Consider the following 288,358-nt stretch of genomic DNA (forward strand, 5'->3'; position numbering starts at 1 on the left):
CCAATGGTAACTCTCTGGGAATCCCCGCGAGACCTCCAAAGTAGCACGAGAACTCCAAAGTAACAGGCCGAGGCGGACAGCAGGGGTCTAATATACACAGCTTAATATAACCACTATCATCTCAATGGCTTGCTGGCGTCACCTCTCAACCACTCTGTTCTGGCAAAAATGCCATGTGTCATTCGGACTCGGCTATGGCTCTCAGCACAGGGACATGAATCTTTTTGTTGCTGCGGGTAAGTATGTATTGATAAAATATTTGTTTTTTATTTAAAGAAAATACTTTCAGATACCTTTGGTCTTTCTCTATTTTATTATATGTAATTGAATATTTTGATATTTGAACCACTTTTAGAGTGGCCATGCTAGCACCCCATTTGCTTCAAAAGTCTCTCACACTTGAATGAGGTTTGTTTTTGTAAACATTATTGTTGTTTCCTCTTCTTCTTGACAATTTTGGTTTGGAAAAGTATTTTTACATTGTTCAAAAACTGCTTTCTTATGAATGAATAACACATTGGTGTGGATATCAAGACACTGATCATTCATATTTTTGATTTTTAAAAAGATCTAAAAATATCACCCATTTAAAAGGTATCCTTTGGCTGGTATCTCTGTCTACTGAGAGCTTTGTCACATCATTCCTAGCCGTCCTCTATTAGCCACTTCCTACAAGTTATGTTATGGTTTTTATCAAGCCTCACCTTTCAGTGGCTTCCAATAGAGTTCTTAGTTCATGCTGTACCTCTCTTAAACCAGTTCTACCTTTACTCAGTGTTAGCATCATTCCAGGAGCAGCTGGTATTGTAGAAGTGGTAAGGTTCATGGTATATGAGAAACAGGAGTGATAGATTCATTTACTGGGTCTTAAGACTTCTGTTGGGAAGTGATACACATCACTTTCACATCTCCTCAGACTGGAAGTCATATTAGCACACTAAATGCCAACAGGGCAGTAAGGTATCCTACTTCTGCAGAAGGAGAAAATATTTTTTAACAATATTATAATTTACTCTAAATCCACTCTATGTATAATTTCAGAGCTACCATCTGGTTCTGCTGGTCTTCAGATTTTTGTGTTCTTTACACATCCTATTTGAGACTTCAGGATTGTGAATTTTGGGCAGGTGCTCTGCTTTGCTTAGTCTAGCTCCTGCCTTTCTCCATCCATCCATCCATCCACCTATCCATCCATAGTTAGCCTTTTTTTAAATTGGGTAGAATTGTTGAATGTAACTCATGAAGAGGGGCTAGGAAACTTATGAAAGGGATGGCAGGAATGGGAGGAAAAGAGTAGAAGATAAAAGAAGAGGGATTGTAAGGACAGCCAAGATGTATGCATAAAACAGATAAGCAAATATCTAAAATAATAGTATCACTACACATAGAATATCTTCACATTGGAAGTTTAAAATATTACAGAAAACAGGAATCCTTCCACTCCAAGAGCATTTCAATTTTTAGATCAAGAATCCTAGGGCCCTGTAGAGCCCATCCTACAGGGGTACTGCAGAAACAGTTAGCATCCAGTTTTCTCAGGAAGACAACAGCTCAGAAGCTACATCCTGTGACCACTATTATAGTTAATGGTGTTTCTACAACAAGCTGTAGTGTCTGAAATTAGCAGCAGCGGCGGCAGCAGTGGTGTCTTCCTGGGACCATCTGGCAGCACTATTTTGGGCATTGGTGCTGGTGCTATAACTTTCAACTCTGATTCTATCTTTCTCTTTTAGAACTTATGAGCTATCCAATAACTCTTCACAAATTCCTTTTTCTCCTTAATTTGGACAACGTGTTTCTGTTGCTTGCTACTTCTCTGATACAGAAAGTGATACCTGGTATTCTCTTGTCCATAATTTATTGGAACATGAATGATGTTCTGAGAATAAGAGGATAAGCAGTGTTGCATTGGGAGCTTATAGTGATGAAGGTTTTGAATTGCTGCTTTGGAGAATGGGAAACATAGTCAATGGATGTGTGGGGGGACAGAGAACGCACATCATGGGCCCTACTGAGGCTGGCAATTGCAGACTTGATGAGGAAACTGGCTAATTATGCATCCTACAGAAAATTCTAATGCTATTTATTTTTAACAAAGTGAACCAGTTTCTTACAAGGAAATTCCAGGAATTAAAAACTTGAAAGGATCAGCAGAGTGAAATCAGCATCTATAAAGTCAATGGATTTGGCAACAGTCATAAGAGTGAATGAGATAGGGCAATGGTTGATGCCTCGGGTTGCTTTTCTGGGATAGATTTGTTTTGAAAACTGCTTTTTTATTGAATTGTTCCAAATGTAACCTTTTAAATATGAAAATCTTGTTAACCCAATAGAACTTTCAAGGTGCAATGTCATCTTACCTGGAGACAAGCCTACTTCAGAGGTGATTTTATAATGTTATTGTGTAATCCAGGGAATATTTATAGATGTGTAGGTATGTTTCAATCTTTAGTGATTACTGAGAACACTGACTCTCTACTAGAAATTATTTTAGAGTTTTCCATAGTAAGTCTCAGTTAATACATCCCTGGACAGACAGGCAAGACCAGTAGTCATTCTGTATGATTCATATTTTTTTATTGTGGATGAGAGATGGCATGTTATATCTCAAAATGGGAGTACAACACCTATTAATTTCTTTAGAAGCAGTTATATCAGATAGATCAAAACTCAAATCTCTACAGGATTTTTGGAATATTATACACACACACACATACTATTAGGATTTATCACATGGATTTGAAAATGCCATAAGTAAAATAATAACCTCTCTCACATAACTTTACATGCCAAAATCCTATTATAAGTTATTTTGAGAAATGATTGATTTTAGGGCTTAGGCAGGCAAAATACAAGATGAGCCTAGAACATCTTATAATGCTAGAAAGCAAGGAAGTGCTAAAAAGAAGGAGGAAAAGAGTGGGACACATGAAAGGACATGGAAGTTAACCTTTAAGAGTTCTCAAAGGCCAAAGCTGGAAAAATTTGAACAACAAAATAAATAACATGTATTGGTTTGCAATCCAATGTATAAAATAAATATTTGTGAACCCATGGTGATACAAATAAGTGAATACATAAACCATACGTGGAGAAAGAACAAATCAGATAGTATATGTAGCTGTAGATGTAAGTTCCGTATATAGTTTATGTAGATTCCGTCTCCCTTCTGGGGATGCAACTTAATCCCATATCCCACTTCTGGGAGTGAGCTGGACTCAGGGACTCCATTGCAGAATAAATTATGAGAAGGGAAAAAAATGTAATTTTAGAGAGGCAAACACCTGGCAAACACTCCTCTAACCAAATGAACATATCACCACTGAGAAATCACATTGATCTTATATATCCTCTAAGGTGATGTAAAGAAAAGATAGCAAACTGTGGAGAAAAGATGTGCACCTAGTCTAGGTTGGGAAATGTAAAGAAGATCATATTGTCAAACCAGCAACTGGAGAGAAAACCAAGTACTTAAAGAAGGGACAATTTGAGAACTAGTAAATTAAAGTTAACTTTTTTCTTAGGTGTGATCGTGAAGATTATGCTCACTTTAAAATACCCCTTAGGTTTTAGAAATCCTGATATTTATGGATAAAATTATACATCTGGAATTTGTCTTAATGATACAGGAGGGAAGGAAAGTGAGTGGGGCTATAACTGAAGCAACGGGTAGAAGAGGATCAATGCACATAGAGTTCATTGTATAATTCCATCTATTGTTATATATGTTCATATTTTCCAAAATGACCAAATTTCGGAAGTTCTAATGAATTAATGGATTAAGAAGTGATCATCAATGTTGAGATACAGAGAGAGTATGTTATTCCTGAAAAGTATATAACATTGCATATTAAGTAATCATGTTAGAAAACCAAAAATGAGGGCTAGGGTTGTGGCTTAGCAGTAGAACGCTCACCTGGCACATGCGCAGCCCTGTGTTTGATCCTCAGCACCACATAAAAATAAAGTAATTTCTTTTTTAAAAAAGTATTGTGTTCATCTACAACTAAAAAATAAACATTTAAAAAAAGAAAAGAAAAAAGAAAACTAAAACCAAAACCAAAATGAAAGTCAAAAACCTCTGCTCAGAATCTGACCAAGATTTGAGAACTATGCTTTTTAATATTGTAGCTGCCTGCCTGTCATCTATTGCTAATTAAATGGAAATTACAATGAAATAAAGTAAAAAAAAAATTTTAGTACCTTGGTCGTATGAGTAACAGTTCAAAATGTTCAATGTTGGATGGTGTATAAAATGTTTCCATCACAGCAGAAGTTGTATTGATCCTCACTGTGTCAATTTCCAGGAAATATAAGTGCAGAGTAATTGTATCAGATGACACTACAGGGGTGCAACACTGTATGATAAACAATTGAGTTTCCAATTTTTTTTTAAGAGAGAGAGAGAGAGAGAGAGAGAGAGAGAGAGAGAGAATTTTATTATTTATTTTTTAGTTTTCGGCGGACACAACATCTTTGCTTGTATGTGGTGCTGAGGATCGAACCCGGGTCGCACACATGCCAGGCCAGCGCGCTACCATATGAGCCACATCCCCAGCCCCAAGTTTCCAAATTTAAAAAGAAAATGCTAGTAAAAAATTGAGTGAAGTCTGAGCAGTGCTAGTGAGCCCAGTGGTTTTGTGGTCAGGTCTCAGAAACCAGAAGTGTTTGCAGTGTGGCTGACCAACTGACTAAAGTGCAGATTGCAGAATTCAAAGAAGCTTTTCCGCTATTTGACAAGGATGGGAATGGGACTATAACAACAAAGGAATTGGCAACTGTAATGTGGTCTCTTGGGCAGAATCCCACAGAAGCAGAGTTACAGGACATGATTAATGAAGTAGATGCTGATGGTATTGGCATAATTGACTTCCCTGAATTTCTTTTGACAATGATGGCAAGGAAAATGAAAGATGCAGACAGTGAAGAAGAAATTAGAGAAGCACTCCGTGTATTTTATAAGGATGGCAATGGCTATATTAATGCAGCAGAGCTTCACCATGAGATGACAAACCTTGGAGAGAAGTTAACAGATGAAGAGGTTGATGAAATGATCGGGGAAGTAGATATTGATGGTGATGGTTAAATAAACTATGAAGAGTTTGTACAAATGATGACAGCAAAGTGAAGACATTGTATGCCGCAGTCTGGCTGGGCACAAAATCACGAGCCACTGAAGCAGGAACAAACTTTATTTTTGAAACTGCCGCCAATGCTCCCTAAGCTCCCGGGAAGATTGCCGATGCCCGAGGCGTTCTCCCGGAACCCAAGAGAGAGTTCCTCCTCCGGAATTCCCTCCTACCGCACTTCCCCAACCAATGGGAACTCTCCAGGAGTCCCATAGCAGGCCGAGATGAACAGCAAGAGTCCAATATCCATATGAATTCAGATCTTAACATAATCATATCATCTCAATGGCTAGCTGGCGTCACCTTTCAACCAAAAATGCCATGCATCATATTACTTGGCTATGGCTCTTAGCAATTGTACAGAATGTATTAAATTTCTTGTATTAAATCGTTTATTTGCCTTTTCTTTGTAACTTATCTGTAAAAGTTTCCCTCTACTGTCAAAAAATATGCATGTATAATAATTAGGACTTCATTTCTCCATGTTTTCTTCCCTTACTGTTGTTGTCCTGAAATCTTATTTTAGAGAATTGATCAAGTAACATGTTGCCTGTGGCTTACTTTGGATATATCTAAGCCCTTGTGCACATATAAACTTAAGATTGAGTTGGTCAAATTGGGTTATGCCTTTTTAAAATTGTTTTAATACTTATTTTTCACTTTTTTAGGTAGACACAATACCTTTATTTTATTTTTATGTGGTGATGAGGATTGAACCCAGTGCCTCACGCATGCCAGGCAAGTGCTCTACCACTTGAGCCACAACCTCAGCCTTGGGTTATACCTTTTTTAAAAAGTAGTTTTCTTTAGGAATTGTCACATGTTGTTGTTGAAGTGTGGAGTTGTAATTCTGTGTGGACTATGGACAGTCAACAATATGTACTTAAAAGTTGCACTATTGCAAAACGGGTATATGATCTAGGTATTCATACATTATTTTTTTGTACTGCTGGTTTTGTACCAGAAACATTTTCTTTTATCATTACTTCCTTTTTAAACTTTGTTTAGCTACTTAAAGAAAATCTGTTTATGGCACAATTTGCCTCAAATCCATTCCAAGTTGTATATTTTTTTCCAATAAAAATTATAATAAAAAAATTGAATGAAGAGAAAATCCATAGATTAAAAAATATAATAAAAGACATAGCCACCTATTATAATGTATAGACCTTATTTAAAATCTGATTTAAGCACATGGTTAAATTATGTGGCAGGAAGAAAAAATGTGAAAAGTAGCTGTATAGTTCTAGTATTAAATTGTTAATTTGTTTTTGGAGATTTTCCATAAGTTTAATTTTTTATTATAGCAACTGCTACTTTAAAAGCCGGTCATAACTCATATGGCTTACAAATGACTGCCTCATGCAGAGAAAGCAAAGATATCTTCTTCTGAGGAGATGCACACTTGCCCCGGACCCTATGGGTGGTTTGCACTGAGATTCTGTAACAGCTGAAGTGCCTGTGAAATGCACCAAGTCAGTCTAGGGACGATTGTCCTCAGCTGCCAGGATGTGCTTGATGGGCCTCAGTCACTGGCAACAAGTGACTAGAAAGAGTTTTAGGATTTTAGGTTGAAAAAGAACTTCAAGATCATTTCATGTAATGCTTGAATCTCCTAGGACAGCCAAGACAAGACTATCTCTGATAACCAGGAACACATTATCCCCCAAAGCACTTATATTCCCAAGTCCCATCTCAAGTTTCTATACAGCCTCTTCTTTGGTACCAGAACACTGCACTGGAACCAAACGCCACTTTGTCATGTACCATGAATAACACCTGCATGTTCACGCTCTCTGTTTCTGTTCAGATTTTTGGCTTGGAGCAACAGAACTCTACTCCGGTTACCTTCAGCAAATAAGACATTTACTGTGAAGAATGGCAGGAAGAGGTAACGAGTCCAGGGGTGGGCATCTGGATCCAGGCACCGGGAGACAAGGACAGCTTTTAAGTAGCACCATCAGGATGAGTCAAATCTGATGGTTTTCTATCTTACACCTTCCAATTGCAGGGAAGCTCCGTCTGCTAAGTCTCGATGGATGTTCACTCCTTGGCCAGACAGAGGCCAAAATCACCCAGACTGCCTCCAACAGGTTGTTCCAAGTCACAGGGTAGAGAGTGGGAAGAAGAAGCATACCAACCAGGTGTGGTGACCCACACTTGTGATCCCAGCAACTCAGGAAGCTGAAGCAGGAGGACTGCAAACTGGAGGCCAGCCTCAGCAATTTAGCAAGGTGCTGAGCAACTTAGCAAGACACTGTCTTTTTAGTAGCATATTGATGCTGGGAGGTATTGGTCAAGACCTTGGCCCTGGACCATCTCAGGACACAAGTCATCCAAGTATGAATAGGATGGCCCCTCTGTCACAGGACTGGATGCTTCATTTCTGCCTGCCTGGGACCCATGGGTGGCCGAAAGCAGGATGGAGGACTTGGCATCTCTGCCTCCCTTTAGCAGCCATCTTCTTTGCCCCGGTCACCATTTTACCATAAGAGTTGTCTGATGTCAAATCACATGGGATTTGAAGTCTTATCATTTGCTCCAGCTTCAATTAGTTTCTGTTAATGAATTGCATTAGCCCCCACCCCCATGCCCATGTCCCACCCCTTAAACCATTAATTTTGGGTGTGAGAGTTGTATTATGAGATTTTAATAAATACTAGAGTAGTTTCAGCTGAAATTATATGATGTATGGGATTTACTTTTAAGTAATTGGGATAAGGTGAAAGTGGTAGGTAGAGAAGGTGAAAGATTAGCTATTTATTAATAATTGTTAGAGTTCAATAATGGGTACCTTGGGTTCATTGTACTACTTTCTTTTATTTATGTGATAATTTCCACAATAATTATTTTAACTTTGGGAATTTATATCATCTTATGAAAAATCAGATGTTAGTATTTTAGTTTGCAAATACATTTGTTCATATTCCAAGATGGGAGACAAAGATACATAATAGAGCAATTTTTATCATGCAGCTGGGCTAAAGTATACACAGTGCCATAATTGAAGTAGACTTTGAGCCAGATGATTTGCTTTTTATATTTTGATTGGTGATCCATGAATTGGTAAACAGCTTGCTGCATAATTATACTGGCAGTAAAAGTGCTTGTTTGACTCTAACAAATTTCCAAAAGTAGTTTTGTATTCAGATCATTTGGAAATACTAATTTAACTAAAATTTTTAAAAACATTTTTTTAACTGAGAAAAAGATAGGACAGAGGGATGAGTTAAGATGAACATAATAATAATCTAACATGAAAAAATTCTCTCAAGATATGGTGTACACTTGAGGGCAGGAATTATGGTTTGACTATATATGAAACATGGAGAAAGCTACAAAGCAATATAATCAAGTGTTATCTTTGGAAAATGTTCTGTTACAAATAATATGCTCATTTTTAAAACTTCAAATATCATTGATATATAAAAGTAGTTTTCTTTAATCTCAACAGTTTACATATGTAGTGGTTAAGCAGGAATATTATTAGGTCTCCACAGTATTTTAATCATTAATGTAAGATTCTCAGAAACACTGGGCCTACATTCTTCAAAGCCAACAATGAACAAGAGCCAAGTAATAATTGCCCCCCTTTAAGATGGATTTTGATGTCTACCTACATGTAAATACAAATGTACGTATGCGCATTAAATGCCTTCGCAACTGTGCTAGTTACCTTCTAATGGTGCCTAGTCTCTGTAATAAGGAACTACAATTTATTCACATCTGTTATGGTTTGAATTCGAGGTGTCCCGCAAGAGCTCATGTGTGTGACAGTGAAAGAAGGTTTAGAGGAGAAATGATTGGATTGAGACCCTTAACCCAATCCATGAGTTAATCCCCTGATGGTATTAACTGAGTCGCAACTGAAGGCAGGTTAAATGTGACTGGAAGAGATGGGTCATTGGAGGCATGGCTTTAGGGTATATATTTTGCAACTGGTTAGTGGAATCTCTCTGCTTTCTGATCATCATGTGAGCCACTTCCATTCACCACACTTTCTGCCATGATGTTAAGACTCACCTGGAGCTCTGAGGAATGGAACCCGCTGTCTACGGATGGAGACCTCTGAAACTGTGAGCCCCCAATAAACTTTTCCTCCTCTAAATTTGCTCTGTGAGTTTTTTGGTCACAACAATGAAAAAACTGATTAAAACAATGTCTTTTTAAGTCCTAACTTTAGGGAATTTCAATTGTTTCAAACTTGATTTGTGTTAAGTATGCTTTAATAATATAAAATAAAATCATGTTCATGCTCTGTATACTTCCCCTGAGTTCTGCCTTATCATTTTATGTTATGTTAATTAGCATGTGTTTTATAGAAATAATCTTTCTTCATTTTATTTGCATGTTTTCTCTCTCTTAGTAATTTTGATACCATGGCTGTTTATGTACTGAAATGTATAAGTGATTTTTCTGTTTGTTCCTGATGATGAGAAATATTGAAATTTACTGATAAATTCTTCCTTCCTCTTTTTTTTTAAGAGAGAGGGAGGGAGGGAGAGAGAGAAAGAAGTTTAATATTTATTTTTTAGTTATTGGCGGACACAACATCTTTGTTTGTATGTGGTGCTGAGGATCGAAACCGGGCCGCACGCATGCCAGGCGAGCGCGCTACCGCTTGAGCCACATCCCCAGCCCCTTCCTTCCTCTTCTTCTACTCCCCTAGCATATGATTTGAAGTATTATCTTTTAATTTCCAGGTAATAACTCTAAGGCAATCAGTAGTCTTGATCTACTTTTCATGTCTTCTTCATTTTCCACCACTCTTAAGTTTGAAAGTTGTACTCTTGTTTGTTATTGGAGTGTATGGCCAATTACATATCTTACGCTATCCTTCTTCTCCATTGTTGAGTCTTAGTACCACTGGTGCTCACATGCTCACTACCAGTCCCTATGTTGATGTCTCTCCAGTCATTTCTGTTACTGGAAGCTTCATCTCCAGGAGATACAGAAAGGGCTATGGACACAGTACTTTACTGATTTCTTTTCATTTTTTTTTTTTTTTTTTTTTTTGGTACCAGGTATTGAACTCTGGGGCACTTAGTCACTGAGCCACATCCCCAGCCCTATTTTGTATTTTATTTAGAGACAGAGTGTCTCTTAGTTGCTTAGCGCCTCTCTTTTGGTAAGGTTGCCTTTGAACTAGAGATCCTCCTGACTCAGCCTCCTGGGATTACAGGTGTAGACCATTGTGCCTGGCACTGATTTCTTAAGTGTTTGTATTAGTCAGAGTTCTCTAGAGGAACAGAATCAACAGGAGGCATGATTATAAAAAGGGAATTTATTAGATTGACTTATACGACCAGAAGCTGGAAAGCCAACAATAGCAGTCTGTAGGCTAGAGAGCTGGAGCAGTAGATGCGCAGTCCAACAGGTTAAAGCCTCAGAACAAGAGGGATCAACGATGCTATCTCAGTCTGAGACCAAATGCTTCTGGAAACTCCCTGGAGAATCACTGTCAGAGTCTGTTTTGGAACAGTGAAGGAACAAGAGTTTGATATCCTCAGGCAATTCCAGCAGCAATCAAAATCCCATTAAAGAAGAATCGGGGGCTGGGGATGTGGCTCAAGCGGTAGCGCGCTCGCCTGGCATGCGTGCGGCCCAGGTTCGATCCTCAGCACCACATACAAACAAAGGTGTTGTGTCCACCGAAAACTAAAAAATAAATATTAAAAATTCTCTCTCTCTCTCTCTTTCTCTCTCTCTCTCTCTCTCTCTCTCTCTCTCTTAAAAAATAAACAAATAAAAGAAGAATCGGTCTTGTATCTGCTACAGAGTCAATGTTCTTCCACCTTTTATTCCATCCAAGCCACCGTCCTATTGGCCTGTGCTGCCCACACTTAGGGAATGTCTCCACTTCAGTTTGCTATTCCAAATGCAAATCATTCCTATACATACTCAGAAGCCTCAAACTTCAGCATCTCTTAATCCAATCACGTCAACAATTCAAATAAACCATTACAGTGTTCATCAGTTTGCCTAAGGTATTTATTTTTAATATTCATTTTTTAGTTATAGTTGGACACAATACCTTTATTTTATTCATTTATTTTTATGTGGTGCTGAGGGTCAAACCCAGGGTCTTGCACGTTGGAGGCAAATGCTCTACCGCTGAGCCACAACCCCAGCTGTGCCTATGGTCTTCATACTTGCGTTATCATGTCAGCATTACTGAAGACCAATGGCAAAAGTGAAGTTAGCCCACAGAATAAGGGTTGGCTGGAGCTAAAGTTTGAAGGGATCAATGAAAGGAATAGTAGAGAGAAATTTAGCAAAATTTCAGGTTCCTTGCTTTATAACCCTAGATTTTGATTCTGCTATCATTTATTTTTTAAATTTCTTTTTTTTGTGTGTGTGTGTGTAAGGCTTTTATTAAAAACTCATAACTCAAAAATAAAATATAAAATGTAAGTCTGAAGGGGTAAAAACACAAAACAAAATCAAAGTAAAGATAATAGGGCCTTAATTTTAACCTTTCTTAGAGGAATATATGAGTTGGATAAAATCAGAAGTCATGGAAGGACAATCCATTTTCTTCATGAAATAACAAAGCTTCTTATCTTTCTATGATATCACCTCAATACCTGAAATTTAGACTGTATCTCATCATAATCTTGGGTAAAACAACAATAAAAGGCCAATAAAAGGAATGAAATTTTCATGATAATGCCTGTGAATAGTCCTCTTTCCGCCATCTTTTCGTGCCGCCATAATGGTGCGCATGAACGTCCGGGCTGATGCTCTCAAGAGCATCAACAATGCCGAAAAGAGAGGCAAACGCCAGGTCCGTATTAGGCGGTGCTCCAAAGCCATTGTCCGGTTTCTAACTGGGATAATGAAGCATGGTTACATTGGCGAATTTGAAATCATTGATGATCACAGAGCTGGGAAAATTGTTGTCAACCTCACAGGCAGGTTAAACAAGTGTGGAGTGATAAGCCCCAGATTTGATGTGCAGCTCAAAGACCTGGAAAAATGGCAGAATAATCTGCTCCCATCCCGTCAGTTTGGTTTCATTGTATTGACAACCTCTGCTGGCATCATGGACCACGTAGAAGCAAGAAGAAAACACACAGGAGGAAAAATCCTGGGATTCTTTTTCTAGGGATGTAAAATATACATATTTTTAAAATTTCTTCAATGTTTATTCTTTTATGGCTTCTAAATTTTTCTTAATTTCTTTGAATAGTATATTTTAAACTTATTTTTATTTTATTTTTTGCTTATTTTGAAATATTGTATTTTATAGTTTCCCATTTTGTTGGCATGCCTTTTTGAAGCTCTTCCTTTATGGTTTGTGGGGATTTTATTCTGCTATATTTGTTTCCAATAAGATTTTTTCATGAGATTTGTCCACAATTTTTTCCCATTGTCTATTTTGAAAACAAATTGAGTTTTCCTATATTTTCGTCATGAGGACAAGGGTCCAACAAGATAGATTTTATAGCTCTTTGCTCTAGAACTCTCTCTCTCTCTACCTATTTATTTATCTATCTAGTTCTGTCACCCCTTCAGTTCTCTTAGAAGGGCTTTTAATTGTTTTTTTTTTTAAGTCTTTAGTTAGTTATACATAATATTAGGATGTTGATGTAATTATAAAAGCATGGAATATAATTTGCTCTAATTCAGTCCCCAGTACGTCCCCTTTCCTTTTCCTCTTCCCTCTCCCTGTTCCCTTCTACTCTACTGATCTTTAGGAAGGGTTTTATGAAAGTAGCAAGCCTGGCTGCATCCAGTTCTCTATTTCTGGCTTGAGATGTGATCCTTCCACCCCCATGCTCCACTATCTTCCATCTGCTATGGGATCAGAGTCTGTGCCAGGCTTTTTTGACTTTCAGCCTCCAAAACTGTGAGCTAAATCAATCTCTTCTTCATAAGTGTTGGTGTCAGGTATTTCATTATAGTAACAAAAAGCTGACTAACACAACTTGCCTGTGGCTAAGTTGAATGGAATCATTTCAGTCCTCACCTTATTTTATTGAATGCAACATTTAAAAATGTGGGCCACTTCTCATTTTCCACTTGTTTTCTTGATATCACATTAACCCTATGTCTTTGGTTCATTCTTTTTAGTTTGTTGTCTTTCCCTTAAATATTGTTGTCCTCACAAGATCCTAGGGAATCTTTCTTTCTCATTGTTAACATTCTCCACGGTTGATGTCATCAGCTCCCAAGAATGTATTTTTCACTGGTATCATGTAAGAAACATGCTTGGCATTGTGTTCAGAAATGAAGTTGTTAGCATCACAAAGATTGTCTTGTTTAAATAGGTCTATAGGGAGAAAGCCAAAGCAACATATGTTGATGAGTTCTGATTAGCAGTGGATTTCATGCCCATTAAATGGTGGAATGACAGAACAAAGTTATTATGTTTATAGGTGATGTCTAATCATCACAGTGCTGGCTATGTATTACAAATTGTATACAGTTGACAACACTTACAAGAAAGATTCTAAGAGATACAATGTCACATACCCTTGATGAAGTGCATAAATATAACAAACAGGAGAAATAAACTTTAAGGTATTTACTGTGTTTAGTTAAGATTGCAAAAGAGATAATGATGATGAACCTCTTGTAGTTAAAAGTAGACTATTATGCCATGTGAGGTGGCACACACCTGTAATCCTAGAGCCTTGAGAGGCTGAGGCAGGAGGATTGTGAGTTCAAGGCCAGCCTCAGTAACTTAGTGAGGACCTAAGCAACTCAGTGAGACCCTGTCTCTAAAAATAAACAACAGAAAAAAGGGCTGCAGATATGGTTCAGTGGTTAATCACCCCTGAGTTCAATACCCAGTACAAAAAATGAAAGTAGAATATGACAAGACAGGGTATTTTGCTTTTTTGTGTTTAATTAAGGAATTCACTCAGTGGACTCATGTTCCATTATTTCATATTTAATTTAATAAGATAGAGCGCTGTATATGTAAATTAAGCATAACTTTCTTTCCACCTAACTTATGTTGAATATTCTTTGTGCATTTATGGTATCTGATTTACAAATATTATTTTTTTCAAAGAGAAAGGAGGCCAAGTCTCACTCTTTATTTTTAGTTGTCAATAGATCTTTATTTATTTTTTTTATTTATATGCAGTGCTGAGAATTGAACTCTGCCTCACACATGCTAGGCAAGTGCTCCATTACTGAGCTGCAACCCTAGCCTCAGATTTACAAATATTATTAAATCTTCCCCTTATCTTACAACCTGTGCTGGCTATTCTCCATTTGCTTACAGATACATCCTCTCCCCTTCTCCCCTTTTATTTATGCTTTGGGATATTGCCTTCTGAGGACTTTATCACTCTAGCTCCCCGCCCCCCAAGTGGAAGGTTGGTTCAATGGAAAGTGTACTAGCAGGAGATGGAAAACAGGAGCAGAGGGTCACGTGATTACTCTTCTGCCCATCCCTGCTCAGTGCAGTGTCTCTGGCATTAGCTGTGTCCTTCCCAGCTGCAGTTCTGTTAGGTGGTGCCTAGCCCGGAGTTCCAGCAGCACTGTGTCCTTCTCTAGATTCTTTAGTCCAAAGAGCAGTCAGTCCTGGCTTTCCACTCTTACAGGTCCTAGTGCCTCCATATTCCATTTGTCTCATCAGTTCTGCCCATACTGTTGTTAGTAGTTCTTTCTCTGAAGTCTTAATTTGAACCCACTTAGAATGAAACTTTTTCTTTCTAGGAATCTGAAAATGACAGTTTTATAAAACTAGTCTTCTCCTTTGTCTTCTCAAAAGCACCTTTGTTAATAACTTTCTGCTTCTATTACAGGTTCCTATTTAGCAACATTATGATGTGGAGGTCCTAAGATTTCATCGATATTTCAACCAAGGTTGAAAGTTTATGTTGTTGTTTTTGTATTTTCAGTATGCACTAATGGCTCCACAATTTCTAACTATACCTCCAATCTATCTCTTAACTTTCAGAATTATATGTTCAACTCCATTGATTTTTCTGGTCTGGTATCCCATAGATACCAAAAATTTCAAATGCCCAATTTAAATTTATCATCCTGTATGCTTTCTGAACAAGTTTTTCAGTCTTCTGTGCAAAGTTGGGGCTCAGAACCCTTTTTAGTTGGATAATTGTAGTCCCTATTAGTCTAGGTTGGTGATACTTTTGCTGATACAATTCCCTTAAGAACTCTGGGGATTTTCTGTATAACAGATTACATTCACTAAATGTTTCAGAAGCCAAATCCAAAAGTAGTTTCAAGACAGGCTTTTATATTTTGACTCACTGTTACCTTGGGTCAGGTTTCCATGGTACCTACCAGGTCTTTACGTTTTAAAAAGCCGTTTTGTTCAGAAGAGGAAGCACTCATTCGATTCTCCAGAAAACTTTACAAATGTCTTGGATCTGATCTTTATTATAAGGCCATTTCTTAATTCTAGAATTTTTTTATTCATATTAGAACCTAGAAACAAGTCATTGTTTATTTTCCAGACAGGCAAATTCTAGCCCATCTATAATTTTCTAAGATTTGTTTGCAAATTGGCTGTTCTTTTCTGAATCTCTCTCTTTCATGAAAAACTTTATTACTTGCAGTTAGTATAAACCATCTGACACTCTGAATTTTTTTTTGCTTGAAATCTCTTTGCTCAAATTAAGAAGTTCATCAGGCAGTACTTTTAGCACTACAGAACATGAGCCACAATTTAATTTTTTCAGCTTTTTTTTTTTAGCAGTTCCTTAACATTTCCCCAGTAGTTTTCTTGCAATAGTTTTCTTGATATTTCTTCAGCCTCCCCTACCAGTGTCCTTCCCATCTGCCATGTAGTCATATGAGATAAACCACAAGTTGTATATGTATGTATGTATGTGTATCAATGTCACATATTTTAGAGTTTGGTTATGGAACCATCCAAATTGTACATACCATGTAGTACTGCAGTTGCTGTATCCTCATCTGCATACCTTGATGGAAGAGCTCCATGAGGATGGTAAGAATGTTTCTTGTGTATGGGCCATAGTAGGTATTCAATAAATATTACTTAATTAAGTGATTCTTAATTGTGAAAAACATTTTAAAGATATGCTTGCTACATTTTATCTGGTATTTATTGCTCTAGTAACTTACTGCCATTCATTTAGTTTCTTCTTAACGCTAAATATAACATGGTAACTGCTACAATACAAACTGTAGGGGCATGAGCAGTGATCCTTATTTGAACCTACATTTTTCCACCTACAAAATGAAATTCCTTTAAACAATTTTTTTTAGTGTCTGTATGACCTAGTTTTCTCATCTGTTAAATAATAGCAGTATTTATATGATTAAGGTGAGAATGCTTGGTGCAGAGCAAGAACTCAACAAATGGAGGCTAGTATTATTTCATTTTTAGATCCATGCATAATAAACTCATCCTACTTACTACTTCCAGAAAGAAAAGAGTAGCTGGAAAAAAAAATGGAAAAGAGGTTTACATTTTACTATACATATTTTTGTTGATTTCTGAATATTGTACCAGATGCATATGTTATTATTATATTGTATTAGTCAGCTTTGTGTTTTTATAATGAAATACCTGAAGCATCTCATTTATAAAGATAAAAGGTTCAATTAGCTCAATTTTGGAGGGTCAAAGTCCAAGATCAGGCAGGCCCCATTTGTTTGGTTTCTGGGTGAGGTTTGTGGATGGTGGCACATTATGGTGGGAGTGTGTGTTGGAGCAAATAGCTCCATTTCAAACAGGAACAGAGAGAAGGAGAGTGATTTGAGGCCCCACAATCCCCTTTCAGGGTCTGCCTCCAATGGCTTAAGGCCTCCCACCAGGCTCCACCTTGGAAAGATTCTACCACCTCCCAATAGTGCCACCCAGGGGACCAAGCTTTAATATATGGACCTTTAGGGTACACCCAACATCCAAACCATAGCATGACCTACTGAAAACAATGAATTAAAAAATACTTCATGTATATTTTCTTGTTTTAATCTCCATTATTAATAGTCTGAATGATGAATTTTAAAAACAGCAATAAAAACTTGGAATAATTCATCCATAATAAACTTAAAATAGATTCATTTTTAAATATGTTAGAGCCAAGTAGAATCAGCAATTAAACTAGAAGCATTTTCACAGGAAGGCAATTTTATTGAGGCATTAATATTGCTTTTAGCTGTAAAGGTTTTCATAGCCTAGGGAGAAAATAATCAATAACATCAATGTAAATCCACATAATTTAAAATAGCATAAATTAGAAGTTTCACTCAATGATAAAGGAGTGTGTAGTGTGGGAATTGTTTAATCTCTCCATATTAATACTCTCATTCAAATATACAGTGGTTGGGGCTGGGATGTGGCTCAAGGCGTAATGCGCTCGCCTGGCAGGCGTGCGGCCCGGGTTTGATCCTCAGCACCACAAACAAAAATGTTGTGTCCGCCGAAAACTAATAAATAAGTATTAAAAAATTAAAAAACAAAAAACAAAAAACCCCCAAATATACAGTGGTTTATCTCATATGCTTGGTTGATATGGAGCTGTTTATCCTAAAAGCATGTATTAAATTCTCATTTTAACTTTATATGTTCTTTCATCTATCAAATAGGTTTTATGACAACAGTTTTCAGACCACTGGAGGTACTTAAACTTCAACCACACATACTCTGGATTATGCAGAAGGGCAAAAATGGGGATTGATAAAGTTATCCCAGCCTTATGGTGGGAGGAAAATCTGTTTCCTTTAGAGAAATTTTGAACTTCTGAAACAATGGGATTGTGGGGATTTTAGTCACTCTCCTTTCTGTTCTTTGGAATTCAAGAGAGCTGTAGATTAATTCATTGTCTAGACATTTATTAATCATCCTCTGGATGCCAGGCACTGTATGTTTGATTGGCAATCAATTGATATTCATACTCTGAATATTACTCTCTTTACCTACTTATTTTGAACTTTAATTTCTTCATCTAAAAAAAAAAATGGCACTTTTATAATTCTTACCATCAATTTACCTGTCAGGAATATTAAGAAGTAGTATCTATATTTCGAGAGTAGGCAGAAAAAAAATGAGTAATTACCTAAATTTTTGTCAAAACAATATTGAAAGAAAAGAAAGTGTAATTAATTTCTCTGAATATTTCACATATGTTAAAAAATCTGTATTCTGAAAAAAAATCTGTATTCTGTTTATTCTGTACAAAAACAATAGCAATGAATCAGGAAAAATATTATAAAACATGTATTGGGCAACATCATTATAGGGAGTATTATAGGGAGTGTCTATAATTTGACCCCAGTTTAAAAAATTGACAGGTAGGTGTGATGGTGCATGCTTGCCTGTAATCCCAGCTACTGAGAAGGTAGGATGACTACAAGTTCAAGGCCAGCGCCAGCAACTTAGTGTTAGCAAGACCCAACACATATATACAATAAAATAAATAAAATAAAAAATAAAAAAAGGGGACCAGGGACACAGCTCAGTGATGGAACACCCTGGGTTCAATTCCCAGTACCACAAAAGGCAAAAGGTATTGTGGGGCAGGTCGCTCAGAAAACACAGCAAGTCTCTGATTTGTCCAAATTGAAGTCTTTATTTAGCCGGCTGGCGACTGCTCTCCCGCAGGGCCCATAACTGTTTCTGCAAGGAACATCCCAGAGCCTGAGCATTTTAGGATATTTAAAGGAAAAAACTGCAAAAACCATATCCGGGTTGACATAGCTGCAAGCAAGCAGGTACAGAAGCTGAACTGGGCAGTTAGCTAGACAATGCAATGGGTACACTGGTATTTACCATGGGACTTTCCAGGTTGGCATAGCAGTAAGCAAGCAGAACGGAAGTGGGTCAAAATGACCCTAGTGCAGCACAAGTCAAAGAATGGTTACTAAAATCTAGACAATCCCTGACAAGGTGCATTGCCCAAGAAAAATGGAAACCAAAGAGAACAATTTTACATTGTATAAGAATTGCTATTTGTGTTGCCAAGTATGTTATGCTAGGTCACTATTAAAGGGTACAGCGGTGGGGCTTTCCCATGGAAGAAGCATTTCTTACATGATATGGAGTCTCAGGGTCAAATGGAGTCTGTTTGGTCATTGCCTCCTATAGCCTGGCCCTTTACAAAGGAAGAAGCATGAAATCCGTCAAGAGCAAATTTTTATAATCAGCAGATATAAATAGATTATTTGCTATTTTTCTCTTATTTTCCCATTCTCTATTCTCCTAATATCTGTACTCTATTTGTATTACTTTCTTTCTTTTTCTCTTCTACCCTCTCTCCCTACTTCCTTCCTTTTTTATGTAGCAAGCATAGTCTTTATCATTTTTTTAACAAAATTGGCAGCTAAAATTATATTTTAAAATTATATTTGGTGTGTTATTGTATGTTCTGAAATATATATATATATATATATATATATATATATATATATATATATATCATGGAATGGTCAAATAAAGCTAATTAACATATGCATTACATCACATGGTTGTCATTTTTGTGGTAATAATACTTAAAATCTACTCTCAGCATTTTTCTTTTTAAAATTGTCCCCTCTCCATGCCATACTTGGGATTGATTTGAACCCAGGGATGCTCTACCACTGAGCTACATGCCCAGGCTTATTTATTTTTTATTTATTTATACCAGGAATTGAACCCAGGGACACTTAACCACTGAGACACATCCCCTTCTTCTTCTTCTTTCTTTCTTTTAATTTTTTTAAATTATTTTGAGACAGAGTCTAAGTTGTTAAGGGCCTCACTAAGTTGCTGAGGCTGGCTTTGCACTTGCTATCTTCCTGCCTCAGCCTCCTGAGCTGCTGGGAATACAGTTATGCAACATCATACGTGGCTTATTTATTTATTTATGAAGAGACAAGGTATCCCTATGTTTTCTAGACTGCCAAGTCACTTATGCTAAGTCACTATTAAAGGGTACAGAGGTGGAGCTTTCCCATGAGAGAAGCATTTCTTACATGATATGGAGTCTCGGGGTAAAATGGAGTCTGATTGGTCATTGCCCATATAGCCTGGCCCATAACAAAGGTAGAAGCATGAAATCCTGGATTCATATTTGTGATCCTTCTGCCACAGCCTCCTGAGTTGCTAGTTGCTGGAATTATAGGTGTGTACCACCACCTCCAGTTCTTATTTATTTTTTTGGTGAGAGGAGATAGTCACATGTTTTATTATTTTGGTAGTAATAAACTGTACTAAGTTGTTAAACTTCCTTATCTCCTATAACTTCAAAAATAATTTTTATATTCACCTAAATTAAATTCAAGTGTTAAATAGAAATGAAGACATTCTTAGGTATGCCAGGTCTCAAAAATCTTCATGAAACAAGAAATATCCCTGAAAATACTCTTGGAGGAAGCACTCTAGTAAGGAAAAGAACTACTAAAAATGTAAGAGAAGACTTGTGCAGTGGTGCACACCTGTAATCTCAACTACTCAGGAGCTTTTAGTCAACTTTCTATTGCTGAGGCAGGAGAATTGGGGCTGGGGAAATATAGCTAGAGATGCTAGCTTCAGTAATTTAGGGAGACCCGGTCTCAAAATAAAAATAATAAGGGCTGGAAATATAGCTCAGTGGTAGAGTACATGTGCAAGGCCCTGAGTTCATTTCCTAGTACTGGAAGAAGAAAAAAGTGAGTAGAAGTTACATAAACTTATATCAAAAGATTTTAATACAATTCAAGTAGATGGAACAGACTGAAATAAGTGACTACATAGGTAAATTGAATAATGAATTTTTTAAGATGAATTGAACTTGAGTTATTGAACTTGCATAATTTAATTATTTCAGATAAATTGAACTTAATGTAAGAAGTGTATTTTATTGGGCTGGGGTATATGTAGCTCCGTGGTAGAAGAATGGCCTAACGTGTAGGGTTATAGAATCAATCCCCATTGCTGCAAAAAGCCCCCCAAAATGATATGTTTCATCTTATAATCTTCCCTGAGGGACTGCTGTTTCCTATATACATACAGGTGTGAAAAAAAAGAGAAAGAAACGATTAATCTGTGCTCATTCCTAACTGTGGAGAAGAAAGGGTTTCCTCTAAGGTAATAGGGTAGTCCTTTGAGATTCTGGGACTTTCTAACCTGCCTGATTGCTCTCTACAGATACTAAGAGCATCCAATTTATGACCTACTTCTGGGGGCCTATAACCTTGACCTTACAAGATTTCTTTGCTGAGTCAGTGGTCAAAGGAAAAGTAATGTGAAGCAGTTGTAGTAAATAGATAGATATATAAATAGACACTTATAACATAAATCCCTGCCAATATTTGAACTCAGATCTGCCTTTGTGGTCTAGCCAACTGTTTCAGTCAACTTTTCATTGCTGTAAAATACCTGATGAAAATAATGTAGAGGTGATAAAGTTTATCTGGGGACTCATGGTTTCAGAGGTCTCAGTCCATAGATGGTAGACTCCATTGCTTTGGGACCAAGGTGAGACAGAACATGAATCCTTCCAGGGCACATCCCAGTGACCCACTTTCTCCAGTCAAGTATCACCTGCCCTACAGTTACCACTCAGTAGGTCTAATCAAAATAGGATGGATTGATTAGGTTACATTTCTTGCAATCCAATCACTGCATTTCTGAATATTCCTATGTCAACACTGGAGCTTTTGGGGGACGCCTCCTATCCAAACCATAAAACAACCTTATTAGCCAAAAATGGGACCAATACAGAGAGAACAGAGCTGGGATATTGAAGAAAGGCTGCATCTTCTGGAGGGTGGTTTGTGGAAGTCCCCAGAAAGAGCTTCTATTTTCACTTGTCAAGGCTGGTTTTTGGTGTTGTTGTTGTAGATGGACACAATATCTTTATTTATTTATTTTTATGTGGCACTGAGGATCGAACCCAGTGCCTCACATGGACAAGGCAGGTGCTCTACCACTGAGCTACAGCCCCAGCTCTATCAAGGCTATTTTTGTTATTTCCTTAGCTTCCATTTCTTCCACAATCCACATAATACTAATTTAGACTACGCCAGACTCTTCACTGCTTCCCCAAGATGGCTAATGACAGTTTTCTGTTCTGATTTGTAGATGAGACAGCTTGTCAGGAACTTCTGTCTCTGATCAGGGAGCTCAGTTTCAGCTCCCAACTTTTATTAGCTCCATCTCTAATCTCGCATGGACATTAAAACATGGTTCCTTAGCAATGAGACCTATTTTAGATCCCACAGCCTCGTAAGTCATTGGCTTCAGCTATCACTACTTTGTTTTGCTTTAATTCTTCATTTCTGGCATCTGGAAATTTATCTTTCCTGTTTTCATAGTTACCTAAGATTTTTTTTTTCCTGTCACATCTTAGCATTTTTATATATTTGGACCATGGGTGAATGGGAATCCCTTTATGTCATGCCAACCTGTTACAGAAGCAGAAATTCAATTATGCTTTGCATTCTATGTCATCTTCCCTCTCCCCTGCCCAAGAACAACACATTTTTAAATTTTTTTAAAAAGAATTTCTTTTTCAAGTTTTCTGCCTTCAGCTTCAGGCTGGAGTGGATAATTTCTAGACCTAGAGAGTTGTTACCTTGGGCCTTTACTGTATGTGTAACACAGTCACTGCCTTGTCATCCTGCCCTGACAGTAAGTAAAACCTCTTCTATTCCCTGACTCTGGCTTGTCTGTATGCTTTTCTTCCTGTGGCTTCATGAGAAAATAGGCTGCTGCCCGCTGTACCATGCAGGGCATGCAGGTTGTTTCTGAGGTTGTTTCCAGTCTTCTGCCTATCTGTCCTTCTTCAGCTCACTCCCCATTATGGACATGGGAAAAAATTGCTCTGTCAGGTCTTACAGTTTTCTGAGCTCCCCCTAGGAAGAGACACTTAAGCATCTGGTTGGGGTTCCATGGCCCCTTCACTGGCTCAGCCAAAGGGGACACAGCCAAGATTCCCTCTCTGGAGATGCACAGCACCTTAACCCTCTTTTACTCCTTCTTTCTTATTCTCCATCTTTCAAGTTTGGGAAAACTTTAGTATCTATAGCAAGATAAACAGACACTTATAAGATAAATTCTAAATCCTTTGCGTTTGCCAGGTCTTTAGCTTTGGCAGCCTGAGAGCTAAGAATGGACTCTTTTGTTCTCTGTGTTCTGCTGTGTCATCCTTTCCCTGAAGCAGGAAGATGGAATGCCACAGCTGCCAGGGCTGGGGCAAGGTCGCAGGGAACAGGGAACACTGGGGAAAACCCCTGAACATCTGAAGATACTATTCTTGGGGCTGGGGGAATATGGCTCAGTAATAGAGTACTTGCCTAGCATGCAGAAGGCCCTGGGTTCCATCCCCAGCACCAAAGGGGGGGTGGGGGGAAAGTTTGTGGTGTTTATAATCCCCAGCCAGAATCCCATCACTATTTTTGAGAGTCATTCTGTTATTTTTCTAGTGTTTTATAATTAGCTGGTAGGTGTATTTAGTATGTTAACCAGAAATTAGCTAATTAAATAATTTGGTATGTCACCTCTGTGATAGTAAAACTCTTAGTTTCTTAAATTTCACTTAGCTATTTACTCACTTCAACTCATTTGTTCAAACATTCAATACTCACCAAGTACCTAGTAATTATCAGCTACTGGGCTTTCTGCTGGAGGAAACGCCAAGACAAATCAAACAACCCATTTTCTTTAAGATGTTCCCTTTGTGGTGGAATCCAGTCGTCCCATCATCAATACATTCCCATTCTGGCGGAATGTAGAAAAGAGAGCAAAGAAGAGAAAGCCACTCATTCTGGCTGGGGAGATAGGAAATATCTTCTCAAAAGAGAAGACCCTTGAGTTGGGTCTTGAAGAAAGAATAGTTGTTCAAGTAGTTAAGGATGGAGGAATTCACCTTGTGTGGTGGTAGAAGGCAATCAGAAAGAAGCAGCCAGTGTAGTCCCATAACATAAAAGCATGTCATATATTTGAAAACTGAGAGATTGTCTGGCTATATGAGTAGGAGAAGGGAAGAGGCAAATATAACTGTGAAGATTTGATCACTGTGCTTTAGGGAAAGTATCTTTTCTTAGAGATTTCTTAGGGATTGATCCAAGGGGCGCTTAACCACTGAGCCACATCCCCAGCCCTCCCCTGTTTTAAAAATATATTTTTAAATATCTTTATTTTGTTTTTTAAATTTACTTTAATGTGGTGCTGAGGATCAAACCCAGTGCCTCACATATGGGAGGCAAGCACTCTGCCACTGAGCCACAACCCCAGCTCCCATATCCCCAGCCCTTTTTATTTTTTAGTTTGAGACAGGGTTTCACTAAGTTGCTCAGATGCTTAGAGATTTTTAAGCAGAGAAGAAAAATGAAAGTATGTGTCACAAAAAGGGTGGGGTGGGGGAGGAAGGGAGAAAGAGGGAGAGAGGAGAGCCAGAGAGAGGTATTCCTACACAAGGGGGTGGGTGTTAGAAAAAGAGCACACCATGTGCTTGGGAGCAAGGAAACAAGCTAAGAGATTACAACGCAACTTTGCAATCTTCCACTATGATATTAGCGCGGGCCCTTATATTTCTCATGAGGTATAAACTTTTTAAAAACTAAGATTTGACTGTATCTTACAACAAATTAGAATTGATCAATTTCCATTGGAATATAAGGGGAACACTCTAAAAGTAAATACATGAAGTTCATGTTTGCATACCACGGGTGGAGAGTCCTACAAGACAACTCAGGAAAGATCTTCCATCAGGTTGTTGAAAGTTCTTTTAATGAGCATATTCTTTGGGTCTTTTGGGGGGCTGGGGTAGGGGAAGTTGAAAGTAAAAGGGTTGGGGGCCTGAGGCAGTTATAGCCTCACCATTTAGTAAACATCATATTCTGTGTAATACCAGACGTTTTAGTTGCATTTTGTCTTCTCATCTTTCTCTGAATTCAAGTTGAGTACTTTTTGTGTGTATAATTCTTTAAGTTCTGCCAATGAAACAATGGTGATAGTTTACCATCTAGTTCATCTATGTACTAAGTCAAATGTATGAATGACTAGAAAATAACTTACATTAAACATGTACTTAGCCGGGCACAGTGGCTCACATCTGTAATCCCAGTGACTTCAGAGACTGAGGCAAGAGAATTGCAAGTTTGAGGCCAACCTCAGCAATTTAGTGAGATCCTGCCTTGAAATAAAACAAACAAACAAACAAACAAAAAGGCTTGAGGATGTAGCTTAGTGATAAAGCACCTCTAGGTTCAATTCCCAGTATAGCAAAGCAAAACAAAAAAACAAAACAAACAAAACATGTACTGGAATATAACAATTTTATTTGATAGTCTAGATTAACAATAAGGTAGCAAACAAGCCAACAATCTCAGTGGCTTAACTCAATGAGAGCTTATTTCCTATGCTTGAGGGGTCTGCTGTGTGGCTGGGAGATTCTCCAGAACAGATGCCCTCCGTGTGGTGGCTCAGCACCCTGGGTTGCTCTGATCAGGAGGCACCTTCATATGGAGGTGTTGTTTTCACCATGACCACTGGAGAGCAAGAGTGGGCTGACTGTGGACTACTGTGCAGGCAATTAAATGCTTCTATTCCAGATGTGACCCAAGTCACTTCTGTTCACATTTCGCTGTCAAAATAAACCATATAAATAACCATGGCTAACTTCAAGGAGGGCAGAAAAAACTCTCTCTCCATGTGTCAGGCTCAGAAACATAGTAAGATAAATATTATAGAAATCTTACAAAAGAAAGGAGGATGGGCATTCCAGAGCAAAAATCAATTTAACTTAAGCATGTCATAAAATAAAAGACCCTCCTCTCATTTTTCCATCAATAATTGAAAACTTGTTTGGTGTTACTTCACTTTATTATGTCCATAGGAACGGGCTTCCAGAGGTTTCTCATCAATCCTAGCTCCCAAGCTGGTTGAGTTAGTGGAACCTACAAGACTTCTGTGATTTTTCCATATGTTTTGTTCTTTTCTTCCTCAACTCTCATATGTGCAGCCATCCTTGAGAGAGATTTTCTGTAAGGTTCTAAAAAGTCTTTCTCTGTGTTTTCAGAACGCATTATTGCCTCTTGAGGATATGTGTCTATTTCACACAAAGGTTTTTGGAGTGGTTAACCCAAACAACTTTGACCCAATCGATCAATAATATCTCCATCTTGGAGCTAAGGTACTTATTAATAAGAGGCCACCAGGGTGCCCCCAGAAATTCAGCACAGGAATAATGGCAGTTGATCTTATTGCTAAATAGGAGGGGAAAAAATTGGCTCCAGGGTATTAGGAAAAGAAAGAACACCATTAAAGTAAAAAGTAATAAGAAACTGAGGTTTTCATTTTTCCTATAAACATTTGGGACAAAGTCAGGAAGTTCAGGGTCTTTCCTAATTATTTTGTGTTTCTCTCTTATGCAATTCTTACCACGCAGTAAGAGTAAACAGAATGAGTATGATGTGTTAAAATAGGAAAAGGAATACTTCTCTACCTTTCTGTTTTAAAATTAGAATGATCAAATTATCCCCGAAATGTTTTCTGAGTTTTTTTTTTTTTTTGAAATACATATATCCAAATACAAAGGTGTGAAAAATTCACACTAGATTTTAACTGGAGGTATATATAACAAAGTGTGATTTGTCCATATTTTGAGAAGTTAGCTACTTTAAGAAATAGGAAGTGGCTCATATGTAGCTCAGTGGTAGAGCATTGCCTGGCATGAAGTCAACTGAGTTGGATTCCCTCACCAAAAAACAAATAACATACCGCTCTCCCTCCCAAAGATTCATGTTGTCAAACTGTTTTAAATCTTAAAGTAAAAGTTGGAATTACAATACTGTATAATATTGTGACTCAAAACACGAGTAGTTTTTGAGATTGTTAGGAAAGAGGATGCAGAAAATAATGTTCAGGCTTGAGAAGAAATTGAAACCAAGCAATACTGTTAGATTTTTTTCCCAGTGCCCCATTGCGAGTGGTCCCTTCTCCAGGGGGCAGCAGAGATACCCAGGAGGGGACCGAGATTGGCCCGACTCGCCCGGGCCGTGCCCGCGCCAGGCTCTGGGGCTCTTGCTCCCTGGGGCGTATTGGCGGGGCGGGGGCGGGAGGAAGAGGCGGAGAGGCGGCTTCATAGATAAGCCTTCGCAGGCGAAGCTCCCTGCCCGCCGGACGGGAGGAGGGGGTAGCAGCCCGATTAAAGAAGCAGCCTGGAAGGAAGGAAGGAAGGAGCGAGGGAGGGACGGGAACAGTAGCAGCAGGAGGGGGAGGAGGAGCAGCGAGCCGGGCTGCAGCGGCGCGGGAGGAGGAGCGGCCCCCGCGAGGCTACGTTTTGTTTTTGTTATTTTCCATCCGAATAGTTCTCGCAGGTTTTTCCCCCAAGCACAGAGCGCGCCGCAGCCCGGCTGCCCCGACCTTCCAGGTGACAGCCGGTCACCCTGGTAGGAGTCAGCTCCGCCCCAAGTCACCCCCCTCCCGCCCACAGTCCCATTCCCCGCCCAACCTCCCTGTGCCTGCCCGAGGCCAGCGCGGCGGCCGCAGCGGGCTGCAGCGCTGGAGCAGGCGGCGGCTGGGGCCCTTGGCGAGGTGCTTTTACCCTGCAGACCCGCGGCACAGGAAGCGGGAAGTCGGCCCGGAGGCGCGAGCTGGAGAAAGGAGGATGTCTATTTAACCCGCACCCTCCTGCCCGTCCATTGCTGGGCGCTAGTCTGGGTGCCAGCAGCTAGAACCTCCGAGCCGCTCCCGGAGAAGTGCCGCATGGGGCAGGGCCGCTGAAACACCGAGTTCGGGGTCTCGTCGCGCCGAAACAGGCGCGGGGGCCCGTTGTGGTAGTTGGCACAGTTTCGGCCCCGCCTTCAAAGCTAGAGCTGGGAGCGCGGTGCGCCTGGTCTGCCACCCCACTGCCCTCGTGAGGCGCGAGTTATGGAGCCGCCCAGCTGCATTCAGGATGAGCCGTTCCCGCACCCCTTGGAGCCAGAGCCGGGCGCACCAGCGCAGCCCAGTTCCGGGAAGCCCGGCGACAAGCGGTTTCGGCTGTGGTACGTGGGAGGGTCGTGCCTGGACCACAGAACCACGCTGCCCATGCTGCCCTGGCTCATGGCCGAGATCCGCCGGCGCAGCCAGAAGCCCGAAGCGGGAGGTTGTGGGGCGCCGGCGGCCCGCGAGGTACTCCTGGTGCTCAGCGCGCCCTTTCTGCGTTGCATCCCCGCGCCCGGAGCCGGGGCCGCGGGGAGCGCTGGCCCCGCGGCCACGCAGCCCAACCCTGCAGTGTTCATCTTCGAGCACAAGGCACAGCATATCTCGCGTTTCATCCACAACAGCCACGACCTCACCTACTTTGCCTACCTGATCAAGGCACAACCCGATGACCCTGAGTCACAGATGGCCTGTCACGTTTTCCGCGCCACAGACCCTAACCAGGCAAGTCCCGGGCGCCGGGGTGGGCCTGGCTGTTGAGGGTGCTAGAGCAAGACTTAAGGGCAGGGACCCCACTTTAAGGATCAGCAGTGGTTGGGCTGGTGGCGCGCGCGCTCCACGTGGCGCGCTCGAGTGCTCCGCTTGCTAGTCTCCTGGGACCTGAGAGTAGGCGAGAAGGCGTTTGGTGGCTGGGCGTGCGGCCGGAGCAGACGGCTCACAGACTCAGGGAGAGGGAGGCGGCGGAGAGCAGTCCCGGGAAAGAGGAAGAGCTGGGCTTTAGGGGAAGACGCGGGGAGAAGCGCGTCTTGGGAGTTCTGCGGTGTCAGGGGTGTGACTGGAAAGAGCTTGCCTGTCCTCCTCTGGTGTTTTTGTGTGTGCACGTGTGAGTGAGTTATTGGGAACGGAGGAGAGGGTTGGGTTCCTAGAGGCCCTTGTTCTCAGTCTGGTGGAGCCCTGCACCTTAACCCGTTTGACCAGTCGAATCCTGATCACAGCAGCACCTGCTGGTATCCTGTCCCGGAGGCGATTTCCAAGCCGGGTTTAGGGAAAAGTTACTAGAACTTGTCAGATGGCAGCAAAATAGGAGTCTGCATTTGGATGTTGTGTGGGAAGAAGACCTTATTTGCGTATTGACACACTCTTTGGAAACAAAATTAATACATACTTGGGTGACTGAAAAACTCGTGTAATAGAAGAGGTTTCAAATGCCATTTACAAAAATGGTTTTCTTTTCCATTTTCACCCAATAGTTACAAAATCTAAGTGTTCTATTACTAAACTTAACTTTGACTTCCTTCAAAACAGGTACAGTCCTTATCTAACAGCGACAGGAAAACTTTACCACAGTGATTGTGCCTTTGAAAGCAGGCTTTAAAAAACGTGTAAAGAGTTTATTTTTTAAAAACAATATGAAAAGCCCAAAGTGCTGTTTTAAAAATGATTATTTAATGTTGATAAAGTACTTTAAGTTCTTTGGAAAAATAGAGGTGTCCAAATATAAATAAATAAAGTCTCAGGTTGGACCATGTGGTGTTCTTTTGCTAGCTGGGAAATTAATAATAGAAAGATGAGAAAAACATCCTATAAATAAGGTTTTAATTTTTGTCTTATTTCATAATTCTAGGGTCTGTAACTGAAAGACATTTTGTTTGACCAAATCTTTCACAAAAGGCCAATAGCTGAATTGAAGAAAATAAAAGTTTATTGTATTTGCTTTCATCACTTTGCAAAATACTTAAACATATTAATAATCAGAACTCTTAGTGTGAAGACAGCAATTTTAATTTGTGATCACTGTTAACATATATAGCAGATTGCCTTGGTATAGATTCTCTCAAAATCCTAACCATGATTAGTGAATTTTAGTTTATGCTCATTTGTTCAAAACTTATTTTTAGCTCTCATGTATGATAAAATTGAAAAGTTTCTGAAAGTTATCACCATCTTTATTTATTTAACATGTTTGGTTATGGCAGTAAGGAGGAATAAATTGCATTTTTCCAGGACTTAAAGAAATGTTTCATGACTCTTGGTAGTTTGTGTTAAGGCTTTTGTTGTTGCTGTTATTTGCTTTTTTCCAAATTCTGGTACATGACACATTATTGTTAATTTCATTGTTGTCATGGTACCTTGGATTCTCAACAGTGACTGTTGAGCCCCTGCTGGACTCAGTGGTTGGCAATTAAAAACATCCTTTTATTCTTCCTCATTATATATTTAAGTGTTAGAAGAAGAATGTATTATTACTTTATAAATATTGTGTTTAGGCCTATTCTCTTTTAGTCTAGAGGCAGCAGTTGAAAGCCAGATGGCTTTCTGATAAAAGAAGAAAAACAAAACAAAACAAAACAAGCCCCAACTTTCCTGTTCATTGTCATTTCCCAGATGAGTCCTTGATCTAAAGATATGGACTCTTATTTGCTCTTAAATAAGAGAATCCCTGGCAGAGGATCATTATTTTGAAGGGTCATACATCATATCTTTAGGGATTATCTCCAGCCATTAATCAGTGGTACAAACTCAAATACCAGAGAAGAGAGCTGAGGTGGACTATGAATGACTGGGTTGTGGGCATCCTTTCTCAAAGTGCTACCCAACTCCAACTGGAAGTTACAGATATGAATGCAAAGCTCAGTGTTACCCGGACTGTGGAAATCTGAAATTTTCTGTTGGACTTCACATTTTAAAGTAATGGTAAATGTTTTAAACTTTTAAGAATCCTCTCTGGGCCAAACAATATACATTTGAGGGTTGGCTTCAAAGATTGGTGGGCTGCCACTTTGGACTTCTGGTATATTTGTTGAGTGGACGAGTGCAGTCATCAACACTGTCTTGTTTCCTACATTTCCTTTTGGGCATCTGAGTTCACTCCATATAGTTCTCATAGGAGGGAGAGTTGGGATCATTGTTTTTCAAGAATTTGTCTTAATACTCCTGGAAGTGGTGATTCTGTAGGGAGATGTTTTAAAGGGATGAGTTCAACATATTTTTATCATCCAGGAGTGTGCTGCATATGGAGTAGTTTCTGGATGGTTCTGGGTACCCTTGCAATCAGAAGGAAGAAGACCGGCTGTTTGCTTTGTCCTGAATTCTACATTTAAAGTGCAGGATTATTTATTGGACTTGGGATCATTGTTAAGGGAGTCCGGTGTTTTCTGCATTCACTGAACAAAGTATGAAGAGTAGCCTAGAGCAATGAGCCTGCCACTGTCTCTCAAGCCTGTCCCTTTTCTACAGTGGACCCATCTGTAGGATGACCATAAAATTTTTTAATTTGGGACAATTTTTTTATTGTGAAAGGGGGCACCACTAATAATTTTACAAGCAGAACAAATTATAAATCTTGACTGTTCAGGGCAAACTGGGACCTATATTTACCATAGGAAAATTGCAAAGTTTATGTTCATGCTGAGCCACTGAGTTGGAGGATTGTGGTTTCTAATAGAAAATGATAATGTTGGGCTGGGGTTGTGGCTCATTGGTAGAGCATTTGCCTAGTATGTGTGAGGCCCCGGGTTTGATCCTCAGCACCACATATAAATAAATAAAATAAAGGTATTGTGTCCATCTACAACTAAAAAAAAGTTTTAAAAAAGTGATAATGTGCAGAATATCTACTGAAATCTGTTTTCTGACCTCCGAGTGCTGTGTCTGTAGCTTGGGTCTGGGGAGTTGCCATGGTGATGTGCCCTCTGGCTCCATATCTCTCTGTTGGGCAGAGTCAACTTAAGAGATGTAAGTCCAGAGCTGCACTCAACCAGAAGGGCCTGATGCACAGCCTCTTCTTTCAGGTGCAAAGAGAGGCGGAGGTGGGGGTCAAGTACATGACAAAAGGAATGGGTCCCACTTACTTAAGCCTGTGCAGTCTTATGGAGGAGAAATGTCAGGCTTAGCACTTTTCAACCTAACATGGATATTTGAACTAGGAAAGGAACTAAATACATATATTCTTTAAAATCTCACTGGCATAATTTGTGTTGTAGACTTAGAACCGTTTGGGGAACCAAGAATACCTGATTCTTTCCTTAAGATCTAGCATAGGTCTCTAATGTTTTGCAACTACTTATCTCTGTCTACTTTCTGAAAGAGACTGCATAACATTACCTCAGTTTCTCTGTTAAAAAAGAGTTGTTTATGTTACGAATATTTTACAAAAAAAGCAATTATTGTTTATGAGGATTAGAGATTAAAGGTATTAACATTTGCATGAGTCTTTGACAGTGTGATTTTATTTCATATTATGGAATGAATGGATATTTAAGACAAAAACATGGTAATTGTAGTTTTCATTGGTTGTGTTTATGAATATATTTTTTGAAGTTTGCAAGGATGACTTTAGAGAGATTTTACAAATTATATGCCTACAATTAAAATAATGAATTTAATTTCAGTTCCTTCCAGCTCTTAGTTCTCTGAATCTGCAGTTTTATTGTTCCTCTAAAAATATTTATTGTCTAGGCTTTATTTGTGTAACCAGATTTCAACATTATTTTGTCAATATGTTTCAAAGAGGCCAACTGTTAATTCTTTATAGTTAGTGGTTTCAGTGGATTTGGGAATATACTAATCAGAAAACTAGAGAAATAGAAATTATGGAGGTTTTATCTTTTGCCCTCTTTCTGCCTTCCAACTGGTAGATCTGTTTCTTTTGTTGTTTACTATTATCATTTTTTGGTCTTTTTTCCCCCCCTTCTGAGGTCTTAATCTGCCTTACTCCATGGTAGAATCTTGACTGCAGTCTGGGGTGGGGCAGAGGTTAAAAACTTGTGTGGAGGGTCTCTCAGTTACAAGGGCGCAGGCACCTTATGATGGGAGCCACATTCTGAAGATCAAGGCTGTTCAGTATCAGCTTGATTACCATAAACCATAAGTTCTCAATCTTGAATGGGTATGTAGATCAGCTGGAGGGGTTGTTAAAACAGACACTGTAACCTTTGATTTCTGAATATGTTTCTGGTGATGCTCAGATTACTGACCTGGGGACCAGGCCAGAACTATTGCCCTAAATTATTGTGTTCCTTTGGTTGGTCATATGACCATTTCTGTTCTCTTGGTAATTTTTACAGTCATTCTGAGACTAGAAAATTTAAGGTAAATGTAGGTAGGAATAAATATCTTACTACAGAAGATTTGAAAGAAATGTTGAATCTTTTGGTATAGTGGCATCTTCCCTAGACAGACATTATTTGCCATCAGACCATGAATATATTGAATGAAAAAGTTGTTTTCCAGTGAAATGTTTTAAGTTCAGTAGATGGAATAAACCATTCATTTTTTGGGGAGGGATATATCCTAGTGTCAAATAATGATAGTCTTTGTAAAAATGAAAGCTTTATTGGCACCCTGATAAACAGTACTAAGACATATTCTATTCAAATACCTTTTTCTCAGTGTGGAATGAGTGAATTCATCATTTGGTAAGGAAACTAATGATTTTGGTGAATTTTGTAGATTATCTGGTGTGTTAGTTGTGTCAGACAAAAGATACAAGTCAGAAAAATATCTGCATGCTTGATGATCAGTAAGAAAGTTGGCAAAAATAAATAGATTTGACAGTTTCGTGAGTAAGATGATGGTCAGACCGAATAATTGTTGCAAACAATTCTATTTACTCCTGCTTTTAATTTCAAAGTCTTTGTTTTGTTAAAAATGTCTAGATGATTGTTTTTAAAGTTTTATTTTATTTGGGCTACATTGGCATATCTGAACCAAGCCAACATGCAGTTATTTGCTTGTACCCCATTATAAAATTAGGGACAGATTAATTATGATTTTACTTAATGTTATATTCAGAACTATTTGATTAGAAAAAGATTTTACTTGAAATGTAGTTTGCATCAAATATTAATGCAAGCTTAACAATTCTTTGGATTTGTTACCAATCAACCCAAGGTTTTCTTGCTCAATTCCAGATAGAAATTACCAGAATAAAGATCAGCAGAACCAACCCATGGAAGTTTTATTGGGGCGTATGCTTGAGAACAAGGAAGAAAGTACCTGGTGCAGGGTTCCTGAGCTGGCTCACTGAAGGGCCACCACCGGGAGCCGGGCAGGGCGGGGAGCTCTTATAAGCCTGTCACTGACCTGGGCATGCGCACTTGGTTGTTGCACCGGACTCGGGTTTCTTGTACAGGTTCCATTGTCCTTTGCTCCCAGCACCAAGTTTTGCACTTGACACAATGATCTCCCATTTGCGTAGAGTTCATCTGCCTTTAACTCACAAAAGATGGTGGAGATGCTCGCTACCACTACTCTGGGTAGATGGTATAGTGGCTGGGGTCGGGCACTCTGCGCATGCGGACTGGGGGTGTGGGAAAGTCTGTAGCAAGCTTTGGTGGAAGCTCCTGAACCTGGACATCTTTTGAACCTAGAAAGGTCTTTTGAAAACAGCTTACATCATGGGTGAGAGCCTTGGTGGAAGGAGGTGCTGGGAAGCAGGGTCTCCCTATTCTGTTTCAGGCATGTCAACTAAGGATGTTACTTTAAGTCTACTTTATACTGTTGTTTATCTGATTAGCTCTTGAATCCATTTACTTCAAAGTGATCTTTTGTGAGCCCTTGCAAGGTGACAGTACTACTCTCACTGCTTTTCCTAATTATGGAATTTTAGCTTCCGAGTAACTGTGTAAAGTATGTACCAGTATTTCATTTTACAAATGAGAAAACTGAGGTATAGAAAGGTTACTTTCCTCAGGTCTAAGGACTTGTTATCATAGAAGCAAATTCCAATCAGGGCAGATTCTGGAGCTTGCCCTCTTACTTGTTCTCTTACATTGCATTCTCTAGAATGCAGTTGTTGAACATTAGTTTTTAGTTGACAGTATTAGAAACTTTTATCACTTTTTCGTACTCATTAAAAATCTGGGGCTGGGGATGTGGCTCAAGCGGTAGTGCACTCTCCTGGCATGCGTGCGGCCCGGGTTCGATCCTCAGCACCACATACAAACAAAGCTGTTGTGTCCGCCGAAAACTAAAAAATAAATATTAAAAAATTCTCTCTCTCTCTCTCTCTCTCCCACTCTCTCTTTAAAAAAAAAAAATCTGCACAATATGTAACAACAAATCCCATCATTTCATACAACTATAATGAACTGCAAAAATGTGGAAAAAATCTGTACAAATAGCTTATTAAATTTGTAAAATAGTGGTCAATTGGTGCTCAGATATAGTTAAGCCAGTATATACTGTTTCAAAAAAGAAAGTAAAAAATTTAAGAGATTAGGGTTTGCTGTGTTGCTCAGACTGGTTTGAAGCTTGGGCTCAAGCAGTCCTCCCACTTCAGTCTCCCAAGTATCTGTGGCTATGGGTGTTCGCCACCAAGCCCGCTGTACTTCTGTTCTAAGGGGAAGTCAAGAGTCTGTGTGAGTTGTTAGGTGTGTAATGCAGAATTCTGGTGTCCTTTTTATTTAGTGTCCTTGGGAATTGCAGGTTAATAAACCCTGAGTCTATATGTAACCTTGATAAACTTTAGAATAGGAAATCGTTATGATATTCATATAGGAACAGGTACAACCCAGAATTTGAATATATTTGGTTTATTTATAAAGAATGATATATATAAATGATCGCAAATTACAAACAGTATTATTAAGCTACATTATAATATGCAAAATATATGAATACTATGAAATAAAAAGTTATAAAGTACAAAAGTCATGCATTTTACACTGATATCAAACACATAATAAAGCAGGGAACATTGGCACTGAGTCTACTATCTCAGTTGTCTGGGGTTGAAGAGAAAAGAACAGTGAAGCTATAAAATGTAGAGTTAGGTTAAGCCCAGTGACCTGGTGAGTTGCTGTATGAGTCTGTGAGTTCAAGTAGAGCAAAATTATTGAATAAATACATAAATATAAAAAAATCAGATGATAGAATCCATTCTGTGCTGTAATTCTCTTGTTTTGAAAGATAACATCTTTTATAACACTGTTATAAATGTATAAATATACTGGTTTTACATTTATGTTATTATTTTGTAAATTGGTTTTGAGGTTAAGAGTTGTTTAAAACCTAGAGCTATAAGCATAAAGAGTTTATATCTATAGTTTTGCAAAATACATAAATAAAAAATCAGCAGAATAATTGTTAACATTTTAATTTATCCTTAAAAAGGTTCTAAACAACAAATAAACTCTGTGTTTACATTTTCAGAGGTTGTTTAATATGGTTTTGATACCAGTGATTGTGTGACAGAGGGACAAAATATGAGTTAAAATTTTTTGTTGGTTTAGTTTCAGTAAATTGTGAAATAAGTTTGTGTAGCCCCAGTAAAAGGATATGGGAGTTATTGTTTTTGAAGTTACTGATCTCTTCCAAGTTTCATTTCTTGCAAGATGTTGGGGTTTGAAAGAGGATCTCCAAGTAATAGAATCTTCCTCGCTAAAAATAGAAACCTAAATTTGCTGCTCTGATTCTTTTTATTTTAACCAGTTGAATAGTCATCACTTCTTGAATTACCACGTGAATTTCTAAAATTCTCAATGTTAAAAACATGGAACCTGTTGCTCTCCATCTTATATGACTTGTGAGTCGTAATAAACTACTCATTATCAATGTCAGACTCTAGATCAAACTTTCTGATTGACCACATCTAGTAATTTTATTTATTTTTATTTTTGGTACTGGGAATTGAACCCAGGGGCACATAACCACTGAGCCACATTCCCACCCCTTTTTTATATTTTATTTAGAGATAGGTTCTCACTAAGTTGCCTAGGGCCTCACTAAGTTGCTGTGGCTGGCTTTGAACTCAAAATCCTCCTGCCTCAGTCTCCTGAGCCACTGGGATTACAGGCGTTCACCACTGTGCCTGGCATCTAATAATCTTTTATATTTCAAATTGGATCTTCATATACATTTTCAAGAATGTCTAATCTGGGCAAATACATTATGGTTTAGACCTTTTACAAATCAATAAGTGAATTGTTTCCAATTGGCTCCCAGCTTCTTGCAATTCACCCCTTGCCTTGGTTTCACTCATTGAATTCCCATTGACTGGGCAGAGAGAGTTTCAGAGTTTACCTAAATTAAACTGATAGCGTTCCTGCTTGGTTTTCCAGGTAGTTTTTGTTCCTAGATTGTCAGTTGCTTGTTCTTTAGGATACCAGTTGGGATATCTCATTACCCTGTGTTCAACATTCCTGGTGCTGCAGCTCCATTTGAAGACTACCCAGTGCTTTCAGCTTAACTCTTTAAATATTGTCTACTGCCTGCCTGATTGGATGTTGTTCTAGTCATGGAGTATCTGGTATCTGGTCCTTACCCGTTCCTGTTATCTCCCTCCAAGACTGTTCCATCTGTGTACAGATTTTATTTTCATTCCCATGGAATTTTGCAGAGTCCTGCTGACATGAACATAGTAGTGGTGGTGGACATGACTCCTCTGTATTCATTAATTATTCTTTTTCCTAATTTGAAGCAGGTCCAGTAGGCAGATATCTCTATAGTTTCTAACCACAGTGTTAAAACATTCTGAAAAGGGTGGTGGTATTTTTGGTCTGCCTTTTATTTTTTAACCTACAGCATAGATCCTAACCTTTCTAATGGGCAAATCACTCTGTTGAAATGATGTTAAATTTGTTTGTAATAAAGTATATTATTAGTTATAGCAATAAATTATCAACGAATAGCTTTATGCCATCAGAGGTCTGAAAGTTAATTGGCAAGCTTCCTATTGGAAGCTGGGTTGGAGAAATATATTTGAAATTGTATTGTCTATTTTAATAAGTGGAGTCTGAACATGACAAAATTAAATCTAAATATATGAGAAAGTAGTTCTTTGGAATAAAGAATATATAAAAACAATCTTTGATTTCTCAAGTATTCTCACCTAAGCCCAATTTATAATTCAGTAAAAATTGTTTTCTCTCTTTTGCTTGATACACCACAGTTATTCAGCATTCGATTTTATCTTTCGTACCCTAAACTTCTAGGAGCCAGGTGAATTATAACAATCATAGATGCATAAAATAATAACCAATTTCTTTATGTGTGTATATTTTCTGGACTGGAAATTCATAACATTAGCTTGGAAGGATTCATTAAAACACTGATTATTGGGTGTTCACCCCTATAGTCTCTGATTCAGTGGGTCCAGGATGTGCACGTCTAACAAATGATATTGATGTTGCTTGTTTTGGTGAGTACTGCCCTAGACCACAGATTGGCAAACTGTGGGCTTAATATTTCTAAGTACAGTTTGTTTGAGCACAGCTTATTTGCTTGTATACTGTCTATGTTTTCAAGCTATAAAGGCAGTGTTGAGCATTTGTACAAAGATTCCCCAAGTCTAAAATCTTTATCTAGCCCTTTACAGAAAATGTTTACTAAGCCCTGCTCTTAGTCTTGTGGAAAAAAATAAGGATTTTATTCCTATTTTATAGATGAGAATAATAAGGCTCAAGTAACCTTTCTAAAGACCTGAGCCAGTAAGTGACAGTTGTTGTTTTAGTCAGCTTTTTTGCTTCTGTGACTAAAGGACCTAATCAGAACAATTGTAGATGAGGAAGAGTTTATTTGAAGGGTCACAGTTTCAGAGGTCTTAGTCCATAGAAGTCCGGCTGTAATCCTGCAGTGAGGCAGAACATCATGGTGGAAGAGTGCGGCAGAGGGAAGCAGCTCTCACATGGTGATCAGGAAGCAGAGAGAGATTTTACTATCCAAATACAAAATATGTACACCAAAGCCCATATGCCCCCAGGGAAACCACTTCCTCCAGCCACACCCACCTGCCTCTAGTGACCACTCAGTTAATCCCAGCCGAGATCAGTTCATTATAAGCCAATGATTTCTCCTCTGAACCTTTTTGCTTTGTCTCACATGTGAGCTTTTGGGGGACATCTCACATCCAAACCATAACAGATGTGATAGTTCACCCTCCATGTGTATTCTAAAGCCTACTTTGTAAATTCTTATTTATGACTCCTAAATTTGTCACTATAGCTTAGCCCTCTCCTCTGAGCTCCAGCTTTTTTCTAAATGTTCACCCGCATCTGTAGTTGCTGATGCTGGTCATCTAGGAATTATAGTTGAGTCCTGCTTTTCACTTCTTAATTTCAGTCCCTGAGGAAAGTCATACGCTTCTACCTCAAACACTTGTTTTAACATGTCCACATTATCATGGCTGCTGCCATCCCTGGATCTAAACACTGTTATCTCTTTCTAGCACCATTACACCACTTTTTAACTGTTGTCCTTGCTGTATTCCTGCCCTCCCATCAATTCCTTCTTCCACAGAGGAGCAGGAGTGGTCCTTATAAAACACAAATCAAATCAGGCTCCTTTTGCACTTAGAATAATATGAAATTATGTATTGTGTGATCCCAGAGGAAGGAGCCCCTATTTTCTTCCCCAGTCTCATCACTGACTAACACTCTCCAACATGCTGCACCTTTCAGCCATATAAGTCTTCTCTCCTGTTCTAACAAGCTCTACTCTTAGATCACTTGAAAGCTTTTGAATGTGTATTTCCTATTTTTTCTTAGCCCCACCACCATTTCAGCTTTCATGTTAAGTTTCAATTGTCACTTCCTTAGAGTGGCTTCCAGTAATTATCTGAAGTAGGTATCCCATTTCTTCCTTAAATTTTTTTGTAACTAATTTTTTGGGGTACTGTTACCACCTCTGGAATGTAAGCATCATACTGGGAGAGCTCTTGTCTGTTCCTGGTTGTACTCCCAGGACCTAGTTCTAAGGCAGGGGTTTATTCTAACCAGTTGACATTAAGGTAAGAAAGAATTGGACCTTGTCTTTAAGGAATTTAAGTCCACAGGCAGAAGTTAAAGTCTACTGGCAAGCAGTACATACATGTTCCCATATTTGCTGCCGTTATCATTATCTTTTACAAGTATTGGTTGTACTCTGTTTGTTCCATATTATTTTTTTTTCAAGGGAATGCTTTTAGAGACATACTGCTTATAATATTAAATGGGATATAAAGCAGACATTTTAAATAAGTAATTTATGTAATTTCTGAAAATATTTCATGGTGGTTTTGTATAAACCACAATGAAAAGGGCTTTTTTTTTTTTTTTTTTTGTTCTTTCTACCGAATCAAAACACAGGAAGTTTACTAATGTTGCATGAGTATGGGTGTCTCTGTGGCCTATGTGAATGGAGCATTTGGAGACTGGAAGATGTTCAGCCAAGGTGGTTTTGCAAATTCATTTTACTTCAGTTTGGGCTTTTCAGTGGAAACACGATCTCATTTGGAAGGCAATAGTTACATAGTTCTTGAGAGTGACTACTGTAAATTTTACTGCCAAATCTAAAACTGACCCTTTTCTTTGGCTCTGATTTTTAAGTCCTATCCTAACAAATAGGCAAGGCAGGTCTTTTTAATTGTAAAGGGAGGGAGGAGGGAGGAGATGCATCTGAGTGAGGACAGATATGGTCTATGTCCACAGTGACCTTTTGACCAATGATAAAAGGTAGAGTTTGTATTTGGGACCTCTTTATTTGCTAAACCAGCATGCCCTTGTGGCAGAATTATCTCTGCCCTTGTATTTGTTTTATCTAACTCTTGTAATAAGAGCATTTGATAGGTCAATTATGCTTTTCATTGGCCTCTGGGCCATGAACCAAGCTACAAGTAAGGTGGTGTTATTCTTTGCGCTGTTGCCTTAGGTTGGGCTTCTACTCTAAAGAAAAAAAAAAAAACACACTAAGAAAGATGGTTTTATTCAAGTGAAACTAAAAAGTGGCATAGTCATATGCCTTTATAAATACAGGCCTTCTTTGTATAAAGACAACTCCACCCCCTTTTAAAAGGGCATTTTCTCCTCCTTGGTAGTCTTTTTATTTCTGAGTAATACCCACCTCCATGTTTCCTCAGCATGGGAAACTTGCACAGGGCCCGGGAACTCTTATGGTAATGGGTTCTGTACAGCTTTGCCCTTTACTCCATTGATGAAGCTGTGCATGTCTTATAAATGTGCATCTCTGTTTTGTTGTTGTCCTTTATAATGATTGAAATGATCTTTAAAACCCTGTTTCTTATAAGTAAACTTGGTCTGAAGACATAAGTGTCACTGCTGGTGCATTGTGCAAAACAGAAAATATAGTTGCTTATTAAGGTGGAGGGCAAACATGTAAATGGACAGTTTCATAACATTGGCTTATTCACTAAGGTTGTTTTCTTTTGCTCCTGGAGTGGAGGTTAAACTCACAAGTTATTTCTGTAGCAGGATAAACTGCAATGTACATACTGAATATGAGAGTTGATATTTGTTGGTATTGGATTTGAATCATGAAAACATTACCTTGTTTACTTAGGAACCAGTTTTTGTGCATGTGATTGTACCAATTAATAGCTTATTTGAAAATCTTGTTTGCTCTGAGTTTTCTTCTAAGAATAGAATTAATCGATTCTGGATGTTGATAGTGGGAATTGATATATGTGTGCCCTGTGATTTTTTCTAAGCTGCCTACATTTTTCAGAAATCAGTTTTTAAAAGCCACGCTGCCACCATGAAAGAAAGTTACAATAAAAGCTTTTCAGATACTTAGAGCTGTATAATTCAAGTGAAGATTTGGAACTGATTAGTTTATTAAAAAATATTGTTTTAAAAATGCTTGTACCTGATACTGGTCATACTGCTTAAAGTTTTGTCCTGAATGTGTGTGTGTGTGTGCGCGCGCACACACACACACACACACACACATTTTTTTTTTTTTTGGTGGGTTTTTATCTTCAGAGAATAAAATATTCACTTATTTCATGCAGATTGGGTACAGGAAATTCCCATCCTTAGGTCATATCATTCTGTATTTTGATCATGTTCACAAAGATCTGTCTTAAATAGAGTGAATGACTCTAGCTTGAGTTTTAATTTGCTGTTTGGGGCATTGCAAAGGAGAAAAGATCACTTGTTATTGACTATACAGGTGTGACTATGTGAAACAGAGATAACAGACCTCCAACCATAGAAATCAGACTGGACCCAAGATGTGGAAGTTCTGGGCCCCTCTCTCTCGTAGTCAGTATGTAACATGAACATGAACAATCCATTGATGTAGGTTGTGATTTTCTTGCTTTTCCTTTGTTCATGACCTCATTCATTCATTCTCTCATTCCCTCAACAGCCTCTTCATTTTTTTTTCAGAGTGTTTCCTATATGCCTGATACTTTGTTTAACACTGAAATGGAAGTAAAACAAATGTGTTTGCTGCTTTGTGGACCTTATATTTTTATGTTTGAATGAGATAAAACTAAGTAAAAAGCTGAGTAATGTAGTAGCTGAGTGCTTGACCTACTTAAGTCTGACTCTAAGCCCCACCACTTGTGGTTTTGGGAAAATCCCTGTAGCCTTAATTATTCTCATCTGTGATATGGGAATGGGGAAATGTGCCTACCTCAGGAGGTTGTAGTGAGGATTAAGGAAATTCATTCATATAAACAGTGCCATATAGTAACATCTGTGAATGTTATCTGTATATCCACAAATATTCAATTTCCACTTGTGATAAGGGCTATGAAGAAAAAGAATGTGGTGGTATGAGAAAACAAATAAAGGAAACTTACTCTAGGTTGTTTTGTGTGTAGATTCTTCATTTCTCTTATCCTAATAAAATCTTAAATTTTTATTGAGTTTCCTGCCCCAGTCACTTATCCCTTATGCTACAGGAGAGTCACTCTTATCCCCAGTTCCAAGACCCCTAGTGGATGCCTAAAACTGAAGATAGTCCTGAACCCTATGTATGCTAAGGTTTTTTCTATGCATACATATAAAATTCAATGCCTTTTCCATCTTAACTAAGTTCTTATGTGCTGTGACTACAACTTTCATAGTTTGAGCTGTGACAGGAAATCTAGCACAAATTTCTTTTTCTTACCTGACAATTTCATGAATAAAGATTCATTTTTACCATAGATCTTAGGAACTTCAATATATGACTTTTTTTTCCTTATTAAGTCAATAATGTTCACTTTTCACTTAAAGGAAATGCTTTATTTATTTATTTATTTTTCCACAAAATCCAATTACTAGCATTACTCCTTTACTGGGGGACCATTATTAAGTAAAATGAGGTTTACTTGAGCGTAAGCACTGCAATACTGCCACGGTTGACCTGGTAACTAAGATTGCTACTAAAGAACTAATGTGCAGGCAGCATATAGAGTGTGGATACACTGAATAAAGGGATAATTCAAGTCCCAGGTAGTTAGACTGGGAAAGTTGGGAGATTTCATCACATTACTTAAAATGGTGTACAACTTAAAACTTGTGGATTGTTTATTTCTGGAATTTTCCATATCATATTTTAGACCACAGTTGACTATGGGTAACTGAAACCATGGAAAGGAAAACTGGATACAGGGGGACTGCTGTACGGTTGGTTTAACCAGGAAGCTAGGTCCAAGCCAGTTGGTAAGTTATGTACCAGAGATCCAATGGTTCCAGGAAATGCATCTCACTTTGTGCCAGTGGAGATGAGGAAATTTGCCTGGGGCTTCTGAGAAAGTTTCCTTCCTGATTGTTGTGTACGAATTTAAAAACTGGAACTGTTAAAGTTATCTCATTACTAGAGTAATGATGAAGTTACCATGCTGAGGGTTACCATGTTAGAACTGGAAAAAAACTACCTGAATTCTGATAAAACTAACCTGATTACCACTGACTTGTATATTTTTTCAGTTTATATGAGATATGCCATCTTTCATTAGTAATTGTGAGTATTAGAGTATTGACAAACTTTATACCAACACTAGGGCTAAAGAGACCAGAATCTTGGTAAGGAGTGTGAAGGATAACATTCTGGTGTTTTTCAACTGGATTACATTTAAGCATCTCATGGAGATTAAAAAAAACTATCCACCCATCCATTCATCCATCCATTTTTGGGCCCCTCTGCAGATATGCACAATCAGAATCTCCAGAATTGCCTCTGAGAATGTCTAAAATAAATAGGTAATTAGAATGGATTCAGCCTATACTCAAACTTTTCCTAGATCTGAGGAGTTGTTAATATTAGGGGATCCAGTGCCCCTTCCTTACAGTGTATTTGATGGCAACTCTAGAAACGAATTCCAGTTAACCTAAGCTTAGGAAATAGCAAAAGCCATAGGATTTGTCATAGTACAGTCTTGTTAAAATGCTATGAATGACATCATTACACCTGTAGCCAAACTCTTCTGTATTTTTTCTATAGTAATAGTCAAACACAATCTCTGACTGCAGGCCTTTAGGCAATAGTGTGAGTATATTAACAGTTACTGAATGATTGGGTGTTTGCTTCATGGTTGGAACCATCTGGCACTTAATCAATAGTTAAGATGTCACTTGACATATCAATAGCTGGATAATTCCATGAGAAGTCAGGTGATAGGTAGCTTCTTTTTTTTTTTTTTGGTATTTACATGGATATTTATTTATTAATTTTTTTACTTACATATGACAGCAGAATGCATTACAATTCATATTACACATATACAGCACCATTTTTCATGACTCTGGTTGCATACATAGTATACTCACACCAATTTGTGACTTTATACATGTACTTGGATAAGGATGTCCATCGCATTCCAGATAGGTAGCTTCTGTAGAAGGTTATCCTCTATGGTTGCTGGTTGAATGGACTTTACTACCCATGCTTTGCCAAATCTAGATAATACCAATAAATGATATTGATCATCAGATGTTGAGAAGGGGTCTAGGAGGAAGAAATGAGTGCAGGACACAATAAAGTATGTCTAGGAGCAGTATTCTGAGCAGTAGGATCAGTGTTCTGGGCAGTGGGGAGCTGAGATGATCAGTGCTGTGGAGGAGTCAAACAGGGTGCTGTCTCCAAGGCTGAGACAGGGCCCCAAATAATGAGATGATATGCAGGAAGAAATTACTCTAATTAATGTAATTAAGATTTTATTCATGGTCATTTGGGGCTGCATTGGCAGTCAGCCAGTTTGCCCAAGGTGGTAAATGACTGTCTCAGCTTTGGAAAATGATGCTCTAGGCATTGAGCCTGTGTGTGTGTGTGTGTGTGTGTGTGTGTGTTAGAGAGACGGTTAGTATATAGCTCTGCTTCGCCACATTTTGTCTTTTAACCTCCTAGGTTGGATATGGTGAGTGGTGGAAGGAGATGTGTGAGTCTTCCAAGTAGACAGTGAATTAACTCTTTTATCTAGTAAATGATAGGTTTATGATTTGACTTCCCTGGAAAGAAAGCAAGATGTAAACATAACATTCTCATTGCTTAACTTTTTTTGAAGTAGTATATTTTTTGGTAGTTATCTTAGGTATCATATTAAGCTTTAGAACATTGAATATGTTTCCTTTGGTTTGTGATACAAAATCAAACTGAAGGCTAGGGGTTGGGTTCAGTGGTAGTGTGCTTGCCTAGCATGGGCAAGGCCCTGAGTTAGACCTCCCCTCACAAACAAACAAAAAACCAAAGTCAAATGGACCTTTGTCTGTGATGGACATCATTATCCAAAGTACATGTATGAAGACACGAATTGGTGTGAACATACTTTATACATAACCAGAGATATGAAAAATTGTGCTGTATGTATGTAATAAGAATTGTAATGCATTCTGCTGTCATTTATTTTTTAAAAATAAATGTTTAATTTAAAAAAATTAAACAAAAAAAGATTTGATCTGAGCCAGGCTCCCTGGTGAATGCCTGTAATCCCAGCTGCTTGGGAGGGTGAAGCAGGAGGATTGCCAGTTCAAGGTCAGCATTGGCAACTAAGTGAGAACCTTGTCAGGAAAATAAAAGAGGACTTGGGATATGTTTTAGCATCCCCGATTTCAATCCAAAATATGGTGTCAGCCTAGGAGTTTTAGCGGGTGATTTCTGCTTATGTATAAATCAGTCAAAGCCATGAGAACCTTGTAGCTTCACAGTGTTTTAATTATCCTCATCACCACCATTGTCATCAGCTCTACCATGGCTATTAGCAAATATTGATTGAAGCTAATCAGGTGTAAGACTAACAGGTTAGGGAATAAGAGGTGTAAGTGATTTCTGTAGTAACAGCTAGACACTGGTAATGGCATGAGTTCATGTTGTTATGAGGGGACACTGGAGAGATACACATTTGTGGGGGTGCTTCATATTCCCTCGTGGGAGATCTGCTGCTGGTCTCAAGAAATATGGCAGCTTCAGGGCCCATTTTAAGAGTTTAGAGACAAGTGAAAAATAACATTTAAACTTTTTTTTTTTTTTTTTTTTTTTTAGGTCTTCATTATTTAATGAAATGTCTTTCTTAATCTGAAACTTTTAAAAGTCACTCTAGCTATGTCTATGTAGGAAATGAAATTAGGACATCTTAATGGCAGTGCTTTTTCTGTCATTCTTTAATTTCTGTAAAGAATATAGCCTTTAAGGATTTAATTAAGGTAAAATTTCTTTAAATGACTTCATGGTGATTTCTAGGTTGCTTAGAAATATAATCATGCCACTTGGAAAGAACTTCTTTGGTAAAGCAGAAAAGTTTTAGCACCTAGTGATTTTTTAAAGCTGTATTATTAAAGAAATTTATAGTTCCATTTTATATGGAAATGGGAGCTACAGAAAATGTGAAATTGAAATCCACAGATGTCCCTCATTTGCAGTCCTTTATAGATTGAGGTGAGCAACAAAACACATGTCTTTAAGTATTTTTTAACTGTTACTTGCATTTCTTTCATGTCATTGTGGGTTGTAGATTCTTAAGAGCTTTAAAGAAAAGAATAGTTAAATAACTGATTTTGAGCTGTTTGCTTTGCTGACAGACACTCAATGGCAATGGCCTCCAAATATATAGTAGAATAATTAGATTCACTCTTTTGTGAGCTAGTGGCTTCAGAGATCATGATAGTATTGAAGAAGATGATGAAAACCATGGTGGTTATTCATGGAAACTCATGAATGGGTACAGCTTAATGGTGTAGAATGCTGGTATGCAGTCTGAAGACTCTAAGGTCATCCATGGACTGAATTTGGCTTAACCATGTGCTTCAGCCCTGGTCCCTCTTTTTTCTTACGCCCAGTGCAGTTATTCAGGGAATGAATGCTTGAGCTCTTAATCATGGCTTGAGAGTTTTTCTACTTCTCTCTCCCTCACCTTGAACTTCAGCTCCTCTTTCCAGCATCTCTGAACTTCTCACTGTCCTTCATACCCACATGGCCGCTTGTATCTCTGTCTGTACAGATAGTCTTTCACTTACAGTCCTTTCTAGAATGAGGTGAGGAACAAATAAATGCAGTCTTTAGATCTTTTTTTCTTTTAGCCATTACGTCTTTTTGTTGGGAATGCCCTCTTATTCACCATCCTGGTCTTTTGATCTTTACAAATCCCAGTCAAAAGTCAGTTTTTCCCCCTATCAAGTCTTCTTTGATATCAATTCCTGCTGTGGTTTAATGTGTCCCTGAAGTTCATTTGTTGGAACCTTGATTCCCAAAGTGCAGGTATTTGGAGGTGGGCCTTTGAGCTATTTAGGTCTTGAGGGTGCTGCCTTCTTTAATGGATTAATGCTCCCTCAGTCTTGGTCTTCACAATCTTTGGAACTGAGAACCAATACATTTCTGTTCATTATAAATTACCTAGCATGTGCTATTCTGCTATAGCAGCATGAAATGAACTAGGATCACTCCATCCTCCTGTTGAGAGGTGCTTTTTCCACTGTGTGCCCTTATTTATAGCTTTATAACAGCAGCTGTCTAATCTTGTTTTTTAACCTGGGCTTTAAGAGGTTTATATTGTGTTAGAAGAGATATACAAGGAAAATGTGAGATAATCAAAGACAGTGAACGGTACCACTAACTATAAGAAAAAGCACAGAGGAAGCAGATAGGTCCTCAGTAGAGAAACGGGTGAAAGATGTTATGTTATACAGAAAAGGAGAGATATAAGAAGTGGGATAGAGAATAGCATGTCCCTTGAGGAGGAAAAGCAAGACCATAGCAGTGCTAGAGAACCGTCTAGTCAGAACTGGGAGAAGTAACCAGTTACTTAATCTTTAGTCTCTTTCCCTCATCTGTAAAGACATTAGTACCTATCTCATAGAATTATGAAAAAGAAATGAGGTAGCTCATGCAAAGCATTTAGCACAATGCCTGAAGGAAGTGCTCATAATAGCAATTTATTGTTATTAGGGTTGTTATCATTAAATTGTAGGGCTAGCTGTTAAAGGTGCACCTTTGTAAGGAAACTACAGAAAGCAAAGCCAGACAGGCAGTCAGAAGCAGAGAGAAGATAAAGTTTAGGCAATAGATGAGGAATCAAATTAGCTAACAGGAAATTGGGAATGAACTAATGTCAGGTCAGTGTTGGGGGAAGGGAAAGGCAGAGGGTTTCTAGAGCAGTTGAGAATAAAAACACAAAGAACTAGTGAAAAGAACACGACCTTGAAGCTAAGGCATTGCCTGCCCTAGGCTGCTGAAAAACTGATCAGCTTCCTGCTGGGATTGGAGCCATCACAGAGCATGACCAGCCCAGGGCCTGCTGGTGGAAGCAGGTGTGCCAAATGAGTGAGCTGGTAATTAGGTTAACTTGGAGAAAATGGGGAATTACAGCAGGGGCAGATTGTGACAGGAGCAGTGGTGGAGGTCAGTAGATTGTTGAGGCAAAAAAAAAAAGGACATCAGAAACAAGATCCCAGTGTAAATTTACAAGGTACTTTCTCTTTCGAAGGTCTTTGGTGTGGAAGGGAAGGCTGTGAGATCTAGTGATTCCATAGTTTCCCAGATCCCTAGGAGGGCACACAGCCACTCCGTGACTTTTCCTTCAGTATCAGGCAACTCCTATGTTCATCATTCCAGCTTTAATAGACTTTTATTTTTTAAAGTCTACACACACTAGAGAGCTTTGTTTAAAATTATGCTTGTGGAATTGAGATTTTTGTCATGCAATGTAGTCAGGAAGTTTTCTGCCTAAGGTGTGCACATTAAATAGAGCAGTCTTAGAGTACTGTTCTCAGATTTGCTTGTTTATGAAAATAACCTGAAGTGCATTTTGGACAATTGAGATTTCTAGGCCCTGCCTCAGACCTACTAAAATTAACTGTCGAGGGTAAGCACCCAGGAATTCATGTTTATAAGCATCTCAGTTACTTCTGATAAGGCAACTTGAGTTCAATATTGCCTGTGTCCAATGAAAGACTTTTAAGTCCTTCCTGTAGGTCAAGGATTGTAGTACTTAATTTCTAAGTTGTGGCCTGATTGTACTCTGGTTCCTACTTTGAGAGGCCATAAGGAATGTTTACCATATCCTCCTATTTAGATCTGTGGCTTAACACAGGCATTTTCAAATAGGGGTGATTTTATTTCCCAAGGGACATTTGTCAAAAGTATGACACTTTCGGCTGTCATACTGGCACTGTAGGTGCCACAGGACTCTAATGCGTAGAGAAGCCAGGGGCAATGAGGACTGTTGTACAGTGCCCAGGACAGCCTCCCACAAAGAATTATGTGGCCCCAAATAGGATAGGACAAAGGTCGAGAAACCCTAAGATCTGGCTGTATTAATTAACATAAATTAGTTATTAGTTCATGAGAAAATGATCTTCTATTAACATGTAGAATATTGTCAACACTCCAATTGCTTTCTGTACCCTCCCAGTATATTCCCATTCCTCCCTTAGAAATCATAATCCTACTTTCTGTCACCATAGCTTAAGTTGTGCCTGTGCCCAAACTTTTTCTTTTCTTTCTTTCTTTCTTCCTTTCCTTCTTTCTTTCTTTCTTAAGAATTTAACTTTTATTTTATTTATTTACTTTTTTGTTGTTTGTTTGTATGTGATGATGAGGATTGAACCCAGGGCATCACCTGTCCTAGGCAGGTGCTCTACCACTGAGCCATAACCCCAGCCCTGTGCCCCAACTTTCTACAAATGGAATCATCCAATATACTTTCTTGTGTGTGACTGCTTTTCTTTGACACTTTTTTTTTTTCTGGGAGATAGAGTTTTATTGTTGCATGTAGCAGAATTTTGTGCTTTTTTATTTTTGTGATATGTGTATTACAATGCTGTTATTCATTTTTATGTAGATGGACTGCATTATGTAGATCGGTTTTATGTTATTTTAAAATTTTAGCAATCATTAACACAGCCATTTTGGGACATTTGTGTATATATCTTTTGGTGGATATAGGTAATCATTTCTCTTGCATATGTTCCTAGGAGGGGGATTGTATGGTCATCCATTGAGTAAATTTGGCTTTTAGAAACAGTGTTTGCTTGGCCTTAGTAGATACTGCCAAACAAACTTCTAGAGTATTGAAACAGTTTCTGCTCCTACCAGCAATGTGTGACAGTTCTACTAGCTCTCTCTCTCTTTCCTCATGTGTCATGTCAGTTTTTACATGTAAGCCATTCTTGTGGAAGTGTAACTCATGGGGGTTTGTATTTTCCAGAAAACTAATGACATGCAAAGCCCCTTTTCATCTAACGTATTGGCTATTTGAATATTCTCTCTTGCAAAGTGCCTGTTCCAATCTTGTGCCCATTAATAAAATTGATTGTCTTTTTCTTATTGATGTGAAGCAGTTCTTTATATTTTAATGCATGAGTCCTTTTAAAAATATTTGTTTTATGGATGTATTCTTCTAGTTTGTTGCTTGCCTTTTCATTCTCTCTTGTCTTTTGAGAAACAGAAGTTCTTAATTTTAATGCAGTCCAATTTTATCAGTCTTCTGTTATGGTTAATGCTCTTGTATCTTTAGGAAATCTAAAGTCTTTTGATGTTCAAGCCTTTATGTGAGCTTGGCCCTTTGTAGTGAACAGATTTAAAGACTTTATTTATTTTTTAAATAATACAGATGGTTTAAATTAGATACTCTATAAAAAACCTAATCATATACATGTGTGTTTGTACACATGTATGAGAAGAGGAATTCTTTTAGTTGACAAGTTGAGATAGGCAGATGGTTGGTTACTACTTTGGGTGAAGTAGGGTACCAGAAAGGATACATTTAAATATTTAAAGGCGGGCATTTGCTAGTCTTTTTAGGTAGGTCCAGGTCAAAACCCTTTCTTTGCACATGGGTGCATTAGAGAAAGTGCAGTCTGTTCTTTCTTGTGACTTCATCACACCTTGAAGGTATCTTTAGTGGAGGTAGAATGGAAAGACACTTTGATTTGTTCCGAGTATAAAATCATCTTATGTTTTTATAAATTTTCTCATTTTATTTTATGAGCTACTTTGCTTATACTTTTTTTGGCGGGGAGGAGTACTGGGAGTTGAATTCAGGGACACTCGATCACTGAGCCACATCCCCAGCCCTATTTTGTATTTTATTTAGAGACAGGGTCTCACTGAGTTGCTTAGCACCTTGCCTTTGCTGAGGCTGGCTTTGAACTTATGATCCTCCCGCCTCAGCATCCCTAGCCTCTGAGATTACAGGTTGCTTATACTCGATTAGTGCTAGTGACTTGCCTTAGTCCTGTTAGACCCATTTTCCCCTCGTTTTGAACTTACACTTAGTTAGTTTATATTGTACTTAATAAATAATAAGCTGTATAGTGAATGTAAGCAGGAATGGGGACAAATGTAGACTTTAAAACACAGGATTCAGTTCTGAGACGGAGATGTGTTGGTGTATGGAGGGTGCCCCCAGTTGCCAGTGGGCTCGGGGTACGGGGGACATATGTGTTTGACAGAGGTAGTAGGAAGTAAGGTTAATTCAGCTTTTTTTATAGGAAGATTCATTAAGAGAGCTTCTCTACTCCAGTGAGACTTGTAGTTGGAAAGATATGATAGGAAGGAAGGCAAATCAGATGTTTTGACTAGTTAATATAGAAACAGTCTCTGTATTCTTCGAATTAAAGAATAAGATGAAGGGGTAGCTTTATGTTTAACCAGGTAGAACATTTATATATTCATGTTTGCATTTTTCCTAGATAATACTTGATATATTTGAAATAATAGCTTGACTTAGATAGAGGAATCTGACACCTGTAAACCTACGTAGTGTGTTTCTAATGTAGTTATGTAAAGTATTTTAGAGGTCATTTTTCTAAAGGAAAAAGTACATATCTTTAGATCAAATCATTATAAACCTTGGGAAAAAGGACCTGGCACCTGCAGGTTCTTGTTAGGTCTTGCTTGTTTGTAGCTAGAGAATTGTTCTTGCACTAACATGCCAAAATCCTCCCCATAAATTCTGTTGGAAAGTAGTCTACAATTTGAAACTACTTATTGCTTCATAAAGTCTAGCAGCTCCTGTATGTTTTCTATGCAAACTGAATAAATCTAGCAAGGTAAATCTTGTGTTTAGAGTTGGATACAGTTGCATCTTTTACTTAAAATGTTTTACTTAAAAGTTGGAATCAATGTTTGTATGCAGCTTTAATACCGTGTGAGCAGTATTTTTTCAAGTACTGTAGATTTGTAAGAATTTAAAATGGAATTCAAAATGGAATGTCAATGTTGACATTTGTATCAATATTTTTATTAAAGCCCCCAAAGGACCCTATTAAGTAATATAAGTAGTGACAATGAAGAATGGTAGACTCTTTTTTGAAATCACAATGGAGATTGATTATAGAATGATTTGTTGGAAATGATTATTTCATAGATTATTCCTCTTATTTTCATTTTGTTTTACTTATTATTGGCATTGCCAACCAGCAAATTCCAAACATTATTTGTTCAATATTATTAAACAAAAATCTTTTAAAGTAGGACGTATTTTTCTTCTTTGGTGGAAGCATATATATTACTGTACTTATAATTAATATTGCTTTTAGAAAATGGGATACCTTGGCTTATATATGTCTGAGTGAAACTTAAGTGTTTGGCAGTATTGAAGAGACAAATATGAATTAGCGAGGGGCTGGGGTTGTTGCTCAGTTGGTAGAGTGTTTGCCTCGCATGCACAAGGCCCTGGGTTCAATCCCCAGCAACACACACACACACACACACACACATGAATTAGTAAAAAATCTAAATTTAAGTTTTAAAAATAAAATTATTGTATTGATTGTAAAGGCTATGGCTTGAAATATATTACTGGTTAGAAATTCTTAGGGGATTTGAATTAGAATAGTTAGAATCATCTTGTACCCTGCTTCACTCTGATGTGCTGCTCAGTGCTTAAGGATACTTGAAAACAAACAAAATTTTACCGAAAAATGTTATTTATATTGTTCATAAAGCAATATGACACCAAATTTCATTAATTCAAGAATCACTTGATGTTACTAATTTGTTCTAGATATATTGGAGGCCAACAATAAAATTCACAGAGTTTTAATGCATTTGAAGATAATTTTTCTGAAATTTTGGTCCTTTTTTTTAAAAAAAAGAATCTACCAATGCCAATATTTTCATAAAATGGTCATTTATGGGTTTATTAAATGTGCATTTATTGAGCCCTTTTCTTACATCATGGTGGCCATAGTTTTATTCATTTCTTTTACATTACTTCCCTTGTTTCTGTTCATTATTATGCAGGGTCCCAGAATTTCATTTTTCTCTATAGGTGCATTTCATGCAGGTAGTAGCAACATTACTGAAAAGATATATGTCTCAAATTTTAATGTAATCTACTCATTTACTTTATGATTTCAGAAAGAGGTGTCAAACCCTTTAGTGTAAGCCTTTTTATGGAATCTTTGACATTTACTTAAGTTTTATGCACACACACAAACACACACGGATATGTTATCTGGCTTTTTTCCAGGAAATTACAAATGGAAAAGATGAAATTGGTAACTATGACCTCTTCTTACAAGTATATAACATTGTGTTCAATACTCTGATTTACCTCTGGAACATCAGTTTTTGATAATACGCAGAGTATTTACCAAATAGGTACGCTCACAAGTTCCTAAGTGTCTAGCGTTTTTTATTGAGCTTTCGTTACACTGGCGTGATCCATTGAGTTATTGTGTAGATAGTGCAATTTGGGTTGCACCCCCTTTCCCTTTCCCCGTAAGTAGGTCTGATCTGTAATTAATAATCCCACTCTCTAATCCCATGATTAGTCTTTCTGGCAAGCCCAGTCTATAAATTGTCTAGGACCCACTGTGAGCCACCTCATTAGCATAAAATATGAAAGGTGCTTCCAGGGTGCCCCATGAATACAAAGGTACCTATAAATAGGGAAATTAACAGCTACCTGACTGCTACATAGGGATTTAGCAGTTACCTCTCAGGAATTTGGGCAAATCCTTATCTCACATGTTTTGTTTCCCTGAAAGCGTATGTGTTATTAGGGGCTTACAATTTATATATATATATATATATACACACACACACACACACACACACACACACATATATGTAATATTATATAATTATATGTTATATATATATATCACACTTATATGCTGTGGATATTGAGCTTTTGATTCAGAACTTTCCTGTGCTATTAGTTATGTGGCTTGGATAAATCACTTGTTTAAGCCTCATTATTCTTGTCTGTATAATGGAGCTAATAGCATATACTTATTAGAGAAAAAATAAAGTTGTTTTACAGTGTGTCTGCTCATAAAAAAGTGTTCTGTTAAATGATAACTATTATGTGTACATATTTATACTTAATCAAATGCTATATTTAAGAATTGATAATTTTTTCCCTGTTACTTAGGAGCGTACGGCTAGGACTGTCTTCATCCAGCTTACACACACACACACACACACACACACACACACACACACATGCACACACACACTGTATGTATATGAAAATATTTTAACTATTTTTTGGAATATGTATATATGTATACATATGCTTAACATATTATATTAAATATATACCATATATAATATTTATGTATGTTTTACATGTAACTTATAATTTGTGCATTTATAGCATATATTATATAAATATATTTGTATTAAATATAAACAAATATTAAATATATTTTAAGTTACATAACTATATATTAAATAAATTTGTTATACACTAAGTATATTAAATGTAGAATATTTAGGTTTAAAAAATATATTTAAGGGACTGGGGATGTGGCTCAAGCAGTAGCGCGCTCGCCTGGCATGCATGCGGCCCGGGTTCGATCCTCAGCACCACATACAAACGAAGATGTTGTGTTCGCCGAAAACTAAAAAATAAAATATTAAAATTCTCTCTCTCTCTCTCTCTCTCTCCCTCTCTCACTCTCTCTTTAAAAATATATATATTTTAAAAAAATATATATATATATATATTTTTTTAAGGTTTTATAGAGAGAGAGAGAGAGAGAGAGAGAGAGAGAGAGAGAGGGGAAAATTTTGTCAGGACATTGATAATATGATTGTTTTGACATTTGGCCTTTTTTTTTGTTAAGCCAAGTAATGAGTGGTGTTTAAACTGTTGTCCTTGAATTAGTCTTATGTTTTTTTGATAACATCTGTAAATTGATTCCTTCATGCAGGATATTATATCAAATAAGTAAATCTCTTTGTGACCATACCTTGACTAGTTTTATGTTCTCTTTCTCTTGACTGCTTTCATTATGCTAGTTACTTGAGATTTGACTATATGTTTGTTAGTTGCTTACATTTGTTATATACATATTTGTGTTTATTCTTCCTTCTAGGTAAACTCAATATTCCAAGTGTTTTATAATCTGTGTATAACACCTGAGATAACTCATTAAATTCTGTTGTCTGCCCAGAAATTGGAATTTAGATGAACTTTTTGTACTCCCTTCACAATACTAGAATTTATGATTAAAAATATCCTAACTAATGAAAGCTCCATGTGTTCAGAAACTGTGAACATATGATATGAACATATCTTTCTGAAACTACGTGCATTTCTTTCTAAACTTGTCATGTTAGTTGACAAAGCTGAATTAAAACACCAATTAAAAATGAAGAAATATAACTTGAAACCTTTATTAACTGTAGCAGTAAAAGCAATAAAAATGAGTTCGTGGTTTATGGAAAAATCATTTTTATTTCATAGTTTTCTAAGAACCTGCCAGTTAATTTTTATGATTAAATATTAACCCACATTCCATTGCATAATCATTCCATACAAGTTGTTACAAATTATCACAGCATTTTTCTCCAAAGAAACTGGAGGAGGTTGAGCTCTATCTTTCAAGACTTCAATCCCTGATATGTGAGTGAAGTGGAGGAGTGAGGTAATTATCCGGATCACAGTAGATAAGATAACTTTGAGTTGTGGTTATCTAGATGTGTCAAAAGGAAATCTTTTTCTCTTGGTAAAGTATCTGTTTCCACCTTTCTGTGTGGCCTGTTGGTATGATGGGGAAAACTGAAGTGGAGTCCAGGGGAAGTGTCTTGAGGTCTGAAGCCTCTTGCTCAACTTCTTTAACCAGAGCAACGAACTTTATTTATGTACTGAGTTTCTTTGAAGGATGTCATTTGAAAGCATTTATTCTGGGAGTCCAAAAACAAGGCTGATGTAGAAACCATTGGCTTCACAGAACATTTAAGGATTTTTTAACATAAGTTGAGCAATAGAAAATTATGCTAGAACATCGGGAAGTAATTGCAAGGGAGAGGCAGTGCAGATGGCAGGGGAGAGATTAGTTTTCTTTCCACACACCACAGTGAAAATGAGAGGAACTGAATGATTGTGTGACTGCTAGCCATATGCTATTTGCTGAAGTTATATTGTGCTGTTTTTAAAAAATTGAGGTAAAATTAATCTAGTACAGAATTAATTATTTTCAGTAAAGTCTCCTATTCTTTTGGTAGATTCATAATGTTGTACAACTGTGATGTCTATCTAGTTCCAAAACATTTTTATCACTATGCTATAGTTTTGTATTTATTCACAGAACTTATTTATACTGTGCTTCTTTCTAAAAAGGGCTTGGGAGTGGCTTCTAATAAAAGCTATTAATAAAATAGATAGATGTTCAGAACCAGAGAAAGATGAAGGAAGCTACTGTAAAATCTGTGTTAATGTAGTTTTTATTCAACATCAGGTTTGACTCTTTAGCCTTTCAACAACAGAACATAAAGCTAATCTGATATTATCTGAAAGGAGAGAATACTAGCTCCTCAGAGGAAAGAGTTTTTCTTGATCCTCAGTTCTAAATGAAATTTCTCAATTGGGACTTGTGACATTGAGCAATTATAGTTTCACAGAATATACTGAAGCATTTTTAGTTTGTTTTTTTTTTTTTTTTTTTTGGTAATAACCTTCAGTGAAAGCAAAGGGCATAGTATGATTCTGTGAGGCAATGATAGAAATTTTAGAGATAGCAGAACCATAAATATTTGACCTTTCCTTGTTTGGTCCCAATTTTTTTTTTTTATGTTTTATTAGTGTATTGTAGTTATACATAATAGTGGAGGTCGGTTTATTTATTTTTTAAACTACAGTGGGTAGAATGTAAGGTTGTAAGGAGGTGCTGGAGAAGGCTTCCTTCAGTAGGAGCCCTTGTGGCTAAGGTAGAAACCCCTGCTATGGGGTAGGAGCCAGGTTGAGTCAGGAGGGATGTTGTGTATTTATTAGGAGAATGTCATAGCTTGATGGCTAAAATCTTTTCTACGTGTTTATACAATGAGGCATAGCTATTATGAAGCCTCAGTTTACACAAAGATTCACAACTGATTAGTTAAAGAATTTACTTCTCGTAATCAATGGACATGGTGCATGGCAAATGTAGAAACAACTAGAGGATGTTTACAGGCACAAATTACTTATTAGATTTGATATATTTATTGTCAATGGCGGGAGTATGGTAGGATTAAGGTAGTTTTAGTGATTTTATAGATTTGCTTTCAAGTTGCCTTTTTTCCCCCTTAGTTTTGCTTCTCCCCTCATAATTTTATTGGTGCATTATGGTTGTACATAATGTTGGGATTTGTTGTTACGTATTTGTACACGCACATATAATTTTGCCAATATCATTTGCTATTATTTTCCCTTTTCTTCCCTTCCTCTCTTCCCCATCCCTTTCCTTATCAAGGTGCCTTTCTTAAAGGTTTTCCGGATTCATAGTACAACCAGCATTTTATGAGAGTTCCAGTTTCATGGCACATTTGGAAAGCACTGAATATAATCATTTTACTCTGCCTTCTAATGTAATTCAGAAAAAAAACCACTTTTTTTTTTTTTTTGGTACTGGGGATTGAACCCTGGGGCATTTAACTACTGAATCACATCCCAGCCCTCTTCATATTTTATTTAGAGATAGGGTCTTGCTAAGGCTGAGGCTGGCTTTGAACTCCTGATCTTCCTGCCTTAGCTTTTGGAGCTGCTGGGATTAGAGGTGTGCACCACTACACCTGCAAGAATTCTTACTGTTACTTTGATTTTCTATATGTGATTGCTGAAAGCCATGGCTTATATTTAGTGACATCAGATTGTATAAACTGATGGGCAAGATCTCTGTATATTTTACCCCCCAATTTTTAATTTCAAATATTTCAAGTCTACGAAAGATGGAAAAATGAAGACGGTATTTTCTTCATGTAGGTTCACCAGTTGTTAACATTTTGAGACATCTGCATTATCCACTTTATTAAATGTGGAACAACTTGAAAGTTACAGACATGATATTAAGTATGCATTTTTCTAAAATGAGCACATTTTCGTTCATTCCATAATTGCTGCAACAGTATTATAGTTAAGAAATTTAAAAACCAAATCCCTATTTCTCACCATGCACAAAAATCAACTCAAAGTGGATCAAGGACCTAGGAATTAGAACAGAGGCCCTGCACCTAATAGAGGAAAAAGTAGGCCCAAATATTCATCATGTCAGATTAGGCCCTGACTTCCTTAACAAGACTCCTAAATCACAAGAAATAAAATCAAGAATCAATAAATGGGGTGGATTCTAACTAAAAAGCTTCTTCTTAGCAAAAGAAATAATCGAGTTGGGGATGTGGCTCAAGTGATGATGTGCTCTCCTGGCATGCATGGGTGCTGGGTTCAATCCTCACCACCACATAGAAATGGAATGAAGATGTTGTGTCCACTGAAGATTGAAAGGTAAATATTAAAAAAAAAATCTGTCTCTCTTCTCTCACTTCTCTTCTCTTCTCTTCTCTTCTCTCTCTCTCTCTCTCTGGAAAAATTAATAAATAAAATAAAGATGTTGTATCCACTGAAAACTGAAAAATAAATATTAAAAAAATTCTCTCTCTCCCTTCTCTCTCTCTTAAAAAAAAAAAAAAAGAAACAATCAATGAGGTGAACACAGCCTACATTTTGGAAGCAAATTTTTGCCACATGCATGTCAGTTAGAGCACTAATCTTCAGGATATATAAAGAACTCAAAAAACTTAACACCAAAACAACAACAACAACAACAACAAAAACCAATCAATAAATGGGCTAAGGAACTGACCAGACACGATACACAATTGACCAACAAATATATGAAAAAAATCTTCAACATATTTAGTAATTAGAGAAATGCAAATCAAAACTACTCTAAAGGAGAGATCCAAAATGGCGACGGGCGGAGAGGCAGCGCTTTCAATACCCCCCCCAGTGATGGGGTCATAAAGACGCATAGATAACGCTTAGATTCTACCAACGGAGAATCTCCTAGCAAAATTCCACTGAAGAGAGACCGGCCGGGAGCTACTAGGATTTTTTGAAGCGTCAGTTTGACCCAGACGAGTGAAACCCTGCCACAAGACGCAGAGGTCCACATCCACCAGCCGCAGTCCGCGCACCGTGGGTGCGGCTGCCGGTCTGTCCGCCCGCAGCCAACGTGACTGGGTCCCGCTAGCCTCCGAGACGCAGCTTGGCAGGAAGAAGTCTTTAGCCAAGCCTTCATGAAATAGCGAGCCAGGAGCTGAGGCCAACCGGGGACGGACCAGTCCCACCCCTTTCTTCGGACACCCCAGCAAGGAGCCTGGGGCCCGCCATAGCAGAGAGGTGACGTCATCAGAGGTCGGCCGATGGAATTCCTTCTCAGCAGAATCCATTTTAGCAGGTGTGTGACTCACTCCCCATCCAGATACAAGCAGCCAGGAAACTTCAGGGACCTCTCAGGGGTCGTGTCTGTAGGGAAGCAGAGGGGATCCCCGACCCCCAACCCCCCATATCACCAGCGGTGACTCCCAAGGTCTTAGCCGCCAGTTTACCACAGCACTGGGGCTTAAAAGGGACACGTGGTGGGGCTGCAAGAGTAACTAGATCTCTGGGAAACCGCTTCTGGGGAATAGGACCTGGCTGGCTGGCTGACAAGAGGAAGAGGGGTAAGGGCCAGAGAAGTCAAACGGCTCTGGACTGACAAGTCTGAGAGACTCCCAGGAGATGCCTTACAGGGATTGCTATGGGCAGGTAGAGAGCAGAAGCTCCGCTCGGAGGGCACAGCTCTGCCTACTGGAAGAGAAGAAAGTGGATCTCTAAGACTTCAATTTTTTTATTTTTGTTTTTTTTCTTCTTCTCTCTCTGTTCCTTTCTCCCCTTTTCCTTCTCTCTTTCTTTCCCGTTTCAAGTTTTATTGTTCTTTTCATTCTCCTCTAATCTATCTATCTCTCTATACTTCTTTCTTTTTAAGAGCACCTTCATTCCCCTAACCCCCAACTTTCATCCCAAGCATTACGTCTTCCATTACGTGTAATTGTCTAGATGCAAATAGGTGAATGTCTCGAGGCTGTCTATAGGGCTCATAAATACCTAGCTACTACCAACACCCTGATCCAATTGCCTGGTAGTATCCACCTTCAGTGGAGCAATCTTCTAAAGTAGCCAAGACATACTAACCCTTGTACGATCATAGCACCTAACCTAAACATATAGTCCTAAGAACAAACAACAAATCACTATATGCATACAGAACCTGGAAGTCTTTTATGAATTGAATGAATCAGCTTTAAAGTACAACAAAGCCCAACATTTCTAGGCATAATCTCCCACCACAAAGAAGAGACAACAGAGATATACAAAGCCAAAACAAATGTATAGGAGAAAGCAGTTACAAAGCAGTCAAACAGAGCTGGAAAGTAATGAGAACTACATGAAAAAACAATGAAAAAACAACATGAAAAAACAAATATACAGGAGGACCTAGAAGAATCAGAAACATGGACAGGGAAAGAAATCAAGGCATACCTAACTCAGATGGAACGGAATATTAGAGAAGACATGAGACAGCAAGTCCAAGCATTGAAAGTATATTTTGAAAATGAACTAAACAAACAAATTCAAACTGCAAAGAACGAGCTTTACCAGGAGATAGAGATTTAAAAAAAAAAACCAAACAGTAATCCTAGAAATGCAAGAAACCATAAACCAGATTAAAAACTCTAACGAGAATATTACAAATAGACTAGATCAAGTAGAAGTCAGAACATCAGATAATGAAGACAAAGTTTATCAACTTGAAAAGAATATAGTCAACACAGAAAAGATGCTTAAATCTCACGAGCAGTGTATCCAAGAGATATGGGATCTCATCAAAAACCAAATTTGAGAGTCATTGGGATAGAAGAAGGCACAGAGATTCAGACCAAAGGAATGGATAATTTATTAAATGAAATAATACTAGAAAACTTCCCAGAGATGAAAGATGGAATGGATTGCCAAATCCTGGAAATCTACAGGACCCCAAACATCCAAAACCATAATAGACCAACTTCAAGACATATAGTTATGAAGATAGCTAACATACAGAACAAGGAGAGAATATTAAAAGCTACGAGACAAAGGAGGCAGATTACATTCAGGGGTAAACCAATTAGGTTAACGACTGATTTTTCATCACATACTTTGAAAGCGAGAAGATCCTGGAACACCGTATTTTAAACGCTGAAAAATAATGGATTCCAACCAAGAATCCTGTATCCAGCAAAACTAAGCTTCAGATTTGACAATGAAATTAAAATATTTCACGATAAACAAAAGCTAAAAGAATTCGCAGCCAGAAAACCAGCACTGCAAAGCATTTTGAGCAAAATACTACAAAAAGAGGAATTGAAAAATAGCGCCCAAAACTAACAGTGGGAGGTATCTCAGTAAAGGGGGAGAAAAATAACCAAAGAGAGAAAACTAGCCAAACTAAAATAAATAAATAAATAAACATGACTGGAAGTACAAACCATATTTCAATTGTAACCTTAAATGTTAATGACTTAAATTCACCAATCAAGAGACATAGGCTAGTAACCTGGATTAAAAAAACAAATCCAACAATATGCTGCCTTCAAGAGACTCATATGATAGGAAAAGACATACACAGGCTGAAGGTGAAAGGTTGGGAAAAATCATATGACTCACATGGCCCTCGGAAGCAAGCAGGAGTGGCCATACTCATATCGAATAAAATCAACTTCAAACCTAAGTTAATCAAAAGGGATAAATAAGGACACTATATACTGTTAAAAGGAACCATCCACCATCAAGACATAACAATTATCAATTTGTATGCCCCAAACAATGGTGCTGCAACGTTCATAAGACAAACTCTCCTCAAGTTCAAGAGTCAAATAGACCACAACACAATAATTATGGGGGACTTCAACACACCGCTCTCGCCATTGGACAGATCCTGTAGACAAAGCTGAACAAAGAAACTATAAAACTCAATAACGCAATCAATAACCTAGACTTAACCGACATATATAGAATATATCAACCATCATCAAGTGGATACACGTTCTTCTCAGCAGCACATGGATCCTACTCAAAGATAGACCATATATTATGCCATAGGGCGACTCTCAGTAAATATAAAGGTGCAGAGATAATACCATGCACCATATCTGACCATAATGGAATGAAACTGGAAATCAGTGATAAAAGAAGGAAGGAAAAATCCTGCATCACCTGGAAAATGAACAATATGTTACTGAATGATCAATGGGTTACAGAAGACATAAAGGAGGAAATCAAAAAATTCTTAGAGATAAATGAAAATACAGACACAACATACTGGAATCTATGGGACACAATGAAAGCAGTTTTAAGAGGGAAATTCATTTCTTGGAGTTCATTCCTCAAAAAAAGAAAAAACCAACAAATAAATGAACTCACACTACATCTTAAAACCCTAGAAAAGGAAGAGCAAAACAACAGCAAATGTAGCAGAAGACAAGAAATAATTAAAATCAGAGCAGAAATCAACGAAATTGAAACAAAAAAATCCATTGAAAAAATTGATAAAACTAAAAGTTGGTTCTTTGAAAAAATAAATAAGATCGACAAACCCTTAGCCATGCTAACGAAGAGAAGAAGAGAGAGAACTCAAATTACTAATATACGGGATGAAAAAGGCAATATCACAACAGACACTACAGAAATACAGAAGATAATTAGAAAGTATTTTGAAACCCTATCTTCCAATAAAATAGAAGATAGTGAAGATATTGATAAATTTCTTAAGTCATATGATCTGCCCAGATTGAGTCAGGAAGACACACACAATTTAAACAGACCAATAACAAAGGAAGAAATAGAAGAAGCCATAAAAAGACTACCAACCAAGAAAAGCCCTGGACCGGATGGGTATACAGCAGAGTTTTACAAAACCTTCAAAGAAGAATTAATACCAATACTTTTCAAGCTATTTCAAGAAATAGAAAAAGAAGGAGCTCTTCCAAATTCATTCTATGGGGCCAACATCACCCTGATCCCGAAACCAGACAAAGACACTTCAAAGAAAGAAAACTACAGACAAATATCTCTAATGAACTTAGATGCAAAAATTCTCAATAAAATCCTGGCGAATCGAATACAAAAGCATATCAAAAAAATTGTGCACCATGATCAAGTAGGATTCATCCCTGGGATGCAAGGCTGGTTCAATATACGGAAATCAATAAATGTTATTCACCACATCAATAGACTTAAAGATAAGAACCATATGATCATCTCGATAGATGCCGAAAAAGCATTGGACAAAGTACAGCATCCCTTTATGTTCAAAACACTAGAAAAACTAGGGATAACAGGAACTTACCTCAACATTGTAAAAGCTATATATTCTAAGCCTCAGGCTAGCACCATTCTAAATGGAGAATAACTGAAGGAATTCCCTCTAAAATCTGGAATTAGACAGGGATGCCCTCTCTCACCACTTCTATTCAATTTAGTTCTTGAAATACTAGCCAGAGCAATTAGACAGACAAAAGAAATTAAAGGCATAAAAATAGGAAAAGAAGAACTTAAATTATCGCTATTTGCGGATGACATGATAATATATTTAATAGACCCAAAAGGGTCTACAAAGAAACTGCTAGAGTTAATAAATGAATTCAGCAAAGTGGCAGGATATAAAATCAACACGCATAAATCAAAGGCATTTCTGTATATCAGCAACAAAACTTCTGAAATGGAAATGAGGAAAACCACTCCATTCACAATATTCTCAAAGAAAATAAGATACTTGGGAATCAACTTAACAAAAGGGATGAAAGATTTATATAATGAAAACTACAGAACCCTAAAGAGAGAGATAGAAGAAGATCTTAGAAGATGGAAAAATGTACCCTGTTCATGGATAGGCAGAACTAACATCATCAAAATGGCGATATTACCCAAAGTTCTCTACAGTTTTAATGCGATGCCAATCAAAATCCCAACGGCATTTCTTGTAGAAATAGAGAAAGCAATCATGAAATTCATATGGAAAAATATAAGACCCAGAATAGCAAAAACAATGCTAAGCAGGAAGTGTGAATCAGGCGGTGTATCGATACCAGACTTCAAACTAAGCGAGGTAAGCCAATCCCCCAAAAACCAAATGTTTTGTCTAATAAGTGGATGCTAATCCATAATGGGGAGGGAGTATCAGATGAGTGGAGGAACTTTGGAGGGGGATTGGGGGTAGGAAAGATGGTAGAATGAGACGGATATCATTACCCTAGGTACATGTATGATTGAACAAATGCTGTGACCCTACTTTGGGTACAACCAGAGAAGTAAAAAATTGTGCTCTATTTGTGTACAATGAATCTAAGAGCATTCTGCTGTAATCATGTATAACTCATTAGAACAAATAAATAAATTAAAAGAAATTTAATGCTGACATAATAAAATTTTCTGATATGTAGTCTATGTTCAGATTTTCCCAATTGTTTCAGACACACGTCCTTTGTAGCTGTTTTTCTTTGCTTTTCCTAATCCAGGATTCTAATGAGAATCTTGCCTTACATCTGGTTGTCATGTCTCTTTAGTCTTCTTTAATCTAGACAAAGTCACTGGCTGCTTTGTTTTTTAGTGCTGGGGATTAAACTTAGTCCCTCTTGCATGCTGGGCAAGCATTCTATCACTGAACTATGTCACCCAGCCCCTGGCTGTTTTTTATCTTTCATAATATTGATAGGTTTGAAAGGTAAAGGCCAGTTTTCTTAGAGTGCTGGTAGTCTGGTTTTGTCTGGTTGCATTTCCTGTTAACTTCAGGTTAAACATAATGTCAAGAAAGTTATATGAATGAGGTTATGTTCTTTCCATTTCATTATATCTTCGATAACCAGATTAAGATGGTATTTTCTAGATCATTTCATCTAAAGATAACTTTTCTTTTCTCCTTTGTAATTAATAAACTGTGGGATGATAGTTTGAGACTGTGTAAATATGCCCTATGGGGACTCTTTTAGTCATTGTATTGCTGCTGCCTCATTGCCTCCTACAGGGCATGTCATGAAGTAAATGTGAAATTAAAGTTCATTGAATGGAATGAATGAATCAGTTGGGATTCTTTCTTTCAAGTTGACTGCAAGGTTAGATTGCATTTATGTCAAAATTTGTATGTTTTAGATAGTATTTTCCTTTTAGAATGAAAATATAAATTAAAATTAGTATTTTTTTTTTTTTTTATGGTGTGGGCCTGAATAGATGTGCTAAAAAATCTAAGCTAAAGGGCACGTGAAATAGTGGGATTTTTGCAAGAAACACACTGTTTTTGTAGTGAGAAAGCATATTCATACTTTTCCCCAATGGATCTGAAACACTTCCCCAGGTCATATTTTAGAAAGTAATAATCTTTAGCAATCCTCACCCCCCTTTACAAAATTAAATATAGCAGATTATGTGAAATTCTACACAAGTTGCTCCAATCTATTAACTCCTAAAATGTGAAAATTGTAATATAGCTTGTGCAGTGCACACACACAACAGGAAGAGTTATTGTGTATACATTCACACATTTGAACTGTATTTTATGTATATATGTGTATATATTATATGATTATAATTAAATGTCAATTACATTATTTTTACTATATATGATATCAATATGTGTCTATATATCAAATGATTTTAATATAATAAATAGCTTTAGTGCAGTTAAGAGTGGATGAGCAGTGGTACAATAGTGCGCTGGTGTTTTGAGGATTACAAATTAACAAAAGTAATTTGTTTTGTTTGAATGCACAAATAATATAAATTGAATGTTACTTAGAAATTATTGTGGGGAAAAGGTACTATTCTGACTTTTTTTCAGTCAGAAGACATTTGCAATAGGAAATGACAATATTGTTGAAGGAGCCTGAAGAGTAGTAATGTTATGGGTTAGCAGTAGATATTTGCATTCACTGTTTCACTACTGAGACTGTGATCAAGGGTTCTGGAATATTCTGAGAAGGGAAGGGACATGCATTTCCAGGTCTCAAGATGAGAGCATCCCAGGTGGCAGCATGAGTGGTGGAAGAAAAGTCCAGTGCTACCTGGGCAGAGGTCTAGCTTAGGATTGCACTGGGCCATATGGATGGGCATCCTGGGGAGTTACTGAAGATCCTTGACTTACATGTTTTTTGGAGGTAGAAAGAATACAGATATCAAGTGTGCATGTAACAAGCCATTTCAGAACATTAATAGTAAGAAGTAGAATTTAAATCCAGGAGTAACTTTAGGAATAGCCTACTTCAATTGCCTCACTTCAAAGATGAAATAATAGGAGTGAGATGATTTTGTCCCATCATAGATACCTGGGCTGAGAACAATTTGAGTTTTAGAAAACCTTTAAAAACTGATCAACTAGTCCTGATATTTTTTTTTATTGGTTGTTCAAAACATTACAAAGCTCATGATATATCATCTTTCATACATTTGACTCAATTGGGTTATGAACTCCCATTTTTACCCCAAATACAAATTGCAGAATCAGATCGGTTACACACTCACATTTTTACATAATGGCATATTAGTGACTGTTGTATTTTGCTACCTTTCTTATCCCCTACTATTCCCCCCTCCCCTCCCCTCCCATCTTCCCTCTCTGCCTCATCTGCTGTTGTTCAATTCTCTCCCTAGTCCTGATATTTTGATGGATCATTTATGTTGATGATTAAGATAATCAACATAACGTATTGTAGTGAGTTCGGAAGAAAACAAAACAAACAAAACTTATAGTAGCCTGATCTGGTTATTTCTGATTTATTTTAAAAATCAGAAATGTCCAGAGGTGTGTAGACTGTCCATGTACAGCTACTGCACTACTAAATTGGGTGTCCCCTCGTGGTGTGGGTTACCCTAAAATAAAGGTGGGCATCTGCAATTTACCTATATTTTATTTATTTTCAAAATGCACATTTTCCCCTCCTATTGTATCTCTATATTTTGAATATATCTTGCAATGTATGGCTATCTGGTTTTGGTTAAGGAAAGTGATTATATGCAGGAGTGTCAACTGAAGTGGTTTGTTCCCAAAGCAACTGTAACTTAGAATTCCCAGAAAAACTTCAAAGATTTCTGTGCTCTGACTCAGGCCCATTGAATCAGTTATCATCTAACTAGATTGTGAAGTGTTATGTAGTCATATTTCACAACTTTTTTATCTGTTTACATTTTTTTAAGGGAGTAGTGAGTGGTTAATTCCATTTAGACTTGAAACATTTTCTATCATTAGTCTATGCTGTGTGGGTAAACTATAAGATAACCAATCCAATTTTTTTCTTTTATAACAGTAACAGCAAATTTGATGAAATGAATATTGGCATTGCCAAATGCTACTCTGGATAAATGCTAATTTCAGTGCTATAGGACTTTACATTTGTGGAAAATTTCACAGTTTACAAGGCATTTTGCATATGTTATCTCATTGGATCCTTGCTGTGGTTTCTAAGGAAAACTTAAAAACAAAGCAGATTTTCTTACGTTGGGTCAAATGAGAAAATAACACTCAAGGTCAATAGTCAATTCATACTGGGGACAATACTTTACCTCTAGTATGCCGCACAGACAGGGAAATGTGCTGTTGTACGTATTTTAAGATGTTGGTTTTTCAAGTACAATATAGAGATTATTTAAAATTTTACAAAAATGATGTAAAACTGAGAAATGACATTTATTTTTCTCTGATTCTGTTCTGATTCTGTTCTCTGATACAGGAATGATATTATGAAGAGAGTCCAGTTTCAGGGTGAAGGAAAGCAAATTTAGGTGGAAAAACTTTTTGTGATTTGGATTGACATTCTTCCTTTTCCCTCATTGAGAATCACTGATGTGGAAGAAAAGAAGGTGGGCCAGTCCCAAGCTATTCTCTCAGAGGTGACTTTAGCTCTGGAAGGGTCTGGAAGGTGGTATTTGATTGGTGCTCTGTTCTAATAGGAAACCCAGCTCTCATATTCTGGACACATTCAGATGAGAACTTGTGCAACAATTTGCTTGATTTGTTCACATCTGGCAGTGTATTTTAATTTATGTATAATTATGTTTTTGTATAATGGTCTATTGAGTTTTTGCAGATGATTACTGTATAATCAAAATACAGAACTCTTATCAAGTTCATGTGGAAAACACAAACATTCTGTGATTAGAAACCAGATATCTGGCATGTCTAGCAGTCTTTGTGGGTCTGGGAAATTTTTATTTTCCTATAGTGAACTTTAGAAACTCTGTGACAAATTCTATCTTTTGTCCTTTTTTGTCTTATTTAAAAATTTTTTAAAATTGTTGATAGATCTTATTTATTTATTTATATATGGTACTGAGAATCGAACCCAGTGCCTCACACATGCCAGGCAAGTGCGCTACCTCTGAGCCCCAGCCCCAGCCCCTCCTCTTATTCTTTTTATTGGTATATTATAGTTGTATATAATGATGGGATACATGCACACGCTATAACCGTATAATTTGGCTAATATCATTCCCCAGTATATCCCCTTGCCTCTCTTTCTTTCTCTCTCCCCTCCTACAACACTTCTCGATTTAACCAGGAATGCTTAACTACTGAGCCACATTCCCAGCCCCTTTTATTTTTTATTTTGAGACAGAGTCTTGCTAAGTTGCCAAAGCTACGCTCAAATTTGTGATCCTCTTGCCTCAGCCTCCTGTGTCTCTGGGATTACCGTGGATTTGCCTTTTGTTCTCCATGGCTAACTTCAACAGGGAAAAGGTCTATACAGTTAATTGTCAGTGACATGCTGTAGCCACTGTTTGCTTTCACATTTCTACCTGCCTGCATCCAAGTAGGGGCCTTTGAACTGAAGTAACTAATTACTTATCTAAGCTCTGAAGAGCTATGATAAACTTCACAAAATAAACAGAGCAATGATACATGTAGCAGGCTATCAGAGCCTTTCATCAGGCAGAGTGGTGAAACTATTTTTAGCATAGAGTAGGCCCAGAGAAGAGTGCCCAGCCAAGGCGATTCCCGGAGCCTAGTCTGTTTTCTGACCCCCGTTCACAGTTTTTTCTTCATTTTTGAAGTCCCCAATCAGTCCCATTCAAATGTAGTTTTAGATTACATTATTCCAGAACCAAATTAAAGTGATTTTTGACTTATTTTTTTATTTTGGAGTAACCATAGCATAGCATTGCTCTTAATAATCATAAGAGCTATGAGTAGCATGTATGAACACTGATTCTTTGTTAGGTTCTCTGTTGAACATTTTTAAAAGTTCTAAGATGATTTCTGTGGGTCACTTTTATAATAGTGCTATTTCATAAACACAGAAGCAGGTTTTGAGAGGTTAAATCTGAAGATCTGCGCTGAGAACTAAAATCTACTTCCTCTTTTCTGAAACCTAACATTTTTGTTTTAAGCTTCCCCTGTATAATTGAGGAAGTAAAAAAAAAAAACAGTACATGCATAGTATATATTATGAACAATATAAATTGTTCAGATATTTTCTGAAACCAACATCTGAGTAGCTGTGAAATGGGAATTTTAAATTGCCATTGTTAATTAAGTTCATTTACCTTAGTTCCCCTGAATTCAGTGAGCATAATATTGGCGAATAGTTAAACCATACCATTAAATACAAAGAGGGGTGAGGATCTACTTTGTGTTCTTATAGATGAGACAGACACATGCATGTTAAGCTATAGTATAGATCAGTTTTCTTGGCTGCTGTAATTCAGGGGAAAGACCACAGTGGGAGCAAGAATGACATGATTGATTTTTCTGGCAGGTTTTGGGAAGGCTATAGAGATGCCATTCTGTTTCTGTGTTTACTGATCTAGTTCTGGTTTGGCAGTTTTAAATTGGTTCAGTGTTATTACTGCTTTGTTTCTCAACAAACTAGCTGCTGTATATAGTCCATGTGTAGTTCATGGGCTATGAAAAATATTTTTCATCTTTTTATAGATATTAAAGATATAATGCTTTTAATGTACCAATGGGGAAAAGGATTTTGAATCCTTTTTTCCTGAAGAATGTAATTTCTTCCACTTTTATTATTTTAAAGTTTATTAGATTTCATTTTTGAAAAGTGCATACATATTTTTTTTTGTTTTCTTATGGTATGAATTTGGTACCTACTTTTAAAAGTATGATTTCTAGAAGAGTCTCCTGAAGTAGAGATAACTGCTTTCATTTTGCACATTATATATACAGTTCTACTACTATATTTCAAAGGTGTGCATCATGTTTTGTTCTCTTTTTTATCACCTAGGATTCTACATAGCACCTGCCTGATTTAAAAAAAAAAAAAAATCACTGAATGTGAATACATATTAAGGCATAGCGGTGTTCCAAAACATCCAGGCCCAGTGTCTGAGAACAGAGTGCACGGTGCTGTGAAACTGGAGAAAGAAGCCTACACATCCACGATTGTACAAAGTGCAATTTATTGGGGAACCTAAGTCCAAAGCATGTCTTAGGTGGTAGCAAGTCCAGTGGATCCCTGATGTTTGAATCAGAAGGAAAGGGGTGTTATAAAGTAGTCAGGACAAAAGTGACTTCATCTGAGCTTGAATGTACCTGGCTTATCTCAAGCTAATATCAAAGATGTCAAACATATTACTGGGTCTGATGGTGCCAGGGTCCTGTGGTCAAGTTCCATATACCACCTTAAGGGTTTCATTTATTAATACTGGCAATCTATGCTGGAAAACCCATGAAGGTTACTCAAGGCAGTCATGGTTATGACTCAAGATGGCTGCATTCAGGTCAGGCTACTCCCAACAGTTGATAAAATAATTAGGACACATTCCAAAACATGTATTCTTTTACTTTCATTCTAGTCTTCATATCACCACCCAGTATTTTTTCCTCCTAGATGTGTATCAACTACTCCATTGCCTAATGCCCCCTGCCCTTTCCTTTTTATTCCTTGAAGGGTGACGTTTAGTTTTGTGCGTGGCTTATTGCTTGCTTCTTGATAGGACCTGGCTCAGTTTAGCCTGGTACTTCTCCAGGTATCTATCCCCATTTGAAGAGTTTGCCATTTCACTTGTGTACTTTCCTCCCCCAGTTGAAATGTCTTTCAATTTTTTTTTCTCCAATTACAGCATGTATCGCACTATTGTAACTGTTAAATCACTTGTATATCTCTCTGGAAGCACTTAAAGATGATTTCCCCCTTGATATGTTTATATTATTCATCTTTTAATTGCCAGTGTTTATGACAAAATAGAATTAAAAAAAATGCTTACCTAATGATTGTGTGCTGTCCTTAGAGTCCTGTAGGACTATTATGTTCATTAAGTAGAGAATAAAAGATACTGTCAAAGCTAGATGTTAATTTTAATGTTTAGTATATTATTTTCTAAGTAGTTTTGGATATTTTATATATACTGGTTAATTTTTATATTGGCTCACTTTATAGTTGTAACCAGTAAAATTGACTATTGCTACTGTAACAAATTACTACAAATCTAAAACTACACAAATTTATTTATTACCTTACAGTTATGGAGGTCATTTATCTGAAATAGGTCTTACAGAGCTAAAGGCAAGGTGTTGGCAGGACTGCTTTCCTTCTGCTGCTCCAGGGGAGAATCTGTTCTTACTTTTTCTAGTTTCTCTAGGCTGCATGCATTCCTGGGTTTATGGCTACCTTCCAGCAATTGCATCACTCTGACATCTGTTTCTGTGGTCATTATCTCCTTCTCTGACCCTCTTGCCACAACTTTCCTTTATAAGGACCCTTCTGATTACGTTAAGTCCACTGGGAAAATCTAGGGTAATAGCCTCACCTCAAGGTTTATAATCTACATCTACAAAGTCACATAATATGTCAGGGATAGGACCCATTTTATGGGGAGGCTCATCATTCTGCCTATCATACAGATTTAACTTAATTGAAAACCTTCTTGTTTTCCTAAAGAGTAAAGCAGAAATAGTAATTGAAAGGAAAAACAAACAAACCAACCAACCAGATTGAGGACTTTATATACTTACTCTAAGATTTGGATATAGTCAGTGCTTCAAAATTTCTGTAAAATTACTCTCCATTTCAGACAACCTCATTATTTTGTGTAATTAACAAAATATCTTTGAGTGAGCAGTGTGATTTGCACTGGAGAAGGAACACAAGTTGAAAAGATCCAGTATCTTAGTTTTGTTGAATTGTAAGTAGCATATTCAGGCATATGACAAAATACTAAGTTTGAATTGTGAAAAGTAAAGGTTATGAATTTTGTCACAATTCTTGATCTTAAATGAATTGAATTCAGCATAAATATTGTAGAAATGAAAATTTATGTATAAAGCCTAATGAAACTTAGATGTGGTAAATTTCGCTTAAGGTCTCCCTAAGAAAATGTAATTACCTCTTGAATGAGGAGCAAAGTACTTTTCTGGATAATTTCTCAGTGATGGACATATTTACAGATTTTCAAACAGCAGCTTTGCTAGTTGTGTTGGTTGAGCTCATCTTGACCTGCAGTAGCTAGGTTATTTGTTCTCAAAATATTTGATCCACTTATTGTGTGAAAAATATTTGATACTAAAAGAACTAGCTTTCCACATCTCTTAAGCCGCAAATACTTTTTTTTTTTTTTGATACTGGTGATCAAACCCAGGGCCTTGGGCATACTAGACAAGCACTCTACCCTGAGTTATATTCTCAGCTCAATAAATACTTTCATCTCATATTATGTGCTCTTTTTGTTACATAAATGTAGGAAACTGTTTAGCTTTTCTAAAATGTGAGTCACAGGGGTATGGATCAATCATGTTTTACTTGTAGTAGATGAGGGTAACATAAACTGCTACAAAGGAGAAGTAAAGGGACACACTGTTTTTTAGGATGAAAAGTCATAATATCATAAAAGTTTTTTGTAATATTGTACTATGTGTGATCTGAAATCTCAAATGCTGTGGACTTGTGTGTTCTCTTGGATATACCATGGGTACAGAATCTGGGTGTAAATTGCTGGCTGTGCTTCCTAAGGGACAAGTGCCTTGAAGGACACGGACCGGATTGCCCCTTTTTGCACATCTTAGATAGAACCCTTTATTTCTTTTGTCCTTCCTTAGGCATTTGCAAGTGACTTTTAGGCTTTTATTAAGATGGTCATCTTAGGAGCAACTGACGTTCAAAGGCATAGTAATGAAATCTTTTTGGAGGATATTGGACATAAGTATTTCTCAAACGAATCACTTGGAGTGTGTTTATGTGTTTTTATTAACCATGGTTAGATTAATAGAGATGCTTCTTTTATTCTTTACCAGAATTTTCTAGGAATTACAAGGAAAATCTAATGGGATATGCAGAAGGTGGTGTGCTTCAAGAGGAATCCTTGACTGTGAGAATTCAAAAGGTGGAAGTTGTCCTTTGAAAGGGCAGTTCACTATCATTTTAATTATGAAGTCTAGCAGTAGAAAAAAGTTTATGATATTGGAAAATTGGAGTGTGATAGGAGAATCTGCATTTTCTTTTTGCCATGTTTGTTTAACTTTTTTGACTCTCTTCTAGGCTAAGAACAATTTCCTTGATTGTAACAATTGCAGATATCTTTTCCCTGCATGTTTTCAGAAGGGATTTAAAAAATAGGCTTATTAGTAATAGCAAGCACAACTCTGCCCCTTCGGCAGCCCTCTAATGGCAATCAGCAAGAAGTAGTGCATGTTCGAGTAGTTCATGGTGAATATCAGCACCTTCTCACTGGGAGAGTCAGGCCACTTAACGGCCTGCTCAGTTTTATAGGGGAATTAGCTGCTACTGGTGAGTTAACTATTCTCTGACAGTCAGCCACTGGAGAACTGCCAAACTTTTCAGGACATCAGCAACTTTTCAGTGAATCAAATTAAAGAAGTTCTATATTTGAGATTTCTGGAGAAGCTAGAAATAACCTCACATTTAAAAAATTATGTATAAAGAGAATATTACTTCAAAGAATTTAGCTCCATGGGAAGAATTCTACAGAACGCAGGCAATGTGTATACCATAGACAACTAAAGTAGCTTTAAACAAAACTTTTTGTTTTAAAACAAGATAAGATTTATTTAGAAACATTGAAAGAATGGTGCAAAGAACGTTTATACTCCCTTGGCTCTCATTTCACATTTGTTAACGTTGCCAAATTTGCTTTGTAATTCTCTTGCAATATATTTCTACATTACATTTTTGAACTCTTTGAAAATAAGTTGCAGACATAATGCCTGCTTCCCCTTTAATATTTAATCAGGTTTTCATTAAAACAAAGACATTGTTAGATAACCATAATGCTACCTCACAATCAGGAAGTAAATGTCAATCTATTATTGTCATTTAATCACTGACCCCATTCACATTTCACCAGTGATTTCTTTTTTCTTTTCTTTTCTTTTGGTACTGGGGATGCACTCAGGGGCACTTGACCACTGAGCCACATCCCCAGCCCTATTTTGTATTTTATTTAGAGACAGGGTCTCGCTGAGTTGCTTTGCGCCTTACCATTGCTGAGGCTGACTTTGAACTTGCGATCCTCCTGCCTCAGCCTCTCAAGCTGCTGGGATTACAGGCATGCACTACTGAGCCCGGCACAAGTGACTTCTCTGATACCTTTTTTCATTCCAGGATTTGTGTCCAGTCCATTTATTTATTTTGTCTAAGTCTTTTTTAATCTGAAAGTTTCTTCGTCTTCTCTTTGATTTTTGTAGAGTACCAGTTATTTTTGGACAGGAATTTTTAGGCTGTCCCTAGACTCCTGTTTTAATTTGTTACTACCTGTTTTATCAGTGAGAAACCTGTTTTCCCATTATCCTTGACATATTTACTTATTTGCTTCATCTCCCTGGAGATAACAAAGTGTCTGATCAAACTAGCTGCTTTCTTGGTTCTCCTTGCTTAGTGTCCTGATCCCATATCGAGGCCTCCTGAGTGTCAGCCTCAGTGCTGGCAGCTTCACACAGATGTGCAGATGCACAAGAAGAAAGAGTAGAGCTGTCTTCTGTGGCATGTTCAAACTGGTTGCATTGGGTTGCTTTATTTAATCCCATATTTAAAATTTGATTTTAGTTTTTGGTGGTGTTAGGGATTAAACTTGGCCTTGTGCTTACTAAACACGTGCTGTACAACTGAACTGTACCTCTGACTTTAATCTTACTTTTTTAAAGGAAGCAACAGAAACAACATGATGCCCCATGGTAAAGATGATTGCTTGTCTTAGCATTTAAATATCTACTATTTAAAAATTGTAAAGATTAAATTAGAAAACTCTGTTACAAAAAATTATTACTGATCAAGTCTTCTCTTGAAGTTTTCCTGAATAAATGATGTTCTCTCTATTCAAGATCATTTGATTATGTCGCATATCAGAATTTATTAAATTGTAATTTGCGTATTAGTTGAATTTTTATTCTCTCCTCTTCTTATGGTAAATATAATTAGAAGCAATAGAAGCAACCACTTTTAGATCTGTGAAATTCTCAAAACTCTTTTTGTTCTACAGATATTAAAATATGCAAATTATATTTCTTGTTAGGCTGAGTCTGCATTATCAAAACATTTAAAAACCCATTGTATGAAATATGTTTAGTTATCCACCCGAAGCAGTTCAATTTATTATTGGGGCTCTTTTTATTTTTTTTTTGTATGAATCAAGACAATTTGGTGTCATGTAAGTCTTAGAGGTAGTCTAATAGATGAATCAAGTGTGTTAGGAAAGATCTGTCCATTCCATAGGTGATTTATTTAACAAGTTGACTAGTATTCCTTGGTTTTATCTGACAAACACATGCTTCAACATTTGTAATAGGGAAAAGCAGGTTGTATTTTCATTCCTTGACAAGGGGAAAGTAGATGGTTTTTATTCTGTGACTTCGTACTGTGTCGATACTTCAAACTGATCTGTGAAGGCAGGAGTGGCAATGAGTCCTTTAAAAAGACCCCACTTGCACACCTCCACGGCACAGCAGTAGGGTGCAGGGAACCTTTTGGAAAGGTGTACAGGAGTATGGGAGAGAAGAAGACCAAGGCTTGCTGCTGTAGCCAAAGTGGGGTTTCAGGAATGGGTGGCAGTACATGGGTGGGTGCCACGGCATGAGAGGGAAAAAGGCTCAAGTCCAGCAGGTACTTGGTATTTACTGAATGGCAGGGCAGGATGGGTGAGGAGTGAGGCAGTGAGCCTTGGTGAAGGAGGAGCTTCTGCATGGTATTCCATCCCCCTCTTCTTTTTTCTACTCTTATGAGAGGCAGCAAGCAAAGCACACAGGCACCATGGTAAGATGGGGACTTTTCAAGCTGTTTGAATCTGCAGTCTAAGTCTACTTATCTGTAATATGAAGAAAATGATACTTATGGTTATTAGGATAAAGTGTATCAGGCATTTAAAAATATCAGTCCCCTTTTCTACCTTTTTTTTTTTTTGGTACTGAGGACTGAACCCATGGGTGTTTAACCACTGAGCCACATCCCCAGACCTTTTAATTTTTAAATTTTGAGATAGCGTCTTGCCATGTTGCTTAGGGCCTTGCTAAGTTGCTTAGACTGGCCTTGAACTTGAAATCCTCCTGCCTCAGCCTCCCACCTTGCTGAGATTACAGGCAAGCACCACCATACCCGGTCCTTTTCTGCTTCTTTACCTGTGAATAGTTACTCTGCTGAAGTATTAACTGCACATCAGAACGACTTTCTCAGTGCTGTTTCCAACTGCCACACTTCCCAATTCTCACCTTCCCAATTCTCACCTTCCTGTCAGTGCCAGTAGGTTGCTTGTCACTGTGTCCTCTTTGTAATCCTTAATGTGCCCTCTGCTTCACTCAATGTTTCATTCTTTGCGTGGTTGTTGACATTCCTGTTGTGTGTGGCTATTATTGTTTTGTCTGCTCAGAACCAAAGTCTGCTACAGGGAACCACTGCCTCAGAACATGGAGTTTTCTGTAAAGTTTTCAGTCATAGTCCTACCAGGTCTCTGGGGACATAGAACTTCACCTGGGCAGTCCTTTTACCCCTTGGTTTCAGTTTACTTCAGGGATGAGCCAGACCAGGTAGAACTCTTCCCGGATACTTCACCTTTTAGCCCATTTTCTGGTCACAGAACTGGAAGGGTGATGTTTCCTCCTGTCTATGAAGCCATCTCCACAAGAAAAATGAGTGCTCTTTCTTTGCTTAAACTAATTTGAGTTGGATAATTGCTACTTTTCACCAAAGAGTATAAACTTGGCCTGGAATCTTCCTTCTCATCTTTATTTTAGTTACCTAAGTTTTATTTACCCCTCTAGGCTCAGTTCAAGCAAATTGAATCCTTCTAAAAATTTTACTTTTAACCCTTACACTGGACTGAGGCTTCTTTTTTCATAGTTTTCAATATTTCTTTTTTAATATGTCACACATCATTTTAAAATTTATATGTGCACAAGTATAAGTCTCATATTAGAGTCCTAGAAATCCTTAATACTGGTACATATTCAGGCATACTGTAGGTACCAATAGATATTTGTTGAATCCACTGAATGACAAGGTAATGATTTACCTACTTCTGAACAATATGCAAATAGTTTCTTAGCAAAGATCTTGAGCAACCAGACTGCAATATCAAATTCCCTCTATTTACTTTTATCATTACAGTTCTTGCCTAAATTTGATCATTAAGAAAATTTAGAAGGCAAAAGAAAATGTACAAAAAAGTTTTCTATGATCCTTTTACTCATATACTTGATAAATTCATGATACCTGTTTTCTCTTAGTTCTCAAGAATGAAAATTGGATGGAAATAGCCAAAACAGACTGTTCATAGTATTAATTTGTATGAAATATCACTCTCATTTACATATCAGCTACTAAGTTATACCAGTTATAATTTCTAGATAATCTCTTATAATTGATTGTTTGAAGGAATTTAGTAAAGCCAATTGACAGCCTGGTTTTCCTTCATTCTTTCTGGGACACCTCCAGGCAGAGCGTTAGCATTATTGCCATGAATGTCTGTTTGCCGGCCACCCCTAGAGCTGAGTTTGAGTCCCGTTCATTTTAAGCCTCCAAACTTGACTTTGAAGGAGAATCAACAAGGATATTCTCAGTTACAAGGGCAGTATTATGGGTGGAGCAGTGTGGGAAGGCAAAGTGTGAGCAAACACTCAGGGATGGAGCTGTCTATATTGTCTATATTAAAAGCAAGTGTGTGTGTGTGTGTGTGTGGGGGGGTGTGATGTTGTGCCAGAGGAGCCCTAATTCCACATCATGAAAAAGCCTTAAGAAAGCAACTGTTCATATCTACACAGATTAACTGGGAAATAAAATTCAAAGCAGAAACAGCCATCTGCATGTATAATAAACATTTGGTAAGTTGTGATTTCTCCATCTGTCCCCTGATGAGCATGGAGTACTGGGCTGGTGTGAAGCTGTGACACTGAATAGGAGAAGAATCCTCTGCTGTGGATGCCAGTTGCGCATTCTGCTCTATAAATTCAAGTACTGACCCTCTGGTCATGTTTGGAAACAAGGGAAATTAAGAAAGAAAAGAGATTTGGGAGTATATGCTTGGGGTGGGGTGAGGGGACAGTTTAACTGTTTTGAAAATGGCCTGTTTAATTTAGTATTCAGAAAATGCCACTTGTTTAATTTTTTGCAAGGAATGAAATGATGCTAACCTCCATTATTCAGAGTGGAAATTTGTTAACTTTAAAACCATGCATATTTCACAGTGAGAAGGGAATGTCTTCTAACATAAGTCTGTAATTTTTGTTGTTTCTGTCAAGATTACAGAGTAAGTTTGTCATTTCCAAATTATAAGGAGATATAGCTATAGATACTGTAGAAATATTTAATGTAAACATGGATTCCCAACTGATATATATTTGTCAGAATTTTCTTTCTTTCTTTTTCATGTTCATTGGTCTGCTTGCTATAGTGAGTGAGTAAATCACCCTGCTTAGTTGGAAATTTAGAGTAAAATGAGTTTTTCCAACCTAGCTCATTCTATGTGAACTATATCTAGTTTTCCTCCTTTTCCAGATGGGTATTTTTTTGGAATACATTATTAGGCAAGATTACAAAGTTCATCTGAAAAATCTATTCATTCTATTTATGTTCTGCAGGACTAGTCTATGCTATGAAAGGTTTATGGATCTTAGACTGAAGTATTTTGAAACTTCCCTTTGTGTTTCAGTGTCTTTTGGAGGATGGGTTCTATGAGCAATTCCAGATTTTTTTCTGATTTTTCCTTCTTAAAATTTTTCCAGGGCTGGGGATATAGCTCAGTTGGTAGAGTGCTTGCCTTGCATGCACAAGGCCCTGTGTTCAATCCCCAGTACCACCAAAAAAAAAAAAAAAAAAAAAAAAAAAAAAATCTAAATGTTCCCTAGGTGTTTTTCCCCCCTTTCTTTAACCCCTTTTATGAAAAGTAGTTCTACATTTTTTTAAAAATATATATTTTTTTTAGTTGTAGATGGACACAATATCTTTATTTTTTTCTAATGATGTGCTGAGGATCGAACCCAGGGCTTCACGCATGCAAGGCAAGCACTCTATACCACTGAGCTACAACCCCAGCCCCAAGTTCTATATAAATTTAAAGAGAATTTTGGGATCAAATTTAAATTAATACCTTTAATCAGGATTTTTTTTTTTTTTGGAAGAAAAACTGTATAGGATTCTAATGTAACAGAAATATAAATGCCCAGTCATGAACCTTCAGACAGATAACACCACATTTATCAAACCCGAAGCCTTAGACCAGAAGATCCGGAAAGCTTTGGATCAACTGGGATCACTCTGTTTTGTAAATATGCCTCAGAAGCTCTGTTCCATATTCGAACTTCAAGTCTATTAATTGAACTGTGACTGGACTGGACTCTTCTTTGTAAGTAGATGAAAATAAGATATTCAGTGGTGGAGATTATAGAGGGGGAGGAATGTTTTGCCTTTGGTAAGCTGTTGATTTCCATTATGAGTTACTTAAGTTTACAGAGTAGGGCAAGACATTTGTCAACACTCAACTTTTTTTGCTCAATGTTACCTGAAAGGGAAAGCCATCAAGCAAAGGATACCGTGGATGTGAATTACTAACAATGTAAAAATGTTAATATTTATTTGGTCATGGTACTTCTTACTGTTTTGTGCAGTATTCCTGAATCTCTTGATTCTACTTTTGTATGATTTTCTTTAGGGATGGGTATTGGATAAGAACTTAGTACTGAGTAATCTTTATTAAAATTGGAGTATTTCTGTTTTTTCTAAATGTCTTAATTTTACTTCAACACTGGAAGAAAATCAAAGTAGTAGCTAGTATTTTTGTTCTGTTTCGTTTTTTCCCTAAAATGATAATTTTATGTAAATTTGAAAGCACACACAGAAAAATTTAAATTTTTGTATCTAGTATCAGTATAAATGTAAAAATTTGAATGGGAGGATACACACCAAATTCATACTAACGATTGCCTCTGAGGGGAAAGGAAGATGAAAGGTACTGGGAATCAGGACAGAGAAAGTCTCCTTAGATCAATGCTATAGACCTAAAGTGTAGGTCAGAGATTCCCAGCACCTTTATAGTTTCATTAACTTTTTCAGTGACTCCCAAACCAAAAGTAAATGCAAAATAGTTCCAAAGTAATTAGATCTCTCCCCCCAACATCTTTACTAGTATTTATTGTTATTTGTATTTTGTTGAGAGCCACAGTTTATTCGGAATGATGCCTGGTATTTTGCTAGAGGGAATGGTTGAAAGGTGACCCTGCTCCGGGATTAGGGCAGCTCTGGGATTAGGGCGGATCCTGCTGGGATTAGGGCGGATCCTGCTGCGGATCCTGGCACCAGCTACTTTGGAGTTCCCATTGAGTTCTTGTGGGGTTCTGGGAGAATTGGCGCATGGAACCTGGTGGAGGGGGTGTGTTCCCGGGAAGGTGGGAGTTCGGGAATAAAGAGTTGCTGTTTGAACCTACAACGCTTTGTGGCGGCTTGGTTATTTTGTGTCCAGCCAGACTGCGGCAGTATTTTTGTTTTTGTTTTAAGTAGCTAGTATTTTGGGACACGGTTTTTAAAGCACTTTGATGTAAGCCATGTCATTTGAAACTCTTGAGAGCTTGTTAAGTAGAGAGGACAGGTGTATATATATATATATATATATTTTTTTTTTCTTTTTCTTTTTTTCTTGCAGTTATGGCAATTAAATCCAGGGGTTCTCTATCACTGAGCTACATCCTCAGCCTTGTATATTTTTTTTTGTTTTGAGATAGGGCCTTTCTAAGTTGCTGAGATGTGTGATCTTCTGCCTCAGCCTCCCGAGTTGCTGGAATTGTAAATATGTGACACCACACCCAGCTAGGGCAGATGTATTTTTTTAAAAAAAATATTTTTTAGGTACACATGGACACAATATTTTTTTAAATTTTTTATTGATTTTTAAAAATACACAACAGCAGTGGAATGCATTACAATTCTTATTGCACATATAGAGAACAATTTTTCATATCTCTGTATATAAAGTATGTTCACTTTTTTTTGCATTACAATTCTTAATACACATATATACCACAATTTTGTTTATTCATTTTTATGTGATGCTTAGGATTGAACCGAGTGCCTCACATGTGCGAGGCAAGTGCTCTGCCACTGAGCCACAACCCCAGCCCCCAGGGCAGATGTCTTGATTTCACTTTTATCGATGTGAAAATAAGCTTGTGTATGCAGCGTTAAGTACGGTGACTGGGGCTAGTGCACAGGATGTGTATTTTGATTATCATTTCTAATAAAGGTTGTTTCCTTTACCATAGAGACTGTTAATTTCAAAAAGGATATTAAATGTCACAATAAATTATAAATTGTAAGAGGATTTTTAAAAATAACGAAAAACATTCATAAACATGAGTAACTTGATTTATCAATAATACTTGACTAAAGTGTAGAGAACCCATTTTTACTCTAAGACATACACAGTCTTCTACCACAGCCATAGGTTTGTGGTGAAAAGGTTCCCTTTGCCAGGAAGCATGTCCCCATGAGTCTGGCTCTTTCACTGGTGGCCTAATGAAAGTGGAGACTAGGAGGGAGTTCAAAGCTGGGGATGCAGATTGCAGAGTTTCAGTCAGGCACCATAAATGTCCTGTAGCTTTATGACTGCATTCTTCCTTGTTAAAAGAGCTGTGCCCCAAATCTTTCCCTTGATCACTTGATTCACTTGTTTCTTAATTCCTTTAAAAAGCACTAAATATTTTTATCTGAAAATTCTTCCAATCTACTAAGTATTTTCTTTTGGGTTAATGGGCCCTTCTAGGAAAGGCACTTAATACCTCAGTTTTGAGGGTTGAGTTTTTTTTTTTTAATCACCAGATAATTTAAATCAAAATTTGACTGTCTCCAAATTTTTCATTTTGCTTTATTTTGTATTATTACAGCTTTGGATATATTCTGTATGATGTGTTTTATATTAAAATGAAAAATGGAAATGGCAGTTCAGCACTGGCTACTGAACAAACCAAGGAATACTAAGTTTTATGTTTTATGTGCACTATTGCAGAGACTACCCCAAATCCTTGAGTGTAGTGCAGTGGCACTGATTGTTATGGATCCTAATGTGAAAAAAAAACCAAGATAGGAAGTTAATAGACAACCAATGGGGGAGGCTGTCTGTGATGAACCTAGCCTTGGAAGAGGATACACCTTTGTTTTTCTGTTTTAGTAATCTGGAATACAGGTATCCCTCGTTATGTTTTCTCCAGATGCATAAATTGAATAGATTTGCACAGGGAAGTGGACTCACATTTTAATTTATATGATGGTATTGGTAAATGATAGACCTATGAAAGGATACAAATGTGCATGGATTATACTACCCTGGGCCATGCTCATGGACATAATTTCCAATATGAGTGAAGGTCCTGTGCATGCTTGCATTTTTAACCTCTGTGTTTATCTACACATGCACGTATCCATGCATAGACCGCATATGTCTGCAAATACAGGGGCATGAAATGCTAAATTTGAGTTAATTAGTATTCTGATAATTCTTGATACTCATAAAATATGTCTGATGTCTGTTGTTGGTTTCATTCTTCTGTGTAATTTTATGATATAAAAACATGATTTTATTTTTCATTGATAGTAAAAAAATAAAAAGAATAAATATAGGCTCACACAGAGCTAGGACTGCTGCTGTATGACTGTAATGATAATCTGGGATGTGTTCTGAGCAATTTGTAGTAGTTGGGAGGTTCAGCGGTGACCGATTCCAGAGGTTTATTCTTATCTCCATAGGATGGTTGGTTTGAGTAGGGGGCTACTGTGGTTATTGCTGCTCTGAAAGTTGGCCCTGTTGTCCCAAAGACCAAAGTTGTGATGGTTGGGGATGTGGGAGCACAGGAGGTGTGTAACACAGGCCCACAATAAAGAGTCTCATTCTCCTGTTACCTCTCCCTTAGTCTTCCTTGTGTGTGTTTGTAGTGAGCCACTGACCAAAAAGCTAAAGCTTTTGTAATTGCCTCAGATAAGAGTGATTTCATCACAAAATGAAGAAGATGAGCGAATCTAGGGAATTATGCTACCAAAATCTCCTTTGGAAAAAAAACTGTTCCTTATCTATCTATTTTCATTTCTGTTGTGTTTGGTCCTCTGGCTCTATACATAGAGTGATTTAGCTTATAAGTATTGATTTTATTTATAAAAGCTAAAGCAAACTATTAATTCCTAATTTATTTTCCTAGAAAAATCTAGTAAAGAAAGATTCATGTCAGGTAACATCATGCTGATTTTATAATACGTACTGTGTGTGATTTTAAAAGTAAAGGTAGAGAAAGAAACATGCTGGAAGGATATTGTTATGGTTTGGATGGGTGAGACAATGCAAGAAGGTTCAGAGAAGAAATGATTGGGTTGGGAGAGCCTTAACCCATTCGGTGAATTAATCACCTGATGGGATCAATTGAGTGGAAACTGAAGGTGGGTTAAGGTGTGGCTGGAAGAGGTTGGTTATTGGGGGTGTGGCTTTGGGGTATATATTTTTATCTGGCAAGGGGAGATCTTTCTCTCTGCTTTCTGATCATCACGTGAGCTGCTGCCCTCCGCCACATTCTTCTGCCATGATGTTCTATCTCATCTGAAGCCTGGAGGAATGGAGCCTGCTGTTAGTGGGCTGAAAACTCTGAAACCGCGAGCCCTCAAACTTTTCCTCCTCTACAATTGTTCTGGTCAGGTCTTTTAGCTACAGTAGCGAAGAAAATGATTAAAACAGGATATATATATAAATTTCGCAGGAGAACTTTACATTTTCTTTCCTTGAAAACTCCAACCCTCCCTCCCATCAGGGATTGAATCCAGGCCCTCACACATACTAGGTAAGTGCTCTGCCATGAAGCTATATCCCCAATCTTCTGGGTTTTTGTTTGTTTGTTTTTGAGATAGAGTCTGGCTAAGTCTTCCAGATAAGCCTCATGCTTGAACTTCCTGCTTTAGCCTTCCCAGTAGCTGAGATCACTGGCATGTGCCACTGCACCTGGTTCTTTAAACACCTTATTTGGCTGTTCATATCAGACTTAAGCCTAGAGTGATACAGAAGCAGGTGTGTGTGTTTAAGGTCTATCTTAGGAGCTGAAGTGTTTATACTGTATTTGAGCTTTGCTTGCTTTATTCTTTGTCTTCACCACCCCAAATCCTCCCAAACCATAATGAACAAACCCCAGAGTACTGACGTGTACCGTTACTGAAGGGTGCATTTCATATCTCCTTTAAGTTCTAATACATAAGCATATTAAGTGCTTGCTTCCTGGCTTTATTTTTGTGGTTCTTACTCTTCAGTTTATTCTTTATTTGAGGCCTCACTCTTGTTGATAAATACGTGAGAGGAATGTTTCCCAAAGTATATCAGAAATCAATAAATGCTTCACAAAATAAATTAATGAAAAAATTTTGTATTTTTCTTTTGATCTTTTAAGCTACACAGAACAGAGGAAGACAGAAATGTAGTCCTTAAAGACCTTTCAGTTGAATGTTGAGAGGGATGCAGGGATGAGTGAGACACATGGTCTTGCTCTTAAGCTACAGAGGAGTGTGATGTAGGTGATTCACTGTAGGATGAATGTAAGAGAAATGGGAGGTGCTGATTATGTCTGAAGCTTCATGTTGGGGCCATGGTGGTGTGATATTGACTAGCTGCTCTGAAAGTTCTGTCTGAATAATATTGTTGATATGCACACGTGCTTAAGTGTTTTGCACTTATTGACTCTTTCTACTTTTGTTTAAAAGAGTCTTGGTTTTCCCTTTCATTTAGCTTATTTTTTAGTTGTCAATGGACCTTTATTTAATTAATCAGTCAATTAATTAATTTATTTATTTATATGTGGTGCTAAGGATAGATCCCAGGGCCTCACATACACCAGTGCTCTACCACTAAGTGCACTACCATTGAGCTACAACTCTAGCCCTCAATTAGTTTTGATTATCAAGAGCCTTTTGTGGTTTATTAACACACCCTGGATTGTATAACACTGCTACCAAACCTTTGTAGGTGTGTGTTTCATCCTGTAAGATGTTGAGCTAGAGGTGTATAATTCCTAGGGTCTCATACCAGTGTTACCAAGAAATCAATTCAAATGTGAGAAGAATAAGAACAAGCATTGTTTGATTTAGATGCATTTATTATCATGTGTCTGGAATTACAGACTTAGCTAAAGCCAGTCATAACAGTAGGGCTAGTCTCTCCCCACTTATAAGTTAAATCCATGTTTTTTGTGAAATCAGTGATTTCACTTTGTTTTTTAAATGAAAGAATTGATTTTGCATAAGCATTATTAAAAATGACTTTACCCCTCTTTCTCCATATCCTTGCCAATACTTGTTATTGCTGGTCTCTCTCTCTCTCTCTTTTATTTTTCCTTGTGGTTCTGGGGCTTATACCCACGGCCTGGTGAATGCTAGGTAAGCACTCTACCATTGAGCTACAACTCCTGGCCTTCACTGTCCTTTTGGCAATGGACATCCTAATAGACAAGGTGAGAGCTTATTGTGATTTTAGTGTTCATTTCTCTGATTAGTAATGCTGCACATTGTTTTTATATGTCTGTTCACCATTTAAGAAATATTTATTCAAGTCCTTTCCCCATTTTTTAATTGGGTTGTTTAATTTCTATTATTGATTAATTTCTTACATGTTTTGGGTTAACCACTTATTAGATGTGTGGTTTGCAGATATTTTCTCCCACTGCATAGGTTGTGTCTCCACTCTGTTGTTTGTTTCCTTTGCTGTGTGGAAGCCTTTTAGTTTTGAATAACCCCATTTGTCTACTTTTGCCTTTGTTGCCTGTGATTTTGGGTTCCTATTAAAAAATATCACTGTGTGGATCAGTGTTTTGGAGCTTTCTCCCGTGCTTTCCCATTATGTCATTTAGTAGTCCTATAATTCCAGGTCTTATATTTAAGCCTGTGATCCATGTTGAATTTATTTTTGTTTGTGGAATGAGATGAGGGTCTAATTTCATTCTACCGTATGTGGATATCCAGTTGTCATAGCATCTATCCTCACTGTGTGTTTGATACCTTGGTTGAAGATTAACTGACCAGGAATTTGTGGATTTATTTCTGGGCTTTCTTTTCTGTAGTATAGAGGTGTATATGTTATACTGAGGATTGAACCCAGGGGCACTTTACTGAGCTACATCCCAGCCCTTTTCAATTTTTTAAAATTTTGAGACAGGGTCTCGCTTGTGATCCCCCTGCTTCAGCCTCCTAAATCACTGGGATTACAGGGATGTGCCATCACACCCAGCCAGTCAAAGTAGTCTTGAGCTAAAAGGACAAAGCGGAAGGCACCGTAGTCTCATTTCAAAATCTGCTACAAAGTAATAGTCATCAAGACAGCATAGGACTGGTTTAAAAGCAGACAGGTAGCCAGGTGCAATTACGCATGCCTGTAATCCCAGACTCAGGCAGGCTGACGCAGAAGGATTGCCAGGTTAGAGGCTAGCCTCACAATTTAACAACCCCTGTCTCAGTGTAAAATCTGAAAAGGGCTGGGGGTGCAGCTTGGTAGTATAGTGCTTGTGAAGCATTCGCGACTCTGGGTTCAATCCCTACTACAACAAGACAACAGCAACAAAACCAACTGTTTTTTCAGATTCTCATAGGGTTCATATGAATTTTAGTATGCCTTTCTATTTCTGTGAAAAATGCCACTGAAATTTTGATAGGGATTTCATTGATTCTCTCTGTAGGTGACTCTGGTAAAATGGGCATTTTAACAATATTAATCATAAAAATTATTTTAAAAAGCAATTAGAAAAGAATCCAATATTATTAAAAGTTTAAAAAAATTTTTTTTGAAGCTGTATATGCACACAATGCCTTTATTTATTTTTTGTGGTGCTGAGGATTGAACCCAGTGCCTCACCTGCTAGGCAAGTGCTCTACCACTGAGCCACAGCCCCAACCCCCAGGTTTTAATAGGTTTTAAATTTATGAAGAGATTGTTTTCTTAGAACAGTTCTCCATTCCTATTTTTTTCAAACCGTGGTAAAATCACGTAAAATAAAATTTGCCAGCTTACCTGTTAACAATACAGTTTAGTAGTGTTAAGTTTGTTTATAATTTGTTGTGCAATCTCCAGAATGCTTTTCATCTTGCAAAACTGAAACTACCCAGGGAACAACGACTCACCATTCTTCCTTATCCAGCCATAATTTTAAAAAAAATCACCTTTTATTGATAGAGAATAAAAACTTATTGTATGAAGTAGAACTGAAACCCCAAAATGCACTATACTAAGAATACCATAAAATGGAGACTAAACGGAAGAGTAACTGTGGAGTTGTCCTGTAGTGGAAATGTTTGTTAATGGACTTGGAGAGAAGCTTCCTTCTGCCTTTAACACCTAGAAGCAGTGCAGGAATTCAGATGTACAGAACTGATTTTCTCACCTGTTTTGATTTGCTAGTTAATCTCCTTCAATTTAACTTAATTATTTAATCTCATTCTTTACTGTGCATGTCTATTTTACCCCCAATTTTAAAGGAATACTTTCTTTTCTTTAAAATTATTTTTTTAAAACTTCTGTAGGAAGATATTGACCTTAAAGTTTTTTTTTTTTTTTTTTTCCCCAAACAGTGCTTTCATTTATTGCTGGAATAACTGGGCAAAATTAAATGTTATTCTATGACTTTGTTTAGAAATAAATTACATAGCAATTTACTGAGATATTTTTGGAAGACTTACCAAGTGGTTTTAAAAAAAACAGGAAACACTAGAATATGTAGATATCTTTAACTATAAAAATTAATAGAAATATATTACCCAATCCCCCCAAAGTGTAGCAACTTTCTGTTTATGGATAGTAAATCCTAGATCTCTATTTAGACCTTGTTTAGGATAAATTAGGTGTCTTTTGTAGTTTTCAATTTAGAATATTATTGTGTTTTGAAACTCCCCTCCTCTTAAGATGAACTGTGCTATCAAGTCTCTGTAGTGTGTATCCTCTGTTGACTGATCACTCAGCTGGAGTGCTGGGCTCAAATTGAACTGATATTTTTGAAGTTAAATTTGAACAAAACGAAGGTAGATCAAAGAATTCTTGGTAAATAGATGTTGGCTAGACACACAAATTAATGGAAAACTAAGGCAAAAATGTATTTTTTAAAAAATCCAGGGCTGGGGTTAAAGCTTAGCAGTAGATCACTTGTTTAGTCAATCCATAACAACTCTTTCTCTCTAAAAGGAACTGAATACTTGATTGGATTGTCAATTTTTGTTTGCACTGACAAATTATCAAATTAAAGATAATCTTCCTAGCATACATAAGGCCCTGGATTTCATCCCCAGTACCACCAAAACCAAAAACCCTAAGTAGTCTATGAAATTTAGAAGGGAAATTTCCCCACCTTTTGAAATTCCATGTTTTTACTAGGAAAAATGTTACCTGATACTACTTTTAACATAAATGCTTAGAGAAGATCCTTTCCCCAGTCTTCCTGGCACAATGATGAAAGATGATTCCATAAAAATGTAATTACAAGTACAATGATTTTATAAAAGATGGATTTAAATATTGTGAAGGATTGAATTTTTGAAAGGATTTTCTTTGATAATAAACACTTTCTCAATAGTTTACAATGGATTTTCATTGAGTTAAAATTTAATTAATTTTTACACTTGACTACTGAATGAATTTTCGCCTAACACAAAGGCAATGTGCTTATCAAGGATGAAAGTAAATGAACTGCTATCTGGAGAGTTTCTCATCTTGGTTACCAGAGCGGAATGCTCATGATTTCACAATTGTACACAGGGCTGTGACTTTCTGAATTCAGGCTTGAATTACTTCCCGCCCCCCCCCCCCCCGACATTTTCTCAACACTATTTTTTGTTTAACACTTATCTTCCATGAGACATGAGGACAAATGGACTTATCTTTGCTTTGTTTTTACAATATGGGCCACAATATTAGCTTCTTGGACTAAGTTCTGTGTATATCACAGTAGTGACTTTCAAGACCATATTTAACAAATGAAGTGTGCAGTTGAGTACATACCCTTTATTCAATACATATAAAGGGTAAAAAGTGTCTGTACAACATTGGGTGAAATGGAATAAGAAAATTCATTCCATTGTCAGTAAAGTCAGAATAATTAACTTTAAAACAAATATGTTGTATAGATTTAGAATGTGGTGATCTTTTGCTAAGTTGTCACTAGTAAAGTACTTCTTTGTTTTTACATCTAAAATTTAGTTAAAACATAGTTTCTCTTTGACCAGTCTATAAGATGCTGATTCATACCATGTTTTCTTTTAAGACTCTACACAACTAATAAAAGTACCTCAGTGCTCCTTTGAAGTCTAATTGTTTTTAGCAAAAATAATTATTTTGGAGTTCTTGTTTCAGAACACTTTGTAACAGGAAAACATGTATAAATATCCTCCCCAGGAAAATTTAGTAACAGAGTTTCCAACCCAGTACTTTTCTTATGAGGACTCCTTCTACCAGGCCCCCAGGGGTTGTGAAGATGCGTGCAGCCCAACTCTGAGGCTCAAGAACTGCTGTGAACTCAGTTGACTGATAAACTGAGGGAGACTGGAAATGGGATGGGAAAGATTAAAACTCCTAACAGCAATGTCCCCTTGGATGTGGAGATCTCAAGTGGCCAAAAAGGTCAGAAAAGGCTTGGTGACATCCCTCAAAATCCTGTGCACCAGAGTGAGTCATGCAGAAAGACCTCAGATACTTGTGTTGCAAAGATGCCCTGTGTTGCCCACCATTTCTTTCTTCTCTCAAAGAAACATGGATACAGTGTGGTCAGCCTGCAGAGATTTTTGTAGTGCTTTGTTGAGGACATGAGTAGGAGTTTCTTCTGACCTATAATCCTCTACTTTGTTTTTATAGATCTGAAATATTTTTAAAAATTTTAGTGCAATGTAGTTATGCATAATAGTGGGGTTGATATACTTATAAATGTATATAATCTAGTTTTCTCCATGTCAGTCCCCAGTACTAACTACCCCTTTCCTCTTTTCCTCCCTCCCCTGATCTGCTTCTTCTACTCTGTTGGTCGGTCCGTCTGTCTGTCTGTATATCTATCTATCTATTTATTTGATCTTGTTTATTTATTTTTATGTGGTGCTGAGGATTGAACCCAGTGCCTTTCATGTGCTAGGCAAGTGCTCTACCACTGAGCTACAACCCCAGCTCCTCTATTTATTTTTTTGATGGTGCATTATATGTAAAATTAGAACGCATTGTGATTTCTTCTTCATTCATGTACATAGCATACTTTGGCCAACTTTATTGCCTAGTTCTTCCTCTTTGCCTCTCCTCCTCGTCTCCGTTGGTTCCCTGCTTCTACTCCGCTGCTCTCTCTTCTGTTTTCCTGAGACCTCCCTCCTCACTTTTAATATTTTCTCTTTAGCTGCCGTATATGAGAGAAAACATTCGACCATTGCCTTTCTTAATCTGGCTTGTTTTGCTCAGTGTGATGTTCTCCAGTTCTATCCATTTATCAACGAATGCCATCATTTTATTCTTCATGGCTGAGTAGAGCTTTATTACGTATATATATAACACATTTTCTTTATTCATTCATCTATTGATGGGCACCTAGGCTGGATCCAAAACTTGGCTGTTGTGAATTGTGCTGCTATAAAATTTGATATGCATGTATCGATGCAGTATGCTAATATTAAATCTTTTGGATGAAAACCAAAGAATGGGATAGCTGAGTCATATGGTAGTTTCATGCCTAGTCTTTTTGAGGAATCTCCATACTGCTTTCCAGAATGGTTGTACTAATTTGTAATCCCACCAACAATGTATAACTGTACCTTTCCCCTCGACATCCTCACCAGCAGTTACTGCATTCTTGATCATAATCCTTTATATTTTAAATGAAGAAAGATGTTTTTGTTGTTGACCGTCCAAGGTAGGTTCTTGATAACCAGAATTAAATCTCCTCAAATCATTCCCACTTCGAATAGCTACTTTGCATTTTGTGTTTACTCAAGACCTCTTTTTTTTCTTTCTCCCTCTTCCCACCCCACCCCCTGCCCCCATTGGCCAGCCTGGTTTTAAATTCTAGGTTTAAGTAGTTTTCCTACCTCAGCTTCTTGAGTAGCTGGGGCTATCGGCATAGGCCACTATGCTTGACAAGATCTGTTTTCTAAAGTCTCACTCAACACTAATATAACAGGGCCTTGCTAAGTTGCTCTCTTTCTCCTCTAGAATTTGTTCACACTTAACCATGAATAATTTCATCCTTAATATTTTCTTGGGCTCTTTGTCCTCTCTTCTAGTTCCCAGGGCATCTGTATACACCAGTTGTTTTACTCAGCTTTTTCATTGCTATGACCAAAGACCTGACAAGAACAACACAGAGGAGGAAAAGTTTATTTTGGCTCACAGTTTCAGAGGTTCAGTCCATGGTTGGCTGACTCTATAGCTCTGGGCTCAAGTGAGGCAGAATATCATGATGGAAAAACGTGGTTGAGAAGTGCTTTTTAGTTCATGACAGCCAGGAAGCAGAGAGAGCTCTGCTCACCAAGACAAAATGTAAACTCCAAAGGCATGCCCCAGTGATGTATTGCCTCCAGCTTTTCATTACCTGCCTATAGGTACTGCTCAGTCAATCCATATCAGTGGGTTAATGCAATGACTGGGTCATAACCTCATAATCTAATCATTTCACCTCTGAACTTTTGCATTGTCTCACACTTTAGCCTTTTGTGAACATCACACATCCAAACCATAACATTGCTATGTTTAGGTGTAACAGTTATTGTTGGGCAGAAAGAATTCACAGGATCTAAAGAAGCATAATTGTGTGGCATAATTTGAAAGTCTATGTTATTTTGGATTAGGGTCAAGGAAACACTTTGGTAGAGATCTGATGGTTACTCCTGATGGTGCATATCTTCTTGGAAGCAGAAGCGTCTGCGTTTCTCAATTCCTTGCTTATCTGCTTGAACAAATCCCCACTTGAGGACCATGTTGTTTTATTTTATTTTTGCATGGATTTCTTTTTTCCCGTATTTTTATCAGTGCATTATAGTTGTACATAATGGTGGGATTTGTTGTTATGTATTTGTACATGCACACAATATAACAATGTAATTGGCTGATATCAGTACCCAGTATTTCCCCCTTTCCTCCAGAGGAAGGTGTAGTTTTAAACCATAGAAGGAAGGATACACATTGTAGATTTTAAAAATTACTTGCTGATATAGCATGCTAAAAATAATTTCAAGCCTTTTAAAATGTAACAATTATACTGACTCCATACTTAACATTTGCATACCATAAACTGATGCTTGTGTGTGTGTGTGTGTGTGTGTGTGTGTGTGTGTTTATGTATGTATGTATATATATTTATATTTATATTGGCCACTGGACTGGGGATTGAACCTAGGGGCACTTTACCACTGAGCTACATCCTCAGCCTTTTTAAAATTTCTTTAAATTTTGAGACAGGATCTTGGTAAGTTGCTTAGGGCCTTGCTAAATTGTTAAGGCTGGTCTTGAACTTGTGATCTACCTGCCTCAGTCTCCTAAGTCACTGAGATTACGGGCGTATGCCACCCTGTCCTGTACTGACATGTTTTTGACTATAACTTCTGCTTTGAACTGTGGGTGCTGTGGAGTTAGAAGGCTGAGATAGCTGGTGGGAAGTGGCAGTCCTCATTCATTGGAACTTCTCTGGGGGCCAAATTTATCTCGCATAGGAAACATCTCTTTTTCATTCTCATTTCCGTTGTTTTACATAGTGCTGATTCTCCTTCCCTTCTGGAAACTTGCAACATCTCATTTCTTAGTTTGCTACTGAGAAATTTTTCATATCTTTCCATCCTTGCCTGGTCTATTCTCATTCTGCCAAAATGTGTTACTTGCCACTCTTCAAATACCTTCCTTTCCTCTCCTCTTTGTTTCTTTGTGCAGTGTTCTTCCCATTTCTGCAGAGTAAAATCCTGCCCTTCAAAAGCTAGCTCCTTGCTACTTCCTGCACAAGGCCTTCCTTCCAAATACGAAACCCTGCTAGTGGCATAGTGTTCTTTTAATGTTTCTCATATTTGGCATTCTGCTCTGGTTATTTGTTTGTCTTATCACCTCTCTGAAAAAAAGCATTATATCCTATCTTTGTTTTTATACATCTATAGCATGTAGCCTGATAATATGCACTGAAAGTAATCACTCAGTAAAGACTTTTGGATTTAATGAAACTTGTGTGCAACGTGGTGGTGATTGGGAGAGTGCAGTTGGTGTGTGCTGTTCACTTCTGCCTCACCCTATGGCTGTCTGTATTGTACCTCCTTATACTTCCAAGTGGTTCTTATACATTTCCCATTGTATTTTAAGAAAGATACCTAGCTGGAAGAATATTTTCCTTTATTTAGGGAAATCCTAGGTACTGGGTGAAAATGTTGCAAAACATTTATTTTCTTTTATTTTCTCCCCTCCAGAAGTGGAATGGGAAGAAGGAAGAACTAGAAAGAGACCAAGTGATTGCTTAAAAACACCTTTTAGACTGAGACTTAATTTGACCAGCAAAATAAGCTGCAGCAAAACTTACTTTCATTACTACTACTACTACTACTACTACTACTACTACTACTTTGTGTGTGTGTGGTACTGGGAATTGAATCCAGGGGTACCCTACCACAGAGCTACATCTCCAGCCCTTTTTAGTTTTTATTTTGAGACAGGGTCTCACTAAGTTCTTTAGGGCCTTCCTAAGTTGCTGAAACTGGCTTTGAACTTGCAATCCTCCTGCCTCAGGCTCCTAATCCACTAGGGTTAAAGGTGTGTGCTGCTGTTCAGGGACAGCAAAATTTAGGCTGTTATATGATGAAATTATGAAAACGATTTGCAGATAGTACAAAGGCTAAACAAAGCCTTATTTGAATTACTGCAAAAATACCTTGAGTTATATAATCTGTGTGTGTGTGTGTGTGTGTGTATGGGGGAGGGGGAAAGAATATGAATAATTTAAGAAACAAACTCATGAATTAGTGATCCCAACCTTTTGGAAGTTATTACAACAGTTGATTGTGAAATGGGGCTTATTGATTTTGAATGGCCTTTGTATGCGTTTTTTTTCCTTTTTCCTTCCCAGATCCCTAGTTTAGGGCATCTCATACCAGAATTACTGGCGTAGCATCCTAACTGGTCTGCTTCCTCAGTCTTCTCTTCCCATTAACCCCCCCCCACACACACACACACAACTGCACATATACACCCACAGACCCGTATCTCCCCCCCCCCCCACCACTTCCCTTATACTGCCACCCCACTCCTTCAGTTGATTTAGCTCATGGTCAAATTAACTGTCTGAATCTACTTCTATCATTTCAGCATACTAAAAATTTTTCAGTGGATGGTTGGTTCCTCTTGCTTTAATAGGATATGATCTGGACTTCAGTCTGACTGAAGTCTGTTCACCTTCCATTTCAGTTGGTTGTGAATTCTTTCTCTGCTGTGTCCCTGGATTTCTGTGTGTAGAAGGAGATAGATTTATGTGATCATTATGGAGACTTTCTCCAGAACGAACTGATTTCTGTTTAACCATGTCAGCTGTTTTTTTGTTGTATCTACAATTCATTCTGGATGGCAAATGACCTAGGATTAGAATCTTCCCTGTGTTATGTTGAAAACTTGAGAATGAACTCAACTCCATGAATGTGGTTGTACCCTTTATGGTAACATAAAGTGATAAAATGCTTCTAACTGCTAATGTGGTTACTTTACTGTGAGCACAAGCATCACAGTGTTAAGTACATCTTGAGAACTGATGTTTTTTCCATCATAAGCCCAATCTTTTGTGGAATCCCTCTTGACATTGTGGAAACCCAGTTGAGAAATACTGCTGTAGAAAGAGATTCGTGTTTGGTTCTGGTAATTTGGAATACTGTAGGGAACCAAGAAGCCTTGTAACCATTGAAGTAAGGTGTTCCAGGAGTACAAACCCCTGTGGAACTGTTACGGTTTAGATACGAGGTGGTCCCCCAAGGCTTCCATGTTAATGTAGGAATATTTAGAAACCAAATAATTAGATTATGAGAGCTGTAACCTAGTAAGTCCATCCTAGTTCGAATGGACTGGGTAGTAACTGCAGGCAGGTGGGGTATGGCTGGAGGGGTCGGGTCACTGTGAACATTCCCTGGAAGGATATATTTTCCCTGTGGCCCCTCTCTTTGCTTCCTGATCCCACTATGAGGGACTCTTTGCCCATGATGCTCCACCCCAGCTTTCATTCCAAAGCAATGGAACTGGCTAAGATGGACTAAATCTCTGAAACTACAAGCCAAAATAAACTTTTCCTCCCTTTAAGTTGTTTTTGTCAGGTATTTGGTCACAGCAATAAAAAGCTGACTAAAAGCATAGGATGGGAGTATAATAATCAGTCTTTTATACACCGACGAAGCCACAGATCACATAACTAAAATCTTGACAGCATAGTAGGAAGACTTTTTGTTGTTTAGTCCATGGTCTGCAGAATCCATTGCTCTGGGATCAAGATGAGGTAGAACATTATAGGGGAAGGGTCCCATGCAGGAAAGCTGCTCAGGACGTGGCAGCCAAGAAGAAGAAAGAGGGGTGAAGTGGCCATAGGGAGGATGCAGCCTTCCAGGGCACACCCATTGGGACCCACCTCCTCCAGCCATGTCCTGCCTGCCTACAGTTACAACCTAGTCAGTCCCTTCAAATTAGGATGGACTGGTGGGGTTATAGTTCTCACAATACAATTATTTTACCTCCCAACATTTCTCCATTAACACGGGAGCTTTGGGAGGACATCTCATATCCAAACCATAGCAGATGTCCAGAGGCAGAAGGAACTCCATTTTTTTTTTTAAAGGCCAATAGTTTGGCCTTTTGTTCTTAAAATTTTATATTTACACATGGCACAGGCTTAACACAGATGCTGGCAAAATTGAATAGGCAAGGTTTAAGGTTTGAAAAACAGAATTTCTATATATTGGATGCTGAATGAACAGTAACCTTTGATACATTTTTGGTACTTAGTTTAAATTTTCATTCTTCTATGAAATAGCTAGTACCCAATAAGGAGACCAGTTCTGGGTGTTTATTTTCTCAGTGGACTAGTTCTGAAGCGGAGATTAGCTTGTCTGTTGACTAATGGGAACTTTGTGCATGACCCTGGTTATCTTTCAAATCCGGTCAGCCACACCAATTCACTTAGGACTCGGGCACCTATTATGGGGTACAGAATGGCTTTTGTATGTATTTTTTTTCTTTTTCCTTCCCAAATCCCTAGTTTAGGGCTGGATCATCTCATACCTGGATTACTGGAATAGCATCCTAACTGGTCTGCTTCCGCAGTCTTCTCTTCCCAAAACACACACACGCACATATACACCCACAGACTCATATCCACACCCCACCCCCGCCTCCTCTTCCTCACACTGCCTCCCCACTTATTCAGTTGATCTAGCTCATGGTCAAAATAACTGTTTTGATCTACTTCCATCATGTCAGCATCCTAAAATATTTTCTGTGGATGGTTCCTCTTGCTTAGTAGGATAACAAGAGGAACTTCAGACAGACTGTAGGCTGATCACCTTTCATTTTCTTTGGTTTTAAGTCCAGACCTACGTATTAGGTCCTATGTATGGATGTTCTTTACCTTCCCTAAGCCCAGTAGCCCACATTAGCATTCTTGACATTATTATCTGTAAAACTCAAGAGTACTTAGTTTCCATATTTACACTTAAAATACAAACCACTCTGGAGGCAATTACTTTTACCCACCACTAAGAATACTGTAGTTTTTGGCTGTTCAGTGTTTCTGGGTAGCCCCACTGTGACCTTCTCGGGCTCTTCTCCATCCTGTGTGCTCCAAGGGCACCTTGCACTTCCCTTATGAAGGCATTTGCCACACTGCACTGTACCCACCTGCTTTCTTTCTGTATTTCCTATTGGACTTGGAGCTCTATGATGGCAGAGGACCATTTCTGTCTTGTGCATCATTCTGCCATCTAGCACAGTGCCTCACAGGTTATAGGTCACAGAAGAAATACTCGTTGAGGGAATGAATTTTGTAGATATGACTCTTACTCAAGAATTGGGATGTTGATGGGTGCGGTGGTGCATGCCTGTAATCCCAACAGCTCAGGAGGTTGAGACAGGAGGATCTCAAGTTCAAAGCCAGCCTCATCGATTTAGCGAGGCCCTAAGCAACTCAGTGAGATTCTGTCTCTAAATAAAATAAAAAATAGGGCTGAGATGTGGCTCACTGGTTGAGTGCCCCTGAGTTCAGTCCCCGGTTCCCCCGTAGACCCCTCACCAAAAAAAAAGAAAAAGAAAAAACTGGGATGTTGTGGATTGTGATAGGCAGCTTCCCTGCAGCAATGTGTTGGAAATTGGATGTTAATAGGTTTGGAGCTCCTCTAAAAGTCTTCCAGTATATTCTAAAAAACTTTTCCAATTAATATTTTTTTTTGATGATGACCTAGAAATACCTAATGACTTTATTTCTTCTTTTAGTTTGTCTGTTTGAGATTCACTGAACCTTTGGATATGGTTTATTTTGCTATTTGACCTTACTTTAAGGGCAGTAATACAGTGGAAGCTGTTTGAGGGTTACTTAACTAGGTTATACGTTATTTTAAAAACAAACTGTGGTATGAGGTAGAAAACTTGTGTTATCATTCAGATTTGAGTTCTGTGTGAGAGGAAGCAAAATCCATGAATTGGGAGGATAGAGCCTAAACTCCTACAGCTCTTCCAAATTTTCAGGCTCTCTTCCTTGTGGTAGACAGTCTTCTTTTCTCCCTGCCTTGCCATGAGGTCTCTCCTGTCCTCATGCCACCCCAACCTATATTTGGATTACCTGCTCAGTGTTTGGAGTAGTTAGACTAGAGTCATTTCTATAAGTGAATCTTAGCTGATTGATTAATCTGTAGTCTTTTGAAAATTTGTGGGATTAACCGAAGTTAATATTACAAACAGGTACTGCTTTTTGAGTCCTAAGGGTGTTTGTAAGCATTATGTTGTTCCTGATCTAGTAGCTAGGGGCTATCTCCACAGCTTCATAGGACAATTTCGGTGTTATTCTTTGAAACACCTGTGTCAAATGGTCCCTGCCATTGAAGCATTTTAGGAAAAGTCCTTTTCTTCAAATATGTGTGGGTTTGAGAATGATACTGAAGACCCCTGGGGCAGACACACTGAAAGCATGAGTTGGGTTTTATGTAAGACCTCTTCTTTATCCTATGTGGTTTTAGTTCCATTTCATTGTATTGTATTGTGAAGGTGGAAAGAATGGTATCATGTTTTTCATTTTACTCTATCTTATCTGCATCAGAATGTGAATGAATGTCATATTTCCCATATACTGGCCTTTTAGCCGCAGTAAAGCAAAGGAGCAGTAGGAGAGAAGAACATTTAAACCATTTGTTGTTAAACATGTGTCACAATGTTCATCTACTTTTAACTTCCTAGTTTTTGTCCCTTGGATTCATGGTGTATGTGAAACATCTTGTACTTGAAGTTGGTTGAAATATTTTGTATCTATGCTTAAAGATAGATGTGAATTTTCTCCTTAATATTTCTAAATTAGTTTTTTCTCCCACATTTAATTTTACATGTGTTATCCCTGAAAAGAAAAAGGCATTATTATTTTTCAATTAATTTTATTTTTTTTAAATACATGATAGTGGAATGTATTAAAATTCTTATGACACATACAGCACAGTTTTTCATATCTTTGTATAAAGTATGTTCATGCCAATTCATGTCTTTTACATGTACTTGTTTTTTTTTTGCATTACAATTCTTATTATACATATATACCACAATTTTTCATATCTCTGTTTGTATATAAAGTATGTTGACACCCAATTCATGTCTTCATACATGCACTTTGGATAATGATGTCCATCACATTCCACCATCCTTGCTAATCCCCTGCCTCCTCCCTTTCCCTCCTACCTTCTGCCCTATCTAGAATTCTTCTATTTGTCCCATGTTCCCTCTCCCTACCTCATTATGAATCAGCCGCCTTATATCAGAGAAAACATTCGGCATTTGTTTTGGAAAAAAGGCATTTTAAAATTTTTGGTCACCAAGTGCAATCTGCTCATCAGGTAGAGGCACTAATTCTGTGCAGTATGCCATGACCCATCTTCTTAAGCAAATATAGCATGTGTGGAGTTTATTTATAGTTTTGACCTTTAGTCTTCATTGGCTTTTATATTATTTGGGGCATGATTCATTAGGGTAATGGGTTGTAATAGTTAAGGGTCAGCTGAGGAGAAGGAGACAGAAGAAGAAACCCTGCCCTAACCTTTGCATGCTAATGGGATGTGTCCACACCTGGGTTACTGTGTGCATTGTGGTGACTGTGGTTTAGGCACATATAATTCAAGGGCAGACCAAAAGCTTAGGAACTTTTAGTATGGCAAGAGCAGAAGGTCATGATATATATTAAATATTACCTGCTTAAGCTACTGTTAATTGAGTGATTATCATGAACATACACTTTGCTTTATATACGCTAGCTTATTTAAACCTTATAACTGCTCTTGGAGTGCTGCTGTTTCCTTTGTACAAAGCAGGCAACTTAAATTTAAAGTTAGTGGAAAATCAAGATAGATAAATGAATTTGGTGGACAGATTTTAAAATCTTGATTCTGAGAAAATCTGTTAAAACTTTTAGCAAATGGGTCAGAACATGTGAAAGAAGTTTTGCAGGAACTTTTATGGCTTTTAGATAAGATTTGCTAAATTTATTAATTTAAATGATCTGAGTGTTTAAAAAGAATCTGGGGTTGTGAGAACATGCATGTTCTCTTTGAAGGTCTTTGTTCACAACAGAATATTGAGTCATTAGGGAGCTTTGTGTTTTTGTTTCTTAAAATTGTATTTAGAATTTTGTATGTTTTAATCTGAAGCTTCACCAAAAAATCAGTCTGAATCAGCACATGGAATGAGCTAAATTAATCTTCAAAACTTCAAGAAGGAGCCAATACTTTATGTTATCTATTAGAGTATTTTGAAGGGGGAAAATCACTAATGAGTCTTTTTGAATAAATGTACACTGGAAAGTAATACAAGTTTGATTCAAAGTGGACCACTGAAATGGAACAACAAAATAACTGTGAACCCAGCCATTATTTTCCTATTTTTAATGCGATCACTCTGTTTAAAATGGATAAAAATTTACATCTAGAACAAAATTCATAGTAGAAAAATTTAAAGCCAAATTGAGCAAAGATGGAAAGTTTGCATGTAATCAGTCATCACTGGACTATGAACATTGAAATTGTTGAAATTCTGATATATATACCTCTAGCCTCAAAAACTTAATCACATGTGTATAATTATGTGAAGATAAGTTTATATATTTGAAGTATAACTTTCAATAGAAGACAAAACTGTTAACTGACCAGTTACTCTGGAAAAACTGGATTAATATTATATGCACACACATGTATTTATATTATACATACACATATGTATATATGCATATTTGTAGAGTGAGTATAGGTGAAATGATTAAGACCTGAAATTTCCATCTGACTCTTACCACTTTTTGTAATTATCTTTTTTTTTTTTTTTTTTTTTTTGTGGTGCTGGAGATTGAACCCAGGGCCTTGTGCATGCAAGGCAAGCACTCTACCAACTGAGCTGTATCTCTAGCCCTATAGTTATCTTAACCACTGTCTCCTTACACATACTTTACTATACATCTAGATTGGAAAGGAACTCTATACAGAAGATGTAATCTTGTATGTTTTATAAATGCCAAAAATGACATTCAGGAAACACTTCAATTTATAATAAGAAAATACTTGCTAGTAATTTTAACAGAATTGCTACATTTGTACACTGAAAACCACATTATTGAAGATCATTAAAGAAGCTTTAATTTTTTTTTTTTTTTGTATTGAGGATTGAATCTAGAGCGCTTCACCACTAAGCTTCATTCCCAGTCCTTTTTATTTTTTAATTTAAGGCAGGGCCACTAAATTACCCAGGCTGGCCTTTAACTTGTGATCCTCCTGCCTCAGCCTCCTGAGTCACAGGATTATAGGTCCACCACATCTGGCCTAAGAAGGATTAAATAAATGGATAGGCATTCCATATTCATGGATTGGAAGCATACTGTTAAATTTATATCCTTAACTGGATCTACAGATTCAATGCGTTCTCTATTAGAATCCCAGAGAGCTTTCTTACTGAAATTGACAAGCTGATCCTAAAATTCACATGGGAAAAGCAAGGATCTAGAGTACCCAAAACAATATTAAAATAACTGAACAAATTTAGAGGGCTCACAGTTAAAGGTATAAAACTCTTAGAAGAAAATACAGGAATAAACCCTTATGATTTTGGGTTAGTTGGTGATTTTGACCCCAAAAACACAAAAAAGAAAAAAATTGATGTTGGACTTCATTAAAATTAAGAACTTAATTTTTTTTTTATTAGAGTATGATGGTTATACATAGTAGTTGGGTTCATTTTGGCAAAATCATACATGCATGGAATTTGATTTACTCTATTTCACTCCCTATTCTCCAACTTTTCCTTCTTTCCTCTCTCCTCCTGCTCTTCTTTTACTCTACAGATCTTTCTTTCACTCATTTATTTAATTTTGATTGATGTTTTCTAGATAAGGAACTTAAGTTTGTAGTTTTCACCATCAAGAAAATGGAGAGACCCAATAAATAGGCTAAGGAACTGAGCAGACACTTCTCAGAAGAAGATATACAATTGATTAACAAATACATGAAAAAATGTTCAACATCTTTAGTAATTGGAGAAATGCAAATCAAAACTACTCTTAAGATTTCATCTCACACCAGTCAGAATGGCAGTTATCAAGAGTACAAAGAACAGTAAGTTTTAGGAAGGATGTGGGGGAAAAGGCACACTCATGCATTGCTGGTGGTACTGCAAATTGGTGTAACAAATCTGGAAAGAAGTATGGAGATTCAATAGAAAACTTGGAATGGAATCACCATTGGATCCAGCTATCCCACTTTTCAGTCTATACCCAAAGGACTTAAAAACAATATCCTATAGTAATGCAGTCACATCAATGTTTATAACAGCTCAATTCACAATAGCCAAACTGTGGAACCAACAGCTATCCCACTTTTCAGTCTATACCCAAAGGACTTAAAAACAATATCCGATAGTAATGCAGTCACATCAGTGTTTATAGCAGCTCAATTCACAATAGCCAAACTGTGGAACCAACAGATGAATGGATAAAGAAACTAGTATATATACACAATTGAATATTACTCAGCATTAAAAAAGAATAAAATTATAACATTTCCAAGTAAATGGATAGAGTTGGAGAATACCATGCTAAATGAAGTAAGCCAATACCAAAAAAACAAAGGTTGAATGTTGTCTCTGATAAGTGGATGCTGATCCATAATGGCGGGGGAGGGCATGGGAAAAAAGGAGGAACTTTAGGTAAAGGGGAAGGAGGGGATGGGAGGAGGCATGGGGGCAGGAAAGATGGTGGAATGAGACGGACATCATTACCCTAGGTACATTTATGATGGCACATATGATGTGATGCTACATCATGTACAACCAGAGAAATGAAAAGTTGTGCTGCAAAATTGTGAACAAGGAATCAAAATGCATTGTGCTATTGTACAGACTTAATTAGAATAAATAAATTAATTAATCAAAATTAAACAAAAAGAAAATGAAAAGATAACCCACAGAATGTGGGAAAATATTTGTGTATCATATATCTAAAGGGACAAGTAAATAAAATACATAAACAATTCTTAGGACTTAATAAAGATCCAGTTATAGAATGGAGTATTTGAATGGACATTTTTCCCAAAGAAGATAGGCAAGTGACAATAAGCACATAAAAAGATGCTCAGTATTATTTTCCATCAGGGAATGCAGCTCAAAACACAATGAGATACTACTTCACACCTATCAGAACAGCTATAATCACAAGGACCAACGATAATAAATGTGGGTGAGAAAGTGGAGAAATTGGAACTCTCACATGCTGTTGGTGCAGTCACTTTGGAAAACAGTCTGGCAGTTCCTCAAAAGGTTAAATGTGAAGTTTTACCATGTAATTTAGCAATACCACTCCCATGTGTTCAAGAACAACGAAAATATAACTCCATGTAAAAACTTATGTATAACTGTTCATTATAGCATTACTTATAATTGCCAAAAAGTAGGAACAACCCAAATATCCAGCAAGTGATTAATGAATAAACAAAATGTGACATATCCATACAATGGAACAGTATTTGGTGATAAAAAGAAAGTACTGGGGCTGGAGTTTTGGCTCAGGGGTAGAGAGCTCATGTAGCACGTGTGAGGCACTGTGTTCAAACCTAAGCACCACATAAAAATGAAATAAAGATATTATGTCCACCTATAACTAAAAAATAAATATTAAAAGAAAGTACTAATATATGCTATAGCATGGTTGAACCTCAAAAAGTGTTTAAATGAAGGAAACCAATCAAAAGACACATACTGTATGATTCTATTTATGTAAGATGTTCAGAATAGTCAAGTCTATACATGCAGAAATTATATTGGTGGTTGCCAGGATTGCGGGAAGTACTAAGGTCAGTTATGGAGACAGAACTGGTAAGGGGTGCAAGGTTTCTGTATGGAATGATGAAAACATTTTAAAATTAGATGATGGTGATCATTTTGCAACTTTGAAGATACATATAAAACCAGTGAATTGTATGCTTCAAGAAGGTGAATTTATGGTATGTATGTTTTATATTCAAAAAAGCTATTAGAAATATGATAGCTAATTTTCTGATATTTTTCTTGCTTATTCCTCTCTTTTTATTTTTATCTATTTCATTTTTCTCTCTTTGTCCTATCTTGCTTCAGTTTGATCCCATGCCTGCTTTAGTCAGCTTTTTTCGCCCTGGTGGCCAAATGACCCAACAAGAACAACTTTAGAGGAGGAAAGTTTATTTGGGGGCTCATGGTTTCAGAGGTCTTAGTCTATAGATAGCCAGCTCTATTCCTTGGGGCTCAAGGTGAGACAGAACATCATTGCCAGAGTGTGGTGGAAGAAAGTGGGTGAGGACATGATGATCAGGAAGGAAAGAGAGGGAGAGAGAGGGAGGGAGGGAGGGAGAGAAGGAGAGAGAGAGCGAGAGAGCGCTGTACTATTCAGGGACAAAATATATACCCTAAAGGCACTCCCCCAGGGACCCACTTCCTCTAGCCCCACCTTACCACCCAGTTAATCCTTATTAGGGGATTAATTCACTGATTGTGTTAAAGTTCTCATAACCCAGTCATTTCACCTCTAAACCTTGCATTGTCTAACACATGAACTTTTTGGGAATATCTTACATCTAAACCATAATAATACCCAACAGTTTCTTGTCAGTATAGGTTCCTGTCTTAGATGGGAGTTTGTGATGGTCAGTTTCCAGAGTTGGGCCTGTTAGTGCTTGTTGTGTGCCCTTTCCAATCAGCTGTTGACTGGAAAGAAAAGACCCTTCCAGTGTCACCTGCTCTGCTCAACTTGGCAGGCCATGATTTATAGTGGGTCTCTGCTGCCTGCTTTGGGCTCTCGTGTTTCTAGGTCCACGAGACACCCTGTTGCTTCCATTTGCTTCTTTCTTCTCATTTTCAGATTTGGAAGGAATTGTTCTGGTGAAAAAAAGAACATCCACTTAAGAGATTTTAAAGTCCTTGAGGAAAGGGCTCATGGTTTATTAATCTTTTTTAAACCCAGCATCTAGCATAGGACCTGGAATCAGTAAATACCCAGATAAGCACTTGCTGAATAAATAGATGTGCAGAGATGAATGATTGCTCAAATGACGTGGGCTAGAATTTTGTAGCTGGTGCCACTTACAGTGTTGACAAGAAGGGGTCTGGATGCCTAGTGTCTCCTCCTTCCATATGATCAGAAACCCTTGTGAAGCTTTGGTCAGCTCCTCAGCACTCAGCTTTGCATGCCTCAGTTTATCAAGAACTCTGGATGGCATGTAACTACTATGTTAGGTCTCCAGTAGCATCCAATTGTTAATGACCTAAGTTGCTCACATTCTGCATGCACTTGAGTGAGTAATTAATTGACCCCTGGGTCCTGAGCCTGGTTTCCAAGTATCCATGGCCTCTGATTCCTTGTTTTCTGCCCTGAACCTCCCTAAATCTTGCTTGTGGTTAAACTGATCACATATAGTCTAGTCATGCAGGACCTTTCCAATCTGATGTGGGAGAAATCTGCCTGAGTTTTCCTGAGCTTTCTGTCCCTAGTAAATTTCTTTCATTTTTTCCACTCTCCCATTAATGATAAAAATGTCAGTAAACAGAACCATATATTTCACAGAGATGAAGTGCCCAAATGACCTGTGTTCAGAAATGACTTCTGAATTGATTGCCTTGGGCTAGCTACTGCGATGCACTAAATGCCTCCTGATCCACTTACCCTCAACACTTACCTTCCAGGGTTTCATTTCCTTGTTGCTCTGGGTTTTGCTGCATGTTTTTTGAGAAAATTGTGCTGAAGTAGAAATGAAGGACAAGGACATAAAATGTGCCCTCTGTTGAGGACAGGATATTTATTGGTGTTTTAACAAGACCTGCAGAACTTTAACTCTTTAAGTGGAGTCAGGTGGGAAACTTAAATACCTTAGCCATTTTTCTTTTTCTTTTTTTTTAAATTTATTTATTTTTATTTTATTTTTTCATCTTTCATACGTTTGATTCAAGTGAGTTATGCACTTCCATTTTTACCCCAAATACAAATTGCAGAATCACATCAGTTACACATTCACAATGTTTACATAATGCCATATTAGTGACTGTTGTATTCTGCTGCCTTTCCTATCCCCTACTATCCCCCCTCCCCTCCCCTCCCATCTTCCTTCTCTGCCTCATCTGTTGTTGTTCAGTTCTCTCCCTTCCTCCCCCCTTTCCCCTCACAACCTCATATATGTGATTTCATATAACGATGAGGGTTTCCTTCCGTTTCCATGCAATTTCCCTTCTCTCTCCCTTTCCCTCCCATCACTCATCTCAGTTTAATGTTAATCTTTTCCTCATGCTCTTTTCCCCTGCTCAGTTCTTAGTTGCTCTCCTTAAATCAAAGAAGACATTTGGCATTTGTTTTTTAAGGATTGGCTAGCTTCACTTAGCATAATCTGCTCTAATGCCATCCATTTCCCTGCAAATTCCATGATTTTGTCATTTTTAGTGCTACATAATACTCCATTGTGTATAGATGCCACATTTTTTTTATCCATTCATCTATTGAAGGGCATCTAGGTTGGTTCCACAGTCTAGCTATTGTGAATTGTGCTGCTATGATCATTGATGTGGCAGTATCCCTATAGTATGCTCTTTTAAGATCCTCAGGGAATAGTTCCAGGAGGGCTATAGCTGGGTCAAATGGTGGTTCCATTCCCAGCTTTCCCAGGAATCTCCATACTGCTTTCCATATTGGCCGCACCAATTTGCAGTCCCACCAGCAATGTACAAGTGTACCCTTTTCCCCACATCCTCGCCAGCACTTGTTGTTGTTTGACTTCCTAATGGCTGCCAATCTTACTGGAGTGAGATGGTATCTTAGGGTGGTTTTGATTTGCATTTCTCTGACTGCTAGAGATGGTGAGCATTTTTTCATGTGCTTATTGATTGATTGTATGTCCTCTTCTGAGAAGTGTCTGTTCAGGTCCTTGGCCCATTTGTTGATTGGGTTATTTGTTATCTTATTGTCTAATTTTTGAGTTCTTTGTATATTCTGGATATTAGGGCTCTATCTGAAGTGTGAGGAGTAAAAATTTGTTCCCATGATGTAGGCTTCCTATTTACCTGAACTCTGGTATCGCTATGCCTCCAGATTCACACTTCCTGCTTAGAATTGCTTTTGCTATTCTGGGACTTTTGTTATTCCATATGAATTTCATGATTGCTTTATCTATTTCTACAAGAAATGCCGTTGGGATTTTGATTGGCATCTCATTAAACCTGTAGAGAACTTTGGGTAATATCGCCATTTTGATGATGTTACTTCTACCCATCCATGAACAGGGTACATTTTTCCATCTTCTAAGGTCTTCTTCTATTTCTCTCTTTAGGGTTCTGTAGTTTTCATTGTATAAATCTTTCACCTCTTTTGTTAGGTTGATTCCCAAGTATTTTATTTTTTGGGGGGTTATTGTAAATGGAGTGGTTTTCCTCATTTCCATTTCAGAAGTTTTGTTGCTGATATACAGGAATGCCTTTGATTTATGCGTGTTGATTTTATATCCTGCCATTTTGCTGAATTCATTTATTAACTCTAGCAGTTTCTTTGTAGACCCTTTTGGGTCTGTTAAGTATATTATCATGTCATCCGCAAATAGCGATAATTTAGGTTCTTCTTTTCCTATTTTTATGCCTTTAATTTCTTTTGTCTGTCTAATTGCTCTGGCTAATATTTCAAGAACTAAATTGAATAGAAGTGGTGAGAGAGGGCATCCCTGTCTAGTTCCAGATTTTAGAGGGAATGCCTTCAGTTTTTCTCCATTTAGAATGATGCTAGCCTGAGGCTTAGCATATATAGTTTACAATGTTGAGGTAAGTTCCTGTTATCCCTAGTTTTTCTAGTGTTTTGAACATAAAGGGATGCTTTATGTACTTTGTCAAATGCTTTTTCTGCATCTATCGAGATGATCATATGGTTCTTATCTTTAAGTCTATTGATGTGGTGAATAACATTTATTGATTTCCGTATATTGAACCAGCTTTGCATCCCAGGGATGAATCCTACTTGATCATGGTGCACAATTTTTTTGATATGCTTTTGTATTTGATTCGCCAGGATCTTATTGAGGATTCTTGCATCTAAGTTCATTAGAGATATTGGTCTGTAGTTTTCTTTCTTTGAAGTGTCTTTGTCTGGTTTCGGGATCAGGATGATGTTGGCCTCATAGAATGAATTTGGAAGAGCTCCTTCTTTTTCTATTTCTTGAAATAGCTTGAAAAATATTGGTATTAATTCTTCTTTGAAGGTTTTGTAAAACTCTGCTGTATACCCATCCGGTCCAGGTCTTTTCTTGGTTGGTAGTCTTTTGATGGCTTCTTCTATTTCTTCCTTTGTTATTGGTCTGTTTAAATTGTGTGTATCCTCCTGACTCAGTCTGGGCAGATCATATGACTTAAGAAATGTATTGATATCTTCACTATCTTCTATTTTATTGGAATATAGGGTTTCAAAATACTTTCTAATTATCTTCTGTATTTCTGTAGTGTTCGTTGTGATATTGCCTTTTCATCCCGTATGTTAGTAATTTGAGTTTTCTCTCTTCTTCTCTTCGTTAGCATGGCTAAGGGTCTGTCGATCTTATTTATTTTTTCAAAGAACCAACTTTTAGTTTTATCAATTTTTTCAGTGGTTTTTTTGGTTTCAATTTCGTTGATTTCCGCTCTGATTTTAATTATTTCTTGTCTTCTGCTACATTTGCTGTTGTTTTGCTCTTCCTTTTCTAGGGTTTTAAGATGTAGTGTGAGTTCATTTATTTGTTGGTTTTTTCTTTTTTTGAGGAATGAACTCCAGGAAATGAATTTCCCTCTTAAAACTGCTTTCATTGTGTCCCATAGATTCCGGTATGTTGTGTCTGTATTGTCGTTTATCTCTAGGAATTTTTTGATTTCCTCCTTTATATCTTCTGTAACCCATTGATCATTCAGTAACATATTGTTCATTTTCCAGGTGATGCAGGATTTTTCCTTCCTTCTTTTATCATTGATTTCCAGTTTCATTCCATTATGGTCAGATATGATGCCATTTTTCAAGCCCAGGTGATTTACAGTGGTCTGGCTCATAAGTAATTTATGTAAATCATGAAATTACAAGGAACCCAGTGTTTTCTGTGGCTTCTGAAGGGTTGTGAAGATTTTTATTTTTATTTATTTATTTTGGTTGTGAAGATTTTGAATGTTACTTTTCTGGCTTGAACTGTTCAATGTGTTTGTTAACAGATTCCCTTGACAGATGTTAAAAGGAAGAGACAGGAAGGCATCAGCCCTCACGGGGATCCTTTTAGACACTGGAGTGGTTTGAAAGACCTGGGTGAACTGATTCGGTTATGGCTAAGAACCTCTCCCTCCCATGATGCTTACCATGAATATCCCTCTTAAAAGAATGGAGGGAAGAGAGATGTGCAAGGAATACAGACATTTGTACTTAAAACACACACACACACACACACATACACACACACACAATGACACTGACATTCTGAATTTAAATGAAGAATTATAATCTTAGTATTCCATGTTCAAAGTCATTTTAATTTGTTAATTTAACTCTTTAAATGCTGTCTTGGCTTCCATCTTTCCTGTATTGTCATTTACAATCTTTCCTGAATAATAAAATATGATTATTCAATATAAAAAGCTTATACAAATAGAGTTTATACAATATAATAGTAGGAAATGAAAACCCAAATCATTTTGCACTTTTTCTTTTTAACCTAGTAGTCCATGGTCTTTCTAGATTGGTGAGCTTTGATAGCCTGGATTCTCCATTTTTCTATCAATAAGGATATTGGATACGTGATGGCCCATATGTAAGAAAGATGTAAGGGATGCTGCAGCCTTACCCAGACAGTTTGTTCTTGTCAGTCCCTTGCCTACATGATGTGCCAGTACCTAGAAGTCATTCAGTAGCTGTCATATCAGTTGCACAGCTGCTGGTGACATGGAGAAGCAGCAGCAGCTGATGGACAAGTGTGACCATCCTCATTCCTGTGTGTGGGTGGAGGACAGCAGATGGTCCTGTTTCTGCAATTGTTTCTAACTATGTGGGTTTACCTTTACGTGTTTCCTTTTAAAGTCATAACAAATGATTTTAGTGAAAAATGATTTAGATAAATATAAAGAAGATGACTTATTTATTGTCCCTCATTACCCAAACATGATTACTGTTAATATTTTATTATATTTCTTTTTAAAATGCCTTCTATAAATGTTTAGTTAGAATCTTTAAAAAAAAATTTTTTTTATTTGTTCTACTCAGTTGTACATGACAGTAGAATGCATCTCGATTTATCTTGCACAAATGAAGTGTGCAACATTTCAGTTCTCTGGTTGTACAAGGTGTAGAGATGCACCATTTGTGCAATCATACATGTACCTAGGGTAATGATGTCTATCTCATTCCTCTATCTCATTCCTATCCTCATAACCCTCCTCACCCTCCCCTTTGTCCAATCCAAAGTTCCTCCATTCTTTTCATGCTGCCCTATCATAGATAAGCATCCACTAATCAGAAAAAAAAAAAAAAAAAGATTCTGAGCTCTGTCGCTACCTTTTAAAACTTGAAGAATTATATTTACAGTATATCTCAAAACCAAGTTTGTTTCTGATAAGTGCATTAAAAGAAGTTTATCAAGTTAATATAGTAATATGTGTATGTAATATACAACATGTTTAAAATAGTAAAACGTAAGTGACCATACATTATGAAGTTAATATAGCATACCCCAAATCATAATTGGGTTCAAATACTGTGATTGAATGATATTTCAAAGTACTTCTCAAACATTATTATGCTGTTCTATTTACATATAATAAAGATCTTCTTAAGTTTAAAGTATAAAAAAATGATTTATTAGAAATACCATTTACTCACTGGGATTATGGCTTAGTGGTAGAGTACTTACCTAGTATGTGTGAGGTACTGGGTTTGATCCTCAGCACTACGTTAAAAAGTAAATAAATTAATTAATAAAATAAAGGTATTGTGTCTTACAAAAAAAAAAAAAAAAAAAGAAATAGCACTTTACCTCTGGGATCTTCCTCCCTAAAACCCTCCACCCTCATCTAATCCTAAGAAAAATATCAGACAAATCCCAATTAAGGAACATTTTCCGGAATGCCTGTTGGTACCCCTTAAAACTGTCAGGGTCATCAAGACATGGAGAGTATGAGAAGCTGCCCCAGCCAAGAGGAACTCAAAGGGACAGGATGACTAAATGTCAAGTAATGTAGCTGAAAAAGGACCTTGGGGAAAAAAGCAAAAGACAGCTGCTGGAAGTCTGGACTTTAGTTATAATAACGTATCAGAACTGATTAATGGTAACAAAGGTAACTTGCTAAAGGAGGGGGTTACCAAGGAGAAGGGGGATGAATTTCAGGGAACTTTTTGTATTCTCTTTATAGCCTTTCTGAAAAATTGAAATGCTTTAAAAATCAAAGTAAATCATTTAAAATGTGTTGTAATAATACTGTACATACATTTTTGCATTCTGTAGTTTTCTTTTTTTGTACTTTTTGTATTGAGCCCAGGATGCTGTATCCCTGAGCTGCACTCTCAACTCTCTGTTTTCATTTTGGGATAGGATCTTGCTAAGTTGCTGATGCTGGCCACTAACATGGGAACCTCCTGCCTCAGCCTCACAGTCCAGCTGTGCCCAGTCTGATTTTCCTTATTGTGTCATTTTAAAAAACAAACTAGTGATTACTGTTCTCAGAATGTGTTATAATTCATGTAATTAATTTTTTTTTCTAGGCGGGAGAGATTTTATATATATCTATTTTGTAAGTAAAATATATGTATATCATATAAATTGTTTCCGGTATTAAGTAATACTGTACTGAACAGCTGTGTCATTTGTGTACCCTTTAAAAAAGGATTAAATTTTTTTTTTTAAAGAGAGAGAGAGAGAGAGACAGAGAGAGAGAGAGAGAAAATTTTTAATATTTGTTTTTTAGTTTTTGGCGAACACAACATCTTTCTTTGTATGTGGTGCTGAGGATCGAACCCGGGCCCCACACATGCCAGGCGAGCGCGCTACCACTTGAGCCACATCCCCAGCCCAAGTATTTAAAAAAATTTTAAAAGTACTTATTTTTAAGATGAATTTAATTATCTACAAAAATATATAATTTTTTACTCCTTTTAAAATTTATTTTTGATTGGTATTTTCTACATGCACTTATAGGTGAAATTCTTTTTGGTACTTTTTTTAATATGTTTATAACATAATATTGTTAAAATTCATTCCATATTTCTTCCCCTTTCCCTTCTTTCCTCCTTTCCTCCCTCCCTCCTTCCTTCCCTCCCTCCGTCTCAATCTCCTCCTCCTGCTCCACTGAGCTTCCCTATATCTTTATGATATCCTATACCTTCCCTCTCCACCTTCTTTTTCTTATTTGGATCTAGCTTCCATATATGAGAGAAAACCTTTATCTCTTGATTTTGAGTCTGGTTTATATCATTTAGTGTGATTTTCTTCATTTCCATCCATTTACCAGCAAATGTCATTATTTTGTATAAACATTTAAGTGCTTTATCATTATAGTATGCTGATTTTATTTGGATAAACATGGAGGAGTTGGATAGTTGGGTCATATGGTGGTTCCATTTCTGTTTTTTTGAGGAATCTCCATATTGCTTTCCATAGTGGTTATACTAATTTGAAGTCCCTCCGGCAATGTATTAGTGTACCTTTTCCCTCACATACTCACCAGCATTTATTATTGTTCATAATCTTGATAAGATTAAATCTTAGTGTAGTTTTGATTTGAATTTCCCTGATTGCTAGAGATGTTGAACATTTTTTTTCCTAATTTGTTGGCTATTTGTATTCTTTTGAGAAATTTCTGTCTAGTTCTTTGGTCCATTTATTGATTGGGTTATTTGCTTTTTTGGTATTGACTTTTTGAGTTCTTTATATATCCTAGATACTAATCCCCTGTCAGAGAAGTGGCTGGTAAATTTTTTTTTTCTCGTTCTGTAGGTTCTACAGAAATATTTGACATTTTTTTTTTTTAAAGGGAGAATAGATTCCTGAAAGTGGAATTACTGGATTAAGTTGTATGAAGATATTAAACATTCTGAGCAGGATTTTTTTTTTTTAAACAAAAAGCCTAGTCTCGTTTAGAGTCATACCATTGGTATATAGTGCCTGATTTGTCCTGGACCTTCTCCAGAATGGTGTATAATCTGTTGTTTCATAATCTTTTCCCCAAACTAGCATCTTCTAGATTTAATCTTTAATTTCTTTAATTAATTTTGAATTGAAACACTTCTTCCTTATGTTTATTTTATTATTTCTCTTTAGAGTTATCTGACCTACTTGAGTGTGTGTTTCTCTTGTCAGTTTGCTTTAGCTCTTTAATTAGTAAACACAAAACCTTCAAATAGTAAGCACAAAAAAAGATGGGAGATGCTGCTGTGGATGAAACTAGGAAGAGAAAAAAAGTATAACTATGATAAAAGCTAATCTAGGTGAAATGTGTATCATAAGAAAATATAGAAGTAATTAATAGTAAATAGGAAATTGTTTTCTTTGTGTATGTGTTAATTGTTTTGTAACAACATGTGAATTTTGGAAATGTAGGAGTTGGTAAACAAAATTATTTACACTTCCCTCTTTTTATCCTTTAAGGTATTTTCTAGGTTGAAAATAGTTTATTGTACACAAAATACCCCTGAAACATTTAGAATGTAGTTTATTTAAGCAATTTTATAGTTAGATCTTATAATAAAAATATTTGTTTAATAATAATGAAAAACTATCTTTAGGAAATAATTTTATTACTAGCCAGTAAATATCATAGTCCTTTCTCTCTTCCCCAAAGGCCACACAAATATTTCTCTTAGCCCATTTTGTCCCATTGCCCTCAGATGTAGAATACTTATAAAAACTTAAAACTGAGCAATATACCACTTGTCATGACTTTGCAATAATCAATGTCTTTAGAGGTCTGTTCTTTTGAAAAGAGGAATAGGTACATGATTACAGTATTTGAAAAAGTATATGAAAATATATAAAGGATTTATAAGCTCTAGATTTTGGTTGTAATCTATTTTAATGCATCTGTGTCAATTTCCATGAAATACAGAATTGAAAACTTGGGATTCAATGGGTTAAAAGTAGATAGGAGTGAGAAGCCCTGGTGGCTACTATCGCATAGGAGGGTGACTGTAGATAACAACGTACTGTATATCCACAGCACTAGAAGAAAGGATTTGGAATACTTTCGTAAAGAAATGGTAAATGTTTGAGCAGATATGTTTACCTTGATTTAAACACTATGTAGTGTATACATATATTGAAATACCATGTGGTATGCCATTAGTATGTACAACTTTAATGTTTTTATGTACCAGTTTGAAACAAATTTAATAAAAAAAATAAAGTGAATAATGTTGTGATGTTGGGGATCTGGTAGAAGGTGAGGATTTTTAAGTGCCTTGACCCTGAATCTTTTAGCACCCTGCCATGTACAGGAATATGTCATACTCCATGGGTAAGAGGCAGTTCAATCTCCTGTTCTGGTTTGTTTTGGAACAGTCCCTGAGAGAGGGGCCCTGGAGCCAAAGGGGCTGTGTGTTCTTTCCTCATGACTGCAGATGCCAGACATACTGTGATCTTGGACTGTGGAGCTCATTAACTCAGAGCCTGATGACTGGCAGGCTTCAATTTCCTCCTATCTGACAGGGGATAGAGGGTGTTTAGATGCCTGTGTGTGTGCAACTTTACCTCTCTGTGAGTTGCCTTTCCCCTTTTGTGCTTTTAGGTATCACATAGTTTTAGAAACGAGTCTCCTATATCTTCTTACTTATGCCATCTTTATAAATTTAATCCTTTATTCTCTGTTAACCTGAATTAAAATACACATACAAAATAATTTATTAGAAATCTTTTCATAAAAGATGAGGAGAATGTGCATGGGTGTGTGTGTGTGTCTTTGATTAAGGGGAGGAGAAAACGTGGACATTGAAATGGTTTTTAGAGTAAAAGTGTATGTACTAAATAAATATATGAAGTGAGGCAGGAAAATGACCTTTTAAATGGGGAATGTGATTAGAATACTCAACTTAAAATGTTTTATCCTTTTCTTTGAACTATTCCCTGAAAATGGAAGTGTTTATTATATTAGAGTCATTATTATGGAAATGGCTAGTTTTTTGTATTACAAGAATTGCAAAATGTTCTGTGAAATATTCGTTCAGTGTTTTGGAATTTTTCCGCCAAAGCTTAAGGGTAAGGTAAAATGAAGGTGTATACCTGGGGACTTTTGCAGTCTGCTACAAACTCTAAATTGCTATGACAAACAACAAGGATTTCTTGTTAATGTGGATTGTAGTTAATCTGTAATACATCTTATTTTGATATAAAATGTTTTAAATTGCTAACCAGTAAAAATATTTTAACCCTCTTCCCTCCGGTTTATGAATTATGGTGATTCTACTAGAATATGAGCTGTGTTTATCCTTGACTTTGGGGCACCCATGGCTGACTGTTAGGCATCCTGCTTAGTACAGCAGCTCTGATAGGTAGTTTTGTAAGTGGTTGGAAGAAAAATAGCTCCAGATCTTCATGTTTTAGGAAATTCCAAGCAGAATTTTTATTGGAAGTGTTTGTTTAAACAAAATTCGACAGATTTTCCTGATTAGAGTAATTAGTTAAAACATCCTTACATTCATTTAACAATGGTTCCAGCCTCCAAGACTGTGAAAGTGTCTCTCTTCATGGAGTTCACAGTAAAGCCTCCCCCATGATTTCTGGTTTGACAGATAGGTCAAAAACTAGTTGAACTTGTTTGTGGCCTTTATTCTCCAGTAGCTTAAAAAAAAAAAAAAAAGTAAACAAATCCAATCTGAAAGCATCTTTGTTATCTGGAAAATAAGCCTACTGCATTCTGCAAGTGAGAGAACCTATATTAATCTGTATTTTCAGTTATAAAATTTATATGTAAAATATATAATTCATTGCTGAAAAGAGGCTTTCTTATTGCCAGAATATTGTTATTTTTTATTTTGTACTTAAATCTTGATAAGAATGAGTAGATTGTGCAAAGGCAAAAATGCTATGTTCTTTCTGATTTAACTTTGCTTTCAGCTATTGAAGAAGCTGGCATTATAATGCCAAGGTCACTTGGTGCTAGGAACGGACTGAAAGTAGTCCTAGGCTAGGAAAGTACCTGACTCGAAAACAGCGCATGTAGACATGTAACAGCAGATATTTTTGCCACTCTGGGCTTCCGCCATGGGAGCCACCATGGTGGGGGAAGCTGGGTGTTTGTGAAAAAACTGTGACTTGAGGAAGAAAGGGGGACTTTAGAACAGGTAAGGGAATCCATCCTGGCAGGCAGGCCCAAGAGGAGAGCTGGGGCAGGGAGAACCTGATACCTGTTTCTTCCGCTTTGAATCGTATTTTTCTTCTTTTCTGATTCATTTTTTAACAAGTGCATTTTGAGATTATAGCATGTTTAAGATGGATGAGAGATGAGGAGAACATCTTGTTTTTGTCTAACATAATGTTAAGTAAGGGAAACTGCAGCTTATTTAGTGGCTTGGATAAGCTCACAGGGTTAATTAGTGGTGGGTGCCATGTACTCATTTTAATTCTGAAAACTTATTCTGGGTTTTCCTATTAGATTTTTTTTTTCTGGAGTGCTCACTGATCATGGGAGATAGCAGATCATAAAGTTGGAGAAGTGGTCTGTTGACAAATTGTGGAAAACATTGTGGGTCATGCTGAGGAATTTTGACTCATCCTGTGTGTGATGGAGAGCTAGCAAGGATTTTAAGCATGGACAGGACATTAGATTTGCATTTAGGAAGAATATTGACTATGATTTGGAGAGTGGGGTATGTTGGGGGTGGTGGCAGAGGTGAATGAGTGAAAGTATATATTAGGCAGCTACTGAGGGTAATTAAAAAAAAAAAAAGATAAGACAGTATATAGCCTGGGAGTGGAAAGGTGGGAATGGCTAGAGCTGTGTTAGAGAGGTAGAGAGAGACAGGACTTAATTATTTGTTAATAATAATTATTTGTAATTATTAGAAGGGGTGAAAGTAGAGAGTCTTTCTTTCTATTTTTTTTGATTCCAGGAATTGAACTCAGGGATACTCCACCAGTGAGCCACATCCCCAGCTCTATTTTGTTTTTTATTTAGAGACAGGGTCTCACTGAGTTGCTTAGTGCCTTGCTTTTGCTGAGGCTGGCTTTGAATTTGTGATCCTCCTGCCTCAGCCTCCCAAGCCACTGAGATTATAGGCGTCCATCACCATACCCAGCAGTAGAGAGAACTCTTAAGTGTTTTGGTTTTCTTGGGTTCCTAAACCACCTAATGGCTTAAACCAACAGCAGCTGTTGATTTGCTTGCTAGTCTGCCATTAGGGCAGGGCTTTTTGAGGGTGTTTCCCCTTTGCTCCATGTGGCATCTGCCAGCGCTGGGATTTTCAGGATGGCTTCTTCACCAATTGGTACCTCAGCTGAGGTGGCTCTGCCACCCAGGGACTGGCCAGGAATCCCTATCCTTGTGTTGCAGGTCCAGCTTTAGCTTCCTCCCAGCATGTTGGTCTCCTGGTAGTCTGACTTCTTACAAGTGGCTAGTCTTTTCCCAAAGCTTAAAAGTCCAAGCCGAAGGCCTTTCTAATACTAGGGTTCAGAAGTCTCATAGCTTTAGTTTGACTGCATTCTATGGTCAGGGCAGTCAGCAGAGCCAGAACAGATTCAAGATGGGGGAAAGCAGCTCCCATCAAAGAATCTGTGGACACATTTAATCCACCATAGTCTACCAGGAATTGTTCACATTCCTTCACAGGCAAAATGTACCCACCCACTCCAAAGATGCCCAGCAGTCTCACCTATTACATCAGGCTTAGACTCAGTGTCAGAATTTCATTTGTTAACCATGTCTAGGCGCAGGGGAGAGGGTTGGGAATGATTTTTCAGGTACAAATTCTCATGAACTAAAAGGACAAGTTATCTGCCATCTCATCCCACTCCTTGGATACAAATTGTCAATATAGGGACAGATAAAAAGATACTCCTGTTCAGAGTGATGCACAGAGTGTCTAGAGCCATATACCAGATACTAGTCCACAGCAAGTTTGAAAGCTCGTTCCTCCTCTTCTGGGGACAAGGAATGGAGCCTCACTGGCGTGCAGTTCTCACTGGGAATGGTTTTCTGCGGTTCTTGGCACCGTCTTCTGTGGCATCCTTCCTTTCCAATAAAAAACAGCTGATGTTTGCAGCTGGAGCCTTTTCATCCTGCTTCCGACTCATAGAATTTTGGGAGTCCAGGGCCCTCTTTTTACTTTGGAAGGTCTCATTTCATTTTAGTTCAAGCTAGGATAGCTCCTGAAAATTTTAAGGACTTTCTGTACATTGCATTAGAATCTACTCTGACAAATTCACATCAGAAATATCTTTGAGATGCATTGTTTCTTTAGACTGAGTGGTGAGTTGTTGTGGTCATGGGTTGCAGTGCCTGAAAATTTTACAAGCCGGGGCTGGGGATGTGGCTCAAGCGGTAGCGCGCTCGCCTGGCATGCGTGCCGCCCAGGTTCGATCCTCAGCACCACATACAAACAAAGGTGTTGTGTCCGCCGATAACTGAAAAATAAATGTTAAAATTCTCTCTCTCTCTCTCTCTCTCTAAAAAAAAAAAAAAAAAAAAAAAAAAATTTTACAAGCCCCTGTGACTAGCAGAGTGGGTCTAAGAGGGAGGTCCTCAGATCTTTGGCTTTTCTAAGTTTTAGTTTTTTTTTTTTTTGATATTTGTCCTCAGGCTTTTTTTTTTTTTTTTTTAATTTTACTATCAGAGCCATATTTTGGTCTTTTTTTTTTTTTTTTTTTTTTAGGGGGGTCCTCAGGGATTGAACTTAGGGACACTCATCCCCAGCCCTATTTTTGTATTTTATTTTGAGACAGGGTCTCCCTGAGTTGCTTAGCGTCTCGCCATTGCTGAGGCTGGCTTTGAACTTGAGATCCTCCTGCCTCAGCCTCCCAAGCCCCTGGGATTACAGGTGTGCACCACGGCACCCGGTCCTATTTTGGTGTTTGCCTGACAGTATTTTTAATTTTGAGAGTTATTTGCTGAAAGAGATTGTGGATAAGAGGCAGTTTTACTTTTGAACACTTGAAGTCCTGGCTCTTTTATGATCTCCTCTAATTTTGGCTTGGAAACTCATAGTTTCTTCTTAGCTTATCTTGTTTCTTTCCTACTTTATTATAGACAGCTAAAAGAAGAGTTAATCTTTCAGCTTTCTGCCTGGGAATCTCCTTAACTCAACCCCTGGTTTCATTAGCTGTCTTTCTGCAGTGACATGACTGCAGACGACAGCTTTCCTCATTTCGCAGTCCACAACTTGCATCTTCTTTTCACCAGCTTTTGTCACAGTTCCCAACCTGCCCTTCCAGTTCCCTATACCAGTCTCCAGGAGCCTCTTCCAGCCTCCACAAACTGCCCCATCCCAAAACCAGTGGCGTCTGTTGGCTGTTATGTCAAACCCCACCTCTAGATTCAGATTTTCATTTTGTTTATTGCATGACAAACCATTCTCAAATGTAATGGCCTAACATGACAGCCACATCTGTTCACTCCCTAGCCTGCAATCTGAGTCCTCCTTGGTGAGAATAGCCCATAGCCACACCTGGCATCCACTGCAACTGGAAGTTCCAAAGTGGTATTGTCACTCTTATGAATAGAGTCTTAGCTAGATGCCTGAAACATCTGGGGACTGCTGGGTATCTGTTTCTTTCTTGTGTGTGAGTTTTATATCGGCTAGCTTGGCCTCCCTCACTGCATGGTGGCCTTGTGGCAGTCTGACTTAGGTTGCAGCTACTGACATTTTTTTTCTGAGTGCAAAAGGAAGGAGCCAAGCCTCCTTAGTGCCTGGGCTTGGAAGTCCCAGAATGTCTAACTGCATCTGTTGGTCAGAGTGGTCACAGGGCCAACCTTGATTCAAGGAAAGGTATATAGCCTTATCCGTCAATGGGACAAGTATAAGGAATTTGTAGCCACCTCTAATCCACTGTTCTAGGGTCAAGTCCCAGGTTCTTCTGATTTAGGTAACCTTTGTTGAGGTTTCCTGAGGAAATTCATAGTTCATTTATGGATATATTTCAAAGAAGCTAACTCCAAAACAAAAAAGCAAAGCAAAACAAACAAACAATGCCCCCCCCCAACAAGCCAAAAAAGCCCACTCCAAACCCCTAAAAACAAAAAAGGAAAAGAAATCTTGCTAGATTTGTGGCCTGATGACCCTCTATCTTGTCTGCTTACATTGTTGCTATTTTCCTAACTTCTGCCCTTTTTCTCTGCTTCTTAGTTTAATAGTGATGGACAGTATTTCTTAACAATTATGTGTCAACTCATCATCTTTCCTTGTTTCTTTTTCCCTTCCCTTCCACTTTCTAGTTTCTCATACGTGCTCTTTATTTTTTGTGCTGTTAAAATTGATGTCAGTGTATTATGAAGTGTCCATAACCAACCATGCTTTGTGGGTTGATCATTTAGTAATAGGTTTAATGCTATTGTGACTGTGTAAATATTTACGGAAGAGCCAGTGTGCCATGATTATATTTCTTTTGTTGTGCAACTTTTGTTTTCTGGAGTATCTGTTTACCAATTTTTTTTCGTGCCTTTTCTGCTTTATTCAGACCCTTAATTTTTTCTCACATCTCAAGCATTCTAACTCGTCACTGAAATATTCATTCATTTCCTAGGTACTTATGAACTAGTTCTGCTCTTGTGTCAGTGGGGACTCATGGCTGGTCTGAGGCACAGTCCTCAGGGTGGGTTCACTTTTCCTACGTTCCATGGCTTCCTGTTTCTTATTTCACTCTGCTCTTTTGCTCCAGCCTATCTTGAGATGGGTTCTCCAAGGTGCTTTGATGGGTAAACTTTCCAAATCCTTCCTTGTCTTGAAAGTGGCTATTCTGTGATCGGATTTGTTTTCAACCTTTTATAAAAAGAAATACCTAAGCACTCTGACCCTTGTCTCCTAAGGATGCTATACATATGTAAGGAGATAGGATGCCTTGTTTCCCCCAAATCTATTTTATGATCTTCTGTTTGTCTACTTCATTGTTGTTTGTTTGTTTATTGTTGTTAATATTTTTGAACTTTAGAAATCACAACAAGATATCACTTGTGGGGCTTTAAAAATTGATAATTAATTCCACTAGATGACAAATGTATAGAATCCTCTCCAGATGGCTTTGCTGGGAAATCATTATTGTACAGCAAACAGACAGGCCTCTTTTAGAGGAAACCACAAAATAGTGAATGAGTATCCTTTTCATATTCTGTTTTTGAGAATCTCTTTGCTCTTCCCCTGGTGGTGGGGGACTTCAGACTTTTGCTTCGGGAAGGATTATCTCTGTAGATGAACTTGGGCTTCATCATTTTACAATAGTTCACAGGGCCTCGCATGTACTGCTCTTCAGGTCAGTTCTGCTAGCCCTCCTTTGGAACAGCTGCTGGATATAAAGGTTGAGCTATAAACTCCATTAACAGCATTTATGACTAGAAGAAAAATATGCTTTATTGTTTTAGTATATGAATGGAACTGTCTAGGAGGCTGTACTATGTGTATTCCGCCTCTGTGGAGGCGTGAAATTTGCACCTTGTGATTTTTAATGAAAGAAACAGGGCTAAATATTCACCTTTTACATAGATTATAAGCAGGTGAAATAAGCCTGTGGCAAACATTGCTTGAAAGCAGGCACTGTGTTAATAGCAGGTCATGAGACAGACTAAGACTCTGCAGGGAAGTCCAGAGCTATTGGGTTGCAAAAACAACCCGGTCCTGTGTATAAATAGGGAAGCTCAAATCAGCCAACCAATGAAAATGGAAGGAACACAAATATTAACTGATTTGGAGCCGAGATACATACCAGGGTATCATTTATTTTCACTAGTCGATGATGAACCTCATAAACTGTTTGTGAGTTTGCTATTTCTAGTAACTCATTGAGTAATAGTAATTTACAAAGAATCTTTATAAATAGCATTTGCTAGAATATAGGGATTTTATTATAATCATGGGGGAATAGATTTCATATTATGGTCCTTGCAGTTTACCACTCACTTGGAAAAAAAAAAAAGAGTTTGTGAAAGGAAACTTCTAGTTGGAACTCAGCCTTTTTTCACATGTTCGTTTCTGTGTAGATACTGCCTGGGTAAGAGCAATGGCCACGAGAAAGAATGAGTTAGGAGGACACAGTGGTGGTGTGTGCTTTTCAGACCCGCCTATCCACTGCTGGGCAGATACCAACCAGTACATTTCAAGAAATTTTCTACCGTTGTCCTTAGTCCATTACAGGACTACCTTAACATTCAAAGAACTGATAATTTTTTTTAAGAAAGTAAATTTAAATATGGAAAACTCACTTCTTATTTCAGACACTTCTATATGCAGGCACACTTATGTATTTAGTGCCATTACTCTGATTGTCAATCATCGTTTCTATGCTTGGTTGGTACCTTCTATACTGGATGTATTCTTGACAAAGGGCAGTTGTTTTCTTCCCTGCTGTATACTCTCCCAAATTCTAGCAAGGTTTTCGCACATTGGAGTTGTTCAATAAATGTTTGTTGAATGAAATTAGTTAGCTACAGTTCTGTGGCTGTTTTTATTTTCTTGTAACTTGGTCGGCTATATTGAAAGCATAGTACTGTTGCTCCTAGTTCTCGGAATCATTGCTAAGAACATACTTGAGTTGCAGTTAATGACAATGAACAATGAGTGAACAAAACAACCAGCTATGTACCCTACTTTGTGATATTTTCAAAGAATGACCAACCAAGTCCACCTTCCATTTTATTTGAAATACAATTATTTGTGCTCTTGAATAATAAGATGAATATCCTGGCAAGTTTTTGCCATGTAAGTAGTTCTTGCTGAGCATTTCATTTTTCTTTTCTGTATTTTCCTTAGAATTTTTAAAACTATACAACTGAAATATCTGGTGTGCCGATTTCATATCCACTTCAAAAATGCTGTGGTTCTTTTTATGACTGTCAATGCTTTTGATGACCTCTCATGTTTGGTAATGTTATTTATTATTTAGAATTCATGGGGGTTAATGGCAAGGTCTAAAACTTAAGGAATATAAACTGTGGTTCTGCCAAACTTACGTAAATAAATAAGGAAGTAAAATGATAATATGATTTGAGCTCAAAATAAGTGGGTCTGAGACAACAGTTAACATGCATTTAAAATATCAGAGTTTGGGCTTCAGATCTGTGTTTACTAGTTGACCTTTACTTTTCCAATTATGTTTGTCCTGCCTCCCTACTAAGGTAATTGTAGGAGTCAACTTAAAATTAGTTGAAAAGCACCTTTTAAGCTATTAAGCTGTATATATAAGGTTATAATTACCAAATCATATTATGTAACCCTTGTTTCAAAGCAAGCAGGTAGATGTAACCCTTGTTTCAAAGCAAGTCAGGAACCAAATCATTGTGATAGACTGACCCATATTCTTCCTGTAACAAGGTAAACATCAGTGTTATTCTAAAAAGACTTATATTATTTATGTCATTTAAAAATTTTATTGGAGATCATGGAGCCTATAAATTTCCTAGATGTGGGTAACCCCCAAACTGCTTTGTTGTTGGAAAACCTGCTCTTTGTAGAGCTGGCCTGTGCATAGCAAGGCAAGTGGCTGTGAGTGGTTCATGATTATCTAGTGAATTGTGTGCAGTGAAAGAGATCCATCCATTCATACTTGTAAAATGTTTATAGCAGGATCTGGCAGACAGTCTTCTCTATGTAGTTTTTATTATATTGTTGATCAACTAGCACCTCCACAGGGTAATTCTTCCTGCACGGGAGGGGATAAGCCACCTGAAAAAATTAAACTCTGAAATAGTTAGTGAAGAAATAAAAGACAAGAGAAATAGTTTTAAGGGAGCCCCTGATAGACCAGACCACACCAAAGCTGGAACTGAGCAATTAGAAAATGGTTCAGGTGGTTTATTGAAAGGGGTACATCAAAGGCAGGGATAAGGTTTCAGGGATAGAGTCTTGCTTCATGATGTTTTGCAATCAGCAGGTTGACTGGCATCTTGGCAGGCTACACCCATTTCTGAGAGGCGGTGTGGGACCTGACAGAGCTGAATAGCAATTCATGTGTATCTAGGCAGTCTTAACCAGCAGGATGGCCACTGGAAGTTCCCAGATACCAGATTTTTCTACTCACTTGCTATGATGCCAGTTTGGTCCACACATAGTTCATGGATGGCTCTCATCAATTAGGAACCAAGAAAATGTGAATTATTCTATTAAAAAGGTGATTTAGTGTAATAAACCAACTTGGTAGAATAGGGGTCCAAGGAGAATGTGAAGGGTTTGGCATTGTCTAAGGAATGGCCATCTACTTCCTGTTTAGGGAACTTGGCAGCAAAAGGAAGGAAAAAATAATAAAGAAATTTGAGTAAGATCAATCAAAGACTGGGTTTATTTTAAATTTATTATTATTTTTTTAAGATTTCAAAAAGAATGGAGCCCACAGAAGAGAAAAGATTAGGAGATCTTAAAGAAGCATATGGTAGGATATGGAGTCCCAGGGCAGGGCAGGTGGATTAGGGGCTTAGGAAAAATGAATGATGACTCTAGAGAAGGGAAGGAAAGTGTCTTCAGGGGTTAGAGGAGACCAAGCGGAAATTGCTGTGAGGCATGAGATCCTGCAGGGGAAGGGGCGCTCAGCCGAGGACTTATTCAAGTGCTCTTACAAGTGCCAGTGAGCCGAAAGTGGATTGTCTGTGGTGAGGACCTGCTCTGCTAGTTTCGGACAAGGTAACTAGAAAATGAGTAAGTAGTAGTAGGTGATTATCTGAGGAAGGGGAGGGAAGATGAGTATTGGTAATGTAGTAGAAATGAAGTGTAAAGGAGGATGTAGCTATTTTGGGAACATATTGTTTGCATTTTTAATACGACTTTTTGTGGTCATTTGCATGCATCTTAAAATATGACTGTTTGCTTATTAACTATTAACTATTGCAAATACCTAGTTTCAAGGGGCTTATATTTTAGTGAGAGAAGACAGATACTAAAAAGTAAGGAGGTGAAATACATAGCATTTGTGGTGATACGTGTTTAGGAGACTGGGGTCATGGGATGGTATCAAAAGAGAATACTCCCCATTATCTGAAAAGGCCCTTAGGATCCTCCCTTTTCCAAACTATGGGACCAGCCTACGTGTTCATCAGTGGATGAATGAATAAAGAAAATGTGGTATCTACACACCATGAAGTTTTATTCAGCCATAAAAAAGAATGAAATTATGTCATGGCAGGAAAAGTGGATGGAACTTGAGACCCTTATGTACAGTGAAATAAGCCAAACTCAGAAAGTTAAAGGTCATATGTTTTCTCTCATATGAAAAAAAAAATGAGAAGCTAGAGGGAAAGAAGGAAAAGAAAGGTGTATGTGTGGCGTATCTCATGAAAATTAAAGGGAGATCAGTAGAGGAAAGGGAATAGGGAGGAGGGAAGAGAGGAGGGAAAGGGGAAATACTGGGGAATAACATTGGCCAAATATTGTTACATTGTGTGCATGTGTGATTTTGTAACAAACCCCAACATTATACTACACTAATTAAAAATAAAAATCCTCCTGTTTACACTTATGTATATTTGTATGAGGCTGAACTTTCTTCATGTCATAGCAGATTGAATGAAGAACCAGATCAGAGAATACAACTGCATATTATTAAGTCAGACATTAAAGAGATTTACAAAAATGTAAAACAATGCCAGTATTCTCACTAAATTTTTGTTTTGAAAAATAAAGTCATTGGGGATCCAACATGGCGACCGGTGGGGAGGCAGCGCTTTCAATACCTCCACAATAACAGGGTCAGAGAGACGCATTAATACGATTAGATTCTACCTGCTGAGAAACTTCTAGCAAAATTCCACTGAAGAGAGACCGGATGGGAATTAGTAAGATTTTTGGAGGTAACAGTTTGCCCCAGACAAGTGAATCTCCGTCACGCAGTACAGAGATCCAGATCCGCTGGCCGCCGCCCGCGCGACCCAGCGACCATCTGCCGCCTGCCTGCGCAGAGGCCCCGGCCTGCGCGACCCAGTGACCGGCGGGGGCGGCCCCGACCCGCACGACCTGGCAATCAGCCTCTGAGACGCAGGGACTCTAGGAAGAGGTCTCTAGCCAAACCTTCATGAAATAGCGAACGGGGAACTGAAACAAACCAGAGACAGACTAGTCCTACCCCTCCCTTCGGACACTCTGGCAAGGAGCCTGGGGCCCGCCATAGCAGAGAGGTGACGTCACCGGAGTACGGCGACGGAATTCTTTCCCAGCGGAATCCACTTTAGCAGGTGTGTGACTCCCACCCCCTCCAGATACAAACAGCCAGGAAACCTTGAGAATCTCTCCTGGGGCGTGTCTGTAGGGAAGCAGAGGAGATTCCCGATCCCCAACTCCCCTTACCACCAGCGGCGACACCCAAGATCTTAGCCTCCAGTTTCCGGGGGCGTGCCCACCAAAGGGGTCCGGAAAAATTAAACTGTTGGTTCCCAGATCACCGCACCACAGCACTGGGGCTTAGATGAATGACAGAGAGAGTACTCAGTCGTTCAGGAAATAGGACACGTGGTGGGCTACAAGTGTAACCAGATCCTTGGGGAACCACCTCCAGTGAATAGGACCTGTCTGGCTGGCTGGCAGGAGGAAGGGGGGGAGGGGCCGGAGAAGTGAAACGGCTCTGGACTGACAAGTCTGAGAGACTCCCAGGAGCCACCTGACAGGGATTGCTGTCGGCACATAGAGGGCAGAAGCTCGGCTCGGAGGGCACAGCTCCGCCTACTGGAAGAGAAGAAAATGGATCTCTAAGACTTCAATTTTTTTTCTTTTTCTCTCCTTGTTCTTTTCTCCCCTTTTCCTTCTTTCTTTCTTTCCCGTTTCAAGTTTTATTGTTCTTTCCATTCTCCTCTAACCTATCTATCTCTCTCTCCTTCTTTCTTTTTAAGAGCACCTTCCTTCCCTTACCCCCCAACTTTCATCCCAAGCATTACGTCTTCCATTACGTGTAATTGTCTAAATGCAAATAGGTGAAGGTTTCGAGGCTGCATATAGGGCTCCTAAATACCTAGCTACTACCAGTCACCCTGATCCAATCGCCTGTTAGTATCCCCCTTCAGTAGAGCATTCTTCTAAAGTAGCCAAGACATACTAACACTCATACCATCATAGCACCTAACCTAAACATAAAGTCCCAAGAACAAACAACAAATCACTATATGCATACAGAATCCGGAAGCCTTTTATGAATTGAATGAATCAGCTTTAAAATACAATAAAGCCCAACATTTCTAGGCATAGTTTCCCACCACAAAGGAGAGACAACAGAGATATACAAAACCAAAACAAATTTATAGGAGAAAGCAGAAACACAGCAGTCAAACAGAGCTGGAAAGTAACGTGAACAACATGAAAAAACAAGGGAAAAAAAAGGATTACAAACAATGCAGGACAACTTAAATCTACAGGAGGACCTAGAAGCATCAGAAACATGGACAGGGAAAGAACTCAAGGCATACCTAACTCAGATGGAACGGAATATTAGAGAAGACATGAGACAGCAAGTCCACGCAATGAAAGTATATTTTGAAAACGAATTAAACAAACAAATTCAAATGGCAAAGAACAAGCTTTACTAGGAGATAGAGATTTTTTAAAAAATCAAACAGTAAACCTAGAGATGCAAGAAACCATAAACCAAATTAAAAACTCAAACGAGAATATTAAAAATAGACTAGATCAAGTAGAAGTCAGAACATCAGATAATGAAGACAAAGTTTATCAACTTGAAAAGAATATAGTCAACACAGAAAGGATGCTTAAATCTCACGAGCAATCTATCCAAGAGATATGGGATTTCATAAAAAAACCAAACTTGAGAGTCATTGGGATGGAAGAAGGTATAGAGGTTCAAACCAAAGGAATGGACAACCTATTACATGAAATAATCCTAGAAAACTTCCCAGATATGAAAGATGGAATGGATTGCCAAATCCTGGAAGCCTACAGGACCCCAAACATTCAAAACCGTAATAGACCAACCCCACGACACATAATTATGAAGATATCCAACATACAGAGCAAGCAGAGAATATTAAAAGCTACAAGAGAAAGGAGGCAGATTACATTCAGGGGTAAACCAATTAGGTTAACGGTTGATTTTTCATCACAGATGTTGAAAGTGAGAAGATCCTGGAACAATGTATTTCAAACACTGAAAAATAATGGATTCCAACCAAGAATACTGTATTCAGCAAAATTAAGCTTCAGATTTGACAATGAAATTATTTCATGATAAACAAAACTTAAAAGAATTCGTAGCCAGAAAACCAGCACTGCAAGGCATTTTGAGCAAAATACTACAAGAAGAGGAATTGAAAAATAGCACCCAAAACTAACAGTGGGAAGTATCTCAGTAAAGGGGGAGAAAAATAGCCAAAGAGGAAAAACTAGCCAAACTAAAGTAAATAAATAAATAAACATGACTGGAAGTACAAACCATATTTCAATAGTAACCTTAAATGTTAATGGCTTAAATTCACCAATCAAGAGACATAGGCTAGTAACCTGGGTTAAAAAAACAGATCCAGCAATATGCTGCCTCCAGGAGATTCATCTGATAGGAAAAGACATACACAGGCTGAAGGTGAAAGGTTGGGAAAAATCATACCACTCACATGGCCCTTGGAAGCAAGCAGGAGTGGCCATACTCATATCTAATAAAATCAACTTCAAACCTAAGTTAATCAAAAGGGATAAAGAAGGACACTGTATACTGTTAAAAGGAATTATCCACCAACAAGACATAACAGTTATCAATATGTACTCACCAAATAATAACACAATCAATAACCTAAACTTAACCAACATATATAGAATATATCAACCATCATCAAGTGGATACACATTCTTCTCAGCAGCACATGGATCTTACTCAAAGATAGACCATATATTATGCCATAGGTCAACTCTTAGTAAATATAAAGGTGTGGAGATAATACCATGCACCTTATCAGATCATAATGGAATGAAACTGGAAATCAATGATAAAAGAAGGAAGGAAAAATCCTGCATCACCTGGAAAATGAACAATATGTTACTGAATGATCAATGGGTTACAGAAGACATAAAAGAGGAAATCAAAAAATTCTTAGAGATAAATGACAATACAGATACAACATACCGGAATCTATGGGACACAATGAAAGCAGTTTTAAGAGGGAAATTCATTTCCTGGGGTTCATTCCTCAAAATAAGGAAAAACCAACAAATAAATGAACTCATACTTCATCTCAAAACCCTAGAAAAGGAAGAGCAAAACAACAGCAAAAGTAGTAGAAGACAAGAAATAATTAAAATCAGAGCGGAAATCATTGAAATTGAAACAAAAAAAAAACATTGAAAAAATTGATAAAACTAAAAGTTGGTTCCTCGAAAAAATAAATAAGATCGATAGACCCTTAGTGATGCTTACGAAGAGAAGAAGAGAGAGAACTCAAATTACTAACATATGGGATGAAATAGGCAACATCACAACGAACATTACAGAAATACAGAAGATAATTAGAAAGTATTTTAAAACCTTATATTCCAATAAAATAGAAGATAGTGAAGATATCGGTAAATTTCTTAAGTCATATGATCTGCCCAGATTGAGTCAGGAGGATATACACAACCTAAACAGACCAATAACAAAGGAAGAAATAGACTAAGCCATCAAAAGACTACCAACCAAGAAAAGCCCTGGACCGGATGGGTATACAGCGGAGTTCTACAAAACCTTCAAAGAAGAATTAATACCAATACTTTTCAAGCTATTTCAAGAAATAGAAAAAGAAGGAGCTCTTCCAAATTCATTCTATGAGGCCAACATCACCCTGATCCCGAAACCAGACAAAGACACTTCAAAGAAAGAAAACTACAGACCAATATCTCTAATGAACATAGATGCAAAAATTCTCAATAAAATCCTGGCAAATCAAATACAAAAGCATATCAAAAAAATTGTGCACCATGATCAAGTAGGATTCATCCCTGGGATGCAAGGCTGGTTCAATATACGGAAATCAATAAATGTTATTCACCACATCAATAGACTTAAAGATAGATGCAGAAAAAGCATTGGACAAAGTACAGCATCCCTTTATGTTCAAAACACTAGAAAAACTAGGGATAACAGGAACTTACCTCAACAATGTAAAAGCTATATATGCTAAGCCTCAGGCTAGCATCATTCTAAATGGAGAAAAACTGAAGGCATTCCCTCTAAAATCTGGAACAAGACAGGGATGCCCTCTCTCACCACTTCTATTCAATTTAGTTCTTGAAATACTAGCCAGAGCAATTAGACAGACAAAAGAAATTAAAGGCATAAAAATAGGAAAAGAAGAACTTAAATTATCACTATTTGCAGATGATATGATTGTATACCTAGAAGACCCAAAAGGGTCTACAAAGAAACTACTAGAACTAATAAATGAATTCAGCAAAGTGGCCGGATATAAAATCAACATGCATAAATTAAAGGCATTCCTGTATATTAGCAACAAAACTTCTGAAATGGAAATGAAGAAAAACACTCCATTCACAATATCATCAAAAAAAAAATAAATAAAATACTTGGGAATCAACCTAACAAAAGAGGTGAAAGATTTATACAATGAAAACTACAGAACCCTAAAGAGAGAAATAGAAGAAGATCTTAGAAGATGGAAAAATATACCCTGTTCATGGATAGGCAGAACTAACATCATCAAAATGGCGATATTACCCAAAGTTCTCTATAGGTTTAATGCAATGCCAATCAAAATCCCAACGGTATTTCTTGTAGAAATAGATAAAGCAATCATGAAATTCATATGGAATAACAAAAGTCCCAGATTAGCAAAAGCAATTCTAAGCAGGAAGTGTGAATCAGGCGGTGTAGCGATACCAGATTTCAAACTGTACTACAGAGCAATAGTAACAAAAACAGCATGGTACTGGTACCAAAACAGGCAGGTGGACCAATGGTACAGAATAGAGGACACAGAGACCAATCCACAAAAATACAACTTTCTTATATTTGATAAAGGGGCTAAAAGCATGCAATGGAAGAAGGATAGCATCTTCAACAAATGGTGTTGGGAAAACTGGAAATCCATATGCAACAAAATGAAGATGAACCCCTTTCTCTCGCCATGCACAAAAGTTAACTCAAAATGGATCAAAGAGCTGGATATCAAACCAGAGACTCTGCATCTAATAGAAGAAAAAGTTGGCTCCAATCTACATATTGTGGGGTCGGGCTCCAAATTCCTTAATAAGACGCCCATAACCCAAGAGTTAATAACAAGAATAAACAAATGGGACTTACTTAAACTAAAAAGTTTTTTCTCAGCAAGAGAAACAATAAGAGAGGTAAACAGGGAGCCTACATCATGGGAACAAATTTTTACTCCTCACACTTCAGATAGAGCCCTAATATCCAGAATATACAAAGAACTAAAAAAATTAAACAATAAGATAACAAATAACCCAATCAACAAATGGGCCAAGGACCTGAACAGACACTTTTCAGAGGAGGACATACAATCAATCAACAAGTACATGAAGAAATGCTCACCATCTCTAGCAGTCAGAGAAATGCAAATCAAAACCACCCTAAGATACCATCTCACTCCAGAAAGATTGGCAGACATTATGAAGTCAAACAATAATAAGTGCTGGCGAGGATGTGGGGAAAAGGGTATGCTTGTACGTTGCTGGTGGGACTGCAAATTGGTGCGGCCAATTTGGAAAGCAGTATGGAGATTCCTGGGAAAGCTGGGAATGGATCCATCATTTGACCCAGCAATCGCCCTTCTCGGACTATTCCCTGAGGACCTTAAAAGAGCATACTATAGGGATACTGCCACATCAATGATCATAGCAGCACAATTCACAGTAGCTAGACTGTGGAACCAACCTAGATGCCCTTCAATAGATGAATGGATAAAAAAAAATGTTGCATTTATACACAATGGAGTATTATGCAGCACTAAAAATGACAAAATCATGGAATTTGCAGGGAAATGGATGGCATTAGAGCAGATTATGCTAAGTGAAGCTAGCCAATCCTTAAAAAACAAATGCCAAATGTCTTCTTTGATATAAGGAGAGCAACTAAGAACAGAGTAGGGAGGAAGAGCATGAGGAAAAGATTAACACTCAACAGAGATGAGTGGTGGGAGGGAAAGGGAAAGAGAAGGGAAATTGTATGGAAATGGAAGGAGATTCTCATTGTTACACAAAATTACATATAAGAGGTTGTGAGGGGAAAGGGGGGGGAACAAGGGAGAGAATTTAACAACAGTAGATGGGGTAGAGAGGGAAGATGGGAGGGGAGGGGAGGGGGATAGTAGGGGATAGGAAAGTTAGCAGAATACAACTGTCACTAATATGGCATTATGTAAAAATGTGGATGTATAACTGATGTGATTCTGCATTTTGTATTTGGGGTAAAAATGGGAGTTCATAATCCACTTGAATCAAATGTATGAAAGATGAAATGTCATTAGCTTTGTAATGTTTTAAACAACCAATAACAAAAATGCAGTCATTTTTGTAGGTAATGACTTATTTAAAAAATTTTTTTAGTTGTAGATGGACATAACACCTTTATTTTATTTATTTTTACATGGTGCTGAGAATCGAACCTAGAGCCTCACACATGCTAGGAGAATGTTCTACCACTGAGCCACAACCCCAGCCTCATGACTTATTATTTTAATGTTTGAAAATTTCTCAGTCAAAATTTCTTAAATTGTTCATATTGATACATAAAGCCAAACATGCTAAGGATCTTTCAACATTTTTATTTATTTTTTTGGTATGAGGGATTGAATCCAGGGGTAGCTCTGCGCCACATCCCCAGCCCTTCTTTATATAGTTTTTAGAGACAGCGTCTTTCTGAGGTCCTTGGGGGCTTGCTAAGTTGTTGAGTCTGGCTTTGAACTTGTGGACCTTCTGCCTCAGCCTCCTGAGCCACTGACCTTCAACAATCTTAAAAAGAGAAAATTGCCACTATAGAAAGCACTTTAAAAATGTTGAAGACGTAAATTATTGACATGGAAAAATACCAAAGCTACATTTTCCAATATAAAGGAAACTATAAAACTATGGGTTTAGAACGATTCTATTTATTTAGATTTTTATGTTATTTTACTATTGAGAGATGTGTAGAGAATGTTTACTAAAATTTCACAGGGTTTTCTCTGCATATTTTATTTGTATTTGTTATTATGTTTTTATTATTTTGAAATAAACATGTATCACTAAAGAAAACAAAACTGTGTGAGAAACCACATCTTATAACATTTATTATTTTTATAAAAACTGTGAAGCTGTATAAAAAGTGCATCATTTTGTCCATAAAAACTGGTCTCATAGTGCATTTGTCTGAGGTATGAAATTATTGTTGTGAGTTCTGGTCCAGATATATTGCCCAACTCTTTAATATGGTCATTTGAATTAATGTGTTTGAGATGATGTCATTGGTAACTTGACCCAGCAGATCTAGATATTTGATAATGTATCAGTGTGTTAACAGCTATCTGTTGGTTATCTGTTTAATACTCATGAATAAGCCTTTTGGGGTAGAATTAAACTCATGATGTTTACGAAAATACCATAAATTTTCAAGATCAGAATATGGGGGCTTTGTGCACACACAGTTAATCTCAGGCTAAGACTGTCAACACAAACCCAGTATTTGATGTCTGTTTTGTGTTATAATCTCAGTCTTTGATTGCATCCTTCTTTTAAGATTGGAAAATGTCGTATTCATTTTCTTTTCAGTTAATGAGATTTTGTGAGTTAAGTCAATGTGCAAAAATCTGGGACAATTTCTCATTAGTAAAATGAGGACAATAATAGAATTTCCTCAAATGTTTGTAAAGATTGCTGAAGATAAAATATATAAAGCATTTGTAACAGGGCCTAACTCATAACACATATTTGATAAGTGATAGTTTCTTATCTAGAAAGAGCACATAGTCAGTCCACAGCAGATATTATTTACAGTGTTTAATTTGTCCAACTATTCACTTACAGATTGTTGATGTGTTTATGGTACCAGTGGTCTCCAGAGGGTGTTACCAGCTTCATTTTTAGGGCAGGCAACTGCTTCTGAGCTAAGGCACTTTATTTGATTAGTTCTATTTTCTCATGTAAAAAAAACGCTCTAGGTTCAGACAAGAGGGTGACCACAATCACTGTTTTCGCCTTGATTCTCTGTCCGTTCATTTGTTCATTCATTTTGCAAAGATCTATTTAGTGCTCGCCATACACTAGACAAAGAGGAAGAGACACATCTGTGGGAGAAACGTGTCACTGAGTGACTAAATATAGCTGGATAAGTGCTTTGATGGGGAAGCCCTGGGCACAGTGGGGGATCATGTTGCTGTGACATGGTTGGGCACCAGTTGAAAAGGACCAGGAAGGGAAGTTTTCCTGAGGGGCATGTGGGCAGAAGGGCCTCCCAGGCTGAAGAGCAGGGAACGCTTTGTTCTTACCAGCTGTTCCTGTTCTCTGAGGACATCTTATCACCTGCTGATATGCCTTAGAGGCGGTGTGCACAGAAGATTTGTTTGTGATGTTTTATGTTCTTCACATTCTATTCACTAGTCTAAAAGGGAGCATATGTGTTTTATCTAGTATTTATCTATTGTTGAAATGTCATTTTTCCAGTATTTGTATATTGCTGAAAATTTTAGGAATATTTACTGAAGGCAAGGAGGTTTCTAGAAAATTTCTCAGGATTTTTTTTCTTTTAACCACAACTGAACTCTTTTAAAATGTAAGAATGACTTTTGTTTATTTCAGAGATGATGAGGAATTTATCTCTACCAAATTATTTTTTACTGAGTCATCCCCCAAACTTGTAGGTTAAGCATACACAGACTGTTCAACTGGTATCCGGGTAAACAAATCTTTTATTGGCATTGAATTTTCAAATCTTTGGGCTCATGTTATTATTTTTTGCAGTGGAATTTTCTAAAACTGTTATTTTCCATCATCTTTTCATGTTCCCAAATTGAAGTAGAAGTTTTGAAAAATTGGTGTGTTACTGGTAGGATGATTGGATGCATTGCTGCAAGGGATCCCAAAAGGAGTGTGTATGGTCACTAGAGATAAGTTTAGAAATGGGTTGAAAGTTGGAGAGCAAGTAATGAGAAAGAATGGCTTAGGAAGCCAACAGTTGATGTGCCTAGGAAATACATTCAGGTTGAACATCCCTAGTATGAAATCTGAGATGCTCCAAAATCCAAAACTCGCTGAGTGCAACATGACACCACAAGTGGAAAATTCTACACCTAACCTCAGTGACTGGTCAGAGTCAAAACATAAATGCCCTAAATATATTGTCTAAATTACCTCAGGCTCTGTGTACATGAAACAAATGGATTTCTTGTTTAGACTTGGGTCCCATTTCAAATATCTCATTAGGTATATGTGAATATTCCCTAATCTGAAAAAAGTCCAAGATCCAAAGCACCTCTGGTTCCAGAAGTTTCAGGTAAATGAAGTTGTGAGGTGAAAGGATACTAATCCATGAATCTAGAATCTTGTAGGAGGAACACAGGAAGAAATAGATTATGTACAAGTTCAAATGTCTGAAGTCCCATGAGGATAAAAATAAAATATTTTAGCTATTTATTGAGTGCTTACTGAAGGCTGTGGATGAGATAGGGAGTGGTATCACTTCTACTTAAAGAATTCAGGGTAGGGTTTCAATAGACTTTGTGACATCTAACTTGACAATGAAGGATTTATTGAAATAGAATTCTAATGCTGTGCTGTCCAGCTAAATATAATGTGAGGCACAGATGTAACTACATTAAAAGAAGCAGGCAAAATTAATTTTAATAGTATTCTTTGAACCCAGCTTATCTAGAATGTTGTAGTTTCAGCATATAATCAGTATTAAAAAAATCACTGAAATATTTAATATTCTTTGTATTAACTCCTTGAAATCTGCCATGTATTTTACTTGTACTCAGTATATCTCAATTCTGAAACTAAATTTGCATTGGAAAATACTTGATCTATATGTAAAGTTTGTAAAGCTCAACAGTTGAAAGATAATATTAATATGCACTGTTTCTTCCCATCATATTTTTGTGCCGCTAACATTTTTGTTTTCTAATAACTGAATAAGGCATGTTTCTAAATATAAATATAAATTAACTAAAGTCAATTAAAATATAAAAATTCCTACTATAGACAAACTGAGCTCATCTCTCTACCAGTCTCTAGAAGTCACCATATTGGATTATGTAGTTTTAAAAAAATTGGAGAGAAAGCTTTTTGGTTTGAGGTAATAGTTCATTGGTAGAGTGCCTTGCCTCGCCCGTGCAAGGTCCTGCGTCCAATCTCCAGCTCTGGGGAAGAACAGAGAAAAAAGCTTTCATAGGCAGAACTTCAAATATGCAAAGGTGTAGAGAGTAAAGTATGGGCCGTGTACATGAAGCAGTAAGCAGACCAGGGTAAATCAATTTAATCGACACTGTGTAATCATTGAATAAATTTATTGTGAAAAAATTTATAAGGAGAATGAGAGCATACATATTTTTACTTAGGCTGGTTTATCTGACTGGATCATTTAGAGTGCAATGAATAATCAAGGGGAGGGAGAGAGATTGGAGGCAGGAATGCCAACCAAGACCAATTCCAACTACAAAAATGCTCAAGAGATCCCTATTCTAAAAGTTTCTCTCTATTTTATAGATGGTGATACTCAAGAGAGGTCATAAAGTGTGCCTACAATTATGTCCGTAGTTAGTGATCAAGCTGGGAATGGAACATGGCTATGTCTTAACTGTAAAATTTGTGACCCAATCATAATTGGGCAGAGTGGATGTTACACAGGGGGCATTTGGGTGTAAAAGAAAAGGGGTAGGAAGGACCTCTTTCTAGAACAGATGTTCTCTTCCATCCATTGGGATGATGAAAACTCTCCCAGTGGCAAAACACTGGGAATTTTGAAGCCTACCTTAGGTTTATTTTGGTAGGACTCCCATACGACATGACTTGTGGAAACCTAGGTATAGAATAATGAGACGTGAGTTTCATTGCTATTTCCCTTCTTCATAGGAAATAGATAAAGTGTGGGAATAGAAAATGCTGAGGAGGTGGAGGGAAGAAAATTGGGAGTTGATTGTTTATAAATTTAGTGTTATATTCCTTAAGGATAATCCTTATCAAGCTCAGTAGTATTTTAGAGACAGACATTTCAGATTAAAAAGTGTCTGCCTTTTATTAGAAGTGTGAGATGAACAACAGTGATATACCTAAACATTAGCATTCATTTGCATATCTTAATTTTACCAGCAATGATAATGTATTATTTAGTTGATTAGATCAGCGGAAAGTAGGAGTTTTGGTTGACCCAGGAGGCTAAAAGGGCACTCTTTGAAGCTGATGAATTATTTTCTGAATAAGACTCTGTAAGACTGTAAGGAATTCTGCATCAATTAACCATTAAATATCTTTTTTAAAAAAATATTTATTCTTAAGTTTTAGGTGGACACAATGTTTTCATTTTACATTTATGTGGTGCTGAGGATCGAACCCAGTGCCTCATGCATGCTAGGCGAGCACTCTACCACTGAGCCGCAATACTAGCCCCGATTAACCATCAAATATGTTTAATAAGAGTGTTTACTCTTTGCTCAACATGTTGGTGGGTCTATGTTTGTAATAGATGTAAGTCAAATACATATTGTAGCACATGAGATTCATATTATATAAGATATTGTTGAATCACAGCCTAAAACATTTATTTCGGTTATCAAATATTCATTGAGTACTCAACTCATGTTAGACATTGTGGCAGACATGGAGTATAAATGGTGAAAAAAAACAGACATCTTTTCGATGTCATATTCCTTAAGATGACAGACTTTAAACAGTTAAAGTTGGCAGACTTTAAACACTTGCAAAAATGAATATACTCTGATATATTGTGGTAATGCTTGGCATTGAGGATGTTGATTTCATTGAACACTGGAGATTCGCCTCCTAACATAGGTGTATTTAAAAAGCCATGTATGTATAAAAGTTCACATTTGTGTAAGTCAAGTACTAATTTAGATATATGACTTTGAACTAGTCATTTAGTTTCTGTGAGCCTTCATTTTCTTTATTACAGAGTAATTTATAGAGGATATTTGTGATAAATTTAGACATGATGTTACATAATCGAATGCTTACATACTGTTTTTTTTTTTTTTTGGTGTGGGTGTTCTCAAAACCTGAAGTCTTCGGGAAAAGATTTTTAAGAAAAAAATGTGGACATATGGGATCTTTCCATTTTTCTACCCTGTGCTCATTTAGAAAGAAGAGAAAACGCCATGGGAATCGGGAGTGTCCTTGACATTCCTAGGCCTGTCCTGTGCTCCTGAAGCTGAGTCCCTGTGATGTGGGGTGATGTGGATCTCTTAAGCATCCTCAGAGGTCTAGGTCTAGTGCAGTCAGCCTCTCCAGATCCCTTTCCTCTGTATCCCCCTTCCTCTAGCCTTTGGGGAGGAAGTTACTGAGGGGGCCAAATTCTAGAATATAAGATGATAAAAGAGCTGTTTATGTCCCACAGAGGCCTGAATTTGAAAGTAACACTTTTCCCCCTCTGCCCTTGAACCAGTTTGGGCCACTGTTCTTGCACATGTAGCTGTAAGATGGTGAAATTGTTAGAAATAATAGGTGCTTCAAGAAAGCAAACTCTTGCAAAAGCGGGTGGGCAAGGCAAACCTTTACTTTTGGCAGAAGGATGCGCTACCAGAACCTGGCCATCAGGTATGCCTGGGCAGGCAGTCCACCTGTGTGTTTCTCTAACCTAATACAGCACTGACCTTCACTCTGATTCAAGGAGTTTGGGGTTATAATATAGTATAATATAATATAATTACATTATAATATAGTATAATATAATTACATTATATTATATTATTTACATTATATTATTCCAGCCAATTGGAAAAAAATCTATTAATTTAGACGCATTGGATCCGAGGTGAATTCACGAGAAAAGCTGAGCTCAGTTGTCTTTTCTATTTGTTTTTAGGAAAAACAACAACAACAAAACAAAACAAACAAACAAACAAAAAACTCTTGTCTCTTCTGAGCTCAGTTTTTCTCGTGAATTCACCTCTGGTCCAGCACGTCTAAATCTATATGATTGGCTAATTTTAGAATTAGGGCCGGCAAAAGGGAAGGGCTACAATTGGATCTAGGTAAGGCTAAGTACTAGATGATGAAAATGAACCACGAGACTTTCTATTTCTCACAAATCCCCACCCCCCTGCACCTTTTCTTTTTATACTTTTTGGTTTTATTTTCTTTGTACCCTTAGACATAAAATTTTTAAGGTGAAAATCTCCCCTAGTAATAAATTTTCTCCTTTTTAGCAATTCAGATAGCCATCCTGGTGATAAGGAGCACTTGGTAAGGTCCTTTCCTGCTTGGGTGAAGACTATCTTCTTTCCAGGTCTTGATTAAAATCAGATTATCTAGGACGGCACATTGGTGCAACCATTATGGAAAGCAGTGTGGAGATTCCTCAGAAACCTTGGAATGGAACCACAATTTGACCCAGCTATCTCACTCCTCGATTTATACCCAAAGGACATAAAATCAGCATTCTACAGTGATGCAGCCACATTATTTATTTATTGTTTATAGCAGCTCAGTTCACAATAGCTAAGCTGTGGAACCAACCTAGATGCCCTTCAATAGATGAATGGATAAATGAAATTTTATATATGTATATATATATATACACACACACACATACATATGTATGTATATATATATATATATACACCAAAAAATGGAATATTACTTAGCCTTAAAGAAGAAGAAATTATGGCATTTGCAGGTAAATGGATGGAGCTGGAGACTATCATGCTAGGTGAAATAAGTCAATCTCCCAAATCCAAAGACCAAATATATTCTCTGATAGGTGGATGGTAATTCACAATAAGGGGGTGGGGTCTAGGGAAGAATAGATGTACTAGGAATTACACACAGAGGAATGAAGGGAGGAGAGGGGATATGGGGGTAGGAGTGATAGTAGAATAAATCAGACATTATTACCCTATGTGCATATATGATTACCTGACTGATGTGATTCTACATCATGTATAGCCAGATGGGTGAGAAGTTGTCCTCCGTGTGTCAAAATGAATTCTACTGTCATGTAAAACTAATCAGAACAAATTAAAAATTAAAAATCAAATTGTCAGGCTGCAAGTGATGAATCATAAATTCTAGAAAGGGAGTCTGAGAAGCAGTTTATTATAATAATCATATCACCCTTACATTTTGTTTGCTGTATAGGTGATGGCTTATTTTAATTAGGTTGTCCTATTAGAAGAAATACTTATTTAAAACATTAACAGGCAATAGTTATAAAGTTCTTTAAGGAAAACAAAAAATGAAACTAACAAGACTAAAAACATTCAGCTTGTATAGTAGCTTTGAATTCCTTTTGGGCCTTTTTCTTATGTTATCCATATTCATATTCAACGGAGGAGGCTCTTTCCAATTGTTTTTTCCTTTTCTCTCCCTTTCTGAGACTTGCTGAGGGATTAGAACCCAAGTTTCACAGCAGCTTGGATTTAAACCTGACACTTTTCCCTGCTTTGGTCTCTAGCCTGTTCGGGTAATTGCTTATATGTCTGGCTGTAAGATGGATTTATCTCTCTCTGTTCTCCAACTAGTATTTGGGTCAAACTTGAGTACAGCAAATATTGGGCATTTTCCCCTAGGGTTTGAGGGTTAAAGGGATTCCAGGAAATATGAGTCCGCGTGCCAGATGGAGTGTTACCCACCAAAAGACAAGGAGGAAGAGGCGTCTCCAGGCATCCCACCATTGTCTAAACCAGGTCAGGGTGCTCTTGATCTTCCGTGGACCTCGAAGCCACTGGCGATCATTCCTTGAGGTCTGACTAAGACGCTTGTGTCGGCCTGATTAGTCGCCGTTTATTGGCCCAAGACCTAAAATCTGTCCGTGTGTGTGTGTGTGTGTGTGTGTGTGTGTGTGTGTCCTTCCCTTCTGAAAATGGAGAAACCCTTATATTTGTACTGTGTTTACCCCCAATTATGAAAGCACTGTAGACAGGGTTGAGTGTCCCAGAGGAGACAGGCCAAGAACTTTTCTGGCTGTTGTGCTAAGGGAGGGATGTTTTCTTGAGAGCCATGTGCCCTGGACAAGATTTAAGCCTTTCCTGGTGTCCGTATTTGTCATCTTACTCATAATTAGAGCCATTAAAGTTCTGTCCTGGTTGTTGTAAAAAGGAAGCTAATTCATAGTGCCAGGGATGATGTCGCCATTGTAACAGACCCAAAATTTGAGATCTGGAGGAGGGAAGGAGCAGATAATTGACTCTGCTCTCCTTATTTAGCCTAGTAGGTAGCGGGGCAGTGGACACAGGTCAGAGCAATTAAAATGAGAGCCACAGGGGGTTTTCCTAGGGAAATTGGCAGGGGGTAGGTTGTTGCAAGGCAGAGAAAGAGAATGAAAGGGGCAACTCACTCGCATACTGGTGGATTGACACGTAGGGCTCTGCCACCGAATCATCAGGTTAGGCTGAGAAGTTACCCCAGCCTGTGATGGAGTAGCTCCCTGAGTGAGGCCCGCCCTCCACCATCAGGTGAGAGGCCATGAAAAAGAGATTAAAGTGGAGAAGGAGCTGCCTTGTGTGATTACTTGGCTTTCTGCCATCTCTAGAGACCCTGAGTTCACACTGGGGAGTAGCCTAGGCCAGAGACTTAGGGTGCTTCTGAGAGAGACTGAAGCAAGATCAGTTATAGTTTGTGCTCCTCTCAGGGGCCATCTCTTCCTGTCCTTGAACCTGGGTTTGGGCACATTTCTTCCCCAGGGTCTCAGGGTCAGAGGCCTCCCAGTGTAGGAGTGCTTGTGCCAAATGGAGCATTACCCATGTAAAAGACAAGGAGGAGGAAGGCGTCCCTCAGTCCCCTGTGAACCTTAAAGCCATTGGCAAACACCCCTTGACACTTGCTTTGGACTCTTGAGCCAGTTGAATTAGAGCTAGTCAGGTGAGTTCCTCGTACCGAAGCTTTACCCCAAATAATTTTTTCCTTCGTGTCTTTTCCCTCTGTAAAAGGAGAAACCCTGTTCTTTCTGCACTGTGTCTACCCCGAATTAAGGAGGCACTATGATGAGATTGAGCATCCCAGAGCAGATAGGCCAGTAGCTTTCTCAGCTCTGGTACTAAGGGAGAGACATGTTGCTGAGGGCCATGTGTCTGGGCAAGCCTTTCCCCATGGAGGTCATTGCCATGTCGCTGTCTTTATAAAAACGTAAGTTAAACACCACCAGAATAACAGGTTCTATTGGGAAAAAATGTTTATGAATTTCCATGGTGACTATAGATGTAGCTTACTGATATTACCACTAGAAGTGCTTTGCTATTTTGGGTGACAAGGAATAGTCACTCCCATGGCTGTCTTGGAGGGTTGGTAATAGAGTTTCCCTTTCTTCAATCGGGATAGTTTTGAAGCACCCAGTCTGATCTTCTCTTTATTAATACACGTTTTTGCAGCTTTCACTGGAGTCCTTTCTTTAGAATCATGCCATGATTGAAATACTTTGACTTACTGATGTCAGCTACGTCCTCACTTCATACAGGCTCATTATTAGCAATCACTAAACAACTTTTGTCAAACTGCCTTTCCTTTGTTGAAAAGCCAAGACTGATGCCTTCTCTCTAATGCATCCCTGACAATTATAGCAAGAATACAAATTGTTTCTGATGTCTCTTCTTTTGAAATAGAATTTTAAACTAGGCACATGGCCACCGAGAGTCAAGACTACATTTTTTTAAGTGACTCTTATTGCTAGAGGTTCCTCAGTTAATGGTCAGTGGAGCCTAAGTGGATTTATTGTATGACAACCTCCTTAAGAAACCATCTTGAAGAGATTGTCTATTGTGTGTGTCTGTGGGGGGCGAGGGATACCCCTTTTTTCTCTTTATTCTTTCTTTATATTCTGATGCTTAGAATACAATTACCCCTATTTTGGACCATAAGGTCAAGGCCTTCAAGGTAGAAAGACAAGAAAGAAGGAACCTGAGTTTTTGATAACCTGAGGCTATGATGAAGTGCCAGAACAGCCCCTCAGCCCTAGGGTACCTTTAAAATAGAGGGAAATAACTTGTTGTGTGTTATCAGTTGCTGTTCTGGATTTCAGTCAGGTAAATTATTGAATCCATTCCCCATGATTGGGGTCCACCCGTTATGTGTCATGTTGACGGATTCCTTAACTACTGTTTATGAAGATGGCAGTTTTAGATACTGTTTGCTATGTTAGCGTGTATTCTTATAGACTGTATACTAGGTCGGACTCTTGGAGACAGGGGTGAAAACCACACCACCCATGTGAAAGGATCCTGGGGTGGTGTCCAGAATTGTAGGAGGCCAGAAGTTCATCTTTCAGCCTGCAGCCAGGGACATGACCCCACCAGGACTCCTTTCCCTTTCTTGGGTTGACTTCTTTTTGCCTCTTGGTTTCACTTACTGCAGACTGGCTTTCTCTGGGGGAAGGTATGTGGCCATCTGTGGTACTAGGCTGACTCAGATGGGAAAAGATATTAGGGAACAACTCAGACTGATCTGGCTGGGTCACATTCCCATGCTGGTACATGTCATAGAGCAGCTTGTATTTTGTGCTCTTTATTGTGGTCACTTTGTGAGGGTTGGGGAGATTGGAGCAGGGGAGGGTGCATGAATTGGCAGGGTTCACTGAAACCATTTGTTCCAAGTAATGGTGGATACTGTTTAGATAAACCAGTGCCTATTACAGCGAAATCATTCATAACATGATTTTCAGTTAGAATCATCTTATTCTTTCTTGGAAGCAATTCATGTGTAAAAAGTCAGGGCTGTTAATCTTCTTTGAATTTGGCTTCTGACTTTGAAGTTGTGACATTTGGAAAAATTGAAGCTAAGATAGATAAATCCCTTATTTGGGAACATTAAAAACGAATTCTGGCCATTTTATCACACCATACAGTTTAACATTAGTAACCACCGAAGAGATGTTCCTAATTTCTTTTATCTTTGTTCCTGTTGATTATGATGGTAATATTGGAGAATTGCTATAATCATGAATCCTTTTAATATAGATGTTAATATAGAAGTATTTTGGATATTAGAGTATTACATCCTGAAAAAAATATTTTAATGCCACAAAATCAATTTAAACTTCCAAAGAAAGAGCTGATTGAAGGAATTAAATATCAACATGCTTGACATACATGAAATTAAAAAAAATTTTTTTTAGTTGTTGATGGACCTTTATTTTTTATTTATTTATATGTGGTGCTGAGAATTGAACCCAATGCTTCACACATGCCAGGCAAGTGCGCTACCACTGGCCACAGCCCCAGACCTTGACATACATGAAATTTGAAAAGTAAAAAAAATGTCTTTTGGCAAACTGAGTTACCAAGATTTACTTAAAATCTTAGCAAATCATGAACATCAATTCATTGAAAGGTAATGGTGTCACGGGGCTGAGCTTTGCTGAGGGGAGAAGATACAGTACGCTCTTTCAGGTTGCTTTCAAGTGAAATGGTAACATTTCAGAGACCTCAAAGCCAGAGGTTTATTGCTTATGGCAGTGCATATTGTATTTGTTAATCTGGTTTCAAGTCAGATGTCCATGAGGTACTTTGGAGCATGTTCCTTTTCCAAGACTCTGAAAACCTCAAGTTTTTCATTTCCCACAATCAAAGATAACAGGAAGATCACGATGTTTGAGGTAACTTGGAATACACTTTGCCTTGGTGTAATTTTGCCAGATCACACAAGGGGAGGGGAGGAGGGCTTTGATATTTTTCAACAGCCTATGTCAGCTCCAAAGATGTCTTCCGTGATCACTTTCCTAGGTGATGTTCACAATACTCCCAAACAGGAGGAAGGAATGAGGGCCAAAGAGACAATCTTGCTGCAAGACATCATAGTATGTGGAAGCTCATTGTCTGGAGCAGCTGTATCAGGCGCACTGTGTTATGACTCTTGTTTCCAGGAGTTTAATTCTACTATGAGGGTTGGCGACAGTGCATTGTAGAGCTTCCAAAATGAACAGTGGAGAACAGGGCTCTTCCTTTATCCGTGAAAGGTACCAGTCCTGGTCAGAGATTAAGGGTCGGGTTGCTTCTGTTGCCCTTCCTTGAAGCCCACTTTTGTAGAGAGTCATTTCATCGTGTTTTCGTTTTTATCCTTGGGTAGGATGCCATTAGGGTTTTTCTTCTTCAAAGAAGGGGGACATTCGTACCTTTAGTGATTCGTGGTAATGTTTACAAGTAACTGAAGTCTTGGAATACATGTCCAAGAAATGTCGTATTACTTTTCATTTGCAACGTGAAAAATCTGTTGTGGTGGTATAAATATCTGAAGTAGTATGGAAGGGCCAGGACAAAAATAGTTTCTGAGAAATGTGTGGCATTTGTGTTTCCTGATAATATTACAACTTTATCTACTGATCTCAGCGAGAACTTGTGGTGTCCAGATCCCTCTGGGCTTAGCCTTCGCTCCCTCGCCTCTTTCCCAAGGCCCATTCCATTGCACAACCAAGCCTTCCTCAGAGGCTTCTTTCCTTGTGAGTTCAGACATCTCAGGAGTGAAACTACTTACTAACCACCCAGTTTTCCATTTTGTTTAGATGGCTTTATACTTTCATATGCCCTGATAAAGGACCAAAACATCATTTTCCTTTATTTATTATGTCCTATTTGAAAACACTTAACAGATCCAATGTCACATCCTGATTGTTGTAATTTTTTTGGCCTAACTTTATTAACTTACTAATTTTATCTCCACACTTGTTTAATTAGCTAAAATTCCAGTTGATTTCATTCCCTGTAGCTAATTTTATAAACCTAAAATGTGAACAATGATAACAATGTTTTATAAGGTGGCATTTTTTTCTGTATTAATATGATAACTGTTTTGAATTTTGTTTTTCCCTGGACTAGTTCATGTAGGAAAGTGCCCTCTAGTGTTCGTTGGAGGAAATACAACTGGTATTGAACTAACACCTGGTCCTCTATCTTCCCCCAGAGGTGACAGTGGGGTTAACACATTGAATCTTCCCAAGTTAATTAGTCATTGTTGTTATGGGGTGTCTGCCTTCAGAATTCATGGTGTTGAAGTCCTAATTCCCCCCAAGGCAGAGGCAGATTCTGGCAGAGGACTAGCAGTCTGAAGACAGTTATCATTTTACCATAGATATTTAGCCCACCCACCCCGTAGTCCCAAAGTAAAACTGTATATTACTAATATCTGAAGAATTGAACTGTATACTTTTTAAAAAAGAGTGATGGCCTGGGATGTAGCTCAGTGGTAGAGTGCTTGCCTAAATTTTTGTCTGGGTTTGATTCCTAGCACCACACACTAAATAAAACAAAGCACATAATAGAACTGATTTGATGAGTAAGAAGCATCCTGTTAAATAAATAGGTGTTAGTTTGATCTCACAATGTCGGTGCTTTGTGGTTGTGTAGAGGGATATGCTATGTTTCAAAAACGTGGTTCTCCAAGTTTCAGTATAGACAAATAAATAACATTTCAGGGCTATTTTCTTAGATGCTCCTACTGTGTTACAATTGAAAATTGAAAGATTAACTTTCTTGATTACATTTATAATCAGTATTATTTTATCACTTTGATGACTTTGTTTCTCATTTCACCTTTAAAAAGCACATCCATATCCAGGAAAAGAAATACAGAATTATTTTTTTACAAGTGATAAACAACTTTATCATCAACTGTGCTGTTTGTAAAATAGTGGTTTTTGCCTAATTACATGCAAACTTTTTCCAAAATGTATTCCTTATGAGAAATATAATTTATATAGAATAGCTCCCAGTCTCTTCCTGGGCATGGAAAGCAGTTTATCTGTATGCTTTCATATCATGGTACAGATTTTCTCTTCATCTTGCCTGATTCCTGAGCTTATGGAAGATGCTTGAGATAGATCTGTAGTTAAACCTTAGGTCAAAATGCAAATGGCCCCATGTGAGCTCAGAAGGAGTAGTTGGAGGATTCCAAAGACAACTTCACCTCACAATTTAGCCTACAGTCAGCCTTGAATTAAATTTAATATGCCATGGTCCAATATTCTTTCTTCCCATCTTCATCTCAGCTCATGAGCATGCTTTCTGTTTTACAGAGGAAATTAAAAGTCAGAGGAGAAAGTCTAATATTGGCCCATATCTCTTTATGTTCTGCCTTTTCTCTTTCCAATAAATCGTCCCCACCCTTCGCTCGGTTCAGTCTGTTCCCTTGCCCACTGAAGAACATTGCCCTGGCAATCCTGCCCTCTTTGTCTGGATCTTCCAGTTCACTCTGGGGTCTTCTCTATTGGAAACTGTCATTTCTTCCTTCTCTGAGAGAACCCTTCTTGCCTCACTTGTTCGTCCAGCTCCTTCCATAGTAGCTTCTCTGTTCTTATTGTTTGGGGATTTCATTCTTGAGACCATCTTTTGAATCCATTTCCAGTAAGGTTTTTGCCCTCAGCCCTTCCACCCCCACCACAACTTTTTCTTGCAAAGTCATCCATGTTCTCACATCGGTGACTCCCTTCCTCTTGGAAACCTTTCTTACCTGGCTTCAGGATACCATGCTCAGTGGGTTGTACCCTGGCTCTTGCTGTTTTTTTTTTTTCCTTTGTTCACATCACTTCATCATCTAAACTATAAAGCATCGTGTGCCTCTGGGCTTGGTCTCTGGAAAAACTGCTTTCTCTGCCCAGCTCTCTCTGTCTCGGTCCTTATCCCTTCTTTGTCATCTATACTTATTCTTGATCAAATCCTTTAATCTCATGGCCTAAAATGCCCTCTCTAGCCAAGAGTTTTCTATTGCAGCCTGGGTCTCTCCTCTGAGCTCCAGACACATATTCAACTACCTCGTGACATCTCTCTCTGGATGTCCATAAGCTTCTCAAAATTAACATGTCAGAAACTCAGCTCCTGTTTGCTTATGCCTTACTCTTCCCCTGTCCTATTTCATTGCAGTTCCATTTTCCTGATGCCTCTAGCCCAAAACAGTGAAGTCGTCCTGGCCTCCTCCCCTCTCCTACACCCCATATCAGATCCACCAGTAAATCATGTTGTCTGTACCTTTGAAATTCTGTCACCTCCCTGGCAGTAGCTCCTGTGTGAGCCACCAGTGGTTCACCCTCCTCCAGGGCACTTGTCCATTTTCCTCACAGGGATCCTTTGAAAACAGCTTCAATCATGTCATCTCTCCACTCAGCACCCTCCCAGTGGCTTTCTGTCTCACTCAGAGTAAAAGCCAAAGTCTGTTCAAGACTCTATGGGATTTCCAGCTCTCATGTCTCCTGCGGTCGCCTCATTAGTTGTCTGTTCCCTCCCTTGCACCCAGGCCTACTGGCTTTGTGCAGGTTCCTGAGCATGTTCCAGGGCCTTGATGTTCTGTCTGCCTGGAATGTTCCTCCCCTGGATATTTGTAGGGCTCCTGTCCTTGCTGACTTTAGAATTTTCCTCGGGTATCATCTTATAGAGAATCCTTTCTCTAAAGTTACAATGATTCCTCTGTAAATGTTCTGTCCTTCTCACTTTTTCCATTCCTTGTGTTATTTCTTCACTGTCTAAAATATTTGATATTTTACTTATCATTTATTATTTTTTTCTCCCTTTCCCCCACTTAAATTTCATGAGGCAGAGATGTTTACTTAGCAAAAGCTTCTTATTTCTTTCACACTTTCCCAGCGCACATCAGAATTGTGTTTTAGACTTAATTAATCATCGAATGCTTTCATTGTTCCAGCGTTTTTAGGCATCTTTGCACATTTAGTTCTAGTTTCCCAGCTTACCTCTGAGATAAGCATTGCGATTTCCATGTTGCAGATGATAAACCTGAGGCTGAGAGGACAATGGGGTCTGTTTTTTTATAGACACTTATGGGTCTGGAGTAGAGCCTAAACAGAGGACCTGTAACTCCATGTTATGTTGGCCTCTGATTTTGCTAAGTCGGGGCATCAAGGCAGAAGCAGTTAGACAAGAGCTGAGCTGTTAGTATGTTTGGAGCAAAGTGGCTAAGAACTAAAGCCTGGGCTGAGAGGAACTGTGTTGGCGCCTAGCCCAGGGATCAAAGACAAAGCTACTTGTAGGACTCTGGTTTAAATCACAGAGATACTGTACTCTGCTTTCTTTGGCCCCCAATAGCTTAGTCTTTCCCAATCTCATTATTTTCCTTTTCATTGGTTTAACTTTTGATGTAGACAGTTTGTTTCCATATCTGTAAAACAAGATAGGAGGGGACCAGTGATTTTTTTTTTTTAAGGGCACCTTTGGTTGTATAATTCTGAGATATTAAAGTCACTGTGTTACTCTTGTTTGTTTTGATTCTCAGTCAAAATGAAATGTCATTTTACTGTGGAAACTTTAAAATAATAATTTAGATTCTTAACTCATTAAATACAAAGGATCTCTGAAGTACTTTAGGATGAAAGTTAAAATGAAATGGTCAGACAGTGTCACTTTAAAAATGATGCTTCCGAGGCACCTGAGGCTGGGAAAATGTTTCCTTAATACAATGAACTGCCTCATGACCTGGGTAAGCCTCCCATCATTCTCCATTATTGGAAAATGAGATTTTGAAAAGCCTAATAGAAATGATAACATCAAATGACCAAATTAGTCTTTTCTTAAAAAAATGCTAAATTTTACTTCATGCCATTGTACTTTTGGCTTCTTCCTTGGTTGCCTGGAGACTCTACAAACTAATCTTCATCGTTTCTTAAGTAAAGCAGAATCATAAAGGAAATTTATGCTTCCCCTAAAGACATGCATTGCTTCCAAAACAAATATATTTCTTTTCCATACTAACTCTGAGGGAGAATAATTTAGTTATCCATATTAGGAATTTATTTCAGCTTGTTTGTTTCCTCTTATTTTTTCCCCCTTAACTAAGTCTTATAATTATTATAAAAAGGTTAATAATGAACCAAGCAGTTAAGACGCTCATAGCAATTGTAGAAGATGGACCAATTGCTATTTTTTGTTTAAACATATTTTAGGAATGGTATTCTCATGTTCATATTTGTATTCATTTTAAAGTATTTACTGAAGTTCATTTGAACTCTCTAGGGAAAAAAACAGAACATTATATCATAGATTAGTCTTCTCATATCTCCACAATTAGTAATTGTTGGACACTTGTGATTATTTAAACAGTATAAGAAAGGCAGTGGTCATCAAAATTAGAGTGGTTCTTTTTAAAGGAAGCTAAAACTTTTGCTCTTTGGTCCTGAACAATCTGTGTATTTCCTGATTGTAGACTCAGGAAATACTTAACTTTTGAAGCAATAACGGTTTCTCTCTTGGCTGCATAGTGATAATGTGGACTTAATTACAATGAAACTACCGTTGGCTTATATAAAAAGAGAATTCTTAAGTGCGTCAAAGTTCTAAAAATGAGGACGACATCAGTTTGACCTGTGCAGTGTGTTTATGAAAGATACCAGTGTTCAAGTGGCTTCCTGATCAGAGGTATATATATATATTTTTTTTTTTCAGTGCTTTTTATGCTATCCAGATTTTTTTCCCCATGTTTGTGTAAATCTTTAAAACATCAGTGTGAGGTAGTTGTAGAATTTGTTTCCTTTTGAAATTGGGTGAAATGTAGTTTTAAAAATACTAGTGGATCTCTGGGAGCATGGTAACTAATTATGATAATATTAACAAGAAACAACAGCCTTGCATCAAGGAATCTGGCAACAAATTTTTGGTCTAGTCTGAGCAATTGCTTTAATGTCTGATTTTTGGTACTTGAATCTCAGCTGTTTTATCGAAGTCATTGAAGGTGTAAGGACAAAATACTTGCTAAAGGTGGCACTGTGCTTTTTTTAAATGCCATGAGACATTTGCAAAAAGCTCTGTTTGTTTTATTGTTTGTTAATTGGTTAGTGTGTGTTCATGAAAACAATACCCAGCATTTCTGATTTAATAATTAACATTAATTTTCCTTTTCTTGAATGTATGTTATCTTACTGTAAAAGTAAATACAGAATTGGATCTAGGTGAAATCTTTTTGACCATCTATATCATTCCTCCTTCATGTTGCTCTAGAAAAAAACTCTAGTCTGCAGAAGTGAAAACCTCCTCTCAAAAGTACTGAGCAAAAGATTGGTATAGCTGGAGATAGAATATAAACCTCTTAGTGCCTAGTTTTGTGGAGTCTTTTTTGTTGTTTACATGGTGCCACAGAGTGAAAACCTTGCCTTAGATTGGCTGTACATCTGCATCTGGCTCTGTGGGATTTAGGCAGAGTCTGTGCAATGAATTATTTGTAATTAGAATATGAATAACTAGAACACATAGTTGGAGTAGGTAGGCGAGGGCCTCTGTAGCATTTGGAGACATTTTGGAAACACCATCACTTACTACTTTGGGTGAACAGTGAGCACAGTGAGGAGACATGGCTTTCCATTTTTAAGAGTGCTAGATCTCTTAAATCATCAATAGATGATTCAAGACAATTTATGAGTCCTGTTTCAATCCTGGAGAACTTACATCAGCATTCTGGGTAATTGTCTACTGCTTTGCATATGCCTCTGTTTGCTGATCACATTTATTCAAGTTCTTCTAAGCACAGACCATTTTCCTAGTGGTTGCATGGAAGAGCTTTAGGAAGAAACAAAATCATCTCAGCTCAGTCTTTCTCACTTAAATGCTTACAGTGTAGTGGTACAGGAAAAAGAGATGTTGGAAAGATACAAACATACACAAAGGACTCAAGTTAATTCAACAATATTTATAATTGTACAGATGAACATGGTGGTAAACACTGCTGGAAGAGAATTTTGATATTTAAAACACTATGTATATGCACATATTGATAGAGATTTTATTTCTCTTGCATTATTTCTCATGGATTCTTTAAGTAATGCCTCATATGTTTTTGAGTTCTCTGATAATCAATTTTTTCTTCTATTATGGATATTTTACATTATCAGTGTTTTCCTTATAGTGTGGGATGAGTGTATAGACAGGGCTGTATAATGCTAAATTTTATACTGTATCTTTCACATAAAGATTAGCAGGAATAGAGCTGAATGTTGTTAGATCATTTTCTCAATTAGAGTCTCTGCATAGCCAGTCATTGAAAGTTGAGCTTAGTCACAGTCTGGGAGAAGGTAGTAAAGGTAATTAGAATCTGTTTTATGGTATAAACACCTCAAATTATTGGAAGATTAAATTACCGGCTCAATTCAGAATTTAAGATGATAAGCTTTGCTTATATAAAGTGGGTCATTTTCTGAATTGCATTTAGGTGTTGAGTCTTGTGGCCACAGGGAGGAGTCCTGGGCATAACTAATCAGGTTTTCACTTGAGGGATATCAATATAACAGTAGTGGAAAAAGGGCAACCAAATAATTCAGAGGATTTGACACAACTAAGGAGGAACTGGCCTCTTGTGCATTCTCACTTGTAGACTATGACTCTTCAGGCAGCACCCAAATAATACCAACAGTTGTAATAAGATAAAAACATCTATAGATTTTTTTTTAAAGGCCTACAGATAATAATTCTGATTCTTTGGAAGGTTTAGGAGCACATTGGTTAATAGATGAAAAGTGTTTTATGAACCTGAGTAATGAGGGCAAATACATCATTCTGTTAGGGCTTTGCTGAGTCCCCTGGAATATCTCCTCACTTACTGTCTCATGCTTTGGTTTCCATCGGATAGTTAGAGTACATGACAAGAAGAAAATGGCACCGGGCTAAGATTGCTAGTTAGGTGTTAGCACAGACACCTGGCTGTGTCCCCGAGACATGTTGAATCGTTCAGGGTGAGTCATCGAACCTTCTGTATGAGGACTTTATCCTTTCATAGGAAATAGATGGGCCAGCTGAAATTCTTGCAATTTTTCAACTTTGAATGCTCTAGCAGTGTATCCCAAGTAATTATGTGAAATAAAATAAATTTCTAGTTTTAAAATTGGTTCTAGAAGATGTAAAGACATATCATAGATGTCTGAATATGAAGCAACCCTGAACATAAGTTATCTTTGCCTTTTTCCAAAGATAACAATTACTAAAAAAGTTTTTTTGGGATACCAATCACTTACTGAGACCCTAATATGTACCAGAAATTATTCTAGGCTCTGGGGAAACAATGGGAACACAATGGAAGCCATACCGAATGGTAAAGATGTTATGCACTGTGGGGAGCAATGGAGCAGGAGAAAATCCAGAAATGCTGGAGTTCTCTCTCTCTCTCTCTTTCTCTGTGTGTGTGTGTGTGTGTGTGCAAGTGTGCACACGTGCATTGAGTAGGAGACACATGGGGGCGCTGTCTTACAAGGTGAGCTAGAGTCAGGTGGATATTTGGGGTAGGAGCCTAGTGTTCAGAGAATTTTAGGTAGGCAGCTGCCTAGCATGTTGAAGAACTAGCAAGGAGGCCAGTGTGGCTGGAGCAGAGTGGGTGGGAAGAAAATGTAGTAGGAGATAAAGTCAGGGAGAGTGAACAAATGCAAAGTAACCATCTAAAGTCTTATGAAAGATGTGTAACTACTGACTGTGCAGATTTAATCTGTATGTCATACGTGGTTGTTAAGGACCATGTAGGGTACTGCAAGGATTGTGTCTTTTACTGTTTAGAAATGGGGAACTATTGGAGGGTTTGCAGGTGAGTAATGTAGGAGGGATAAAATTTCTCTTTTATTCTGTTAGATTCCCCCACTGACGTGAGACAGAATAATAGGTGATAAGCATACAAATTTTATTTAGTAAATTTTACATGTGACCCCTTACAAGAAAATACAAAGATCTAAAGAAGCAGTTAGGGTAACAGTTTTCATAGTAGGTTAGACAGTCAGGACAAAGGGTTTGAGATATGGCAGTTAATTGTGGAAAAGGGACTAAGAGATGGGCTACTTTAATGTGGCTTGTTTGGCAGGTTACTCTTCTTTCCTTGTAGTTCTGGGGGGACATCTTTCATGTGGGAGTGGTCTTCTGCTTTCAGGAGGAAAAGGAGGGTCAGAGTGCCCTTATTGCATCTGCTGTTACTCACCTGCTGTTATTTCAAAATAATTGACATGCCAATGGGACATATTTTGGGGTGGCATGCTTTGGTTTTCTTAAGAACATGCAAGAAGTTTAAGAAGGATCATTTTGGCTTTTGAAAGGAGATTGAGGGATGTCTAGGAAACCTAGTTAAAGTGTACTGCTGTAGACCAGGTAAGAGGTGATGAGTGGTGTCACTCTGTATGCATGTATCACATTTTCTCTCTATGTTCACTTGTTGCTGGGTATTTGGGTCATTTTCAGTGTTTTGATATTGTGATCAAAGTTGGTATGAAGTTTTGCACACAAGCCCTTGTGTGGGCATATTTTCTAGTCTTAGAAAAATCTCTAGGAGTGGAAGGGCTTGTTGTGATGTAGGTCTATGTTTAATACCAAAGAAACTGCCAAATGACTTTTTAAAGAGTGTGTCATTTTTACATACATTCTGCATACAGTGTATGAGAGTTCCACTTGCTTCACATCCTTGCTGGCACTTACTTTTTTGTTGTTAGGTTTTCTAATAACAGTAGTGGTATCTGGTTGTGGTTTTAGTTTGCATCTTCCCTAATGGCTAACACTGTGTTGGGTTTTAATCTCTTTATCTAGAATGTTTATTTTATCCTCATTGTTGGAACTTTGGTTCCTTTCCACTAAAACTCATTAAAACTTTCAAAAGTTATCAAAAGATATATTATGATTTATTAAAAGTTTATAGTAGCCTATAGAATCTCATGGTTTTGATTTTGGAAAGTAATTCATTTAAAGTGAGAGAGTATAATACTTACTAAGTTTCAGTTTTAGTATGTATGTATGTATGTATGTATGTATTTATTTATTTTGGTACCAAGGATTGAAACCAGGGAATTTATCCACTGAGCCACATCCACAGCCCTTTATATTTTTTATTTTGAGTCAGGGTCTCACTAAATTGCTAGGCCTCATTAAATTGCTGAGGGCTGACTTTGAACTTGTGATCCTGCTGTCTCAGCCTACCGAGTTTGAATTTTAATGAACTTATATTGAATTTCAACTTTATCTTGAAGTCATTTTGTCATACAGTATAACTTAAGTTCCTGCTTTATCTTGTGCAGGGTTTATTGCTTCCTATATTCTGCCATTTAGGGGGAAAATCCATTTCATACGGTAATAACAGGTCTAGGTAAACATAAATCATCTGAGAATATTCCGCTGAACAGGTGTTTCAATTTTCCCCCCAGGTTCCTGATGTAATCAGCAGTATAAGGCAGTTATCTAAAGCAGCCATGAAAGAGGATGCCAAACCCAGCAAAGATAACGAGGATGCCTTTTACAACTCTCAGAAGTTCGAAGTCCTGTACTGCGGAAAGGTGGTAGTGACTCACAAGAAGGCCCCATCCAGCCTCATTGATGATTGCATTGAGAAGTTCAGCCTGCACGAACAGCAGCGCCTGCGGCTGCAGGGCGAGCAGCCAGCGGATCCCGGCGAAGATCTGGTGGTCTTCGAGGCTGAGTCGCCTGGGTCCCCAGGAGACAGCTTGCCAGAGGAGGCGGAGAGCCTTGCCAACAGCCGCCCTGCGCTGCCCGCCGTGGCCAGCCAGCCCGCCCTGTCCAGCTCCCGCGTTTGTTTCCCGGAGAGGATTTTGGAGGACTGTGGCTTTGATGAGCAGCAGGAGTTTCGGTCTCGGTGCCGCAGTGTCACCGGAGCCCTGCAAAGGAAAGTTCACGAGAACGCCCAGAAATCGCAGCCTCGAAGGAGACACGCGAGCGCGCCCAGTCACGTGCAGCCCTCGGACTCGGAGAAGAACAGGACGATGCTGTTTCAGGTACCAGCACCGGGGGCTCCTGGCCGGCGCCAGCACACGTGGCTGGACAGGGCACTTACCTCCTAGTTCTTCCTGCTCACTCCAGTAGTTGTGAGAAAGAACCCAACTTTCATGTGTTTTCCCCTCAAAGGCAGATAGTCCCGGTGGGGAAAGAGCGCACAGGAAACCTAGAAGGCGAGAGAGGCAGACATAGAGCATGGGCTGTAGCCAGGAGAGGAAGAGGACGAGAGAGGGCTAACGAGAGGAGCGTCCTGGTGACCTGGTGGAACCAGGGATGGATCACTCAGTATTCCATGATTAGTCACCTGATGGATGCTCTTCCTATCTGTCTCCATTGTCTTACGTTGATTCTTAAATAAAGATTTTTTTTTCTTTTCTTTTTGAAATAACTGCAGAGAGACAGTCTTTTCAGGATTGCAAGAGGCAATCTAGGAGTCTTATTTGGCATGGAGAGAAAAGATGATTTTTCTAGAGAGAAAGATGAAAACTCCAGAGACTCCTAAGTGTATTTCAGATGAGAACACATCAACTTACTGTGCACACAAAAGGAAAGGTTAAAGAAACACGACTGGCCTGATGGTCCACTGGACTGATTATTGAATGATTTGATGCCACCCATATTATAGGTGTTAAAAAAAAGAGTTCTTAATTCTAAAACTGTTTTTGAATGTCCTGCAGGGTTCAGAAAATGTCAGACTCTACTTAAAGAACTTAAGTTACAACAGTGTTTTGTAGATGGTCTTTCATCTTCAGCTTGTTAACATTTGAGTTTTCTAGAAAAAACAGAATGACTTCCCTTTTATTCTGCTTTAAAGAACCCCAGAAGGAAATTCCATGGTGTACTTCAGTAAAGAGTCCCAGTGCATAATATTCGCTGTATCAGAAGTTCATTTTTTAAAAAAGGGCATCCTGTTCCCAGCCTGCAAAAAAGTTCATCGTTTTCGGGGGAGGGGGTCCTCTAGGCTCTTGGTTAATGATTAATGTGCCTCTGGTCTTTCCTTTGGTGATATGTTTAAGTAAGTTTTCCGACTGTCACATTTTCTCTTTTTCTTAACAAGTCATAGTTCTTACTGTTAATTTTTCTGAATGGCTCTTTATTTAAAAAAATTTTAACTTAGTTCAGTTATGTTTATATCATTTCATTGAGTATTTGGGAGGAAGAATGATTATAGTATAAATAAATAATTGATACTTTCAGAAATTACAAAATGAGGAATGATGGCACATTTTTTGAAAGGCAGTTTCTCATCTGAAAAATATTTTTTCATCTCATAATTTAAGAGCAATTTAATTTTCATTATTTTTGACAAAGAAAAGGAATATTTTGATATTATACAACTGATATTTGGAGTCAGAATATTGGTTTGAGGGGTTGGGGTTGTGGCTCAGTGGTAGAGTGCTTGCCTAGCACATGTGAGGCTCTGGGTTGGATCCTTAGCACCACATATAAATAAATAAAATGAAAGTTTTGTGTCCACCTACAACTAAAAAATATTTTAAAAAATACTGGTTGGATTGCATGTTGGAGAACATGTGGATATATCAGGAATTTAAATCTATTATTGCTATTTGAATATTTAGTAGTAAAGTAAGATATTAGGAACTTGTGAGTTGAAATTAACTGGAGTACTTTTATTTTCAAGGTTGGGCGATTTGAGATTAACCTTATCAGTCCAGACACTAAATCAGTTGTGCTAGAAAAGAATTTTAAAGATATCTCCTCTTGTTCTCAGGTATGTATTGAGATGTAAAATAGTTTTTGAAGAAACCCATTAAGTTTTTTTTCCACAACTATCCACAGAATAACTGGGCATAAACTCCCTCACATTTTAATGTTCTTTAATTTTTAATTTTTTAAAAGTAAAATTTGTTATGAAAAATTAAAATTTGTTCATTCTGTATGTAACAAATCCTGTCCAGATCCCTTATTGTCCATCTTAACAGTTGTCTTCATACTAATAAGCTCTTTCTCTTTATCATGACACTTCATCAGATCCCTTCCACTGCTGGAATTTTTTGGTGGTGAGTTCTTTTCAAAGTACTTCACAGTTAGTGTTCCTTCATCTTGGGCAGTGGGACTTGTGGGTATAACTGAGTCATGTTTGCTCTTTATACCATAGCAGGTAGTAAAAGGAGAACTAGGGTTTTCAGCTTCTGTTAATGTAAATCTTAAATTTTGAAAAGAAAATTTTTAGCATTTTTGTTCTTTTATTTTTAATTCACAAACTATGTATTTAAATGTTGTTAAAATAATTGATACAGCCAAATGTGTACAAGATTATAATGTTAGGGAGTTATGGCTCAGTGGTAGAGCATTTGCCTAGCATGTGTGAGGCACTGGGTTTGATTCTCAGCACCGCATATAAAATAAAGGTCCGTGGACAACTAAAAAAAAAATATATATATATATATATATATGTATATATATATATATAAGATTATAATGTTAGGCATAAACTCGCATCCTAAGGACCCTGTTGATAGTATTTTTTTCTATTATATAGATACACAACATTATTTTGTATGTATAAACATTCTGTACTCCAGTAACTTAGTGGCACATTATTTTAAGAGGAAAATATATCATACATTTCTAAATTCCTATTTAAAGGACACAGAAATGTGGCAGAAATTCTTTTTGGTACCAAAGAATTTTGGAAAATTCTTAATTTACCTGAGAAAGAACTTATTAAATATCCTATGATATGTTTACTGGGAATTTCTATAAGATCATAAGCTCCACGAAGGCAGGTGTTTTATGTTTTGATGTCCTATTCTGTGAAAAGTTAGAATAAAATGAAACTGTTACCTTAGGTGTTTGGTAAATGTTGAGTGAATGGGCCCTTTCTACATAGTGGGCCTTGTGCAAGTGCTGGAGAGAAACCACTATATAAACCAGGTGCAGTTCCTGCCCCCACAGTACCAAGAGACATCCTTAAAAGCACACATATTTCTATGCCCCCGTGTTCCCCAAGTCTCCCACTAAGAAAAATAGTGCTCATGGAATATCCAAAAGAAACCAGTTAAATAAAATTGGAAGAAAAAGAAGATCCAAATATATAAAACTGGAAGTTCAAATACAATTTTGCTCTTCTTTTTTATTAAAGGCAAGCTCTGATATTGTGGTTCAGGAGAAGAATTAAACAAAAGCATGAGGGAAATTGGTGGAAAGTTATCTCATTACAGTACCTCTTTCATGGACTCAAGCTGATACAATGCCACTGTATTAAGAAATAGGCCTGTTTTTGAGTACTGCACACCTACAAATGTTTCTTTCTTTAAAATCTGTATGACTGTTTTCCTGGCAAGCATGGAGAATAAGGGAGTGGCTTTTTTCTTTTTCTTTTTTTTTTTTTTGCTGGGAATATTTCCAGCACCTGAAGACCTGCTGAGCTAATGAGGTTCTGTGAATTTTTCCTATTTAGCACTAAGTTAGTAGAGACTATCCCCACCACACTCCGTGGTGCTGGATATGGAACCCAAGGCTTCACAACATGCTAGGCAAGTGCTCTACCACTGAACTATACCCCAGCTCCCAAAGATAATCCTGAATCACTAATGAGTTGTACCACACTGCAACCTTATCCCTCCTTAGCAACCCAGCACAGTGTCTCATATCTAGCAGATTAGCTAGGTTTAAGCACAATTCTAATTCCAGAGTCTGTTTTCTTCTCACTTAGATTTAGGTGATTTTAGGACAATTTTAAACTTTTTGTCTATCTTGCTTTTCAAAGTACTGTGCTTGCTATTAAAATAAGGTCATCTACTTATTGGTATGCATGCATATATTCAGACTGAATGAAAGTGACAAATATTCTGAATTTTTTTATTAAATATAGGTGAGGCTATATAGCCTGGGTCCAAGAAGTACAGTGATTTATGAATGTGAATAATTGGGACCTGTAATAATCTTTTAAAAAAATATCCATCTTTTACCAGTGTGGCTCTTTGAGTGTCTATAAATAGATATTCTAGTATTTCATTCATATTTCAGCAAATTGCATAGTATTTGAATATTGTCAGTTGTAGTTTTCTTCAGATTCTTAGCTACATATAGAAGACTGCTCTTCTAAGAAGACAATAAATTGAAAACTGTTACTTGGAAACATTGGAGTAGTGGTTTTATTGCAAGGTTCAGTGGATCATGATATCACTATTTTTCTTCCTGTGGCCCTGAGTCAGAGTGTTTATCAGAAACAAAACAATCTGAGCTGGTCTCATCCTTTATATTATGAGTCAACAGGCCATGTGTACATTTGCTATGACATTATGTTCCCCATCACTTTTCTGTGAAGGAGAAATTCCTGAAACTGGGAAGGTGTAGAAGCAATGTTGATTCCCATGGTTTTTAAAAGGACATGTTCCCATAATTTCGGTATTGTTCTTCTTTCCCCTCATCTAGGGTATAAAGCACGTTGATCACTTTGGCTTTATCTGCCGGGAGTCTCCAGAGCCTGGGATGAGCCAGTACATTTGTTATGTGTTCCAGTGTGCCAGTGAATCTCTGGTGAGTGGTGTTAATGCTGACCCTGTGCTTCTGCCAGCATATTTCTCTTACAGAAGGCTTGTCTTTGTGAACCCAGGCCTCAGAGGGAAAAGAAGAGGGCATCTAGGAATATATTTTTACCCTTCCAGGCAGCACAGAACTCGAGAAACAAAAGCTAATTGCCATGGCAGTTTTTAATTCTGGATACTTTTTATGGATTTAACAAACCCAGTCATGTGGTACCAGGAGTAGTAAGAGATCGGAAAAGACTAGTAAGAGAAAAAGCTGTTACTTTTTCCATTGCTCAGATAACAAGATGAGAAAAGCAATCACTTCACCTCTAAACCCTCTTGCATTGTCTCACACATAGCTTTTGGGAGACCCCTGATAACTAAACCATAACAACATGTAATCCAGCCCAGTATCTCTACCAGGGAAACACATCTACTTAGGAATAAATAAATAAGCAAGGCAGTAATTTCTTGTTTCCTTGGTGCATCTTATAGTTCCCCTGTCTTCATGTTCCCGGTGAAAACACTTTTTAAGTTAGGAGTAATGAAAAAGTGAGAATGGATTGGTATGAAGGAACTTTTTGACTAGGGCCCCCAGGTCTCTACATTTTTTTCTAGGAAATATAAAATTTCTATCCTTAATAGTTTCTTTTTCTAGAAAGTTCCATATGAGTTTCACTTTCCCTCTAGATAATTAACCATACTTAGGAAATAATAATCCACATTTATACCAGGTGATCTGTGTTGACTAGGTTCACTTTAGGATGTGAGATAGAAATATGAGGGTGGTCATTAGATAATAATAGTGGAAGGCGTGTGTGGGGGTGAGTGAACACCCGGTGGGTAGAGGGAAAGAGAACCATTGACAACACTAGAAAAATATAGCCATGTAAGTTTGGTAGCAAAGGGTAACATTAGGAGTGTGGCCACCTGTGCCCGACTCCTTACTCATCCCTGGCACTCATTCCTCCCTCCTTCCCACCTTGTCCCTCCTCCTGTCTAAGGCTGATCCTTCTACCATGTTCTGGATCCCATCCTGCCCTGCCTTTTCAAAACCTCTTGTGGATCCCCTAGTTTTTTATTTAGGCAGCACCGTTTACCCAACTCTGTAACTTAAGGACCTTAATGCATTCCGTCACCTTCTGCATCCCGTTGTTTGCCAGTTCCTGTTGTCTTGAAGATAGACACGTCCCTTTCTTCCATCCTCCCTTTCCTCTCTGCTCGTTCTGGGGATTCTTCTTTATGTAGACTCCTTTATTAGTGATCTTCATGTTCCTTCTGCCACCGGGTTAATCTGTCACCTATAAGTTTTCCACATTAAGTTGGAGTTCTATTTCTCACCAGATCCCACAGGAGCCTAGTATACAGTTTCTTATTAAGGGATGATAGCTAGATGGTCCAGCATGTGGTGGAGCTACCTTCCTTCTTCCTCAACCTCTTGTGCTGTGATTCTTCACACACACTGCAGTGCCATGCCCTTCACAACTGTGCCTTCACCCAGGTTGCTCTGTCACAAGCTGTTTTCTGAGCCAGACCACAGAGACTGGATTGATCATTGGTGTGATTGTGCTTACAGAAACCAGCAGGTGATGAAGTGCATGGGGCATACATGCCAACAAGGATCCCCCCCCCTGCCCAGTACTGGGGATTGAAACCAGGACTTTGCACATACTAAGCCAGAGCTCTACCACTGAGCTACACTCCCAGCCCCAGCCTGAGATCTACGATTTCAATGAGTGTCCGAAGGCCCCTGGAGGCTTGGGAGAGTGCAGCTATGGTTCAGAGGTCACTGTCCACTCTGTAGAGTGAGGAGATGACTGTGGACAAAGAGAGCACAGCCAGGGCTTACTGCTTCCCATTCTACCAGGCTGGGTAAGGGGACCATGTGGGCCTCAAGGGGTCACCCTCTGCTCTACAAGGAGATTGTGCAGGACTGGAGTTGCCTCTGTAGTGGTCAAGCAGGTGTGGGCCCACCTTACCATAATCTGAATGCCCTTCCCCTTCTTTTTACTCAAGACCCAGCCAAAATAGCACACCCTTCTGAAGCCTTTTGAGTCCCTTTTCTGAGGAATTGAGTCTTTTACTGTCCTGTCATTAGGACTCTGACTACACTCTGAACAAGTCTCTTATAGTTCCTGCCAAACAACGGTCTTCTTTTATCTGTTTGCATTACTAGCCATTCCCCTGTGAAGTTCAGTTTGGCTTATTTCTCATTCAAGTTATATCCTTGTACTGTTTTTGATAGTTGGTTTCTTTCTTTCTTTGTGGGGATTGTATCAGGGCCATGTGTGTGCTGGGCAAGTGCTGTACCACTGAGCTATGTTCCCAGCCTGGTATTTTCATAGTTTGAATGATGGAATGAGCATATTGCTCTTAACTTCAGGCATTTTCCTGGTGTTGGCCAGTCTCTGCTCATTGCATCCCTTGCATGAAAAGGAAGGCTATGTAAACCCCCTTTTATTTCCATTTTCTTTCATAGATTTTTAGTGTCCCCCCCCCCTCCAATGCTTGTAGAATGGGTTTAGAAATGGAATTGCAGAAGGTCTTGGACATGCTGTCTTTCCACCTATCATGCGCTGTGACTAAGGCAACAGACTGCACTGGCTGCAAATGCCCTTCTGTTACTTAAACCACTTTCAGAGTCCAAGTTTTAGCCTCATTATTCTTAAGAACAGCCCCTGCTAAGATCTTTCAAACCCTATTTAATTTTATCACTAATCCTCTTAAAATGAATTGTGAGACATCAGAGCTGCAAGCCAAAAGAAACATTAAGTGTACATTTCGTGCATAATAGAGGGATGGCTCAAGCAGCCAACAAACAGAGCAAAACAAAATAGCCAAATAATGTCAGTTCAAGCAGTGTTAGATTGATTGATGTGGCTTGGCGGTTGTAGAAAACAAAAATATTTCAAAAGGGTGCATGCTGACATCTTTTCTGAGTAACAGGAACACACAATTAGCATTTTCTTTTGCTTCTTTGTAACAGTTGTTATGAGTTGGTAAATACTGTAGTGTTCTGAAGGGCTCCAGAGGGTTGCGGTTAAGTTCAAATGCTTAGTGATCCCTCTCGCTTCCTCCTTGAAAGAGCGTGAAGAGCTCATCTTGTCTAACCAACTCTTCAAATTTGTAGAAAATAATTCATTAAAAGTGCTTTCTCCAAAATTGATTTTTAGAGAGTGTGGAAAAAAAACAAAGAATATCTAAATTCCATAGATGCAGAGAAAACTATTCAGGGAAAGTATTACCAAAAGGAAGAAGAAAGGGGAAAAAAAATCCATGTTACCCAAGACTCAAAATTTATATGATATTAATAATTAATGAAATAAGCATGGTATTCATTATAAATAAAATATTAGCATATTGATAGGAGAATGAGGTATACAGTCTAGGAAGTTATCTTTCTCTTATATCTGGTATTGATTAAACTAAAAATTAAATCCCTAACTATTAAGGAGCAAAGTTGAGAAGATAGCAGGTAAAAAGACAGGTTCAAGTTTGAGATCTGTGATTTCAATGGTAAGGAAAAGTTGCTGATGTTTCAGGAATGAGCAATTATCTATGGAATGTTTTTCATCTGAGTAAAAATGCAAGTAACTGGAATTGTTTAGCCTAGGAACTATGGGAGGAGACTTTAGGCATACAAGTGGTCATGTGAGAATTTACACACAATATAGAATGTGACAGAGGGGCTTAAAATCTAACAAACATAGAGAACACTTCAATATGTGGGTGACTGGTTAGCACTGAAGTAGAACATTACCTTGTTAACCACTTTAAAATGGATCAGTGCCATTCTTTATTGAATACTTTGTAAATTTAAAATTTCCCAGAGAATTAGACTAGATGATCTTTTGAAGTCTTTACACAAGTCTATTACTCTTAGAGACTTACTTTAAAATGCTACATAATACCTAAGTTTGGTTATAATGCTTATGAGTATTATTATATATTTTCTCCTTCATATCATAAATTAGCTTTATTTGTCCAATCTCATGCTTTTCACTGGGAATGTGATTTTTGTCAGATGGTAATGCCAAGAATACTTTCCTTTGGTTTGTATATGATTGATTTGTCTTTACTCATTCCTTAGCTTTTAACCTTTTTACATGACTTATAGTTTTTTTTGTTGTTGTTGTTGTTGTTTTGTTTTGTTTTGTTTTGGTTGTTCTGATCTCATGATAGAATATATAGGCCATCTGGAAAAAGTTGTGGACTTCAGCAAACAAAACATTTAACATTTTATTAATCAAAGTGTTTAGTAATACTTGTGGCCGAGAGAAGTTGGTAGACACATTTTAGACACTTTTGAAATGGTTTCTTGTTTCATCTAGAAATAGAGAAGAAAATACAAACATTCAGTATTTCCACAGGAGGCTTTACAAGGCAGTATAATTAAATGACAGATTACCAAAACTAAAGCTATTTATGTTACTAAGCCAATTTCCAACCCCTTCAGTGTCTCAAGTAAATGAGAAACAAGAAAATAGAAATAAATGGATATCTGCATAAATAATTAAATTACCTTTAGATATAAAACAAAGCAAATAAAATCAGAATGCAAAGCACTTAACATGAATCACATTTAGTTTTAATATTAGAAGTATTTATTTTTAATTGTAGTGTAAGATCACATGAACAATTCATTTTTATTGATAGAATGTGAAATTATTCATAAACCTTTTAAAGATTGGTAATATAATAAAGCATAGCAATAACGGCTGACTGCTTAGTGTTTGATTTTTTATTTCAGTAATATTTGGAGAGCAAAGTTTCTTTATATTTCAGGTTCCTCATATACTGAAATGCAGAAGTAGATTAAATTCTTTAGATAATGACTTATTCTTAAACCAGGCCATAGGGAAAGGGGAAGAATAAAGTTAAAAAAGAAAAAGTGGATTGCCAAGTATGACCAATGGTTTTGAATATTAAAGCTAGTTGGGATGAGTCCCTTAGAATTCAATAGCTCTGCCATGTAGGTTTCAGAATGTGATCTACATTCTAGTGTGCGGGAAAATCACATCTTTTTAAAAATATTTTGTTTATTTAGTTGTAGTTGGACTCAATACCTTTATTTTATTTTTATGTGGTGCTGAGGATCAAACCCAGGGCCTCGCATGCACTAGGCGAGTGCTCTACCACTGAGCCACAATTCCAGCCCAGAAAAATCACATTTTCTATTGGTGATTAGTTCACAGAAAAGGAAGGCGCAGCCTGAGGGGTTTAACAATGCCTAAGGATGAGCTGTTAGTTAGTTTCAAAGAAGCAACAGGAAACTAAAAGGCTCGATTGAATGTTCTGGACTGGGTCAGTGGAAGAGCAAGAAAGAGACCAGTTGGATATTTGCAAGCTGCTGGCTTAACATTGAGACCCAGCTTCTAGATACCCCAGATGTCAGAACTATTGAAATTCAGAAGTGCAGTGGTAATCCATGGGAAGCTGTGGAGGTCAGACCAGCAATGATCATAGACATTTCCCACTGTTATTTACATTGATCTTATTTTCCCCCCAGAACTTCATTTAAACACTTACTTTGTTTATTTTTCTATTGAAAGTGATCCAGAAGAATAAACAGTTAACACAAGTGAATGTTGAACTGCTTTTGTTGTTCCTTATATATGGCAGGCAAAACTTCCAAAGAAGTCTTTATCTGATAAATCACTTAATTAAACCGTGTCCTGATCTACTAATTACTCTGTCTATGATAGTGTCACTCTCCATGGGATTTGAAAGTTGCATTTAAGTAGCCGACCAGTATTATATTACACATACTGAAATGATCTTATTTCATCCACCATCCAATTATAATAGATGAAAGGTCCTACTTTTCAAGTTTAATATTTTGTCCCTGCCAGCTCTGTAGTCATCAAAATTCTATTATTTATTATTTAGTCAGTAAAGGCTCACATTGCCATTGGGTTTTTAGTGTTTCCAAGCAAGCCAGCTTTTATATCGACCTGAGCTTTGTTCCTTCTCATAGGTCGATGAGGTAATGCTGACTCTGAAGCAAGCTTTCAGTACGGCTGCTGCCCTACAGAGTGCCAAAACTCAGATCAAGCTGTGCGAGACCTGCCCCATGCACTCTTTGCATAAGCTCTGTGAGAGGATTGAAGGTACAGTATAACTTGGCCTTGGCAGAAGAGGAGTTTGCTTTGGCATTTGAGAAATGAGAAAGTCCCTACTGTCATTGAATACTTCTTTGTTTCTATGTGAAACAAGAACTCAAAGAATCAATTCTCATGTCCAGTCAGTTCCAAATGTGCTGTCAGTCTCTTAGATGCTTGACTCTCTCTTCTTTTTTCCTTATGAAGGCAAACTCAAGGAAGGGACTTGTATTTCCCACAGTTCTTAAGACTCTGCTATGGACACAGTTGGAACTGACCAAATATTTGTTCATTGAATGAAGAGAGCAAAAACCATCACAGCTGTTTAATTCTTTCTTTTGTTTCCTCTCACTTGTTAATGTGTCTCTTTTCTCTAAAAGTTTAGAACTGTGTAAAACTTGTTTGACTTTTAAGAGGTATTTGGGAATGGCAGAGATAATGGAGGTGCTCTCCTGTGTTTTGAGGAGGAGGGAGGGCCTGAGGGAGAGGTGGCCCCTAACTCATCTTTCTTCTCATCTTTTCCTAACAAAAAAAAGGATGAAAATTACTGCACAGGAGAGGAAACAATTTAATAAACGCTCGTTAAGTGTCTGCCGTGGACCAGCCAATGTGCTGGGCACAGGGTATGCAGACATGTTTGAGACATGGACTGTGCCCCCAGAAGACTTTTGGTCCAGAGAGAGCAAAAGTCACGTGAGCAAAGAAACACAACTCAGTCTGATAAGTGTTACAGTAAATGGAAAGAGTGTGAACCCCAGAACAGCAAGGAGTTGGCTGTAGTCATTGAAGATGCAAGTTGTGGTTTCTATTCTGCAGGAAACAGAATCTGAGGCCCTTGGCAGCAACAGTGATCAACAGCAGTTATTTGTTGACTATCCAGACAATTGTGTGACTCAAACTATTTCATATTTCACTATTTCATTTACAATTCTAATTTTATAGGATGCACATTGTTTTCAAACTTATAACATGTTTGCAAAAATGGAACATTCTGTTTTGAATGGTTGAGGGAGTGTTATTAATCTGTGTCAGGGGTCAGGGGCTGATGATGGAGGAGATGGTGTTAGATTAATTAGCTATCCAAAGGGGAAAGATCCCTTTCACTTATTCAACTTACAAGACATTCTAGATGGATCCAAGTCCTCAGTGTAAACAATCCAAATATTAAAATCATTAAAATAAAACAAGAAGAACATTCTTATTACTTAAAAAAGGAGGGAGGGCTTTATTCAGACACCAATGCAGGAACTATCAAAAGACATCCACAGATTTGACTTGACAAATTGAAGTGTTTATCTAACAACTGCTTATTTGGAAATATAATGATAAGGAACAAACAAGGCAGTAGCAAAGCAAAGTACAAATCCAGAATTTGTAAAAACTTTATAAGAAAATGATAAAAACAACTCAGTAGGAAACTGTGCAAGTCACTTTAGAAAATACTTCTCATAAAAGAAAATTAAAAGGTCCAAATAATGAAAGTGAAAAGTTGCTGAATTCACTGGATGTCAGAGAAATGAAAATAAGAACAACAGTAAGATACTCATTAGGGTAATTTTAAGAAAAATGTTATGGATTTTGGTATATCTACATAATAATGATGGAGTATAAATTGGTATAGCCGTATTGGGGAGATAACTAATATAAACTCATTAACCTGAAATCGTGCATACCCTGTCAATCAGAATTTCCATGTTTTGATCAGAGAGACAAATATGGGTGCCCAAACTGACATTTTCACGGTTGTATTATTTGTAAATAATGGAAAATTAGAAAAAAATTAAATTTTATCAGTATCATCATTGAAGCACTTTTATATCATGAAGCAATTAATGAGAATGAATTTGAACTGAATGGCAACATGGATATCTCCTGAAATTATATTGTTGAATGAAAAAAGAACTTGCTGAACAATAATATATACAGCATATATATCATATCTTGAAAAATACATATAGGAAGAATAGAATATATTACTTTAAAAAAATCTTGATTTTTTTTTTTTAGATTTATGGAAAATTTGAGAAGAGCTTCCAAATATTCCTCCCCCATTGTAAACATCTCATATAGCCCAGCACAATGATCCAAACCAGAAATTAACATTGGCAGGATGCTGTTATCCAAATGGAATGCTTCATTTGATCTTCACCAGTTTTCTGACTAACACGTTCTTTTTGGCTTTGGGGTCCAGGCAGGGTCCCACAGTGTGTGGGGTTGTTACTTTGCTCTGGTCTCTCACAACCTGCATGCATTTTTTTGTTAGTCTTCCTTATCATCTGGGGATGTGAATCTGTGTCATAATGTATGGAGAACCTCTTGAGACTTTTCCAGCAATTAATAAACTAGGGTCATGAGTAGTTTCTTCAATCATAATAGATTTTACTTTTCTGTATGTGATCATGAAGACTGGCACGGAAGTTTGTTGTGTTGTAGAAAGAAAGATGGAGGTGAGCAGTTTGCAGACACTGTTCTTCTTGCCATTTCATGGCACACAGTAACTTAAAAACAGGTCTACTTGTAGCACACTGACAGTGGATCAGCTATGTACACATTCTGGCAGAGAATTTTACTTTAAACCAAAACAAAAAAACAAAAACAAAAACAATGTTTTGATACTTAAATATTTAAGCAGTTGTTTTTAAAACAATTTAAAAATGATTCTCTCCCATTTATTCCATGTGCACTATCTATCTGTAGAGATCTAAACAGCTTTTTACTTCAAAAAAGGGGCAAAATGTGAACAAATCATTTTATTTCAGTTACCTCCCACCTCATATTTTCTTAGAAATAAATTCAATTAGAAAACTGTACATATATTCATAATTCAAATTATATTATTTATTTCTAACCTCTGATATAACTTAGCAAAATAAATTTTTTAATTACTTTGTCTTACTCTTTGTAATTAATAATAATGAGTACATGGTTTAACACCAAGTAATAATGTATTTAATTAAAACCTGAGAAAGAAAACCTTATAATTGTGATTTTAAAAATGCCAGTCCATGCATAAGGTTTATTTAATATTATATATAGCTACATATTCTGTTTAGAGTAAAATTAGTGGTAGTTCTGTAAGTGACACCTAACAATGCAATGGAACTCTTCCTTAAAAATGGATGGTCACTTGAATCATTGTAAATGTGAATTAAATTTCCCTTTAAGAAAAAATTGCAGAAATATTTTCAGGGAAAATTTCCCCCCAAGAACTTGATATAAATTACATATGGGAATTAGAAGGATTTGTTAATATCACACTGTAAGGACGTAAATAACCTTCTTGGTAAAATAATAGCACTAAAAGTGCACTGAATACTAAAGCCATCCTTGAAACCTTATTCCTGCAGAAGGAGCCCCCCATGATGGGGAGAGAGCCTGACTCAGCTCTAGTACAATAAAACATTATAGTTATTATTTTTTTCAAATGTCAAGTTGTAAGCCTAGATATTTTGGCCATAGTTAGCATTTAGCTTCTGTTCCTGTGGCACGTCCTGGGATAATGTTCATCTGCCTGTGAGGTGCCTCTCTAGGTTTGTTAGTATATTAAGTGGTATGCTTGGCCTCACTTAGAAGTTCTTTGTTAGTAATTCCAACTCCAAGTTTGCTGTGGGAGGCTATTGATTTTGGTGGAGAGGTTTGTTACCAGGTTTTAATCATCTCGATGTCCTGCTCCAGGGTTTGTTAGAGGCAGGAATACATCTCCCAGAGGAGACAGAAGTGGAGAGCCTGCTGGGGAGGAGTGAAGTGCAGCCCAACAGACTTAGATCTCCAGGCAGCCTCTGCTCACGCTTTCCCTCATCCTTTCCCTCAGGTCTTTACCCCCCAAGAGCCAAGCTGGTGATACAGAGGCATCTCTCATCACTGACAGATAATGAGCAAGCTGACATCTTTGAACGAGTTCAGGTAACATTATATGTAGTTCTCATAAATAAAACATAAGGAAAAAGAGGTGGATCCTGTTGATGCCAGTTCCTTTTTTTGTCCCTCTGTTTGAAGTTAAAGCTGTGTGTCCTATAGGACTACTTGGTAGAACCAGAAAGCCATTGTTACATTTCCGTCTTTTCTGTTAGACTCAATTGAGTGAAAAGAAAGATGAGAGAAGCTGTGTTGCGAGTGTACTCTTGATTTGTCTGTTCAACAGAAAATGAAGCCGATCAGTGACCAGGAAGAGAATGAGCTTGTGATTTTACACCTCAGGCAGCTGTGTGAAGCCAAGCAGAAGACACATGTGCACATTGGGGAAGGCCCAGCGGTGAGAAGATGTTTTTTCCTTTGACCTATTTTTGTTTATGTGTTTATTTAAAATAACACAGAAAAAAAATGAAAGAAGAGTATTTCCTTTGTGCTCTCATCCTCTATAGGGCTAAAGACCAGCATTGTAAGAGTTTATTTGGAAATTTTAGCAGGTACTGGCACGTTGAGATAAAATAATAATAGTTTTATAATGTAAAAGAACTTGTGATTTTTGGTTTCTTAAAAAACAGACATATATATTTCATCATGTAGAGTGAGCATACATTGTTTTAGATGTGGGAAAATTTATCATTTTAAAAATATTCATATGAAGATTGTATTTCTTCAAAAGCTTAGACAGCCCAAGTGGTAAAAAACAAGAATGAAAACCTCAGTTGACCCTCGTGAGTGGCCACCCTAGCTGCAGATGGAAGGATGACTTTTCTATGCTGATGGTTTAGAATTTATTCCCATCTCACAGAGATAAAGTAAGACCACTACAACAGCATCAGAGTGGATTATCACATGCTTAGCTCTTATGGACACAAATGCCCTCTGTTGTAAAATCACTACTTTTTTGCATCCATAACTTCTGGAATGATCTGACGGAGCTGATGCTGGTGTGGACTTTTATTCCCTCTTGCATAGACTAGGCAGAAGCCTTTCAGTCTGATTTTCGTGACCTTTAGGTGTTTTTTTAATGCGTCTTGGAGGTAAATTTCCCTAAAATGACCTTCACAGAGATGACCTTCAGATGACCTTCACAGAGATGCTTCTCTTTTTAAAAATTCTAATCAGTGTTCTTCCTGTTTGTCTGGCACTTAAGACTGTTCACATTGTTTTTGCTCCAGCCTCACTTTTTCATGTTACTCTCTACTGCTCACTTTTCTTTTAGCTCCTGACTCTGTCCCTTCAGCAATCTGGTCATTATAATTTTGCCAATAACCGTCCCCAGCTCTGGGGAAGTCATTCTCCCTGTTCTCCTACCTGTCTGAACCCCATGTATCTTTTCTCCCTGACGGCTGAGACAGAAAACCAATCTTCATGCTTTCTTCCTTCATACTTATATGTGTTTTGTGTTGTTATTCCTTACCTTAGAAAATTATAAGGTTTCTCTCTTGAAAATTGTCATGTGCCTAAGGACCATGTAGTATTCACAGGAGCCACTTACTTCCATGGGATAAAATATGTGGAGGATCTAATATGTTGGACACATTAGAGTCTCTCATTTGGTTTAGTACTATCAGTGAATACTTACAGATCTAAAGGATAAATAACCTATTCACAAATGAAAATGGAATAATATAACAGAGGCATTACTAGGATTAAATTTTGCTTGCAAGCTGCTTTGTTCTTTGGAACTTATTTTCTCTGTTTTTCTTGCTTATTTGAATATAAAACATGCACCTTTGAAAGAGATGGTGGTACTTTAACTAGAATAACAGCAGAAAAAATTGACGTCTCAAATTTAATATCCATTAAATAAAGCAGTAATGTTAGTGGAAAGGAAAGGCATGAAGAAAAGATCTTAGTTCTGTCTTTTTTATTACTTACAATATTAAGCATGAAACATAATCTTTGTGTTCACAGTGTGGAACCCAAATTATTACTTCTTAATGGAGCTACTGAAGAATTCTTGTGTTTTTTTAATGGCTTAGTTTTAAGCCTGTATTTAAAGCCTCATTTAACCTTGAGTATGTCTAAACTAAAATTGCTATGTTTTCTTTCTCTAGACTATTTCAAATAGTACAATCCCAGAAAACGCAGCAAGTGGTGGAAGGTTCAAACTTGACATTCTGAAGAATAAAGCAAAGAGATCCTTAACTAGCTCCCTGGAAAATATCTTCTCAAGGGTAAGGATAAACTGAAGATCTGTTAGTTAAACATGTCTTTGTTTTCTGACTGTTTGGCTTTAGTCTTAGCTAGCTCACCCAAGATTTACTTTAAAAAGTACAAAAAACCTATTAGGATAACTTTAATTTAGTTAACTCTTAAGATAATCTGCCGAAATAAATTTTCTTCTGAGATCTAGATTTGTTCTGGGGCCTCTCATGTGTGAAACGGAGCAATAGAGATTTACTAGTAGAGACATGTATAGAAAGGGGCCATAGAATACTGAAGCTCAGTACTGTAAGAACTTCTTATCATTTGTCATAAACTTACAAAGAAACCTGCCCTTCTTTGGCCCATTCTTAAGGGTTGATAGAAAATGCTGAAAATAGCATAAATTAGTGGAATTTTTTTTAATCTCATTTAGTGAACTTACATATTTTATTTAAATATAGGCAAAATCTTTTCCCTTCCTTTTCATTTTCCTCTTCCTGAATAATTTAGTCCTAAAGCTGTAAGTCAGCATCTTAGGGCAGAGAGTAGGGGTGGCTCAGAGCAGAAAGACACAGAACCCATGGAGGGGTTTGGGGCTTGGGAGCCAAAATGGTGAGGGGGCTGTTGGCAGAGTAGAGCAGCCTGTTTTGGGCCAAGGAGGGCATGTCTGTAGAGGGAGGGCCCATCACGGGCAGCAGAACAGAGTTAAGGTAGAAGTGTTCCTATACAGGGAGGTAGAGTCCAGCAGAGTGAGGAAATGCACCTGGGGGATGGTAGCCTCAATATGGGGTGTTGCAGCCTGAGGGGGTTGAGGAGAGTGTTCACATAGTGGCAGTTGTGGAGCTCAGTCACACGCAGGGGAATGTCCAAATAGGTAAATATGTTAAGTTATGGGTTCCAGGGAGAAGGGAACTGCAAGTATGAAAAGAGGAAATCTGAATGAACCCAGTGTTATTGGATTCAATATGCACTCAGAGATGCTTGGGTGTATTTGTGTGGGTATATTTTGTGTGCGTGTGTGTGTACATGCAGCCCCTGGCTTTGTTCACTGAAAGAACTTGGGAGTTGTTCTTCTGAATACATCAGATAATAAGCCTGGTTGGGTGGAATCTAGCATCTGTATTATTATTATTAGATACTGGGGATTGATCCCAGGGGTGCTTAACCACCAAGCCACATCCCCAGCCCTTTTTATATTTTATTTAGAGATAGGGTCTTGCTGAGTTGCTTAGGGCCTTGCTAAGTTGCTGGCTTTGAACTTGAAATCCTCCTGCCTCAGCCTCCCTAGCCGCTGGGATTACAGGTATGCACCACGAAACCCAGCTAGCATCTGTATTTTGTATCTATCCTCCTGCACTAGTAGGAACCAGGATCCTGGGAGAAGCAGTTCTAGAGCTGCAGGAAAAGTACAAGTCTGGAACATCTTGGCCTTGTAGATAGTAAAGGAGCATCAGAGAACCATGGTGATGGTCATAAACAAAACCTTAAAAGGGCTCTAACTGGTGACATCTGACAACAGTATGACCATCCAAGTAAGTGACAGCAGTGTAATGATTCTATGACCCATTGAGTAAGGTAGGAACCATAAATTTATTCTGAGATGAACTTCAGCACACTGAACATCTGCGCATGAGTAGGATGCAACAGGGAAGCAAGTAACTTCAGAGCAGAGAGGACTGCCAGACACAAACTTGGTCAAGTGATGACTTTGAACCTCATCAGCAAAGCAGCACACGGAAATCCTGTGCCACCTGGCAGAATGGACAGAGCACAGCTTCAGAGGTCTGACAGCCACAGAGGCAGCTCTTGAATCTAATCCAGAGAAAACACAGCAAACCTAGACTGAGGGACGATGTACAAAATAACAAGCCTATTATCATCAGAAGTGTCAAGATCCTGAAAAGTCAGGAAAAGACTGAGGAATTGTTTAGACTGAAGGAACATGAAAATTTGTGGAGATTCTGAATCCCATTGTTTTGCTACAAAGGCTGTTGCTGGGACCATTGGAGTTGGAATGAAGTCTAAGAACAAAATGGTATTAATGTATCAATGTTAGTTTCTTGTTCTTGAAAATTGCGTTTTAATGGTGTAGAATTCCTGAATTCCTTGTTCATAGGAAATGTACCCTGAAATACTGCAGGATGAAGGAAATTTACATCCCCCATCCAGATTATTCACTTATAGATTTGGAGAAAAATATTTTGTACTGAAGTGTTAACTTTTCTCTACATTAGAGATTGTTTCAAAATGATACATGAAAAATTGATTATAGTAAACTTGTCACATGCTTTACAAAGCCCACTTGGGATTTTTTTTGTTTGTTTGTTTTTTGGTTGTTTATCATGTGAATAAATATCGCAGACAATTCAAGGGTCATAAATACTGCCACGTGCTCTCAATAATGTAGATGTGTATATACAGATGGGTGGTAGGTGTTTTCATTCTTTTGATAGTTTCACAAGGTGTTCTTGATGACTTGTTTTTAAGTTTCTTAACTTTTTCTGCTAATAGAGTATGAACATTTTGCCTGCAGTCTGTAATTATATTCTTCAGTGATCTCAATGCCTTTGAAGAAGCAGATGGGGATATAAATCCTCCGACGTTGAGAAGGGTTCTGAAGGAATGATTTAACTGTTTGCAAATGTGTGGGTTTGTTTTTTTTTTTTTGTTTGTGTGTTTTGTTTGTTTGTTGGGGATGAACCCAGGGTCCTGCACACACTAGGTATGTGTTGCTTTTTTTAAACAACTGTTTAACATGAATAACATTATGAGTCCATAAAATAGTTGGATACACTTTGAATTATTCCTTGTTTATTCAATAGAGCATTAAGGACGCGGTATTCCTAGTTTTCTTTCTTTGCTGGAGCTCAAAACAATTTTACAGGTATTTCTCTTAATGATTGAGATTCTTCTGATTTTAACAAAAGCCCTGCAGCAAGGGTGGTCAGCTGTGAATGCCATTACCTTATTAGTGGAAAACAGACTCTTAGGAAAGAACCTCTAGGAAGTTTGCCATAAATATGTTAATGCAGCTGATCCTAAATTTTTCATGCCATTTTCTTTCAAAATTTATAAATTAATATTCCTCCTTCCGTCTTCCTCTCTTTCTCTTTGTTCCCCCCCACAACACACTTGTTATTTCCTTTCTTTCTAAATCCAGAAATGAACCAACATCCATTCATAGTCATCTAGGAACACTGATGTATTTGTGTTGTGTGGAGCCAAATTTTAAAAGCCATCTTCTACTCCTAGAGAAGAGGTGAAAAGGAGATGTTTAGGGTTTTAAGACTAAATAGTCAGCAAATGTTGTCACTGAATTAAAGAGAGTTCAGGTCCTCAGGAATCAGACTGCATTTAAAAGCAGTGCAGTGAAGTGGTGGTGCAGCCAGAATGCCTGGTTAGAACCCAGCTTTATCTCTTATTACCGGGGTATGTGGTTTGTTCTCCCCAAACTGATGTTGAATTGTAATCCACATGTGAGAGACTAAGAGGTAGAACTAGGTAGGGCCTTTAAGAGATGCTCTCATGAATTAGTTAATCCATTCATGCTATTAAGGGGTTAATAGGTTATTTCCAGAGAGGGTCTGCTATAAAAGCCAGTTTGGTCAGGTCTCTTACAGTTTCCTTTCTGTTGCCACATGATGCCCCATGCTACCCTATGACTCTGACAGCAAGGACGTCATGCTTAGATGTGACCTCTTGACCTTGAACCAGAACTGTGAGCCAAAAATAAGCCTCTTTTCTTTATAATTTATCCAGTTGTGATATTGTATTAAATTAACTTTGTAACTTCATATAACTTTATCTAATCGTGGTATTGTATTATGGTAATGTATTGGACTAAAACATAGGATAACCAAGTTCCTTCCCTTGCTGAACTTGAGTTTCCTCACCTGTGAGCTGAAAGCAAGGGTGTACTTACTGCCTAAGGACTTGGTGAGGAAGGAAAGAGGAGATTTACAGGAAGTGCTTGGAATTGGCAGAGAGTTAGCCAAAAGGGTAGCTCTGATGATTAAGATAATTTTGTGTACAGAGGAGCAGTTAACTCTGAGCTGTTTTGTGACCACGTTGGAAAAGTGCCTCTTTGAATTCTTATGTTGATTCTATGATACGCCAAGTAGCATTTGTTGGAATTCACCAACGTGTGGGTTATAAAATTACAAGGTTTCCATCGTAATTCAGTTTTATTGTGTTATGCCACTGGGAAAAATTGCTCACAATACATGGCTGAGAAAAGAGCAGAGGGCAACGTAGATCTTTGACGGGAATGCACATTAGCTGGTGAGTCATTCATTTGCACGCGCCCTTTGTGAGGACCAGGCCACACTTGAAGCATCACAATCCTTAGAGAAAATTCAGAGGACAGGCCTGGAGGATCTGAGAGTTAGACTTTGGAGAATGTACGGTAAATCAAGGCATTTCTCTTTCTTTTAATCTTTTATAGGATAGCTGAAGTGAATTCTATAGGCAAATAACATTAATAAGTAAGTTAAATATTTTTACTCATTTTTGTTTTCATTTTCTTTTTTATTGTGGTAAGATATACATATAGTAATATAAAAAGGCCCATTTTAACCACCTGAAATGTACAATTCAGTGGATGTAAGCACATTTATTTTGTTATACAACCATCACCACCATCCATCTCTAGAACTTTCTCCCTCTTGCCAATACTCATCTTCCTTTTACTCTCCCATTCCCCAGTTCCTCATAACTACCATTCTACCTTCTGTTTCTGAATCTGTCCGCTCTCAGTGATTCATTATAAGTAGAATCACACAACATTTGTATTTTTGTGACTAGTTTATTTCCCTTACTATAACATCTTCAAGTTTTATCCATGTTGTAGCACTTATCAGAACTCCTTTGTTTTTAAGGACCTAAAAACAGCATACTACAGAGATACAGCCACATCAATGTTGATAGCAGCCCAATTCACAATAGCTAAACTGTGGCGCTGAAGCCAGATTTAAAATTAGGCAGTTAGTGTAGTTAGGTAAATCGGGACTAATATCGAGTGAAATCTAAAATGGAGGCCCCGTTGAGAATGAATTTCCGGAAAAGTTGAGCAACTCTCGGAATGTTAATGAAGTCCAGGAAACAGCCCCTAACAGATTTGAAGATAGCCCATCCCAAAGAATTGTTAATGAACAGCAAACTTGAAGATGCCCAGATTACTTCTTTGGCCCATCTGTGTCCCAACCCTTCCGACCTACATTCCATCACCGAAAACTATAAAAAGGGGAACACATTCGCCCTTCAACGGATTCCATCTCTTGGGTCCCCTTCTTCCTCCAGGAGAAGTCTTTTCTGTTGTCCTTTAATAAACTTCTAATTTTCCACTCTGACCTTGCCTTGGTGTGCTTCTCTGGTGTTATTCTTCAACATTGGGGAAGCAAGGACTGGTCACCAGTCAACAGCGGTAACAGCGCCAACCTAGATGTCCTTCAGTGGATGAATGGATAAAAAAAAATGTGGCATTTATACACAATGGAATATGACTCAGCCCTAAAAAAGAATAAGATCATGGTATTTGCAGGGAAATGGATGGCATTAGAGAAGTTTATGCTAAGTGAAGTTAGCCAATCCCAAAAAAATAAATGCCAAATGTTTTCTCTGATATAAGGGGGATGACTCAAAGTGGGGTAGGGAGGGAGAGCATGGGAGGAAAATTACCTCTAGATAGGGAATAGGGGTGGGAGGGAAAGGGAGGTAGAAGGGGAATAGCAAGGATGGTGGAAGGAGACAGTCATCATTATATAGAATACATGTATGAAGATGTGAATTTGGTGTCAACATACCTTATATACAGAGATATGATAAATTGTGGTATAAAGATGTATTAAGAATTGTATGCAAAAAAATAAGCGAGCTCATGTATAATGGCATAATTTGGCATCAATATACTTTATATACAGAGTTATGGAAAATTGTGCTGTGAATGGATAAATATGACTGTAACGCACTCCACTATTGTCATGTATGTAAAAAATAAATTTTTTTAAAAAGAATTCCTTTGTTTTTAAGGCCATATAACATCTCCATTGCATGTATACACCACATTTTATTTAGTTTATTCATTCATCTGTCAGTGGACATCTGAATTACTTCAACATTTTGCCTGTTGTTAATAATGTCCTGGATATGGGCATTCAGATATCCAGATTTCTGCTTTCAGTTTGTTTTCAGTTTTCCAGAAGAGGGATTTACTGATTCATGTAGTAATCATATTTTTTACTTTGTGTAGGCCCACCATATTGTTTTTCATAATGGATGTACCAGTTTTTATTCCCACCAGCAATCCATAAAAGTTACATTTTTTTTTCCACATACTTGCCAACACTTGTAATTCTGGGCTTTTTTTGTTTGTTTAATAAATAGTCATCCTAATGGGAATGTCCACTTTTATTTCAACAAAGTGCTTATTTCATAGAAACAAGCAGTTAAATGAATGGTTCAACCTCCTCAATCTTGGTGTTGTATGACAGTATCATAATATCATTTATGGAGTTTCCAAAAAAACAGATCTGTGGGCCCAACCCTATATTCAAAATGTATCAAAATATCAGGTGTGGGACTGAGGCACCTAATTTAGAAGTTCTATGAATGATTCTGATGTACTCTCTTTGTTTTGCAACGTAACTCACGATTTGTGATTGTCTTTGCTCTAGGATGGCCATTAGTGTTTGTTGGTTTTTGTTTTTTTGTTTTGTTTTGTTTTTAGAGGATACCTTATGACTTTTATTTTTATTTTAATTTTTCATGTTTTTGGCCATTAGTTTTTAAAGTATTGTCACACATAAGCAGTATTAGTATCATCTGGGAACTTCTTAGGCATATAAGTCCTGGCCTCCTTTATCAGAAATTCTAGAGTTGGGTCCAATAACAGATGTCTAGCCCTTCAAGTCATCCTGATGCCTGGCAAAATTTGAAAGCTGCTATTCTAGACAAGTCTAATTCTTAAGATATTAACATTCTAAATAAGGAATCAGCATTCACTAACATCAGCTATCAGAATTTAACACAGTGTTTCTTAAGAATTTTATTAGAAAGATAATTTAAGTAGGTGATCAGGGACCTGAAGGCAAGACCCCGCCCTGGCAGGCTTATATTTACGAACTTGTGTTTATTTCCCTTTTCTAAGCCATAGTTTCGCCATTTGTAAAATGTGCGTAATAATCCTGGCTTACTTTATCATGAGGATTAAGTGTCAGCATATTGGGAAAAAATGACACTATACATCTGAGGTGGTATACTCAGTGGTTAGCCCCAAAACTCTGTCATTTACAAAATAGCAAAAGGGTATTTAGAGCATTGTTCTCTTTATCTCTGTTTAGTACCTTGGCATCCTGCACAGTACTTGCATGGCCGCCTTTGAAGTGTCTCCTCTGCATGCCTTGAATTGCTGTGGTGACTCTCTCAGCAAGGACACAGCCATTCTATTTTGGTCAAGGAGGATACTGTAGCTTTTGTGTTCCAAAGCCATGCCAAATGCCATAAATTTTGTGAACTAACAAGGTCTCGCTTGCGTGATGTGCCGCAGAAAGGACTTGTTAGGAAGGCTGGCATTTTTTTCTTGTTGTATTAAATGTAGCAAAAGGAGTTTTGTGTCCCACAACTTGTCATCCCCACCCCTGAGTTTTACAGCAGAAGAGTCACACTCCAGTCGTAGAGTTGAGCTCATCATGGCCTGCCATTTTTACATGGCAAAATATTTTACTTAGCTGACTATAGGTGTTTATGCAATAGGATCCACTTTTTTAAAAATGCTTAGAAGCTTAGTTCATTAGTATTAAAAAGTGGGTCTGAGGGAAAGGGCACAACAAATGAATTACCAAATCATAATAGAGTAAAATTGCAAGAGCTGTCTGTTCAAAGGTAAAGGACAGAGTCTTGGGTTCTGGTTGTTTGTTGCTGTTTCGTAAGTTGAAATTTTCTAAAATGGAAATACTTAATATATGGTGTGAGTCATTTTGAAAACAGTCCTCATTTCATGCTTTGTTCAGAGTAGTGTCCATGGCCTTCTGGTGGAAATGAGTGAATTAGTAGCAGTCATAGAGAATAACCTTAAGTATGCTTGTTTCTCTTTGTGTAAAAACAACACACACATATGGATAAAATACCTTAATGAGTAAAATATGTGATTTATATTGCTTTTCTGGTACTGGAAATGGCTTAGTACCCATGACTACTTTCTCTGCTGTGACCAAGTAACATGTTTGCGATATCAGACAAGTTGGGTGTATAAGTACTGGCTAAAAATAGCAGAGAGCAACTTGATGTTTACTGTACTGTCCTCTTGGTTACACAACTAACCCAGTAATTTATTAGCCACAAATACAGTTCATTATTAAAAGTATGTTAGTTATAGCATAGAACTGAAGAACTGAGAGAACTTGATAAGATTCTGGGGTATTTGTAAAATTCTACTTAACCAACTAGGCAAGTTAGTTTTATTTGTGATTCTACATTCATAAAGTTCTACCTTAGGGAGTCAGTACTGAGAAGAAGTTCAAGGGCTTCACCCAGAAACGGAGCTTCCTCTGTTCACATTGCTGCTCTTAACTGGCTGTGTGAACTTGGACCATAGAATCTATCAGAACTTGTCTCCTTGTCTGTAAAGTTGAACTAATAACTATACCTACTTCACAGAATTGTTGTGAAGATGAAATAAGACAATTAATACAGTGTGAAATGTTTGCATAGTATATGGCTCATGATAAGTATTCAGTAATAGTAGATGAAGCTATGAATTTTATTATTGATATAGTTGCTATAAAGAGTACCTATAGAAATAGAAAACTATAATTAGGCCTAGTGCCATGGCTCACACCTGTAATCCCAGCAACTTGGATAACTGAGGCAAGAGGATCGAAAGTTCAAGGTCAGCCTCAGCAGCTTAGCAAGACCCTCTATCAAAAAAAGAAAAAAAGAAAAGAAAAGAAAAAAGAAATAGGGATGTGGCTCAGTGGTAAAGTATTTCTAAATTCAATCCTCAGCATCAAAAAAAGAAAAGAAACTATAATTATCATAGTATAGATGAATAAGTATTGGTTCTATGAAATAAAATAGGATACTATCATTATAAAGCAGCCAATTGAAAATGAACACTTAAATTTTTCTGGTAGGTGACATAAAAAGCAAAATTCAATACAAGCCTAGGAAACTAGAGTTGAAAATTATCTTTTAGAAGATAGAATGAAATAAAAAAGTAGTGAAAAATAGAGCAAGGTTAAATAGTTAAAAGGATCAGTCTGGAAACCCAAAAACTGAAAATTAGGAACTCCAGAAAGAGAACATGCCTGCAGGAAATTTTCAAAGAAAGAACTTAAGTTTTTTCTTAGAACTGATGAACATGAGTTTCCAGATTTAATAGGCCCAGAGAGTGCACATTAGAACAGCTGAACAAAAGTCATGCCAAGGCACATAGTTGTGAAATTTAGAATTCCCAAGGGTAAACTTAGATTCTGTTCCAAAAGAAATAGCAGGGCATACACACAGCCTTTAGATTGACCAAGACATTAGACTTCTGAACTGAAGGACCTTGAGCAATACTAACATGGTATAAAGGAATGTTTCCAACCAGAATTATGTATTCAGCCAAACTGTTAATGAAATACAAGCACAGAGTAATGACATTCACAGACATGCAAATTAAAATTACCTCCCAGTCTCCCTTTTCTCAGAAAACACCTGGAGAATGTCCTCCACCTAAATGAGGAAGTAAACTGACAAAGAGAAAGACATGGGATCAAGGAGACAGAAATTAAAACATAGAAGGTGAAAGTAGATTTCTACACTGATAGTGAAGAAAATGCTCGGAAGATCTGTAATGCAGGGCCAGATTGCAGCAAGAAGACGGGTTTCTATTATGAGTAGTTCAAAGATAAAGGGAAAAAAACCCTATAATTAATGAATTATGTGATGATTGATTAAATCCCGATCTGTTGGAGAGTTTTACAATAAATTTGTGATTTCTGAGCAGTCATTAACTCCGTGAGAAATAAAGTGTATAAGACATGAGATGTAATCAAATGTAATTATAGTAAATAAGTAGCTTATCTGCAAATAGTGTTTAAAAATCATAATAATTTAAGCACAAAATACTGATTTCACTGATATGTGTTGTAACTATATTGAGGGAGAAGGGCAAGAGAGAAGTGTGTGTATGTGTGTGTTTAGAGTGGGTGGGGAATGAAGTAAGAGTATTAACTTCTCATTAATATGTAGTGCCTAAAGTGGAAAGACTCAAAAATATTATGAACTAAACATCAGAAGCATCAGTATAAATGATTTAAGATTTGCTTTGGGGAGTGGGACTGAAAGTGTGGAGAAGGGGTTGGTGGTCTCCAGTTTTTATTACAAGCTTTGGCAGTACAATTTGACTTTTGAAACTTTGGGCAGGTTATTACTTTGATTAGAAATTAAAATGATGAGCCAGGATTGTGGCTCAGTGGTATAGCACTTGCCTCGCATGTATGAGGCAATCCACATGTATGGGTTCAATCCAGATAAATAAATAAATAAATAAACAAATAAAATAAAGGTATTGTGTACATCTACAATTAAAAAAAAAACATTAAAAAATTGAAGTTAAATTTAGTCTTCTCTGTCTCCCAAATTAAACCAAGGTATGTGTGGAGATCCTTTAAAACTGTGAAGCACTGTGCAGATGTTGTGCATGCTTTTATTTTATAGAATCACTGTCACATCAACTTGGCTTGTACTTCCTGGTCATTCCTGTCAGAACTTTTTCGTGTGTTGCAGGAGTTTATAGAACTCCTCAGTCTGTGCTGTGTCTCTTAAGGCCTTCTGAAGGATGTGGCTCAACCTGCCTTTGTATTCTCTTTCCTTCATTAGTTAGCTGCAGTTTCTTCCTATGTAAAGTGAGGGGATGAGACAAAATGATTGGTCAGATCTCTTTTTTAGATTATCTTTGAAATTCACGCCACATGGAAAGATCAAGAATCAGTTTTGCTAGTACTGAAGCTGGCTGATAACCTAATCTTCTGGAATGAAGTGACTTACCTAAGTAGTTTTGCATTATGGAATAATGAATAAAGCAAAATCAATAAATTTTGAAAGTCCCTTTTTCTATTTCTTAAAACCTGTTATAATCCTATAATGTGGAGCTTAAGGTCTGTATCATGTGGTGTGGACAATGTATGTATTAAACTTGATCTTTGTAACTTTTCTGTTTTTTTGCTCTACCCTCCACATTGGTGTTTTATCTGTATGAGATTCAGAGTTACAGGAGTTCTCACTGATCTCATAGATGAATAATTTCGTTTAACCTTGTAACCAAAAGAGTTCAAAAAGCTTGATCTGAGTATCTTGTTATCTAATAGTTGATTAAGAAATAATAGGGATGGGGACTGTTTCTGTTTATCCTGCTATCCTGGATGTTATAATAGCTGAAAAGTTTGAGAGAACCACAAATGGATCAATTTAATGCTCACATGGAAAGGCGACCTCAAATTGCCTTCTATAGTGTTGAAATAAAAATCCAAGCTGTATAAGGAGTTAATTTTATTCTCCTCACTCAGGGAGCTAACAGGATGAGAGGTCGGCTTGGAAGCATGGACAGCTTTGAACGGTCTAACAGTCTTGCTTCGGAGAAGGTATCTAATCTGATCTCCTTTGTTTACCCCAAATTGCAATTTAGTAAAAACCAACACCAATATCATAATATGCCTGCCTCGTTATTTTATTATGAGTTCTTTATGGCTTTCAAAATATAAACATTGAGGTTTTGTTATTTTAAATAAGTAGGCCCTGACTGTAAACATGCTGGTCTTTGTTCAGAAAAGCCTTCTGCTGGGACATGTGTCTCGATCAGATAGTGTTCTCATAGACTTGTCACTTTTTGTAGGTAGTATGCTTTGGGGGACAGTGTTTGAGCAACGGTTAATCCAGAGCCATAGAAAACCAGCCATCTAATTGCTATACTTGTACAGTGATTTTTTTGGTTGTTGTGTTGTTCTCTTCCCATATTACCATTTTCCTCCTGTTTTATCATTTCACCTGCAACTTTAGCCTCTCTTCTACCTCACAGATAACTCCCCCCAGGTTTGGTTTCCTGTTTTCTGCATTGTGTAACATGTAACCCGAGGCATAGGCAACCTTTCTTTAATGGAAAAATGTTTAAATATTTTTATTAAACTTTTTGTTGATGGAGTTTGGGGGCTTAGTCTGGCTACATATGACTCTGTTGTCCCTAACCCAGGTTTATCAAATGAAACATTTTTACAGTGGTGCCTGTTCTGGAAAGTATGCATACCTGACTGAATTGAAAGATTTATGGTATCTATTCATGCAACAGGAGACACATTCCAGCTCAGCTTGCCTTTCTTTCATTTCCTGTTTTTGTGTCTTTTAAAAGAACTTTACCTCCGGGAACATGTAGTTGAATAGAAACATCCAGAGTGAAGGAAGATACCAGGCTTTATTTTATTTTCCCTCAGGCTTTGCCACGAGACTTGGACACTTAGGCATTGTGATATCATTTTGACAGCACAGGAAGAGTGCAGCGATATGCCACGGAAATTAGGAGATGGGTTAACACAGACTCCACCCTCATTTGGTCATGGTCTCTTTTCATCTCCCCAACAACAGTGAGAAAAGCACAGTAGCTGTAGCATTTTACCACCGAGTCAGGGGAAAGAATACCTTTTCTGATCCCTTTCACTTTCTGGCCTATCTTTCGGATGCTGTCTTACAGCTGCTTATCAGAAGTGGGCTGTGGTGAGACTGATTAGCCTTCACCAGGGATTGAGTAAAAAAGAAAAAAAAAATAGTTTTGTCATGACTCAGGAAGAAGATGAGGCACCCTGTCCCCATTGAGCCCCGATCTTCTGCACTTCCCCTGCGAACCTGGTAGGAAAGAGAGACCCCTTGTGCTTGCATTTCAGGAATACTCGCCAGGGGACTCTCCTCCAGGGACACCACCAGCCTCTCCGCTGTCCCCTGCTTGGCAAGCGTTCCCCGAGGAGGATTCTGACTCCCCACAGTTTCGAAGACGGGCTCACACGTTCAGCCACCCTCCTTCAAGCACAAAGAGAAAGCTGAATTTGCAGAACGGGAGGGCTCCCGGGGTGCGCTCCCCTCTGCTGAGGCAGAGCTCCAGCGAGCAGTGCAGGTAAGCCAGGCCTCTCCCCACAATGTGAAATCAAGATTCCCACGTCACCCTGTGTGGGTCACTGTGGAGTCTGGGTCGAAGGTGACTTCATGCTCTAGCCAACTTTTTAGTTTTTAGAAAGAACATAAAAATAAACTGAATTTCTTTACCTCAGTGATTAAGGGAAGTGGGTCAAGGTCAAAGTGTATTCATAGAAAAGAGTTAGTGCACTCATTTCATATGGATGGGAACTTTTTTTTTTCCCCAAGAAAAATAGAGAAGACATGTTATCATGCTGTTGTTTTGTCTGAAAACTTACTGACAACACATATTTACTCAGTGTTCTTCTTAATGATGGCTGTCAATAAGCAAAGTCAGCAAATTTAAAAATAACAAAGCCATAGAATTTCCTGTTGGCCTACAGTAAAATTCCAGGTTTTAAAAAAAGTCACTTAAGTTACCTTCATACATGAAATAATTTTTGGCTGTATTTTACTATTAGTAAAGCTAAATATGAAAAGCACTACAAATTTTATCTAAACTAAAGCAATATTAGAAAGAAGACTAAATATACCCTAATTATAGTCAGTGGCCATTAGAAATTATCTTAAGTGGTATTTAAAAAAAATGATTTAATAAAATTGTTTATTTGGTAAGTTGTAGTAAAAGGAATAAGCCTAGAAATGATTCTATTTCTTGCTGTATCCAAATTTATATTTTAGAAATAATTTAGTTTCTCTTCTTTACCTGTGAGTTTGATACAAAAAAATAAAGTTGATTGCCATTTGCCAGTTGGAAAAAAAAAAAAAAAAGACTTGAAGTAAAAATTCCAGAAAGGCTAATACTTGATGGCCAATGTTATCAGATTTATGAGCATGTTTTTAAGGTAATAGTTTTATTCTTGTTGTTTTCTGAATGATTTCAAAATCTACAAATTAGGTATTATGGTATGAAAAAAACATTTGTCTTTAGTTTGTTTTGTGTGTGAAAGAGATTAAGTATTTATAGGCAACCATGATTTTTAAAAAATGTTTATTTATAATTTTGTATTTACCCAACATAATAAATCTCTCCCCCCCCCCAGAAATAACTACTTTTTAAAAGTGTTATTGTATTTTTGTATACCTTTATTTTATTTATTTATTTTTAATTGGTACTAAGGATCAGATCAACCTAGTGCCTCACACATGCTAGGCAAGTGGTCTTGATCTGAGCTACAAATTTTGTAGGAGGAACAATTACTTTTAAAAATTAAAACCATCAGTTGTTTTAGACTATAAATGATATCTCAGTGCTTCCCTCATGCTTTTGCCCAATTTTTAATGTATAAGTTCAAATAATTTCTACCAATATAAAATGATGTCATTTATGTCCTTATAAAAACTTACCACACAGATTAATGTCTGTAAAAAGGAAAAAGAGCTAAATGGGAGATTTAGGGCTCTGGATTGAACCATAGTGGTACCATTTCACAGGCTTCAGGAAAGAACACAGCTATTAATCTTAACAAAGCCAGAGGTATTATGGTGACTTCCAATAAGCAGACATGTTGCTGTCAAAGAGTTAGTTAGAAGGGTTTAGATCTTTAAAATAGTTTTTGAACTGCTCATAATCAGTTTTCCTGTAATTATTTGCGATTCCCTAGTTTTTCCCCTTGAATTATCTTTTTCATGTAAAGACAAGCAATTTTTATCCTAAAATTGTTAAGAATTTTTAAAGAGATGAACACTGATGGATAGAGATACTGCATAGATGAGGAATTCAATTCGTGCAAGAGTGACAGTTCAAGCCCGGTCACCTCAAAGGAGAATTGCATGCTTTTTTTGAGTATAAGATTCAGCCCTGATCCTTTAAAGGAAAGGTTAAATTAATAGCAAGAACCTGTTTATATGTTTTTTCATAGTGAATGAAGATTTTGCTAAAATATAAATTAAGACAAATTTGCTGTATTTTCTGTACTCAGCATTCTTCCACCAGTTCGTCGCATGCACAAGGAGAATAATTCTTCCTCCAGTCTTCCAAGTCTTCACACTTCCTTCTCTGCCCCTTCCTTCACTGCCCCCTCTTTCCTGAAAAGCTTTTACCAGAATTCAGGTAGACTGTCCCCACAATATGAAAATGAAATCAGGTGAGATCAGTGTCCTCTGTTTGCAAAGCAAAATTTTCTGCAGTGATATACTGATAAGTTACTAAAAAGTGGCTGATTAATTTTGGAGTGCATCCTTCTGTGTGCTTGTTCTAATCTGTTTCTAATATGTTGACTTTAATTCCAATTAATTTAAAAATGAGCAGTTTCAAATCTTTTTATGACATGATTGTCTTTTTAAATTAATTTTTAAAAAATTATTTGTATTTCTTTGCCTTGGAGCCCAGAGTCTAAACTTTGTATTGTTTGGAACAAGACCTGGTGCTAACACATACTAAGTAAACTTGGACCAATCATGCTTTTTTTTTAAGCTCTCTGGATATGTTTCATAGAACCCAAAAGCCACTGATTGAATTAGACTAAAGGTTTAAGTGAAGTATGTCTTAAGTTCTATGTATGTAGAATATTTCTTAGGTACTTTTTTGATTTTTCAATGACAGACTTAACTTTCTGAAACTTAATGTACATCAAATAAATAGATACAGGATCATGTTGATAGCAGCTCTGAACTAGCATAAGGGATCTCTTCAATCTTGTAGCTATTCTGTTTTGTTTCATATTTGTCCCCAGTAGAGAAAACGTGTAGCCTGTTAAAACTTGTTGCTTGCTCTTTTAGCTATGCAAAATTAGTTGTGGTTATTCTTGGAGAATTGCCTCCTTTTTAAAAATGGAAATAAATATGTGAAATTATACCAGTCATTCGAATTCTTAGTGAAGTGTTGCACAGCTCTGGAATGTGGTGGGGTAAGGGTACCCTTAAAAGGGGTGATTGTTGACCTAAGAAGTCTGTGAGATGCATTCCTTTTTGATTTAGTTTGGTTCACATGTTTTTTTTTTTTTATCAATAAATAGTATTCTATTTGATACATCACAGTTATCTACCTTCTTGCTGATGGACATTGGGTTTGCTTTTAGTTGTTTGGTAATTGGCAATTTTTGTAGTCAAGGAGAGGAATGGATGCTTCAGCCAGGCTTGGTGTCACGAAAATCTTCTTGAATATTCTTTTGGCCTATTTTAATTTTGACTTAGGATATTCTAAAAGCTAGCACTATAACTAGATAACCCTCATTAGCTGGTTAAATTAGACTAATACTTGAATTATTTCTGATTATCTTTTACCCGAGTGGCAATTTTTTTCACTCTAAGAAAGATAATTAATTTGGATTATATAATTATGAATCTGAAGTTTGCTCTGAATTAGCACAGAGCTTTCAAGGCCCTGGGTTCAATCCCAGCACTACCGAAAAAAAAAAAAAAAGTTTATTTTAAAGTTTTCAGGGACAACTTTGTGGGAGAAGTTGTAAAGGAAGTTAGTCACAAAAAATAGTATAATATATATGGAATATGCAATGAATTACCAAGACTGTAAGTGCATAAAAATCTATCATAATACTACCTACTAATAAGAATGGAACCATCAAACCTTGTTTCAGTTTCTTGTTGTTATACTAGTTAAAGTGAGCATATAAGAATCCTTGTTTCTTTCCTACAAAGTAAAAATTAGAGATAGCCATTGGGAAGGTCAAAAGTCTACTAGAAATAGAACATAGACTACAAAAGAAGTGGCTTACTTTTAAAAATATTGCTTATATTGTTTAATAAGGTTGTGTATTTGTTTTCAGGAATTCCTGCTTAGGCCTGTGTAGTATTATTGCTACTAGTGTTCCAGAGCCCTTGATACCTCAGTCCTAACAGAAGGATTTAGTGTTAGGTTGAAAAACTTCACCTTTTGGTAGCTATGTTATTTGAAGAGTTGTGTTTAAAATACAGAGACCTTTTCAGTTTGCAGGATCTAACATTCTGTTTTCCACTCTATTAAATGCTTTTCTTGGTTATGAGAAATTCTAAAAACCAGAGAGTAGTTTTTTTTTTCTTTTATACTTTTCTACATTCAATTAGTTTGATATCATAGAATCAATAGGCCAAAAGTATACTTACAACGTGAAAACACTTTCACTGAAAAGTGCACTGATCCTAAGTCTGCAGCTCAGTGGATCACCAGTGACACACCATTACGTCACCACTGCCCAGGCTATAAGCAGAAGGTTTCCAGTGCTGCTCTTTTCTTCCCATCCTGTCGCCATTATGCTGGCCTCATATATCATAGGTTAGTTCTGTCTGGTTTTGAGTGTTATATAATTTGGATGACACATTATCTGTTCCTTTTTTATTTGGCTTCTTTCACTGACTTTAGGTTGTGAGGTTCATTCCTGTTTTTATGTGTACTTTATTCATTTTTAATACTATATAGTATTTCATTTAATAGATCACAGTTTATTCATGCCCTTTTGAATGGACATTTGGTTGTTTCTAGGCTTTGCTTTTGAAAAGAGTTCTGCCTTAACTGTTATCTATGTATCATTTATTGTATATATGTATTATTGGTGAATACCTACACAGTAATAAAATTATTGGACAAAATGCACGCTTAGGTTATTTTAACTAGTAGGTGACTTAGGCATAGGTTTACTAGTTGCAGTCTTGGAGAGAGTGACTTTATGTTTGTACTTTGAAATAATTTCAGATTTATAGAAAAGTTGCAAAAATAGAGGATTCCTTGTAATCCTTTATCTAGATTAATCCATTTTGATATTTTGCTGCATTTCTGTGTCATTCTCTTTGTCCAGGTACATATCTATTTCTGCATTATATGCACATACATATTGCTTCATTTTGAGCCATTTGTGAATAGGTTGCGTGTATCATGTCTTTTACTCTTGATACTTGAGGAGGGTGTATTTCCCAAAAACAAAGATATTCAAGAGCTTGGTTTGATCCAGTGTTTTTTGAATTGTGCATCTCACATTGCCACTTGTTTCAGAGTGAACATCATGTATACACAGTTACCATGATTTTCTGGAACTATTCAGAATAAGGAGAGGAGGAGACTCATAATACTACCAATTGTAATTTGCTTGTCACTTGGTACCTAATATCTTTTCTGCATAAAATGGATTTCTAAATACTACTTCCCTAACCAAGTAGGGAATAGGATACGGTAGGATGTGGGCTAGCAATACTATTACTCTTTTAAAAGAATATTTATTTGTAACTTTAAATTCAAGTTAGGCATACTTCTTTAGGACCACTGTCTTGAATTTCTGCTGAGCAGGAGGAGCTAAGATCTTTTTAATATCATGGTTTGTTGGATAGTAGATCAATTTGCATGAAATTGAAATGATAGAGGGAAGGGAATAAGCACATTTTTTGTTTTATCAGACTTTGAATTAATTTTTGAAAATTTAACATTTTATTGTCCAGTGGTTAAATTATAATTTTGTATGATGATATATTTTTCTGACATATATTATCTTTTCTATCAACAGGCATCTTTATTACTCCTTATAACTGCTTCTGAGGTTTTAAGCTTATATTTAAAAAAATTACTTGTATTACAGTTCATTGGTCAAAAGTAAATGATAATTTTTTAGAGTGACAGTCATTACTTTTATTTACTTAAAAAGCTTTTCATGAGAAAGTAAGGTTTTTGCTGAAGTGCTCGTGGTACGGTTTTGGTTTTATAGTTCTCTTGTATTCATTGATAAAAATCGCATAACTGTTCATTACAGTTCATTTAGTGAAGTAACCTTATTGATGACTTAAGGAAATGTATTTTTATTCTAAGTTCTGATTTTGGACATATATCTCTCTGCTAATACATTCCTGTTTTCCTGTTGTACTAGACAGGACACTGCTTCAGAATCAAGGTGATTAGAGATTAAATATTTTCATTTAAAAAATTCACAAATTTTCCCACTGAATGCCATCATTAATCCAAGAAGCAGTTTTGGTTGTCTCCTGAATGCATGCTGGCCTCCTGGGTGCTAAGTCTACACGGTAGGGAAATGTGACCCTTGGCATAATCAAAGATCATGAATTATCATGTAAAGTGTGGATTGCAAACAGAAATCCTTTTTCTACTCTATTCCATGTTGAAATTTCCTTAGAACTGTGCTGTGGCCTTCAACCAAAGCCTAATCTTAATTTTAAATTAATAAAAGTTTAGTTGGGAGACACTATGTCCATCTGAGGAATTTCTACCAAGTCCCAAGAAGATGAAGAAATGATTTATCCTAAAGTAACATACTTGTAAAATGGAATCTGGTTTTCACCTGATGAGGAATATTATTTTTTTCTGTTCCTCTTAATTTCTGTCATTTTGTGAGACCCTGGTTAAGCTTTGTGGATATTCTTTTGGTCTGGACACAGGGAAACATCTAATTTCTTATTATTGATGCCTCACCATACATTGGTAACAGCTTTTCCTTGGATTCCCCTGCACTCTGTGGAAAATGTCCAGAATCACTGCTCAACAACTCAACTGCAAACATTCATCTGCTTTGCTCCTGTTTCTACACTGTATCACAAGTCTCATGAGAAAAATATGTGTCCATCTTCCTATTTGTGACCACTGACATTTAGATTTCTTGGTAGCTGCAATAACAACATAGTATTATAGATTATGCTAGAATGAAACATCAAGGAGAAAAAAGTCCTCAGAGAAATATTTTGGCCACATTGCTAAGATAAAAAGTGATTTTGTTTTTGAGACTTGTTAATTGACCTGTACACCCCTCCCCACTTTTTTTGGTGGGTTGGATGTGTGATCATTTCAAGAATACTTTTTGTCTGTTTTCAAAAGTCTGGTGGAGATGTTTGTTTTGTCTTGTACCCTTTTAGGTTCTTACCATGGACATAAAACTTGATCTGCTTATTATTTTTAGAGATTATCTGGCCTATAGTTTCCTTATTTTACACCTGGTTAGATTGAGCCCCAGAGAGATTTTCTATTGTGGTGGATATCATTTTCCTTATCTTAAGTTATCATATGTACCACATAGGCGTGTTTTAAATTCCGAGGAGCAAAACATTTTTAAATATCGGCATTCAGTGTGTAGAGTTTAGGAAATAAAACCCTCTGTTCTCCTCTCTCTTTTTGCCTACACATTGTTCCGCTGACTAATCTGTCTCTTTTGACTCACAGCTCAGCTGCCACTTATTGATTTCCACTAGAGTGGTTCAATCTCAATGTTATTTAATTAGTAAAGATTTTCCATAGGCTGACAGATGTGTACCTAGTTGAAAACCAGAACTTTCATATGAACTCTTACTGCACTGGAGGCAATTATGAGTTAAATTGTACTGTGATCCTGTGGAATAAACTAAAAAATTTTATCAGTATATTGTTCTATGCAGGCTTGAAGGCATGGAAAAGAAAGCTTCTTCACCTTCCCATTAAATAGTTCCCTCTTATAGGGAAGGAAATAAAAAATAAAAACAAAATAAATTAATCACATTTTGTTCTATCTTACGTTGTAATGGGCTGCAATCCAGCTAGATTTATCTAGTGTGTTGCCATTTATTTGGGCTTTGTGATGCTGGTAGTTAAAGTTTGGTGCTAGGGAGTTGGATGGTGGGATGGGAGACAGTCTGCTGCTCAGCAGAACACATTTATGAAGCTGGCAGAAGAGCTGACTTTTATACAGAGTGTATCTGTGTTGGCCTTGTGAGAAAACGACCGTTCAAACACCTTCATCAGGTACAATGTTCAATGTGTTGATTCTTACCCAAGCAGGCACATGCATTAAAAGTTCTGTTAACTTAAGAAGTAAGATGTTAACAGTAGATGTAATGAAGATTACAACTGTTCAAGGTCATATTAAGAAGTCATCTTATGCCAGGCATGGTGGCACATGCCTGTAATCCCAGCGCCTCGGGAGGCTGAGGCACGAGGATAACAAGTTCATAGCCAGCCTCAGCAACTTAGTGAGGCCCTAAGCAATTCAGTGAGACCCTGTTTCTAAATAAAATATGAAAAAGAACTGGGAATGTGACTCAGTGGTTAAGTAAACATCCCTCGGTTCAATCCCCAGTACCAAAAAAAAAAAAAAAAGAAGTCATCTTGCAGCTTTAGGGAGTTCACATTTTATCCATAACTTTAAAAAAATATTTTTAGTTGTAGATGGACACAATATCTTTATTTTATTTAGTTTTTTTCTGTAGTGCTGAGGATCAAACCCAGTGCCTCATGCATACTAGCCAAGTGCTCTACCACTGAGCCACACACAACCCCAACCTTATCCATAACTTTTGATAGATGCAAAATGCCCCTCTCAGCCTACATGATTATAACATATAATGTGGCTTATTTTCTCCCCTTGTAAAGCCCTCATTTGTGTCCATGGATTGTGGTTCTCAGTTAATTGGCAAATAGTAGTAGGATGTACATATTGAATACACCAACATAGAACTGGGCAAGAATTCTCCAAGTTATATTTTCTTCCTAGCAACTCATTTTTTTATTTCATAAATTTCTGCTAGAGGAAATACTGGCATAGAAGACGCTTCCTGAATATGTTTTTTTTGGGGGAAACAACTTAATAATGTACATGTTTACATTCTAAATACAGATGAAGGTGACAAAAGATTATTTGGGAAAATAAGGGAATGTCTATAATTTGTTTCATGATTTAAAAAATGTAAAGATAATAAAGTAGCAACATATGTATATTATACTATATTAAGCTGTTTTGTTTAAAACCAACAAGAATATTCATTATGAATTGCACTTATTTCAGAGAAACTTAAATGAGGCATTTACGCAAATAAAGCACCTTTTAGTATTTTGAAGTTAGTTCTCTGCTGAAATAGATCATTCCATTCAAAAATGGAAAGAAAATTACCCAACCAAGAGACTTACTTCTGATTAGAGACTAATTTTTTTTTCCATCCAAAATACAGAGAATTTTGGGGGGTCCTGACAGCTTTGTTTTTACGTCCTATAGAGTTTTGCAGGAACTAATGCAGAGTATTTACACTGGCATGATAAAGCATAGTGCCTCCATGTTGGATTCTGGATTGCCTGGCTTTGAGTCCTGGCTCCATTGTTTGTCATCTGAGTGACTATGGGCAAGTTACTTAGACACTTTCTACCCTAGGTTTCTTACCAAACATGGGAAGAGTAATAACACCTACCATAGATGGTTGCTGTGAGGACAAAATTATTTCATACTTATAAGATGATTACATGACTGCTGTGTAGCATGAGCTTTGTGTGAGTCTTAATTACACGATTATTATGACAGTGGACACCATGTTATCTTCTTTTTTTTTTTTAACTCAGAAAGTAGACACTCTACTTGACTTCCATGCTAAGTTTAATTAAAGAAGTTAAAGTGAAAATGAGTGTTGTAGCCAAAACAAAAAATAAAAACAAAAGAAATGTCACCTCCCAGTGTAGTTTCCAAGTCGAGACACACGAATTTCAATGCACAGTGTTTCATATGGTTTTGATTCTTGAAATTGCCACCTTAAGAGTGTCAGATTGTCAGCTACATCAGTGAGCAGCTGTTAGCTGCATATGAGCACTACTGGCTGAAACCTTATCTGGAACCTGATTTTCTCATACATGTCTCCTCTTATGAAATGAAGCAGATTAGCTTTCACATATCTGGGCAACCACACTACTTTTTGAGGATGTAGTTTTTTAGTACAAGATAAAGGATCAATGATGTGTTATGTTAAGTTCCCCTTTTTGGTATATTATTATCTTTTATTTTGTCTACTAATTTTTGTCTATTACTGGTTGTTAAATTCCAGACCTGGGTAGAGAGTTTTTCACTTAGTAATTTATTCAATTATAGGGCTTAAAAATTTAGAAGTAATACAGTTTTTAAATATGCAGGAGTAGACTAATGCCAGGGTAATTTCTGCAACTAGTTTATAACATATTCCCCCCCCCAAAGCTTTAATTTTGCAGGTAGTAATGAAACTGACATGGGTACCACTCACTTTGATTAGTAGTACTTTCTAAACACTATATCATAACAGTGAATTTTTTCAAAAATGATGTTTTAGTTTCAGCATAAAAATATGAACATTTAGAATTCTTTTGGTTTATTCTGATTTCGTTTATTAGCATTACCAGAAAATCAGGAGAAATGAATACTTGTAGAATATTTACCCTTTAAGGCATTGAAGTAGGGACTTTAATAGAAGTATTTCCTTTAGATTTCAAAGCATAAATTGTAAATTTGAAGCCCTCCTATAGGGAAGGAACTACACTTGCTAGGAAAAAAAGGTGCTTTTTGTTGTTGATTAGCAATCTTGTCATTATGTACCCTACCAATGCCATCAACAGCTCAGTCTGTACTTTTGGGAAACAGCTACCAGAACTTTCTACCAGAAAGATTTAAACTCATGCCTACTAAACAATTAAGAAGGTAGACCTCAACCAATATTTTTTCCTCCATTTTACTTAAGCTTCTAAGCTAATATTTCATATGGTTATATAAAGCATTAATTTATTCAAGGGTTATTTCTTTAGTGCTTACTATTTATTACAGTGGAAGCTAGCAATTTACTCCTGAACTGGGTAGTTAGCAAATAATTCAGGTGAGATACTGTTACAAATGTTAAGGTACAGACTACTCTGAGAGTATTTATCAAGATGTACACATTATATAGAGAACATTTGAATCACCGAGAAAGTAATATTTGAATGACTGCTTTCCAAAGGAGAAATAAAGATGAATCTGTTTATTCAGTATTGTAGGAAATTTTGAACCTTGGACCCCTAATAGGGTTACAATTTTATGTAGGATACATAACATGTGACTATAGTGACATGTATGTCTCAGCTACTTCCTCAAATAGCATAACACAACATGACACTTGATATCTGCATATCAGCTCAGAGGTATGTCCTTTTCTTACTCTTAGTTTAGCTAAAGTAATATTTTAGGAAGATAGATCCCAGATTGGAAATAACTGAACTGCCTGATAACTGTAAGTATGGATACGCAGAGTGAATAAAAATATAACAGGAAAGAACAGAATTGCTCTCCTTTTATTAATTGCATCAGCACTGTTGAGTTCCTCTAAGTGTCTGAGAGGCTGTGGCTTTTCTAGCTGGGTTTCATTTCTGTCCTAAGTTCTGAACTTCTTGATTATACCCAAAGTCCCATAGCTTTCATTTGTGGGTATCACCGTTTTATAAATGTTATCTTCATCATTCTCTTAGGAGAACTTAAAGACTATGAAACTATAGACAAATAAAATATTCCTACCATGAACAGCAACAATGATTCAGTGTGGTCTTTTAGTTATACAGTTGGTCTCAAAAGTAACTTTGAGTCATTATGACCTTTTATTGCAGATAGACCTCATATAACCCAGAGTGAACTTTCTTAAAAAATGAAATACTTAGAGCAGACCAGTATTTCCACATGGGAGTTTCACAAAGCACTGACATAGAATACTGTGAGATCTTCCCCCAGATGAAGAAGAAGAAAAGTTGGGAGTGGTGAATAAGAGTCAATTACTTGAACTCCAGAGGCCTCCTGGAGGACTTTTGACAGGAGAATTTCTGTATACTGTTCCCTGATCGAGAGTCACAATTCATGCCAGTCTTAAAGGAGTCCTGCTGTAAAGAAATCTGGTTAATATTTAAAAAAAAAAAAAAAAAACTTAGCCTATTTAAAATTATTTGACCATATATTTTTTTTTCTTACTATACCAGCCAGCATTTCCCATTCTTCTGTATTTGGGTTATTTTCTGCCATGATCCAACCATTGGTAGCTAACAATTTGTAGATTTTAATTCTGTATGAGCTATAGCAAAAGCTTTTTCAGAGCATCTTATTAAATAACGAGATTGTTTAGAATAAACTATGGGTTTTATTTCTTTGGCAAAGCACGACTTCATTACTTAAGCAACCTTTACTGCCCTGTGTAAGTGCTTCTGTTGCTCAAATTAGAGGCAGGACTGTTTGGCTACTAAGGAATGAGTAGAAACTGGTGAGCTTTTCATGACCCAGCTGTGTCCTGGATTGCAATTTTCCCAGGATGTGCTGGCCTGGGTGACCAATGTGCTCACTCCACGTTGCTCCATGGTGCCTGCGCCTCATGCTTGCCCACGGCAGAACTTGGGAATGGCTTGTGCTACCATTTCATTGCGAAGTACCATATTATGCGGCTTTACAAATTTTATACTTATTGGCATTCCACAGTGATGGAGAAGGGAGGAAAAGGACCTCATCCACCTGCAGCAACGAGTCCCTAAATACTGGAGGAACCCCTGTCACTCCTCGCAGGATCTCCTGGCGGCAGCGCATTTTCCTTCGCGTTGCATCGCCCATGAACAAATCTCCCTCCGCAATGCAGCAACAAGGTGTGTGTGTAATTGCTGAGGAGTCTCTCCCTGTGAGTACTGTGAATTTGGGAAGGCAGTGGAAGTGGTTTGAGTATAAAAAGATGTAAGAGATTCGAGTGGAGACATAACTTCTCTTCTGTATCTGATGGATAGGTATCATCACAACTCATTAGACTTTCCTACTTGTTTTTTTTTTCTTTTTTTAAAATTTATTTATTTTTATTAGTTACACATGACAGTACAATGATCTTGACATATCATACATTTGAATCAAATGGGGTATAATTTCTCATTTTTCTGAGTGTACAGGTTGCAGAATCACATTGGTTATACAGTCACATACATACATAGAGCAATACTAGTGTCTATTTTATCGGTACTTGTTTTTGAATGAATGAGCGTGTGGATTGTCAAAACCTGCTTTGGAATCTACTCCACAATGTGTGCAGGGAACTATGATAGTGCTGCAAAAGAAGTTGTAGATTTCTTCTTTTTTTTTTTAATTATTAGAAAAGCAAAACAGAATACAGTCTTTTATGAGAGTCATGCATAAAAGAAAATGACAGAGAAATGAACAGTAAAAATTGGAAATATTACACTAGGCAAATATCAATTAAGAGAGCGTAGCAGCTTTCTTTGGATATTAGACCCTTTAGAAATTAAAGCAAAAACATCCAGAGGGACAAAGTAAATGTAGCATAAATGAAAAGGGAAACAGTACTGAGAACATGAATTATTATATAGCCTTAGGAGCTAGAAAATGATACTTAAAAGAATTTGAGAATAAATAAATCAACCGCTCTCATGAGAGACTTTAATATATTTCACTTTGAAAATTAAATATAGATAGTATTGGAGTGGTACAATTGAACAAGCTTGATCTAATATTTATATAGAACTTTGCCTCTGTAGAGAAAATTTATCCATTTTTAGCCACATGTGACACATTCATAAAAATGGATTATGTACTTGGCCAAAAGATATTTTAATAAATCCCAGACAATCATGATTATGTGTATTATATTCTCTGACCATAGTGCCAAAATAAAAAGAAATGAAGGAAGGAAACTAGCATGAAAGAATGAATTAAAGACAGCTAGGGCTATGGATGTGGCCCTGTGGTAAATCACTGCCTACCATGTGAGAGGTCTTGAGTTCAATACCCAGGACTGCAAAGAAAAGAAGGACAACTGAAAATTTTTATATGTTTGGAAACTATCCTCCTAGAATGTAGAAGGAATAAAATATGATAACCTGTGCTCTACATTTAGTATTTTGAGGGTAATTCACAACTCTGACTGTGTTCATCTAAAAATCAAGAAATCCAAAAGTCACATGTACTGGGTATTCAACTCAAGAAGCTGGAAAAGAGTTAAAAGTAGGGGCTGGGGATGTGGCTCAAGTGGTGGCGCGCTCGCCTGGCATGCGTGTGGCCCGGGTTCGATTCTCAGCACCACGTACAAAGAAAGATGTTGTGTCCGCCGATAACTAAAAAATAAATATTAAAAAAAATTTAAAAAAAAAAGAGTTAAAAGTAAAATCTATGAACAACCCAAACTCGAGGAAGTAAATAATAAGGGTAGGGGCAGAGATCAGTGAATTACAATGAGAAAAAAGAAGAAAGCAGTTGGCATTGCTAAAGATAAAATTAACTCTGCCTAGGATGGGCAGAGACAGCTTCACAGAAAAATGGAATATTTAAACTCATCCCTGGAAGAAACTTGTCTTAGCAAAGTTCTAGAATTGTGTGAGAGGACTTTGCAGGCCAGAGAGTTGTGAGAAACTTTGCATGATGGGGCAGAGGACAAGAGCTTGAGACATGAGGTTGGAAAGGTGATTTGAGGCCAGAGGCTGACGAGATTTATATTATTCCCAGTAGTCTGCACTTGGTCTCTCCGATGCAGTCATCGAGATGTTTTAAGAGATATGATTGTGTTTGTTAATAGGAAAATAATTGGCAGTATGCAGGGAACGGGCCAGAATGGAAGGAGAGAATGAGCTGCCGGGGATCAGTTAAGGAGACTTTGCAGGGGGAGGGAGCAGCGGGCCCTGTGAGATGCTCAGCCAAGAAGGACAGAGCATTGCTCAGCTGTTACTCTCCTGGAGGACTCTTGACAGGAGGCATGGACCTTAGGAGATCTCCATTACCTACCACCCATCCCTGTTTTGCACCAGAGAATATACGTAGGTAAATTGCAGAAGTGTCGGACTCTGGGGAAAGGCCAGTTCATTTTGGAGCGACTCCCTTACAGGTCTTTTTGTGTAAAAAGAAGAAGTGGTGAAATGACATATGCCTTTGTTTCACTGTCAGAGGGAAATCTGGAAGGGGAATTCAGCCTGGTAAATTTACTTAAATTGCTAGTTCCAGAAACAGTAGTTCTTGGGAAAGTGGCTCTGTGAGCACCTTTAAATGTGGAAGATTAAGATGACAGAGTGTTACTCTAAAGGAAGCTTCTGTAGTCTGAGCTACTACTAAGGAATGCCACTCACTGTTTTCTTCTCTGCAGATGGACTGGACAGGAATGAGCTGCTGCCACTATCCCCTCTCACTCCCACCATGGAAGAGGAACCGCTGGTTATATTCTTATCTGGTGATGATGACCCAGAGAAGGTCGAAGAAAAAAAGAAATCGAAAGAACTAAAGAGTTTATGGAAAAAAGCTATACACCAGCAAATCTTGTTGCTTCGAATGGAAAAAGAGAACCAGAAACTTGAAGGTTAGCTATTCAAACAGGGCAGACGTGACACACACCCTCACACTATTTCTGGGGCTGTAAATATCTATTGATTCTAATTATTTTCATGAGACTTGGGAAAGATCAGCTAAAGATATTTGCATTTTAGTTTGATAGAGTTGAAACATCAGAAGACTATGGGAATATTTGACTAATAAAGATTATAGGTAACGGGGATTCAATGTATTTTACATGACTGAAAACTTACTATCATTATGCATCACTCAAAAAAAAAGTTTAAATAGGAAAAAGTATACTTTATTTTTTTAAATATAATTTTCAACTTGCAGACTAAATGATATTTATAATGAGTGAAATGTTCTTGTTTCAAATAAGTTATTTTTCTGTTATATCTATTTTAACTGTTTAATTATAATTGCCTCTTATAAAATCAGAGTTCCTATTTTTTATTAATGCTTTATAAATTTTCTTTTTAAGAAATCATAGTCAAATTGTTAAATTTACAGCCAAATAATTTATAATAACTATTGTGTTATTTGTGGTACTGGATTGTTGGGTTTTTGAACACTAAATGCTTTAGAATGTGTTTTTCAGCTTCTTCCAAAAATGATTCAGTTTGCTTCTGTTCTGATATAATCACACAATAAGATGTCCAGATAGTACAAAAATGCAAAAGGTTTATAAATATCATTATCTTGGGCAAATTGCTTCTGAGAAGGCCCTTGGTTTTATATCTTATAATGAACAATTTAGGCTAAAGAGACCCTCTGACTCTTACAATTATTGTCAAAGGAAAAATACAGGTTTTTCTCTCACTTGCTTTTATTGTGTTGTCTTCCAAAAGTTTTTTTTAATGCAGATTTTCACATTTCTAAATTCATTATCTGTGTTAAGATTCTTGTTAACACACCTATTGTTCATTTTTTTATTTTAATAATATTTTGTTTACAAAGGCATAGTTTCTTTTTTCTTTTTGTTGTTATTTTCTTAGCAGATAAAATACATAAAATGCTAAATATCCGTAGGAAGTAAATCTTTTTAAATTAATAATTCAATTAATTGTTATTGACACAGCTTTTAAAAGTTCTGTTTGATAAATTGTATATGAACTCAAGCTTCTCAAAAGATTTCTGCAAAAATTGCATTCATATTTTAAGCAGTTGGTTACATCTTGAATTAAATCATAAACAGAAAAGGATGTTGAAAAAAAGAGGGTTACCATTTCCTTACAACATTTAAAATATGAAATTACACTTCAGTTGGGACTTAGGTACAAATACAATCTTACAATAAACGTCAAAGGATGGTTTTACAATCATAGACTTTTTGAGGGAGCAGGGCCTTAGGGATTGTTTAGCTGGGTTCTTCCTTCTGTAGCTGAGTTAGTGACAAGCTTGGGGAGGCTAAGGAATTAACCCAAAGTCACATAATCACATAAACCAGCAGAACAAGTTCTGGGACTCATGGCTCTTGGGTTTTTCTGAATATGCTACAGTATTGCTTAGCTATATGTGCTCATACAAAGAAATGGAATGTTTTAATATAAATGACCACAAGTATGTTTTGAGGTCAGTTATACTATATAGTTTTGAGGGTAGGAGAGGCGATTTTAGAATATCTTACCAGAAACCTTTATCAGTTCTGCGTATACTTCTTTACTTAAGTAACAAAGGCATAAATATAGTTTATTAAAATTTGAGCCAGTTGATAATCATTTCTTGGTGGTTTTGTATTCCTGCCTAGTGAACCAGTTGCAGGGAGATAGATATTAACTGATCTTGCCGTTTTATCCTTAGGGCCTACTGAATAATAGGTGATTATTTTAAACACACTAAAGAAAGTTCCAGAAAAATATCTTAGGGAATGTTATACTTTGTTCACTGTGAAGCAAGTCATTAGTGAAACTATATGTAGGATGGTATTACTGTTAATAGGTATTGGTGAAGGAAATAGAAAGTGAGAGACAAAGCTAAACTGTGTTAGACAGCCATCTAGTGGTAGCCAGAGGGAATATTTTTGTAGCATGATATATCTTTTTTTTACTGTCCTGGTTGAAGAGCAGTCTGTTTTAAGGCATTTTGATTCTTTGAAAATGGTTTCAAAGACACTAAGTAAAGAGTAACATTCGTTCTGTTGTTTTTGTGCTGTCGAGGACTTTGGATGCATGACAAAGATTTGTGTTGCAGAAGGTAAGGGCGGGGGACACTCCGATAGATTCCTGGCCAAGGGACCCCAGTGAAAGGGAAAAGACCCTCACCTGTGTCTGTTTCCTTCTCCCCTTTGCAATCTAGTATTCAAGATCAAGATGAGTCAAGATAGTGATAGATTTTTGTGGACACTTATTTTTAGTGGGCTCTGGGCCTATCTTTTACATCAACAAATGCGAAATAATTCTATATTAGTTAAAAAGCGGAATTAGTGTTAACTTCAGTGAAGTGGGTTTTCCTTTTTAAGATTATTAAAAACTTAGGCTAGGGAATGTAGCTCAGAGGTACGTATGTATACACGAGGCCCTGAGTTCAATCCTTAGCACCAAAACCAGAAAAATGTTATTAAAAATGAACACAGGAACCTACTATTCTTAAAAGAGATATGTGAATAAGTTTGAAAGTAGTTATAGAAATTTATGAGGTTGGGATGGTCAAATATTTTACAAGTTAGCATGAGGTCGTGTCTTCTCATATGTCTTGTCTCTCTTGTCTTCTCATTTGTCATCTGAAACATTAACACTTTAATGGTGTTTAAGACAATGTGAGCTGTCACTGCTGAGACAACTCCATTTGTCAAGAAGTTAAAATTTATACTATAACCCCACTAAGCACAACACTCAAGTATATTGGCTATCAAAGCATGTTGGCTATCATGCTCGAGTTTTGTGCTTAGTGGGGTTACAGTATAAGACAGAGTAATATCTTCTTAAAAAGTGTTTGCTTGTATTTTTTCATGGAAAAGACTGAAAGTTTGAGAACTTTTAATATCATCCTCAATTTTATTCTTTGAGTAAATATTGGTCATGGATTCCTAAAAGTCATTGATATGTTTTTACTAGTTCAGTATTTTAAAATGGTTATTCTAAGACACACTGGTCTTAATAAATCCTTTTTCTTTTTTAGCAAGAAGAGATGAACTTCAGTCCAGAAAAGTCAAGTTAGACTATGAGGAAGTTGGTGCATGTCAGAAGGAGGTCTTAATAACCTGGGATAAGAAGCTGTTAAACTGCAGAGCTAAGATCAGATGTGACATGGAAGATATTCACACTTCTCTAAGAGAAGGTACTTGGGATAATCTCAGGAATCTTTTTTAAAGAAAAGCCTCAGATTTTTTTTAACAAGTTGTGCATCTCAGTAATAATTTTGTCTTTGTGTTTAGCTTATAAAAAAGGAAAGTAATGTGCTTTTGCCTGCAACTTGGTGACATGATAGGTAAGAAAATGGTGCTAATAGAGGTCCTGTCCCAAGGAGGCAGCAGGATTTTCTTCTGCTGGCTTTACTGTGTCAGCCAGCTCTTTTTAGCTTTTATTATTTGCCAAAGAAGAATCACATGCCTTGGTACAAATCTTTGATCACTGCCAGAAAACTAGTTCAGATTTACAAACTGGGCTCATTTCCACAATTTGGTCAGAAGTATTTGTTTACATATATGTGTATATTTATATGAAGGTGTAGATACACTCACAATATCTGACTTTATAGGTAAGATTTATATTCTGATGAATTAACCAAGTTTCCCTCTCCATTTATCCCTTCATTTATTTTAGAGAAATTGCTTGTTTAAAGCCATTGCATTTATTGTTGCCTGATAAACATTTTAAATTAATTAATTAATTTCTAGGGATTGAACCCAGGGGTGCTTTACCACTGAGCCACATTCCCAGTCCTTTTTATTTTTTGTTTTGAGACTGGGTCTTGCTACTTTGCTGGAGCTGGCCTTGAACTTGTGATCCTTCTGCCTCAGCTTCCCAGGTCACCGGGATTATAGAAAACATTTTAAGTTTAAAATGAAAACTAATGTTTGAATATTTTAGGTACAGTTTCTATGGCTCACATTGAATATACTAAAATGAGAATTTCTATGACGTGCACAATATGAGTATAAAATAAAAATCTAACAGATCAATCTTATTTTCTTTTTTCTCTCTAAAATTTTGCTTAGTGTTGGGAATTGAACCCAGGGCCTTGAGCACTATACCACTGAGCTACCTCCCCAGCTCCTTGTTGTAAAAGCATATAATAATGTGTAAAACAGTTTAGATTAAGGTAAGATTTACTTTATAAGATTCCATACTTACAAGTCTAATATGCTGTTCTTTTTTTCTTGAAGATTTGTAAATCCCAAAGATTTTCATTGAATGCATTATTAGGGAGAGAAAAATAGTGGTTAATGAATGTGTGTGCACCATAGATCTCACCATTCTTTGGTATGACTTCTAAAGATGTTTTTAAATGGGCAGGGGTGTAGGAAAAGCATTTGCCTAGTTTATATAAGACCCTGGGTTCAGTCCCCAGCACTGCAAAAATAAATAAAATAAACATGTTTAGGAGTGCTCATCTTTGAATTCCTCATAGATGTAGTTGAAACTGCACCTAAAGCCTTCATAAACTCTTTCCTCCATTTCTCCAGTCTCATTCTCCGCCTTCCCTGCCTTCTATACATAAGTCCCTCAGAGAGGTAGAACTACTTTGGGTGATGGTATGTCCCAAGCTAGTCCTTGTGTGGAATGTTTCAGTCCTCCCCAGACTAGATCTTCCTTCCCCCTCTTCCTTCTCCCCTTTTCCCATCCCCATTTTATCCATTCTCTCTTCTTCTCTCTCCTTTCCTCTGCCCCTCTCAGGTCCTTCATATCTCTTCCTGAAGTGATAGCTGCCCATACTCCCAGCAGAATCCTATTCTCCCCTCAGGCCTCAAATATCATTTCCTCAGAGCACCATCCTTGCCTTACCTCCAAAATAAAGTAGTTTTGATTTATGATTCTTTCTCATGATCGGTATATATATCATAGTTTGTAATGTTGTGTGTGTGTGTGTTTATTGTCTTTCTTGCCCTGTCACTACCCACATAGCACCCAAACAGTATTTTTCACGAGTTATTTACTGAATGAATGGGTGGATGAGACTAATTTTCCTGAGAATGGGTTTATTCATCTCTCAGGGTGATAAGGTATCCTCAAGGCCACACTCTCTACTCCATTACATACTGGGTGCTGTTTAACCAAAGTGTGTAAGGTTTTTTTTGTTTTTTGTTTTTTTTTTTTGGTAATTTTTTTGTTATATGGGTAGTTAAAACAGCCAGCAACCAAGAACTATTAGTAATTGATTTAGTGGGCTAATGAAAGTCACCCTCTAAGATTGACATGTTATATGCTGTCATTCATTCATTCCTAAATACTTAAGTAACAAGGTCCAAGAATGTAAGATGAAAGTATACTTCCATTCCCAAGGAGTTCACCATCAATGTTGGGAAATATACAAATATACAGTATAAAGCTAACTGTGATTCAATATGGCAGCGTTGCAGTATGAATGGTGTGTGAAAAGGAAATGACTATGTTGCTTAGAGATGTTAGGGAGGGCTTCAATGGAAAAAGTGATATTCAGGATCATCTATAAAGAAGAACAGAAATACTTGAGGCCATCGAGAGAGAGAGAGAGAGAGAGAGAGAGAGAGAGAGAGAGAGAGAGAGAGAGCTTAAAATTCCATAAAAGCAACAGCAGGAGCTAGAAATTGGGAAAGTGAAAATAACCACAAACTTCTAGTGTTTGCAGGGAATGGGGCTAAAGGGGGCTAAAAAGGAGAGCTTGGTTGGCAGCACCCTCTGGGCGGCCATGCTTTCCGCTTTGGCAAACACTGGCGTTGCAGTCAGAGGAGATTGCTGTCGTCAGACCTTCCCTTAACCAGCTGGAGCTCAGGGGCCCATTCAGATCCATTCTATTTGAAATAAAAACTCTCGATGAGGGAAATAAAAAGTTGGCTTCCCTGTACAGAACTGAATCCTGTCCCTCCCATGCTTACTTCATGTGAAACATAAAAACATAGTTGTAGCATACTTTGAACTGCTTGTGATACCCTTTGGTTTTCAGGCATGATTGAGTCAAAGTTTCATTATATGTACTCACTATTTTTTTTTATTGAAGGCTGAGTGACATTCTTGGTTGCCTCGGGGATGCCCTCATCTTGTGTTTACTATTTTTTATTATTTTATGATGACATACAATGATATTTAATTCTTTTTTGCAAAGTTACTTGTGGATGAAAAATAGAAAAATTGTAATATGAGGATTAGCATCTGTGGCTGTCTTTGAGCTACATAAAAAGGAGAAATAGGCAGTAATACGTTTTTTTTATTGGTTATACAAAACCTTACAAAGCTCTCGACATATCATATTTCATACATTAGCTTCAAGTGGGTTATGAACTCCCATTTTTACCCCAAATACAGATTGCAGAATCACATGGGTTACACATCCACATTTTTACATAATGCCATACTAGTAACTGTTGTATTCTGCTCCCTTTCCTATTCTCTACTATCCCCCCTCTCCTCCCCTCCCATCTTCTCTCTCTATCCCATCTACTGTAATTCATTTCTCTCCTTATTTATTTTCCCATTCCCCTCACAACCTCTTATATGTAATTTTGTATAACAATGAGGGTCTCCCTCCATTTCCATGCAATTCCCCTTTTCTCTCCCTTTCCCTCCCACCTCATGTCTCTGTTTAATGTTAATCTTTTCCTCCTGCTCTTCCTCCCTGCTCTGTTCTTAGTTGCTCTCATTATATCAAAGAAGACATTTGGTATTTGTTTTTTAAGGATTGGCTAGCTTCACTAAGCATAATCTGCTCTAGTGCCATCCATTTCCCTGCGAATTCCATGATTAGGTCATTTTTTAGTGCTGCGTAATACTCCATGGTGTATAGATGCCACATTTTTTTAATCCATTCATCCATTGAAGGGCATCTGGGTTGGTTCCACAGTCTAGCTATTGTGAATTGTGCTGCTGTGAACATCGATGTGGCAGTATCCCTGTAGTATGCTCTTTTAAGGTCTTCAGGGAATAGTCCGAGAAGGGCAATAGCTGGGTCAAATGGTGGTTCCATTCCCAGCTTTCCCAGGAATCTCCATACTGCTTTCCAAATTGGCTGAACCAATTTGCAGTCCCACCAGCAATGTACAAGAGTACCCTTTTCCCCACATCCTCTCCAGCACTTGTTGTTGTTTGACTTCATAATGGCTGTCAATCTTACTGGAGTGAGATGGTATCTTAGGGTGGTTTTGATTTGCATTTCTCTGACTGCTAGAGATGGTGAGCATTTTTTCATGTACTTGTTGATTGATTGTATGTCCTCTTCTGAGAAGTGTCTGTTTAGGTCCTTGGCCCATTTGTTGATTGGGTTATTTGTTATCTTATTGTCTAATTTTTGAGTTCTTTGTATATTCTGGATATTAGGGCTCTATCTGAAGTGTGAGGAGTAAAACTTTGTTCCCATGATGTAGGCTTCCTATTTACCTCTCTTATTGTTTCTCTTGCTGTGAAAAAACTTTTTAGTTTAAGTAAGTCCCATTTGTTGATTCTTGCTATTAACTCTTGTGCTATGGGTGTCCTATTAAGGAATTTGGAGCCCGACCCCACAATATGTAGATCGGAGCCAACTTTTTCTTCTATCAGACGCAGAGTCTCTGATTTGATATCAAGCTCCTTGATCCATTTTGAGTTAACTTTTGTGCATGGTGAGAGGAGTGGGCTCAGTTTCATTTTGTTGCATATGGATTTCCAGTTTTCCCAACACCATTTGTTGAAGATGCTATCCTTCCTCCATTGCATGCTTTTAGCCCCTTTATCAAATATAAGATAGTTGTAACTTTGTGGATTAGTCTCTGTGTCCTCTATTCTGTACCATTGGTCCACCCGCCTGTTTTGGTACCAGTTCCATGCTGTTTTTGTTACTATTGCTCTGTAATATAGTTTTAAATCTGGTATCGCTATACTGCCTGATTCACACTTCCTGCTTAGAATTGCTTTTGCTATTCTGGGTCTTTTATTTTTCCATATGAATTTCATGATTGCTTTCTCTATTTCTACAAGCAATGCCATTGGGATTTTGATTGGCATTGCATTAAACCTATAGAGAACTTTTGGTAATATCGCCATTTTGATGATGTTAGTTCTGCCTATCCATGAACAGGTATATTTTTCCATCTTCTAAGATCTTCTTCTACTTCTCTCTTTAGGGTTCTGTAGTTTTCATTGTATAGATCTTTCACCTCTTTTGTTAGGTTGATTCCCAAGTATTCTATTTTTTTTGAGGATATTGTGACTGGAGTCTTTTTCCTCATTTCCGTTTCAGAAGTTTTGTCGCTGATATACAGAAATGCCTTTGATTTATGCGTGTTGATTTTATATCCTGCCACTTTGCTGAATTCATTTATTAGTTCTAGTAGTTTTTTTGTAGACCCTTTTGGGTCTTCTAGGTGTAGAATCATATCATCTGCAAATAGCGATAATTTAAGTTCTTCTTTTCCAATTTTTATGCCTTTAATTTCTTTCGTTTGTCTAATTGCTCTGGCCAGTGTTTCGAGAACTATATTGAATAGAAGTGGTGATAGAGGGCATCCCTGTCTTGTTCCAGATTTTAGAGGGAATGCCTTCAATTTTTCTCCATTCAGAATGATGCTAGCCTGAGGCTTAGCATAGATAGCTTTTACAATGTCAAGGTAAGTTCCTGTTATCCCTAGTTTTTCTAATGTTTTGAACATAAAGGGATGCTGTTCTTTGTCGAATGCTTTTTCTGCATCTATCGAGATGATCATATGGTTCTTATTTTTAAGTCTATTGATGTGGTGAATAACATTTATTGATTTCCGTATATTGAACCAGCCTTGCATCCCAGGGATGAATCCTACTTGATCATGGTGCACAATTTTTTTGATATGCCTTTGTATCCGATTCGCCAGAATTTTATTGAGGATTTTTGCATCTAGGTTCATCAGAGATATTGGTCTGTAGTTTTCTTTCTTTGAGGTGTCTTTGTCTGGTTTCGGAATCAATGTGATGTTGGCCTCATAGAATGAATTTGGAAGAGCTCTCTCTTTTTCTATTTCCTGAAATAACTTGAAAAGTATTGGTATTAATTCTTCTTTAAAGGTTTTGTAAAACTCCGTTGTATACCCATCTGGTCCTGGGCTTTTCTTGGTTGGTAGTCTTTTGATTGCTTCTTCAATTTCATCCATTGATATTGGTCTGTTCAAATTGTGTGTATCCTCCTGACTCAGTCTGTGAAAATCATATGTCTTAAGAGATTTATCGATGTCTTCACTATCTTCTATTTTATTGGAATATAGGTTTTCAAAATAATTTCTAATTGTCTTCTGTATTTCTGTAGCATCTGTTGTGATATTGCCTTTTTCATCCCGTATGTTAGTAATTTGAGTTCTCTCTCTTCTTCTCTTCGTTAGCATGGCTAAGGGTCTGTCAATCTTATTTATTTTTTCGAAGAACCAACTTTTAGTTTTGTTAATTTTTTCAATAGTTTCTTTTGTTTCAATTTTGTTGATTTCCACTCTGATTTTAATTATTTCTTGCCTTCTGCTGCATTTGCTGTTGTTTTGCTCTTCCTTTTCTAGGGCTTTGAGATGAAGTGTGAGCTCATTTATTTGTTGGTTTTTCCTTTTTTTGAGGAATGACCTCCAGGCAATGAATTTCCCACTTAAAACTGCTTTCATTGTGTCCCATAGATTCCTATAAGTTGTGTCTGTATTTTCATTTATCTCTAAGAATTTTTTTACTTCCTCCTTTATGTCTTCTGTAACCCCTTGATCATTCAGTAACATATTGTTCATTTTCCATGTGATATAGGCTTTTCCCTTCCTTCTTTTATCATTGATTTCCAGTTTCATTCCATTATGATCAGATAAAATGCATGGTAGTATCTCCACCCCTTTATATTTACTGAGGGTTGCCCTATGGCATAATATATGGTCTATTTTTGAGAAGGACCCATGTGCTGCTGAGAAAAAAGTATATCCACTTGATGATGGTTGATATATTCTATATATGTCAGTTAAGTCTAGGTTATTGATTGTGATATTGAGTTCTATAGTTTCTTTATTCAACTTTTGTTTGGAGGATCTGTCCAATGGTGAGAGAGGTGTGTTGAAGTCACCCATAATTATTGTGTTGTGGTCTATTTGATTCTTGAACTTGAGGAGAATTTGTTTTATGAACGTTGCAGCACCATTATTTGGTGCATAAATATTGATAATTGTTATATCTTGTTGGTGAATGGTTCCTTTTAACAGTATATAATGTCCTTCCTTATTACTTTGGATTAACTTAGTCTTGAAGTCGATTTCATTCGATATGAGGATGGCCACCCCTGCTTGCTTACGAGGACCGTGTGCGTGGTATATTTTTTCCCAACCTTTCACCTTCAGCCTGTGTATGTCTTTTCCAGTCAGATGTGTCTCCTGGAGGCAGCATATTGTTGGATTTGTTTTTTTAATCCATGTTACCAGCCTATGTCGCTTTATTGGAGAGTTTAAACCATTAACATTTAGAGTTACTATTGATATATGGTTTGTACTTCCAGCCATGTTTGATTATTTATCTCTCTTTTTTTTTTAATTTAGTTTGTTTCTCCATGATTAGCTTTCCTCCCTCCGTCTGTCTTTACTGGGGTACTTCCCACTGTTGGCTTTGGTTATTGTTTTTTATTTCTTCCTCGTGTAGTGTTTTGCTCAAGATGCTTTGCAATGCTGGTTTTCTGGCTACAGATTCTTTTAGCCTTGTTTATCGTGAAAGATTTTTATTTTGTTGTCATACCTGAAGCTTAATTTTGCTGGATACAGAATTCTTGGTTGGCATCCATTGTCTTTCAGTGTTTGAAATACGTTGTTCCAGGATCTTCTCACTTTCAGCATCCATGATGAAAAATCCGTTGTTAACCTTATTGGTTTACCCCTGAATGTAATCTGCCTCCTTTCTCTTGTAGCTTTTAATATTTTCTCTTTGTTCTGTATATTGGATATCTTCATAACAATGTGTCTTGGCGTTGGTCTACTGTGATTTTGTATGCTCGGTGTCCTGTATGCATCTACAATTTGTCTATCTGTTTCCTTTTTTATTTCTGGAAAGTTTTCTGTAATTATTTCATGTAGCAGGTTACTCATTCCCTTGGTTTGAATCTCTATACCTTCCTCTATCCCAATGACTCTTAAATTTGGTTTTTTTATGTTATCGCATATCTCTTGGATGTTTCTCTCATGATTTTTAACCAGCCTATCTGAGTTGGCTAGACTCTTCTCAAGATGATATATTTTGTCTTCATTATCTGACGTTCTGGCTTCCACTTGCTCCACTCTATTAGTGATACTCTCATTTGAGTTTTTAATTTGGTTTATAATTTCCTTCATTTCTAAGATTATTGTTTGATTCTTTTTTATAATCTCTATCTCCTGATAAAGATGCTTAACTTCTTCTTTTATCTGTTTATGTAATTCATTCTCAATGTGTTCTTTTGCTGCTTGAATTTCCTGTCTTGTATCCTCTTTAAGGTTCCATTCCATCTGTCTAAGGTATTCCTTGAGTTCTTTATATGACCATGTTTCTGATGACTCTATATCCTCCTGAATATTTAGGCTGTCCTGCATTGTTTGTACTCCTTTTCTTCCTTGTTTTTTTATGCTGCTCATGTTGCTTCTTGTTCTTTTTGACTGCTGAGTTACTGTTTACTCCTATAAATTATTTGATGCTTGGGAGGAAAGGAATTAGAAGGGAAGGGAAGAAATCACCAAAGAGAATGAGAGTAAGCAGGTAGAATTCAAGGAAGGGGGAATAAGAGAATTGAAAAGAAATGAAAAGACAGAAGAAAAGAAGAAAGAAAAAAATAGAAAATTAAAAAGAATTTAAAAAATAATAATAGTAATAATAAAAATGAAAATGAAAAATTAAAATAAAATAAAATAAAATAAAATGAATTAAAAAAATTTAAAAACAACAACAACAACAACAAAAATTTTTTTAATAAATGCAGTCTTAGAGTTCGATTCACTATTCTTCCAGTAGGTGGAGCTGTGCCCACCGGACCAAGCTTCTCCTCTCAGTAGGCAGGAGCCAGTCACTGTGCAGCAGCTCTTCCTCCCGGACTGGGCGGGTCTCCAATCCTGAGTGCCTAGGGCCTTCTCTTGTGTCTAGTCACTTCCCCACTTTTCCTCGAGCTAGGCCCCACTCACTGGTGATGCTCACCACAATACTGGCTACATGCCAGGTCTGCTGCTCCTGTGAGCCCTGTTTTCATGAACGCCTGGGCACATTCTCCCTGTTTGCCATTCCCTTGGACCCTAAGTTTGTAGAGCTTGGGGCTGAGAACCCCCAGTGAATTTGCTTGCCCTCTGGTAGCCACGCCCCCGGAAGCTGGTGCAAGAGACCTCAGTTGTCAGCACTGGTGGGAGCGGTAGCCGGGAGTTCCGCGCCGCGGGCCCCGCGCCACTCCTGATTCCCCTGTTCGAAGAGCTGGGCGGGCGGGGCCCGTTTGCTGTGTGGGCGGGGCCGTTCACAGTGTGGGCGGGGCCTTTTGCAGAGCCCGGTGGGCGGTAGCTGTTCACAGGAGGGGGGGGTCGTCGTTTGCACCGCCGAACCGGCGGGGGGGGTGGGAGGGGTGGAGGGGGTGGTCCTTTGCCTTGCTGAACCGCCAGAGGCTGTTCACAGAGCCAGGCCGGCGGGGGCCCAGGCAGGCAGTGGCCGTTCGTGTGGGCAGCGGCAGTTCGGCGGCGGCTGGCGGGACTGTGCCCCTGCTCCGCGTTGCCGAGATTCACTCGTCTGGGACAAACTGACCCCTCCAATAGACTTACTAATTCCCGGCAGGTCTCCTTTCAGCGGAATTTTGCTAGAAGTTTCTCAGCAGGTTGCATGTAGGTGTATTAATGGGTCTCTCTGATCCCGTTACTGCGGAGGCATTGAAAGTGCTGCCTCCTCGCCGGCCGCCATGTTGGGTCCCCCTCAGTAATACATTTTTGGATTTCAGAATTTGGCCGTTGAAGCCAGACTTTCAGAGTGCTGATTCTGTGCCATCCCTTATTAGCTGTGGGTACTCAGGCAAATTACATAATCTCCCACCTCAGCATTTCTGTGTGTAAAGTGGGAATAATAGTGGTTACCTACTTCTTAGGATTGTTACTCTGAGTGCACATATGAGTTTTGGTGGCTAACACCCTTAGTAAAATCTTTAATTAGGTGCTTAGTGTTGCCCAATGATTGTCATTGTGGCCCTGGTTGTTATTTGAAGATTTTTGTTCATGAGACATCAGGAGCTGTAGGATAACACTTGTCAAACAGTGGTTCAGGCAGTACATTATACCACGTAACCGTGACCTGGGGTTGACAAGCAGTCCAGTCCAGCTGCCTATTTTCAAGAATTAAACAGTTCTTTGACTGCAAGTTAGCAACTTGATTTCAGAGTTAATAGCCTGGCCTTTTTCATTTTTATTTATTTTTAAATATCTCTTTGATTGTAGGAGTTCCCAAAAGTCGACGAGGTGAAATTTGGCAGTTCCTGGCTTTGCAGTATCGCCTGAGACACAGGTTGCCTAACAAGCACCAACCCCCAGACACATCCTATAAAGAACTTCTGAAGCGACTCACCGCCCAGCAGCATGCTATCCTTGTGGATTTGGGTATGTGCATCAAGTTGATTGTAATTAACAAAAGAGAGCAGGTTTGGGTCTTGGTTTGTTTGTTGGTATCAGCAGAACTGCAGACCTTCCTTTCCGGGGTAAATTAGCCTTAAATCTGATCGAAGACACCATAAATGCCTGAGTCTAAAATGAAGTTTTCATCCCCAAACTTGCCCTCTGAAAAAGGTGTTATAACTGAATTACTGTAAAGAGTGGTCTCTGTGTTTTGAATAACTGACTTTTAGGAAAGACAATTATATCTTAATGAGTGCTGGTTTCAAAATAGGTTAAAAGAGGACCAAAAAAATTTAGCAAAGTTGTACCCTGGACCTATGGCTGAAAGCAAGCCTGTAGTTATCACTTTAAAAAGTAATGTAGAGGCCTGGGGATGTGAGTCAGAGTGTGTAGCACTTGCTCAGTATGCTCCTGGGATTGATTCAAGCCCCAGCACTTCAAGAAGCAAGCAATACAGTGGTTGTCTGTCTATAACCTCAGGAGTGATTGGATGGCATTTGATAAGACCGCAAGTAGACAACTCAGAGGGCAGAAAAATAGGCCCAGCCTGTTCTTTATAAGGAAGATGGAGGGGGCCACTGTCCACGTCCCAGGGACAAAGAATATCAATACAATAAATGGCTATGCTGTAGGCATCATGGATACCTACCTATCAGATGGTTGAAAAATTAAGGTACTAATGAAAGAATGGGTACTTATGACCTGGGGGAGGATTTCCAGTGACAGTATCACAAAGCAATCTTTTTAATGCTGAATTTCAAATAATTTATGAAAAATAAAATCCAATGATTTAAAATATCTTATTGTCTTTCCTTTCCCTAAATTAACATGTTTTTGTGTATTTTATTTAAAAATATCTAAATATTGTCCATTGGTGTTTGACTGTTTCATCTGTACTCCTAAGAGGTGATTATTGCCATTGGCCAGAAATGTTATTTGAGCTCATGAGGTAAACAGGGGATTACCTTATATTTGGGGTCATTTCATATTAGGGCATATAAAAAAAATCACTGGCTAAAATCTAGTTTTTACCTCTGTTCCTTTTGGATGACAAACAGCCTTTCTTGGGGAAGGGCCCAGCTTAATTAAATACTTTTTGAGCCCAGTAGAATTAAAATGGAAATTTTATAGAAACACTAAAAACTTGAGTTCTTGTTTTGATTCTACCACTAACTGTGGTCCTAGATTGCTTTGCTTCTGAGTTGCAATTTGCTCTTGTTAAATAGGGGCATGAACTAGGCAATCCCTGGGATCTCTTGCAGAGCTGTAGTTCCGGGACAACATGTTGGTGATGAGAAATAGGATTGAGGTGTTGCAATCAGGGTTAGTCAGGATTTGCTAGCAAAGAGGGAGATGAGATCAGGTAACAAGGAAAGGCTGACAAATATGGAGCTGGACTCAGCTTCTTGGATAGTGTATTTTTAGTTTTTGTTTTCAAAAATGTTAAGTGAGAGAGTAAAATGATAATTTGAAAAATTGCTTATTTCGCTCTACTTGTAGCCATCTGTGTTTCTGCAGCATATTTTTGTTATTTTCTCATTTCTTCTCCTTACTCTGCAGAATTAATCTTACCAGTTCCTGGAAAAAAAAAAATCACTTTTAAGCATATGTAGTAGAAAACATGTAAAAATCTGACATTCTTGCAAATTCTAACTGACTTGAGTAATCATTTCACAAGGAAGCTAGTAACATCCCCTTCATTTTTGTGGCATAAGACGAGTCCCAAAGCAGCATGTACAGTTTTGGTAGAGAAGATGGGTCTGATTTAGTACCTGGCACCAGCTCTTTAGTGACACAGGACTGTGTTTGCTTGCTAACTGGTGTTTCTGTGCTAATTTTTACCCAGAGGTAAATTTGGAAGGAATTTCTTTGAAATCAGCTCTATCCTTTATGCTTCTTGTCCTCCTCATATATATATATATATATATATATAACATAGATATGGATATAGCCATATATGTGTATACACACACATGTGTGTGTGTGTGTGTGTGTGTATCTTTTTTGGAGATACTGAAAAAAAAAAGGGGATCTACATGGTTCATGAAGGCATTTTAAGAAACACAGAACAAAGGATATTTTAAAAAGAAATATTTCCCAAATGACAAACTGAATATAAAGTGAAGCAAAACCACAAAGCCCCTCCAATATTAAAATTATAAGAAAAGCAGCAATAAATCTGTTTATGACTACTAAAATTTTTAAATTTCTTTTTCTCCCCCCTGGTGCTGGGGATTGAACCAAAGCCTCTTGTACATGCTAGGCAAGCACTCTGTCACTGGGCTATTCTTTCAGTTGTAAAATTCTCTTTCAAATAGTATGATCCCTCTTATATAAGTTCTGGCTTTAGTTAGAGGGTGGTTTTTATATGAATTTAGAATTTGTCCTGATTTATAGTCAGAATACATTTTGAGTTCTGTTCTCTGGCAATCTCTCCTCGATATGTTGTTTGTTTGTCTGGGGATTTTCATTGTATCCTGTTGTTTGGTGGAAGGAATGCTGGTTAGTATAAAATGTTTGCCCCTGTACCATGTATGTGGAGGTGGGATGGGAGCCTGGCAGGTACAACTTGGGGCTTGAGACAAAGAGAGAAATTATGAGATGAAAATTCCAAGCAGCTGTCACTAGTTTGGGAGGGTGCTCATTTGTTCCTGAAGTTCACCAATTTGCATTTGCACTCTGGTCTCCTCTAAAAGGTATTCTCTTTCTTTGCAGGAAGGACATTTCCTACTCACCCCTACTTTTCTGTACAGCTTGGGGCGGGGCAGCTGTCACTCTTTAACCTCCTAAAGGCCTACTCTTTGCTGGACAGTGAAGTGGGCTACTGTCAGGGGATCAGCTTTGTGGCCGGAGTCCTGCTTCTGCACATGAGTGAAGAGCAAGCCTTTGAGATGCTGAAGTTCCTCATGTATGACCTAGGCTTCCGCAAGCAGTACAGACCTGACATGATGTCGCTACAGGTGAGACTGTGGTTCTTCACAAGGAGTGCAGGAGGCAGGAGGCTGTCACCAGAAATCTTGTTCTTCTAAATTACAGTTCAGATTTAAACAAGTTTGGTCCCATTGTCTTAAGAGTGTGGGATTTGGGATTTTGCTAAGTACTCAATTACTTAACACTGCCTATGGGGAGTGCTCACCAGGACACGTAATTACAGTGATTTGATTCCTGGTTGAAGACTATTCATAGGTCTGTTTAATAATGACTATGGAATATTTTATTTTTTACTTTATTTTGAAAATAAATGTTATATTGAATGGGATGAATTGACGTCATTGTGAGGAATTAAATAGCTCTGATTTTCAGAGACAACAGTTTGTAGCTATCATTAGAATTCCAAAGAATGGAAGGTACCTGTGAGTAGTGTTTGATTTTGGTCCAGAGACAGAAACATGGTTTTAAAATACAATGATTTTTCCATTTAAAAATTCCTCATTGAGGGCTGGGGATGTGGCTCAAGCGGTAACATGCTCGCCTGGCATGCGCGGGACGCTGGGTTCGATCCTCAGCACCACATAAAAATAAAATAAAGATGTTGTGTCTGCTGAAAACTGAAAAATAAATATTAAAAAAATTCTCTCTCTCCCTCTCTGTCTCTCTCTCAATAAAATAAAATAAAATAAAATAAAATAAAAATTCCTCATTGAGCTGGAGATGTATCTCAGTGGTGTATTTCAATGATAGAGTACTTGCCTACCAGGCACGGGGCCCTGGGTTCAATTGCCAGAAAAACACACACACACACACACACACACACACACACACACACACATGTGCTCATCAATTTGACATGACAAACGTCCATGTACATAGGATTTATACATTTACTTAATAAGGCATATAGTTACCAAGAAATATTTTATGTCTCTAATTCTGAAATTGTAGATGTCTAAACATCTTTGATGATAGCCAGGCACTGTGGCTCACACCTGTAATCCCAGCGACTTGAGAGACTGAGGCAGAAGGATCCCAAGTTCAAAGCCAGCCTCAGCAACTTAGTGATAATCTGTCTCAAAATAAAAACTTAGAAAAGGGTTGGGGATATGGCTCAAGGGTTAAGTATCCCTGTGTTCAATCCCTGGTATCCCCTCTTCCCCAATCAAAAAAAAAAACACAACAAAAAAAAATCATTGATGGCAGCCTCCTAGGCTACAATATCAGGGACCTTAGGAAAGTAGATCTTCATGCTTTATAAAATGGGATGTAGCATTTTTCACTTTCTAGATCAGGAAGTGGGTGGTTTTGGTCCAATCAAGACTTTCACAAGTATGCATAAGTGCCTGCAGCAGTGGGTCAGTACTCTGTTGACAGGATTTCTGATTTCTTTCTTCACTGTTGGTGAGCTGGGACACTCCTGGCTTTCTGATTCAGTTATCTATAAAATGAGGGGTTGAGGTCTTTTTCAACTTTAAATATCTATATTTTATCACACTGTGCTTCTACTTATTTTTGTGTTAAATGTAAAGCATTATATTTTTTTTTCTCCCTGAAGTCTGTGGTCTCTTTTCTATCTTCTCTCCCCTGCCTATCTCTCTGCCTTTCTCCCTCTGGTTCTAATTCTTCCATCTGAAGATCTGCCTTGTTATCAATAAAGTAGAGTTGAAGTTATTTGTTTTTAGCAAGTAGGAATTTATTATCAGGGTTTTCTTTGAAGGAAGCTTGAATTTTCACCATATCTGCCCAAATATACCTTGATGTCCAAGTTTAGAAAGTGAAGGAAATAAGTAGATCATTGACCATGACTTATTATGAGAATAATCTCATTTTTTTATGTCTCACAGTGACTTGGATTTATTTATTTATAATAATCTCATTTAAAAAGATCTTTTATGTTTGACTCCAGCTAAGCTGCTTATTTTATAGTTATGACTTCCTGTGGCTCTTTGATTCCTTCCTTTCACAGCTTGTGTGGAAACTTAGTTTTCAAAGATATATCAATGTTAATGTCAGTCACCTAATTAAAACTTCCTATTTCCCCACTGGACAAATCTATATGTTGATAGAACCAATAATGTTAATATAAGTAACAAATATATTATATTCATTTATAAGCTTATATCAGACCAAGTAATTCACAGATAGTTAACAACCTAGTTATGCAACTTAAATAGCTAGATTATTATTAATTACATTGTTCATGCAACATAGGTGTGCACCAGGAGAAAGATAAGGGTCAAACATAACTGGCTGTATTTATATATAGTATTTTATGACTTTTTTTTCCAAATAAGTCACCTTACTTTTAGTTTTGCACTCAGGAAACTACTGTTGAATTTATGGTGTAATTGGTTATTTGTATTTTCATAGAGCTACCTATGTAGGGTGATACTTGAAGAATTTCTTCCAAAGAAACTCTACTAGATTTAATAAAATATTACATACACGTCACAAAATATTAAACTTATGTAACTGATCAAGAAACGTCATTTTATAACTCTGTGGATCGAAATTTAAATTAAAGTACAATATATTGTTATTGCTATAACTTTGGCAATATAGACATAGAGTTTTTTGTTTGTTTGTTTGGTTGGTTGGTTGGTTTTTTTTTAGTTCTTATATGATGTCTTCATAATGTTCTTGAAATGCCAGTAATCAACTTGGTGGCCAAATGAAATAATTTCTTTTAATTCTGGAAGCATTCAGAAATAACTGCACTAACTATTTTAATCCCATGAAAATTATGTTGCTTAAATAACTTGGGTATTAGAAGAAACACCTAAAGCTTCTGGCCCCAGGACATTTTAAACTTCTACTGTATCACAGCAGCATAGGATGTCACAAATCAGATGCTGAGCCCAGCAAATAGAGGCAAGCTTTGTTTCTACACTGAACATTGTAGATATCTTAAAATGGATGCTTTTTTGGAACTGGTCCGAAATTAGAAGGTACTTTCCATGGAAATTCAAAGACAGAACAGTTCTGATTAAATTACATAAGCAATTCCATGTGTATGTAAATGATCCCTAAACACACATGATAGAAGACCTTGCTCAAGACATTTACATGGACTTATAGTAACTTGTTTTATGAACCTCAGTAACATGAACTTGGACTTGAATATCAACTTTAAATTGAAAAAAAATCAAGTCATACTCATTTTTATTATTTATTGAATATATAAGAATTGTTATGAAATAGTAAAGTAATAAAATTCCAATGTACACTCAGATAAATGCATAATATTTAATTTTTCTTCTCCAAATTAACCTTAGATTCAAATGTACCAGCTGTCCAGGCTCCTTCACGACTACCACAGAGATCTCTACAATCATCTTGAAGAAAATGAAATCAGCCCCAGTCTTTATGCTGCTCCCTGGTTTCTCACACTCTTTGCCTCTCAATTTTCATTAGGATTTGTAGCCAGAGTTTTTGGTAAGAGATACTTGTAACCTAACGAGACAGTGCTATTTATTCTAGGTAATATCCTTCTAGCCATGTGATGCCTTGAATATTTTATCATGTGTTATACAGGATAGCACATTGCTACACTATTGTTTGGAGAAACTTTGTCTTTCTCCAATCATAGTGTTCAGCACTAGGCCAGAGAGGGAGACAATGTGACATGGTTTATGCTCCCTTTGGGGGCCCTTAAATCTAGTCACAAGTCTTTAGTTTGGTTTATCTATTGTATGAAAAGCCAAAAAATAAAACAACAATAATTCACTAGAGGTTAGTTGTAATGATGTTGTTAGGATCGTGGTAGCCTCAGAAAGGGCTTACATAATTTTTGTGTTCTGTTCATCTATTTAGAAGCCATTATCAAGTATTAAGTACTTGTTCATGGGTGTGCTTTTGCTAGATTGGAGCTTTTTTGTCAAATTGTGAGTATTGTTACAATTGTAGGTCATTACTAGCATTTTGGAAAAAGAAGAAGAATAGAATTCATTGAAATTTATCAGGATATTACAAATAACATGGGAAAAATGCTATTTGGAGAAACTTTGGTTTTGAAGACATAGGTGTAATGTGTATACCTATACCAGATTATAATTCTTTGTCTTTCTTTGCAGGGGGCTATGGTTTTAAAAGTTAAGCACTATGTTAGTGGGAATGCAACCTATAGACAGAGTTTAGAGAGAGGGAGAAATCAGATTGTGCTAAGTCTAAGTCAGGTGGTCACCAGATTTCTCTTGTTTATTGAACATACATGATTGCTTTTCTCCAGTGAAGTGTACTCTGGAGTTTGTGTTCCTATTAATGAATCTTTAGAAATCCTTTTATGTATGCATTTCTCAGAAATATATAAAATTCCTTTGTGTATGTATTTCTATATCAAGTTGAAATAGTGTTTCAGGCCATCTCTTCGACTTGCTCTTGGAAGCTTGCCATCAGAGCTCAAGAACCAAGTGTCCCCAGTAGTCTTGCTTCTTGTTATGAGATTCTGATGGGAGCTGTCAGCTGGACAATAGTTGCTCAATTCTCTTCTTTGAATTTAGTAGAAAATAGAGACTGTCATGAAGGGAAAGATGTGTGAGCAAGAAGAGGGACCACGTTTTTTTCTTTCACAGTTCCTTCCTTTATAAAATTTTTTAAAAATATGTTTTAACTAATTATACATGACACTAGAATGCCTTTATGCACTTTGACATATCATACATAGATGGGATATAATCTCTCATTTTTCTGAGTGTACATGTTGCAGAATCATATTGGTCATGTAGTCACTATATACATACAGTAATAATGTCTGTTTCATTCGACTATCTTTCCTATCCCCACATCCTCTCCCCTCCCTTCCCATCACTTCCCTCTACCTAATCTAAGGTAAAGCTGTTCTTCCTAGTGCCCCTCACCCTATTGTGAATTAGCATCCGCATATTAGAGAAAACATTCAGCCTTTGGTTTGGTCGGATTGGCTTATTTACTTAGCATGATATTCTCCAGCTCCAACTATTTACTGGCAAATTCCATAATTTTACTCTTTTTTTTTTTTTAAAAGCTGAGTAATATCCATTGAGTATATAAACCACATTTTCTTTATCCATTCATCTATTGAGGGACACCTAGGTGGTTCCATAGTCTAGCTATTGTGAATTGAGCTGCTATAAACATTGATGTGACTGTGACACTATAGTATGCTGATTTTAAGTCCTTTGGGTATAAACCAAGGAGTGGTTATGCTGGGTCAAATGGTGGTTCCATTCCCAATTTTCTAGGAATCTCCATACTGCTTTCCATAGTGGCTGCACCAATTTGCAGTCCCACCAGCAATGTGTCTTTCCCCCCACATCCTCGCCAACATTTATTGTTGCCTGTATTATTGATGATTGCCATTCTGACAGGAGTGAGATGAAATCCTAGAGTAGTTTTGATTTGCATTTCTCTAATTGCTAGAGATGCTGTACACTTTTTCATATATTTGTTGATCAGTTATATTTCTTCAATGAAGTGTCTGTTCAGTTCACAGTTCCTTCTTTTTAAAAAGACTTTGTGTTATATATTATTGATAAAATAATGGCATATATTGAAAATATATTCATACAAATGTATTTGCTGTTTTTCAAAACTATTGCATGTTTGCATTGCAAGGAAGCAGAATTTGGAGTAAGGGTAAATTTTCTGATTTAGATTATAATTTTGTTATTACTTTTAATTTTTCTTTTAAGGTTTTAAAATTTTTTGATCTAATATAGATTTAATTATATACTAACTGTCTCATTTACTTTTTATTATAAGATTTTGAATAGTAATAATTGGCTGTGTTGATTTGCTTTTATGTTCTGTTGTGAAAAAAATCTAAATATCAGTTGAAAGTGTCTAGTCTCATTAATTTGCTGTTAAAAATTATAAAAAACATATAGACACACAGATATATAATTTTTCCTCTGTTCCCCTAGCTTTATCTGAGATTCCTAATAAGTAAGGGGAATAGTCACACATCTGTCTGTTTTAGCCATATTATTATTTTTTTAATTAGGTGATTTTGACCAGTTTTCTTTTGCAAAATATTCTCTGGTTATGCTGAAATAATAAAACGAGTACCTTTAGCACAAAGAATATGCCTTTGACAATAGTGAATGAATAATTTCAGTCATGAAATTATCATCTCTTCTTTTAGATATTATTTTTCTTCAGGGAACTGAAGTGATATTCAAGGTTGCACTCAGCCTTTTGAGTAGCCAAGAGACTCTTATTATGGAGTGTGAAAACTTTGAAAACATTGTTGAATTCCTTAAGAACACGCTACCTGATATGAATACCTCTGAGATGGAAAAAATTATTACCCAGGTATGACTTGAATGATAATAATAAGATTATATAGCAGTTTCTCTGCTGATTATATGGTAAATGCTTTAGCATACAAGTATAGTTTTGCTTGACAGGTATGTTTTTTTAACTTTGATCAGATATATTTTTTTTTTAGAAATTATGCTATTGTGAAATTTTTATATTGTGACATTGTTTATCTGACTGTGCACAGGAGATGTGATTTAGTGTTACATCATGGGTTTTTCAGGAATACTTTCCATTGAAACTGAAAATAGAACTCACAATCAGGAAGATCTGAGAATAAAATGAGATCCCCTTGCCTTTGTATTTTTAATTTTGTTGTAAAATATAGAGGGAGGTCATAATGTAGGTGTGCAGGTTTTGAAATTAGAAAGTATTGGGTTTGCACCATCTTCTAGCTTTTTTTCCTCCAAGAAATGTTTTTTGCTGACATTATTATCTATTAGTTGGTCTCCTATTAGTTGTGTGGCTTGCAAATAATCACCCTAAATCTTCAGAACCCTAGTTTTCTCTCAGTTCCAAAATGGGTCAGTACTGACCTAAGAAGTTTTGTGAAACTTAATAAGGAGACATCGTCTCCCTCTGATGATTCAGACAAAGGAAGCATTTATAGAGGTGTGGGTGGCTTAAGGGAATCCAGCGTCTGTGTCCAGGTGCCCAGGAACTATAAGCAGAGGGAAGCTGTTCCTCCTTGGTGATGAGGGGACATGTGAAGGATTTAAGATGTTACCAGAATCAGCGGGAGCCAGAAATGTGAAGGAGGGGATCCTTTCACAGTTACTGAGCTCTTAGTAAACTAAGTAGGACAGGATTAGAAAAGAAGGACCTGTACCCTTCTGATCTCTGGCTGGCATCTCCCATTGACCAAGCCCAACCAGAAGCCAGCCAGAAAGGAATTGTGGGGCATGTGGTTCACAGGAGTCTGCCTCCTGGTTCATAGTAGAAGGGATGAGAAGAGAGAAGGGATCCAAAAAGCAAATGGAAAGTAATCTGCACACCATGTGTCTAGTCCCTGGCTCTTCATAGATACCTGGTGAGTGGTAGTTATACATTGATGCTGTTCAGATGAAGTGAACAAACTAAAGACCAGATTTGTAGAACGTACGGTAATGCTTTGTGAGCATTGATAAAGTTTACTACTTTTCTGGAAGCACTTGGGATAGCAGGAAGAAGACAAGAGTTTAGAGAAGAGAAAGTAAATTTGAGATTTGTTTTGGTGACTCACCACATAATAGTCATTTTGAGGAAGGACAGCCTCTCTGAGTCTCAGCTTCCCTACAAAAAGGGAAGAACAATAATCAAATCCTATTATGTCTTCATATTGTAAGTTAAAGTATTTTATATACTATAATGTGAACTCCTGTTATCATATATAGGATTATCTTTCCATTGCATGGAACCTAAACCACAAGCAGAACATTCTATAAATATCCAATAATAGTTTTTTATTTGTTAAAATACTCTTGTATTTACTTATTCTTTGAAAATATCTTTTGACTGGCAAGCAGTCAGACATTGTGCTTTTGGGGATTTGAAATCAGATATTACCTCAGTTAACAAGGAGGTCTAGGGGTGTAGCTCAGTGGTAGAGTGCTTGCCTAGCATGTACAAGACTCTGGGTTCAATCCCCAACATTACCAATTAAAACAAAAAGCTAAAGAGGAAATGGCTTGGTTTTATATATTACTACCAGGAAGTGTGGGTAGAATTTATAGGCAGATGATTTTGGACTTGATGTTAGAGAGAGCTTCCTAACAATTAGAATTGATTAATTGGAATGAACTGCTGGTATTGGAGGAGATCTTGATGAGTTTTATTTATGAACACTGTAGAAAAAAAAGTATTAGCTGTTTTTCCACGTCAGTCAATACATATCCGTATGATCACTTTTAGTGGTCATGTAATAGTCCAGTGTATCCTCACCTGCTGGGAAAGGAAGAGGGTGCCTGGTTGTGAGGAAGATGAGTTAGTCTAGAAACCCCTTATATAAAATTCTAATATTGAAATATTTTTTAATAGTAATAGGATAAGTTATATTTTCCTGAATGGTAGCTGCGGCCTCACTCACCCCAGCTGCCTCCAGTTAGTCTACACCATGGAGGGTCATTTGTCCTCTAACTTCTAAGCAGATAGTCTTCCTATTTGGTGATAATCTGGGAGAATATCAGCATCTCTAGTTAAACCTTACAGCTCTGGACAGTGCTCAGGGTGTGTGTTTTTGAGGTTTCTCTTTGTGGTAGAATATATAAATGATTCCCCAGAGGCTCACATGGAAACCATTTATTAAAGATCTCTCTGCCCCATTGACAAATACATTAGAAATGCTTTTGTTCTATGTAGTATAGAAATTCACTATTCAATTTTGCTTACTAATTAGCAGCAGTTATCTTTAACATAATTACTCAAAACTGGTGTTGTTTATCTGGTATACTACATTTCAGAAGACAGTTTCTAGACTATAAATATCTTAGTTGCAAAATACCCTTGGACATTAATTTATTCTCATGACTGTGTCTCATCAGAATGTTTCAGTTGTATAAAAATATTCTGTGTTTTATATAACAGTCTAATCTATATCCAATTTATTCCTGCATTGATAGTCACACCTTTTGTGTGTTTTAATGTTCTTCATTAATAAGCATTTGGAAGTAATATGAAGTATGCCAGTACAGAAATCATAGCTTATATCATATAATATCATAATCTTTTGAAGGCCAGACTAACCTCTGGTGTTTCTGTGGCAGGTGTTTGAGATGGATATTTCTAAACAGTTACATGCCTATGAGGTGGAATATCACGTCCTGCAGGATGAGCTTCAGGAATCTTCATATACCTGTGAGGATAATGAACCTATAGAGAAGCTGGAGAGGGCCAATAGCCAACTGAAAAGACAGAACATGGACCTACTAGAAAAATTACAGGTAAAGAGAGAAACATTTGACCAAAGAAGTGCATGAATGCATCCTTCACACACAGAAACTATACTGGGAATAATAGGTTTGTGTCTGTGGATCCAGCCGCTGCTAAGGGCTCATGTATCAGATTGTGTTCAAGTACCCTGGGAGTAAGAATGCACTTATGGATTTAAATCTCACTTGGAGGAGAAAAAATGCACACCCCGCAAATGGTGGAATGGCAGTTCAAAACAGAATATGGTTAAATTCTTATTGGATATTAGACACATTTGGCTAAGATCAAGGGAGAAAGAACTGAATATGAGACATTGGGAAAGCTTGAGCTGGTTCTTGGAAGCAGGAAATGAAGAGGGCATTCACACTGGGCCCCCAGGAGGGTGGCACCAATAGGGAGGATGTGGCAGAGCACAGAGTTAGCTTGGTATTAATTTATGAGATACATTGGGAGTCGTGAGGTAAATCTGATGGAGGCTGAGGTGTAGGTGACTTTTCATGTCAAATCTAAGAACATGGCTTTAAATCTTGTTAAGAGGGAACTCTTTCAGTGTTTTTGAGTCATACATTAGAAAGAAGAACCTGAAAATCTTTTTTTTTTTTTTTTTTTTTTTAAAGAATCTGAAAATCTTGATAGAGACAGATTAGGATGAGGAGGATGTAGGGAGGCCAACTAGAAGACATTTTCAAAAATCTATTGGGGATGATAAGAATTATCTAGAGTAAAACAGAAAGGGGCAGAGAAGGAGACTTTTGGAGTGAACTACATAAAAACATGTAACACATAGTTCCTGCCATCTAGGAGTTTACAATTACTTGAGAATATGAAATATCAAATATTTATTTATAAATACATATTACAAATGCAATAGGCACTTTATTATACAGTAGTATTCTGCGTCTGCGGTTAGTATGATGTGGGCTCTGTGTTCATGCCCTGAGGAGAGGCCCTTAAAAGTGCTTGAGGAGTGGAGGATAGTAGGTATATTAGTCTTATTTTCTGTCTGCAATGAAATACCTGAGACTGAGTAACTTATAAAGAAAAGATTTTCCAACTCACACTTTTGGAGGCTGAAAGTCTAAACAGTGTGGTGCTAGCTCATGCAACCCCCTCACCACCACTCCTGTGTCACATGTCAGAGGTCATCTTGGTGAGACTTTGTGGAAGAGGGTGTGATCATGTGGTGAGAAAGGAATCCAGAGGCACTGGGAAGGGCCAGTCTTGCTCTTTGGTAACAGCCCTTAAGAACTAACCAGGGTCTTATCAAATCTACCTTGTTCCCTTCTGGGGCAGCCCCCAGTGACCTAAAGACCTGCCTCTCAGTCCCACCCCTTCAAGGCCCCCACCACCTCACCTCATGAAATTGCCACACTGGGGACCAACCTTCCAACACAGGAGCTCTTGGGGGACACACTCTGTATCCAAACCATAGCAATGGGTGACTCTTCTCCAGGGAGATGAGCTCCTGATGGTCCCTTGACTTCTGTTCACCCACACCCCTCCTCTGCCCTGCCATTCACCCTGCCTCCAACCTAGAAGACTCTCAAACCCTGCTTCCATTTGGTGAGGCCCCTGTCAAATTCAGCTGGGAGGGAAACAGGTTAGAAACAGGGGGTTTCTAAAGTAGGAACACCTAGTTTCCCTCATTGTATCTCACCTCAGCTCCGACCCATAGAAACTTTGATCATTTTTCCTATTCAAAAATGAGCCAACATGGTGTATTTAAAACAAAAACAACAATTGGCATCTTGTCCCTTATTTTGTTCAGATATTTCAACCATGACAAATTGAGCATTTCCTCGCTGGGGAAAGCTAGCTGGCACTTAATCTAAGCTTGCTCTTAATTGTTACAGACTTTTTCACTGACACTTCCATGTAGTCGTCTCTTAAGTTTCTGGAGTACACCATAAAAACTGCTGGAATCCCAAGTATGTGTTTCAAGAACCTGCATGTCCAGTCAGAGGGCAGAAAGCCTCTTTGAGCACTGGAGGATGGTTTCAGGAATCCCATTTCGCCTTCAGCCAGGCCAGACCCCACTCCTGCAGGGAACCCCAGTGGGCGTGGAGTGAGGACCCCAGCATTGTGGGGTGATGATTTAGTACAGTCAGTGAGAAGACATTAGTCATATTAGTATAATAGTTATATTTTTGAGCAATCTAAAAATATCCTTTTTTACACACTTCACATAAAATTTTACTAAGTGATTTTATATCTGTGATTACTACAGACATGGGGCCTGGCTGCTGCTGTCATTAAGAACTAGATTCTTTACATTTTTCACTTGGATAATTTTACTCCCCGCTCCCCTCCAAACAGGTGGCTCATGCTAAAATTCAAGCCTTGGAATCAAACCTGGAAAATCTTTTAACTAGAGAGACCAAAATGAAGACTTTAATCCGGACCCTGGAACAAGAAAAAATGGCTTATCAAAAGACAGTGGAGCAGATCCGGAAGCTGCTGCCAGCCGATGCTCTAGCCAACTGCGAAACGCTGCTGAAAGAACTAAACTGCAACCCGAACAACAAAGCCAAGGCAGGAAATAAGCCATAATTCAAGATGTGCTGTCTCAGCACAAAGTGCTCCTTAGCCTATTATCAGAGAGGAAGAGCCCATGCGCTGCTGGCCCAAGCTGGACACTGAAGCTGGGCGAACCACCCAGCGCTGGTGCTGAGCCCGCCGGCAAGTGGCCCTCGCTCTCATCAGAGCACGCCCATCCCAAGCCGTCGTACATGTACACAGACACTCTTGTTGCTGAACTCCGTACATACGTATGAAATGGATCTAAAGAGTTCATACTTTCAAATAAAATGAGTAGACATCTATTTAGAGCATTTTTTTTTTTTTTAGTCAGAACTTCATGAAATCCACACCAAAGGGAAGTTCAAGTGAGATTTCCCTTGGACACATGCGAAGTCTTTTTGTCTTTTTAGTGAAACAAAGCTAGAGCATCTTTGTATATTGAAATATACTTGAAAAAAATGAATGTATTTTTTTCTCCAAAGAACAGCATGTTTCACGCAATGGTGGGAAGGTGGAGACCTTTATGTACCTTCATGTGTACCTGTCTTAAGTTCTACTGACATTGTCTGAATGAGGAAAGTGAGTGGTTGCTAATCATGCTGTAGTGAGTGTTTTGGGGCCTTCGTCCTGCCTGCTTTGTGCCAATGAGCATGTTACATCTTCATGTATTTTGAGTCTGGTGAGGCTTTGCTTTAGACACAAATAAGGAGAAAGCAGAACACCGTGGCTGAGTCTGCCCAGCTCAAGGTAAAAAAGAATGTTGCTAATTTTTAGCAAAGAAGACCAGCATTATGACTCAGACTGAAAATATCAGGCCTTGAAAATATAATTTAGGATCTAAATTGTCTCGGTTAGCTTTCTATCTTTTTATTTAAATTTCTTCTGTTGTGAACAGTTACTTGGTGCCCCAGTAACCAAGTGACACAGATTGGCTATTTCCCCACCAAATTGTAAAAAGCCCACAATTTAGTTCTTTTGACCTTCAATTTTAGGATAAGGAAATGCAATTATGATTGATTTTTTCCTAAAGAGGACATACTGTGTTGAGATACTTTTTTTTTTTTTTTTGGCCAATTGATAGAATCTAATAAGCTATTAATCACCTTCCCCTTTCATGGGAAACTTTAGGAGAACCATGAAATGTTTAGGAAAAACTGTTGAAATCCACTGGGAGGAAAAGGGAAAGTGGCACCCAGCCCAACCCAAACCTACAATTCTGATTTGGACTCCGAGCTTCCGCTGCCTGCAAATAGCTCGTTAGAAGACATTCATGCATGCTGGGTATACAGAAGGGAAGTCGTTTTCAAAGTACACGTGCAATTCTCCCTTTCAGAGAGGATTTTACGATAGTGCCTCTGAAAATCAGTGCAGTTTTTTTGCCTTTCCAAACTATTTATCGGCACTACTTTTTGCAGCACTTTGATTTTCACAGATGGATTATTTGGGGGTAATTTTCTTCAAAGAGAGTTTGTTATACACAAGCTGAAATATATTACAGAGTGCAAGAGTAAAACTCTCAAGGTTTCAGAAAATCGCCATGAACAGATGACAGACATCTGAAACCCTCTTACCACTGGAAACAGTGAAAGTACAGATTCTTGTTGAAGATCAGCATGCCATTGAATCTCAGTGGTTTCTTAAAAGACAATGACTGTTTTAGTAAGTCAAGTTAATATCACTTCTAGGTTCTAGAAAATGCTGATTCTAGGTACCCCATTCACTTGGGGACCAACAATTGACTTGTTATTAGATTTCTTGAAAATCTCTCCTTAGAAGGTTTTTTTTTTTTTTTTTTTTTTTTTTTTTAATTTTCCCCTATCAAGAGTAATATGACATGGGCTGGGGTAGCAGCTCAGTGGTAGAGCGCTTGCGTTGCACACGTGAGGCCCTGGGTTTGATCCTCAGCATCACATAAAAATAAAGATATTATGTTCATTTACAACTAAAACAAATTTAAAAAAAGAATACGCCAAATATCATCTCACTCTATGGTGAGACAAATTGCCTTATGGGTGTGGTGATACAAATGACAGCCAAGAAGTCTTCAAGTTGGGGGAGGGAAGCTTTTCTTTTTGTTATTCAGTTTAAAGTAAACTTTATTCTCGATGTTTAATGCCAGCATTATGAGTTATATTATGGTGTTCAGAGATTAAGGTGACTTGGATACAATGTTTTCTTTTGAAAATGAATTTTCTTTCTCATTTGTGATTTTTAAAAATGTCCCACCAGTTATGCTCCATGCATTTTACATCTTCATCTGGTTAATGTAATGTCCTGTTCATTTCCAATAAATTCATTGTTAAAGTTTTCTTGACCTGTTGATTTTATTACTCTTTTGGGGTAGAGACCTTTAAATAAAACCTGCGTGGGTTAGATTACTACTATTTAAAATTGCTATACTGATATTCTTCCTTTTGGAATCCCATACCACAAAGATAATGTTGAAATATTTATGAGAGCACGTTATTACCATTTTCACTTTTTTTTTCTCGATCAATGAAACATTTTGCTGCTGATTATGGAAAGAAAAAGGCAGCCACACCGACAGATTTTCATTCTACCCTTTTTATGTTCTAGGTCCTCTCATAGCAAGAAAGAGAATATGAAAAAATAAGAATTTTAATTGGAAAAATTGCTTCTGTATCTGAAGGGCATTTACCAATGGATATGATATGAATGTGTTTGCTTAAAAATAGATCTTTTGAATATTCTTAAATTTGCAATAAAATACAAGGAAGGATACTATGTCATGTTGCTAATTTTAGGACTAAAATTTTTAACTATCTTTCAATGTAGGTGGGAATTAAACATTTTGAAAGGAGGCAGTGTAGGCTTAATAGTGTAGTCTCTTAATAACCATGTTGACCTACACATTTAATTACCAATTTGTTTCTCACAGTGCTGGATGAAGAATAAAAAAAAAAAATCTATCCTCTGATAGTGTGAAGTTATTGGGTCCTCTGCCATGTTGTGAGGATCTTAACTGTGACATAATGAGAAAAAACACTGAATTTAGGGTGGGAAGTTCTAGATCTGAATCTTGGTTTCACTACTGGTATTTATTCATTCCACAGTTAGATTTTGTGAGCAGATTCCAGGCTGGATGCCAAGTATCCAAAGGTGGGAAAATTATAGTCCTTGTCCTCAAAGACCTTACAGTCTAGGTGGGAAGAAGGGGTTAATTAGAAAACAAGAGAATTTGTACTGTTAACAGGTGTGTAAAGTAATTCCCATTCCACAAAGGGAAAGGGCTGGGTAGCGCCTGGAGTGGGTGTGAAAATGGTTTGAAGGAAGGGAGGCTTGATTGGGAATCTGCAAAAGCCAGCAGAAGTTGCCTAGTTTGTGTAAAACAGTGTATGAATGAGAGAAGATGACACGGAAATCAGAACTCATTCCTTAGGCCTAAGTATAGTTATTCTAGTGAGTGTAGTCCCATGAGGGTGTAGTGGGAGAGGAGTCTCCTTACAGACAAGAACTCTTACAAAAGGGCCTCACAGACCATGCGAAGGAGGCTGAGCTCTCAAGTAGCAGTAACATGAAGAGAGACAGGTTTGCTGCAATCCATTTGATACCTTTGGGTAGAAACTAGGGAGAAGGACTGCAATGAGGCAAATGCATTAGAAACCCAAGTCAAAATTAGTGAGAACCTGACTTAGGGCCCTGGACTCAGTCAGTTTTGCTTCTCCCTTTCCCTGTTGATTTTTGTCTGCACAGTATTTACCCATTTACGCCATCCACACAGCCGCTACCTAAGTGCATGTCCTTGTTCTAGTGAGTTAAACAGGCCATTTCTGATTTCTGGGAGCAAACTCATAAGCCACAGATATTAGGTACTTGTCTCTGTGTCTAGTGGGGACTTGGGGAGCAGAATTCTGTTTTATTCAGTAACCTTTTCTCCCTGCAGTCTACCTGCAACATTCAGTACATGTCAATATCTTGGTGCTCCACATGTGGAGCCAGAATTCCTTTGATGCTAATCCTATACCAAGGTATATATGGCACCAGAGGACATGTGAGGGAAGCCTGCCAAATATGGGTTAGCATCTCCTACCTGGATTGCTTCTGGTCATTAGCGTCCTTTACCTCAAGCAAAGGGACCTTCCTAAAACATTAATCTTATTAAGTTTATCTTTAGCCTAAAGCCCCTTTTCAAAGGCTTTCCCTTTCTCCCAGGATCAAGCCCAACCTTTGGCATAAGAGTCTCCCTAATAAATAACCTGTCAGGGTCTCCTGCCTCTGTCTGTGTCTTGTGCTCTGTTCTGGGCAAATGGTACACTCCATCTCTCTGAGCCAGCTGTCCTTCGGCTTTGTAGAGGCTGCACGCTCAGCAGAGGGGCTGGAGTGTACCTTCCTTCCCACATCCCGCTGGGCTGCCTCCTTCAGGATGCCCTTGGGTCTCTGTGGCAGGGTGAACCCCAAGGAGGGGTGTCATAGCCTTAGCAAGGGGAAGATGGCTGCTGGACTTCCCAGACCTCTCAACACCCCCAAATGAGGTGAAGCAACTAAAAGCCAACTTCCTAGTTACACTGCTACAAAAACATGTTAATGGATGTCAGGTAAATTGAGAGGTAGGTTAATAGTATTTAGCATTTTATGTTTCTTGATGGCCTAGTGTGGGTCAAGCACTTTGCTAGAGGTTGGGACCTCAAAAAGGTCTCCTTCTTGATTGAATCAGTTCTTATCTGACAAATGCACCTTTTTATGAAAAAAAACACACACACACACACAAAACAAACAAACAAAAATCCAAATGTGTGGAGCAACATTTTGTAAATTGTGAAAGCATTCTACTGCTTCCTCCTTATCATAAATGTTATATACTGTGTAGGAGGTACAATTTATATCATATATAATGTATTGTATTGTTTCTTACACCCAAGACTAAATATATTACGTTAGGTAATGGGAATATAATAGGTCTGTTGCACTGAATAATCCAGGAGCATTATTTACATAGAGTGTGGATGGTGCTCTCTGGAGCTGTTTAACAAAGCAGTCGATAAGATATTTTACATTTTATATAATGTACAGATTGTACTAAGAACAAAGACCCACTTGTCCCACACTGTTTAGGGGCCATGTTCACAATGAATTCTGAATAGCAGTATTTATTGGAGTAGTTTTGTATCCAAGAGACTCTTTTTTCTTTGTTTTTGCATTACAATTCTTATTACACATATAGAGCACAATTTTTCTTATCTCTGGTTGTATACATAGTATATTCACAACAATTCATGTCTTCATACTTGTACTTTGGATAGTAATGATCATCACATTCCACCATCATTAATAACCCCACGCCCCCTCCCTTCCCTCCAACCCCTGTGCCCTATCTAGAGTTTGTCTATTTCTCCCATGCTCCCGCTCCCTATCCAACTATGAATCAGCCTCCTTATACCAAAGAAAACATTCGGCATTTGTTTTTTTGGGATTGACTAACTTCACTTAGCATTATCTTCTCTAACTCTATCCATTTACCTGCAAATGCCATGATTTTATTCTCTTTTATTGCTGAGTAATATTCCATTGTGTATATATTCCACCTTTTTTTTAACCATTCATCTATTAAAGGGCATCTAGGTTGGTTCCACAGTTTAGCTATTGTGAATTGTGCTGCTGTAAACATTGATGTGGCTTTGTCCCCCGTAGTATGCTGTTTTTAAGTCCTATGAACTTTTCAATAGATAATTTCTATCTCAAGACTCTTTGAACTTCTCCCTTAGAAATGCTCACTTTGTTTTTTTTTTTTTTTTTTTTTTTTGAGCAATCTTAAACTATCATGATGGTCACCCATCTTAATCAAGTGCCACATTGGAATACCTGCCTGACTTCTGTGTTGGGGACACAAGGCTCTGCAGAGTTGGTGCTCTCCCTTATCATGACAAGCAATAAGCTCAGTTCTGTCTTATCAAGGAGTTGGTGACAAATAGCCCTTGATAATAGTAGCAATATTGTACTCATGTACTTTATAGCTTACATGCTGTTATTTTGTGTTTTTCCATTGTCCTTTGTTTATCTTACACTTAATTTCTGCTTTCTTTTTCTGGTCCCTTTTTCCCTATGCAGTCTGTTTCAGATCTCTCAATAATTCTCATTATTTCATATCATGATTGGTGGCTCCTAGGTATAGATGACCTTCCTAGATACCAGCATAAAATACAGAAAAAAAAACCACACTCTGGTTCCAACTAAATATTTTATTTACTATCAAGTAAGTAAGGGCTATAAATTTTAATACCTGGGCTGTACCATAAAATATCCCTGAAACCTCTTAAATAAGAGAAAATATGAGATTCTTTGAAGTGAAATCAATAATCTTTGCTCTGATCTGTAAGGTCACTTTAAACAGAATGCTTTCTGGATTTGAAAGATTTGACTGTGATCTAATTAAATATATTTGCATCACTAAAGAAAGATTAGGTGAGGTTAATCCAAAAAAGATTGGTTAGTCTTAGATACAAAAAAGAAAACCAGGCAGGTTTTGGCAGATCCAGTTGGAAGGAATCTTTGCCAAACCCCTTGGCAAGTCTGCTCTTATTGTTTAAGTAAGTACAGGGAGTCCTGAGCTCAGAATGCTTGTGCTGGCCCTTCAGACAAGCCTGTCTCCACTCTGAGACTGGTGCCTTATTTTTAGCTGGTTCCCTAAGCATCCAACTCATTCGCTCCCCTTGTTTAAAGTCTATGGCCTCAAGGCATCCTTCTATTTATGATTTAGCTTTGTCTCTCTGTCACCAAGAAATATTAGGTTAGTTATACAACTGCAAATATTCAAGTCCCTGCAACAATTCTATTTTTCTATGTAAACTAAAGGGATTCCAGAATTATAAAATTGTGGTAAAATGTATACAACATAAAATGTAGCATCTTAGCGCTTTTTTGTTTTTTTCCTAAGTTCAATGGCATTAACTACATTCACTTTGTTGTGTGATCCTCACTGCCACCCCAGCCCCTTACAATTTCCATTCTATTTTTGTTTCTGAATCTGAGGACTGGGCACCTCACCTAAGTGGAATCATGTAGTATTTGTCCTTTGGTCACTGGTTTCTTTTACCCAGGTGATGTTTTCCAGGTTCATCCATGTTGTAGCATGTGCCAGAATTTCCATTCTTTTAAAATATGAATAATATTGCGTTGTATGGATACATACCACATTTTGTTTTTTCGTTCCTCTGTAGATAGAATGTCACACTCTGTAGACGGTCCTCTGTTAATGCATTTCTTCCACCTTTTGACTGTAGTGGATAATGCTGCTATATATCAATATATCAGTCATAGGAGCTGGGATTTTGTGAATTCACTCCGGAAAAATAAATCTGTGGTTTGTGACCTGGTGAAATCAAACTGCTCAGCCTTCAGAGCCCTAAACTGGAACAGTTGCAGCAAGAAATGACACTTTGGGTGAGTTGTTGTTATTATTATTACATGAAAAGAACCCTAGAATGCCCAAGACTGATGTTGGGCAAATTGGTTTTTTCAGTAATGATACTGATTCGCAAACACTGGAGAATAGTATTTTTTCTAAGAGCTATTTAAATGTTGCTAGTATTCAACTTTTCTCTTGCAAAGTGAAATTCTGAAGTGGTCTGATGTTTGCCTTTTGAAATTAAGTTAATTTGTGAATTCACAGCGGCCCATCTCAATAGAACATGCTATTCTTCAGAAATAATCATGGCAGTTAAAACATTACACTCTGTTTGGGAATGTCTCAGAAATAAGACGTTTCAAAATGGAACTACAGTATTTACTATGTTGACTTTCACTGACTTGTGCATATTCAATTTAATTTATACATCTATGTTCTATTTTGTCTAGCAAATAAATTACTTTGTTTCAGTCCCCTTTGCTCCCTAATTTAGCCTTTCTATAGTAAATTTGGTACTTAGAGGAAGGAATCTATTTAAGTCTATTAAAGTCTGGTAAAGCTGTTTAAGTCTATTAAAGCTTATGTAATTAGCACATTCACTAGTACTTTAATAGCACTTATATTTAAAATCACAAGGCAAGGCCAGCAGAGAGGTACTGGGGACCCCAGTGAGTTAATATACTTGATTTTCTTCCCATTCCTTCCGAAGTTTAACTTATAATCAGCTATATGTACCCAAATGTCCCATATATCAAAAGAATATGGTAAAGGATTGCAGACATAATATAAGGGGAAATGGTAGAAAGAGTTATTAAGAGCAGAGTCCTCTGACTTGAAGGCACTGTCACAATCGAAACCCCACTTTCCCTAAGAAGGGGCTCATACTTTGAAGGATCCTGGTGGATGGTGGCCACACAGGGCTCTATGGTGCCCTTTTTTGGTCTATGATCACCCATGGTCTAAATGTTTGTGTCCCTTCAGTCCATACATTTCCCTCTTCCTGCGACAGCAGTCAGTGTGAGTGAGCCCTCATGATTCTGTGGGCACTGTCTTCAGCTAGGCTTACTGGCATGCGTGGTCAATTATTGCATTTTTTTGCATTGATAATTGTTTACATTGTTGGTAGCATCTGTGCCATCTAGTTCCCACGGCTCTGTAGCAGGGGTACTTGTATTACCTCGGACTTCCCCCCAAATTTATTCCTGGACAATGCTTGTAAGTGCTAAAGTTCTGCGGTCAAATAGATTTGGGAGACAGAATGGCTTAAGGGACATTACACAAAACTCTTCCCTTCAAGGCTTCCCAGATCCTTTAACCCCTGCAACTCCTCAGGAAGAACATGGAGTGGCAAGGAGGCCAGGTAGTCCAGTGTTCAGAGCACAATGCCTTTCAACATGTCGATCCAGGTAAGCTCTGGACCCTCCACTTACCCACTATTGACTTGGGCAAATCCTCAAACTTTCAAGAAGCTGGGTGTCCTTATCGTATGTGACACGGCATATTTAAATTAAGCCACCGAGGACCATCAGCTGTGATTTCTGTAGATACTGATTTTCCCAAAACTCCAGGTAAATTACACTAGGCACATGGGAAGAGAATTCTGGTTTTGCTTTCAGTCTATGATAATCTGTCTTTGCCTTACAGTATTTCTTTGTTTTTTAAAAAATACCATACAACTAGCTAGTGATTTAAATAAATAATATTTTACGCCAGTCAGTTTTTTCCCTAAGGATATGATTAGCCTTATTTGCTTTTTTGTTTTTAAATAAATGTGTAAATCATTCCCCCTTCATTCCTAGTATTGGCACCTAATGACTGCATTTAAAAAAAATACTCTTGCCCTCATTGGAGTAGAGAAGGTAGAAAAGTGATGTATTCTTTCTTCTAATTTAAACACAAAAAGAAATTTTATTTTAAAATTTGATTTTTAAAAAAAAAAAACCCTACAACTTGAAAGAAAGGCTTTGTATCACCAAATGTGTTTCTATAAGTGCTTGTTTCAAATGTTCCCTTCATAAATCTATAACAATTTTTGTTCCGTAGGTAATAGTCATTGCCATTCCATGAATGAATCGCATTTGGCAAATAGAGAAAGGCCTATGTATTATGAAGTTCTTCTGTTGGCAGTTTGCTGTCCTGCCTCTTTCTTCCCACATTAGTGGGGAAGGTGTGTTTTCAAAATCATAAATAGCAAATACAGCCAATAGTGAAGTAATTGCAGGGTACATTATTTTGTTCATTCAACAAACATTGAATGAACACCACTGGGTGCCAGCTAGTGTGCTAAATGCTCAGAATATAGTTCAGATAGATAGTCAGGTAGAATGTGGTGAGATATGGATCAGGATAGATCAGCTAGGCGGTATTAGTAAAAGTGAATCTGGGGGCCACCAAGCCAACCCTGTGGGATTAGAAAGTCTATTAAGTCAATGAAATTTAAGAAGACATTTATCTTATCTATGTGACCTTGAAAGAATTTTATGCTTAAACTGATCAGTATGTTCTAGTCCAGAGCACTTCACTCCAATATTTCTTATTTTAAACAACTTAGTATGTTTTTCTCGATCTAAAATTTAGTATAGGGAATTACTTACAAGGCCCTGAAAATTTAAAGAATATTTATATCACTTTGGCTATCTACAAATAATCTTTAATGTGTTGATATTCCTTTGTTATCATTTTCGTGAGTTATAACAGAAATTTCAAGAAAAAAGAAGATCCCATTGATAAAACACAATTCCTCCACTTAAATCTCCTCAAGTCTTTTCTTAATTCTGCCATATCTGGAGGCTTTCATTCTCAACCACCTACTAAACCATTCTCCAACCCTCATTCTGAGTTTGCTTGATTCAAAATTAAAGAATAACAAAACACAATTTGAAGGACCAAGTCAATATGACGGACATTCTGAGAAGGTAGCCACTTCTCTATTTACACATCACCTCGGCGTCTGTGATCACCCATGGTCTGAATGTTTGTGTCCCTTCAGTCCACACATTGACTAAGCCTCAAGGACTAAATCTCAAGGTTCTAAGAAGTACCCAACCATTGGGAGGTCATTAGCTCACGAAAGTGGAGTCCTGGTGAATTGGGATTATTGCCTTTTAGAAGAGGTCCCTTTTATGAAGGGCTTGTTAGCCCCATTTTTGCAGAAGGTGCCTTCTGTGTGGATTGGGCCTTCACTGGACACTGGGTCTGCTGGTGCCCTCTTGTGGACTTCCTGGCCTTGAAAGCTGTGAGAAGTAAATTTCAGGTATTTATAAATAACCCAGCAGAAGGCATTTTGTTAGCAGCCCCAGTGAATTGAGACAGCCAGTAAGCAGGACTCTGCCTCCAGAAGGCTAAGGAGAAGGAAAACCAAGATTATTTTAGATCAATTGGTTCTGTTACCTAGTATTAACTTTTGGATGTGCCTGTTCCATAAATTCACTGTAGGCTCTAGATAACTGGAGAGAGTTTGCTTCGTTCAGAATTAAAGAATAACAAAACACAGTTTGAAGGACCAAGTCAGTATGGTGGACATTCTCAGGGAGAAGTCTGATGCGGCTCTTAACTCCACTTCATTCAGTTGGGACATTTATTAGAATGCTTGACAGTAACTGGTGAAGTTGTTCATGATGTAAGGCAGGAAAGACATAAAAAAGTTCTGCAGGTTTAGATCAGAACTAAGCCTGTAAGCTTAAGGCACAATTAAGAGGATATAAAAGGAAGTGATAATGCAAGTGAGACAGGGAAGGTATTTATTATTTGTGTGGAGTGATCACATCAGCAGCAAATTTTGAAGATGTGTTTTCCATTCTTGACCCCTTTATTCCCCAACCCCCAGCCTGCTCACCACATAATGTACTGTCTCAAATATCAACCATCTCAAACACTCACACACACAATCTGAAAAAAGTACTCTTTCCCTAATCTGAAAACACAACAATAGATGAGATTAATTGTTGAGAGCCACAGACAAGTCAAGATGGCGCCTGGCACTTTGCCAAGAGGAGTGGTTTGAGAAGTAACGCCAGCGAGCCATTAGGATGATAGAGATTCCTTAAAGACTGACTGCTGTGTCTAGATTATGTCAATTAAGTTAAGCTGTGTGTAATCATTAAGATGATGAGGATTCCTTATTGGTTGACTGCTGTATCTAGTCTATGTTAATTAAGATAAGCTGTGTGTAATTAGTTACATATATATACCTCTGCTGTCCTGCAATAAAGCGGCTTCCGCTGTATCAGTCTTCACAAGTTGCTTGTCACTCCCCCCAGCTATTTTGCCCAGCCAGCCAGGCTGTGGCAATTAATGAGTCATAAATGCAGCCTTATTAATTGCAGTTATAAAATATATGATGTTTCCAGTTTGTCTTCTCTCTAAATAGGGCTGTCTCTGCTACTGCTGTGACTACTTGTAGCAGTAGGTCGCTGTGCAACTATGAAAAGACAGAAAGATGATCTGATTAATGATCAATTACACCATAAATGAGGAAGTAAAATATGAAAATAGAGTGACCCCAGGCGAGATGAGCCATGAACATCTCCCTGCAGAGCTTTTTGCTTTGCCAATCTGGCTTCATGAAAATGGCATACATCCACCAGTTCTAATGGATTTGAAAGTTGAGAGAGTGAAGGGAAGGCTTCTGATGTCATATTAATGAAAACAATCACCAAGAATAGTAATGATTGCTTACTAAATTAGTGCGTTTTACGTGCATTGTGTCTATTTTTTTGCAATATTTTTATCCTTATTCTACAAATGAGAAAAGCAAAATAATGCCGCTAGTAAAGTGGGGAAGGTGGGACTCGATTTCTGTGTGATCTGCCTGCAGGATTGGTCCTCTCAATGACTTGGCTGTGCTTGGGGCTTCGAGGTTTATCTATGTTGCATCATCTCCAAGTCTCAGAAAGTCTTGAATTGTTTCTTTTGCATTTGTTCAAGCCTTGGTTATATAGTGATAAATAATTTAAGAAAGATTCAGGAAGGGAATAATGCATAAAGATAAGAGGGAAGTTTGGAGGATGAATGAGAAGAGAAGAAAGAAAACAGTAGCAAGGGTTCTTCTCATCTCTGATATCCTGCATTGTTCAAAAGCTATGATGAACAGAAGCTTAAATAAAGCAGAGAGTGACTGTAAACCTTATCCATTTCTCACTGGGTTCCTGTATGTAAATGAATGTATAGCAGATAGCAATTAATGTTTTCTTTGGAGTCCGGCCACGATTAATTAGGTAAATGCCAATTGGCGACCAAGCCTTCAACACATTAACATTTGGGGGACATTTCAGATCTAAACCTTAATGGTCAGTAGGAACTATTTTTAGAAAATCTGGGGTCTTTTATCCTGACAGAATGATCCAGATCATCTAGGAAATGGGCTTCCTTTTTATTGGGAGAACAAAAGATGGAGTTGACTCATTGTGGATAACTTCTGTGTTAATATAACTTAAATGAAAGCCATTTCAAAGCATTTTATCGATGTGTTTGTGTTGGTTTCTCTGATACATACTTTCTGTGCGACACAGTTACATCATCTCTTCTTACTTTGTTAGATTACATTGTTCAGTCTAGGACTAGTGTCAATGAAACTCAACTTGAGAGATTGTACCTTAGTTTGTATTAATAACTTCATCATCAGAGCTTTGAATAGAAGGAATAATCAATCATAAAGTCTGATTTAAAGGGCACTGGCTAATCTCAGGCATGCTTGAAATTTGCATTATTCAATTCTTTTCCTATGACATTTACTGAATGTCTGATGTGTGCATAGGTGAGAGTAACACAGATACATATTTGCATTTCAGCTTGGTGAATCCCATAATACGATATGATTGCAGCTTTATTTATACATAAGTAATAAATGATTAGTTGTGTCCAGGATGCTGGCAGGAAGGCAACAGGACAGGAAAGCAAAATACCTTTTAACTGAGCCTTGAAGAGTTAGAAGAGGATCTAAGGTGTGAGTTGGGAGACAGGGGAGGGGCATGGCACAGAGACATCAGCCAGGCCTTGGTATTCCTTGATGAGCTTTCCTAAAACACTACACCCTCTGACTAATTCTGCTTCCAAGTACTATGATATTGAGGAAGATGGTAATCAGATATGAGATCCATTGATGCCACATGTTCTTTTTCTAATAAAAACAACTACAATCAGGGATAGATTATTGTGAAGCCAGTGTTTCAACTGGCTTATTTGCACGAGGTCTTTCCAAGACTCTATATCTAATTCCATATTAGTAAGTTCATATCATTCCATTTTAAGGGGGACACCAAATTATATAAAATTTAGATCCCATAAAACTCAGGTCTGTCCCTGGCTACCATTTATTCTATGGTAATGTAAACCATAGAATACATCTCCTTCTCTAATCAGGAGATGTAAACCACAGAGTAATTTGAGCAGGAAATATTTAACATAATGTAATAAGGAACAAGAAAAATGGGGATTTGCCAGTGAGGAGTGAAAAAAAAAATCTTTAGAGACTACAGAATAGTGTGGGGATGGGAAGGATGGTGGAATGAGATGGATATAATTATAGACATGTATGATCATACTACTGGTGTGACTCTGCACCACGTACAGTCAGAGGAAGGAGAATCTGCTCCATTTGTGTACAATGTGTCAAAATGCATGCTACTGTCATATATAAATAATTAGAACAAATTTTAAACTAAAGAAAAAAAAGAATACATCATAGCAGATAAGTGGGCGGGGGGGGGGGGACAACCCCTAAGGGCTTGTGAGAAGCTAAAGAAGTAACAGACCTGCCCCTCCGCCGACCCTCACCCCAAACCCAAGATCCAGACTTTATGGGAAAAGGGTTGTGGCTCCCTGGGTGGTGGAGATATTAATTAGTGAGACTGTGAGGTCCCCCAGAAAGGCTTCCAGGCAAACCACCCATTTGGGCAGGTGCCAGGCCAGGGGCACTTCTCTGAGAAACTGTCAATGGGAGTGGGGAGAAATACCAGGCAGGGGTGGTGCCATTTCCTGCTGTCCAACTAGTGCCATGGGAGCCAGGTTCTGTAGGAAGTTGCACCAGGTGGATGAGCCTCCCAGAGGGGTACCATGGAAACAGAAGGCAAAACTCCTTCCTCCTGTGGGGGCCTTCCAGCATTGTTTACTGACAAGGTTCAAATTTTATTATCATGCAAGCTGCAAGTGAGGAATACATTGTGGATTCACAATGGCCAATCAAAGGATAAATGGTGTGATTGGATGTCAAGGGAATCCATTGATAACGGGCACATATGGTTTCCACGCGTAAGCCATGCTTGCTTGCTATCATCTCATTCAGCTCTCAGAAGAAGCCTGTCTATCCCAGGTGTTACTGGCATGAGGCACTGCTTTGAATCTGAGTATTTCTGAATGTTCTGACAACCATGGGTTTTGGGTATGCAGTGAGGAGGACCACATCGGAGGTATTTCTCATGAGACAATGTTTGAGGGTCACCTAGAAGAGACTAGAAGAAGAGCAGCTCATGGGATCATTGGACATTTTGACTTTCTGAGAACAAACATCAGTGAATACCCTTTAACTCAGCAGCAGAGATTTGTACTTGGCTTCAAATATGGAATATTCAAGACATGCAGTAGGAGTTTGGCTATTAGGATTTAATGAGAGCATTCCAATTCTGTTGGGTTTAGCCTTTAAACGGTGACTGTTGACATACTTATAATCTGCCACTCCCCACTTTAGTCGTAAATAAGACTGATGATTTTGAAGCTTGTCTTTCCCTTCAGTGTATGTGTTAGAGGCGTGAATGGAAAAATATCCTTTCAAACAAGTTTGCATCTAGCTTCAAACAATTTTTATATTTAAAGTATGTAAGTCCTTTGGGTATAGACTGAGGAGTGGGAAAGCTGGGTCAAATGGTGGTTCCATTCCCAGTTTTCCAAGAAATCTCCATACTGCTTTCCAGATTGGCTGCATCAATTTGCAGCCCCACCAGCAGTGTATGAGTGTACCTTTTTCCCCACATCCTCGCCAACACTTATTGTTGTTTTTATTCTTAAAAGCTGCCATTCTGGAGTGAGATGAAATCTTAAAGTAGTTTTAATTTGCATTTCTCTAATTGCTAGTGATGATGAACATTTTTTCATATATTTGTTGATTGATTGTAAAACATCTTCTGAGAAGTGTCTGTTCAGGTCCTTGGCCCATTTATTTATTGGGTTATTTTTTTTATTGATGCTTAGCTTTTTGAGTTCTTTATACACCCTAGAGATTAGTGCTCTATCTGATGTGTGAGGGGTAAAGATTTGATCCCAAGATATAAGCTCTCTATTCACCTCACAGATTGTTTCTTTTGCTGAGAAGAAACTTTTTAGTTTGAATACATGCCATTTATTGATTCTTGATTTTAATTCTTGTGCCAGAAGAGTCTTGTTAAGGAAGTTGGGACCTAATCCCACATGATGGAGATTAGGGCTTACTTTTTCTTCTATTAAATGCAGTTTCTCTGGTTTTATTCCTAGGTCCTTGTTCCATTTTGAGTTTTGTCCTCAGTCTATAACCAAAGGACTTAAAAACAGCAAAATACATGGACACAGCCACATCAATGTTTATAGCGGCACAATTCACAATAGCTAAACTGTGGAACCATCCTAGATGCCCTTCAGTAGATGAATGGATAAAAAAATGTGGCATATATACACAATGGAATATTTACTCAACAATAAAAGAGAATAAAATCATGGCATTTGCAGTGGAGTTAGAGAAGATAATGCTAAGTGAAGTTACCCAATCCCCAAAAATCTAATGCTGAATGTTTTCTCTGATATAGTGTTTCATTTCATGTATAACTAATATAAACACAATTTTTTAAAAAACAAATCAGATTTATCTGGAGATGAGACCAGACTGCAGCAATCCTCTATACATGGTTTGATTTGTTAGAAACAGAACTCTGGTGCCTGAATGTTTAGCAAGTTCCCCCATTGATTCTGATACACAAGAAGTTTGAGAACCACTGCTCTGAGGGTTCAGATCAACCTTTAGTTAGATGAGCTTGGATTTGGCAGTTCTGCCACGTGCCAGCTGTGTGACTCTAAACAAGTTATTAAACTCTCCAAGATTAAAGGAGGCTGATTCAGAGTGGGATAGGGAGAGGGAGTGTGAGATGAATAAATGAACTCTAGATAGGGCAGAGGAGTTGGAGGAGAAAGGAGAGGGCATGGGATTATTAATGATGGTGCAATGTAATGATCATTATTATCCAAAATACATGTATAAAGACATGAATTGATGTGAATATACTTTGTATACAACCAGAGATAGGAAAAATCATGCTCTATATGTGTAATAAGAATTTTAATGCATTTAGATGTCATATATAAATAAAAAATTAATATAAAACCAGTTAAATTTTAAATAGTATATAAGGATGTCTTTCATCATAGAATGGCATATTGAATGTTATTCCTAGAATTCCCACTAGATGGCAATATTGTCTTAATTTATTCTCCTTGATCTTGGCTTGGAATGAACTTCAAGCTACTTGAAGAAAAGTAGTTCACCATTCGGTTTCCAAGTAAACTAGCTCCAATGTAAGAAAATTTAGCTGTTTTAGGAATGCCTTCAGGGAACTACTTCATTCCCCTTTTGTAACATACCTAAAACTTAATTCTCTTTATTGTGGATGAATCATTTCATATCACATCTATATTTTCAGTACTTCTGTTTAAAAGCTTTTCCCCCCCTGTGTTCTCCATGGAGATGAGGAAAAACAGATCATCTTCATATATATATATATATATATATATATATATATATATATATAAACGTTTCAAAAACAGGCCAACATAAAATTGATTTTAATCTTTCTTTTCCTAAGGCAAAAATAATGTAATTTCTTTTAACTCTGAGCACATTTCTTACCAGCCACTGTACCTAACTTTTAATGATTTTAAAAATCAGATCTAGAATTATGGATTCCAAAATATTCCAAGAATCTGAGTTTTGCTCATGGTCAATTTGTTTGCTGGTTTTCCAGAGTTTCAGCCATGTGACCTACCAACAGTTTCTTTGGTTCTCAAATACAGAGAATGAAACGAATATTGGCTTCAGCTGCTTACTTCCTTCTGCTGTTGATAAAAGAGGTTGAGTGGGCAGGGACGTGTCAGTGCTACTTGTCCCAGACAGACCGTCACGTTCTTTCTCACCTCGGAGGACATTACACTTGTTACTCCTGCTAACGGGAAGCTCATGAGCCCCGACCCAGTGCTCTTCCTTCTTGTCTAGTCTCTGCACATCTTCAGTCTGAGAATGAACATCATGTTCTCAGGAGTCACTGCCACACACACCCAGTCGTATGCTCTGTGCTGTTCTCTCTTGTGTTTGTCCGTTGTAGAATTTTGCACACGTGTAGTGATTTCATTATTTGTGAGCATTTGTTGAATGTCTGTTTTCCCTCCATTACACTCCACAGATTTAGGGATAAGGTCTATTTTATTTATCTACAAAGCCCCAGCACAAGTAGGAACTTAGCATTTCTATTTCAACCAACTACTCGGCTTGCTTTGTACTCTTTTCTTTTCTGGGAAGATAATGATTCTTAGTAGGGCAATTGTCAGGAATCAGGAAGTAGACGGGAATGTGACTTGTTGGAAGATCTTGAAAAATGGAAACAGACCTGTGTTGGGAGCTATATGGGCAGTACAGATGGTTGTACACACCTGTCTGATGATGAAGGTTAGGATCAGAATTCAGATTTTGTACTATGGGCAGTGAACACTATTGGGGGTGATTTTAAGAGGGGAATGATGCAGTCAAATGGTTAAAATCTACCAGGAATGGTGAATGGGTCTTGAAGACAAAAGCCATTTGTATCTGACAGCTGTAGTAGTAATCTATTAACTTTTTTTAAGTTTGTAGATGGACACAGTACCTTTATTTTATTTATTGTTATGTGGTGCTGAGGATCAAACCCAGTGCCTCACTCATACTAGGCAAGCGCTCTACCACTGAGCCACAACCCCAGCCCCTGTAGTAGTAATCTTGACTTCGTGTCTGCCCTTCCTTTGCATTGTCATCTTCAGCTGAGATTTTTTTGAGGTTGTTTTTCCCATGCTTTAGAATTCTTGCACACAAATGGGGATGATGACAATAATGACAATGATGATGATATTATCACAAAATAATATCTAATATTCATTGAATATGTACAATGTATCAGGCACTGGACTAATCCCTTTTTAAGCATTATATCATTGATCTAATATTAGTATACATAAGCACTAATTTAAAGGGCCTCATGTTAAATACTTCTAGTCCTCACTCTCAGAGTTTCTGATTCAATAGGCCTAATCATTTGTATGTTTCTGACCAGACCCTAGGTGATATTGATGCTGTTGATCCAGGGACCACACTTTGAGAACCCCACGTGGTGTCATTTAAATGTCAATACAACTGTAAAAGATAAGTACCACAATTATCTCCTCTTTATAGATAAGGAAACTGAAGCTTGGAGAGTTTAATAACATGTTTAGAGTCACACAGCTGGCACGTGGCAGAACCACCAAACCCAAGCTCATCTAACTAAAGGTTGATCTGAACCCTCAGAGCAATGGTTCTCAAACTTCTTGTGCATCACAATCAGTGGGGGAACTTGCTAAACATTCAGGCACTAGAGTTCTGTCTGTTTCTAACAAATCAAATGGTGTATAGGGGAGGACAGGCTTCTCTGGGTAATACCCAGCAATTTTGAGAACTGAACATTTTGTGATTTCTTGGAAGTTAAAAAAAAAATTGCTGCAGTCTGGTCTCATCCCCAGATAAATCTGATTTTTTTTTAAATTTGTTTAAATTAGTTATGCATGACAGGAGAATGCATTTTGACACATTTTACACAAGTGGAACATAACTTCTCCTTCCTCTGGCTGAACATGGTACAGACTCACACCAGTAGTGTAATCATACATGTATATAGAGTAATAATGTCTGTCTCATTCTACTGTCCTTCCCATCTCCACCATCCCACCCCTCCCCTCACTCCCTCTACACAATCCAACGTTCCTTCATCTCCCCCCCCTTGCCCCCACCATGGATCAGCATCCACTTATCAGAGAAAACATTCGGCCTTTGTTTTTTTGGGGATTGGCTTATTTTGCATGGCATGATATTCTTTAGTTTCATCCACTTACCTGACAATGCCATAATTTCATTTTTGTTTAAGCCTGAGTAACATTCCATTGAGTATATGTATCACATTTTCTTTATCCATTCATCTATTGAAGGGCATCTAGGTTGGTTCCAAACTCCAGCTATTGTGAACTGAGCTGCTATAAACATTGATGTGGCTGCATCACTGTAGTATGCTGATTTTAAGTCCTTTGGGTATAGACTGAGGTGAGATAACTGGGTCAAATGGTGGTTCCATTCCCGTTTTCTAAGGAATCTTCATACTGCTTTCCAGAGTGGTTGCACCAATTTGCAGTCCCTCCCAGCAATGCAGACATAATCTGATTTGTTTGGGCTTCATGGTGGCTTGGGAATTAGGACTTTTAAACTCTCCCCAATGTGATTCTAATATGCAGCTTGAGAAGAGTGAGAACCACTGCACTAAGATTTTGTCTCCTGAACTTGACTTTTCATCTCTTTGAAACACTTGAAAAGGAATTCAGTCTGCAAAAGAGGTTAAACCCAGAAGAGACTGAACACGAGGCTTTACTAAGGAGTCCTAAAGGGGGGGGGGTGGAGATTGGGCTTAGGTTGTTCTCATTTACTTTGTAACCTCAAGTGAGTCACCAAACATCTTCTGATGGAGGCTGGGGTTGTAGCTCAGTGGTAGAGAACTTGTCTAGCATGTGTGAGGTACTGGGTTTGATTCTCAGCAACCACATATAAATAAATGAATGAAATAATGGTTCATCAATTTCTTAAAAAAATGTTCTGAGCTACAGTTTCTTCATGTATAAAATGCAAAAAATACCTCATGCTCTCTGTTCCCCCTGCAGGAGGGCTGTGGATGTAGCCCAGTGCTAGACCACCTGCTTAGTATGCACACGGCCCTGGGTTCAATCCCTAGCACTGCAGGGAGAACGATAGACAGAAAGATAGAAAGAGATATCCAAAGAGACCTTTCATCAAGGATCTGTCCAGGCTGGTAATAAGTGAGGTCTGTTTATCTTTTCCTACATGCAGAAGTCATAACACCCAGCTTATATTCAGGTAATTATGTCAAATGTATTTTCTTGATTTTTTTTTTTTTTGGCAGGCATAAACAAAGACAAAATCTTTTTCATATCATCAATCTGCTTTCCTGAAAGCACCAAATTACAGACAGGACTAATGCATTGAGAATGCTTAGTGCCAGTTTATTGTGGCTTGGTATGACATATCGCCAGCTGAAAAGCCATCACAGAGGGAAAAAAAGTCATTCACAGTCTAATTTAAATAATGGCCACATCTTTTCAATGATGACAGACTGTGACAGTTTATAGGTTTTAGATGGTGACTCCTGCACTTTGTAAAAACAGATCAGCTGCCAGTGGACCTACAGTTATTGCCCCCTCCCCCCCTTGCCGTTGTGAATTTTTAAAGGGAAATTGTGTGGGCAGTTGTTAACTGCAACCAGGTAAAGTTTGATGAGTGAATGGATCTATCAAGTGACTTTACTTTTATAGTATTAGCTGCTTATAAAACTGCAAGTTCTGAGCCCCCCCCCTTTTCCCACTTTTAAGTATCCATACTGTCTTCTTAGAGAAGAGGTAGAAAATAATGGGGAGGAGCTGAAGGAATATCTCATTGTGAAGATGGAATTGGTAAGTTAGAAATGATCTTATCTCTTCTGTAGTAAAGCACCACCTTGACTCCAGGAAGCCAGGAAGGCATGGTGTAGTGGGGCTGCCTGACACCTAGACTAGAGTGCACAGAATCCCCTTTATCTCTCTTCAAGGAAAGGTAGTCTTTGCCAGTGCTTCCATAGACACAGACTTTTCTCTCTATGCAAAGTATGTATGTAAAGATGGACGAGGGGCCTGCACTGCATACCTTGTGCAGCCTGCTCACAGGCAAGGGGCCAGAGCCTCCCATGGAGTAAGGCCCACCCTCCCCTTGTCCTGGGGAAAAAGGGAATTTCCAGAAGTAAATGGTAGGTTCTTTGCTCTGTATTTAGAGTGAAAGGGACAAAGATCCAAAGTGGGAATAATAATAACTACTGTTTGCAGAATATTCTAAAAGATTATCAAAAATTTCTTACTAAACTCTGCTAAAAGGAGCTGTTGTATCAGATCCTAAATTGCCAAGGTGCAAAGATTGTACTTAAAAAAAATGTTCTTTTGAGAGATTTAGCAATGAGCTGCTAGTATCAAATCCAGCAGCATCGTCAGTGTTCCTCTGACTCGGCCACTAACACTTACCAAATTGTGTTGGAATTAATTGTTTTCCCTACTATACTCCCAAACTTTTGAGGTAGGCAGTGCATTACTAATTAGTACCCAGAGTGCTGGTATATAGTAGGTGTTTGAAAAATGTTTATTGAGTAAGCGAATAAATATCTGAATCAATGTATAAAAACCCAAGAGAAAAATCAGCAATTTAAAAAATTTTATATTTTTAAAAATTGTATGTTCTGTTTTTAAATTCATCATCCATAATCATAATCATCCATAATCATACTTTATCAGTATGATTGTTACTTTATGATTGTTACTATATGAATGTTACTTTATCAGCATGGAAATACAAATAACCTTCCTCTCCTCAAATCTCTTGGGATTCTAGAGTTGTATTTAAACAAAACCTTTATTTACTTAGGAGTAAGTTTTTTGTACCTTTCTAGAGGACAAAGCCAGAATGGTTCCTCAGCCTCAGGGGTGTGTTCAGTGTAAAAGTTCCAGCCACAATCTGATCTATTCAATGGCGGGTCCTGTTTTCAGCAGTTATTGCTCTTGGTTAATTGGACCCATTTCTTTTCTTGTTTGCTTTCGTTATTGTAAGACTTCTCTGGACCACAGGCAGCTCTAAGAGCACTACCTCATGTTCTCTGTTCCCCCTGCAGTGAGGCAGTGATCTGTGGCTGCCTGTGATCTCCACATAGCCTCAAGGGGCTTTATGCTCAGAATCCAAGCTCACCTCTTTCATGTTGGTTTACTTGGATTTGCTTAACAGGTTAGGTCTCGAGGACTTTCTAGACTCAGCCACATTCTGGGCTGAGACAAACCTCCCCAGATTTCAGGCCCTTCCTTTGAAAGAAAGACTCACCACAGACTTCCCCTACCCTTCTAGAGAGCTCACTTGGAGCCCTTATGGTCCCTATAGGGCATTGACAAGAATATCCCAAACATTCTAATAATGTTGAACTTCAAAAAGAGAAAAGGTCAGATTCATCTTCCTTTCTTCCCAAGACTCTCCTAGACCTTGGTGTGAACTTGTACAAATGCCGACTCCATCTACAACGGGATATAGAGAGGGGAGACAGTCAGTTTCCAATGATTCTGTTATGATATTCCCCCATAATAATAGACACCTGCTAAAGCCTTAATTTTGACCAACCAAGATGGATTGGACAAGGGACTTTTCCTTGGAAAAGTTCGCTCCAAGATGTCTCATTATGTGCATAAATTTAAGAGTTATAGGAACAAACGTTTATTTTAAAATTTCTTCTCAACTCTCTCGGAAAGTCCACAGCCAGTGTTAACAGTAATCATACCTGGATAATAGGATTGCAAAATATTTATTTTGTCAAATAAATACATGCTATTTGAACAATAGAATGTTAAGTATTGATAAAACAAAGAAATAAGAAGCAAATTAATCAAGTAACTGTAGAGTGAAAGACATAACCGTAAGTGCAGAGCTGGAAGTTTTCTTTTTTTTTTTTTTTTTTATTTTTAAATTTTCATTACAAAGATTTCAGAATCACATCGGTTTTCTTTGAAAAATAAAACATAACATTGTCTATAGGTTTTATCTTCTGTTACTTGAAGTCCAACAATAAGTGAGTTTATAAAAATTTCTGTACTGTTTGAAGGTGTTCATGACAGCCCATGCACACAACTAAAGACATTGGTCTGCTTGCTTTTGTTATGGTACTTTGAATACATATAAATTTAAACTATATTTCTTGCTCTATTTTAGAATTTACTATTATTATTTTTGTTATATATATATATGTATACACATACATGTATGTATATGTATATATATATGTATATGTATATATATGTATGTATTTATATATATATATATATGAGAGAGAGAGATAAAAGAAATTTCAAACTTTTATTGCAGAAAGAACAAAAGCATTGCTTCCACTTGTGTTTACATACCATTTTACTTTCAATCTAAAATTTTCTAAGGTGGACATCTCTCTTTGAAGATATGGTGAAAAAATAAAACTCTAACTCAACTTCCCACTGTACACTCACAACACAGATCACTTTAGTGACCCCCAAAGGCATAATATCCAAGCAATCAATTCTGCTGCAGACATCAGCTGGGTGTCCTTCAATTCAATTCTGATACTGCCTGGAGACAGCCTGGGGTTGAGATGCCTGTTGCTAGCTGCCGGTTGTCTCACTGTGCTTTTCTGTACATCAGGGATCTCCCATTTCCTCTTTGGGTTCAGTTAATTTTCTGAGCTGCTCAAAGGCCTCCCCTGGTTGCCTGGTTCATTAGAGAAGATAATACAAAGGATACGAATGAAGAGATGGAGGGGCAAAGCATGTGGGAAGGGTGCAGAGCTCCCATGCCTTCCCCGGGCACCACCCATTGGGAACCTACATGTGGTCAGTTCTCTACGTTCTTGGAACATGTTTCTTCTGGGTGTTTTATGGAGATTTCATTGCATACCTAATTCTAATAGACGATGTGGGGAAACCCAGCCAAGCCTGTCCCAATTCTTCTGGGCCTGTCTGCCCAGCATTCCTTCTTCTTGGGCATGGGGCAGGATACCCTCTCAAATGGGGGGTCTTAATATTTACTATCAGACAAGTTAGTTCAGAGAATTTCTTTTCGGCTAACTCCAAGGCAGAGGAGGATTAGAGTTTCTGTGACTTGAATTGGGGCAAAGAAGTCTAGGTACTATGGCTTTCCTGTGGAGGGGATTATCAACCTCCACAACTGTGGACAATAACCAAAAACTACCTCACAGTGTGTTTTCAGGAAGCCTGGAGAAATATTTCATGCAATCTTTTTCATCTGTATTGTTATTTTATTTTTTAAAAAAACATTTATTTTTTTTAGTTGTAGTTGGACACAAAACCTTTATTTTATTTATTTTTATATGGTTCTAAGGATCGAACCCAGGGCCTCACAAATGCTAGGCGAGTGTTCTACTGCTGAGCCACAACCCCAGCCCCTACATTGTTATTTCAAATGTAACTTTAGGTGTTGCTTTAATCTCCAAGCATATCATCAAAATAAAATACTTCTAGAGAAATACTTTAGTTGTAGAACAGAGAACATTTTAAGAACAGAGAACACATTTATTGGTTGAATTAACCTTCAGTACCCTGGCTTACATGCTAAATGATGTCCAAACATTTGAGAAAGACAACATATGCAGAATGTGCTCTTGGTTGGCTAAAATCTGAAATCCCTAACATCAGTTCAATATGGTGAGAGAGCAGCTCATTTACTCCTCTGATTTCCATGGAACTGGAGTTACGACATCGAGGCCTGTGATAACTCACCCTCCCGCACAGCTGGGAGGATGAGAAAAATGATTTCATTAGGAAGAAGATTCCAAATTGGAAGCGAGTTGCTTTTACAAATTTCATAATAAAAACTGATTTTTGTACTTTCCATGTGCTTATTCTGCAAATGTGTAGTGCATTTCTGTCTGCTAGGTTTAATTTTCTAATTTGGGTCTGGTTTGTACGTGAAACTGATTTGAATAAGTTACAGGGAGGTTGTTAAGGCGTCTTCGGGGGAGTTGGAGTTGCTTAGTCACAGGAACTTCATTATCTTCTAAAGGCTATCTGCTCTCAAATGTCACCAAATTCAGTGGGCAAGAGATCCCTTGTATTATGTCATACCCATTAGATTATTTCATGATTCAATGAGTCACAGAATCAGGATTGTTTTAGTTGGGAAGGACTATGGTGATTTATCTAGTCCAGTGGTTACAAATTGGCTGGAAATGGAGGTGAAAGATGGGGTGGGCAAGGAAAACAGGACGGGACTCAGCATGGAAACTTTTCCAAAACCTACATGACAGACCTTTCTGATCATCTATCTCCTCCTCCCTCTGACATGGCAGGTAAGAATCCCTCAGAGGTGGGAATATATATATATATATATTTACAGGAACTTCTTAGGGGATTCTGATGGTATTCTCTAAATTGAGGGGATTCTGATGAGAACTCTAAATTTTATATTCATGTGAAGAGAAAGAGAAAAGACATTGTAGAAAGGTAAAGTAAATTTCCAGCATGAACAGATTCACGGCCAGCTATCTAATTCTTTGGCTCTTTCTCTTTAAAATATTTTGAAGGTATTAAGTATATCAATATATCATCAAGTAATCTCTTTCCTGTATTTTTCTTCAGAATAGGAATATACAGTCCAAATGTTGATGTAATTGTGTTTGGTTCTTTCCCAATTTGGGAAGGTGTAAGGCAAGTTATCATATATGTAGACAGGAGCAGACATCCAGTGATAATTCTTTAAGAAGGACTGTTTTTTTTTCTTTTTCTTTCTTTCTTTTTTTTACTGTCCTCCTGTTCTTAATAAGGACAGACCATTCAGTCCCTGTATCTTTCCATGAATACCCCTAGATAAACTGTTAAAGTTATATTTTCTTGGAAAATGTTAAATATTTAATTCACGGGTCTATGAACTTACATTATCGAATGATTTCTCTATCATTTTCACTTTATAAATAATAACGACATAAATATGCACCAACTATGACCAGTTTGTCATGAGTTTTAATATTAACTTCCAGTTCTTTCTTATCAAATCAGCATTGGCAATACTTAGCTAGTACACCTAACAGAATAGCCTGGCTTCTATGTCAGGAAAGCCTCTTTTTCTTTCTGGCTTTGTAGATCCTTTTCTGTAAACTCATCACATGCTATGCTCCCCTATTTTTAGGAATCCTATTACAAAATGTGGAAGTTGATCTTTGCACATGTACTCATTCAGTATCTATATACTAATATACTAAATTTTATTCAAGAATGTTGATTTTTTTAATAAAATGTCTTGTAAAAGGCTGAGTGCCTGGCTCACTATAAAATATTGGAATATGATTTCTGTTTCTCTTTAACCTGATTGCTTAGTCTCTAGGTACTTTACCACTTGCCAAATTTATCAAGTTTAATGCTGGCAGATGAATTTCAATCTTTTTAGGTGGGGAAAAAATACTTCCTGCTTAAAGTATCAACAGAAAATGAATGCCTTATTAACTAAAAACAAAACAAAAACAAACTTCAGCTATTTATCCAGGCTTAAAAGCGTCGCTATTTAAACATTAAGGAGTTTACTTGAGCAACAGCAAAATATGAATTGGGCAGCTCCAAACGGGAAGTGGTTCAGGGGCTCTGCGGAAGCTGATGGAAGTGGAAACTGTTACAGGGTGAATGCAGGAGCAGAGTGGTGAAATTACTTGATGGGTTAAAGGGGAGCAGTAGCCCTATGTGGATTGTTAAAGTGGTAAAGTCCCTAGTTAGAGGTTAGTTGACAGTTTAATTTTTTTTTTTTTTTACTTGTAGATGAACACAATACATTTTATTTATTTATTTATTTTTATGTGGTGCTGAGGATTGAGCCCAGAGCCTCACATATGCTAGGCAAGGGCTCTACGGCTAATCTACAGCCCCAACCCCAGTTGCCAGGTTTTGATTGGCTACACTTAAGTTACATTTTCTTAGAATCTGACGGATTATGCTGAGTTGGGTAGCTGTTTGCTTATGTTGGAATCCAAGGCACTTGAGCTCGTCAGTCTAATGGCCTTTCAAACAATTATTTTAATGGGAGTTAACAGCAAAAATAAGTTTTTATAAAATGCTTCCGTGACTCAAACACCACAGGCAAAGAGCACAAGGTATTTTAATCTGTTGCCTACTTGTTTTAACAATTCTATTAACTGGCAATGATTAGTAATTTGCACATATCTCCTGAATTATTTCAACAATGTATCTGTGACATTTGTCATGGAGTTCACTTCAGAAAACTGAACACAAACATTTTTAATGTGTATCAGACAGTGGAAGAAAGCAATAAGCAGAGAAATGTCAGTCTCTTGTTTTAAAATTTCAATAAATCTGGATTTTTGACCTTACCTACCCAGTACACTATCTGTCATGAGAGAAATGGTTTTTGTCTTATCTTGCTGAAATATTTTTGACAGATGTAAAAGATTAAAAAATACCTCTTCTACAAGCTAGTTTTTTTTCAGGCTATAAATCGACAACATTTCTCCACAAATTTGGAACTCCTTCAAGACAAAACTATTCTTGAGGAACTCATGAAGTACATGACTGTAAATACCATCCACATGTTGACGTCTTCTCAGCTCTAACTTTTTTCCTGGATTCTAGACTCAAATATCTAATGTCTACTTAACATTTCCAAATTTTTGATTCTCCTGCCAACCAGTCTTTTTTTTTTTAAATTAGTTTTCAATAAATGAAACTAAAGTTCAAAAATTTGGATTGTTTTGACTCTTTTCTTAATTTCAGACTCTGTGTGTAATCCTTTAGCAAAACCTGGTGACTCTCCCTTCTATGTGAATCCTAAATAAGCCAACTTCTCAGCCACTCTATTGTTACTACTCTGGTCCAACATAGCCTCTAGGGTGAGCCTCTGTAAAACCTCTAAGTAGATTTTCCATTTGTAACTTTAATAGTCTATTTTAAACATAGCAGCAAGTCAGATCAACCCATGCATCTCTTCAACATTCCTTTGCGGGGAGATCCCATCTCAGTAGAATTGGCCTCCAAAGTCCTTTCCATGACCTGCAGACCCAAAATTCATTGCTCCAGTTCCTTTTCTGTCCTTACCTCCCACCCTCCTCTACACTGGCTCAGTGGCTCCTTCCCCTGTGGCTTTCTTATTGCTCCTCAAACACGTGCACTGGTTTTTGAACCGGTCTTCCTTCTGTCTGGAACACCCTTTCTCCGGTAGTCAATAGCCTGTTCCTTCTCTTTACTTATGACATTGAAGCATCAGCAGAACAAAGTATTTATCTTGAAATTAAAACAGAAGATTGAAATCTTGGGTGGTCTGTTTTCTGGATATCTGTATCTTCTGATCATAACTCATTTGCAGTGGCTAAAATGTATGAAAGAAGAAATGGTGCATTGAAAACAACCAGATATTAGAATAGATTCCGTGCTATAGGTATTTTTGTGGCAGCTCGAAACCACGCCTTGGGCACTGGCCAGTGCCCTGGGGTTTCTTACGGGGGGTGTGGTGCACAGGGGAGCCATGTTTCCCCCTGGTTATTGTTCCTTCTTTTTGTTCATAGTTACCTTCTCCAGAGCCAGCTCCGTGCCTCTCTGTAGGAAGAGCTCAGGTTTCTAGCTTTCTTGTTACAAACTTGAGTGTGCAAAATATAAATTCATTGTTTATAAAATTTCATTTTAAAGCCCAGAGCTCCCATTTTGGGTGTGGCATAAAACTATCAAGCAACCTCTTGGGAATTCTGTCACGTCTGAAGATACCTCAGTCAATTCAGGCTTAGTCCTGTCACCCTCAGGACACTAGGCTTTTGCTTACCTTTCCCCATGGACTTATGGTAGGGATAAGGCAGGGGACGTGGGGGAGGGCTAAGAGTTGTCCTGTGTGACTCCTGTGCCAGCCAAAGACCTGTGCCCTTGGCCCTCAGCCCAGCAGAACATGGCACTCCTTTGAATACGATTGACACCTGCCTGGGCTCCCCTCAGCTCTCTGGAACCTGCAGTCTTCTGAGATGCCACTTGTCCCCATAGAAGAGTGCCCACAGAGTCCTTCTGAGGAAGTCTCCATTGTTTCTGCTTCAACGTCCCTGTCTCTGGCTGAGTCTCTGGAAGTCCTAGGAATTATCAAACTCCAGGGGCTGTCTCCAACTTTCCTGGGCCTAAATAAGCCAATAGGTAATCTCTGCCACCTCCATGGGAGTGATTGCCTTTGGCTGCCTTTCTATCAACTAGACTGTATCACTGTAGGGAAGAAGCTCACTTGTTGAAAATTGGTAGTAATGCAAATGACTCTGGTCCATAACAATGCAAATAGATTTTGACTACTGGCCGTAGTCTTGACTCCTTCCTGAATAAAACAGGATCATAATATTCTATTTTATTGCCATATGAGATGACAACCAGTTTTGCATCTATTAGAAAATTTATTTTCCCATTCTTGTCTTTTATTTATATACATGCACAACAGAATATGTGCACACATGCATATACATATATATTTATATATCTGTTTTTCTCATTAATGAGGGGGTTGAATAAAAATGAATGTGATGATTTTATATTGGTTGGACAGTCATGTTTTGAGTATTTTGAAAACTGTCCTTTAGCAAAATGTTCATGTCTCTTTTCGAGTTTTTGTTCTCTTTCACTGGGGAAGCACCTTTTGATCTTAGAAGTAAAGAACATTGTAATTTCTTCTTGAGTCGTATGATATTATCCCCAAGCTGTGGCGTCTCACTGCTAAAGCTGAGGTGAGTGTAAGGGAGTGAAATGAGGCCCAGAGAGGCTCTTTTTTCAAATATGACCATACCATCAATTTACACACCTGCAAGTGAATAATGATTCCTTAACATTAACAAGTGAGATTCCTGATGTTTCATGTATATTTAAAATAGTTCTTTTGAAGCAGGATCCAAATAGGGTCTATACATTGCAATTGGCTGAGATGCCAAGTCTCTTTTAATTCTAAAGCTCCCAATACCTCTTTTTATTTTTCTAGTAATTACATTGTTGACAAAACAAGGTCACTATTTCATCTTGTAAAGTTGCCCGTAACTTGGATTCATTGGTAGTACCTTTATGCTATTCTTGTCTGTGTGGTCTACAAACAGGCTTTAGATTGAGAGGTCTGATCAGACTTAGTTTTGATTGTTTGAGGGGGCAAGACTACTTCATAGGTGGGATGAGTATGGTGATGCACACCTGCAATCTCAGTGACTTGGGAGGCTGAGGCAGGACGATTGCAAGTTTGAGGCTAGCCTCAGCAACTTAGTGAGTCCCTAAACAACTTAGTGAGACCCCCCTGGGTAGCTCAGTGATTGAGTGCCTCTGAGTGCCACTGGATTCAATCCCAAGTATAACAAACAAACAAAAACTTCATAGGTGGTGTTGTATACTTCCATTAATAGAGTCCCAAATAACTTGTTGTCCATGTTTTTGTGATATTAGTAGCCATTATCACTGTCTAGATTTACATATATATAAAATTCTTAAAAATTAAGGTTGAACCTTGGTATTTTACATAGATGTTATCAATCTCACTTTTCTCCTAGGTTTCCTCTTCTCTTCTTCTCAGACATGTTTCATAGTTGTGGTGGAGTGGTGAAGTTTTTCCCAAGAAGTAAATTCCTTCTTAGGAACAGTCAGAACTGGGTGGAGGTGAGAATCCCAGGTAGGGGATCAGAAGGTACACAGGAGGGAGACAAGAATGAGTATGAGTCTGGCAAATTTTCCCCTATAAGATGTGAGGGTGTCTGTGTGCTTGGGTGAGTAGAGTGTGGGGAAGAACAGGTGGGAGATATGCTCAGGAAAAATGTAAATTTAGGACCTATGGTGAAAGATCCCACCCTGTGGAATTTCCAAAAGTTTTAAGTCAGTGATTAGGTCAGATTTGTTTCCGGAGCTCTTCAAGGTCCTATGCGTGCATCTCTGACAGGGAAAGCTCTCACACAGGGCAAGACAGACGCAGCACCTGCCTTGGTCTCTTCTAGCTGCTAACAAAATATCCAAACAGGGTATAAACAACAGAAATGATTTCTCACAGTACTGGAGGCTGCAAAGTCCAAGACCAGGGTGCCAGCAGATTCAGTGCCTGGCGAAGGCACTGAATTCATAGTTCATCGATGGCATCTCTCTCTGTGTCCCAACAAGGTGGAAGGAACATACAAGATCCCTTATGCCCAAAGGCACTGATCTCATTATGAGTATTCTGTGCTCACGACCTAATCTCCTTCCAAAGGCCCCACTTCCTAACACCATCACGTTGGTGATCAGGCTCCAACTTGTAAATTTTGGGAAGACCCAAACATTCAGACCATGGCACCGTCAGTCCTTCCTCTTGCCCAGGCTATACCCTCAGTGTGCTCCTTCTCTTTCTGGGGAATAAATACATGAGTTTCAGGTCATGGAGAAAAATACCCAAGTAGAAATCAAACCCCATTTTGCTCTTTTCAAAGTCTTTTGCTACCTCCGTGGAGAGAATCATCAAGAGCCTTCATACCCTCACCCTTATTGTGGGATGGGAGAAGGAGAAATCAGGCATGCATCCATTAAATTATTTTTCTTGTCATTTTAAATTACTAGGTGGCAGTTCTGAAATACTGTACATGGCTGCATATGGCCTCAAGTAAATACATGTCTGATTCTGGCAGACAATAGGTTTTCACAAGCCTGAAGCATGCAATTTTTAAAGCTCTCTTTTCCTCCTCCTCTTTATTGAGGTGGAGGGTTTTTTTTTTTTCACATGAGGAAATAATAAGCTTTAAGTATATAAGCACATAAAATATATTTAAAATTCCCATCCACATTTAGGATTTTTGCATTAGTCTCCACCCTCTGTCCCCCACTGATATTATTTCAGTCACTATCTTACCTTTTTCTATCTCACCCCATGCCCTACTGATTACTATTTTTATCTGATTTGATTTTCCTATTTCCTCATTTGTCTTCCTTAAGAGGCAACTCACTTAATGTTTGAGAAGGGAATAACTCTATTCTCCATTGCTTTTTTCCCCCTGGATAGCAGGACCTTTAATTTCTAAGATCCTCCACTCTTGGGAAAGTCCTTTGCCCAGGATCCAGGAAAAGGAAAGATTCAAAGAACTGTGTGGGCCATGGGAAGAGGGTAGGTTAGCTGTACTGAGGTGTCTGCTCTTGCAGAGATGGGGCAGTAATGCTGCAGAAGCTGAACAGGGATTTTTTTTTTTTTTTTTTTTTTTTTAAGAGAGAGTGAGAGAGAGAGAATTTTTTTTAATGTTTATTTGTCAGTTTTCGGCGGACACAACATCTTTGTTTGTATGTGGTGCTGAGTATCAAACCTGGGCCGCACACATGCCAGGAGAGCGCGCTACCGCTTGAGCCACATCCCCAGCCCTGAACAGGGATCTTAAAGCAGCAGTCACAGAGGCTTAACAGGGGAAGGGATGCTCCCTGAGCTTTCAGTGCTGCTGGGGCACCCCGTCCTTCACTACAATCTCTAGGGTTGCTGCTGTTAGTAACTAATTCATGCGTCTGGGAAGTTCGTACACCCTGTTTGGTGGCTAGAGGAAGTGTTGGTGTGAAGACCGGTGAGGAGACTGGAAGTTTGGTTCACTGAGCTATTTGGAGTTATGGTAGCTGTTTTGTTACTGATGATTTAACTCCCTAAGCACACCCCCAGGCTGGTGGGACCATGTAAATCATGTGAGCAGCACTTCACAGTTTGCAAGGTAAGTTTATTAACATGATTGTTTTTATTGAAGAATTCCTGGAGGTAAACTCTTGAGGGACACGCAGACAGTGTTGGGAGGAAGTGTTGAGGAACAAAGAAAGGGAGAGTGAGCAGAGGGAGGCAATGGGTGGCAGTGCACTTAGAACACAGGCCTTGACTGTGATAGAGATTAATTTTATTACTTCTTTTATGATCTTCATGCCCCTCCCCCTCTTGCCTAATTGCGTTGACCAAAGCTGCCAAGAGAGTGCTAAACAGAAGTATGAGAGCAGGCATGTTTATCTTGTTCCAGGTCTTAGGGAAAATGTATTTAGACTTTCACCATGAAGTATGGGCTCATCTGTGGAATTTCCTTTATCCAGGTAATGAAATTTTATTTCTAGTTTGTTGAATGTTATTAAAAGGAGGAGGATTGGACTTTGTAAAATACCTTTCCTGCATCTATTAGGGTGATCACGTGGTTTTTGCCTTTTATTCTATTTGGTATACACTGATTGACTACCAGTTGTTAAACCAACCTTGCATTCCTGGGGCAGCTATCAGGGGTTGGTCATGGTGTTTAATATGTTTCAAGTATTTAATTGAAGATCTTTGTATCTACATTTTATATTGGATATTGGTCTGTTATTTTCTTTCTTGTGATTTTTTTTTTTGAGTCTTGCTATTAGTGTAATCCTGGACTCACAGAACAAGTAGGAAAAATTTACCTCTTTTATTATTATTTTTGGAAGGTTTGTGAAAAATTGGCCTTCTTCTTTCTTTTCCTCTTCTACTATTACTTCTACTTCCTCTTATCTTCTTCTTCCTCCTCCTCCTTCTTCTACTTCTCCCTTTTTTTAATGTTTTTGGTATTCTTCTTTAAATGTTTACCAGTGAAGCCAGCTGCTCCTAGGCTTTCTTAGGGGAAAGTTTTAAATTACTAACTCAATCTCTATACTTTGTATAGTTTTACTCAGATTTTTAATTTATTTTTGAGTCAGTTTTGGTAGTTTATGTCTTTCTAAAAAGGTTGGAGTGATGTGGGGTCACAAGCCAAGGGATAATGAAGGACTCTAAAAGACAAATAAAAAGAGGAAATAAAAAGGAAAAAAAAAAGATAGGAAACAAATTCCTCCTTGGTTCTTCAGAAAGAAAAAAGCCCTATCACTACTTTGATTTTTGCCCATTGAAACCCATTTCAGACTTCTGATCTCTAGAAATAGAAGATCATAAATTCATCTTGTCTTAAAGCACTGAGTTTATGGTGCTTTGTTGCAGCAGCACTGGGATCTAACTACAGTCAACCTGGAATGCGCAGTTTACAATTCTGCCTTAGCCTTCACTTCTTGCGTGTGCAGAGCCTCAAGGTCAACCAGAGATGACAGCTTAGGGCCTTTTCAGATCTTTGTTGGGATTCTATAACTTCTATGTGTGTCCAGGAATATACTGTAAAGTCCACCATAGACATTTCACTCCACAGATTTTTCTTTTAGATTGTTCGGCCAGTTTCTTGTTTGTACCAACTGGTATCACTGCCTCAGGAAGTTCTAATTTTAAACAGCACCCAGGGGTAGGGCATCTCCTGGTTAATAAGCTCAGAGTTAGATCAAATAAAGACAAAGTCTATGAAGGCAACTTTCCTAGAACCTTCCAGACAGGTCAAATATTAACAGTTCTATGGGAATGAGGCTTCCGGGGAGCTCTAAGCCCATTTTGCCCCCTCTGGTAGCTGCTAGGCTGCTGCTTTGTGGCTACCATGGTTGGGAAGTTCCTAGAGCTGCCACAGATGTGGGAGACTATGAAGGAAACAGAGCAGGTTAAAATGCCACCAAGCTTTCTGTTCTTAATGAGAGTCAGGAGTCTCCACAATCCCAAATAAATGCTCGTTGGATTGTTGTAGGCCCTTGGTTCATTTTCAGATTTCCCAAAAGTTGATTTTTGACTAATATCGTCAGTGTTTTAGTCAGTTTTTTGCTGGCACTAAAAGACCGGACCAGCCAATTGTAGAGTACAAAACGTTTATTTGGGGGGTTCACAATTTCAGAGGTCTCAGTCCATGGACAGCCGGCTCCATTCTTAGGGCCCAAGGTGAGGCAGAACAATGTGGCAGAAGATTGTGATGGAATCACGCAGCTCACATGATGATCAGAAAGCAGAGAGAGAGAGAGAGAGAGAGAGAGATTCTACTTGCCAATTACAAATATATGCTCCAAAGCCATGCCCCCTCTTCCCCCGTCTTCCAACCACACAACCACTTCAGTTACTTCTCAATTAATCCCTATCAGGTTAAGACTCTCACAACCCAATCATTTCTTCTCTGAACCTTCTTGCATTGTCTCACGTGTGAGCTTTTGAGGAACACCACATCTAAACCATAACAGTCAGTACTTGTTTGTAGAAGTGAATTTCAGAGCTCCCTAGCTTCAGGCGAGGGCACCCTTCCTAGATTGCGTACAGTCATCATCTGGATGTGTTCTCACCTGACCTCTCCTTGGTGCCTGCACCTGAGGGGTGGGATGGGAGATCTTAAGATCCCTCTCTCTCTTTTTACAAGGTCACTACTCCTGTCATGAGGAATCATGAGGACCCCACCCTCATGACCTCCTCTAATCCTAATTATCTCCCCAAAGCCTCATGTCCAAATACTATCAGATTGGGAGCTGGGCCTCAACATATGAATGAGGGGGGCACAATTTAGTCTGTAGTAATTTGAAACCTAGCTTTAATTAGTTTTTTTAAAATTATAGGGGAGCCCTAAAAATACAACTCATTTAAGTGCTATCGACTTAAAGACGGTTTTCTTTTCCTTGGGATCTCTTCTCCATAAATGAGGTAGATTTCTTGCCAACAGAGACCCCTATTAGTGAGTAAGTTTCCTGCTGGACCATCTCATTGTCACATTTAAGTCCACCTCACCTGGCCTTTTCAGAGCTCAGCACTCATCCTCAGGATTTGAAACAGAAATGTTTCCCCCTCTTTTTATTTAGTTTAAATTTCACAAGAGGGTGTTAAAACATAAGTTTGGGTCAGTTTCTCCTGTAATCTAGGGAAAACTGTTTGGCATTAAAGGGAAAGAAATCCACTCACAGAAGGAGTCATAACTCTGAGAGAAACACACACAGAGGGCAAAGGCTTTCCTTTGCTGCTCATTTCTTGTGAATTCGGGTAAGTGCCAAGAAACATGGGACCCAGAGCCCTCTGCCAGGCCCTGGGTATTTCTCTCCTCTTAACATCTGTCCTATTTAGGTCTTACTATAAGTTTTGTGGGATTTCTTCCTGAACTAAGTGAAGAACCTCACAGGGCAGCAGACAGCACATCTTGACACTGTGGCTTTCTCAAGGAACATGACTTTAATGAAGCCTCACCTGTTCCTTCCAGGATGAATTTCATAAGTCCCTGGTTCCTCTTCTGGTCTGAACGTTAAACTGTCACACTGCACAGACCCAGTGGCTTCCCTGTATTTGTTTCAGCAGGTAACTGTGGAGCATTACATGCCAGGAAGTGGGAGGTGCTGGGGATAAAGCTGTGGGCAAAATAAACCCAAATCGTTTCCCTTATAGAGCACCCGTTCTCAGTCTTTGTATATTTGTCGTTTCTTATGCTATGTTTGTACTTTCCCATCGAATATTTCATTTTTTTTTCAACTGGGTTATCAGCTCTGCTTTTGGGAAGTGAGCACTTTAAAGAAAGTCCTGGATACCATGTTCACCACCACATCATGTCTGGGACACTGGAGGTGCATTTATACAGAGGATTGATTTATGGACCACGTTCACATTCACCCTCTCAAGGGATTTTTCTCTGTATCCCTCCCTCTTACACAGAAACATAGATCGTCCTCATCTGTGTAGAATAAAGTCAACCAGGAATGGGTTTACTGCTCCTCCATTGGCCTGGAACAGAATCTTGCTGACTTGCCATGGATCTGTACAGCTGAGGACTCCTGTGCTCAGAACACGGTCATCCTTCTAGTATTAGCATTATTTTACTCTGTCATCACAGCTCTATATTCAGCGGTGTCCTGGAGCCAACTCATACTGGCTTATGGGATCGGATTGCGAAATTTTGGGGATTTTTGCAAGCCAGTTGGCATCACATTGGTAGATCGAGATGAATTACGGTGTGTGTGTGGCGGGGGCGGTATTTACACCATGGAAATTGGCAAATGTCATACATCAGTGGTCCCCCTTCCCTGTACCACTTGTTAAAATTTACTAGCAAACTACTGGACTGAACACAAAGACAGGGTGCACAGTCATATCACTGAGCCATTGAACAAGTCTTGCCTCTTTCTAGTCTTCTTATTAAATAAATTACCAAAGTCTTTGTGGATTAAGTCCTTGATACTCAAATTTGTGTTTATTCAGTCAGCACTGTTGGTATAACATTGTTCGCAATGTAGAATTTTAAGCCTCTCTCCAGATCTAAAGAATCAGATCTGCATTTTAACAAGATCCCCAGTTCATATAAAATGCCTAAGTTTGAGAACATAAGTTTAAGTCAATAGTTCTCAAACCTTACTGAGCACAGAACTAGCTGGATTCTTGTAAAAACACAGATTGGGGGGGCAATCTCTAACGTTGTACTTCTAGGAGGACCCTAAGTATTTGTGTTTTTAACAAGTTCTGAGCTATTGCTCTGGGTCTGGGGCTACATTTTGAGAATCACTGGCTTGATTTATAATTTGGTAGCACTTTCCGATTCTTGTAGCTTAATGTATCCCATCTGAAGAGGTAATTGTGGGCTGGTATTATTTATCAACAGCTCTCCAATTAAAAAGGAAAAAAGCTCATTATTTTTCATATTTGCTGATTCTGGAGTAAATACTCCCACCTTGGTCTGTCCCAAGCTGACAACATGGTGCCATTCAATGAACACTGATGAGAATCGTGCATAAGAGACTTTGCTGAGCCTGTGTAAGCTAGCTGCAGGACAGCACTGACAACATAGAAGTCCCCACAAGGAACTGTCAAAAAGCTTTAAGCAGAATGACTCCATTAGATTTGGGCTTTACATGGATTTATGTCTATAGAATCACTTGAATAAGATCCAATGGAGTTGGAGATCCCCTTAGAAGACTATGGCAATATTTTGGCCAGAGATTAAACAGTGTGGCAGAAGGAGAGGGGCAGGTATGAAAATTGATTTGTTTGTTTGCAAGGGCTACCATAACAGAGCACCACAAGTTGGGAGGTTTTTCAAAAGTCTGTTTTCTTAAAGTGCTGGAGGCTGGAAGTCCAAGATCAAGGTGTCAGTGGGCTTGAGTTCTTCTGAGGTTTCTCTCCTTTTCTTGCAAATGGTCACCTTCTTGCTCTATTCTTGGGTGGCATTTTGTCTGTGCTCACATCCTCAATGTGTCATCCTCCTCTTATAATAATAGCTATCATGTTGTATTTGGGTCCCACCCTTATAACTTTATTTAACCTTAAGACATAATTTCCCAGAATCAGTCACATTGATGACTAGGGTTTGAACATATGAATTTGGGGGATTCCATTCAGTCCTTAACAGTATTAAGGAATAGATTTGTGTTCCAGTGACTGCAGGGGTTGATGTCAAGTGTGAATTCTAGGATGGTCCCCAGAATTGCAAGTTGGGTGAATTAACTGCTAAGATTAGGAAAACAGGAAGAGAAGAAGATTCTGGCAGGGTTTAATTGAAGATGAATTCTGAGACCTTTATTATATTTAGCAGCAGCTTATTTTTGCCTCTGCTATGGGAACTTGCATTTTTGTAGGAGTTTTTTTTTTTTTTTTTTTTTTTTAATCCCAAAGCTATTAACACTCAAACACTTTTGGGCCCCACATAGTTAAATTTGAATTTTAGACTTGCGAAACATAATATTATGGTGTAGGAATGTTCATATATTCCATGGAATAGTCATCTACTAAAATTCTCATCTAACTGGAGTTTTATGGTTTGGGTGTGAGGTGTCCCCCTAAAATCTCATGTGTGAGACAATACAAGGAGGTTTGGAGGATAAATGATTGGAAGAGCCTTAACCTAGTCACTAAATTAGTCACATGATGAAATTAATTAAGTGATAACTGAAGACAGGTGGGGTGTTGTTGGAGAAGGTGGGGTACTGGGGGCATGGATTCGTGGTATATATTCGTATCTGGTGAGTGGAGTCTCTTCCTCTCCCTCCCCTCGCCTCTCTTCTCCTCTCCTCCCCCACACCTCCTCTTCTTCCTGATCTTCCTGTGAGATGCTTTCCTCTACCACACTCTCCTACCATGATATTCAGCCTCACCTCCAGCCCCGAGGAATGGAGCCACTGTCTACAAACTGAGACTTCCCAAACTGTGAGCCCCTACAAACATTTTTCCTTCTCTACCGTTGTTCTGGTAGGGTCTTTTAGTTACAGCAGTGAAAATCCTGACTAAAACACTGGAGTCCTGTATTTTTGCTTTGTTGGCAATCCTAGCTCCTGTGAACTCATTAGGGAGACACTATTGGTTGACTGCACTCAAGTCACACTGACCACAGAAGTTCCAGGGGATAACACATTCAATGGCCAGGGGTACATTGTAACAGGAAGTGTAGATGTGGATTTCACATGGGCTTTCTGTGAGACTGGAATGGGGAAAGTAAGAGGAAAGATGGTGGTAGAACACAGAGTGAGTCACTGTGAATATATGCTCCTATTTATGTAAGCTAGTCCCAAATCTATTGTGCTGAAATGTCTTTTCTAGAAAGAGATTATCTGAATTGTCCCTCCCTAGTCACAGTCTCATGTTTCTGAATTTCTACAGCCAACTGAGGTTGTAGGAAGCATCCCATGCATATTTCTAACATTATATCTTATGATTCCTTTACCACAGAAATGTTCTGCTTTAAGTCAAATTTTTGGTCTCGGTCCTGAATTCCTCTGAGCAGGGCCCAGCTGGCCATACCCCTCCTGGGTGAGGTACAGACCATGTCTGTGTATGCTTTCCACACCTGGGGCCTGTCTGGCAGGCGTTCCTCACCACAGCCTGGTCTCCTGCAAGCCTCCTGGGGAGATGAACAGGAATCTGGAGTGCAGATGGGCCTCGGCCTCCTGGACTCCCCTGGCCAGAAGTGTGGCCCCCGCCATTGAACAGATAATCATGCCCATGTGTAAGCTGAACTGTGAAATCATCAAAGTGTATAACATTGTGCATTCCATGATATATCTGAATGTTCCTGTGAGAAGAATATAATCAAGTTTTAGGTAAGTGGAAATTTCTGTAGGTCTAAATTATTTTCATATTGTTTTATGATTTTGTAGAGGTGTCATTTGTGTGATGTTTACTTTTTGGGCTATTTTGATCATCTTTATGTTTTTTTTTAGCACATAGGGAAGTAAGTCATCACCTTACCTCTCAACTGAAGAGTTACCATGTCCTCATCCCAGCTTTAAATTAAATACCATTTTTTGAGGGGGGGGGAAGAATAGATGAACAGACTAGATGCATTGGTTTCATAGTTTTATACTTGGCAAAAGTTTGAGTCATTGCAAATTTTCCTTGCCTTTTTTCTTGACAGGATGACTGGTCTAAACACAAAAATCATCACAGCACAGAGGGTCAGCATAGTCCAGAGGATACGAACATAAGGCTCTGGAGCCTGGCTGCCCAAAATCAATGCTCTGCCACCATGTGACTTTGAACAGGCACCTAAACATTGCTGTTTCAATTTTCTCATGGGTCAAAGAAGATGACAACCCATGAGGTATTATAAGGATTAAATGAGTGCCTTGAACAAAGTCAGTACTTTGTTAGGGATGGCAAAATAAAATGGGGGGCCTGGTGGGTGGTAGGTCTGAATTTGTCCTTGTTCTATGGGCAACAGGTTGCAAACTCGCCAGAAGCCCCATGACTTAATGGTACTCCTGAAAGACTTGGGTTTGGTTAAATGCCTACTTGCTGGAATGGCTAGACTCTGGGGAAGAAGTCTGGGGCATTAACTTATCTCTAGATTTTTCTCTGGAAGGAAAAGCAGCAGACAGGAGATGATGAGTCCAAAAGCACAATATATCTATTAGGGATGCGTTTGTTCTTGAGAGCTATAGACCTTGTTCAAGAAATAATGTCAATTGGGTGATACTAGTAATATCAATTTACTAGTATGTTCATTTGTTTTCCAACATTTGTTGTAGATTTAACTCTTCTATATGGGCACCTCTTGGGCACACAAAGGTGTGCAAAAAAAAATCAACAATATTGGTCAGAATCAATCGTTTATACTAATGAAATTCAAGATGAGATAAAATAGCAAAGAATCAAAGTCCGAGAGACAGGGGTATTCAATGTTTAACAGTCCAGGCAAGCAGGTACTGGTCATCATTGGAGAGCAGAGTTCAGGGATATTCAGGGAATTTAATAGGAATTTTTGTGCTCAGAAGGGATAGGGATATTGGCTGGCGTTACCAGACAGATTCCAGACATGAGATCTGTAGCAGGAGACTGTCTAATGCAAGACCACCATGGTGGTGGCCACAGGAAAGAGCCCTATTCTCCCTGAGAATGCAAAACCCAAGTGGAACCTAAGACAATGAATGCAGTTGTTCTGGGCTTGCTCTCTAGTTCCCGATTCGGAATCCAAGGTGGCTACTAAGAGCCTTGTGGAGATAGCTGTGTCCTTTTTATGCTCCCACTTAAATATGGATTTGCTTCAAAATTGAGGCAGGGTGTGCTGTTGGGAGCAGCCGAATTCTTGCTTTCTTCAGCGTCCTGTATTAGGAACCTGAAACCTGGAGTACAAAGGAAAACAGAGTCTCTCCAGAAGGAGCTGATGCTTTAACATCGAGGGTGTGGTCAACACAGGAAGAATGCACAGGGACATATTCATCAGGACTATCTCCCTGCTCCCCACTGGATCCCACCTTTTTTTTCTTCTTTTGTACCAGGGATTAAACTCAGGGGCACTCGACCACTGAGCCACATCTCCGGTCCTATTTTGTATTTTATTTAGAGACAGGGTCTCACTGAATTGTTTAGCATCTTGCTTTTGCTGAGGCTGGCTTTGAGCCCATGATCCTCGCCACTGGGATTACAGGCGTGTGCCACCATAGCAGGCTCCACCTCACATTTTATTAGCATCGTTGCACATATCCATTCAGGTGTGCTTCATTAAATAAATTTCCTAGAAGTTAAGATTTAGTTTCCTAAAACAAGAAAGCCTTCGATATTATACAGCTTTTGGAAAAGGGAATGGACATGGTGTCATACAAAGAACTGCAGTTTTTCAGGTTCTTGACACTAGAAACTTCTGTTGCAACCACCATTCTAGTACACAACGTAACACATCCCTGCTTCTTTCCTATAGAGAGTGTTCTTTGGATATAAGTCATTTAAGACCTAAACCTAAGCAATTAGATCATATGGTCCCTTCTGTTAAATTTTTTAAGTCTGCAAAATACACTCAGGGTGTACAATTTTCCCCCCATATTATTTTGATTTTATGGGTAATTGACATAATGGAGATAACCTGGGATTAATTAAATCAATGTTCCTTGTCTCATTTTCAGAAAATAGTCATTAAATCCTTTGAAAACACACGTTTTCTGTTCTCTTAAGAAGAGTTCTTTTTCAATTGTGGAGTCAAAGAAGTGTCAGCCTCTGAGATTTACTTGTAGGGATTTTGTTGAGAAGCGGGGCCAGTGATGGGGCTAACTGCAGGCCTAAGGGAAGAAGCCTTAGAGAAGAGCAGACGGAGGAACCTGTTGTCCCACTATGCCACCACACCCGCTAACCTAATGTCACTGTGCTTTAAATGGCTTCTTGTCTTAGGAGTCACATATCAGAAATCTCACAGAAATAAGAGATGTGTTCTTCTATTCTTCCAACATGATAGCTAAGAAACTGTTCCTAGTTTGGGTCTTGGAGTGGATATTAGCTTTGCTTTGCTAAACCTTTGACAGGGAGAATCCTGTGGTTCTTTTGAATTTCTTGGGGTTGGGGACTTCACAGTGGCCATTCAGTGGTCCAAGACCCCAAGGGGTGTCTGCCTGTGGTGGGACCACCACAACTTTTGTCATAAATCAACCAGGGTGGGGAGGATCAACTACTCTGTGGTCTGAAGGAGGTTGGGGGACCATTGGTAGAAAACAGGCCCCTCCATAAAGAGATGCTCTTGTGGGGGCTGGTGGTCTCCTGTAGTCCTGGGAGACACAGGTGGCCCAAAAGGAGGCTGTGATTCCAACCAGCACAAAGGAAGGTGTGGCATTTTTATCCTCTTAGGGTGAAGGCATCTAGTCTAGGTCAGGATTGGCAGGTCCTCACAGTGCAGCCCAGGCCTGATCTGACTGCAACCTTGTTCCACTGCCCCTTGATGCCAGGTCATTCCAGCAGGCTCCGGATATCCAGCAACCTCATTAGCTAGCAAAGCTGAGGAAGTGGAGATGGGCCCAGCAAAGGTTCAACTCTTTTCTAAAACCTGGCTGGAGAGGCAAAAAAAAAGAGCCCCATTCTTTCCTTTCCTCCAGACAGACAAAATCCCTGCCACTCCCTGTGTTTTTAAGGGGGGAAATTTCCATTTCTTTTCCTCTGCATTTTCTTCCCAAGGATAATTGAGAGCGAAGATCTAGGGATGGGGTAAAAAGCATATGTGCTTTGTCATTTCTCTGTGGAGCCTTCAGTTCCAAAAGCCCTCTTGACTTAAATGATGCAAGATTTGCTTGGAGGCTTGGCTCTGGGAGAGGAGACGGACCTGGCGCTCCTTGCTCTTGCGGCCTGTAGGTGGCGCTCCGTCCCCACTCAGTCACCCCGGCAGCCGTGACACCAAGGGCTGGACTCTCCTATCCAAACACAAAATCCATGTCGCCCGCGCTGGCAAGAGGCAAAATATTAAACCTAGCATTATATGCATTTTTGAGAAAAGAAAGACTTTGTATTTAGGTTCATTCTTGAGTCTCAGGAGATGTGTTTGGGAACTCCCTCCACCACTGAACTCATCACTGAGGCCTTTTATTCACTTACAAAATGCTTCCCCAGAATCCCAGCTCAATTACCTTTTGTCTCCCCTCTGTCCTAATACTGTGGTAGGATGCATGAAAAACAAAGCGTGGAGGTTAGTCGTCTGCTTTCTCTCCCACAATGGTTTGCCTTTCTTTTTTCCAGAATCAAGTGGAACAGTGGCCCTGACATCCAAATATATATGTGTGTGTTTGTGTATATATGTACACTACATTTACTTATACGTTGCCCGTTTACTTTTGCCTAAAATAAATATATCACTAAACGTCAATCAGTAAATACTTCTTTCCTATGTGTAAAAGTCAATGTTTGTTGACAAGGTTTTTACCAGTCAAGTCAAATGTTTACTTGTTATTTCAGAAGTCCAATGTCTATAGAAATATCAAGAATGATTGTTAATTCAATAACTTGTTACTGAGTTGATGAGGGGAACTCTGATGTGGGGCATACAAAAATAAATTGTTACTCTCAAGGAATTTACCACCTAGTTCCAGAAAAATAGCCTTGGACAATTAGTGCTAGAGCAATGCGTAGATGCATTTGCATGTGTGTAGGCTGCAGATGTACAATATTCATTTAAGATTGAAATATGAGGGGATGTTATAGAGTTTTAGAGCAATATGTCTAGCAATGCATGCAGAATGGTTTGGTTGCCCCTTGATTTGAGCTGATACTATGCTTTATTGCTAAAGATGTGGATTAATTTCCCAAAAGGACTAAATTTGTCTTAAATTGGTAGAGTAATTTCTCTTTTCTAAAGCACTTCACACATGTATTATCTCGAGGACAATACTCTGCAAACATTTAACATTATGACTTACATTCAATAAGATGTAAGCAAGAGATGAACATATAGATTTTAAAGAACAGTGCATGAGAGCCCAGAATTCCAGCTAAAACTTCACAATTTTCACTTCCTGTTGTCTCTTTATGTGTTTTTTACCTTCTAGAAATATTGGGTAGATTTGGATAGAAATGAAAAACTTCTCTGGCAGGAAAGCAAGGGGACTGTGTGTGCGCACGTGTGCACGCGCACGCTATTAAATGTCTTTCCAGAGGTCTTGGTCTGTTGCAATAGCCTCGCCAATCCTTCAATTACTGTTTTTCTTTCATGAGAAATTGTTACTAGAATGCACTCACCCTTTTAGGGAGCTGTGAATGTGGTTATAATTGCTTGTTTCTAAGATAATTGGCCTGACTGCATAGCCCTGGAAAAGTTACTTGAACAAATGGAATGTGGAGGAAAGCCTGAGCTGCATTCAGACTTTGTCTTGGCTGCGAGGCCCTGTTGCCATCACGGATCCCGAGTAACCGCCGTGGATTGTTAAACCAGAAAGTGGATTGTGAATTGTGAAACCAGAAAGTCCTATAAAGAAACCATCTCAAAGTGCAATGACCACTTGAGTTTTGACATTTCCTTGGGGGAGGAATGCGCTTTGAGTGGTGAAATGACCTGCCCTATCTTTTGATGGGTTCAAATCCAGTAGCTGTTGATGGGTGGACAGATTTTCCAGTAGATCTCACTCCCTGCTTCTTGGGAGGCTCTGGAGATTGAGGATCTGAATGTTATATGTGACTCTGTGGGAGTAATGGAAGGGAAAGGGAATGGTGAAAAGTTGGTTGATGTCAGGCATTAAATCAATGCAGGATTTCCTAACATCTATATTATCGGTACTATCAATAGCCTTTGATGCCATTGATCAAAGAGTTGTGCTAATTCATTACAAGCTGACATGAAATGATTATGTTCTTAGCTCCTGGGGAGAAGCTAACACACACTTTTACTGAAAAGTGTAGCCTCCTGAGGAAAACAGGATGCTGTTAGATTTATTTTATTTTTGCCCCCAAATTTCATGCTCATCTTTTTTTTTTTTTTTTTTTTTGTAGTTGTAGATGGACAGAATGCCTTTATTTTATTTGTGTTTATGTGGTGCTGAGGATGGAACCCAGTGCCTCACGCATGCTAGGCAAGCACTCTGCCACTGAGCTACAGCCCCTCATTTATTTTTGTAAATAGAAAAAGGAAGTCCTAGAAACCTTCTCATGATACATATCTATCTGTGTAGTAACTGAAATTTAGTTCATCATAAAGGTTAAAGAAACTTTAACTTGCCAGAAGCAAGAGAGTAATCATTTACAGAGAAAGTAGAGACCATGTTATAACTAGCTGAGGAATCCAATCTAGAACACCCAATTGAATGAAAACCAACGGAACAATCCAGTGCTATTCTATTTCTTTTCTTTACCCCCACCCCATGACCTTTTCTTGTAATAAAGATTTCCAGAGTCCCTGGATAATATAAGTTATATGGAAAAGCACTGTCAGGTTTGGAAATTATTTTAACTTGGCCAGTTTCAAGGGAGTATTGCAAAGAAAGGGAACCAAAGAACTTCCACCAAGACCTCTTAGATCATAAGGCATAGTCCTTACTAAGCTGCTTCTGGGAGCAGTGAGCAATGTGCTTCATGTTGCTAAGCAGTTTTTCTTTTGGCAGTGCTGGGGCTTGAACCAGGACCTTGTGTATGCTAAGCAAGCGCTCCACCACTGAGCTACATCCCCAGTCCTAAGCAGTTTTTCAGAGACTTAACCAATTTAAGCATGTGTTTGCAAGTTACCACTTAATTTTTCAAAAAGTTACTGCAAAACCAGGCAAATAGTACTTTTTCTTTTCAAAGTTCTTTTTAACCATGAAGGCATACTTACAATTTTCTACTGCACCAACCCATAACAGCTCTGCAGCCATTCAAAAGTGAGGCAGCCCTATATTTACTGACATGGGAGGATCTCAGAGATGTACTAAGTGTAAATAGCAACAGGCAGAAACTCATAGAAACTCATAACTGTAAATTTAGTGACTATGGGGAGAAAAATGGGAGTGTATTTGGGGCAAAAACTATTTCATTTTACTCTAATTCTATAGTTTGAATCTTTTTGTTGAAATATTATTTATGCAATGAGATAGTTTTTGAAGACTGACTGTACATGTGCTCACAGTGCTTCCAACATGCTGGAAAAATATGCCAGTTTCATTTTCTGATCTGTGTCTTGAGCCTATAAAAGATGTTTTTTGGTTCTATCTTTTACTGTAGCACAGACTAGAAAAGAAGAGGTTAAGCCACTGAGGTCATTTTTAAAAGCCTGGATTCTTGCAATCAAGGCAATCAAAACCCACTTCCACCTTAGCCCTCTGCCACCATTCATCAAATAGGTCCTGCTCTGCTGGGAAGACAGTGTTGTTTCACAAGCAGGAAAATAACCAGCTGCAAATGGTTTGCACACGCTGGTGGGGAGAAATCTGCTGAGGATTCCAGGAGAAAGCAGTTGGCTTTTCTAGGAGGGCTGTGGTATGTGCTTTGTTTTCCTACAGAGGAATAGGGTCCCCCAGTCGCAGAATGTCCCGGAGATGAATTAGCAGTGTCCTGGCACAGAGAGAGAGCATTAGAATTAGTGTTAAACTAATTCTAACAGGGAAGAAGTAAGCATTGCTCATTCTCCCTGAAGGACAGGGGACTGGGATTCCAAAGGAGCCTTCCTGAGCTGTCTTTCTGATTGGGTTTAAGTTGTCAGAAACCCCACGGTCATTCCTTTTGATGTCTCTCTTTACTACAGTATCTGTTACCAAATCACAGTTTTAGGCCTGGGAAAATTCTGTGTTGGCCTCAGTGCATGGGGTTCTTGGGGACAACAGAGGTTCTTTTAATTTTTCTTTCTAGCCTTTCCCATCTCCCACCTTCCTCAAGTCAAAGCTCTATGCACTTCCTCATTCAAGTGTCTGGGGCTCTGTCAGGGTAGGGCAGGTTGAACCCCAGTGCTTTAATTTTCTTGGGAAAGAGTAAAGCTGATTACTTTGTCAGTATCTAATTGGGTTTTTTGCTTGCTTGTTTATTTTTTCCCCTTCCTAAATAATATTTTGAGGGTCACAGTTGCGTCCAGATGATTTTTGGATCCAGGCAGGAACAGAATGGATGGAGGAATTTGGGGAGGAGCTGGGATCATCCCTTCACAAAGCCATCCCCCTTGTGGAAGGGCTGGCTGATTTTCTCCTTGGGAGGACCAAGGGGAACATCAATGTGAAAATGCTTGAAAAGGTGAACTTGCTATTAGAAGCTGAAAACAGGCACAGACCCATGATGAATCACAAAGTCGTTCTCCCTCGTATATCTCAGGATTCAGACCTTTAGCAGAGTGCTTATAAAACTCTCAGTTTCACACCTACAAGGAGACTTTAAACCTGAATAAAGTGCAAATGAAAGTTATAGTTCAAGAAGTTGAAATATAAAACAATGTGGAATGGTCAGAAAGCAGGGCTCTTTAACGTATAAAAAATATTATGATTATCCTCAAGATTAGAAAAAAAACCAGTGTTCTCTTTCTCTGCAAAAATACACCACTGTCGGCACTGCCAGCAGCCAGCCCTGCCACCTCCTCTGGCTACGTGGAATGGAGCAAGAAGGTGGACGCTGCGCCCAGGAACGCTCCATCCAGAGGCTGGTTTGGGCCAACAGGATCTGCAACAGGGTTTTACTTTCAGAACACACCTGGCCTGTATCCACTTTCCAGCTGTTCTCTTTGTTTTTCTGAAGTCCTCCTGCTGTTTTTGCTCTGGAGAAAGGGACAACAGGGGAGGTGCCTGTCTAGCCTTCCTGGGCTAACAAGTTCAGCTTCGGTATTTGTGTGTTGCTGTGTAGTGAAGTCCTTTATTCATATCACAGAAGCCAGTGGGCACTTCTCAGACTACGGAGTAGAAATAACTGAGCAAAAGTTGGAGGCAGATGGACCCAATCAGGGCGTGATAAGCCAGTAGGTTGCCATTGTGAGAATTAGGAAAAGGTTCTATCTCTAGTTGGAAAAATCAGAAGAAGGCATGGAAAGAAGCTAGCAGGTACAGGCTTGGCCAGCTGACCCAGTGCCATTTTGTAAAAGTCAAAGACCCTCTTCCTTCAGACTGAAGCAGCCCAGGGCCTGCTGCTAGATGAATGTGATGCTGATTGGATTTCGGGCCCCATTTGCTCCCTTGGCCAGAGGTCTTTGTGCATTGCGCACGTGGCTCAATTATACACAAAACCCCTGAGCCTGAGAATCATTTCCCAGAACCTCTATCTTCCAGTGTGATGTTCTGAAAGTGATTGAGTTTCCCAGGCCAGCAAATGGGGATGAAGAATGCTTAGGGAACTGGGTGGTAGAACCAGTCTCTCTTGTACAAGCCATTCAGGGACCAGGCAGTATAGATGTCTTAGAGAACTCAAAAGATGGCCAGGGCTCCATGCATTCCAGTTTGAGAAACATTTATCTGTAGCTATCCCCATGTTCTTGAATTCTCACCATATCCTGAGTTTTAGAATTTGCTTTAATTGTGGCTCTGATTCACAAAGTCAGGCTTCAGGAAATGCAAGTCAGTTTTGGCTAATGTAATTAACTCCTTTTATTCTCTCAATTCACTCCTCCATTTAGATGTAGACTTCTTCCGGATTCTCTCTAACCAAATTCCTTCTGATTTCATGCAACTTTGGTAATGATCTTCTCATTGATTCAAACCACAATGTATTAAAATTAAGCCTGTTTTTTTTTTTTTTTTTTTTTTTTTTTGCTAGCCTCATGTATTCTGGTTTTCATTTGGCTCCTGAATTCCTAAATCACCTAAACTCATTAACTCATGGTGTTTCTAAAAAGGGGTTGACCCTGTTAGAATCAGGAGAGGCTCTGAGTCAAAAATAATTCTGTATTCAAGGAAGTTTATAAAAATACTGTATAATATATTTTTCTCTTCATATTATCTTTCATGTTATTAATATCATCAGATTAGAGTTTATGAAGATTACTTTAATCCCTTTTAAATGCTCTAGACCTATAGGCTCTGAAATTCTTTGTTCATGTAGAAGAGTTTCATGAAATATTTTGGCAAACACTATTCTGGTTTTAAGATTCTCAGAACGAAAGGTAATGAAAGCATATTTCTCTCTGAATGCTTAAAAAGGTAGCACACCTTTGGTTTGGTTTACTTTTTAAAATTTGGAACATTATCCCTTCCTGTTTTAAAATAATAAACTGTGGGCTTCTACTTTCTCAAGTGGCCTATGCCAGTCTGGAATTTGCTTCTAATACTTCCTCTCTTCAGATAAGTTATGATTGTTTACCATCCATTCTATTCTTTCAAATGACTTTCATTTGAAAAATAATTTTAAAAATATTTTAATCTTTTCACTTATGCTCAGGCAGCGCTTTGCCATGTACAAAGTATTTTCACATTCATTACCTTATTGATTGTTGCTAAGACATTTTAAACAACCTTGCAAATAGTATTTAAAAATCATTAGGGCCATTAATATTCTATTTAGTCTGCAAAAATTTAAAATAGCTGACTTCTCCATATTACAGAACTAAGAGAATAGAAAAATTTTGCCTGTAGCAAAAATGCTCAGAGCTTTTACTTAAACACAGATCACCAGATTCAAATGAAAAATAAAGAGACAGGAAGGTAAGGAGTGGAAGAATTGTTTGCTGTCATTGTTGTTGGAAATATTGACTTTAAAAACATCATGCTCCTTCTCATTTATTTTAAATTCTGGCTATGCTGTCTTCCAAAGCCATTGTAGATAACGGTCCTCAAAGATTCTGGCATTCAAATCATGGCATTTTCTAAAAATTCCTAGCAAGTAAATATCTGAATAAAAATATTGTATTATTATCTTTAATTTGACTATACATTTTTGAGAGGGAATGAATGCTATTTTTATAATTTTTTGGTTGCAAGTTCTAAGATTTCTTAATTGTTGTATTTCCTGGTTTCGGTTACAAATATGACATATTTTTTGAATGAAGTAACGTCAAGGTTTGAAATTTTAATCCCCCTTTTCATTGGAATTTTTTTGTAAATTATATTTACATTAAATATCAACCAGTTGCATTCATATATTAATGACTGCTGTTAAATTTATATAATTTTTACAACTTTTTAAGGTATAATAGATAAATTGCATACATTTAAAGGCTATCATTGATGGTTTTTATATATGCGTACACACATGAGATGGTCACTATACTGAAGATAATTAACATTTCCATAAACTCGCAAAGGTTTCTTTATGCTCCTCTTTTCCCCTGTTCCACTGCCATTTTGCCATCATTATAATCTAGTTCACATTTTCTAGAACCTCATACAAATGAAATAATGCAACATATACTTTTTTTTTTTTTTTAAAGAGGGAGCGAGAGAGAGAATTTTAATATTTATTTTTTAGTATTTGGCGGACACAACATCTTTGTCTGTATGTGGTGCTGAGGATCGAACCCGGGCCGCACGCATGCCAGGCGAGCGCGCTACCGCTTGAGCCACATCTCCAGCCCAACATATACTTTTTGTGTCTGGCTTCTTTCACTCAGCATTTTGAGCCTTGCTGTGCTGTTGCAGGTAAAATAGTTCATTCCTTTTAAAACATCTTTTCAGCATAAAAGATATTTTTGAGCATATATTCTTGCTGTATATTTATTTATTGTATGAATGCTTCACATTTTGCCTTCTCATCTGTTGCTGAGTAATGAGTTATTTTGGGGCTTTTCTCTTTCCTTTTCCTATTATGATTAAAACTACCATGAAGAATACTTAGAATGAGTGGGTAATCATGGTAGATATGTTTAATTTTTTAAAAAAAATTTTGAAATATTTTTTGTGATAACATCTCAATAAATTAGCAGTCAAAAATTCAAACATGTCTTAAGCATATAGTATGTAGCAAGTAGCATGCTAATAAGAGGGTATGATGGACACAAAAATAGGTATCTTTCCTGTTTTCAGGTACCTGATAAAGTGGAATAGGAGTCGGATATTAATTAGATAGTTATCCCGTTGATCATATAATAACCCATTGACATAAGTGCTCTCCAAGAAAGGAATGTGGTTCTATGAAAAACCATAATACAGTAACTTGACTCCCCAGCCCAGAATCAGGGAGGCTTCCTGGGCAAAGTAGTAATGGAGGACGAGTGGGATAATCTAATACAGGGCTGGCTGGGAACACATGGCAGGAAGAGCACTCAAGAAAGAGGGAATGTCCTATGCTAAGGTCCTGGGGTGAGAACAAACAGGTGCATCTGAAGACTGAAAAAGGAGAAGGGAAAGCAAATAGATGTTGTATGTCCTGCAGGCCCTGTTCAGGATTAGGCCTTTACTTTACGAGAACCTAGAAGGAACCTAGGGGTTTAAGCAGGGAGATAATATAACCAGACTTGGACTTTGAAGATGACTCTAGCAGCAGCATAGATAGCAGAGGCGGGGGTCATTGGATGGATGTGGAAGTTCAGTAGTTAGGCTGTGGTAGTGGTGCTCACATGACCTGAGGTGTGTGCAAGGTAATGAGGTCAAGCAGATGGATTTGAGAGCTGTTTGGGAAATAAAATTGGCAAGTATGGGATATGCCAAAGGTACGTAAAGAGATGCAGTGCAAAGAGGGGCATGGTTTCTGACTTGTACAATGGTGGCCATTTGCTGACATAGAGACCCCAAGAACAAGGCCAAGTTTCTGGGAAGGTGTCAAGTTCAGTATTGAAAAGATGAGTTCGAGGTACATTTTCATCACCAAGTGAGCAAAGCATGTGAGGTATCTCTAGATAGGTCTTGAGCTCAGAGACAGGTTTGTGCTAGAGCTGTCTACAACTACAAGGGATAGGAGTCAAAGTGATCTAGCTGGGTTTGGTGGTGCATGCCTGTAATCCCAGTGGCTCAGGAGGCTGAGGTAAGAGGATCATGAGTTCAAAGCCAGTCTCAGCAAATTAGCTGGGCCCTAAGCAACTTAGTGAGACCCTGTGTCAAAATAAAAAGGGCTGGGGGTCTGGGGTTGTGGCTCACTGGTAGAGCACTTGCCTAGCATGAGTGGGGCACTGGGTTTGATCCTCAGCACCACATTAAAAAAATTAAAATAAAGGTATTGTGTCCATCTACAACTAAAAATATTTAAAAAAGAAAAAAAAAGGCTGAGGATGTGTCTCAGTGGTTAATTGCTCCTGGTACTTAAAAAAAGACGAAAAGAAAATGAAAGTGATAACATCAAATAGGGAGGGCCTGGCGTCAAACACTAGAAAGAGCCAGATGCAGAGGGATGGCTTTAGAGGACTCAAGATCTGGGTGTCATGTTTTCCCTCTGATCTTCAAAATGGTTTAACTGAGTCATGAACTTTCTTCCATTCAACTCCTCAATGGTGTGCAATCCTTGAAAAGTAAGGTTTAGAATACTTTAATGAGGAAGTAAAAGAACTCTACCTGTAACATGGCAGGAACTTCTCAAAGTTGAGTGCATATATAGCGCCTAAGTTCAATCTCTGGCCCAGGGTTGGATTCAAAGAACAAATGCTTGGGTGATGAAGGGCATGGAAGTCCACTGGCCATGCCATGCACACACGGTCATTACTGGTAAAAGGGCCCATATGTTAAAACCTTTATGAGTAGGGTGGGAAGCAATTTTGTGGCTTAAAGGAAAGGACTTGGCCCCATACATCCATTTTCTTTCTCCCTGTGTATTTTACTGTTTCCATGTTCCTCTGGCTATTGACCAGAAGCACTTATACCACCGTGAATGGCTTTGTCATCTTTTCCTTCTTGATCCTGCTGTAAAGTTGAAATTCCGAATTTATGACATTGCAATCATTTTCATGGCAACAGACTGTGGTATCGTAAAAACAAGATTATGGCGACTTCACTGCAGGATGGAGCAGAAGGAGAAACGGGTTCTACACAGAAGCTTTTTTCTGGGCATAATTAGCTTTGATGAAAGCAGAGGAAAGTACAGAACATTAGAGCTGATGCAGGAAAAATATCCTCCAACTGGTCAGACAAATGTTTCTACCAACGGTATCCAAAACTCAGGTATTTTTGAAAGGACTGAGTCAACCTTTTAATGTTTCTGAAAATATTTACCCATTGAAACCTGCATAAATATTGGAAATTTTGTTTTTTAAAATTTAGATTGTTTATTATGTTTTACTAGTAAAACACTGTATTTGACATCTTTATGCATATTCAGTATAGTTTTTTTCAGTGCATTTCTGTATGTGTATATTTTGATTTTTTTTTTAAAGTAGGTTTTTCCATTACTTAGTGCTTGGCCAATGTCTGAAAAGTGAACAAAAGTAATTTTCTCATGATTATGAGGTATGGAAATGACAGTACATTTAAACATGGAAGTTTCAACAGTTTTAAAATTTTCTTTCATAATCTGAATTTTAGCTCAATTAAAAAAAAAACGCTTCAAATGAATTACAAAGTAGTTTACAATTGTACCTTTGATCAAATTGTATACTCTGTTCTTAGTGTTCATAATGATCTCTCTCTCTTGCATTACTGCAACACAGTTCTCCTTTTTAGTATTTGAGTCAATTTACATTTTAAGAAATTTAGCCTAAGACATTTTTTTCAGTTGAAAAATAATTCACACCTCAACAGTGTTTTGTGACATAAACGTTCTCTGTGTGTACTGTGGCTGAACTTAACTCACAGTATTGACTGCTTTTTATGAGCCAGTCATTGTTCCTGTCCTTGAAAGCTCACTGTTCAATCTCACACATATTGTAGTGTACAGCATTCCCCGTGGAAGGGTGTATCTGTGTGTACTTGAACTACAAAGGGAAGAAAAACTCTTTCACCTTAATTTCAACAGACAGATAGTGAAGAGGTCATTGCTTCATGACAGTTTCTAAGAAATTGTCAAATTGGATACTTTGGCCACATAATTAAAAATGATTAAGAGTTTATGTTGACAGCCTGCTCCTACAGAAATGTCCTAACTTCTGACTGTACCTTGGGGTTTTGCCAGGATGTTCAGAATTAATGCAGAGCACAGGAGAGAGCTGTATTCTTCTCTCATCTTTGTCTACTGTTGGAAGTCATTTTGTAAAGGAGCCTGTAGCACTGACATAGAGATTCAGAAAATAGTCTTGGTGGTCCGATGCATCCTACTTGAGCCCTGGTTTTGGGTTACACTTTCTTTGTAATATTAGGTGAACACTTTGAAAGATATTTGGATGGTGAATCCAGTTTATTTCAGGTCGATATTTTCGTATAACTTTTCAATTTTTATGTTGGTTGATTGGTGGATGACAGTTGGATTATTTTTCAATTCCACATATGAATTTCTGCATTTTGGTTGGTAAATGTATTCCATGAGTTTTTATATATGTGTGTGTGTATGCATATTTATACATGTAGATGGACATAATACCGTTATTAACTTTTTTGTGGTGTTGAGGATTGAGTCAGTGCGTCACATGTGCTAGGCAAGCACTCTACCACTGAACCATGACCCCAGCCCCAGTATTTCTTAATTGAAATGTTAATTTTTGTTTGTTAGTTTGTGGTGCTGGGGATTGAACCCAGGGTCATGTACATTCGAGGCAAGCACTCTATCAACTGAGCTATATCCCTAGACTCTAAATGTTAATTTTTGAAAAATTTACTTTTGTGGTTTTATAGTTTCCATTTGCTCACTTTTCATTCTTTTGCTTTCATCCTTTCTGTACTTACTTTTCTTTAGAAAGACAAATGTTCTTTTTCTGTTTGTAAAGGTTCACATTTTATTTTAATATTACTTTGGTAGTTACCCTGACTTTTAAGTAAGACTCATTCTCATATTTTTTCTTCCGATTAACTTTTTTTTTAAATACTGGGGATTGAACCCCAAAACACTTAACCACTGAGCTGTATCCCCAGTCCCACCTCTTTTTTAAAAAATATGTATATTTAACTTAGAGACAGGGTCTTGCTAAGTTTCTTAGGGCCACTCTAAGTTGCTGAGGCTGACTTTGAATTTGCAATCCTCCTGCCTCAGCCTCCCAAACTGCTGGGATTTAGGTATATGCCACAGCACCCTACCACCCCAATTGATTTTTGAAATTTATAAAAAATAATTTTTTCCTTTAAAAAGAACATAATTTTATATATTCTAATGTCTTTTTGGTTTCATATGTTCTCTATATTTGCAAGGTTGATCTTGTGTGGTAGGTTCAAAGGTCTTTGTAAAACATGTTTTAAAATCATCACTCCTTTGTCATTTCACTGTTGAAAATCTGATTTAGTCTGATTTTATTTGTTGGTTACTGATCTTTCTGCAAAAATTTAGAATGATCTTTTTATTATCTTTATATTTTACTCTTCTGTGTTTAGATACATTTTTTCTTCATATCTGGTATTCTATGGACACTGTTACTTTAGGTCTTTTATCTTGTTTTAAATTCTGGGATATTTATCTTCGTTATTTCTTAAACTATGTCCTTCTATTCTGTCTCCCAGCTCCCCATCTTTGTGAAACTTCTTTTATCTACATATTAATATTTCTATTTCTATCATCAGTATCTCTTATCTTTAAGTTAAAAAAGAAAAACTCCTTATCTTTTCCCAGTGCCTTCTGGGGAGTTTCTCAATTTACTTCCAGCTCAAAAATTTATAATCTAACATTTTCCATTTACTAATTACTCTATTTTAAAATTTCAACAATTATTATTTTACACCTAACACTTTCAATGACTTCTTATGACTTCCTGTTTAGTTTTCATGTTACTAATACATTCTGAAAGATATTTGATGCCATGATTATTTTACGTTCTTTATAAAGTCTGAGGAGTCTGCATCAGGTACTCTACCTGTTGCTGTCTTTACAGAGCCCTGCTTCTCAGGTGTAGGTGTGTTGCCTTGTGAGCTCATGGTCCTCTAGAGATATCAATTTCTATATTCTGTGTTTTGAGAAAGGATTAAAGGTTATGTCTCAATCTGTGTCCACTCTGGTGGGGCTAAAGAGAAGAAAGACTATGTCTTAGTCTGTTTTAGGTTGCTATAGCAGAATCCTACAGACTGGGTAATTTATCAAGAAAAGAAATTCATCTGGATCACAGTGCTGGAGGCTAAGAAGTCCAGGTGCATGGCACCTGGCAAGGACTGTGTGATCCCAAGGTGGAAGGCAGAGGGCAAGAGAAGCTGAGAGCAAGGGCAAGAGATGAAGGGACTGAGCTTGCTTTTATTTATTTAATTAATTATTATTGATTTTTTTTTTAAATAAACGACAGCGGAATGCATTACAATTCTTATTACACAGAGAGGGCACAATATTTCATATCTCTGGTTGTGTATAAAGTATATGCACCAATTCGTGTCTGAATTTGCTTTTAAAGCAAGCTGACTCTTGAGATTATTAACCACTTCTGCAATAACAACATTAATCCATGCACAGGGCGAAGCCCATGACCTACTCCCCTTTGTGACATTGGGGGTTAAGTTTCCAGCACACGAACACTGGGTGGGGGACATGTTCAACCATCTCAGACTGACTGCTTAGATTCCACATAGCTTCCCTCAATGGTGTGTAGGTGCTAGGAGCCGCTCATCCTTAGATGAGGCTTGGGAGAGAGGACCAGCAATTGATGAGCTTTCCTCTAGTCATTCCCTCCTTCCCTGTCACTTCAAGTTGATTTTCAGTTTCCCCAGTGGTGTTTACAGTTGTTGGTGGTTAGCGGTTTTTCTCCTCTGCTAGAGTGTCTCCATGGCTAATTTTGAGAAAGGGATGAAGCCCCATCTTGGTGGCCACTTTCTTTTGTTGATTTCCTAGTATCCTCATAAAGCAGGTAGTTCTGAACTCTGGAGCTTTTCTGTGTGTGGACCGCATGTTCCTTGAGGGCGGGGGTCATGCTTGTCCTGCTGCCTACTGTTCTCACTTGTATCTGCCCTTATCTCTTCACTCTTGACCAGGAGTTAGTTTTGACTGTGACTCTCAAACAAAGCAATTAATTTTCTTTCATGCACAAGGCTGGTGGTAAGCCATCGAGGGCCACTAAGGTGAGTGTGCTTCACAGAGTCCTCTTACTGGACAGATCCAGTCTCTCACCAGTTCACCTCCCTGTGAACCCTAAGATGTAATCCAAGAAGTGGACGCCACCTTCAGTGCACCAGGAAGAAGGCAGGTGTGAAGAAGGGTTTGTAGGGCTGGGACTGTGGCTCAGTGGTAGAGCACTCGCCTAGCATGCATGAGACACTGGGTTCAATCCTTAGCACCGCATAAATGTAAAATAAAGATATTGTGTCCACCTAAAACTAAAAAATAAATATTTAAATAAAAAAGGATTTGTAGAAGATGTAATCCAGATGTTTCTTGGGGGGAAGTTTCCAAGAAGCTGCCCCACAAAACTTGTCTTTGCATATAAACCACAACTTAACTACACAACGATACCTACTGTCAAGGAAACTAGAAAGTTAGTTTTTACTAGGTCCAGACACGTCCTCAGCTAAAAACTCTGTAATAATCAAATAGGAGAAGAATAGATATCAGGAACAACCATTAGTCTCTGTTACATCTCTCTTTCTCTCTTCCTTAATTTATCTTGTCTTTTTGGTTTCCTTTGTTCCCTCCTCTCCTTCATTCCTTCCACAAACATTATTTAGTGTCCAGTGTACACCAGGGGCTGTAGTAAATGTTTTATGACTCCAGGATTTTAGCTTGCACTGCCATCATTTATCTGGAGGGCAAAGATACTCCACTATGTTATGAGGAAATCTTAGGGCGAAAAGTAAGAGTTGGATGCAGAAGTCATATTCATTGTATGAAAACAGTTTGCTCTTTTATAGATTTAAGAAACAGACCCAAGGAAACTGTCAAAGGTTTAGGTTGAATTCGACTTCTGCAACTTACTCGGCAATTACTGATATTCAGCATTTATTCATTCCCCAGATATGTCTAACACTGTTAGGTCTGGGAATTCCAGCCTTAAACAGACACAACCTCTGCCCTCAACTAGACTGGGTGATTGTAGCCTTGCCGAGTGGCCAAGAGGTTGAGCAAGCCGTTAGAGAGTGTATGTCCTCTGTCATGCCTGGGCTGGGGAGCTCCATGCTTTCTCCCTGGACTGCTCTATATGTCAAACAAAACAAGGCAAAACCTTGCTTTTGTTTTTATAGTGCTTCCCAGTGTAGCCAATATTTTCCATATGATGGGTAACTAAAGGGAAAGATCCGGGCCTCTCCAGGAGGGGGAAAATCAGGACTTTAGTTGCAGAGGTGAAAATAC

The 288,358-nt window shown here is 37.8% G+C and overlaps 2 protein-coding genes, 1 non-coding gene and 1 pseudogene across 6 annotated transcripts; all 4 read left to right on the plus strand.

The window, feature by feature from the left end:
• The first annotated feature begins 4,783 nt into the window (after nt 1-4,783).
• LOC143411674 (calmodulin-A-like) lies at nt 4,784-5,086 on the plus strand. The gene has a single exon (XM_076872533.1). The coding sequence runs from the start codon at nt 4,784-4,786 to the stop codon at nt 5,084-5,086; it is 303 nt and encodes a 100-aa protein (XP_076728648.1).
• A 6,731-nt stretch (nt 5,087-11,817) lies between these two features.
• Nucleotides 11,818-12,258, plus strand: LOC143411618 (small ribosomal subunit protein uS8 pseudogene; annotated as a pseudogene).
• A 15,264-nt stretch (nt 12,259-27,522) lies between these two features.
• Nucleotides 27,523-231,805, plus strand: Tbc1d4 (TBC1 domain family member 4). 4 transcript variants are annotated; one of them, XM_076872615.2, is made up of 20 exons: nt 27,523-28,419; nt 155,806-156,390; nt 158,034-158,123; nt 160,793-160,897; nt 166,865-166,997; nt 170,800-170,891; nt 171,130-171,240; nt 172,955-173,074; nt 184,592-184,666; nt 185,957-186,183; nt 188,126-188,290; nt 198,320-198,480; nt 200,970-201,179; nt 204,272-204,430; nt 214,665-214,823; nt 217,554-217,798; nt 221,048-221,207; nt 223,894-224,063; nt 226,811-226,987; nt 229,293-231,805. In XM_076872615.2, the coding sequence occupies exons 1-20, from the start codon at nt 27,922-27,924 to the stop codon at nt 229,524-229,526; spliced, it is 3,876 nt and encodes a 1,291-aa protein (XP_076728730.2). In that variant the 5' UTR covers nt 27,523-27,921; the 3' UTR covers nt 229,527-231,805. The 4 variants fall into 4 exon arrangements, with proteins under 4 accessions (XP_076728730.2, XP_076728731.2, XP_076728732.2 ...); XM_076872617.2 differs by lacking the exon at nt 27,523-28,419 and adding an exon at nt 151,015-151,069; XM_076872616.2 differs by lacking the exon at nt 188,126-188,290.
• On the plus strand, nt 52,684-52,757 carry Trnaa-cgc (transfer RNA alanine (anticodon CGC)). The gene has a single exon. It is a non-coding gene; the product is annotated as a tRNA-Ala (tRNA).
• Nucleotides 231,806-288,358: the final 56,553 nt, after the last annotated feature.

This window comes from Callospermophilus lateralis, chromosome 12, assembly GCF_048772815.1.
Source record: "Callospermophilus lateralis isolate mCalLat2 chromosome 12, mCalLat2.hap1, whole genome shotgun sequence".
NCBI lineage: Eukaryota > Metazoa > Chordata > Mammalia > Rodentia > Sciuridae > Callospermophilus > Callospermophilus lateralis.

What these genes read in the sequence shown, in the direction of transcription:
- Tbc1d4 (XM_076872615.2), top strand. Translation starts at nt 27,922, where the DNA reads ATGGAGCCGCCCAGCTGCATTCAGGATGAGCCGTTCCCGCACCCCTTG. An exon ending in ACATTGGGGAAGGCCCAGCG is followed by an intron (nt 171,241 to 172,954) that starts GTGAGAAGATGT and finishes TTCTTTCTCTAG; the next exon opens with ACTATTTCAAATAGTACAAT. An exon ending in AGAGAACCAGAAACTTGAAG is followed by an intron (nt 201,180 to 204,271) that starts GTTAGCTATTCA and finishes TTTCTTTTTTAG; the next exon opens with CAAGAAGAGATGAACTTCAG.
- LOC143411674 (XM_076872533.1), top strand. Translation starts at nt 4,784, where the DNA reads ATGTGGTCTCTTGGGCAGAATCCCACAGAAGCAGAGTTACAGGACATG.